The sequence below is a fragment of the Arachis hypogaea genome, chromosome 6 (genome assembly GCF_003086295.3).
Source record: "Arachis hypogaea cultivar Tifrunner chromosome 6, arahy.Tifrunner.gnm2.J5K5, whole genome shotgun sequence".
Lineage (NCBI taxonomy): Eukaryota > Viridiplantae > Streptophyta > Magnoliopsida > Fabales > Fabaceae > Arachis > Arachis hypogaea.
In genome coordinates this window covers 16,378,150-16,664,666 of record NC_092041.1, presented here as the reverse complement: position 1 = coordinate 16,664,666, position 286,517 = coordinate 16,378,150, and the positions used below count along the sequence as shown (strand labels likewise).

At 34.7% G+C, this 286,517-nt stretch overlaps 26 protein-coding genes, 2 long non-coding RNA genes and 3 pseudogenes across 53 annotated transcripts; 12 read left to right on the top strand and 19 right to left on the bottom strand.

The window, feature by feature from the left end:
- Positions 1–121: 121 nt before the first annotated feature.
- On the bottom strand, positions 122–17,578 carry LOC112696248 (protein SPIRRIG-like; annotated as a pseudogene).
- Positions 17,579–25,767: 8,189 nt separating this feature from the next.
- Positions 25,768–30,017, bottom strand: LOC112696247 (transmembrane emp24 domain-containing protein p24beta3). Of its 4 annotated transcripts, none has more exons than XM_072196812.1 (6): positions 29,933–30,017; positions 29,520–29,627; positions 27,206–27,456; positions 26,946–27,132; positions 26,754–26,861; positions 25,768–26,136 (listed from the first exon to the last, which is right to left on the bottom strand). In XM_072196812.1, exons 3-6 carry the CDS (start codon positions 27,422–27,424, stop codon positions 26,003–26,005), a joined length of 648 nt encoding a protein of 215 aa, XP_072052913.1. In that variant the 5' UTR covers positions 27,425–27,456; positions 29,520–29,627; positions 29,933–30,017; the 3' UTR covers positions 25,768–26,002. The 4 variants fall into 4 exon arrangements, with proteins under 4 accessions (XP_072052913.1, XP_072052911.1, XP_072052915.1 ...); XM_072196810.1 differs by having other exon boundaries at positions 27,206–27,459; positions 29,933–30,012; XM_072196814.1 differs by having other exon boundaries at positions 27,206–27,459; positions 29,516–29,627; positions 29,933–29,961.
- LOC112696246 (heat stress transcription factor A-7a) lies at positions 28,975–32,269 on the bottom strand. Of its 3 annotated transcripts, none has more exons than XM_072196809.1 (4): positions 31,308–32,221; positions 29,933–31,068; positions 29,516–29,627; positions 28,975–29,227 (listed from the first exon to the last, which is right to left on the bottom strand). In XM_072196809.1, exons 1-2 carry the CDS (start codon positions 31,623–31,625, stop codon positions 30,295–30,297), a joined length of 1,092 nt encoding a protein of 363 aa, XP_072052910.1. In that variant the 5' UTR covers positions 31,626–32,221; the 3' UTR covers positions 28,975–29,227; positions 29,516–29,627; positions 29,933–30,294. The 3 variants fall into 3 exon arrangements, with proteins under 3 accessions (XP_072052910.1, XP_072052909.1, XP_025604684.1); XM_072196808.1 differs by having other exon boundaries at positions 29,520–29,627; XM_025748899.3 differs by having other exon boundaries at positions 28,975–29,627; positions 31,308–32,269.
- A 5,193-nt stretch (positions 32,270–37,462) lies between these two features.
- On the bottom strand, positions 37,463–43,436 carry LOC112696245 (ETO1-like protein 1). Of its 6 annotated transcripts, none has more exons than XR_011862229.1 (6): positions 42,956–43,423; positions 42,312–42,825; positions 40,469–42,181; positions 39,898–40,184; positions 38,954–39,263; positions 37,463–37,900 (listed from the first exon to the last, which is right to left on the bottom strand). XR_011862229.1 is itself a non-coding variant. In XM_025748895.3 (6 exons), exons 2-6 carry the CDS (start codon positions 42,437–42,439, stop codon positions 37,680–37,682), a joined length of 2,664 nt encoding a protein of 887 aa, XP_025604680.1. In that variant the 5' UTR covers positions 42,440–42,825; positions 42,956–43,436; the 3' UTR covers positions 37,463–37,679. The 6 variants fall into 6 exon arrangements, 3 of the variants coding, with proteins under 3 accessions (XP_025604680.1, XP_072052908.1, XP_025604679.1); XR_011862230.1 differs by having other exon boundaries at positions 42,312–42,576; positions 42,810–43,112; XM_025748895.3 differs by having other exon boundaries at positions 39,893–40,184; positions 42,956–43,436.
- A 4,121-nt stretch (positions 43,437–47,557) lies between these two features.
- LOC140173621 (uncharacterized) lies at positions 47,558–52,872 on the bottom strand. Its single transcript, XM_072198115.1, has 3 exons — positions 50,366–52,872; positions 48,344–50,105; positions 47,558–48,238 (listed from the first exon to the last, which is right to left on the bottom strand). Exons 1-3 carry the CDS (start codon positions 52,870–52,872, stop codon positions 47,558–47,560), a joined length of 4,950 nt encoding a protein of 1,649 aa, XP_072054216.1.
- Positions 52,873–69,944: 17,072 nt separating this feature from the next.
- On the bottom strand, positions 69,945–70,874 carry LOC140173620 (uncharacterized). Its single transcript, XM_072198114.1, has one exon. The coding sequence runs from the start codon at positions 70,872–70,874 to the stop codon at positions 69,945–69,947; it is 930 nt and encodes a 309-aa protein (XP_072054215.1).
- An 8,082-nt stretch (positions 70,875–78,956) lies between these two features.
- Positions 78,957–82,483, bottom strand: LOC140173429 (protein FAR-RED IMPAIRED RESPONSE 1-like). 2 transcript variants are annotated; one of them, XM_072196806.1, is made up of 6 exons: positions 82,345–82,483; positions 82,159–82,239; positions 81,041–81,765; positions 80,484–80,887; positions 79,460–80,394; positions 78,957–79,374 (listed from the first exon to the last, which is right to left on the bottom strand). In XM_072196806.1, exons 3-6 carry the CDS (start codon positions 81,190–81,192, stop codon positions 79,258–79,260), a joined length of 1,608 nt encoding a protein of 535 aa, XP_072052907.1. In that variant the 5' UTR covers positions 81,193–81,765; positions 82,159–82,239; positions 82,345–82,483; the 3' UTR covers positions 78,957–79,257. The 2 variants fall into 2 exon arrangements, with proteins under 2 accessions (XP_072052907.1, XP_072052906.1); XM_072196805.1 differs by lacking the exon at positions 82,345–82,483 and having other exon boundaries at positions 82,159–82,286.
- A 446-nt stretch (positions 82,484–82,929) lies between these two features.
- LOC112696243 (chlorophyllase-1) lies at positions 82,930–87,058 on the bottom strand. The gene is made up of 2 exons (XM_025748893.2): positions 86,771–87,058; positions 82,930–84,433 (listed from the first exon to the last, which is right to left on the bottom strand). Exons 1-2 carry the CDS (start codon positions 86,981–86,983, stop codon positions 83,744–83,746), a joined length of 903 nt encoding a protein of 300 aa, XP_025604678.1. The 5' UTR covers positions 86,984–87,058; the 3' UTR covers positions 82,930–83,743.
- Positions 84,757–85,577, bottom strand: LOC140173428 (caffeoylshikimate esterase-like; annotated as a pseudogene).
- An 8,406-nt stretch (positions 87,059–95,464) lies between the features above and the next one.
- On the top strand, positions 95,465–97,174 carry LOC112696242 (protein LIFEGUARD 2). Its single transcript, XM_025748891.3, has 4 exons — positions 95,465–95,901; positions 95,987–96,100; positions 96,419–96,576; positions 96,678–97,174. The coding sequence occupies exons 1-4, from the start codon at positions 95,628–95,630 to the stop codon at positions 96,879–96,881; spliced, it is 750 nt and encodes a 249-aa protein (XP_025604676.1). The 5' UTR covers positions 95,465–95,627; the 3' UTR covers positions 96,882–97,174.
- A 449-nt stretch (positions 97,175–97,623) lies between these two features.
- Positions 97,624–101,430, bottom strand: LOC112696241 (VAN3-binding protein). 3 transcript variants are annotated; one of them, XM_029287466.2, is made up of 7 exons: positions 101,155–101,430; positions 100,831–100,956; positions 98,935–99,367; positions 98,518–98,772; positions 98,373–98,422; positions 98,232–98,289; positions 97,624–98,126 (listed from the first exon to the last, which is right to left on the bottom strand). In XM_029287466.2, exons 1-7 carry the CDS (start codon positions 101,173–101,175, stop codon positions 97,912–97,914), a joined length of 1,158 nt encoding a protein of 385 aa, XP_029143299.1. In that variant the 5' UTR covers positions 101,176–101,430; the 3' UTR covers positions 97,624–97,911. The 3 variants fall into 3 exon arrangements, with proteins under 3 accessions (XP_029143299.1, XP_029143298.1, XP_025604673.1); XM_029287465.2 differs by having other exon boundaries at positions 100,831–100,959; positions 101,155–101,320; XM_025748888.3 differs by lacking the exons at positions 100,831–100,956; positions 101,155–101,430 and adding an exon at positions 100,126–100,264.
- A 7,558-nt stretch (positions 101,431–108,988) lies between these two features.
- Positions 108,989–113,337, bottom strand: LOC112696240 (serine/threonine-protein kinase Nek4). Its single transcript, XM_025748887.3, has 15 exons — positions 112,943–113,337; positions 112,469–112,589; positions 112,308–112,374; positions 112,054–112,119; positions 111,922–111,968; positions 111,767–111,812; positions 111,583–111,663; positions 111,456–111,498; positions 111,266–111,315; positions 111,091–111,172; positions 110,944–110,993; positions 110,698–110,771; positions 110,390–110,441; positions 109,831–110,289; positions 108,989–109,686 (listed from the first exon to the last, which is right to left on the bottom strand). The coding sequence occupies exons 2-15, from the start codon at positions 112,552–112,554 to the stop codon at positions 109,177–109,179; spliced, it is 1,713 nt and encodes a 570-aa protein (XP_025604672.1). The 5' UTR covers positions 112,555–112,589; positions 112,943–113,337; the 3' UTR covers positions 108,989–109,176.
- Positions 113,338–124,699: 11,362 nt separating this feature from the next.
- LOC112696239 (sulfate transporter 3.1) lies at positions 124,700–131,686 on the top strand. The gene is made up of 12 exons (XM_025748885.3): positions 124,700–125,438; positions 126,201–126,408; positions 126,723–126,894; positions 127,212–127,277; positions 128,271–128,384; positions 128,647–128,763; positions 129,744–129,870; positions 130,040–130,326; positions 130,408–130,598; positions 130,699–130,784; positions 130,876–130,952; positions 131,072–131,686. Exons 1-12 carry the CDS (start codon positions 125,129–125,131, stop codon positions 131,258–131,260), a joined length of 1,944 nt encoding a protein of 647 aa, XP_025604670.1. The 5' UTR covers positions 124,700–125,128; the 3' UTR covers positions 131,261–131,686.
- Positions 131,687–133,916: 2,230 nt separating this feature from the next.
- LOC140173335 (uncharacterized) lies at positions 133,917–135,565 on the bottom strand. The gene is made up of 2 exons (XR_011861953.1): positions 135,286–135,565; positions 133,917–134,130 (listed from the first exon to the last, which is right to left on the bottom strand). It is a non-coding gene; the product is annotated as an uncharacterized lncRNA (long non-coding RNA).
- Positions 135,566–136,174: 609 nt separating this feature from the next.
- On the top strand, positions 136,175–138,082 carry LOC112696238 (protein ANTAGONIST OF LIKE HETEROCHROMATIN PROTEIN 1-like). Its single transcript, XM_025748882.3, has 2 exons — positions 136,175–136,536; positions 136,801–138,082. Exons 1-2 carry the CDS (start codon positions 136,371–136,373, stop codon positions 137,868–137,870), a joined length of 1,236 nt encoding a protein of 411 aa, XP_025604667.1. The 5' UTR covers positions 136,175–136,370; the 3' UTR covers positions 137,871–138,082.
- A 275-nt stretch (positions 138,083–138,357) lies between these two features.
- LOC112696237 (protein NETWORKED 1D) lies at positions 138,358–145,577 on the bottom strand. Of its 2 annotated transcripts, XM_025748881.3 has the most exons (5): positions 145,433–145,577; positions 145,031–145,252; positions 144,318–144,463; positions 139,936–144,092; positions 138,358–139,711 (listed from the first exon to the last, which is right to left on the bottom strand). In XM_025748881.3, the coding sequence occupies exons 3-5, from the start codon at positions 144,427–144,429 to the stop codon at positions 138,527–138,529; spliced, it is 5,454 nt and encodes a 1,817-aa protein (XP_025604666.1). In that variant the 5' UTR covers positions 144,430–144,463; positions 145,031–145,252; positions 145,433–145,577; the 3' UTR covers positions 138,358–138,526. The 2 variants fall into 2 exon arrangements, with proteins under 2 accessions (XP_025604666.1, XP_072052905.1); XM_072196804.1 differs by lacking the exon at positions 145,433–145,577 and having other exon boundaries at positions 145,031–145,375.
- Positions 145,578–156,155: 10,578 nt separating this feature from the next.
- LOC112805372 (uncharacterized) lies at positions 156,156–158,060 on the bottom strand. The gene is made up of 2 exons (XM_025847764.1): positions 157,331–158,060; positions 156,156–157,117 (listed from the first exon to the last, which is right to left on the bottom strand). Exons 1-2 carry the CDS (start codon positions 158,058–158,060, stop codon positions 156,156–156,158), a joined length of 1,692 nt encoding a protein of 563 aa, XP_025703549.1.
- A 338-nt stretch (positions 158,061–158,398) lies between these two features.
- On the bottom strand, positions 158,399–159,367 carry LOC112805371 (uncharacterized). The gene has a single exon (XM_025847763.1). The coding sequence runs from the start codon at positions 159,365–159,367 to the stop codon at positions 158,399–158,401; it is 969 nt and encodes a 322-aa protein (XP_025703548.1).
- Positions 159,368–167,049: 7,682 nt separating this feature from the next.
- Positions 167,050–170,728, top strand: LOC112696236 (selenocysteine methyltransferase). The gene is made up of 7 exons (XM_025748879.3): positions 167,050–167,365; positions 167,601–167,657; positions 167,767–167,996; positions 168,352–168,481; positions 169,318–169,521; positions 169,973–170,044; positions 170,188–170,728. Exons 1-7 carry the CDS (start codon positions 167,207–167,209, stop codon positions 170,392–170,394), a joined length of 1,059 nt encoding a protein of 352 aa, XP_025604664.1. The 5' UTR covers positions 167,050–167,206; the 3' UTR covers positions 170,395–170,728.
- Positions 170,729–171,184: 456 nt separating this feature from the next.
- LOC112696235 (uncharacterized) lies at positions 171,185–175,914 on the bottom strand. The gene is made up of 4 exons (XM_025748878.3): positions 175,734–175,914; positions 173,078–173,254; positions 171,814–172,189; positions 171,185–171,732 (listed from the first exon to the last, which is right to left on the bottom strand). The coding sequence occupies exons 2-4, from the start codon at positions 173,244–173,246 to the stop codon at positions 171,420–171,422; spliced, it is 858 nt and encodes a 285-aa protein (XP_025604663.1). The 5' UTR covers positions 173,247–173,254; positions 175,734–175,914; the 3' UTR covers positions 171,185–171,419.
- Positions 175,915–180,562: 4,648 nt separating this feature from the next.
- LOC112805369 (multiple organellar RNA editing factor 1, mitochondrial-like) lies at positions 180,563–185,462 on the top strand. Of its 4 annotated transcripts, none has more exons than XM_072196797.1 (11): positions 180,563–180,960; positions 181,944–182,019; positions 182,116–182,172; positions 182,277–182,330; positions 182,422–182,469; positions 182,888–183,102; positions 183,206–183,379; positions 183,462–183,559; positions 183,653–183,711; positions 183,974–184,502; positions 185,340–185,462. In XM_072196797.1, exons 2-9 carry the CDS (start codon positions 181,984–181,986, stop codon positions 183,694–183,696), a joined length of 726 nt encoding a protein of 241 aa, XP_072052898.1. In that variant the 5' UTR covers positions 180,563–180,960; positions 181,944–181,983; the 3' UTR covers positions 183,697–183,711; positions 183,974–184,502; positions 185,340–185,462. The 4 variants fall into 4 exon arrangements, with proteins under 4 accessions (XP_072052898.1, XP_072052899.1, XP_072052901.1 ...); XM_072196798.1 differs by having other exon boundaries at positions 182,692–183,102; XM_072196800.1 differs by lacking the exon at positions 185,340–185,462 and having other exon boundaries at positions 183,206–183,335; positions 183,974–184,108.
- LOC140173147 (uncharacterized) lies at positions 184,111–188,625 on the top strand (annotated as a pseudogene).
- A 16,368-nt stretch (positions 188,626–204,993) lies between these two features.
- LOC112805368 (uncharacterized) lies at positions 204,994–206,182 on the bottom strand. The gene is made up of 2 exons (XM_025847762.1): positions 205,696–206,182; positions 204,994–205,268 (listed from the first exon to the last, which is right to left on the bottom strand). The coding sequence occupies exons 1-2, from the start codon at positions 206,180–206,182 to the stop codon at positions 204,994–204,996; spliced, it is 762 nt and encodes a 253-aa protein (XP_025703547.1).
- A 22,671-nt stretch (positions 206,183–228,853) lies between these two features.
- On the top strand, positions 228,854–232,899 carry LOC112696234 (type IV inositol polyphosphate 5-phosphatase 7). 3 transcript variants are annotated; one of them, XM_025748873.2, is made up of 12 exons: positions 228,854–229,389; positions 229,486–229,588; positions 229,966–230,034; positions 230,275–230,362; positions 230,474–230,578; positions 230,675–231,281; positions 231,377–231,570; positions 231,640–231,748; positions 231,826–231,971; positions 232,059–232,317; positions 232,402–232,473; positions 232,580–232,899. In XM_025748873.2, exons 1-10 carry the CDS (start codon positions 229,360–229,362, stop codon positions 232,198–232,200), a joined length of 1,593 nt encoding a protein of 530 aa, XP_025604658.1. In that variant the 5' UTR covers positions 228,854–229,359; the 3' UTR covers positions 232,201–232,317; positions 232,402–232,473; positions 232,580–232,899. The 3 variants fall into 3 exon arrangements, with proteins under 3 accessions (XP_025604658.1, XP_025604662.1, XP_025604657.1); XM_025748877.2 differs by having other exon boundaries at positions 228,856–229,389; positions 232,068–232,317; XM_025748872.2 differs by having other exon boundaries at positions 228,856–229,389; positions 232,059–232,473.
- Positions 232,900–234,167: 1,268 nt separating this feature from the next.
- Positions 234,168–236,702, top strand: LOC112696232 (sucrose-binding protein). The gene is made up of 5 exons (XM_025748870.3): positions 234,168–234,666; positions 234,732–234,907; positions 234,983–235,045; positions 235,117–235,380; positions 235,450–236,702. Exons 1-5 carry the CDS (start codon positions 234,219–234,221, stop codon positions 235,897–235,899), a joined length of 1,401 nt encoding a protein of 466 aa, XP_025604655.1. The 5' UTR covers positions 234,168–234,218; the 3' UTR covers positions 235,900–236,702.
- Positions 236,009–237,450, bottom strand: LOC112696233 (uncharacterized). Its single transcript, XR_011862223.1, has 2 exons — positions 236,266–237,450; positions 236,009–236,181 (listed from the first exon to the last, which is right to left on the bottom strand). It is a non-coding gene; the product is annotated as an uncharacterized lncRNA (long non-coding RNA).
- Positions 237,451–240,465: 3,015 nt separating this feature from the next.
- On the top strand, positions 240,466–243,006 carry LOC112696231 (non-specific lipid transfer protein GPI-anchored 15). Its single transcript, XM_025748869.3, has 3 exons — positions 240,466–241,192; positions 242,395–242,457; positions 242,761–243,006. The coding sequence occupies exons 1-3, from the start codon at positions 240,811–240,813 to the stop codon at positions 242,919–242,921; spliced, it is 606 nt and encodes a 201-aa protein (XP_025604654.1). The 5' UTR covers positions 240,466–240,810; the 3' UTR covers positions 242,922–243,006.
- Positions 243,007–255,332: 12,326 nt separating this feature from the next.
- Positions 255,333–259,281, top strand: LOC112696230 (F-box/kelch-repeat protein SKIP30). 7 transcript variants are annotated; one of them, XM_025748866.3, is made up of 3 exons: positions 255,333–255,646; positions 256,214–256,262; positions 257,767–259,281. In XM_025748866.3, the coding sequence occupies exon 3, from the start codon at positions 257,822–257,824 to the stop codon at positions 258,857–258,859; it is 1,038 nt and encodes a 345-aa protein (XP_025604651.1). In that variant the 5' UTR covers positions 255,333–255,646; positions 256,214–256,262; positions 257,767–257,821; the 3' UTR covers positions 258,860–259,281. The 7 variants fall into 7 exon arrangements, with proteins under 7 accessions (XP_025604651.1, XP_025604652.1, XP_025604653.1 ...); XM_025748867.3 differs by having other exon boundaries at positions 257,764–259,281; XM_025748868.3 differs by having other exon boundaries at positions 255,338–255,646; positions 257,747–259,281.
- Positions 259,282–260,338: 1,057 nt separating this feature from the next.
- LOC112696229 (uncharacterized) lies at positions 260,339–263,059 on the top strand. The gene is made up of 9 exons (XM_025748864.2): positions 260,339–260,661; positions 260,741–261,086; positions 261,174–261,230; positions 261,311–261,381; positions 261,648–261,726; positions 261,830–261,889; positions 262,111–262,214; positions 262,302–262,362; positions 262,575–263,059. Exons 1-9 carry the CDS (start codon positions 260,522–260,524, stop codon positions 262,944–262,946), a joined length of 1,290 nt encoding a protein of 429 aa, XP_025604649.1. The 5' UTR covers positions 260,339–260,521; the 3' UTR covers positions 262,947–263,059.
- Positions 263,060–277,858: 14,799 nt separating this feature from the next.
- Positions 277,859–279,977, top strand: LOC112696228 (FCS-Like Zinc finger 8). The gene is made up of 3 exons (XM_025748863.3): positions 277,859–278,485; positions 278,582–279,395; positions 279,556–279,977. The coding sequence occupies exons 2-3, from the start codon at positions 278,599–278,601 to the stop codon at positions 279,626–279,628; spliced, it is 870 nt and encodes a 289-aa protein (XP_025604648.1). The 5' UTR covers positions 277,859–278,485; positions 278,582–278,598; the 3' UTR covers positions 279,629–279,977.
- Positions 279,978–282,799: 2,822 nt separating this feature from the next.
- Positions 282,800–285,709, bottom strand: LOC112696227 (uncharacterized). The gene is made up of 3 exons (XM_025748862.3): positions 285,393–285,709; positions 283,135–285,192; positions 282,800–283,033 (listed from the first exon to the last, which is right to left on the bottom strand). The coding sequence occupies exon 2, from the start codon at positions 284,908–284,910 to the stop codon at positions 284,275–284,277; it is 636 nt and encodes a 211-aa protein (XP_025604647.1). The 5' UTR covers positions 284,911–285,192; positions 285,393–285,709; the 3' UTR covers positions 282,800–283,033; positions 283,135–284,274.
- Positions 285,710–286,517: the final 808 nt, after the last annotated feature.

Genomic DNA, 286,517 nt, shown 5'->3' with positions numbered 1-286,517 from the left:
ATTTATCACCTTAACTTTGTGAATCATTGTTTCCCGCAACTAGTGTGTTGTAGATCAAAGATCATGAGTTGAGTTCATCAATTATTATAATGTCAAAAATAATGAATTATTGAGAGCAAGATATTTCAATTTCTCCCTGTAGACCTCATTCTATTTCAGAGCATATCTTTCACTATACAAATTAGTCACATGCTTTAAGGCTTGCCTCATATATTTACATCGAAGTTCATCGTTACCCAAGAGTAAAGATGATAGTCAATGACCATGATATTTCATGAATAAATTACAAACAGCTGCATGAAATATCACAAGTATCATCTTTACCATTGGAAATATAAATACAACATACTTCTCTAACAATCAAATTATCCCCTGCAATGATCCAATATCTACATGTTGATTCAATATTCTCTTTTCCCTTCTTCACCAAGCATCCTGCAATTTTTTCTAGACACGTGCTTCACCACAACCTCATGCATGCAGATTCACAGTCCTTGGGATCGTTTCTTCTCTTTGTAAACCATGTTCATCAAACTAAACTACAATCCCAATTTAGCATTTTTGTTTTGCAATCAAGAGACACTAAACCCAAGGTTATCATTCAACAATAATAGCTGGCTTAAAATCAGAGTTGGCAAGCTTATAACCAGTTTCACCCCTGATTCAACAAACCTCGCATACTCTCATTGGACAACGCCCAGGAAAGTAAATGCCCGCCAGAATCCCCACTCAACAACTGTTTAAGGTCACCAGAGAGGAGAAGGGAAGTAACAGGATGGTTATGAGACTTAAGAACTTTGCGTAAGACCAACCTGTATTCTGGTTCTGCACCTAAAATGGACAATCCAATCCCATCATCATCAGAAGATTTATCAGGGTTATAAGGGACAGAGCGGTGAATCATTTGCCACACCTTGACAGCTCCACTCTGATGGCCTGTTGCGTACCACCCCTTGTCCAACCAATCAGAGAACATACTGCAATTCACAGAGAGAATAGAATCAGATGGCAGTTGCGACGCGTTAATCATTGCCAGACAATCCCCATTGATGCTCCATACTGCTAGAAGAACACCAGCAGCAGTAACAATTTCTCCTGTCAAGTCATTGAGAAAAATTGCAGAAACTGCTGCAGGGAATTCTGGGAGCTGCCGAACAAAGGACAGAGAGCTGAGATCCCATATAATAACAGTGCAGTCATCCGATCCACTCGCTATAAGCATGAAAGGCTGGCTAACTTGAATGCATGTGATTCTGGCTGTGTGAGCAAAAAGTGGCCTCTCCAATATCAAGTGCCGCAGGGCACGTGGCCCAAAGGCACTCATTCTCCAAACGTTAAGCAGGCCATCATCTGCCCCGGTAACAAGAATCTTGCCATCATGGCTTACAGCTGCACACTGAATCTGATTACCCCCATGTAAATTTTCGTGTGTCGAAAGAAGCCTATCTTGATCATAGCTCATGAATCTCAAGCTACGATCAGGGAAACCCCAAGCAATATATGTCGTATATGTCATTGGTTTAAGCAAACTATTAGTTCTTGCTACCATAACTTTATCATTTTGAATAACAATTTGAGTGATAGGAGATGAACTTTTGCGTATCTCCTGTGAAACAAGATAAGTGGAATGTTTAAGGGGATGAGGAGGAAGCTTTCTGTCAGTTCGCCTTTTAACATGGGGCTTGATAAATAGTTGCTTTGGTGTCTGCCCGAAGTGATTAATTTGCGCTAAAATTGAAGCTTTCAATGCAGGATCTTTTACAGAGTCGATGTCCACACTTCCTTCATATGTATAATAATAAAACACATTCACAGATGCCTCCGCAGCCTATTAAATGAACAGGGAAACAATTAAGATATTAGGATTAAGAATACAATAGAAATATTCCAGAAACATAACATGGAGGTGAAATAAAAACATTGAGAATTGACTCTCAGTCACCAGGCCATTTCAGTGTTTCACTTTGGTCATCTTTATTTAAACAGCACAAAAATTTCCACATTTTTTAGCAAAGAATTTAATCAACAAATAAATAAATAACAGGTTAGAAATGACTACAAAACGTTAAAATCACAAATCAAGGCATATGGCTGCACACTTGCATGCAAAACACCGATGCAACCAAAATGCTAATAGTGCACATTAAGACAAAAAGGTATAGTGGATAAAAGAGTGACTTAAAATTAGGCAGAACATGGGATTGTGTTATAATAATGACAACAAAACTTTCTCCGATTACATAAGAATGGCTAAAAGGACCAAACAAAGTGCAAGTGTAAATAATGTGTAGATCAGACTATCATAAAGCATAAATGTTTTTAATAAAGCGTAAAAACATCTTTGTCATGGAAATCCATCAGGTCCATATCCGAGGACTAATCAGATTAGATTCTTCATTTCGTATAAATAGGGGATTAGAGCAAGTGTGTCAGAATGAGAACTAAATGTCAACAATATAACTTCAACAACAACAAAAACAGAATAAAATAAATAACAATGCAACGTGCATGAACACGGAGAAACTAGACCCTCCCAACAAAACAAAACCCCCACCCCCAAACAAAAAAAAAAAACCCCAAAGAACCCACCTTCCCCCTTTGTTTATATCCAAAAATGAGGTCTATCCAATGATGCAAATTTTCTGAGACGTAATCAGATTCAAGAGCTTCCCGATGCTTCACAATGAACTCTCTAGCACTGCCTTTGGCCCATGGAGGCAAGATAATGTCCCCAACCTGAAAGAAAACTATCATGATTAAATTCACTAGTCAAAACATCAGCACTTTGGCGCTCATACTCTTATAAAATACTTGTTATGATTTGGCTTGGATAACCTTCTCGCCAGATTGTTTTTCTCCTAAATCAAGATTGAACCGGTTCTCCAAAAACTCTGGCATGTAGAAAAATTCTGGAATCAATTCCTTCACATCAGATGTGTTTCCCTTTCCAGCAGCACTTAACCAAGTATCCCTTACACTATTGAAAAGACGATCAGCATGGTCAAACTGCCCCCCCTGAAGCTTTTGATTCTCTACACTGAATGGGGGCAGGCGAATAAGATAGAATAGGACAATTCCAGCACTAGAATAATGAGATCCATAGTGAAACTTGGGTATCTCTGGATCATCCCAGCTCTCGTATCTAATATAGAATGAGCACATTAATGTGAGAATGCTTTAATTAGGGTTGCTACACAAATAAGTTTCTTGAAAATGTAAAAGCTTTACAATTTGTATGTCTTATATATGTAATTGCAGGATGATCTCAATTTAATTCTGTTTATGATCATAGATATTTGCTAGCATGCTTTTGGAACTCGGTGAAACAGCTAGCAAATTATTCCTAAGGTAATTTTATACACAATGAACGAGAAATTTCAACACAAGAAAATTATAAGAGCATGTGTAAGGGCCAACCTTTTTCTAAACTCATCTTCACCTTCAGGTGTCTGGCAACCCATTGGTTTATCAAGCCTGCGAAATGATTTTGGGTTGGACAAGTCTAGATTTTCACTCTCATAATCAGCAAGGATCCATGGAAAAACTGGATACTGTGTGAGATCACTATATCCACGTCCTGCCAGGGTGTTGAGATGCATGAGATACTGAAAATTGCTTATTTCTCCACTTTGCCACCTTTTTGAAAAGGACTTAGCCTTGAAAAGACGGCTACCTTCATTGCTTTCTTGTTTTGACAATCCTGAAATAGTCGTGTCCAACCTGACATGATGCAGACAAATCATTTCTTTTCCTAAAAACAATAAATAAACATATACAAGCATCTAAGTAGATACATGAAAGCAAAGCTTAAAGGTATGGCATAACACCAAATCATCTTTAGAAAGACTAGTGCAGGAGATGTTGCACATTTCATGTCCTCACATTTGAAGCTGACTTGCAAGAATTTTTCAAAATTCTACCCTTTTATTTTAAGTTTTGGTCCTTATTCTTGGGAATGGATAATTGTGTTCTGCTATTCTCCTTGATTTACACACCCAGCGGACAGCATGTGTGCTCTATTTAAAATCCTTTTCTCTATTTGAGCTTAGCCATCGCTCTCCACACCTATAATTTTCTTTTCTTTCCTCTTGGGTTCTTGAATCTGATCAATATCCTTATTACTATTTTTCTAACAGAAATCTCTTCATCCATATTCCACAATGGTTTGAAAAACAAATGAATTATAGTATGCGAAAAGATAAAATAAATAAAATGTGTATTTAAATAATTGCAATATGCTCAAGAGTTTTACAATGCAAGGCATGGGCTACTCAATAGCATCCAATGTAAAATAGGCTTCAATGCTTCAAATGCCAAATGAGCCCAAGAAATCTGAATAAAATACTCTGTAAATTATTCAATCTTTCAACTAACCTAATATTATGCTAAATGAACACACACATACACAGAGGTCATAGATAGTAGATATAAGCAATAATTCCAAAGGAAAAATATCACCAGCATTTTCTTGATCAACTGGGAAAAAAAATTGACGACAACAGTTTAAAATCTAAAAGAAAATATTTACGGGATTTATCTTACATGCTATTCCGAGGCAAATTCATGGAAATAGGTTTTTAAATACTTCTTCCCTCTCTTTCTTGTGAAAAACCAAGAGATCATTGCATCCATCCATGCTGAATATTTCAATAGCAACAGGACGAAGCTGGTAATCACGCTTCAACATCTCATGAACACTATCAAGCTTCCACATGCGCCAAGGGTGAGGTAAACTCACATTGCTGTGTACTTTCTCCTTTCCCCATGCACCACCATGGTAGGCCCATGCCCTTCGTCCAACACATGACTTAGCTGTTGTGCTCCGTGACAAATTTGATTTCAATTGGAAATCTGAACTGCCAGTATTGTCTTTCTTAACACCCAAAGCTTGATCAATGACTGAAAGTTCATCTTCACATTTCTTCTCACAGAAGCACCCAGAGTCATCAACAAAGAAATTTTCAATAACATACAAACATAATTCACCTATCAAGAATATACCATCATGTTTGTCAAGTCCTATAACCCGTTCACAGTTATATTTATAGCGTATTTTCTCAAATGGTCCCAGAAAAGGCCTAATTAAGTAATCACCATCATTATGCTGTTCTTTATCATATATATCATCTGGTATCTCAACCACATCAGCTTTCAAGGTAGAAGATTGCATTGCTGATCCATATCAGATCTTGCTGGTGTTCTTTCTTCTATTGGGACTGATACTACACTAGCCTTGGCACTAATGTCAAGTGCAGAATGGAGGCTAGTTTCATTCATACTGCTAGCTTTGTCATCCATCCACTCATGCCTGTCGGAAACTATGTCATCGGCATGATCCAACTTATTAAAGAAAGGTTCATTGAACAGCTATTATCCAGACCATTTTGTCTGACCCCATCAGTCAGAAATTGAAAATTAGTTTCAGAATCTGAATCAGACGCCTCGAGGCCATTTTCAATTTGCACTTTAGACAGTTCTGCTTCCTCGATTTCAAACTGTCCACCAAGATCATCTTGAATGGTATCGATTTTTCGTTTGTAGCGCTCAAGTTTTTTTCGCATTCGGTATGGACCTTCAATAGGACAAAGCTGCCACTGTGGTTCTTCTGCCAATGAGGATTTACTGAGCTGGAATATCCCTCGTTCATGCACAAGTTGATGGAGATGGTACTGCCACTCACTTTCAGCATGCAGGACCCATCCATACTTGTCTTGCCTTACAATTCTCAATTCAGTAGACATTGCATCACGAACTGCATCCAATGCATATCTTCGCTCCTTTACTTGCTCCCAGTGTCTTAAATCCAGTTTTGAAGCTTCCCGAGATTTTTTCCCTACTTCCCTTTTACGACGACCTTCCATGCTTTTGATTTTCACTCCTGGAAACTTTGCTGACGCAGCAATATACTGCACCCACATTTTTGCAGCACACTGCTCCAACACTTTATTTACAATCTGTTTAGCATTGTGATACCACTCAAAAAATTCTGATGAACCTGTGGTCAATAATTTATCAAAACCTCCATGAAGTACATCAAGGCGCTGTCCTAGACTAGGCTTAACAACAAGCAAGTCTCCTAAGGCAGTCCTCCTATGTGCCAAAAGGTACTTGATCAAATCAACGGCAATATCCTGTACATTCGGTCTTTTATCACCGATAAGAGATATCAAATTCACACATAGACAGCTGTTAAAATCTGTATCAATATTGCATGGACAGAATATAATTCTTCTATTAGCAAACAATAATTGCAAGAATGTGCTGATGTCAATTCCCAAGTCATCTCGAGGAGAAGTAGCGGACATTCTCTTTTTTGTTTCATTTGGTATACCCAAGTGTGAAACGAGTTCATCCTCTCCTATACAGATTAAGAACGATGGAAGGAAGCAATATGATATGATTCGATTAGTGTTCTTAAGAATTGAATGAATATAGGCCTCAAGTTGCTTAGTTCCTCTAGCAATCGATAAGAGTCCCCTTCCCCCAGAAGAAGCTTCAATTCTACCATCTTTGTTTGCCAATTGCAGCATTGACAGCAAGAACTCGAGAGTTTTTAGCACCCCTGAAGGCTGAGGAAAAGCACCCATGTATACACGATCTACTATCATCCAGCACAAAGCATCCAAGTTCGAGGACCAGCGAATCTTATCCAATTTGTTTTCATCTTCTTCGTCATCACGCAGCAATTGCCTTTCAAGGAAGTTCATAAATCTGCTAAGGCACAGGCCCTGGAAGACTAACATAGATTCACCATCAACATTCAAAGGAACACTTTCCAAGATGTTCTCTATGACTTGGGATGCTTTCACCTGCTCTGTCACAAAATCAGAAAGAACTTCAGCAATAAAATCTAAAACAGCTGTTGCTCCTGCAATACATGGACCACCACCATAGCCAGCATCATTTATATCCAAAAGCACCTTTGAGGTAATAGCAAATGAAGCATTGGTGGCAGATGGACCATAAGAACTAGACTTTGGCTCTGAAGATGGATCAAAATACCCAACAGACGTGGAAGATCCAAAAGAAAGTGAGGGTGATAAAACAGATTTTGTTTCATTATGGCTTGCATTTCCCAGCCAGGATGTCAATGCAATAACTCGTGATGAAGAAGGTGTAAGAATTCTAGAGCTGGACCTTTCTGATAAAGCAGGAGAATCAGGCATGGAAAAGGATGCATAACTCTGGCAATCTGTTGAAGATAGAACCTCTAAATTGGACTTGGCACTGCGGAAACTGAACTTGTTCGCACTGAAGGCAGTAGATACTTGATCAGCATTATCACCATCAAAGCTCTGAATACTTTGAACATCTTCATGAATAGATTTATTTGACTCCAGCTCAGATGCAGTAACATTATTCCCTGATATCTCACCAATCATAGAATTTCTTGGTGCAGCTATTTCATTGGAACTAGTACTTAACTGCACAAGAGGAATGCTACCAATTCTAGTGGAGGTATTAACAGACTGATCCTGCTCGAGAGGTAAGCTAGAAAATGTATTCTGTGAACTGCAAGTATCATCACCTTCGTTCGTTGTTTTCTCTTCTGACACCGCAGAGAGTTCTTTTGCCATTTTAACAGCATGTGCAGCCCTGTAAGTCATACAAGATTTGGTTCAATATAAAAGAATCTATTTCAGTTGGACAGTGATACCAGCAACACAAACTTACAAAAGTCAATAAGTAGTTAATCAGAATATGATTACAGTCCACAGGTAGGAAATTGAACAGATGTAACTGAAGAACAATAGAACAACCCAAAAGAAGATAAAGGAAAATTCATCTCGGAACTAACCTCGCACAAGAAAAATATAAGTCAATGCTGCTTTCTAGAAACTCGGCACGTCTACAAACAGCAGTAAAGGGGCGACACATCTTGGCAAGATCAACCATAAACCGAAGAACTGAAGTTGCAGCTGCAGGGGCTGATGCCTCTCCACCAATAAGGCGAGCAGCGTATGTCTTGTGCATCAGAGCTTCCCCCTGAAGCTCACCAGCCGTGTCTGCATTTCCTTCCACAAGCTCAGCTACAAGGCAAAGATCCCCTGTTTGATGAGCAAGCATTGACTGCATGCTTATTCTATCAAAAGTAGATTTTGCCATAGCAATTGCACAGTCCAATAATTCAATGAATTTTAGTTCTGCGTGATCTCCATCATGTGGGATAAGAGCATGAAAGTCCAACATGCGGACCTCTGGTAACCTAGGATAAACTGGCTTGCCAAATATCAAACAGAAGAGAATATAATAGATGTCTGGAGAATCATAGAAACTTCGAAGCACCCGAGCCAATCCTTGATAACCTCCGCTGGTACGAAATTTAAGTGAAAATGTCGGAGAGGAAGTAAGGCAGACACCAAGTAGAGTCATAACCCATCTCATACTTGTGGGATGAAGTGCTTCATCAAGAAAATAAGTAATTAACTTAGAAGAAACAAGCTTATGCCACTGCTCAAGCAAATCTTCTGATTTTATAGTCACTTGTAGATCAATTAGCATTTCTAGCAACATATTTCTGACAATTACATGTTTCCCCATTGACTCTCTCATAATTGGAAGCCGTGGAGCCAAACCAGGTGGATCAAATGTCATAATGACAAATCTAACCACATTTTCAAGTTCAGAAGATAGAAAACCATCTTCTAAAATCACCCCAAGCAATTCAACCAACTTCTCCAGGACAGGAACTTCAACATCACCCCTTTGTAAAGTCACTAGTAAATGCTGAACGAGGTTCATTTGTCGCAAAATGGTAAGATTATGATTTTTGTACCAGTGCATGCACACTAAATGTTCAATAAATCCCAGTATTGAAATCTGGATTGAAACTGGGGCTGCTACCCATAATGTCCAATCTAACAAGACATGTTCAACCATGTCTACATTTGACAAGACAAGGCAATTTGAAGTTTCAACAACAATATCAACATTTTCCAGCTCTGAAATATGACTAAATGAATCCTTCTGTACAGAAAAATCATCCAAGTCTCCATCAGATCCAACTGAAGAATTATCGTCTAACTTTGATAAATAATGTTCCTCAAGATTGTTTTCCTGTAGAGAGGCAGTAGGAGACACTTTCGACTGAGTATTTTCCAACTTCTTTGGTTCAGAGAATGAAGCTTCACAAGCAGCAACCTGAAAGAATATCTCTAGACATTTTATGTCAAATAATGACATCCTACGATGTAGAAAAAGAGCAAGCAAATGGTATCCCCTATATGTTTGCATGTCCTTTAGATTTTGTGGGTTTTGATGAAGTGCACAGGCAAGCAATGTAAGGGCCATATGAAGCATATCTCTAGTTTCTGCAGCTTCAACAAGTGCAAGAACTAGTGACATCCCACCAAGAGGGCGAATTGTCTCCCCAATAACCTTTTGCTTGCATATATAAATGTCTCCATAGAGACGTCCAAAGCGTGGAATACCTGCAACCTCAAAAACGAAAATAAAAATAAGATTGAAAAGACAGCTCAAATAGGAGAAAGAAAAGAAAAGAAATATGCAACAGTTTCTAATTTTAGTTACCTCCAATAGGAGAAGCAGCTGCAGACACAGGATCAACCAGATTGAGCATTGAAAAATTACCCAATGATCGAATAAATTCTGTAGAAGTTCCATCAAATGCAAAAATAAGTTTCTTTCCTGAGAGTTGCAGAGAAAGGTTTCCAAGTCTATCCAGATCCCAGACAATTCCACTCCCATCAGCCTGCAAATCTCCCTGCTTGCTAGTAGCATCATGTCTCTGCCCATTAGTAGCCAAAGTCAAATCCGCATCTAAAGACTCCAAGATGGCCATACTACCACCTCCACAGGCCTGGTTAGGTACAAACTGCAGAAGATTTGTGTCCTGAAAGAGACCCCTATAGCCTCTACCAAGTATGTACATAAAACAAATACATCCAGGTGTAAGCACTTCCTCAAAAAGATAGCAAGAGCGTAATTTCCACATCAAGTTACTAACACTAGCATTACCAACTGAAGTCCCAATAGTGACTTGCAATGGTTTACCCACTGGAGATGGTGAATATCCTAATTTCTCAGTGTGTTTTAGCTTTCCGTTCAGATATACACATGCAACACTAGCTTGGAAGAGCCCAGCAAGAGCATTTGGCTTGCTATGGATGACTGCAAGGTGATGCCACCTTCCTTCTTCAAATTCTATACAAGAAAATGAAAAGAAGCAAGAATTACTTGTTGCAAGAGTTAAAACACCATCCTCCTGGAGATAAAGTTGAGCATAGGTTGTATTTTCATTGTTAGCATCACAAACAGAAAAAATCCTTAACATATGCCGCTCGTGCAATCCATTAGAGCCAGATCGCTTCTTTGAAGGGACTGGTTTTGAAAGGTCCGTGTCTTTTGATTGTGATTTCAATAGGTTCCGAAACTGGAGCCAACAAACAAATGAATAACCAGCAGCAGGAGGCCATAATCTTTCACCCAGGGAAACCTTAATGGCAGCATGCCCAACTTTGTTCATGTTCATCTCCACAAATGGTGCTAGAGAAACATTCTCAGAGGCCATATCTTCCATCAGAATTAATTTCTCCATTGTTTCAGTTATGGGACCTGCATTTTTTGGCCTCATTTGCAGAACATATCGCACAAGCATACGTAGTTCAGAAGCAGATAGCCTAATTAACAAAAATTATGCCTCATTGACATTTAAACAAGGGAGCACATTAAAAGCATTACAACTCTTATATTACAGTAATTGAATATGAACGTTACCTGTAGGAACCAAGTACTTCCACTATCTTTAATGCATAAGAAAGAAATGGAGACGAATGTGTAAGATAAGGGTAAATGGTCTCCAGCAAAATTTCCAAACAACCTATAGATATCAGAAAAAAACGTGGAAGAAACACCACTATACAATCATGGAGAATTGTAAACTAAAAGTTTAAGAAATTTGCATACCTATAGAGGTAAGGTTTTCCTGATTGAAGAGACTGGCACGAGCAAGCTTTTCAATTAACTCTAACATTTTTAACTGAATTGTGGGAGTAAAGAGTAACAATGATCGAATCAAAACTCTAATACCACCGGCATTGTAAACTCGCTCTTTATCAGGATTAATAGGACCCGATGGAGTCATTAGTAGATTATGAGACAACCCATTGTCAATATCATTTGATTTTGTGAAACCCTCAGATGTCCAGAATGGTGGAATCAGTATTTCAAGTGCAAGTTCCAACATTAACTGAATGACTTGTTTCTCATGCTCCACACAAATTAAGCCAGACTCAGAAAGAAGATCTAAGAAAGTCTGTGAAGATAAAACAGCATGCAACTTCATCCTATTTACAGCATTGTCAGATACACCAGCAGCTACAAGACGCAACAGATATGCAAGTGCCTTAATGTAAACATTCAATTTTGAATGGTCCAATTCCACACCCTCACATTGGATGGCATGAAGTGTGGTAAGCAAAAGAGAAAATCCAGAAGCTTCTCCAAAAACCTTTTGAGCAGAGTGATTAACTCCAAGCATTCGCCACAAAGCTCCCATAGTGTCACATTTTGCATCAAGGGAAAGTCGGTATTGGGACCCTGAAGCACTGGTCACCATTCCACTTTTTAGAATTTCAACCAACTCACCTAATTCTTCAGGATGAGCCTGGTGTATAAGTTATGAACAGATAGTCATCATAGCTATATCAAATTAAGAAAAAAAACAATTTAATAGTACAATAATGTTGTAGGCATGATTCATCCTGAGACTTCTAAGACATCCAATTCATTTTCTTATCTGATTATAGCACTTATAGCAAGATTGTTGATGTCAAACCCTAGCCAAATTTTCAAATCAGAAATATTGGCAAGAAACAAAAACGTAAGCCAATGTTGACATAATAATAAAAACAAAAATTGCCAGGAAACCTGTGAAATATCTTCAATTATGAGACAAGACAATATCCTGAGGACTCCTGGACGATGTAGATCAGACACTAGGAAAGGAAGTATAACAGTCACACCATTAGCTGAGCGAAATGAAGCTTGATTAGCCTCAGATTTCTTCAATAAAGATACCATGCAGTCCCAGGCAACAGCCACTGTAGCCTCAGCTTCAAAAATAGGGAACTTTGCAGCACCAGACTCCTTAAACTTGGGTGAAGTGATAACATCCTGACTGTCCAGAGAATTTTGGAGGCTACTAGAGCTATTTTCCTTTTCGAACAGATTGGTTTTAGTACGCTGTTGATGGGGACCAAAAGTCTTATGTTGCTTCAAATCATCTAATAGAACTTCCAATACACCAACTTCACGCAGAACTTTCTTATACTGTTGATCAAAGGACAAGAGTTTTACAAAGAAAGAAAGTATTGTCTGCTTCAATTCTGATGTTATTGGTTGCTGAAATAAACAGCAAAGTGAAAGCAACTCTTGCTCAGGAACACAATTTACAACACTCACAGCATACTCAAGAATTTTCAAGATTATCTCTTGCAAAGAAGAAGGAAAATCAGCCATATTAAGGATTAAAAGGGGAACAGTTCGCAATTGCTGACACAATTTATAGTTTTCTATATGGCCTGAAAAAATCTTAAACAATCTATGTAATACTTCGGCCTGCAGTTCCTGGCTATTAGCTTTGAGCAAAATCTCTTGTAGTGTCTGGACTGCTTCAAGATCCTTAATTTTACCATCATCCTTCTCCCATAGTTCATCTCCAGGCCAATCATAAGATAATGCATTGCTTCTGCTACGACTACTACCCTTGGTTTGAAAAGATTTAAAGCCCTTGCCTCCATAAGAATGTGGAGACTCATTTGGCCCTGTTTGAGCTAGCGTAACAAGAACATCTAGCAACCTAGATAATGTGGGTGAAAGGCATTGAACTGACTGAAGGGAGGAATTTTCTTGTTCACAGAAACTTTCTCCTGTGCTACCTTGGAACCCATCTGAAGGAATATCTTCATCATTAGACATATTAGAATTAGAAGAATAAAGGTGTTGACTATTTGTCATGTTCGAAACAGTTAGTGCAAATTGAACAAGGAATTGATATCCATGGGCATCATAAACATCCTCCTGCAGTCTGACACCACCAGCCTCTGCAAATAAAATATAAGGTATCAGAACTAGCCACATGCAATTCATATTGGGGTGGCTAAACAAGTAAACATAAAGCCTTGACAACTTAAACCAGATTTTAGACCATGATAATTGCTACTAATACATCTATGGAAACCCCAGTCATTCTGTTTCTTTGTTTTTCTTCTTTTTTTCCTTTCGTCTTTTTTTGTGAAACATATTAAAATGGAAAACCAAAAATATGAACAGTAAATTACCAGGTCTATACGACAATGCCACACATGCAAGTAACAAATCAACAATGCCCATGGTATATGCAGAATCACCACTACGAGGATCAAATTCTTTCACAGCCAATAAAAGAATTTCTATCTGCTTGGAAGAAAGATAAATGACAAGATATTACTATCAATAAAGTAATCATCAACAATATAAGCCATTATCAATATTGTATTAGTATCATGCTAGAACAATGATATTGTACTTAAACCCCCTTTTGGCATAAAATTGATATTTCTTAAACACTTCAAACACTAATTTTAATGAGCAAAAAGAGCATCATAGCATCATCAGCCAACACAATCAGTGAGACAAGATATTTCAGACTCTACACCAAAGCTAGCCTCCCTTGGCAAGTATGAATCATTTATTTTGGATTTTTGGTACTATATTTGGCTTTTTATTTCCTTTTGTTTCTATTTTTTGTGCAGGATGGATCACCACCACCAATGTCCTCTAATTGGGTCATCCACATGGATCAATAGAAGCAATTCCTTTCATATTAAGATTTCAAGAGAAAGTAGCCACAAGGGCACCCATGTAGCAGTAATCAAATCCCAGAAATACACCAACACCAGCCAAGAGCCAGAAAGCACAAAAGCTTCTGTTCTGGGAAAATAAAATAATGTACCATTTCAAATGAGCCCATCATTCTCCTTAGAATTGGCTTATGCAAGTACTGGGGGGAAGTTGGAAACATTGCAAAAAAATAAAACAGTGCTCATAGTTACTAGTGGGATAACCCTCTTCTACTTACAAAAGAAAGTTGATTGAAAGCTAGCAATTATACCAGATGATGCTCTCGGATGTACTTGGCTGTGCTTCCATTGTCATTATCCAGAAGAAGACCAAGTATCTAAAATTATACAAGCAACAACATGAATATGCTACAAACAAAACCAGATCAAACTACAATATTCATAAAACATTTTTGGAGCACCTGCATAGCATGTCTATGAAGTTGAATACAATGCAATGGAAGAAGTCCTTCCTTGTAGCGAGAGAAAACTATCAAAGACCCATTGGACACCATTTGAAAAAGTAACAGAAGTGAGTCATCCTCTATCAAATTCTGTGCTGCTGATGGATGGCTTGCTAGTGCCTTCATGATGTGCACAACACTTCCCTCTACCTGCATAAGTAAAACAGTTTGAATGGGAAATATTTACAAAATAGCTTGAAAACCCACTTCATGGAAAAGAGTACAAGACACTGGCTGTTGTTGCTGATGCAAAAATGACATGCACAAGTATAACCCCCTGAGGACCCCTATTATTCACAAATAAATCAAGCTTTTCCAAAAAAAGGTTTGGGCTAAGGATATATAGAGACACAGATTATTAGATAACAGCAATAGGAACTTAAAATCTTTAATCAAATTTCATCACATAATTTATCAAAAGTCTTCACAGCTAAGGTTGTCACCAACAGAGTAAGAAAATATTCCATTTCCAAGCCTCAAGCATCTGGCATGCAATGCAATGAACATGCGGACAAACAAACATAAACGTATGCATAGCAGGGAGAGAAAGGAACCTCAAGCTGGCGAACTTGCCCAACCTCGCCACTATCACATTTTTGCAATTCTGATGGCCCTTCAGCATTTGATTGTTGAAAGGGTATATCAGGGTCTAAAAAAGTGCTGAGAATATGAACAAGAGAGCAGAATATCCCAGAGTCGAGCAAAGATTGCTTGTCAAGAGGCTGAAAAAAAATATATATACAGGTTAACACTGCTGCTTAGTTCTTGTAAGGAAAAATACATTCTACAATAACCAGAACACTGAAAGATGGCCACAAATATATATATATATATATATATATATATATATATATATATATATATATAAAATCATTCAAACTTGACAGATTTCAAAGTCATTGTTAATGGCAAAGCAGTCATCACTGTTGGGAATAATCAAATTTTTAAAATTTTAATTTAAATACTGTCTGCTTTTTCTTTGAGCAAAACTTTTGATTCCCCTCATTTGACTGAATGAGTCGACACTCTTCACAATAGGGAATAAATGTAATCTGTGGCTTTTTAAATAGCCATTTCTAAAGTAAATCATTAATTATTAAAGCATGACAACCCAAGATCTCCTTTCACCAATATTAACAAAAGCTGAGAATTTCATCAAAGCACAAAATAAGCATCAATTGAAAACAAACATGCATGGTTTCTGTCAAAATTTTGAGAAGCATACCCCAGATACTAGGATTTCCAATGCAGACAATAAATTTGCTCCAGTGCTAATGTCCTTCTACACATAAGGGTAGCATAGTGAATTTTTAAAATAAATAATTAACTAAAGAAAAGGGCCACAATATTTCAAGCAACATCTAAGTCAAACCTTTGTGGCTTCAGAGAAATACTTTAAAACTTGAGTAACATCTAGAGATCTTTTTCTACTGCTGACTTTTAGCTTTTCTATATCTGTTACAAATGCTCTTCCAACAACAAAAGAGAATATATGGGCTTCAACTAACCTGTGCACCAACAACATCAAAAATCAGTTATCACACTCTAATCATGAAAATCTATAAGAAATTTTAGATTCAAAAAGCATTGCAAATATATATATATAGGCAGGAAATATATTATCACATAAAGTTTTTCTCAATATCATTGGAGAAAGAAATAGGAAACCACAAATAAACTCTTAAGTACTCAAATTTATCTTTGTAATATTATATATTTAAATTTACTCATAAAAGAATGCAAATGTAAATACTTCATCTTCTCCAACAGCAACAACAACATAACAAACTTCGTAGTTAAGCACGTCTAGTATCTTATTGTTTAAGTTATGTCGATCAAATATAAGCCTTTTCACGTTCATCAATGCTTACATATGTACAGCTAAAAGCATAAGTAGCATTACTGTACTATGCACCAGAAGAGGGAAAACTAACAGTAATATGAGCTTCCAGTTAAACATTTTATGTGTGTAGTGTGCCTAACACAAACCCATAGTAACTAGCAACTCATCACAAGTTACCCTACCGCAAATAAAATAAGGCAGGTATAATACAGGAATACAATGAAGCAAAGAAGAAAATGTTTTGTTACCTGGTAAGTAAATGAGCTAAGTTAGAATGCTGCTTTACTAATCTACAAAAGATATCTACACAAGAATTCAAGGCGGCTTCCTTTTTCTGCAAGTAAACAAGGAAGGATTAGCAACTCATCATTTACCGTAACATATAATACTAGATGAAATATCCACTAAACCATCGGAGAAACTAGACAAGGACAAGTAAGAACCTTCTCAGAGCTGGATGACCGAAATGCATCCCAAGATCTCTTGAATTCCAATTCCAGTTCATGCCTTTCCCTGATTTGAAGGTTGAAAGATCATGATCACAGGTACACCACAATCAATGCATGGAACTCATTGAAATTATAGCCCAAAAAAAAAAAAAAAGAAAAAGCAGGACCTGATCTAAACTCTGTCTAGACTACTACATGATCATAAAATTTGACATCTTTGTAAGCATCAAGCAATGCACGGATTTCTTAAGTTAATAATTGGCGCATTTAAATTAAACTTAAAGCATTTGGTGAAGTCTTATGCTCGAATATCAAAATTTACAGGCGGATCCACAAATGGAGCTAAATCCACAAAGCATCGATAACTGAAAGAGTAAAAACCCTACTTGCAAAAATAAAGCAGTGCAAAAACTTTGATATTACTAGCATTTGAAAGAGAAAACCTGAAAAGTAGCTAAACAGTCGCTGACATTGAAAAATAGGAACGACGAGAATTGAAAGGAAATGGAATGAGTGAATGAGAAGAGAGAAGAAAAGGTGAATGAACCTGGAAGCAGGAGATGAAGAGGAAGAAGAAGAGGCATTGGCATCGCGAAAAGTAGGGGAAGAAGCGGAGGAAGAAGAATGAAGTGGCGGTTGTTGAGTGAGACCAACCCTGTCTTTGATGTCCTTAAGCAATGTCACCCATTTCATCCTCGTCTTCCCCCAATTTTTTTCAGATTATGCATGAAAATGCATCGATGACAATGGTGGCATCAATTAATCATAGAAGAAAGATCTAATTCTTAAATTAGTTTCTTTTTTTTCTTTTCAGGTTTTCAAGATTCGTGTTTGATGTTCGTGTGTTCCTCTGGAAAAGAAGAGAGAAAGAAAATGAATTGAGAAATAAAAGAATGAGAGAAAGGGTTTGTTTGTGTTTTCTTCTGCCTGCGACTCTGCGTCTTACGTGATTGATTATTTTGGAACTTGTTTCTTCGCTCCGTAATCTGCCGCGGAAAATAACATTATTATACTTTATGTTAGTTATAGCTTAATTAACATTAATTAATTTATGATCACTTTTCACACACGTCAGCATCGAATCTAGATTCTACTTTTTAAGATTTTGTTCATGTTAATAACAAAAAGTTAGAGAATATAATAGAGATTCGCGTGTAGTAACTTTTATGTGAAATTTATAATTAAAAATTATTAAATTATTTAATAATATTTAATTATTAATTTTATATAAAAATAATATATAATTTTATTTTAAGTTATTATTTTTTTAATATTTTGAATAAAATTGACATATAATATATGTATTGCTGCTATTAGAAGGCTTTACACAAATAAATATATAATATATATTTAACAAGTGAGGCTACATAATTAACAATTTATTATTAAGAGAATGATTAGAATTAAATTAGATCAATTAGTATCATTTGTATTTATATAGCGTATTTATATATTAATGGTAGGATTTTATGTTTTTATTATTTTGATTCTACTAGCAACTATATATACCCTTTGTATATTATTTTTTCTTCGCAGTCAATAATATACTCTTTAGATTACTCTCTCAATCTCTTGTTTCTAACATGGTATCAAGAGTTTAGGTTATTTTTTTTTTCAGAAACAATTAGTTTCTAGCTATTTTATTTTACTTCACCGGCAGTACTTTGTCCTCAGTTTTAAACTTCTTCCCGACGCCTTGGTTCGTTACCGCCACCACCCTCGCCTTCTCCTCGTTGTAAGCTTTCCAACGCTACTGGAATCATCGCCGGCTTGATGCTTGTTTATAGTTTACCCTTATTCACATCACTTATTTCATGCAATGAGATTGTAGAGTTGTGAAATTAGATCGAAAACTTACCTAGTGACATATTTTTGAGTTTTGTAAAGCTTTGTAGGCCATATTTGCTATGTGATTGATTTCCACTTCTATTTTCTTTTTCCTAAGTTCCATAGCATCCATGTGTTTCACCTCTATGTCACTTAGGTGTTGCAACAACTTTAATATGTGTCATTGATTGTGGTATAAGTTTCATATACCATTATGTTCATTAAGTTCACTTACACATCAATCAATGTCCATGCATTATCTAATTTCACAATTGCTTGATTTTTGCTTGAATGCTTTTATACTTCTTCACTACTTGTTTGGTTGCCTTAATCTACAAGTCTTTTAAAGTATCTCAAGCACACTAGAATGAGTGAAGTGCATGTTTTCTTTTGTGTAATTGTGACATAACTTTTTGTACTAGTGTGTGTATTCTAAACCGCGCGCAATTTTAGAACCCACACACCTATCTCTCATTAATGTCACACCAATTCACCCACTCAATTATAGTGATCTACCTCATTCCAACAATTCACGCTTCCTTGCTTTTGTATTTTCTCATCTTACGGTGTTTATTTTGTTCTTCATGATTGATGCACCATAAGCAAAAATGGAAGCGGGTGGAAGAACACGCAGCAACCGATTGACCTACCAGCTGAAGGTAGCAACTAGGAAAGTCGTCGTACCCCCTTGCTCATCTTTGGATGCACCGAGGACGGTGCAAATTTTTAAGTGTGGGGAGGTCGTTCGACCACTTGGCATTTTTGGGTGACAAGTTTCTAATCCCAACACTTTTGCATTTTATTTTAAGATTTTTAGTTGCATTTTCTTATTTTGCATATGTATATATTAAGCTTAGTCAAAATCATGATATTTTCCAAGGATTTTATCTATAGGACACCCCAATTGATTGAAAAAAAAATTTAGAACTTGCTTGAGTTATATATTTTGTGGATCATGTTTTTGAGCTAAGAACACAAGCATGTGAGATTTGAGCCTAATTGTGTGGTTACATCATATAACCACTTATTTTCATTATTGTGCGTATTATTATCTCTCTATGATTGTGATATTTGATTTGTCTGATTCTATATGTCCATTATTTTATGTATACATGCATTTATATAATTGAGGCCATTGTTTCAAATTGCTCACTTACCCATATAGCCTACCTTTTATCTTTCATTGTTAACCAACTTTGAGCCTACGCTAAACCCACTTGTTCTTAATCTTAGCACATTACAAGGCTAAAGCAAAAAATAATAAATGTCCCTTGTTTGGATCTTTGGTTAGCTTAGGCTAGTGAGAGTGTTTATCATTTGATTTTGGGAGAAGTTGGGAACATTGAGTAGAGATAAAAGTGTGTTTTTGTATTTTTATTGAAAATTTTGGAAATTGGGTATATACTCATGTATCAATCATGTTTATACCATATGCATTGATGTTCTTGTATATATAAAAAAAACAAAAAAAATAAAAAAGAAAGAAAAAAATTGCAATAAAAAGGGGACAAAATTGCCCCAAAGTTCAAAGTTCAATAAAAAAATCAATGCATATGTGTAATGACCAAAAATGGAATGCATGAGTGCGTGAAAAAGTGAAGAATGGGTAGTTAGGTTAGCTTTGAATTGTATAGGTTGTTATATAGGTTAGGTGGGAAACTCAGGTTAATCAAAGATTCAAATTCTAGTCCACTTGACCATATGCATCCTTACCTTGACCCTAACCACATTACAATCTATGAAAAAGACCTCATGATATTTGTATGCATGCATGAAATAATTGTTGATTGTTAGATGAAATACAAATCTTGGAAAGCATGATTAGGGGGGAATTGAGTGAATCAACCCCATACACTTGAGTGCCTAGAGCGGATACACATCCGGTGAAGGTTCGATCGCTCAATTACATGTCTCCACCCATGATCATCTTTTCTTGCAAGTTTGTAAAATCTTTCAATGATTCAATTCAATTGTGGGTTGATTTGATTTCTATTGCCTTAGCCTTTGTGCTTGTATATGTATTCTTGAAAATTGACTTGTTTTGACCAAGTGGATGCATTCATATAGATATATTGCATATAGATAGGTTGCATTTAGTTAGTTTGTATTGAATAAATGTTGATACCCTTTTGCTTCTTTCTTGATTTTAGCATGAGGACATGCTTAGTTTAAGTGTGGGGAGATTGAAGTACATCAAATAGGCTTGATCACATCAACCCATAAGTCCCAACCTATCTACTAATTAGATTAGTAGTGGGTTGGTGTCAATGAGTATCAAATTGATCACTAAGGGTTCTCAAATCACCAATTCATTGAGACTCAATGACTCAAGGTCACTCAATTTTCTTAGCCTAGGCCAAGAGCAAAGAGAACTACTCAAAAATTAAAGAGAACATTTCATCAAACATGTGGAATGCAATAAAAGTAAACATCACAAATTGCAAGAGTAATAAAATCTATCAACTACCAATTGCAAGGAAGGTAAAATCTCAACTCAAATCAACAATAAAAGAACATCAAACATTAAATTGCATTAAAGAAAAGATCCAAATCCAACAAGAGTTCATCATCACAAAAGAGACATAAAGGAGAAATTAACATGAAAACTAAGAGGAATCAAGAATAGAAACATGAAATTGTAGAGAAAACAAGATGAGAACGTGAAATTGGAACTAGATCTAAGATGAAATTAACCTAATCTACCCTAATTCTAGAGAGAAGAGGGAGCTTCTCTCTCTAGAAACTACACTACATGATACTAATGCTACAATCAATTGCTCCCCCTTTGCTTGGGCTTCAATTCTGCATGAAATACACTCAGAAACATGTTGGAATTGGGCCTGGGCTGCTTAGAAATTGCCCCACCGTTTTGCCTTTAAGTGAGTCACGTGCGAGTATCGGCGCGTATGGCTATTTCTTCATGATACTAATGCCATGTTCGCGTGCGCGTCGATTGGCTATTTCTTCATCCGCGCGGACGCGTCATGTACGCGTGCGCGTCTCTATGCGAAATCACTTTTGCACGTGCGCGCCCATCGATGCATTCCCAATTCTTGTTTCCTCATGTATTCTCCACTTTGCATGCTTTTCTCCTTATTTCTTCCATTCAATACTTGCCTTGTGAACCTGAAATTACTCAACAAACACATCAAGGCATCAAATGGAATTAAAGTGAGTTAAAATCACCAATTTAAGGGTCTAAAAAGCATGTTTTTACACTTAAGCACAATTCAATGGAGAATTACAAAATCATGCTATTTTATTGAATAAATGTGGGAAAAGGTGAATAAATTCCCTAAAATAAGCATAAGATAAACCACGAAATCAGGGTTTATTAGGGCTCCGTCGAACGCGCCGCCACGCGCTGCTCGAAGTTGCCTGTCTGTGTGCAGAAGTTCTCCTTCCAAACGCCTCCAGCGCCATTGGATCAGCGCCCAGATCAACGGCTCCGCGTCTACCACGTGTCAGGCAGAACCTCTCCGACTCGTGCTCGACCCGCGTGCCCGACCCGATTCGCTTTGCTACCCGCGTGGCACCGCCCGCCCTGTCAGCACTGACGTGTTTCCACAACCAACCACGTAGCGCCACGTGTCCTCTCCTATTGACGTGGCAGCTGACATGTCATTCGAAATTCAAATTTGGTTGATCCTCCTTTTAATTAGGAAGTTGTGGGAAGCAGATGGGTATACAAGATCAATACTTACTCTGATAGTTCTATTAACCGTTATAAGGCACGATTAGTTGCTCAGGATTTTACGTAAGAATATGGTATGGACTATAAAGAGACTTTTGTTCCTGTTACTCGTCTCACATCTATTCGAGCTCTTCTTGCCATTGCTGCGGTCAAAAAATAGTCTCTCAATCAGATGGACATAAAGAATGCATTTCTTAATGGAGATTTGAAAAAGAAGATCTATATGAAAGCCCCTCCGGGTTATACTTGTCCTTCTAGTAAAGTTTGTCTCCTTCGCAAGGCACTCTATAGACTTAAGCAAGCTCCTCGTGAATGGTTTGACAAGTTCAGCACTACCATATGCAATCTTGGTTTCACTTGCAGCCTTCATGAAAATGCTCTATTCATTCGTAAAAGCGAACGTGGAGTTGTTCTTCTACTTCTGTATGTTGATGACATGATCATCACTAGAGATGATGTATATGGTATCTCTGATCTCAATGCGTCCCTTCAGCATATTTTTTTTTTTATAAAAGATCTTGATTCTCTCAGTTATTTTCTTGGTCTAGAAGTCATATCCACCGATGATGGCATCTATCTCTCTCAAGCTAAATATGCTTCAGATCTTCTTCCTCGAATTGGAATTATAGATAATCGCACTGAATCTACTCCTCTTGAGTCTAATGTTCGATTTACTCTTATGGATGATACTATTTTGGATAATCCTACTCTTTATCGACAACTAGTTGGAGGACTCGTCTACTTATCTGTCACCCGACCAGACATCGCCTATCCGGTTCATGTTCTTAGCCAGTTCTTGTCAGCTCCTCGTACTACTCACTATGCGGCAGTTCTTCGCAATCTTCGCTACATCAAAGGCACCCTATTCTATGGCATTTATTTTTCTGTCCATTCATCTTTATCCCTTCAAGCATACTCAGATGCTAATTAGGCTGGTGATCCCACTAATCGTCGTTCCACTACTGGTTATTGTTTGTTTCTTGGCGACTCTCTCATTTCCTGGCGAGCTAAGAAGCAAACATTCACTACTCGATCAAGCACAAAACTTGAATACCGTGCTCTTGCTGACACCACTACTGAAGTTATCACGATTCGTTGGCTTCTCGAAGACTTGGGTGCTCCTCAATCATCCCCAACTGATATTTTTTGTGACAACTGCAGTGCTATTTAGATTGCCCATAATGATGTGTTTCATGAACGCACCAAACACATTGAAATTGATTGTCACTTTGTTTGGTAACGTATCCTTATAACCTTATTGATGTTGTTTGTCTTATCGCTGTTGGAACACTAGATCAGACTGCTGATATCTTCATGAAGGCTCATCATCTGACTTGTTTCCAGACTCTGTTATTCAAACTCAAGATGGTATCCTTAGGTCCCACTTGAGTTTGAGGGGAAATGTTAAGAGAATAATTAGAATCAAATTAAATCAATTAGTATCATTTGTATTTATATAGTGTATTTGTATATTAATTATAGGATTTTATGCTTTTATTACTTTAATTCTACTAATAGCTATATATATTCTTTGTACATTATACTTTTCCTCACACTCAATAATACACTCTTCACATTACTATCTGAGTCTCTTGTTTCTAACATTTGTAATCGATATATAGATATTATGAAACAATAAATAAAAATAATTGAGTGAAAATAAATTCATTAACTATATCTTAAAAAGAACTATATGATTTATATATTATCATGTAATAAAAGTATTTGATTATACCATATAATTTTTAAAGAATTATAAATTAAATGAAAATTTAAACAGTATTTGCTTTGTAACTTGACAAGTAATTTATTAGCGGATAATTTTTTCATTTTCTTTTCTTTTCTTTTCAAAAGAGAAGAATTATTGAGTATTGAGAACTCGGATTACATAGTAATGCAAAACCAGCAATAATTTAAAAAGAAGAAAGCATTACTTTTTTCTGTGCTAATAAAACACGCATGAACAGAAGCCGAAGATTAACGTATTTGAGCGCCATGTTTATGTTTGAATGATGAATCAGTTGATTAATTCCAAGAAAACGTGTAAATCTGCTACATACAAACAATACAACACAATCAAGAGCTCAACAACACATAAATATAACAGAGGATATTGTATAAACTTTTTCTGTGATAATTATTGTTATATATATATAATATAGTCTCTCTCATGCATCATCGATCTAAATAGACCAAAAAAATGTTTGTGGGGGTTCATTATTTCCCATCTCTCATTTGTCTAGTCAATTTAAAGCGTGAAATGGACAAATGAAATGGTTGATAAAGAATGGGTCCATCTTTTTGAAGATCAATATACACGAAAATCTTGTGGGAGCTATAGAGGGGTATGCAATTCCAATGAATACTCAATACTTAAACAGTCCAACTAAGTATTATTTAAATATTGTTATTTATTTAATTTTTAGAAAAAAAAATAAAAGTAAGTAATTTTTTTTTAATTTTTCTACCAATTAATATGTAAAAGTAAATATTTAAATTAATTAACTAATAATAAATTTTTAAAAAGATTAACTAAAAACTAAAATTTAAAGGGCAACTAACATTTTTAATATTAATACTTAAATTAGGAGCATTTGTCACAAAGTTAAATGCGCATGTATAGATTTTGCGATGTTTATTTAAGAGAGAATTTTTTACACGAAAAAATCTGAAATTTTTAAAATTAATAACATCGGAAATTCGATTAAAAGAAACATCTGAAATTTAAATTTAATAAAAAATCATTTTTAATGAGTTTTATACAGACTTATTTAACAATCTACTATATTATTGTTAGCTGAAATTAATTACTACAATGTTAGTTCTTAACATTATATTACTTTTAATTTAATCAACAAGTTTTTAAGTTTTAACTGTCTAGTTGAAACTTGAAAGTAACCACATATAACCCTCTTATTTGATTTGTCAATCATTCTATATTAAGTAATGAGAGTAAATTATCGTTTTTATCTCTAACGTTTGAGTAAATTTTATTTGTATTCTTAACATTTAAATCGTCGTATCTCTAACGTTTATAAAAGTGATTTAATGTTATTTTATGGTCAATTATATTAACAAATTAGATTGTATTTTTTCAATTATTCTCACTTTGATGTATTCATTTTCAATAAAGTCTCACTTGAATGTGTTCAATTTTAATATTGTACCCGATATTTGTTTTTAGGTTCAATTATGTTCTTAGAAAAGTAAATTATATAAATGTTGTAAGAATTAGTTTCAAGTTTTGATAAACTATTTTTTGAAGTGAATCATTGGTTCTATCTCAAATATTTATATTTTAATTTCAAGACGAGATATATTTTTTAAGTAGTAATTATTAGTAGAATATATTTTCTCTGTGAAATTTTTATGTTATTATAATAAGCTTTTAGATTATATATATAAGAGATTTATTAAATAATATTAGACAGATACAGAACATAGAATATAATAGAACCTGTAAGAACATTCATTTTTTTTTTTTTTTTTGAAGAGCACACATTCACAGTGTGAAAGAAAGCAACAGAGGTAAAAAACACAAAAAACAACAAAAACAAAGATAAATTAATCTTTTTCTGCCTCCTTTTCACCTGTCTCCTTATCCTATCCTACATATCATATCGCTAATATGAACTCCAACATTGCTATATTAGTAATCTCATCTTATATAATATAATCAATAATTCGTTTAACTCTAAATTCTAATACAACCAAACTTCTGCATATTACATATCATTCACAGTACATTACTTATTATCATAAAAAAGAAGGCTCAAATTTCTATCTAACTAAAGCAAACAAATGAAACCAAGAAAAAAAATTCTAGTCCTTAACAATTTTATGGTGTTTAAATTTGATAATGTATTACAAGGGTAGAAGTAGGACTAGACTCGGTTGTAAGCAAAAGATTTGCTGAAGAGGCGACGAATGTATACGACTTGCAATATACTCGTTGCAGCGAACAACACATATTCCAACACTGTGTAGAACACTACCCTTCTTCGAGTGCTCTCATTTGCTGTATCAACCAAAAATCAAACCTTATTAACACACCAAAGTAATAACTAATTTAAGAGTAATTATCCAAATTGGTTCTTGAAATTTTTAAAATATACAAAACAGTTTCGACAATTATTTTTATTAGTCAATACAATTTTCATCAGTTAGTCATTAAGAATGACTGCTGACATAAAATATTAACTCAACACAAGTTTATCGTTAAGTATTCACATGCACAAACTGAACAAATCAATCTCCACAGTTAAGTACAAAACACTCCATGCAAAGTTTAAAAAACTTGAAAACAGTCTTTGAATTCCAAAACAGTCACTTTCGAATATTAAAAATATATTTATTTAATAATTTTTAACTATCATTTTTATATATTTAATTAAGGTGGATATCCCAATGAAAATTTCATAATTATCTATTCATATAAAAATATTTTATTTTGACCATTAAATGATAGATTTTAGGGTTTAATTTTCAAATGTTATAAAAGTATTATTTTGTTTAACGTGTGGTGAAACAAATAAGTCACACTTTTTAAACCAAGATCATATGAGAAGATGTTTTTGACGTCTTTATTGGAGTAGTTGCTTTTAATTAAATAGAATGAAGAAGAATGTAACTTACTGTATCTATGTCTGGCATCCCGCGCTCTCAAATACTTCTGCTCTGATACAATAGATTCCAATGCCTCTCTTAACTCTGCAATCTTCACATTGATAGGGTCCAAATGCTCTTCACACAGCAAGAACCAAATAAATAATATAAAACACAAAAGTATCAATTAATTGGAAGTAATAACATATGTAATTAACTGACCATCTTTGGCTAAATCATTTTCATTAGGAATGTGGCCAATGTGAATGTAGAAAGAAACAGTCTCAGGAGTTGAAACAGGGTTAATAAAACAGAATTTGTAGATCCCATTTTGCACCGCTTTGAACTCAAACTTGTCCCCCGACGTTCCCTTCAAAGAGTGCACCACGCTTCCACCTGGACCTGTCACCTATACACCAACATCAGTTAAACTCTGTTATGATTTTCTGTCACTAACAAAATAAAAAAAAAGAGGGAGTTACAGTGAAATCAATGCCAGGATGATCAGAATTCCAGAAAATATCATGGTCCATGACAACAAAACTGCCAGAAACGATGTCACCATCATGAAAAACATGCTCTGATACGCATTCCATATCGCTTAAACTGATGGACAGAGCCAATCCCTTTGAGATCATGGACACCAGGAAAGCCATCACAATATTAATGGTGCACATCTTTGATGATGAGAACCAACCCATGCTTAATTGTTATGAACAATGTCTCTCTCTATCTGCTACAAACATTCACTTTTCATTACAACAGGATTACAATTTACAACCAACAATGTTGATTCATCAAAGAAGTGGCAATTTTTGACGGCTTAATTTGTGCTTCTGTAGTTTAATGGGTCATTACTTCCATCTATAAAGCCGCTCTACTCATTTAGTTAATTTCTCCAATTACATATATTTATATATAATTAGGAAAAGTATTTCATTTTCTCTAGTATCATTACATTTACATCATAATAACTCATCATAATAATTTATATATTTAATTTATATTTATACACTAAAGTACTTTACATACGCATAAGATTATAGTTGTTATTAATAAATTATATATTTTAAAAAAATTTAATTAATAAAACAAAGAAAATAGTTTTTAGTGTTAGTATTTTTTATTTAACATTTATAATTATGTTTCTTTATGGGAACCTCTTTTAAGTACTTACGCATAAGATTATAGTTGTTATTAATAAATTATATATTTTAAAAAAATTTAATTAATAAAACAAAGAAAATAGTTTTTAGTGTTAGTATTTTTTATTTAACATTTATAATTATGTTTCTTTATGGGAACCTCTTTTTTTTTTTTTTGCAGCATTTCTTAGCTTAGCATATCAATGACTTTAAGAGTTTGCTATTGGACAATAAATTATTCATTTTACAAATTTATTTTCAACTAATTTTTTTCTGATGAATTTTTTAAATGTAATAAAGAACCTACCTACGCTACACAAAAAAATTTATAAAAAAAGGAAGAAATTTTCCACTTAGTATAAGAGTTTGATCACAAAATTAGCTAGCTAGGACCTTATTAGAGCTTTTAGTTTTGTACACAATATATATAGTTAATTATAACCTAGCAAAATTTGGGGTCTTAACTAAAATTGAGTGGCACTATAAAAACCTTCGAACAATTTAATTTAATAAATTAAGAATTTAATTTTGATGTAGTAAAAATGTAAAACATTTTATACAATAATACAATCATATTTATTTTTTTGGATTACTTATTTTTGTTGATATGACATTACGTAATTGAATATATATGTAAAATTACTTTATTCTGACGGTATATCAAAATTAAATTTATAAGTTAATAATAATTACATAAACCGTATTAAAATTATATATTTGTATATAAATACATATATAGTTGAATTTATTTTTAATGTACATTTTATATTCAATATATATTCTACCTTAATAACTGATTTTGGTAACTAATTTAGTATATAGCTAATATGATGCTATTTTGTTATAATGCTATTTTATATATAATTTTTTTGCATTGTATATTTATATAAAGTTATACAAAAATATTATTATAATAAGAATGATAATATCTATTTAAAAGAAAACCTAATAATGTATGAAAATTAATTGTGGTTGCTCCCGACAAGTCCATGATAAACTTTTATGTGCTTTGTTTGCCAAAAAATCACACGTATTTCTCCATTACTAATGGACAAGAGCAAGGGAAAATTATTTGGTGTGCACATAAATATCTCAGCATGAATCTGTTTGCTCTTCGAAATATCACAAATCTTCATTCAACAAATCATGCAACCCACAATCACATTGTAAATTAGTCCCCCACAAGCCACAAACTGGTAGCAATAATCAAAGATGAGGAACAACCCCCCCCCCCCCCCCCCCCCGGGGGGCAACCCACCCAAACAAAAACAACAAAAAAGTCCTGAAGGTTTTCAATCTACTTTTGCAACCGTGTGAATGTGCATACCTAATCTCCAATGTGAGGAAGACACCACAATTCTACAAACAGAAAAAATGATCACTTTCATTATTATATAACTATATCATGCTCCATAATGCGACACGTTTCGTCTTTAGACCCCTCAAATGGGAATCTTCAACACATGGAGATACCTAACTACATGCTACAAAATGTAACATCATGAAATTCGTTTTCTAATTGGTGGCATCGTGTTTTTGTTCTTCTTCTTAAGACCACCTAATGGCAAAAGTAGAATCAATGGAAGAAAAGGAAAAAGTAGTATCACACATGCATAGGGATGATGATGAGATGAAAAAATATCAAACCGACAAGGTTAACCGTCAACTGATGGCTCTTCACTCTAAAACAACATTCAGTTGTGATTCTTGGGAGATCGGGATCAGCAACTTGGTACCCATTCTACATCTTCTCAATCATCTACATTTGTTAAGGGAATATAGTAATTAAAATGAACAGTTATATATATCTGGTCACTTAGACTAATTCATATTACGATATCATTGAATTGGGTGTATTTTTTTAATTACATTTATATCTCATTCAATAATTTAAAAATGTGAATATATACATATATGTAAGAAATTGAGTTATTCAAATATTTTTTGCAATTAAAATTAAATAGGAAAATGACAAGTAGGATGATTGATACATGATGAAATGAGATGCACTACACAAGAGGGGGGGGGGGGGTCTTGAGTAGGTTAAAAACTTTAGAAGTGAACCTTGAGTAATAGTACCGCTATCACTACCACAGAATCCTTGTTCCAATCAACGCCTGCAACCTACCTAATAATGACCAAACATTAAGCAAAGTGATGAGAAAAATTGAGGTTCTACCAGGTAGCTAGTGCTACAAAAGGACATTAAATGAGAGGTTAGAACTTAGAAACACCAAGATGTAAATAATATTTTTTTAATTCCCCATAGGCCATAGTAGATAATGTCGTGGCTGGGGTGATTTTACTGTCTTGCCCCCAATTGAGGTGATGATGAGCTTGAACAGTTGAAATTCCATCCACCGGATGAACCCTCCTAAAATGAAGAATAGTGAATAAATGTTACTTTGATTCAATACTGATTTCTTTCACTTAGGACTTGAACCCAAGTAACCCAGCCGATTGGCCAACACATTAACATCCTCTTCTTCATCTTGTGAAATGTCCAAATCACCCTCAAAATTCTCACTGAACAGCTCTTCCCAGAAGCCTTCGTCATCAAGCTCCTTGTCAAGCCTCTCTTGCTCTTGCTCTTGCTCTTGCTCATGCTCATGTTCAGTACTCTCTCGCCTCCCTCTACCATATCCTTGCATCTCCATAGCCAGAATTTGAAGCTCAGAAGCTCCAAAGCCACCAGCATAACCAGCAAACTCTGGTGGATTCTCAACCTTAACAGTAGTGGTGCTGCAACTAGGCCCTTGCTCAATGGGCCTCCTCCTCTTCTTGGTCATGGCATCCTCAAGCTCCTTCCTCTTCTCCTTGTGCTGTATGAGTTGCTGTATAAACACGGGGTTCTTCATTGCTTTGGCCAAGAAAGCCATCATCTGCTGCTGCTTGATCTCAGTACCTTTCAGCCTCTGCTCCATTGCCTGAAGATACGATCTTGTGGTTTGTTGCTGCTGTCTTAGCCTCACAAGCTCAATCATCAAAACCTGCTTGTCACGCCTCAACCGGTCGATCTCTTCATCCAATCCGAATCGCCCTACTTCAAGGCAGTGACCCTGCTGCGACTGCGAAGTCTGCGTTTGGATTGGTGGCGGAGGCGCCTTCCTTCTCCTTATACTTGTCAACAGGTGCCTGTGCCCTCTCACAAACCCTTCATTCGCAAATTCCCATTTATCTGGATCAATCTTTCTAAAACCCTACAAAATAAGACAAATTTGAATTCTCAATAATTGTTCACATACCGCGGTAGCAGGTAAGAGAATTCCAGAAACCACGAGACCAATTGAATTAATTAAATATTCAATCATATAGTGCCAGGTAAATAATCACTAATCAGTAAAACCTTTTTACAGTAATTAACAATTATAACTGGTTTCTTTACACTGAAAATAGCAAGTTAAGACACGTAATTAAAGAAATTAGAGAGAAGGCTTACGTAAGTGTTGAGCTGCCTTACGAAGCTGGAGAAGTTGTTATGCTTGAAGTATCTTGGAAGAAGGCCTCTGGAGAAGGCGTGCGGATCCCAAACCACGAAGCTTGCTCCGCTTCGGCTCCACGACACTACGTGGTCTGTGGCCGGATCGTCCACCGCGTCGAACGTCTTCGTCAGGAATGGTGGTGGCCCCGCTTCGTGGAGCCCCTCCATTGGCTGCGGCGGAGGAACCATCCTCGTCTCGTCATTTCCAGCCACAAAGTACGACGACGACGATGCTTCCTCCTGGTACTCTTCCTTCACCGGATACAGATAGTTCATTTTCCCAAACTGAATAATCCTATTGCTGAATTATATATTCAGTAACGAAAATGAAAAAGAAAAAGAATAAGAAATGCAGGGGAGCTCTGTTTCTGTATCCTCAGTGGATATTAAATCAACCACCTTTAGAAGTCTATGCAAAAGTTTAAAATTTAAAATTCTATTAATTTATTAACATAATTTAAAACTCAAAACTCTCTTATAGAAACAAATTCTATAGTGAGAAAGTCGTTGAGACAGTTATAGAAAGAAAGAAGAACGGCAGTTTGTTATAACACATAACACACACTCACTCATGTGTGTCACCCCTTATCTATGAAGAGAGCCAGTGCTGGCGTGTTATAAGTGATTATATATAAGGAGGAAGTTAAAATAGTATTAGTGAGTGATAAACAAAAGGATTTGGATAAATAATTAGAAGAATAGTGTTTAAGAAGTTTCTAGACATATTGGGAGGAATACTATTATACTATTGAACCCGGTTTCCACAAATAGCAAGCAAGTGGATGAGCGAGAGAGAGGGGTTTCTTGGCTTGGAAAGTTCTGGAAGTTATAGAAAGGTTAGCACACGGTGATGACTGATGAGTGCTGTGGGGGAAGGGCTATTATTTTATGGCGTGGGGTTCACATGTTATTAGATTATTATCAAACAAAAGTGGTTTTGGTTTTCTTTATGGTTTCGCACACAGATTTTTCTACAATATTTCCTCTCATTTCTCACAAATTAAAATTGGATCACTACTTTCAACAAAACATCTTCGTTAATGCATGTTATACTATCACCAAAATTTATTGTTTTGACTAATAGCTAATTATAAATATTTAAAATTATTAATGCTTAAACTTTTCTCAAATATATTTATATAAAATTAATAATTAAATATGTATAAAAAAATAAAAATTGAATTAATTAAATTAATAAATAATTAATAATTTAACTAAAAAGTTTTAAATTCAAATTTTGAAAATAAATAACAAGTTTTTGTAAATATATATAATGAAAAGTATTTTTAAGAAATGGACACTAATTCTTCTATTATATATAGTAGAGAAGTATATAGATAATAGTTAAACATAATGTGTATTATATTCAATAATTTAATAATTCTCTACTATTCACCTATTTATGTGAGTAATTATCTTCAACTCAGCACTTTATAACAACATAGATATTATTTATTTGATTGATCATTTCGTTTAAGTAAAAAATCTTATCCCACTCTATTTCAGATTCTATTCCCATTTTCTGAACCGAAATAATTACCTTTTTGATGTTTCCGTACTACATAGACAAAATCTAATATCACCTCATTTGTCAAGTTTTCTAGCTTTATAAGTCCAATATATTTTTAAACTGTTTATATGATGAGAAGTTAGGGGGGAATTATTGAGGTTTTCGTCTCCGTTTCTTTTATTATCTAAGCAAAAAGTAAAAAAACTATACATTGACAAGATGTCTCTATTTTAGAAAATTAGTTAATCTGATATCTTTTTAGTTTTTATAGATGTTCCTATTCAAATGTGATTTGATAATTGATTGTTTCTAAAGAAATCTATTATCTTTGCTAACCACATTCAACAATTACATTGCATTTTCAGAAAAAGAGGGGTGTTAGGGAACAACAACTTTTATGATTTGTAGTTATTAAATAGTCATTAATAATAATTTTAATGATATGAAATTAGTGTAAAATTTTATTTAATGGCTCATTTTTTTGCTGGTTATATACTGTTGGCCAGAATTTAATAAAGTTGCTGCTCCTAAATTTTTTCTCAAAAAAATTAACCTAAATATACTAAGTCAACGTAGGGTTGTACTTGTATAAAATAAGCTTGTTGACTTCAAGTTATACAACAAATTCCGTACAAAAATCTAGATTATGAAAAAAAAAAGGTTACAGCACCTTTTTATACCAGAGAATTGTAAGTGACAATTAAGTAAATTATTACTCTTGAATCATGATTTAAAAAATTAATTCATTGGAACAGGAGTGATGATATTATTCCACCTCTAATTATTCCATTTTAGCAATGTATATTCCAAAATTGTTATTATCAGTACTATAATATTAAAGAAACAAAAAAACAAACAGAATTTATTTTATTTAGTTTTTATTAATTATTATAATAATTAATAAATTTTAAATAAAATAAATTTTAATTATTTTTTATTAATTTATTTTAATTACCAAATATTTTTATGATCGGCAAGTCAATCCCAATACTATTGATAAAATTAAAAGTGACTATTTCTCTTGATGAAGTTTTTAGGTGTATTCATAAATTGAGAAGAAAATGATTAAAAAAAATAATACTTTAAAAAAGGAAAAATAAATGAAAGAATATTAAATAAAAGTTCGTACTGCATAAATTTTTATTTATCCACCTGTTTAAAATGGATAAGAGAAAAGAAAATAATTGACTTTTAATACATATTTTAATTTTCTTTACTAAAACACCTAATAATATTAATTTGAAAAAACTTAAAATATTATATATATATTTGATAACTTTTATAGTTTTATATTGTAGTCAAATTGTCCAATATATGATTATAATTTATAAAGGAAAAAATAAAGTAACCCTTAATAATGCATTATTAACCAAAAAAAGCTACCCTACTTAATCATTATCAAACCATATATAGAGTTTGCCCTTGATGCAAAAATATTTATAGTTACCAACATTCCCTCCATTAATTCGTGGCTCACATTAGCTTGAATATAACCACAGCGAGCTAAGTAAAATAAAATATATTATAATAACTCAACTGGTCCTTAAATCTGATTAAAATAAATAATATATTGAAAAATATTAAAGCAAAGAATCCAAAAAATGAAGCATGTATTGGCACTTGGCAATTAACCCTTGTGACACGCCATTAATACTATACATAACTAATAATAATCCATATCCATATATATACCCTTGGAATCTGAGTATATATGAGAGAATTTGCCACGGTTATATGCCACCAGAAGCATCTTTGGTTCCCACCATGTCGAAGATGCATTTTTAAAATCTTAAACCTTAACGTGTTATATATATTGTGTCACCTAGCTAGTTGATTATATAATATAATTGATCACGAAAAAAGGCACTATCATCATAGATATCACTACCATGTAAAGTATTATAATATTATTGACAAGGGAATTATATATTATGGAGATAAGCCCGATGAATGTTCTACAAGGTTCTCGTAGCTACTAGAATTTGTATAGAAGAAATTGTTATCATTTAAATATTTATGTTACGACAACAATTATTGGTGTATAAACTATATTTTTATCCATTTTTAATTCGTCCGATCCCTTTCTTTTGGAGGTGTATGTCTCATCATGTGATTACGTGCTTAATATAATACGGTGATTAATTACTTACTGATTAGTCACGGTACAATATAAATATAAAATATATAATAACTTAACTATTATTGCTTGTAAGTTTTTAAAAATTATTGGATATTATATAAAAAATATTGATAAATTATTTCTGGTTGATCTAATTTCGGGAATATTACGCGTTGATATTTTTCATAAAAGCCCTTTTGGACCCATTAATTTAGAATGTGGACCAAATCAAATATGATGTGGACAGGGAAACTATTTGGTTATGACAATTACTTGCTTTCAGCCAAAAAGTATTATAAAATAGAATTTAAATTTTTTTTTGTTTGCATAATCTATAGTATGTGACCAATTATTTGCTTGTCCGTGAATGCTAGCTTGACTCTTTAATTAGCTGGTAGTGGATATTTCTTGTGAACAAACTTTGCTTTTCTTGAAATCTTGACTACTAACTATTGATGAGGAACGACTTTGTAGAATATTCTATAAAACTGAAAATTTTACAGTTAGATAAGTATGAAAAATGAAAATATATATGAATAATAAAATAATGGGAGTTTTGAGCTCTAAATCTAATTAAGTAGTGAAAGTGAAGTAGATGTTAGAAAACATGGAATATTCTGTTGACTAATTGATACAGCTGCAGTGTATGAAGGGTGAATGGGAACTCGTATATATAGACACGTGAAGCGTGGATAAAAAGGGTAATATGGATAGAAATTGATATAGCTGAAGTTAGTATACATAGTTGACTCAATGATTCATGCAGGGTCATGTTAGGAGATTAGGGATTAGGGTGGCCCATCAAGACTCTTACCAATCCATATTTGATGTGGATAGAAGAGACCTCAATTAATGCTGTAAATCTGGCTATGCTAGATATCTTATCTTCAATTGAATGAATCTTCACCCTTTCTGGTCAAAAAATTCATGCAGGCAGGGTCAGAATAGTCCTTTACCTTTACCTATGTCTCAATTTGGATATAATTCTTTATTTTTGGATTTAAGAAAAACAACCCTATTGTGACAGATTTAGATCTTCTAATTTTTTTTACTCTAAAAGATGATCTATTTATTTTTTTTTATAACTTTTAAGGGGCTAAAGTGATTTATTTTGGCTTTTTGGTTCCATATTATAGGGTGAATTTTAAAAGATATGAGAGTTCTTTTCTCATTTATTAAATACGATTTTTCACAGAATTCTATATGTATTCATATGTATCTATGAGATCGATTATGAAATTTTCTTTACTCACTTTGAAATTGAGTATCCGGTTTCTCTCTTTTCTTGCTAGGATTAGAAATCCTGTATTTTAAATATTCATATGATTGAGTCTTTGAATTTTTAAAATAGTGTAAAGTGCTTCGAATTAGTGCTATTTGATTCAGACCTATTTTAAAAAAGTCGAGACATTTCGAATTTTTTGTTGACACGGACAAAGTCAAGGAAACCTCTGAAATTATTTCAATATTGGACCTTGGATATATTATAGTTCCGAATCGAATCTCTTTAGAAATAAGATCTTTTGTCTCATGGTAGCCTGTTCCAGTTTCCTTACGAAACTTTCGTTACGGGGTTAGCCATACACTTCACGTGTTTCTAGTGATTTACATGGCATTATCAAATGATACAAATTTTGGATAAGAATCTACAACACACTAGAACGACTTTGTTGACGATCCTTTACTCCAACAGCATTTAGGGTTCCTCGAACAATGTGATATCTCACATCGGATAAATCTTTAATCCTTTCCCCTCTTACTAAGACTACAGAGTGTTCTTGAAAATTATGGTTAATATTGGATATATAAGCAGTCATTTCAAATCCAAAGGTCGAGTATATAATCTCTCACCATTTATTTTATAGGTAGAACTAAAAGAAAACATAAGAAAAAAAATATTTAAAGGTGAGAAATTACACTTTATCTTCTAAAATGAAAAAAAATTTAGAAAATTAGATATTTAAATAACTTATTAAGGAGAATATTATTTAAAAAAATAAGTAGATTAATATTAAAAATTTATCTCATTTTTAGAAAGACAAATAAATCCCATTTAAAAAATATAAAACTAATATGTCACAACTAGTGTATTTTCTATTAAAGGTTTATGTAATCATTTTATGTTACACCAACAAATAAATCATTTTTTTGTAAATATAGTCAAGTACAATTTTTTATTTATGTTTCTACTTTTGTTTCTGGATATAAAGAAATAGAAAAACTAGAACTATATACAAAGTAATTTTTTGTATATTTTTTATTGAGTTCTTTTGGACACTTGGGAACTTGATTGAACAATAATATGTTTATATAACACTACTATAAAAAAATATCATTAAAAAGATACAATTTTAAATTTTTAGTAGTAAAGACAATAAAATTTTAAAAAGTTCTCTCCCCATTATCTCCGAATAAAGAACACATCTTCACACTCACACATATCCTGAAATTAAAGGTCAACAATTACAAAATTGGAGGAGAAAATGGGTAAGAATTCACATGCTCATTGCTATAGACAGGAACATAATTTAACTATACTTTCAATTTTACACATTTAATTTTTTTCCCGCTCTTTTTCTTCATGGTGTGTAAACCGATCACTATTCATTGCAAGCCAATGTTACATTACAGTTTTCATTTCCCAAAAGACACACACGCACACATAAAAAAGGGTGTTGTTGACGCTCTTTTAAATGTGTCATCATGGCTCATGGCTATTAACTCTGCTGTGCAGTTCCAACATTTCTTGGTGGTTAGGGTCCACAGAGAGTGCGGCACGACAATCTCTGAGTGCACCCAACACATCTCCTTTGTGTTCATGGAATGCTGCCCTTAGATGCAAGAGGTGCAAATCAGCTTTAAATGCAATGGCTCTGGAAAGTTCAGCGATCGCCTCGTCTTCCTTTCGGTTGTCCATCAACACTACAAACACCACACCACATCACATGTGTAAATCAAACAAAGTGAAACAACACACACTTTCATTTTCAGTACTACTGAAAGATGCTTATTGGGCATACTTTGGGCTGACATACTACTTATCTACCATTGGATCGGGTGTGGATTCTAGTTAAGTAAGTGTCTACACCCCATCCAATAGGAGATGGATGGTATGTCAACTTAGAGAATGATGATAACTAAGTTACATAACTATATTCATGAAATCTATGTAACATTGGAATAGAGCAGCACTCAGCATGGCAGTGACAACTGACAAGTTCCAAAAAATTTTTTGGTATATATAATTTTGAATACATAATCTCCAAAGGCTATTGTCCGTGGAGGCAGTTCCTTGGCCAGAACCAACAACTTGTGGATACAACAAATAAGGCCGAAGAGATGTGGTCCAAAGTGATGTCATGTGGTCCTAAGAAACTTACAAGATACACAGCAGAAACCATGATGGGGAAAGAGAGAAAAACATAGAGAAAATGAAAACCAGCCCCACAACAGCCAACGTCTTTTCTCCACAAAAAATTTAATTTGTTATGGTAAATTAGGACTAAATTTCCATAGTGGTCCTTGAGATTCACGATTTTTATCATTTTAGTCTTTCAGATTCAAAATTCACTATATTGGTCCTCAAGATTCAACTCCATGCACCATATTGGTACCTAGACCCTTTCTGGTGTTGAGTCAACGAATGGAATACTAAACTAGCTCTGACAAAATTGAAGTTGTTTTGGAGAATGAAGGGAGATATAATGATTTGTACATCATATAAACTCTTCTTCGTCTTCTCATTTTTACCCAAAACGAAACGACACTATTTAGCCCTGTGTCCAGCGTGACAAGTCAGAGCCAGCTCAGCATTTAGATCCAGGGACTAATAGGTGCCCAAAACTGGATCTCGGAGTCCAGTATATTCATTTACTACTCTGTGAAGGTTATTAACCAATAACCATTTCTCTTTAAAATGAAAAATATTTGCAATTAATTTATGTTTCTCCCAATAAAGTGAGGAAAAATGTTTACCAGCAGCACGGTATCTGTAAGGATACACCCGAAGTGGATCTAATCTAGTCACCATCTCCAGGTCTGCCTGTGCAAGTTCCCGGTCGCAGTATTCCGACCTCTTCTCGAAGGCAGATGCATTGTTTTTTGCCTTCTGAATCAGTTCAGTCATCTCTTTATAGGCAGCAGCCTTATCTTGTTTGAGATAATGAACACGAGCAAGACCCTGATGGGCTCGGGTATGCCGGATTTTAAGGGCATTGATATAGCAATCAGCTGCTGAGTCATACTTCTGACAGTCAACAAAAACACTTCCAAGATTGTTCAGTGCCTGAAAAAGTAAATAAAACAATTGTAAAACTACAATGATGGTAACTTCAAACTTATCCTTGTATATCACTTAAGATTTTAATGTTAGTATAACCAACAACTCAAACAACAGAACTTCATAGACTGCATCCACATGGGTGAAGATGAAAGGGATGAACACAGCATCTAGACAAGTCAACTTCCTAGTGAATGATGGAGGAAAACGGGCAACCGAAAACTAGAAGGAATTAATGATCAAATTTTAATATCAAGTCCACTAGCCCAATATTGGGGATAAAATGAGAAACCAACCAAAAATCCAGGGTGAAATGAACATAACTCCATGGGCTGAATGAATTGCATATAACCGAAACGATCATAATTCCATATAGTTATCGACTACAGTAAGGAGTAAAAAGATTATGATCAAACAGTTATAATATCCGGATGAAACCATGAGATTGTAAATTGCTCATGCTTCAAGTCTGTGAATGTTTCTTAGGCTAGGGCCTAAGGGGGAACATCTTAGTTATATATAACAAGAGCTTCCATCTAACAACTTATTCTACTTAGAAATTGGAAGTGTGCATGCAAAGCTAGTGGCTATTAAGTAGTGAAATATTTCCTAGAAGTGGTAAAACAGAACCATACCTGACCTTTGCGCAAGTTATCTGAAGGACACTTCAAGGCATCCTCCAAAAGCGAGATAACAGTTGCAGAACAGGATGAATCTAGACTAGAGTCGGCCAGTGCATAAGCCTTCAAGAAGAAGGCCTCAAAAGACCTTTTAATACTAATAGACTCTTCAGCTTTATGGAGCCCTTCCTCATAATGGCCTGTGTCATACAAGATCCACCCCTCATATACGAGCCGTTCATGCTCACTTGATGCGTGTTGCCGAGCTAATTGTAAACTCCGCATGGCTGCCTCAGGACAGTTCAGCCTAAATCAAAGAAACATGTGTCACAAAACATTGATCTGTTGATCTGTTGTTGATGTCATGCATCTTAATTGTTTTCATATATTGTAAACCCCGTTTACCACATCAGGTACCTTACCTTAATACACTTGATGATAAGTTATTTCAAGACTTCTAACAATTGATGACAGTTAAGAAGCATGCATAACATTCAGTATTGGGTTACAATGATGGCATGGAGATGAACTTATGACCTATAGCATACTTCTCAAGCAGTTCCTAGTGGCTTCGATATATTCAAAACATACCTCAAGAGAAGCAATGACTGTCTGAAGTATAAAACACCTTTCGCTGCATCAGATTCGAGCATCTGGTAGATAACAGATAGAGATCCAATATCATCAACTGCGGACCAACAATCGTATAACCGTGCCCAACAGTCTGCTGTTGTCCAAGGTTCAACATGCTCACGCACCAGAGTACAGAGTTGGGATGCAGCAACACGTCCCTCGAACATTCTATAGTCCGGACGCAGAGTAAGAATAGCTTGGATATCACAAAGAGCTGCTTTGTAGTCCTCACGAGTCAGATAAATAAAGAAACGAAGTTCCAGGCATTCTAATGAAAGTTTGAACCCAAGAATCCGATTGATTTCTTCTAGTGCGGCTTGAGCATTCTGTGTCCTCATTAAACTGGCAGCCCTATACATATAAGGATATATAAGAGTAGGGTCTAGATCAGTTGCTTTCTCAAGGTCCTCCCACCTTATATCACCATCACAATATAGTGATCTCTCCTGGTACATCCATCCGAGTGGAGTAACCGAGGCAATCACTGAGCTGAGCTTCTCATAAGATAAAAGCTTCTCGCCCTTTAAATAGTCCAGTCTAGCTAAACCTGCAATGGAATACATATGGCCTACTTTTACAGCCCCCTCAAACAAACCACGCGCTTCATCATATTCTTTCCTCAAGAATCTTACACATCCTAACTGATGAAAAGCGAGCAATCTCTGCTTGTCATTTTCAGAGAAATCAACTAACCTTTCAAGGAGATGAGCTGTTGTGTCTGAACTAGAATTAAGGTTCATAGAAACTTCACTTAAGAAGCAGAATAGTGCAAACAATCCTGGCCCAACCATGACTTCAAGCTGCTGCCTATTAGCATGAATAAATATATCCACCACACGATTGTCATTCAAACAGTTTGGAAGATCACGTAAGAGGACTTGTAGACAAGAAGCAGCAAGGATGACAGAGTTTTCATCAAGAGCATATTCCATGAGCTCCACAGCATCTTCTTTGGAGGAAACTAAAGATGCAAGTCTTCTATCACAAGCATCTTTGAGTCTTTCACAACAATACTTATTTGCAAAAACTAATATCTCCAACAAAAGATTTGGAGGAAGCTCAGGTAAACTTCCAGCCAAACTAAAATAACTTATTGCCCTCATACCCGAAATAGATATATTGTTTTCGGACAAATCTATAGTATCTGACAGTGATTCACTGAAATACCCTTTTAGCATTGCATGGAATGGTACTGAAAGTTCAGAAATCTTTTGTCTATCACAAACTATCTTCTCATTTTCGATTGTGAATATTACATATTGCGATACATCGCTCTTGTTGGTCAAAATTCCCTCCTGGGAACTTACGTTTCTATCAAACTGAAGATGAGATGCAACATCTACAGGCCCAAACTCCTTTGCACATTTACCACAAGTGCTTAGCAAGTCAGCTATTAGTTCTTCCCCTTGCTTTTCATACTTCAACCACGCCCCAAAGATAATCTTCTCATGAACAGTGTTGGCTCTCTGCCAAGCTCCCCGGAGACTTCTTCGCATCAACTTAACTTCCCCAAGGCCCCTGAAGACCTGGTATTGTAACAGAAATAGATTTGACCTCTCCTGAGGAGGACATGACTCAAGTTCTTCATGGATTTGAGCTAAGACCTCCACATAATCAATGGGTTTATAGAATGGCAGTATAGGTGGCTGTGGAACCTTGATTAGGGATTCTCTATGGTATTTCAAAAGAAAACAACACACCACCAAAAACACACACACACACACACACAAAAAGAAACTCAATTAATTGAATCTGCAAGAAGCTAAGGTTCAAATAGAAATTTAGGAACAGAGAAACTTACATCGAGGCAGAAGAGGAATGTGATGACAGCTTGGGAAGCTTCCCTCTTTCAATATGAAGCCAAGACTGTGGATTTAAGGCATTTGGGTGTGCTTCTTTACATGAATCAGCAGTGAAGAAAGTCCTCATGGGGCATAAAACATGAACCAAGTCCCAGATCTCCGCAATGAATTTTCTTCTTCACAAAAATCAAAACTTTACAAATAGTGGGCACATTCCCACTACCCCAAGCTCATGAATTTCCAAACCCCAAAATTGCAGCAACACTTGTTTTTAATAGACAGAAAGAACAATAAATCTCAAAACAAAAGGCCTTTACTTTGATGAGCAAGATGCAAATAAAACCAATAAAGGAAGAATAATGGGCTATTGATCCAATCTAGAGAATCCATTGGATAATTGTTCTCTGCTTAAGCTTATGCATTCAGTTTGAGCTGAAAATAATGAGTACCCAGAAATAGGGTGAGAAAGATCTACAGCAGAGAAAGATGTAACTCACCGAACAAGTGCTGAATCTGCAGAGGGAAATCAAGCTATGTATCAAAGGGTGATTGTTTGTTTCAGAGCATATATTAGAGATGAAAGTGAGAGGGAATAGCGAATCATAATTGAAAAGATAAAATAAAAATTGGAACTTTAACTAACTTTGTAGTTGTTTTTTGTGTTTGGTGAAAGGGAAAGTGTCTCAGCGTGGCTCCCCTTCCGTTGGAAGAATCTTACATACAAATTGCAGACACTGTTTGTTCATCCTTCTTGTACTTGCAAAAAAAAAATTGAAACATGGAACTGTTCCGCTAAATTCAAAAAGCTTCCCTTTTTTTTTTGGATGTAATTGATTTTTAATAATAACCGTATAAACTACCCACAAATTCACTTTTTACTTAATTTTTTTACATTATATATTTGTATGAATTTATTAAAAAAAACAGATATTATCAAAATAAAAATAATATTATCATTTTTTTGAAATGATTATTCGAAATTGAATTAGAAAAAAGAATAAAACATTTTTAAAAGATTTTAAAATATTTGTTCATTTAAAAATTGATGTAATTCAAACAAATTCACCTCAAATAAAATGACAAAATATGGGGAAAAAAAGTGATGATGAGCAAATTTTTAAAATGTTGGTTTTAGAATTAGAAGATGAACAAAATAATTAAAAATGATAAATACGAACCACATAATAATTACATATTTACATGTTATGGATAATGAGAGGAGAAAATTGTCATAATCTACCCATCATGCGTTCGCGTCGCATCACAATTCTTAATTAGTGCCGTCTTTATTTTTTCTTTATTTGCATGATTGAAGTTGAAACTTGATGTTTGAATATTTCATTATTTCTACCTGCCATCAACAATAGTAGTAACAAATTCTTCTTAATAAATAAATAGGAAAATAATAAACATGTTTTACCGACTCACCAATCATTTTCAAGCACGTTCATTGTAAGAAAATCCAGTGTGTAAACAACTTTGGAAATGTAGTCATTGTTGTGTATCTAATGAATATCGAGTTTCTTAAACTACCATCCAAAACCAAGTTGGTTGAATGGTAAATAATTTCATCATCTTTCAATACAATTGATTATCTTAAAATCACTTCTAAATTAAAGTATCTAGACGTAAATTAATTATTACATAATTTACTATTTTAAAAAATATCATACAAATAAGAATTTTTTTTAAAATAAATTCCATTTTTCAGCGTTAACAAACGTATCACGGAAGGTCAAAGTGTCAAACTATAACATAACTGTTCGTTGATCGGGTTCCGAACAGGTCGGGTGGATAGATGTAGAGGGGAGGACGTCCTAGCCTGGGCCGCGCTGCTTACGAGTAGGCGAGTAGCCGAGCACTTGTGGAGAAGTGAAGAAGAGGGGGGGCGCCACCTGCAAAGACACTCCGACGCTCAAGTCAGCAATGTGCAGGCGAGCAGAGAATAAGGTTGGAATATGTGACGTACCTCGGGGGAAGAGCCAATCTTCCCCTTATATACATGTCAGTAGTGGGCCCCTTATGGGACAGGCCCACATTTCCAAGGACGCTGTCCTGCAGCCGTGTGGGAGCCGTACAGGACGCGTGTCCGGGTCGGTTGGAGGGCGCGTGTCCGGGTCGGGTATGGCTTGGGTCGGGTCGGCCCAAAGTTGATTCTGGGCCGGGCCGTAACAGTGCCCCCACGCGCCAATGGTAGTCGTGGGAGCTACCAATGGCGTGTCGTCTCGCATCTCGTCTGGTCGGCCGCTCGTGGGGAGGATGTGCCCCCAACGCGCGTCTCTTGGTTGCTCAAACAACCGTTTCATCGCTTCGTTTCCTGCGTCGATCATTGAATGCTCATAATGGGGTAGAAACCCCGTTTGAAAAGACTATTTTGCCCCCAGCAGTTTCGCGCTTTGGGGGCCGTTTTTAAACGATTGATTTCGACGTTTTTACACTTTTTCACACTCCCCACACTCCCTGCTCTTCCTTTCTTCCTCCTTGCTACAAGATTTCAAGGTGTTGCTGTGGTGCCTCCGTTCGTGTTTCTTGCATTTTCTCCAGATTCGCAATCATCCTTTTTCCATCAATTTAGGTAAATCTCAAATCATTCCTCTCTTTGTGCATTATTTTTGGTATGCTTGTTGCCTTGGTTCTTTTGATGTTACTGTGTAGCTTTTTAGTCACGAGTAGATGTGTTAGGGGGAAAAGTACCATTCCAGGGTAGGTTTTCTCTCGCTCTTTTAGCCATTTAGTCCTGTTTGGCCTTAGTCGGGAAGTCGTGAGGGTGGTGTGTGTGTTCGGCTTGAGCAACCGATCTCTTAGACTAACTGGATGGTACCCCCATGTAGGTATGGCTCGCACGGTCTCCCGGGCATCCGTTAACCCCGCGGCGTACGACCAATATGCTTGGGTCATCTCTGATATAAGGGAGTCACCCAATCAGATGGGCGAAGAGGAGCTCATCGAGTTCCGACGGGCCGGGTACTTGTGTGGCGGGACCGACGAGGAGGCCAATTATGACGCCTTCGTCCCGGCCGCTCACGAGCGGTTGTATGAAATCAACTTCCAACCCCGCCAGGTCGCCGACTGGATTTGGTTTTACAAAGCCATGTTCACTCAAGTCGGAGTTCGCATTCCGTTCTCAGCCTTTCAAATGGCGCTCTTAAACCGAATTTCCGTGTCACCGTCGCAGTTGCATCCGAACAGTTGGGCTTCGATCCGATGTTTCGAGATGGTCTGTGAATATCTCGACCTGCCGATGTCCGTGGATGTTTTTCTCTTTTTCTTCAACCTCACAAACCCTTCCAAGGAGGGGAAACATAGGAAGGGGTTCATGTCTTTCCGGGCTGCCCAGGGTCGGAAGATTTTCGGTTTGTTCGAAGATTCTTACCATGGGTTTAAGGACAAGTATTTTAAGGTCCGCCCGGCCAAAGGTCGTCACCCCTTTTGGTTGTCTCTGGAGGGAGTACGGCTCATCCCGACTTATTGGAGCTTCGGGGCAGGAGCCAATAGTTTTATTAAGGTAGTTTATAAAAACATGTCGGCAGTAGATCAGCAGATCGCCGAGGTACTAAATGCAGTTTTTGGGAAGAACCCGGTAAATCCCCATCTCCTTATGGGTGACCGGGAGTCCGGCCGTAACTATATTTGTGAGAAGCTTTTTACTTTTCCCTTTGTCTTTTTCCTTCTTGTTGATATTGTGTGACGACTAACCGACCTCCTTTCTTTTTCTTGCAGTGGATATGTCTGCGTCGGTGACGGGTCTTTCCGACTTGTTTCAGACTTTTCTTGGCGACGGCGATGAAGAAGAAGATAATGACCAGTCTGCCGCCGAGACGTCTACGGCTCCTCCCGAGGACAACGCAGCTCCGAGGCAGGAGGCCGTGGTTGGGGGAACCGGGGCCTCGACCCAAGCCGCCCAGGTCGAGGTCGAGAAACCGGTTCATTCCTCTCCTCCTCGTGAAGTGGTAGGTCAAGGGGGTTCGACGTCTGCTCCTGACGATGATGTGGAGGTGGTCGTCCCTACCCCTAAAAGAAAAAGGAAAGCGTCTTCAAGTCCCGAAGGGGTCCTCACCGTCATGGAGAGGAATTTCGATGCATCCAACTTTATAGACACCCAACTGATCCTTGGCACCGAGGAGTATTTCCACGAGTCTTCCCTTGCCGGGCAAGCGAGGTGGATGTACCGAACACTTCTGCGGGGCGCTGTGATAGCTCGGAAGGCCGAGTTTGAGCTGTCCGGGATGGAATCCCTCCGCAGAAGGCTGGAGGCTAGTGGGAAGGCCAACAATGAGTTAAAAGATGAAGTGGAAACTCTCCGGGGGCAATTGACTCAAACTTCGGAGAAGTTGGATACTGCCGAGAAGAAGACCACCACTGCTGAGCAGAAAGCGGCCGCCGCCGAACAAAAGTTAACAGCTGCCGAGAAGAAACAGAAAGAGTCGGACGCGATGATTGAACGTTTGGTCGAGCGTGAGATGGCTCTGGAAGGTCAGGTCGCTGCGGCGCAAAAGCGTGCGGCCGAAGTTGAGGAAGAGAAGAGGGCCGGGGAGGCCGAACTGGCGACATGGAAGGCTAAGTACAAGGACGTCGTCAAACAGGGTAGGGGCGCGATCCTGGCTACGGAGGAAGCCCTTAAAGCACAAGTTAAAATTATTGCCCCTGAGTTCGACACGTCGGCGATTGGTGTTCGCAAGGTCATTCATGACGGCAAGGTTGTCGATGCCTCCACGAAATGATCCCTGTTTACAGTTCCTGTTTAGCCGTTTTCTTCTGACTTGTAAATTTATTTTAGTCTTTGCCGTTTTTGGCTTTTGTGAACTATTTGACGTTAGCCGTTTTACTTTTGGCTTGTGAACAATGACCTTATTGGTCGCTTGCTCGTGTTGTCGTGATAAACCTTTTATTTATCTGAGTACGTTATCATTTTTAACCGTTTTGGTTTATATTTGTCGTTTGCTCGCCTGCTCGTGTTATTGTCCCTATTAACCGTTTTTGGTTTGAAGTCGTTTAGACCGGCGGCTCGTGGCCTTTCGTGTAGTTGTTTGTTACAACGGTGGTTGACGGCTTCCCGGGGTGATCAGTCCCGGGTCGCACGTCGTTGTTAGTCACGACGGGATGGTTTATCTGAAAAACTTAGATACAATATGGTGGAGAATTTGCACAAGTATATCTTATTCGGCAATCACATAAAGGACTTGAAAGTTACTATAAATGACAAATTGACTACTTAGCTAGATTGGCCGGCATGTCGTTCCGTCTTTTAGGAGTAGAATCTTCTAAGGTTGTCCGCGTTCCATGTTCTCGGGACCTCCTTGCCATCGAGCCTCTCTAACTTAAAGGCTCCTTTTCCCATCACCTTTTTGACTCTGAAGGGACCTTCCCAGTTTGCCGCTAACTTGCCCTCTCCGGGGGTCGGCAGGCCGATATCATTCCGTCTCAGAACGAGGTCGTCAGGTTCAAAGTCCCTCTTGAGCACTTTGGTGTTGTAGCGCAGAGCCATTCTTTGTTTTAGCGCTGTTTCCGTTAAATGGGCCATTTCCCGGGCTTCATCTATCAGGTCCTTTTCTATAGTTTCTTCTACTCCCTTCAAAAGCAGTCGCGGACTTGGTTCACCGATCTCTACGGGTATCACCGCATCCACCCCGTACGTTAGTCGGAAAAGGGTTTCCTTGGTGGAGGACTGCTCGGTTGTTCGGTAAGACCAGAGGACCGATGCTAGCTCGTCGGCCCAAGCACCTTTTTTATTGTCCAACCTCTTTTTTAGCCCTGAAAGGATAACCTTGTTGGCAGATTCCACTTGTCCGTTCGTCTGAGGGTGTTCTACCGAAGAGAACCTTTGCCTTATACCCAGGCCGTTGAGAAATTCCGTGAACTTCTTGTCAGTAAATTGTGTGCCGTTGTCCGAGATGACGACTTCTGGTATCCCGAATCGTGTTATCACCTACCTCCAAATGAATTTTCTGCAATTGGCTGAGGATATGCTAGCTAGTGGTTCAGCTTCTATCCATTTGGTATAATAATCAATTGCCACTATGAGATATTTGACCTGCCCAGGGCCAACCGGGAAGGGCCCTAAGAGGTCGACTCCCCACTGAGCGAATGGCCGGGAGGTCGTTAGCAAGCTTAACTCAGAGGCCGGTGCTTTGGCGAAGTTGGCGTTTTGTTGGCACTTGATGCACTTTTTGACGAACTCTTTGGAATCTGCCATCATCGACGGCCAGTAGTACCCAGCTCGGATTAACTTTCTTGCTAGGGCTCTGCCCCCGATATGGTGCCCACAGCAGCCCTCGTGGACTTCCCTGAGGACATAGTCCGTCTGGTCGGGGTGTAGGCACTTCAGTAGGGGTTGACTAAGCCCTTTTCTGAACAGCTGTCCTTGGATGATGGCGTATTTGGCTGCTTCTCTCCTTAATTTCGCCGCATCTTTTTCATCGCCAGGGACTTGGCCATGTTCTAAGTAGTTGGTGATGGGGTCTAGCCATGAAGAACTTAGGGTTGTTATGTGTAGTGTAATTGCTGGTTCCTTTGTCATGCCTTGGATGAGAGACCGGTTTCCCTCCCCTGGCTTCGTGCTAGCTAATTTCGATAGGAGGTCTGCTCGTGTGTTCCTTTCTCTGGGTACGTGCTGGACCGTGACCTCTTCGAACTTTTGGCTCAAACTTTTGACCTTTTCCAAGTACTTCTGCAACAAGGGGTCCTTAGCTTGGTAGCTGCCGTTTACTTGGGAAGTGACGACTTGGGAGTCGCTGCATACTTCCAGCCTTCTTGCGCCGACCTCTGTTGCTAGGGTCAAGCCTCCTATGAGGGCTTCGTATTCTGCTTGGTTGTTCGAGATGGGGAACTCGAATCTAACCGACTGTTCGTATACGACCCCATTTGGACTTTCCAGGATGATCCCGGCACCTCCGAAGGTCTGGTTGGAGGCTCCGTCCACATGGAGCTTCCACCGTGTACCCATGTCTTCGCCTGGATCTCCTGTTACTTCAACCAGAAAATCTGCCATGGCTTGCGCCTTGATGGCTTGCCGGGGCTCGTACCGTATGTCATATTGGGAAAGTTCTATGGACCAAGTCATCATTCTTCCCGCCAGGTCGGGTTTTTGGAGAACTTGCCGGATCCCTTGGTCCGTTCTGACGACCACCTGGTGACTCTGGAAGTATTGTTTTAGCCTTCTTGAGGAAGTTAGGAGTGCTAAGGCTAGCTTTTCAAGCTTGCTATATCTTAATTCTGCTCCTTGCAGGGCCCTGCTTATGAAGTAGACCGGCTGTTGGGTTTTCCCGTCCTCCCGTACTAGTACCGCGGCCAGGGCTTCGCTTGTTATAGCGAGATATAGGTATAGTGGTTCCCCGTCCCTTGGCTTCCCGAGAACGGGGGGTGCCGACAGGATTTCCTTGAAGTGTTGAAAGGCCTCTTCGCACGCTGGTGTCCATTCAAACGCCATCCCTTTCTTCATGAGGTTGAAAAATGGCAGGGCCTTTGTTGCCGAGGCTCCGAGAAACCGAGAAAGTGATGTCAATCTTCCTGCCAACCTCTGGACGTCCTTGATACATCCCGGGCTCTTCATCTGAAGTATTGCCTGGCACTTCTCCGGGTTAGCTTCTACCCCTCTTTGAGTTATCATGAATCCCAGGAACTTGCCGGCTTCCATGGCGAAGGCGCACTTGAGGGGGTTCAGCCTCATGCCATGTTGACGGAGGGACGCAAATACACTTGCCAGGTCGTTTAGGAGGTCGTCAGGTCGTGTTGTTTTTGCCAGGATGTCGTCCACGTAAACTTCAACCGTTTTCCCTATGAGGTCGTGGAATATCCTGTTCATCAGCCTTTGATATGTCGCCCCTGCATTTTTCAAGCTAAACGGCATTACCTTGTAGCAGAAAGTTCCTCCTGGCGTTATGAACGCCGTTTTGTCTTCGTCTGGTCGGTGCATCGGTATCTGATTGTAACCGGAGTAGGCGTCCATGAAACTCAGATACCGGTATCCCGCCGCGGCGCGACGAGTGCATCTATGTTGGGGAGGGGGAAGCAATCTTTGGGGCATGCTTTGTTAAGGTCAGAGTAGTCCACACACATTCTCCATTTGCCATTGTGTTTCTTTACCAATACCACATTTGAGAGCCACGTCGAGTAGTCCACTTCTCGTATGAAGCCTGCTTCTAGGAGGCCAGCCGTTTGCTTGGCTACCTCCTCTGCTCTTTCCGCCGACATCTTTCTCCTCCGTTGGGCCACTGGCCGTGCTTCCGGTTTGACGGCTAGGTGATGTGAGATGATTTGTGGATCTATGCCCGGCATGTCGGCTGGTGTCCACGCGAACAGGTCCCTGTTGGCCCTTATCATTTCAATCAACGGCTTCTTCAGCTCATGTGGGAGGTTCTTGTTAACGAATGTGAACTTTTCTCCTTCTTCACCGATGCTAAATTTCTCCAGGTCCCCTTCTGGTTCCGGCCTCGGCTTGTCCTCTACTCTGGCATCAAGGTCGGCTAGGAATACACCAGATGCTTCCTTGGACTTCTTTCTGAGGGAAAGACTGGCGTTGTCACAGGCGACCGCCGTCTCGAGGTCTCCTCTTATGGTCCCTATGGAACCATCATCGGTGACAAACTTCATAATCAGCAGCTTGGTGTTGATTATGGCCTCAAAATCATTGATTGTTTTTCTTCCCAAGATGATGTTGTAGGCTGTAGAGTCTCGGAGGATCACGAACTCGGCCATCGCCGATCTGCGACCTTGCACCTGTCCTACCGAGATCGGTAGGGAAATGACTCCATCTGGTTTGATGAAGTGGTCGCCTAACCCGATAACCCCGTGCTGGTGAGTCGTTAGGTCGGTGTCCTTCAATCCTAGTGCGTCGAACACGTTGCGGAACATGATGTTTGAATCAGCTCCAGTGTCGACAAGGATCCGTTTGACGAGGCCGGTTCCCACTCTGGCCGTTATGACCATGGGAGGGTTCTCCGGGGCGTCGCTGAACCATTGGTCTTCTGGGCCGAAAGAAATGGATGGAGGTTTTTTGGTGCTCTGCACTGGTGGGGATGAGATCGCCAGAACCTTGGCGTCTTTCTTGTGTGCCGACCGGGACTTTGGTGCAGTGTTTTTTGCCGTTACCACGTTTATCACAGTGAGGCCATGGTCTCTATCTTCGGGCTCCTGTCGCCGCTTGGCCGAGCGTGTCTTGCCTTCCTCGTCCTGGTCGCGATAACGCCTTCTCGGCTCCCTGATGAGATGGGAGAACGCTGCTAGTTTTCCTTCCCTTATCGCCTGTTCTAATGCATCCTTCAGGTCGAAACAGTCCTGTGTTTGATGGCCATATCCCTTATGGTAATCGCAATAAAGGTTCTTGTTTCCACCCGTGCGGTCCTTGAGTGGTCGGGGTTTCGGAAGAATTCCCTTCTCAGCTATTTGTTGGTAAACTTCCACTATGGGGAGGGCGAGTGGAGTGTAGTTAGTAAACTTCCCAACTCGAGGGAACGGCCTAGGTGCCTTGTTTGATGCCTCCTCTCTAGTCTTTTCTTTTGCTCTTTCGCCGTCTCCACCGGGCTGCCGTGCCTGGCCGTAACCGGACTGCCGCTTATTGGCTGCCACGACTCGGCTGACCTCCTCGTCGTTTATGTACTCCTTCGCCACCGTTTGGATTTCATGCATTGTCCAAACCGGCTTCGTGGTGAGGTGTTTTCGAAAGTTCTCGTTGAGGAGGCCGTTCGTCAGGCAGAGACTGGCCACCGAGTCGGTTAAGCCGTCGATTTCCAAGCACTCGTCGTTGAACCGATCTAAGTACCTCCTGGTCGGCTCTCCCTGTCTCTGGGTTACCCCGAGAAGGTTGATAGGATGCTTGGCTTTTGCTATTCGCGTTGTGAATTGGGCCAGGAAGGCGCGGCTGATGTCTGAGAAACTGTAGATGGAACCTTGAGGGAGACCATTAAACCATCTGATCGCTGGTCCTGCTAAGGTTACCGGGAAGGCGCGGCACCTTACCTCGTCGCCTACTCCCTCTAGGTTCATCCTAGCCTCAAAGGCCGTGAGATGTTCTAGAGGATCTTGAGTTCCGTCATACCTCATGTCCGTTGGTTTGTCGAAGTGTTTCGGCAACCGGACCTCGAGGATAGATCGGTGGAACGACGTGACACCCATTATCACAGGTTGTCGTGTTCTCTCGGACTTCCCTTCTCCGTCCTCACGACCTCTTGTCGTTCGGCGAGATTGTCTGCCGCGAGAGTAGATGACTGTGTCGTTCCGTCTTCTTGGAATGGGTGATTCCTCTGCTTCCATCCGGGATGCAGATATACGCCGTGAGTGGCTTCGGTGAGAACTTTCTTCCTCCTCGCCCCCGGGAGACGGGGTGTAGCTCGGATCAGTAGACCATCCATCCCTCTCCCGGTCGGCTAGCTGTCGTTCTAGGTTCTGGACTCTGTGGCGTAGCTCCTGCATTATTATGGCGCTATCGCCGCCCGTTCCCCCGAATGGTCGGGTTCTCGCGTGTTGTTGGGGGGATCTCCGGCCTCCCCTTTGTGAGGCGACGGAGGCTGCCCCCTCCGCTCCGGCTGCTCGAGCTCGGTCGCCGGGACCTGGCGCGACTTCCATTCAGGCAAAGAGGGTCCCCACAGACGGCGCCAATGTTCGTTGATCGGGTTCCGAACAGGTCGGGTGGATAGATGTAGAGGGGAGGACGTCCTAGCCTGGGCCGCGCTGCTTGCGAGTAGGCGAGTAGCCGAGCACTTGTGGAGAAGTGAAGAAGAGGGGGGGCGCCACCTGCAAAGACACTCCGACGCTCAAGTCAGCAATGTGCAGGCGAGCAGAGAATAAGGTTGGAATATGTGACGTACCTCGGGGGAAGAGCCAATCTTCCCCTTATATACATGTCAGTAGTGGGCCCCTTATGGGACAGGCCCACATTTCCAAGGACACTGTCCTGCAGCCGTGTGGGAGCCGTACAGGACGCGTGTCCGGGTCGGTTGGAGGGCGCGTGTCCGGGTCGGGTATGGCTTGGGTCGGGTCGGCCCAAAGTTGATTCTGGGCCGGGCCGTAACAATAACAAATAAACATGAAATAATAACATTCTCTTCTCTTTTATATATATATCATATGAGAATGATATTTTTTATATCAAAATGTGAAATATATTTGTAATTATTGGATTAGTTTTAATGGATGAGATTAAACATATATAATAAATGATATACAACTAATATATTTAATATATAATAATTAAATTTATGAAAAAAATATATTTAATAACCATTATATTTATAACTGTTATCTTTGATTTTTTTAAATATATTTAATAAATAAATTAAAATAATTAAAATTCACATCACTATAAAAATAACATAATTTAAAAAACGTATACAAGCAATGATCTTTTAAAAAATTGTGTGTTAAATAATTCTGATATCTTTTTATAAATGTATCCACCACCTTCTATTTTTTATTTTTTAATAATTTAACAATATAGACCAAAGAGCAAATTAAATATACACTATTATAATTGTTCCTGTCCAGGGTTCGGGCAGAGATATGAGATATAGGTTGGTGGCAGATTTAAGGATACTTGTTTAACTCTTCTTGTTGAGAAGAGTGCCATCAGTACGAGCCTCGTCCGAGCAGTGGAGAGTATCTGTAAAAAGGACTCCGACACTTAAATTAGTTCTGTGTAAAAAGAATGTTTTTAAGATAATAATACTTATTGTGCGTAGTAAATTCTGAATGTGTTGTGACTATCTGTGCAGCGCTATTTAAGATGAGAGGATACGCTAGTGGTTCCAAGATTCTTGGCTTCGTATCCGAGCTTAGTGATGGATTCTTATTTTAAAGATAAACGTCCTGAAATTTGACCTATTATTCTGCGTTCTGTTTATTGGACATAGTTTTCCCAAGGTATAACGACCAATTTTGTGGGTACGGATCACAGCTCCTGAGTTTGACTTGCTTTAGTCGGTAGCAAGTTAAGGTTAACTTTGACCGTCGTTATACCTTTTTTGACCTATGTCCCAGCCCTTAAGCTTAACTTGTTGCTGTTCTTGAAGAGGATTTTAGAAGGCGTATTGGATGCTAAAAAATAAAAATGATTTTTAGAAAAATGAAATGAGAGAATTGAAGGGTTGCATTTATTGCTAGTTGGATGTTGAAAAGACGTTTTAGGAATGAGTGTTAGTGGGTCCTTGTTTCTAGGTAATAATGCCTTGATAATGTGAATAGTTTTATCAATCAGACGGTTGGGGTTGGATTGAAAATTTGATCGTGTGACAGCGTTTTTTGTGTTGGAGAACTTGTGTAGTGTGGACAATTTTTCAATTTTATTTCTTCAGAGGAGGATGGCTTCAAGAGGTTAGTGTTCTTTCGTTCTTACCTTCCTGTTTTGTTACTGTTGTTTCTGTGATAATGAAGCCAAAGGACAAAGTTGTCGAGGTTGAGGATGACCTTTACGAATGAGTCCATGCTGACGTTAAGTGTTGCGCATCTCTTTTTCAAAACCCCAAGATGCTAGCTTCACTTAACGTTCGTGACTGGGTTCGTAAGGGTTTCCATTGTTGTGTTGAGTTAATTGCGTGTAACAGGGAAGAGAGGGTGTGTGAGAGGAGGGGGATTGGGCGTATTTTTATGCCTACACATGCCTATTTTCTGAATTGAACGTGAAACTTCCATTTACAGAGTTTGAGTGCTTGGTTCTTACCCAGTTAAACTACGCCTCTTCCCGGCTTCACCCCAATGCATGGGCCTTTCTTCGTGGGTTTGAAATTTTGATGTCGTTTCTGGATTATACACCTTCTCTTAATCTATTTTTTTCTCTTTTTCAATCGAAAAGAGTGCGTAAAGGTCTCTGGATTAACTTGAGCAGTTATCTAGGGCGTTCCTTATTTGCTCTGTTTAAATCTTCTTTCAAAAGTTTTAAGGAAATGTCTATGAAAATTCGTTCTTCTGAAACTGAATATCCTTTCTTTCTTGATGAGGAGTTATGTGAGAGGTTTCCCCTTTACTGGTGTTCTGAGTTAATACAGGTTCTTGATGCATTGGGGAGGTCTGAGGAAGAGGATTTTGTTCTTGAATATCTTATCGAATGTTTTTCTTCTGCTAAGTTGTTGTCCACCGCTGAGCTTCTTCAGCGTGAAAATGACCCTGCTGGATTGGCCGAGTACATTGGTGGGTTGTAGTATTTTTGTTTTGCCGAGTTTGATTGTTTACTTGTTTGTTTTTTAACAATTGTTTTTGTTGCATGTTTTTGTTCAAGTAGGAGGGTTTCAAGTTTATCCTTGGCCAAGATGCGAACTTTCTTGGAGAAAAAGTAGGAGGTGAAGGGGTGAGCTTCAGCTAGCAATGTCTTGAAAAAAACTGTTGTTGAAGGTGCGCAGTCTAGTGTAGTTCCTCAGGGTGATAAGAGGAAGAGTCCAGAACCTGAGGATTCGCTCGAGGTTCTTTTCGGGTTTAATTTTACTAGTGGCGATCGGGTGAGAGGTAATTTAAAGAACCAAATGTGTTTGCATCGTTTTGTTATTGGTAGAAGTTCGGATTCAGTTTAGAGCGATCGTTTCTCTTATTCCGCACTCTCAGAGAGGGTTGCTTAGAGTTCTTCTGATTTCCAGCTTTTGAACAGTGTTGGAAAGGACACGGTATAACCACCCAAATTTTAAAAATTAAATTTTATATTTTGAATTTAAAAAATAAAATTTAATTTAATTATGATTTATTCTATTATTTTAAATTATTTATTAAAAATTATATTGACAGTTACAGTCTAAATTAATTTTTATAAATATTATTATTACTATTATTATTATTATTATTATTATTATATATAAAATAGGAACACATGCACTTTAATTACTATATGAATCCCATTTCCTTTTCTTTCCTCCACCGAAACCAAGAGACAAAAGAAAAAGAAAGAAACATGCTTATATGTATATGTATAATCTAAGCATGACACCTAATCATTTCATTTAATAACTAATCACACCTAGACTTCTTTATATGTAACATTTTCTCCTAAAATAATGATTTAGCAATACCTATCATCCTTGCTTTATTTTTCAGTAAGGCAGGAGAGAAAGAATCGAGAAAGAGAAAGGAGAAACCGTGAATTTTGTTAGAGCTTCTGAGCTCGATTTCTTTAAATTCGTAATTTCAGTCAAAAATTTAATCTGATAAAAATATTTGTATTTTTTTTTTAACATATTAGTGTTATTTTGATCCAGTAGAAATTGATAGTGACGTAGCTTCTCTTCCTCTTGAGTTCAGTTAATTGGAGTTTTAAGAGGCACAGTCAATTTTTAACGTTTTCTTCTTTAGCAGTTCGATCAAAAAGTTTCTTTAAAATTTTCATTGGCTTTGATTTCGTACGGAGGTAGGAGATTTATTTTAAAATTACCTATTTTAATTTACGAATGCCACTGAAATTTAGTGAATAATTACAAATAATTTATAAATATCTCATTTGATTAATTGATAAAAATTGATGAAATTGAGATTGTTAGTGATTGTGAATATAATTGAATGTGATGAAATTGCGATTAATTTTGTGTTATTTGTTAAATTGATTGAATTTGGTGATGAAATTGGTTGAATTGTGGCTGTGAATAATGATTTAATTATTTGAAAGTGACTAATTACTCGAATTTCTAGTTATGCTGATTTCTTGATTTCGTTGTGGAATTGAGATTTATTTGATGATGGTGAATATTGTTGCAAGCTTGTTAGAGAATTATTGGTTACTAAACTGAATGGGTTGGGATACGTTGCTGTTTTGATTGCTGTTGAGAAAAAGATAAGTGAATTGTGGAAATTGAGGTTTTATGAACAAAAAAATAGATTGAGCTTGGATTTCAAAACTGATTTCTTAAAAATTGATTTCTTAACTAAAACAATAATTTTGAAGATTTATAAATAATTTTGAAATTATTAAAAGTACATGGCTATAAAATAGGTTGATTATTAAGAATTCTGCTGATTTGATAATTGTTGAGAAAAGGGCTGGTGATTTATTGAGAAAGAGAGAACCCGTAAGGGTGGCTAAACCCGAGTTTTAGGCAAAGTGCTGCCGAAATATTTATAAAATTTGGGACTTTATTTGAAATGCTATTTTAAAAGATTTATTTTGGAAAGTTAAATTATTTGAGACTTATTTGGTTGGAAAAAAGATTTATTCTATTTCATATTCGATTTATTAAGAAAAGTATAATATTTTAAATCCAATCTTTTGAGGAGGGATTTTGTTTTAAGTTATAAAATGAATTTGGTTTGTTAAGAATAAGAAAGAAAAAGGATAAGAGAACGCGGCACGTGTGATTAAGAAATGACTAAAAGGTCACGAGAGGGTGACGGAAAATAAATAGTTGAGGTGCTGACGTGAGAATGTTAAGCCGTGGGCTTTATGTGTAAATGATTGTGCGGGGATACCCGTGTGTATGGAATGGCTTCCAGGAGAAAGTGGCACATGCTTCAGCTGGAGAATCAGCGCCTGCAAGAAGTAGAAACTTGCAGAGGTTATGCCGCTGGAATGCCTTATCTGACTTGCGAGTCGGATTACGTCGGGTGCAGGTGGTGCGGTATTTTATAACCCACAAACTAACCGGCAAGTGTACCGGGTCGTACCAAGTAATACCTTACGTGAGTAAGGGTCGATTCCACGAGAATTGATGGACTAAGCAACAATGGTTAAGTGATTGGCTTAGTTAGACAAATAAAAAAGAGTGTTTTTGTATCCAAAGAGCATTAAACAGTAAATTAAGAATTTCAGAAAGCAAGCAGCGATGAGTTGGGAATTAAATATGGAGAAGATAGCTAAGGTTTTAGAGTTATCTATTTTTCCGGATTAATTTTTCTTACTAAATATTTTAATCATGCAAGATTTAATTTCATAGCAAACTATATCTGACTAGACCCTAATTCCTTAGACTTTCCTAGTCTCCTTTAAAATTCATCAACTGCCAATTTCTTGGTCAATTAATTCCAATTAGAAGGTAAAGTTCAAATTTTAGTTTATATGCCACAAAAATCTTAATCATCAAAAAATAAGGAGATTATATGTCACGTATCCCGTTAAATACAAACAATTAAAAATTTAGGATAATATGTTTTCAAGCTGTTGTTCAAGTAAAGAACTTTTCCAAGTTTTACAAGAACTTAATCAGAACATGGGTCATACTTCCGTTCCACCCAATATTCATAAAATAAAGAATGAAAACAATTATTGAAATATAAATCAAAACATGAATTAAATTAGAAAGATCAAATGAATCAATCCATACAAATAGATAGAGTTCCTAACCTTAACAATGAAGGATTAGTTGCTCATGGTTCAGAGAAGAAAAATAAGGGTTCTGGTAAAAATATACTGTGTTCTCATCTGACGGCATCAGATTCCTTTTTACAACTAATCCTAATAAATTTTAAAATCTAATTATCTAAAATTAAGATAACATCTTTTCCTATCTTAAAAATCAAATTTGAATTTAAATCAAAATTAACTAACTACTCCACGTCTTGTAACGTGGGGACCACTTGGCTTCACTAGATCCGCGCCTAACTTGGGTGCTAAAATGGGGCCCAGAAATCATCCCCAGCGGTTTCTGCGTTTTCTGCACGTGGCGCATGTCACGCGTACGCGTCAATCACGCGTACGCATCGATAGTCTTCTTCGTAAGTCATGCGGACGCGTCGATCACGCGCACGCATCGATCACGCGCACGCGTCGCAGAGTAAATCTTCAATTCACGCGTATGCGTCAGTCATGCGCACGCGTTGCCATGGATACCTACAAATCACGCGCACGCGTCAGGCACGCGTGCTCGTCGCTCCTCGCAGTCATCTCCTTTGATTCTTGTGCTGCAGAAACTCCATCAAATCCAGTCGAATGCTACCTAAAATAAATAAAATTGCAAAAGACTCAAAGTAGCATCCATATTGGCTAAAAGATAATTAATTCTTTAATAAACTCAACAAATTAGATGCAAATTTACTAGGAAAAGATAGGAAAGATGCTCACGCATCACAATACCAAACTTAAACTGTTGCTTGTCCTCAAGCAACCAAAACTAATATAAGCTTAGGATGTGAATTTGCATGAGAATGAGAGTTCGATTAATGCTCATGTCTCTTCTTATAGTGGGGTTTATAACTGCAATCCTGAATAGGTTTGGCATCTCACTCTCCTTTGAATCAAAAGAATGTTAATATCATTCGGAATTAGAATCTGGATAATATTATGAATTCTCTGATCTTTTATATTTCAGTTTAATCGTTGAACACATCAAAATTTACTTTAATTTATTTTTCTTTGGTGCTTTGCACCTTGAGCCTAGCCGTGACTTTAAATGTTTTGTCTCAAGGATTACTTTACACAGAAACACCACAAGCACTTAACTGGGGGACTCTCTTTGAGTCTTGTTTTTCTTTCAGTTACTCCCAGACAGTGGTGCTCAAAGCCTTTAGCATACTCTGTTAAACGCACTTGGTCTCGACTCTAAGTGTTTTGTCTCAAGGATTACTTGACACAATCACACCACAAGCATATGTCTAGGGAAACAATCCTTTGAGCTTTTAATCATGTCTGACCTCCCTAGTCATTGATGCTCAGAGCCTTGGACCTTGCTTTTATTATTTATTTATTTATTTATTTATTATTTTTTTCTTTTGGTGTTTCTTTTGCTTCAAGGATTAAATTTTTTTATTTCAGAGAAGTCACAATAATTCTCTAAAATCCTGTTCCTTATACATCAACATCCCTTGATTCAAATTCAAATATGCACTGTTCATATCATGCATTGAGAAATCACAGAAAATACCACCACCTTTAAGTAAATTAGACTACTCTTAAAATTAACTCAATTTCTCATGCAATACATCACTTCTTTTCTTTTCTCTTTAGATTCAAGTTCAGTAAGTCGTACATGAAACATCTTTTCGGACTTAAAGCAATTAAAAGAAAACTAAACTAGTCCTAGAATTCTAACTAATAAAGGATCATGCATCAAACAAAGCAAAATAGCAGAAAGCCAGAACATCACATAGAAAAAGAAGGGAGGAATAAAAAATGAAAGGAACTCAACCACCTTAATTATCCTAGTGGTTGCTTTATTCTTCCGGTTGTGCTCCTCAGTGAAGATGATTCGCCTCCCTCTTTGGTGCTATAGGAATAAACAGAAAACCCTCAAGCGCAGCGTCAACACCAAACTTAAAATTTTGCTTGTCCTCAAGCAAATAAGAACTGAAAATAGAAGAGACAAATATTATGATGAAAGAAAAATAAAAGGATAAAAGAATAAGAGAGCATTAGGATTGGGAGAGAGAGAGAAAGAAAACTGGGCGGCGCAAGCGACGCGTTCGCATACGGCACGCATACGCGTGGGTCGCAAATTTTTCATATAATGACGCGTAAGCGTCAAGCACGCAATCGCGTGCCCTGGGTTTTGTGCGATTCGCGCGAAACCAGCCGCGCACCCGCATGACTTTCTGTTTGCATGGCTTGGGGACCAAATTTTCATACGACGCGTGCGCGTTATGCACGCGCTTGCGCGGACGGCCATATGTGCAATTGACGCGGACGTGTCGGTCACGCGTCCACGTGACCAAATTTGTGCTTTTAACACACTTCTTGCCCCAAGCCAGCACAACTCTCTACCCAACACATATTTACGTCGAAATTCAAGTCACGCGTACGCGTCAATAACGCGCACGCGTGGAGTGCCAAAAGCACCAATGACGCGCACGCGCGGGGTACGCGTACACGTGGGCTTGTTTGTGGGAAAGGCTTCATTCTGGTGCCACTCCCGCACAACTCTCTGTTTATTTTTACTTTTCACGCACACCCATCTGACGCGTACGCGTAAGCGACGCTTGCATGTCGGGTGCTCTTTTTTTTTCCGGTTCCTGTTCTAAAATAGCTGCATGATCAGAAAATTAGAAAGAACTCAATTAAAATCAAATAAGTAAGAAAAATACTACTACAAAAAACAACTAAGAATGAAAAGGAACGATCATACCGCGGTGGGTTGTCTCCCACCAAGCACTTTTAGTTAAAATCCTTAAGTTGGACATGTGGTGAGCTCCTTGTCATGGTGGGTTATGCTTGTATTGATCCAGGAATCTCCACCAATGTTTGTAATTCCAATGGCTATCGGGATCCCAAACTAGGCGCATAATGCCTTTGAGCAAGTTGAAGCAAGTGACAGGGCCCCAAGAGTGTTGATTGTGGGAATGAATTCCAGGGTCCCAAACCTTGCTTTTACACCCGTCTTCTTGTGTATCACCATTGTTCCCACCGGGTGGCAAGCAATCTGAATCCTCACAGAGACATCCAAACAACATTCTAGACCCATTCAAGTGAGCTCTACACCAATCCTTGCACTTAAATTTGGAGCATGCAACCATATTGAACCTTACTTGACATCTCTTGCCACTAACCATCTTTCTCTTACTCTTAATGCCACAAAGAGCTCTAAGTTGACCATCCGTCTCTAGTAGCCCATATTCAAGTGGGAAAGCAAAGGTTAAGGATAGGAATTTTACCCACTTAAATGTTGTATTGGATGGTGATGGCTTTGGAAGAGGTCTTGCAAGCTCCACTCCCTTGTGCTCTTCTTTGAATTCTTCTACCTCTTTGCAAGCTTCCTCAATTTCAACCTTTTCCTCTTGGTAGATTTCTTCTAATTCAATCTCTTTTTTATTGCTTACCAAGGGCATGAGAGGTTGTGCATCTTCCTCTTCTTCCATATGTGAGGGTGGAAAGTTCTCTAATTCACTGGAGTATAAACTCATTTGATTGATTTCCTCACTTTCTTCCATATGATCTTGCATTGTATCTCTTGGGAAGGAATTTTCTTGTTCCCCTTCCTGGTTCTTGATCATCGTCTGCACATAATTCTCTACATTTTTGACACTCGTCTTTATATCATGTAGGAATTCTTTCATGAGAAGCTCAAGATCTCATGGTATTTGAGATGAATAAGGAGATTGTGGCTCTTGATATGAATAAGAAGGAGATGATGGTTCTTGATATGAATAGAAAAGTGGTGGTTCTTGGTACGAATATAGAGATAGTGGTTCGTGATATGAATATAGAGGTGGTGGCTCTTGATAGTTGGAACATGGAGTTTTGAAGTTTCTTTGGTTTTGACTTTGCCAACCAAAATTTGGATAGTTTCTCCATCCACCATAATATGAATCACTACTTAGGTGTGAGTAGTAACCCATGTGATCTCTTTCCATTATTTTTCCTTAGCACAAAACACCAAAAAGGATTAAACGCACCATGTAGTAAATAGAAAAGCAAAGAAGATAGAACAGAATTCTAAGAATTAAAATAAAACTAACTAAGAAACACCAAACTTAATTTCAGAAATTAAGAAATATATTGGTGCTATTTATTTATTTAAAAATATATATTTTTTTCTCAAAATTTTTAAAAATAGTTTTTTATAAAATTAAAATAAAACGCCTAATATAAGCAATCAAACAACTAATAGTTATTAATCATTATCAATCCTTGGCAACAGCATCAAAAACTTGGTGCGGTATTTTATAACCCACAAACTAACCGGCAAGTGCACCGGGTCGTACCAAGTAGTACCTTACGTGAGTAAGGGTCGATCCCACGAGAATTGATGGACTAAGCAATAATGGTTAAGTGATTGGCTTAGTTAGACAAACAAAAAAGAGTGTTTTGGTATCCAAAGAGCATTAAACAGTAAATTAAGAATTTCAGAAAGTAAGCAGCGATGAGTTGGGAATTAAATATGGAGAAGATAGTTAAGGTTTCAGAGTTATCTATTTTTCCGGACTAATTTTTCTTACTAACTATTTTAATCATGCAAGATTTAATTTCATGGCAAACTATATGTGACTAGACCCTAATTCCTTAGACCTTCCTAGTCTCCTCAAAAATTCATCAACTGCCAATTCCTTGGTCAATTAATTCCAATTAGAAGGTGAAGTTCAAATTTCAGTTTATATGCCACAAAAATCATAATTATCCAAAAATAAGGGGATTATATGTCACGTATCCCGTTAAATACAAACAATTAGAAATTTAGGATAATATGTTTTCAAGCTGTTGTTCAAAGTAAAGAGCTTTTCCAAGTTTTACAAGAACTCAACTAGAACATGGATCATACTTCCGTTCCACCCAATATTCATAAAATAAAGAACAAAAACAATTATTGAAATATAAATCAAAACATGAATTAAATTAGAAAGATCAAATGAATCAATCCATACAAATAGACAGAGCTCCTAACCTTAACAATGGAGGATTAGTTGTTCATGGTTCAAAGAAGAAAAATAAGGGTTCTAGTAAAAATGTACTGTGTTTTCATCTGATGGCATCAGATTCCTTTTTATAACTAATCTTAATAAATTTTAAAATCTAATTATCTAAAATTAAGATAATATCTTTTCCTATTTTAAAAATCAAATTTGAATTTAAATCAAAATTAACTAACTACTCCGTGTCTTGTAACGTGAGGACCACTTGGCTTCACTGGATCCGCGCCTAATTTGGGTGCAAAAATGGGGCCCAGAAATTACCCCCCAGCAGTTTCTGCATTTTCTGCACGTGGCGCATGTCACGCGTACGCGTCAGTCACGTGTACGCGTCGATGGTCTTCTTCGTAAGGCACGCGCACGCGTCGCTGAGCAAATCTTCAATTCACGCGTACGCGTCAGTCACGCACACACGTCGCCATGGATACCTCCAAATCACGCACACGCGTCAGGCACGCGTGCGCGTCGCTCCTCGCAGTCATCTCCTTTGATCTTGTGCTGCAGAAACTCCATCAAATCCAGCCGAATGCTACCTAAAATAAATAAAATTGCAAAAGTCTCAAAGTAGCATCCATATTGGCTAAAAGATAATTAATTCTTTAATAAACTCAACAAATTAGATGCAAATTTACTAGGAAAAGATAGGAAAGATGCTCACGCATCAGCGGGTCGAAGCCGACAAATGAGCTCATTACATGCAATAGGACTAGACATGCATCATCATTGTTTGCTCATTTGCATTTGATTGCGTTTGCTTATCTTGTCTCTTTGTGATTGTGCTGTTCGTCTTATTGCTATTTGCTTGTGTGTTGATCTGTTTCCTGTGCTATTAGTTTGTGTATTGAGGTGACTGAGAATTGAGATTGTGATTGAGATTTGTCTTAAGTTCATAAATTTAAAGAAGGTAATTAATTATATAAAATAATAGCAAAAGTATTTTCAAAAGGTTTGATAAAAAAATATAGTTTTATTGAATAAAGTTAATTATTTGCATTTTATTTCATTACTCTTACGACATTCCCATTCCCTACTGAGAATGCGTGTTCTGTTCTCACCCCAAAATCTTCCACCCTTTCAGTGACACAGGTTTGAAGACTCAGTTTGAAGCTGCGGGCAATTATTAGTCTTATTTGAGTTAAGTTTATCTGTTAAGTCGCTTTTCTAGAATTTCCTCGCCTTTGTTAGTTAAGATTTTATTTTATACAGAGGGATATGAATTGTATCTGAGTTTTATTTGAATTCTTTTGTATGATATTTATTATTCTTACTAACTATATGACTAGTATTGCTTGGAGATATTTGATATATGATTTTAATTAATAGAAACAAAACTTTTCGACTTTTTCTTAAAAATTGAAACGCGAAATTGAACTAAAGGCTCAGTATTAAATAATAAATATGAAAAACAGGTCAATAACGCGTCACTTTTGGTATGATTATGATGTGCTGAAAGTTAGGGTGTTACAGGCAGTTGGCCAATATGTTCAGGTATTTGTTTCGTTGTTTTGTATTGCGTAATTTGCTTTAGAATCTATTTTACAAATTCTTGGTGATGTTTACAGGTTGTAGCTATCAAGCTCCTATGTTTTGGTCGGTGCCTGGAGTTATCTGGTGCTCAAGAGAATAAAGATGCTGAGAAGATCAAAGATCTTGAAAAATCGCTAAATGAGAGGGACGGTGTAATTATGGATCTGACGAAGCGGTTGAAGGATTTAGAGAGTGAGATAGGGACTTTGCATGATCAAGTCCGCACTCTTCAGCAGCAATCAAAGGAATCTGATGTTGAAAAAGAGATTCTGACAGCTCAGATTCAGGAGCTTGAGGATGGTGGCATAGAGTTGTTTGCTGCTGGCTTCGACCGAGCAGTCAATCAAGTTTTGATCTTTGCTCTCGACTTTGATGTCGGTCAATTTGATGTTACAAAAATCGTTGTGGAAGGAAAATTGGTGGATGATGAGCCTGGAGGGGAAGTCCAGGATGAAAATGTGGATGTTAATAATAAGTAATTGTTGTGTTTATTGTTAGTCATTGTAGACTTTTTAATAGAGCTTTGTGGTGCTTTTTTTGTACTTTGGTATTACTTATAGCTAAGACTATGTAATATGCCTTACTATTTAATATGAATGTACGCTTGTTTTGCTAAATATTATGTTTGAATGGCGTTTTGATAGATTTGTGTGATTGACTTTGAAGTGGTCGGCCTCGTTAAAACCTCCCCGAGTAAAACTCTCATAATGGGATAAAACCTCGGTGGTAGGAAAAAGAGTACCTTCCAAGCTTAAAAAATTTACAACTGTTCAAGTATGATACAATCATAATGAAGTAATATTCCAAGTATTAGGTAGATCAACTCCGTCCATGGTTTGTAATGAATATGCTCCGCGGCCGTGGACTTGTATGACTCGGAAAGGGCCCTCCCAATTAGCGGCGAGTTTACCCTCTCCTTTTGGTTTTCGAACGTCCTCAACGCGTCGAAGGATGAGGTCTCCTTCTCGGAATGTCTGAGGTATGACCATCTTGTTGTATTTGCACTGGACCATCAGTTGGATTGCCTCGTGTCTTACCCTTGACTCTTCTCTTGCTTCTTCCAGGGTATCTAGCTCGGACTTTCTAGTTTCGTTGTTTGTATTTTCATCAAAATGATTTGTTCTGATTGACCCTTGGGATATTTCGACCGGGATCATTGCGTCGAATCCGATCATTAGCCTGAAAGGTGTTTCCTTAGTTGAACTTTGTGGGGTTGTGTTGTATCCCCAGAGGATCTCGGGTATCAGTTCTGCCCACTGTCCTTTGGCGATTCTTACTTTTTTTCTCAAAGCCTGCAAAATGACTTTATTAGCTGCTTCAACGAGCCCATTAGATTGTGGGTGCTCAACCGAGGAAAGATGGTGTTTTATGTTTAAATTTTGCAGAAAGAATGTTATTTGTTTATCAATGAATTGTCTACCGTGATCAGTGACAATGTCCATAGGTAGTCCATACCGACATATAATAAATTTCCAAATGAAACCTTTTACCTTGTCCGACATTATCTTGGCTAGTGGTTGAGCCTCTATCCATTTTGTAAAATAGTCGATTGCTACTAACAAAAATTTCACCTATCCTTTGAAAATTGGGAAGGGGCCGAGTATATCTAGCCCCCACCTGTGGAACGGCCATCCGATATCTGTGGTATGTTATATGTGACAAATTTGGTGGTATTCCTACTTTCCTAGATGTAGCTAGTTTAGATAACACATCGGCTCGATTATTGTCATTTCTATTCACATGTGTTATTTCAAAGTGTTTGAAATGTTGTGCTAAATATGTTACTTATGCATAATATTGTTCTAAGGAAGGTTCTCGTACTTGGAACACGTCGTTTACTTGTTGAACTACTAGAAGGGAGTCACAGTAGACCATTATGCTTTGTATCTCGCAACCTTTTGCTAGGCGCATACCGGCTATGAGTGCTTCGTACTCGACTTGATTGTTGCTGACCGGAAACATGTACTTTATTGACTGTTCGGTTGAGATTCCTTCTTTGTCCTTAAGGACTATCTCGGCTCCTCCGCCGTATTCATTGGATGCACCATCTACGTACAGCTCCCATTATGGGTATGCGTCTTCGTTTGTTAGTTCTGCCATGAAATCGGCCAGTACTTGTGACTTCAGTGAGCTCCGAGTTTGGTACTCCACATTATATTCTAACAGTTCTCTAGACCATTTGGTTAGTCTTCCAGCCAGGTCGGGCTTTGTTAGCACCTGCCTTAGTGGTTGATTTGTTCGTACTATGATCTTGTGGCTTTGAAAATAATGCCTTAGTCATCTTGCTATGATTACTAAGGCGTAGGCCAGTTTTTCAATGGTCGGATATCGCTTTTCTGTATTTTGCAGAATCTTGCAGATGAAGTATACTGGATATTGCTGCCGACCTGTTCTGTTACAAGCACAGATGAAATTGAATTAGCAGATATTGAAAGATATAAATGTAACGGGTTACCAGGTTTTGGTTTTGCCAACATGAGAGGTGATGATAGTGAAGTTTGTAGTAGGCTTAGAGAAGGGGGTTGAATCTATGCCTCTCTTTTAAGTTGCTGAAATGACCCTTTGAAGCAAACTTTCAATTCTTATTCTGTTTGAACTCAGCAGCAAAAAATTTATGAGATAATTTATTTTTGTCTCATGCAAATATCAGAAAATAGAACAGAGCAAAGAAGAGAGAAGCTGACACCGTCATATATCCTGGTTCAGTTGCCTTGTGCAATGCAACCTACATCTAGTCTCCACCACAAAAGTGGTGGAATTTCCACTATAGTTAAAGTATTACATACACCAATTCCACATGATTGACACAATCCTTTCACACTCAAGTTCTAACCTAACTTGACTTTGGCTATGCTAATACTTAACTCTTCACTCTTAGTGCTAACCCAACTAAGAAAGGGATACCTCACAGGTACTAGATACAAGACAAAGACTTAGCTAAAGAAATCTGAAATAAATTTAGGCTTTTCTCTCAAGTATATCACTCAGCCTCTTTCCACTCATTGGCTTTTACTTGAGCTCTCTCATTTTGCCTTTTCACTCAAGAAATTACAGAAAGATAAACTTTGAAAAGAAAATTACAATCAGTAAAACATGAAGGAGATTGACTCTTCAACAGCCTCTTTGCTATGTGATAAACCAGATTTGCTTAACTCTGATTTAGTTCTTCATTCTGGTGGAATGCTTCTTTGAAAGAAAGCATTATCCAAGTAGATGAACTCTCTCAGAGAAGACTTCTCAGAACATTGAGCTTCAAACCCTGGTTTTTTTCTCCTTATCTCTGAATGAACACAAAATCTTCTTTTTGTATCTCCTTGCATGTTTCTCTTTCCTAGGTCAAACCTTGAGCTTTGTACTTCACCAACTCAGCCGTTCACTTTCTTCCATTTTTACTCAAATTAGGAACTTTGGTTCTGACCTCCTTTGTTGACCGAAGGCCTTAGGACAGCAAACATAAAAAGTCTTTCAATGGTAAACTAAATCTGAGCTATTGAAATGCTACTTGGTCTCCAAGACACATTTTTTACCATAGATACACAACAATGAAGAACAGACTTCATCTTTTTCATGTATCCCAATATGGAGTGGCAGAGAGTTGAAGATAAAGAGAAGAAAACTAGATGCATGTAGAAGGAAATAAAATCACCATTAGCTTCTGACCTTTTCTTGATACAGATTGATGTGGGTTATTAGACTTCTACCTTTTGCTTAACCTTCTCTTTCTTGCTTCTTTGATGAATAGCTTAGAGAAGAAGCTCTCTCTCACTTCTGTGATTTCTGACCAAGAAAGAAAGTGAACGTTGCTTTTGGTGTGAGAGCAAGTTGGATGGATCATCTTGGAGTGATGGATACGGGCTTGGATCGGATCTTGATTTGCATGGTTTGTATGACTCCTTGCTTGATTTTCTTTTGGGCTTCTGTTTATTTGTATCCCACCAGCCTTGTTTTAATTTCATCCATTTGGGCTGCCTTTGTATATCAATTTTGGCCTGCAACACTTTATCATAAATAATTAACATTAGTTAGATAATTGCCCAAAAATAATGTTTGTAATCATTAATTAATTTAGTTAATTTCTTAACTCAACAGATAGTATTTGCTTAAACTCGGTAAATGCGTTTTCTCATTTCTCTGTCCATTCGAACTTTTTTTATTTTCGGAGTGTGTTGAAGAAGTGGTTCGATCTTGTTGCCATTGTTGATAGGAATCTTGATAGTACGACTAGCCTTCCTGTAAGTTGTTGTACCTCTTTGATTGTTGATGCCAACTTCATGTCCAAGATCGCCTTACTTTTGTCAGAGTTTGCCTATATTCCTCTGTGTGTTAACATAAACCCTAAAAATTTGCCTCCTTGAACCCCAAATGCACATTTTTCTGGGTTGAGTTGCATATTGTATTTTCTTAGCTGATCGAACACTTCCTTTAAGTCGGCTAGGTGTTCTTCTTCGGTGTTTGATTTGACCACCATGTCGTCCACGTATACCTCCATGTTCTTTCCGATTTGCTCCTGAAATACTTTGTCCATTAAACGTTGGTAGGTGACTAGGTGGCGCCTGCGTTTTTGAGACCGAATGGCATGACCTTGTAACAAAAGTTGCCCTGGTCAATTATGAAGGCTATTTTTTCTTCGTCAGCTGGGTCCATGAGTATCTGATTGTAGCCTGAATATGCGTCCATAAAGCTTAGTATTTAATAGCCAAAAGTATTGTCTACGAGCTTATCAATGCATGGCAAGGGATTGGAGTCTTTTGGGCATGCTCAGTTCAAGTCAGTGAAGTCCACACACATTCACCATTTTTTCGAGTTCTTTTTTACCATGACAATGTTTGCAAGCCATGACGTGAATTGTATTTCTCTGATGAAACGTGCACTTATCAGTTTTGTGTTTCCTTTGTTGCTGCTTCGGCTCTCTCTTGTTCGAGCTGTCTCTTCTTCTGTTTGACTGACCGAGCTTTAGGGTCCAAAGCCAGTTTGTGGCACATGACTTCGGGATGTATCTCTGGCATGTCGGCTGGGGTCCATGCGAACAAATCGGCATTGGCTCGGAGTAGGTCTGCTACCTGTTGTCTATATCCTGCAGGTAGAGTGGATCCGATGTTAGTGTATTTATTTTTGTCTTCTGTTAATGTTACCTTACTTAAGTCATCTGCCGGTGTGGGCCTTTGTTCATGATCGATCCGTGGGTCTAACTCGGAAAGATCTGGCATGTCACTAGCATTGTAAATTGAGTTTACCCTCCTCACCGGTGCATGCTGTACTTTGAGACCTGCGTTGTAGCACTGTCTTGCTTCTTTCCTGTTCGAGTGGACTGTTGCTATGGTTCCTTTTTCTGAACAAAACTTAACACACAAGTGAATAGTGGAGACTATGGCCCCAAAAGCATTTAAAGATGGTCTTTCCAGAATGATATTATAGGGACTAAAGCAGTCAACAATTAAATATTGAATGTCTAAAGTTTTTGAGTGAGGAGGCTCCACTAAGGTCGTCCTCACCCATACGTAACCTGTCACGGGGATTCTTTCCCCTAAGAATCCGATTAGTTTGCCAGAGGATAGTTGTAACACTTTTTTGTTCAGTTGCATCTTCTTGAAGGTTGATAGAAACATGACGTCGGTGCTGCTTCCTTGGTCTAACAAGACTTTCCGAATTAGGAGGTCTCCATTTGTTACCAAGATGACGACAGGGTCATCGAGGTTAGGAGCTATAGTGTCAAAGTCGTTGCTTGTGAATGTTATGTCAGGGATTCTTAGTGTAGGTACATCAGAGAGTGTCTTGTATTGCACTCTAACATAGTTCGGTAACATATTTTCCTAGTCAAGCTTGTTTCTCCACCGCATGCGAAACCTCCTGAAATATAATTGATGACTTTCCTTGGTGGTTGACTACGCTGCCATTGAGATTTTTCACCGTTTGTCTTCGGGTGTTCTACCTCACCTGAGGTTGATGGATCTTTATGAACTTGTCTGCCGATGTATTTGTCAAGCAATCCTTGTCTTGCCAGCCTTTCTAGCGTGTCTTTAGCTACCACAGATTCATCTGTAGTGTGGTCAAACTTTTGGTGAAAGGCGCAGTGCTTCATTTTGTCGACATACCTTTGATCTTGGTACGTACCTGCTCTGCTTGGCAGCTTTATTAGCTTGTTATGGAGGATTTCTTTGATTATATCCTCCCTCTTGGTATTGAACTTGGTGTATGATCGTACTTTGGTGCAAGTTTGAAGGTTTTTTAGGATCCTTGATTTGGGGCTTGTAGGGTCTGTCCTCCTCCTTTCTGGTTGATGGTCTTTCATTTTTCCGAGTTTCGCGCAACTCTTCTATCTCGATTTGACCGGTGGATTTATCTCGGAATTCTTCCAATGTCTTTAGTTTTGCCACGGCGATGGCTTCTTGGAACTTTCTGGGTCAGAGACCACTCTTGATAGCGTGCAACTGCACTTCTGGGTTAAGGTCAGGGATCTCCATGGCTGCTGTTGTGAAGCGTGTGATGTAGTCTTTCAAGCTTTCGTGCTGCCTTGTTTGATTGTGCTGAGGTAGTTCGAGTCCCTTACATAGATCTTGGATGCTGCGAAATGATTGATGAACATCTTGGCGAACTCATCAAAGCTGGTTATGGACTCTGCAGGCAAATTAGAAAACCATAATAAGGTAGCTCCATCTAAAAAGGTTGGAAAAGATCGACATAGGATGGGATCGGAGTCACTGTTAAGGAACATCATGGATTCAAATTTTATGACATGGACTTTAGGATCTCTGATCCCTTTGTACGGTGTTAAGGTCATAGGGAGTGTAAAATTCTTTGACATTTTGAAGCTCATTATTTCTTCGAAAAACGGGTTCTTTCGTCATCTTCGGTTTTCGGGGGAAATTTCTCCTATTTTTGCGTTGGATTCTGACTGATGCTCTTCGTGTTGATCAGCATTTGTTCTTCTGCCATCTACCTTCTGTTCTCCATTATTCTGCATTGCTGCTAACAGTTCGGTCATCCGCTGATTTTCCGCAAGGAGGGCGGCGTTAGCGGCCATGAGATCGGCATTGGTCCGTGGATGTTGTTGAGTCTCCGAGCGATCAATCATATTTCATGTCCTGTGAAGAAGAAAAAAGAGATACAAGGCAGGTATAATAGATTAAAAATAATGGGATGGGGTAAAGTTGAATCCTTCGACCCCACAGTGGGTGTCAAATGTTCCTGCCCAAGGTTCGGGCCGAGATATAGGTTGGTGGCGGATTCAAGGAGACTTGTTTAACTCTTCTTGCCGAGGAGAGTGCCACCAGTACGAGCCTCGTCCGAGCAGTGGTGAGTACATACAAAAAGGACTCCGATGCTTAAGTTAGTTTCTGTGTAGGAAGAATGTTCTTAAAATAATACTTATTGTGTGTAGTGAATTCTGAATGTGTTGTGGCTATCTGTGTAGCGCTATTTAAGATGAGAGGATACGCTAGTGGTTCCGAGATTCTTAGCTTCATATCCGAGCTTAGTGACGGATTCTTATCCTGAAGATAAACGTCCTGGAATTTGACCTATTATTCTACGTTCTGTTTATTGGACGTGGTCTTTTCGAGGTATAACAACGGCCCAATTTTATGGATATGAATCAATAATTATTATTATTCACGTAATATTATTTACATAAAAAATATATTATTATTATTATATAAAGAATTTATCATAGTCATCTTTAAAAAAATTCAAAAAAATATTACATTAAAAAAATTATATTATCAAATTGATTCACTATTTTTCTATCATATTAAAATAATATTCGAAGAAATTATATTATGAAAAATTATATGTTTGAAAATATTATATAAATTATTATAATTTTTTTTTGTTTATTTAGTGCTATGAATGGATATAAATTATTAAATATATTTTTCAATAATTAAATAATTTAATAGTATCTTTTAGTGATTTATTCTATATAAATAAAAATAAGTAGGAGTGGAACATGTCACCCAAATATTTAAAAAAATAAGAAATAGAAAACGACGGTGAGAATTATCCCAGTTCTAAATTAAACATTTTGTTCAATATGGTTATTAATGTATGTTTAATTTGTTTCTTATCAAAACAAACAACTAACAATAATAATTATAACGGGCCTGCTACACAAACAAGCCTACAAGCATACAAGTTGGCCCAACCCAAATAGAAATCACGTGCATGAAGAGAGATAACATGGCGCGTCAAAATCACGCGCTCAACATTCGAACGGTTACGTATGGCAGACTCTTCCACTTCTTCCACTTCTTCCATTTCTCAAGGCGCTTTCAAAACAACGAAACCCTCCCATTTTCGAGCGAAAATCAAGGTTCAAAATATAGAAATCATAGTTCGAAAACTGCATCAAAACACCATCAAACTCTCTGTGAAGAATCTGAAGAAAAAACAAACCAACAATACTCAACGTAAGTCCATTAAAATACTGTATATTTTACTTTTCTTCTACGTCATTCTTCTAGGGTTTACTATTACTCTTGCTTCTTTGTTACACTGTTCTAAGTTATACGTCGTTCTTCTAAGTTCTACGTCGTTCTACGTTGTTATTCTAAGTTCTCCTGCTATTTTTGTTGATTTTTGGGGGTTTATTCCGTAGATTCGGGGGTGTAAACTGCTTAACCTTGTAATGTGGCTTGATATTGAAGCATGGTTGAGTGATATCTGACTGATATCTATATGGATGTATCTGAATAATATCTATGGGTGTATCTCACTGTAATCAATGGGTGTATCTTGTTGATATCTTTGGGTGTATCTGACTCATATATATGGGTGTATCTTACTGTTATCAATGGGTGTATCTTGTTGATATCTTTGGAGTGTATCTGAATCATATATATGGGTGTATCTTACTGTTATCAATGGGTGTATCTTATTGTTATTAATGGGTGTATCTGAGTCATATATATATGGGTGTATATTACTGATATCTTTGGGTGTATTTTTAGTTTCAGAGAAAATGGCAGCAAGAAACCAAACTAAAGACCTTAAATGTGCCACACATCTCCTGAATGATAAGTTCAGAAACATGACTGAGGAGAAGAAGGCGATTGTGAGGGATCTTGGATTCGGTGGGTTGATGCACATCCCACCACTGAGGGTGGATCACCAACTCTTAAGGGAGCTGGCAAACAACTTCAAACTTGGGGAGAACAGACTGAAGACAGGATATGGTTCTTTCCAAATAACCCCAAAAAAAATAGGTGATGTGCTTGGCATCAATGCAACAGGTAATTAGCTCAAAATTATAGGTGTATATTAAGTTGTTGCTTGGGTGTATATTAACCTGATGGTTGGGTGTATTTGAACCGACTTGGATGCTTTCTTGTCTTCCTTTTTGTAGGAGATCTATTTCCTGAGAAAGTTGACTATAAGAAACTTTCTGATGATGACAAAATAATTTATAGAAGATTTCAGGGTAAGACCCTCAAAAGTCTTACCGATGAAATGATGGAAATCGGCGTTGGCAACGAAGAGGAACGCCTGATGTTCAAGAGGATATTCATCCTCTACATACAGATGGCGTTCCTTTTGCCAACGACGATAAACAAAATATCGCCCGTGCACCTGGCCCTAATTTTTAAGATGGACGGCATATCGGAAAGAAACTGGGGGGGCATGTTTTGACCTTCATGGTCAAGGGCATCACAGACTATCAAGAGAAGAAGAAGAAGGCAATCAATGGCTGCCTCTTCGCCCTGATGATAATCTACTTTCATCTTTCAAAAAACAAAGGCAAGAACAGGGCTGAAAGACCACAAAAGCCATGGATTGCCAACTGGACTAAGGAGCAGTTGGTGGAAAGAATGAATGCAGAAAGAGAGGAAATTTTGGTGAGTAATCATAATAAGTTGGTGTATTTTATTTACCCAAAGGTGCTAACTAAAATATCTCATGTTTCAGGGGATTGTGAAGATGGCAGAGACAAGAGAAAAAATGAGAAAAAAAGAAAAAAAAAAGAAAAAAAAACAAGAAATAAAAAAACAAAAAAAAGGAAGGCGAGCCCAACATCGTCTTCGGAGACAGAAACTACTGACAGTGACACTTCTACCTCTGAGTCTGAGGCTCAAGAAGACTCAGAGGATTCGGGAAGAAAACACCCCGGCAAAAAGGGGAAAAAGTAAGTACCATACTTGGGTGTAATTTCTTTTTCGGTTTGGGTGTATTTTATTTGTCCACGTTGGGTGTATGTATCTTATTAAGCAGGGTGTGTTTCGTTTGCTGCGTTGGGTGTATATTATATATTTAGTTGGGTGTATCTCGTGAATCCATTTGGGTGTATTTTTAGTATGTTCTAAATGACAATTGTTTGCCTTCCAGAATGGACTCAAGAAAAAGAAAGCAGAGGCAAGACGAGTCAGATTCTGATACAGAATCTGAATCTGAACCAAGTGATGAGTAATATCCTGAAATTAATACTCCTTTCTTTTGGCTTCGTTATAAAGATTTCGTGTATTAACTGAAGTGTCTATTATTCACTTATAGGAGCGAAGAATCATCGCCTGCGGAGAAGGAGAAGAAAAAGAAAGAAACAAAAACAACTCCAAAAAAGTAAGCAATTCTTTGGATAAAATTCTGTGATAAAATTAATTTTTTATTTCTGATTGGTACTGTTTTTTTTCCACCCAGAACACAACAAAAAAAGAAAAAAGTTGTTGTGGAGGATTCACCTCCTGAAGAAGATCAATACTTTGACGGGTACAGTACCTCGTAAGCTATACTACGGTCTATCATCGTAATTATTTTTGTTAACGTCTTATTTTATGAATGTAGTGAGAGATATGAAATATCAAGTGACGAACTCGATGAATGGCTAAGGGAAAACGTTGATAAATCTGCTGCAGAGGGGTATGTCTTGCTGGGCTGTGTATTTGAGATTTTGGTGTCTTTTGTTTGCTAATAATTGTATCTTGTTTCGCAGGGAGAACCAAGCTGACCTGCGATCGACAGAAGGTCGCTATGTGTCCTCTGAAACGTAAGAAGCTTTATTATTTAATAAAATCTTATTATCATGATTTGGATGTATTCTGTGAAACAATTTGGGTGTATTTTGTGGATCAAGTTGGGTGTATCTTGTTTACTAAGTTGGATGTATATTTCGTTTGAATAACATGAAATCTGTTTAGACTACCGGCTGTGAACTTGGGAAGTGATGATCCTTCCTCTCAAGGACGCACAGAACAGAGTAGTGTAAACCAGCCGTCTCAGAGCATGTAATTTCTCTTTCAAATAACCGTTACTTTTGTTCTTCTAATAACTTCTACTTCTAATTCTGTATATATTTTTTTTAGAAAAAAAAGCCCTTTATTATTTTATTCAAAAAAAAAGGCAGCAAAAAAAAGCAAAAATTGCAAGTATGTAAGTTCTCAAAAAACAAAGCCCGTCTTCTTTTTGAATTGTTCGGGTGTATTTTTTGATCTTCTTTGGGTGTATTTTAGGTTGACTCTGACTGATTCGAATATGATGGTTGTTAGGGAACAAACGCCGTCGGAAGCGCTTGCAATGTGAGTTTTTCAAGAATATTTCAACCTTATAACTTTATTATTTTCAAATACGTTGTTAACCTTTCATTTTTATTCTTGTTTAGAGTCCCGATCCAGTTTTTTGTGCCGGCATCCCAACAAACAACCACTGACGCAGATTTCGAACCAACCCCTATGCTACAGATTGAAGGGGCTAGAGAAACGTAAGAAAATAGTATTGGGTGTATATTTATTTAGGGTTTGGGTGTATATTTGCTAACAGTTTGGGTATATATTCTTCCTGATTAATTTTGTGTAACTGTGCAGCACTCCTGAAACCCCCAAACAACGTCAAGAAACAACACCCAAGCTTCCCCTAGCTCCAACAAAAATGTAAGTTCATTAGACTAAAATCAATCTTTGCTTATCATCCGTATATTCTTATTCTTACTCTTATTCTTATACATAATGACGCAGTCATCCAGACGCAGAGGACGCTGCTGCCCTGTTGATGATGGCAAGGACAGCAAGCTATGTTCCTAAAACAGATCCGGGGATGCCATCATTCAGCCTCGGATTAACAGATTCAAGCCAGGAGGAGGCGTCAACGCAGGAGACAGAAAGGGAAAAATCTTCAGAAACTGCAACTATGCTAGAACAATTAGACAGTTTGGTCCAAAAATTAGCAAGCAGTGCGGCAAAGGGAAAAGACGAAAGTCCACAAATTCAGAGGGAGACTGGGGGAGAAAGTTCTGCAAAGTTGGAAACTCCTGGGGGAATAAATCAAATTTTGGATGATATGAAACAAAAGTGCTACATCTGGGGACGAGACCGAAGGAAGATGCAAAAGGCGATACTGACGAGTATGAGGAGATATGCACTCTGATTGGCCAAGGAGAATACATTTTGATGAGAACGCACCTTGCATCCCTCCAGGCAAAAAGTGATATAGAATCTCAGGTAATTTTAGACTAACATTAATGTTTTTACACCAAAGTCAACTGCAATGTTTATTAATTTAAAATTGATTTCTAGATTGTATCTGCCATCTGCCTCATCCTAAACCAGAAAAATGAAAAGAGGTTTCAGGAACAAATATACTGTCTCCCCCCCGATATTGTGGTAAGTGTTACTTCTACAAACTTTGGGTGTATTTTATGCATTGATTTGGGTGTATTTTTTAGCTTAGATTGGGTGTAAGTTGTGTATTTTCATGTTTTCATTTCTTGTATTGCAATTCTTGCAGAGCATGGCGCTTTCGGATCACCCAAGGGGGGAATTCATATCCCCGAAAACGAAAAAAGAATTCAGGGTGGAAGCCTACCCGAGCTTCATTCACTTCATAGATAGAAAAAAATTAAGTTTGCATCCATATGTAAGTTTTTGTTTCGTAAATTTGTTAGTACGCTTATTTACTTATATGCCAAATAAAATAACAGACTGTTGAAATGTGGCAATCCTTCAGATTTTTGCTCCTGTTTGCCACTCGGGACATTGGTGGTTATGGCTGATAAATACAAGAAAGCGGAAATGTCAAATACTTGACCCGCTACACAAAAAAGCTCCAAGCGATGAGAGAAAGGACATTAATAAATTCACTGTAAGTTGCCTCTGTCTTCTTTACTTTAATAGATAGGTCTATTTTGAAGGTTGAGTTGGGTGTATATTCCATATTCATTTGGGTGTATCTTGTCCATTCATTCGGGTGTATTACTGATTTGTTTTGGTATTTAAGGGATATGTATTTTCAAGATTGATAACATATGCCGGCGGGAAACCTCTCGAGAAATGCGAGAAGGAGAAGGAAATTAAAGCATCATATGTTAAAATTTCAGGCCAAAAAACAAGGTATAGATTCGTGACTCTGAACCTTAAACTTTCCTAAATGAGATTTGTAATTTATTTTCTTCGTTTTCAGCTATGACTGCGCTATCTATGTAATGAAGTGGCTTGAGTTAATTGAGCCGGAAAACATTAAAAAGGGGAAGTATGAATGGGATAATTGGACACAGGTAACTGTCTTTAGAACTATATAACTCTGTATTACTTTACTGAATTAATATTTCTGTTTAAACATAACATACTTTTTAATTGTAGGAGGAGGTGGACCACTATAGAGTGGAGTATGCTTCCCGAATACTATTCAGTGAGATGAATAAACAGAGAGATCGGGCAATTAGAGAGAGTAGTGCTATAAGGCTGTCGAAGCCATCCTCTGTATTATTGAGTCCGTTTTGTCAGATTAATTCTGCTGATATAGAAACTGGGTAATCCAACTGCTGGGTAGTTTGTAAATTGAACAAATGATGTAAATATTTGCCATTTATCAACAACTTCTATTCGATGTATATTTTTTCCGATAGTTAAACTATCTGTGATGGTAAACTGCCTGTGATGTATTCAAAAGCTGTATAACAGGTGGTAAAATATGAAGAAAAAATAAAGGCATATATAAACGTAAATTATAAACTGTTACACCCAATGCAAGTCTAATAATACACCCGAGGTTGAATAAAAAATACACCCAACTGTCTGTGCTGTATTCAAAATGAATGAATTACATGTACTAAAATATGAAGAAAAACATCAACTGAAATATACGCCCATAACCTGTGAATTTTTACAGCTTTTGTTCTATATGTATCTATATATGTGTCTATATGTAAATTGTCAATTAACAAAAATACACCCAAAAGAAACAGAGCTTTTACACCCATACTCTTTATAACTATACACCCAAAGAGTTATCCCCTGCTGCTTGTACCCTGAGCTGATAATTTATAACTTGTCCCTGATATTGGCTGCAATTTGAATGTGCCACTGATGCAGCATCAAACAGGTTTATCTGAATATAACATTCCCGCATTAGCTAAACTATTAACTAGAAAAATAAACTCAATCGCCACAAATTTAAAGAACATTACATTTACCTCGCTTAAAACTTTCGTCTTCTTCTTCTTTGTGGCATTTGCAATCTGTTTCTCGAGCTTTGAACCTAGCCTGTTTTTTGGACGTCCTCTTGTTCGAATCCTTGGCGGGCTTTGAAGCTCGTTAACGGATTCCAAGTTGGCGTCTTCGTGGGATAAAGAAGATGTCCCCTTCCTTTTGGCTTTTAATGCTTCCATCTCGGCCATGACATTATCGTACGCACGGTGCAGAATTGCAGTCAGCTCCTCCGATTCGGAGGCAAATTCGCAAATATTTTGCGAACGAAAAACCAATTGGTCGAACCTCTTGCTTCTTGGCTCCATTAGTGGCTCGTCGTGGCTGCTCTTGATGTGTGTGTGTTGCCTCTTTACCTTCTTGCTCCATCGTTCCAGTATGTATCTAGGGGACACTTGGCTTACTTGTTCGAAGCTTAACACGCTTAGTGCGTGACGGCACAGTATCCCTCTCGACTCGAATAATAAGCATTGGCATTTTACCTCGGCTGCAACTGAGTCGTAGGTAACCGCGAACCTGTCGAATATTGAGCTGGAAACTTGTTCTCCGACTTCGTATACTGAATAGCCTAGAGCGGAATTCTTTAATCTGGTGATGCAATTCGCCTTTCCTCTGAATTGGGCTTGGACTTCCCTAAACTTTGCCTGAGTGTACGCATCTTGAAACTGAGCTTCGATGGAGGATTTGGTTGCACACGGTATGACCGTATGAAAATCTGCAGCATCTGATTCTCTCTCTGCTTGCTCCCTGCTTCCGAGGCAATTATCGTACTGTTTGACGAACTGAATGAGCGAGCTGTTCCGGGTGATGTACTTGTTAAAAAATGAATGCATGCTCTCGCTCCTTTGTGTGCTTCTCATCCCTGCCCAAAAGTGGTGGTCCAGATAGATAGGAACCCATATGTGACGGTCTTCGTACAGATCTGCATAATACACCCAAACACACACTGTAAAATACACCCGAGAGATCGTACAATTTACACCTCTGCTGCAGATTTTAAAAACACATTACCTGAAAGCCACTTGTTGTCCGCAAGACCAAAATTCACCAGAAAATCGTTCCAATTCCTATCGAATAAGTCTTTGCTATGAGAGTTCCAAACAACATGGCTCATTTGTTGTTCGATATCGGCATGTCCCTTGTACCCGTTTAATTTGCTTGGAATCTTCTTCATGATGTGCCAAATACACCAGCGGTGAACTGTTGTTGGCATACAGGCCTCTAAAGCCCTTTTCATTGATGCGCACTGATCGGTGAGATACCCTTTCGGAGCGTTTCCTCCCATGCAACGAAGCCAGCATTGAAATAACCATTTGAATGATTCAATTTCTTCGTTCTTCATCAAAGAGCATCCGAGAAGTGTTGACTGACCGTGGTGATTCACCCCGACAAAAGAACCACAGACCAAATTATACCTGAAACGAATTACCATGGTCCAGAATGCAAAATCATTAGGTACACCCTAACAAGTGCTTCGAATACACCCAATGACACAGCCAATATACACCTCTGCTGCGGATTCATAAAAATAAATTAATTTAGCATCATAAGCAGGGACAGTTTGTTACCTGTTTGTATTGTAGGTGGTGTCGAATGAAATGATGTCTCCGAAATACACAAAGGCGGCTCTGCTTCTTGCGTCGGCCCAAAAAGCCAGCTTAATCAATTGATCCTCCTCGAGTTCGAGCTCAAAAAAGAAATTCGGATTCTTCTCTTTCATTCTTAAGAAATATTACTCGAATTCCTTTGCATCTTCTTGTTCGGAAACATTCCGCACTTCCCTGGTAATGTAATTCCTCACGTCTTTTTCGATAAAATTTAACTCGCGGTGACTCCCGGCAGCCGCAACAAATGATTGGTAGGTTTTGCTTGGTCTGATACCGGCCTCCCCGTTATTCTCTATCGTACGACGAATGGACATGCTTAGTTCCCTGTGCTGTTTGAGCATCTCTGCTTTGCTTGGACAGCAGGGGTGTGAATGATCCAGCACAACCTTTGAAATGATCCAAGAACCGGCATCCTTCAATGTGTGTATATAAATTCTTGCAGGACAGTTTAAACCGGCTGTCGGATTGGTCTTCTCGGTTGGAGATATTTTAGATTTCTATTTTCCCTCTCTGCTACATGTAATCAGTTGATTCTTAATCTCGTTTCCCTTCCTATTTGTGCACCGAACTCTTGTAGAGAAACCTGCAGCCTTGGCGTAGTTCCTGTAAAATTTTCCGGCATATTCAAGGGTGGTAAAGGTCATTCCGACCTTCGGAACAAGCTCGTCATCAACAACCGAGAGAGGCTGCACAATACACCGTGTCAGAACTGTGAATACACCCATATATATGATATAAATACACCCAATCATGTCTAATATGATACACCCGAACCGAAACAACTCAACTACAGAATGACCTTTAAAGCCATAAACTGTCAATACACAGGCTGCAGAATACACCATGTCAAAAACTAAAAACACACCCAATCATGTCTGATAAAATACACCTGAACAACAACAACTCAATTAAAAATAACAAAAAATCAGTAAAGTGTATATACACCCACACTTATAGCTAAAATACACCCAAAGAAGAATTGATCTACACCCGAGCGTCTGCTATAAATTCCAGGTAATTAAACAATGTTCAGCAATTTTTAAACTACACAATGCTATACAAATTACTGTAAATCAAACCTCAGGAACTTCGTTAGATTCAAATTCATAATCCACATTGCCTGGATTCAGCACACAATCTGAGCTTGAAGGATCCATTATCTTCAAAACGAGTTCAAACTTTGATTTCAGAAAACAACAAATCAAAAGAGAAAACGAAGCTCAAGTTGCAGAGAGAGAAAAAGATAACGTAAACGAAGAACATACCAGTGAGAAAAGAAGAGGAAAAGATCGATGGAGAAGAATGAGGGAAGACGCGCGAGAAGAAGAACAACCAAATCTCAAAATAACGAAAACGAAAAAGGAAACAAATATTTTAAATTTGGAAGTTAGATATACGCGGGATATTATATAGCGCGTGTAATCAACGTACGTGGAGGAGCGCGTATTTTAAATTTATTGTTTAATAAACTTGTAAAGCATACAAGCCCTAATGGCTTGTATGCAAAGCTTTTCCGTAATTATAATAGTGTATGTTTAATTTGTCCTCCGGTCTATATTACTTAATTATTAAAAAAATGAAAAATGAAAGGCGGCGATTATGTTTATAAAAAATATCAGAATTATTTATGGCACAATTTTTTTAAAAAAATTATTGCTTTTACGTTTTTTAAATTATGTTATTTTTATAGTTATGTAAATTTTAATTTATTTATTAGGTATATTTTAAAAAAATCAAAGATAATAACTAAAATAGATATTCTCTCTCATGAATTCAATTATTATATTAAATGCATTAGTTGTATATTATTTATTATGTATGTTTAATCTCATTTATCGAAACTAATCTAATGGTTATAATCATATTCTCACATTCTCATATAAAAATGTCATTTTCATATGATACATCCGTTGTATATATATATTCTATAATAAAGACTACTCTGATAAAGATATTTAAGATATATTTTTTTAAAGATATTTTTCTATTAATTAAAATTTAATATATATAATCGATTAAATTATATTATTTTTGTCAAAATGAAATTTAACAAATTAATTCAGCAAAAAATTTGGTAAATTAAACCTTAAATCGATCTAAATTAATATTCTTTTTTATAGAAAATGATTACAATAATTTTATTATAAAAAAATACTAAAATATTCTTATTATATATATTTTTTAAATTTAAAAACTCTAAATTCTAACCTTAATAAGAATATTTTAGTCATTCTTTAAAATAGAGATATTGTAAACTTTTTAATAAAAAAATATTAATTTAGATCGATTCAAAGTGTAACATCAATTTTTTGGCCAAATCAATTTATCTGATTTAATTTTAATAAAAATAACATAGTTTAATAAATTATATGTATTAAATTTTAATTATTTAAAAATATCTTTAAAAAAGACGTTTTAAGCGTCTTTATTTAAGTAGCTCACATTCTTAATATCTTTTAAAGAATATCTTTTAATTTAACAGATCAATGACTAATTTATCGTAAATTTAAATTCTATTTAAAAATCTATGGCTGATCAATGGATTATTGTATGTGACTGACTTGACCATCCGATCAATTATATATATATATATATATATATATATATATATATATATATATATATATATATATATATATATATATATATATATCTTTTAATTTCTCACTCTGGAACGTACTCAACTTGCTCTAACTTGGTAGGAGCAAGACCCGGATCCTTCAAAATAATTTCCAGATCCTCAAACTGGGCCTTTAAATAGGCCCGCAAGAATGCAACAACCAATCCAGCCACTGTCTTCCTCATCAACTCCCTGGGGTGCACACCATTCTTACACAAACACTTTGATATCACTCCATCAATGATCCCAGGAATATCATCATCCAACATGTCCATGTGACCATATTCTTTGGCAACAAAATGTGCACAAGGTGGCCTGCACTCTCTGTAGAACTCCTCATGGTTCACACCATCAGGTGCACATGCCATCATTGTAAAGCTATTGGGCTCTGGGCCTAGCCCAGTTCCAATCACCAAAACTGGTATCCCCAAATTAAAGGACCTGGGCTCATATGTGAGGATATGAGGAAGTGTTTGACAGATTTTGCATTTGCTTAGGCCTGCCACAGGGTCTATGCCTATGAGCACTGAAAACTTGAGCTTTGTTTGGACATAACCAAGTGCCACGGCAAAAGCAGTTTTTCCACCTCTGCTATGGCCCGCTAGAACCAGGCTATCCAATTGGGCTTCCACGCTTTCAGGAAGCAAAGGTTGAAGGCCCTCAGCTATCCAATCCACAATACTCCCAGCCCATTTTACTTCGCTGGGCCCCAACGTAGGTATGCCTGCTGAAAACTAATTCACAAGTGTACACCAAAAAAAAATAAAATAATAATTCACAAGTGTAATTCAATATCAGAATACATATCAAGCTTCTCTAAAAATTTTAAAAAAATATAAAATAATAAAATAATATTCTAATAATTCTTATATAAAATTAATGAAAAAAATGAAATTTAGATGAACTAACTAAAACTCATTATATTACTTTTCAACGAAATATAACGTGTTTACTTATAACGAATCACAATTCAGAATTTTGTAAGAATTAGTAGAGCATGAAGTTTTCTTATATACGAATTTTTTTTAGTAAATTATTATTTCTACCCACAAAAGTTGAAAACGCTAATATATCTACTCATAAAAAAAGAAAATTACCATTTGTACCCATGAAATATGGGTTTCGCACAACAAAATTATTCAAACACTAAAAAATTACCTAAAATCTCTAAATTACCCTTATCTTCACCACCACACCACCTCCTTCACTCAATCACCTTTCTAACCCTAACCCTCTACATCCAGCCACCACCCCCTCTTTCCCTTTCTAATCTCAAATTCCACCGCCACCCCTTTGCATATCTGCAGCAGCTCCTGCGCCGTCGAAGCTCGGGGACGCGCCACCTTCTTCCGCGGGCTCACCAGCGCCAGCTTCCGCTTCCACTCCACTTTGAAGGAAATGTCTGGGATCGATCCGCGCTTTGGAACCACCCGCCACGTAGAGATTATAGCCTCAGATATAGAAAGAAAATGTTCCAATGGCCACGGTGGCTTGAACTTCTTGCTGATCCTGCGCATGGCGCCGTTAAGAATCAGACCGTTGCACGGCTTCCCGGATGAGACATTTTCCGGCGAGTTGCGGTGGCAGAGAGTAATTAATAGCATGATTGCGCCGCCGAAAGATTCGGAAGGAAGGAAAAGAAGGATCGAAGCAAGAGCAGAATTCGTCGAAGAAGGCGATGCAGTCGTCGATGACAGGGTTGATGTCAGGGATGTGGGCGACGAGGCCGTCAGAGAAGCCGTGGCCCTGATAGTCAATGGCGTAGGTGGCGAATCCGGCCTTGGCGAAGTAGATGGCGGTGAGCTGGAGGAACTAGCTGGATTCGCCGGTAAATCCGTGAACGAGGACAAGAGTTCCGGTGACGGTTGCGGGGGGTAGCGGGAGTCACCATTGAGTGAAGAACTTGAGGGGTGGTGGTGGATGAAGGGAGTGGTGGTGGAATTTGAGATTAGAAAGGAAAAGAGGGGTGGTAGCTGGGTGAAGAGGATTAGGGTTAGAAAGGTGATTGGGTGAAGGAGGTGGTGTGGTGGCGAAGATAAGGGTAATTTAGAGATTTTAGGTAATTTTTTAGTGTTTGGATAATTTTATTGTTCGAAACCCATATTTCATAGGTACAAATGATAATTTCCTTTTTATATAGGTAGATATATCAGCGTTTTTAATTTTCATGGATAAAAATAATAGTTTATTCCATAATCTTTAGTCTTTATTTTGTTTTCTTCTTGTTTTGTAGTTTAATAATTAAGAGGAAACTCACACCGAAAGAAATCTGACTAATTTTCATAATTAAGATATTTTTCTCCTAAATATAACTTTCATCAAATTAGTAATTTCTCTTAACTTTCACTTTATCATTTGTTTATAAAGCACACCAGAAATGCTTGTATACAAGTATACAACTACTTAAGCATTGTAGTTTTATTTAAAAAAACAAAAATTAAGCTTGATAAAAGGTTCTTTTAGAAGCAATGTTTTTGTGACGATATGCAATTAAGTATTGGTGAAAATTCAGATATGATTGTCTTTATATGAAGTTGATAATAAAAAATTATTATATTTTAATTTAATTAAATATGTCAAATTATTTTATCATTTTTAGTTATTAACTTCACACGAACATAAATGCACATGAATCTACACTTTAAGTATTTAATAAAAAAAATAGATAAATTATCATACATAAACAAGTTAATACTTAAAGTGGTCTTTAAATTTGTAGTTGAATCTCAATGTCGTCCCTAAACTTAAAACGATTTTAAATTTGTCCTTCAACTTAAGTGACAAAATAATGAAGATAGAGATCACGCTAGAAGCCACACTATACTGATAAATTTTGGTGCCCAAATAAAATATAAACAATGTACTTTAGGGTATTTTGAGGAGTTTTAATTATATCATTATTTTGTCACTGAAAAATATATTAAAAATGACTATTGTTAAGTTAAGAGACAATTTTAAGTTTAAAAACAACATTAAATTCGAGGCAAATTCAAAAACCACCTTAAGTAGTTAAGTATTAACTCTACATAAACACGTACATTTTAGCAAGAGAGAGATATTTATATACGAACCAGCTGAGGAGCAACAAGTATGAAACCATGTGAAGCAATGAGACCTAGGAGCTTAGAGTAGCAGGTGTTTCGAAGGCAGAAGCCATGACAGAACAATATCACAGGGTATGTTCCTGGTACGGTTGGAGATAAAAGTAGCAACGGTTTTGGGGATGAATCAACATTCACATTCTGCCAATGGATTTTTCCTTCTTCGAAAACATTTGTGGCCATCACACCAAGAACAACAAGGATAAGATTATTAGGAGGGACAAACTCATATATATTGCTGTTACTTTGGAACAAAGCATGGTGTAATCAACTTGCACTCATCGTCAAATATGTGGCTGCAATAATCTTGTCTTATATGTTATGATTTACCTAAGATATTTTAGGGGAAAAGAAATAATTTTTTATTGGGTTAATAATTAAATTAATTTTTAAAAGATAAATTATTTTTAAAATTCATCCTTAAATTTTTTTAATTAAATTAGTCTTTTACAAATTACGAATTAATTATATTCCTCTAATAATATAAATGAAATAATTGAATAAAGAAAGATCTCACATAATCATATCTTTTTTCATTACATAGAACATACAATACATAAAATATATGTACTTTTATATAAGCAATGCTTCCTACTAAAATAATAATTTATAAATCACAAATTAATTTTATAATGATCACCATTTTATGATTTGGCTTTATGAATCATCTTTCAACTTATATTCATGTAGTTTTTATAATCTTCTAATTTCAATTCAATTTGATTTTGAATTTTTTCAATGTTGTAGAATGTTGTAGTTGTACTATTCTCTTGAATGTTCTTCAAAAATCTTCAAGCTTCTAATATGTTAGCTTCTAGCAATATCTAGCCAATTGATGATTATTGTATTCAACTCAAACTTTGCTTCTTCAATTCTTTAATCATGTTTCATGAAAATTCTAATCCATGCAAGTTGATAGATAGCAGAAGAAGTTTGTAGAATCTTGGTGATGAACCATGAACTTGTAACCACTTTGAATTCAAATTGAATTTTGCCTTTGACTTTTTTAAACTTTTGTTACTTGCATACCTCTTGATTTAATTTTCTAACATTGCCTCCCTTGAATCAAGCTTGCAAATGGTTAGTACAAGACTCCTCCATAAATCTGCTAAGCAAACCAACTCCAAACACAATATCTGGTCTAGTCACAGTCAAGTACCTTAGACTTCCAATCAAGCTTTTGTAATATGTAGGATTTACCGTTCTTCCTTTATCTTCTCTCAACGATTTGAACTTCTCTTCGATTGGAGTAGAAACTGGCTTTGAATGCTCCATCTGAAATTTCTTCAAAATATCATTTGCATATTTCTTTTGAGAAATGAAAATTCCATCATTTCTTTGAACCACTTCAATGCCAAGAAAGTAAGACATCAAGCCCATATCCGTCATTTCAAAGTGCTTTATCATAGCCTCCTTGAATTCTGCAATTATCTTTAAATTGTTCCCAGTAAAGATCAAATCATCAACATAAAGACACACGATCAAGATATCTCCATTTTCAACGAACTTGATATAAAGAGTATGCTCAAATGGACATCTTCTAAAACCATTCTCAATGCTATAAGAATCAATCTTCTTGTACCATGCTCTTGGTGCTTGCTTTAACCCGTACAAAGCTTTCTTCAATTTATAAATTTTATCTTCTTTTCCAAGAACTTCATATCCTACAGGTTGCTCAACATACACTTCTTCTTCTAAAGTGCCATTTAGAAATGTAGACTTAACATCCATTTGATGTATCTTCCACTTATTTTGAGCCGAGCGTGAAATAATCATATGAATAGTGTCTAATCTAGCAACAGGAGCAAATACTTCAAAGTAGTCGATACCTGGTTTTTGTTTGTATCCTTTTGCAACTAATCTTGCTTTGAAATGATCAACTTCACCACTAGGTTTGTACTTAGTCTTGTAAACCCACTTTACTCCAATTGGCTTCTTATCTGCTGGTAAATCTGTCAGCTCCCATGTGTCATTCTTCTCAATGGCATGAATCTTCTCATCCATTTCTTTCTTCCAATTGTTGTCTTTAAAGGCTTCTTCAAAGTTCAACGGCTCACAATCTGAAAATAGAGCAAAATTTATGATTTCTTCATCGGACGGATCGTTGTCATTGCCAACTTCATAATCTGCTAATCTAGCAGGTAATCTCCTCTCTCTTTGAGGTCTTCTAGATGATTCTGGTTGTTCGGTTGTGTCCGGTTGTCTTTCTTCTTCATCATCACATGTATTTGAAATTACAATCGGATGCTTTTCTGTCTTTGTGTCCCAGTCCCACATGGCTTTCTCGTCAAATGTCACGTCTCTGCTGATGATTACTTTCTTTGTTTCTGGATTGTACAACTTATATGCTTTTGAGTCTGTTCTATAGCCAACAAAGATACACTTCTCGCCTTTGTCATTTAACTTCTTTCTTAATTGATCTGGTACATGGGCATAAGCGATACACCCAAAGACTCTGAAATGATGAATGGAAGGCCGCTTTTCACTCCAAGCTTCCTCTGGAGTTTTATCACGAACACTCTTTTTTGGACACCTATTTAAAATATGAACTGCTGTTGCGACTGCTTCTGTCCAAAACTTTTTAGGCATTTATTTTGACTTGAGCATGCATCTGACCATATCCATGATGGTTCTATTCTTTTTTTCAACAACTCCATTTTGTTGAGGAGTGTATCTAGTTGTTAGTTGGTGTTGAATTCCGTGTTGCTTAAAGTATTCTGAACATGCAAGATATTCTATTTCTCTATCTGTTCTGAGAATTTTGATTTTACAGCCACTTTGTTTTTCAACAAACGCCTTGAATGTCTTAAAGACATCACATGCTTCTGATTTTTGCTTCAGAAAGTATACCCATGTATATCTACTAAGATCATCAATAAAAATGATAAAGTACCTGCTACCACCATTACTTGGAACTTCTACAGAATAGAGATCTGAATGCACAATTTCAAGTAATCTTCTAGCTCTCCAAGATTTTTCTGTAGGGAATGGATCTCTGTGCTTCTTTTTCAGTTGACAAATATCACAAACACAATTAGGAATATGAATCCGTGGTAGACCAGAAACAAGTCCTTTTCTTGACAGGTATTTTAGGCCAGAAAAATGAAAGTGCCCAAACTGCATATGCCACAACCAGTTATCATCAAGTATCACAAAACTCATGCAAGAGGGATTAACATGTTGAATTTTTAACGGAAACATTCTGTTTGAAGTCATCTTTGCTTTATCAATGAACCTTCCATTGTCGTCAAATACAGTGCAATATCTACGATAAGTTATCATCTTATATCCCTTCTCAGATAATTGCCCCATACTCAGTAAATTGTAATAAAGTTCAAGAGCATAGAAAACATCAGAAATATAACTTAGAGAACCATCTTTCAATCTAATTGGTATGTGTCCTTTTCCTTCAATAGGGATTTTTGTACTATTACCAAACTTCAATAATAGTTTAACTGAATCATCTAATGAAGAAAATAACTCCTCTCTACCAGACATATGATTACTGCAAGCATTATCCAAGTACCATATATTTTCATCTTTAGCACATGAATTACTTGTAAAAAATAAAGTCTGAGTACCCAGATTGTCATCAGTATTTTGATGCTGATTTTCTGCAATGTGTGCTTGATTATTATTCATCACTTTGAATCTGTAATCTGCTGCTTTGTGTCCATACTTTCCACAATGAAAACAGTTGAAATTAGTTCTTTCCTGATAAAAATTACCTCGACCTCTTCCTTGGTTGACAGGCCTGAAATTCGTTCCACCTCTTCCTTGATTAGGTGGTGTAAAATTGTTATAACTTCCTTGGTTGTAATTGCCACGACCTCTACCTCTGAAATTTTCTCTGCATCTACTTTGAAAATTGAAACCACGACCTTGTCTTTCTTGTGTACGGCTTAATTCTGCAACATTGTTGAAATTCACTCGGCTTTCTAGGGCTTCCTCGGTTGATTTTTCTGATTTCTCCAGTATTCTACTGATGTAGCTTTCCATGGTTCCTTGCAACTCTGCAATCATCATGATATCCATATTGTGTAATTCTAGTATCGTAGTCACCACATGGTCATACTTCATTGGCATGGTGCGAAGAATTTTCTACACTACTTTGTTATCAGGCATATCTTCTCCATAGACTCTCATCTTATTGACAAGATCTGTAACACGAGTAAAATATTGCTCAACAATTTCTGAGCTCGACATCTCGTACCTTTCATATTCTATTCTTAAAGACTGTAGCTTTACTTTCTAAGCTTTATCTACGCCTTTGTATGACAGTTTCAATGTGTTCCATGCTTCCTTTGCACTTTTGGCATTTGTTATTTTGCCAAACACCGTATAATCTACTCCATGATAAATTTGAGATAGCGCCAATTGATCTCCCCTTTGTTGGGTAGCATATGCTCTTTCTTGCAAACCCGGTTCAATGAAATTTCATAGGTTCTGGGCCTTTAAATGGGTAGACATCAAAGTCTCTCAATAACTATAATCATGTTTTTCATCTAACTTGGGACCGGACCACACAATATTAAAAGTGTTTGCCATACCGACTCTATGAATAAACAACTATGTGAGAACTCTCTCACACCTCGCAAACTCTCAAACACCAGGCGCTGAATTAACCAGCTCTGATACCAAATGTAAATATAATACCCACACTTCAATTGACCCTAGGATCACTCACTCATATAAATAATGCTATCATATTTTTCATCTATCAACTTCACCGACAATAAATAATTTAATTTGATTACTTTCATGTCTTTTTTTGTTAAAAAGACAAATAAAAACACCTTAGCTGAATGTTTTAATGATGCCAACTTTGTTAACTACTCTAAATAATATAATTCAGGTTATTGTGAAAACTTTTTGTTATAATCAATGGCATTAGAATTTTTATACTGAAAATTTTTATTTTTATTTTGAGAATATTCGCTTAATAGCTATTGTCTTTTTTTTTTCATTTTCCTTTTTCTTTAAAATGTAAAGTTTTGCTTAGTAAAAAATCAGTAACAATAATGGGACTAATAATTTCATATGTAATTACTATAGTAAATATGGATTTAACTAAAAAAATTAAAATTTATTTTTTGATAATAATAAAAAAATATTCCACAAATAATAAATTTATACAAATTTAGTATTTGTAAGAATATTTTTTTAACAATAATGATAATAAATTAATAATAGCAAATTAAAGGTATATCTCTTGATATTTGCTAAAACTTGACTCTTTTATTTCTAAGATTTAAATAAAAATATACCTTGCAGTCTTGCATTTTATAACAGATAGCATTAAACAATTTTAGAAATATCACACTAAACTTTTCTTCAATAGAGATAAATGTAAATTTTAACCTAATAATACACTAGTTTATCTTGTATGATTGATTTGTGAACGTCTAAACTTTTTGTTAGTTCAGCACGTATTAGAGATTTTATTCTACTTGATATAATACAAAATTCTTAATTCATATTTGAGAATATGCAACAACTCATTAGCTAGCGACAATACTTTAGATAGAATTTAATACCACGACAGATTAGTTTTTAGTCTGTCACACCGAAGAATACCGTGAAAAAAAAAAAACTTGATCATTATTTTTTCCTGAAAAAATGAGATTTTGAACTAGGCAATAATAACCAAGAAAAGCAATTTTAATTTTCAAAGAATTGGCCGGACCAAAAAAAAAAGTTTTGAAGTGGCTCAAAAGACAATTCAAGCCCCATACACGATCTTAGAATCTTGCATTGTCGGATATGATGTCAAGTTGTATATTTTTATTGGTTAATAACTTAATTGATTAAGTTTTTTGTTTTAATATCTTTAAAAAGAATAACTTCTAGTGGACCACATTTTTTTATTCTCTTTAATGTTGCATTGATTAGAGTAGTTATTAGAAAATTAACTGTAAGATGAAAAAGTAAATATACAAATACAAATTCTTCTACCAAATTCTATTTTATTCTTTTAAGGAAAAAAGAAAGAGAGATTTTTTGAGTATGCAATAATAAGAAAAAAATATTGTATTCATATAAAAAATTAATTATTAAATCAGTTAATATATATTTATATAGTTTAATTCATTTTAAATATATATTTTATACTAATAATTAAATATTTAATATAATTGATAAAAAAATAATCACGCTAAAATAACGATATAAATTTGAAAAATAATATGATATGAAGTAACAAATTAGTATTTGAAAGTATAATTAAGAATTTAAATTAAAAGCTTGAAAGTTGAGAATGAAGTTTAAAAAATATTTTTTATTATTAATTATTAGATATAAAATACAAGGTATAGATTGATATATTTTTTATTTTTAAACACTACTCAAAACATTTTAATCCTTAAAGTTAATTCAAATATTAGTTTATACAATCTTCTGAAATATAAATTATTTTAAGCATTCAGTATTAAGGTCCGTTTGAAAAATTTTAGAAGTAACTTTTTTTAATTTTTGATTCATGAAAAGTAGTAGTATTAATGTCTGGTGTAATTTTTAAAATTAAATTGCAACTTTTTAAGAAGCTATTTAGGAGCTTATAGAGGAGTTAAAAAAATGACTTTTCTCATAATACTTCTACTTTTCATCACATTTCTATAAAATAAGCACTTTTAGAGTTAAAAATTCAAACACAAAATAATTTATTTATAAGTTACTTTTAACAGAGTCATTTATTATTTAAGTTATTTTATCAAAAAGAGCAAATTAAGTTGGTTACCCAAAATAGGCCTAAGTCCAACACATTTAATCCAATAGACTAATACTATATTTTTATTCAATATTTTTAAATATTACTAATTAACTATTTGTAAAAAAATAATAAATTACGCTAACTTTTTAATATTGCTCAATAAATAACTTAGCATGAGATGTTTAGTTTTTATGATAATCAACAATAAACAATCAATATTCTCGATAAACCAACAAATTTTAAATATAAATAAAATTTCCAAGCGTAAGCTCCTTGACATTGGATTTAATTTGACTATATTTTAAATTTACAATACTTGCAAATATTGTATTATCATATTAATCACCATAAATAATTTTTCTCCACGGGAGAAATTTTAAATAGGATTGATGGATTTTTTAATTTAAATTCGCAATATTTATCAAAGTGAGTAATATTTTTTTAGAGCAACTCCAATTATAATAATAAAGGAAGGGTCTGTTCTGATACATGGAGAAAAAAAAGACCATTCGAATAAATAAAAAGTGAAGAGTCCCTTCACTAACTTCGAAGCTAAGAGTCGTTTTAAAGAGGAATTTCAATAGCCAACAATAATTTTTTGCCATATAATAAGCTATTAAAAAAATTTAAAAAAATATTTATATTTTATTACATTACATATATATTTATATTAAGTAATTTTGTAATTTCACATATTATAATTTGTTAAATAATTAAATTATAATTAATTTATTAATAATTATAGTAACTAATTATATTAAATAATTATATTTTTATTTAATTAATAATTTATATTAATTAAATATATTAGTTATTTAAATTATAATTAATATAAATAATTATAAAAAATAATATTAAATATTTTTTATATTTTTATATTAAATTATAATTAATTGAATTTATTTACATGAAAAAATAAATTTAATTTTTATACATTATAAAATAATTTTTAGTTGGATTATTTATTTTTATTTATAAAATTTAAAATGTTAACTACATTACAAAAATTAGATATTACAATACTAGCGATTAAATAATTGTTGTACTATTATTACATATGAAATTATTAATTATTTTTTTTGAATCTTAATATTTTTAATAATGAATTATTTTTGAATTTATAAATTTTAATAATATTATTGTAAACAAAATAGTAACTGCATTAATTTTAATTATTTTAATTAATTAATTAATTAAGTGAGACTACAATAAGGACTAAAGTTAGTTCTTTCTAATGGAGAAGAGCGATACTTTGAGTTCTTAATTACTGTTTATAACGCAAAAGTTGATGTGGACTTTTTATGACAGGTGACCATAAATAGAGATTGAGATGAGTTTCTTATTGGAGATGGTCTTAACTAACTATTGAGTAATAATACTAATAAATTATATCTCAAATGACATAATCTTTTTATACTTTTGGTAAAGTTTTTTGAAGAAGTGTTTGTACTATTTAAAAGTTCAAACTCTTTATTTTGTGTTTGGTAAATCAAAATGATTATGTGCTTGTACTTGTAACTTTTAAAAAATCGGATATTTTTAAAAGCATCTAAGATAGAGGTTCTGCTTTTTAAAGTTGAATTGTGTCTTTCAAAATTTAAAAGTCTAATATTATTTCATATGTTAACTAATTTTTAAATTTAATGTTTATATTTATGTCTATTCTAGTATTTTAAAATTTTAAAAGCTATTTTACCAAATTCAATTGATGTTATTTGTGTTTATTAAAATTTATTTTTGATTTGATTTACCAAATATAAATGTTACAACTTTTAAAAATCATTTTTTAAAAATCAACTTTTATAAATTATTTTTAAAAAATAAAAATTTTACCAAACTAAATCTCAGCTAAGAGTTATGAATTCGAATCTTTCTATTTTTAGTTAAAAAAAATTATTGAACAATAATAATTATAATTAAATGCGGATAAGAATTAAGAAGATTTAACAGTAAAAGGAAAGATTTTTAAGTTAAGAGAAAGAAGGGAAAAGAGTGAACGAGAAAGTTGTATTCTGTTTAATCGGTTACCCTTTTCCCTCTCTTGGCGGTTAAGTATCTCTCTTTCTTTCTTTCTTTCTTTCTTCGCTTTTCATCGAACAAACGAAACAACGAACCCTAATGATTCCAAAAACCGACGTAGAGCAGGGTGGTGGCAGTGGCGCCGGCGCCGGTGCCGGTGCCGGAGAGAGGCCTTTGTATCCGATGATGCTGGAGAGCCCGCAGCTACGGTGGTCCTTCATACGCAAGGTGTACTGTATAATCGCCTTCCAGCTTCTGATCACAATCGCCGTGGCCTCCGTCGTGGTCTTCGTTCGTCCAATCGCGCACTTCTTCGTCGGTTCCACCGCCGGCCTCGCTGTCTACATCGTTCTGCTCATCGCTCCTTTCATAAGTAACTACCTTTCTTTCTTTCTTTCTTTCTTCCTTCGTTCGTTACGTTCCCTGTTTTCATTCATTGTTTCAATTTGCCTTTGCAGCGTTGTGCCCGCTTTTTTATTACCACAAGAGACACCCTATCAATTACTTCCTCCTCTTCATTTTCACCGTTACTATTTCTTTCGCCATTGGACTCACTTGTGCTTTTACTAGCGGTAATTTACCTTCCCTTAACACATTCCTTTGTCTTTCGCTCTTTAGTTCTTTATTTACTTGTTATATAATTCATCAAGGTATTTTTATGCGTTTCTCTATTAAAAAATTATTGATTTTTAGCGTGTTCATAACGTTTTTGGTTAATGTATATATATTTTTTGAATTATGCATGGCAAAAGAAATATGATAAAGTTAGAAATCAATTTGGGATTTCAGTTGTCACTTGTTACTACTTGTCTCTCTTATTATGTTGGCTAGTTTCTCCCAAGTTTCAATTTTTTGCACCTTAATGTAATGAGGTTGGAAACTTGATACAGGGAAAGTCATTCTAGAATCTGTGATATTGACTACTACAGTAGTGATCGGCTTGACTCTCTACACATTCTGGGCTGCAAGGAGAGGCCATGATTTCAGTTTCCTCGGCCCCTTCTTGTTCGGAGCGTTGCTAGTTCTTATGGTCTTTGCCCTCATTCAGGTACTACTTTCTGTTTGGCCTCTTCATATGTATTGCATCATTAGGAGTGGTCAACATTATTTTGTCTTCTAATCTCATAAAATGTTCATTTTTCCTTACAGATTCTGTTTCCACTTGGTAAGGTTTCAATGATGATCTATGGTTGCATCGCCTCAATCATATTCTGTGGATACATAGTATATGACACAGACAACCTTATCAAGAGGTTCACCTATGACGAATACATATGGGCTTCAGTCTCCTTGTATCTAGACATCATCAACCTCTTCATGTCTCTGCTTACTATTTTTAGAGCTGCTGAATGAGTATATATAGTTGCAGCAGCATGCGCTTCACTGCTTGGTACATGTCTGTTATTTTCCATGTTAAATGGTCAATTTAAACGCTACTGATGAATAGTTAGTTTAGACAATAGAATTTTGCACTGGTTGTAAAAATATTTAGGATTGTTAACCTTGCTTGTGGTTTTTCTCTTTCTTATGCTTTAACGCGTTCTTGGAGTATTTTGAAAGAAATTTCAATGTAGTCTCGTGAATTTTTTTGCTCCATTTTTCATACTATTCGGTAAAAGAAAATTTCTCGGGATAGATTTGTGAAATCCATGTCTAATGGTCGTTACTGTAATATATATGCATGGTGAATATTGACCAGCATAGGAACTTTGTCAAGCCTCAACATTTTCGTGGTTGATGGGTATTGGTGGTGTGATTTGATTCTTCAGAGTTGCCAACTCAGAAGACCAAGCTCTTTTCTAGCTTTATTTTTGCATCTCATTTTATTCGTTGTTGAGTTGGCTTTGGGCTGTTCCTCCATTACCAATGGATTCTAAGCTTTTTCTAGAAGGGAAAAGGGCCTTGCTTTACTCTCCGTTTTCCTACATTTTTTTTGGGTGGGGTGGGGCCCCTTTGTTTCACTTTGGATTCTATATGATGTTCCATTTTGATGCAAACAAACCCTCAGTCAAAACAACTCTTGTAGAGGAAATTAAGACAAATTCCAGAGATGGAAATGAACAGTTATGTTATGACATATTAATTAGACCATAAGTGACTCAGAATAGCTGTTGCATAAAAATTCTTAGAATTATAGGGACTTGAGACAAGGCATAGTTACCCAAATAAATAAATAAATAAAACTCCTACAATTGCACAAATTCAGACAGCAGAGGATTTTTGCTTAAGTTACAAAGTTCACTTGAGTTGAGTCCTTGCCACAGACGACTATCTACGGTTACACACATGCAAAATGCATTATAATGCATATAATTTGAATTTAGTTCAGTAGTCAGCAGTAACTAGAGACTCAATCAATAGTAATTAGTGTAAGATGCATGGATCAGTTTCCAAATCTGTTCTGTCTTTGTGCAACAATGGAAAGAAGCCTGGAGACCCCTTGAGTCCAGATATCATATTCCCTTTGATTTCTACACTCAAACTCCACAATCCCCCTTGCATCTGTCTTCAACCCAAAGTATTTCCGCTTTTCACCATCATCAAGCAGATGTCTCCCTGGCCATGCTGGTAAGTCTGTGCAAATATCTTGCACAACATCTGCAAATTCAAGATTACAAAGAATTTAATATGTGTTTTTGATCAGGATTATCCCCATATATAAGGAAAACAATGTTGTGACTTGTGAAGCCAAAGGTAGCTTACTCTTTTTCTTTTTGGTAATGGTTCCTGCAACATGTCTGCTCTTCATTTTCAGCATCACCTGAAATTTTTACAAACCATGATGAACTGTTACAGATAAAGAATCTCATCATCTGATGTGAATTCTTGAAAGAAAAAAAATACCTGGCCTGTTCGATGTATGTAAACAGAAACTATTTTCCAGTGAAGATCACCTGCAGTTTTCATCATTACTATGTCAAGTCATTTTGCCAACAAAATAATATTGATTTAATACTAGCAGCAGCATTTGTGATTGATGTTCTGTTACCTTTGCGGGTTCGTTTGAGCAATTCAGTTCCCTTAGCAAGTAGCTCTTGGCTGCAGACGCCTAGAAAATTTTCTCCATTGAGAATCTCCCCACTATCACTTGTGCTGGTATTGTTGCTGTTATTGTTATTGGTATTTGTATTACCTTTGCCAGAAATTCCCATCCCTCCTCTGCCTTTCTCTAATGGTGTCACTGCAGCAATGTTCCATACCTCTTTCAATGCTCTTGCCTTCAGGGTAGCTGCTCCTCTTAGAGCTGCAAACATTAATAATTAAGATCAGGGTCATCATTACTATCTCTTAGTGTCACACTAGCCATGCCAACATGAACAAAAGACACACTTTATACTATGAGGGACTAATTGACAATGCAACTATGCTCTTGTTGATTCTTGATAGTGTCATCAAGGAGTGCTACCTGTTGCAGCTGCAGCGGTAAGAGTAGTGATATCATCATGAGAGCGGACATTGACAGCTGAGCTAACCACAGAAGCTAGGTGGTCTCTCTCAGCCCCCATTGCCTCAGCAGCCTCAACGCACTGCGCGGCCACCAATGTGGCTGCAGAGGCCACAGCCATGTCCGTCTTGGCCATTCTCTCATCCTTGCTTGGTGCAGATGAAGCAGCCGTTGCAGCCGCGATGGCTGCCACGGCAGAAGCCACTGCGGCCACTGAGATGGTAGCATGCAGCTGAGCATTGTGAGTTCTTGTTTCTTCTTTCTTCTTCTCCCTCCTGTCCTTCAACCATCTTCCAACTGTCTTTGGCCCTGAGGGTGCCGCGCCATTGGCAATTGCAGCACTGGCTCTTCCACCATTGAATAAGGGGTGAATGGAATTGTTTGCCCGGAAAAACTGCAAACACATTGATAAGGCTATCAGATGTTACAATACTAACACGGTTCAGGACACCTTATGATATGAACCCTGCTTAAATTGAATCCATATCTTATTCAATAGCAGATGAAATGAGTCAATCTGCAATTCTACACTATGCACATATAATGATATAACACTACCCTTCTCTCTTTGAATTCTAAGATTGTAATTATACGTAGATATAATAGCACTGATACAGTAATCTCTTATTTATGATGGGTGTTACTAACGCTGCCTGGAACTCTATTGTAAGTGTTTACTGCAGAATTTATCATCTAAGTAATCTCCATTTTTTTTTAAATATATTATAAGCTAGTGTAGTTATACTCGTGTTGATTTAACATGCAAAACTGTTCATAGACCAAAAGCAAACAAAAGAACTATTTGAAAGACAACATAGTATGGATCAGCTGTGACATTGTCATTATTGTCACTGTTGGCGATGTCCTACCCTTACTGTATGTTCTGGTATTCAACTGTTCATTGGTTAGTTTCATGAATTTAGTAAAAATGGAAGAAAGGGTCGAAATTGAGAAGCTGGGGTGGTTTGCGTGGATGCAAAGTTAAAGGGGGACAGAGTCAAATCTGTTTTTGTCATCTTCTGAAGCGTTCATAACTACTGATTCAGTATCAGCAAACAATGCAGGTTGACTAGAATACGCACAAAATGGTTAAAGACCTTATAAAGTGTAAATCTTTTTAAATGAGATTAAAGAGTGGGAAGAAAACTAAACTAAAAAAAGCATGGCCTTGTTGATCTTCCAAGCTCCTTTGTTTCACACTTCTTTTGATGGAGATAAAGTCACTAACTCTCATGTCATCAATATTTGTAGGTTTGAACAGAGGTCCTAAAGCTATGTTCAAGTGTGCAGGTTAATGAGTGAATCACCACCCTAGCCCCTATAATGGTCACATAGGGGCCCCCTCAAAGTTTGGTTCTAACATTTATTGCATGTTTTTTCTTGTTTTCTTTTCCTTTTATTAAAAGAATTATTTGATGAAAGAAAATGGTACTCTTTAATGTTTGTCAATAAGCTTTATCAGAGCAGACAAAAGCTAACACTGCATTTTCCAGATTACTAAATAAACATAAACAGAACCCAATACATAAATAAATAAATAAAAAGAATAAAAGGGAAAAGAATCATGTAACCACATCTGTGGCATAAGAAAGTTCGGTTGGTGAGGAGTGAGGACTGAACTCCAATTATTAGAATATGTTGGTGTGATTTAAATTAATATAAACTGAAATTGATTTAATTTTTTTAGACTAAATAAAATATTTTCTTTTTTCTTCTAAGAACAAGATGATTGGGAGTTTGTTATTACATATATCAGCAACAAAAAACTATTGCAACAGTGATGAGAAACACAAAGAATAGTTACCTCAACAACATGAAAATTCAAAACAGAAAAAGAAAGGAAAAAGAGATAGGTACCTTAACAACATCATCAAATTCATCAGAAGGTGAAATTGGGGGGCTGTCTGTTCCGGTTAACGAACCACCACCATTCAGAGGCTCACTACTGTGTGATAGTCTTCCAGAAGTTAATGGCGACACTTCCTGCTGTCACATAATAACAAAACAACTTCATAACCCCATAACTTAGTTTCTAGAATCTCAAAACATTTAACAAAAGTTTAAAACTCTGTCCCTAAATAATAAGTTAGTCAAATATGTCAAGTCATCTAACGGTTTGACATTTGAACAAAAAACTATATGTTTTGCTAACTAAAATGTAAATATGTTAGTATAGGATACCTCTCTTGCTGATTGTGACATAATGCGTTCAAGGACAAGCTGAGAGGTAGCAGAAGAAACAAAAGAGAACTGGTTCTTGGACAAAGAAGTAGTTGAGATGAGAGATGAGGATGGGAACTCTTCGGAGTCACCACAACCGGTTTCTTCGGGAATAAGGGAAGAAGAAGTCGTGTAGGAACCATTTGAAGAAGTCTTGGAAGAAGGAGGAAGAAGATGATGAAGTGGTGGTTGATGAGGAGCCAGTGCCTTACTGTTAGGATTTGGTTGAATTAGTCCCACATTGCTTAGGATAGCAAATGGAGTGGGTGGCCTAGGCTATAAATATGAGGCTAAGTTCTCCATTTGTTTTTGCACCAGTCAGAAACACTTTAAGCTTGTATCTGATTTTTCTTTTCCTCTGTACTCTTTGATTAGAGAGTGTTGTGAGGTGTAGTTAGATATTTGCTTTGAAAGAGTGTGGGTGTACTGGGGTGCCGGTGAGAGAAAGAAGTCTATGTGTTGTAACAATTTTCACATAGTGATATTCTCTGGTTGTCATTTGACAACGGCCGTGGTTTTTTTCTCCGGTAATTGGAGTTTCCACGTTAAATTCTTGTGTTGTGATTGTATCTATTTTATTTCTCTGTCAAAGGTGTTTTCTCAAGGGGGAATGGTGTCTTATTCCCAACAAGTGGTATCAGAGCTTCGGTTCGGTGGGATTTATTCTTAGTATGCTCTGTGGTTGCAGCCTAGTCTGACCTTCCACATCAGAAAAGAATTTTGCCCTGTGGCTTGAGGTTGATCTTTGGTTGCTGTTGTTGTTGCTGGAAGGCAGTGTGACACTGTGAGAGTGCAGTTTGGAAAGGTTCTGGCTAAGGAAAGGTTCTGGCTAAGGAAAAACTTGGTATTTAAGTGTGTCCATTGTGACCCACCTCTCTTTCCTGGGGACCCTTCCTAGTGCACGGTCTACAGTTGAGTTATAATATTCCAGTATACGGTTGCAACAATGTCAGGATATTCAAGTGCTGTGAAGCTTGAAATAGAAAATTTTGATGGAAGAATCAATTTTGGCTTGTGGCAAATACAAGTCAAGGATGTGTTGATACAATCAGGTTTGCACAAGGCGTTGAAGGAGAAGATCTCTGGTTGCTCTCTCTATGAGAGAAGATGATGTTCTCTAGAAGACAAGAAGTATCCTCATGGTATTACCGCACTGCCATGGATAAGGATGAGTTGTGGCAATCAGGTCCACAATTGCACACGGGCATTGGTTGGCGTTGAGATGCAAGGTGTGTGGCGGAGTTAGGTCGATGGCTGAAGAACTTCCAGGAAAAGCCAATTTGGAAGTTGCACCATGAATTTTCAGCAAGGTTTCGATCTGTACCAAGGCGAAATGCTTGGAGTGGTCTAATTCCAAGTGAGTATACTTTCATGGTGGAGTATGATAGTTCTCTGAACTATGATTGTCGGTATAGACAATGGCAGCAAAGAATTGTCGGTGTTGACAATGGAAGCTGAAGATGTGTGACTATTTCAATCAAGGTGGAGATTGTTAGGATTTGGTTGAATTAGTCCCACATTGCTTAGGATAGCAAATGGAGTGGGTGGCCTAGGCTATAAATATGAGGCTAAGTTCTCCATTTGTTTTTGCACCAGTCAGAAACACTTTAAGCTTGTATCTGATTTTTCTTTTCCTCTGTACTCTTTGATTAGAGAGTGTTGTGAGGTGTAGTTAGATATTTGCTTTGAAAGAGTGTGGGTGTACTGGGGTGCCGGTGAGAGAAAGAAGTCTATGTGTTGTAACAATTTTCACATAGTGATATTCTCTGGTTGTCATTTGACAACGGCCGTGGTTTTTTTCTCCGGTAATTGGAGTTTCCACGTTAAATTCTTGTGTTGTGATTGTATCTATTTTATTTCTCTGTCAAAGGTGTTTTCTCAAGGGGGAATGGTGTCTTATTCCCAACACTTACAGACCTCAAGGGCTGAGGCACTCCATGAGCGAGACAGGAACTCCATTGGCACCCTTGGACTCTCCGGCAGGTGGGTCCCTCCCGCTGGTGGAGGAAGAAACTCCGGCCGCCGGCAGTTGATGGTGCTGCACTTTGCTTCCATGTATGTCAAGTAGAGTCAGTAGTGTGAGAGACTGTTTTGTGTGCTGCTTATGTTCAATGTTTTCAGAGGTGGTAGCAAGTATATGTAAGAGCCTATATATATAATCACTTTCTTTTTCTAAACAAATTTTCTCATATCCTAAAAAAGTGGGAAAATGACAAAATTATAGTTTAAATAAAAAAACTATCCATCATTATATAATTATATATATAGGATGGATTTTAGTATCCTCATGTTTACAGTGACTATAATAATTTTGTAGTTGTTGTTAAAATTAAGGTGACAAATTTTTTTATATTTTAGTAATATTTTTTTAGCAATGCTTTTTAAAAAGCGTATTAAATAATAAAAATATTAATTTAATTTTAATAATATTTTTTAAAATATTATAATAACCATAATTATCGTAGCATAAGTATACTAAAATGAAAAAAATATGTATATAATATTTATTTTTACGTAAGATCTAGAATTAAATCTCTTATAAAGGATAATTTTCAGTTTACGCTAATTAAGCCTAAAATGTATAGATGGTTATGCATGATATTGATGATAACAATGATGATGACATTTTAAATAAACATATGTTATGTGAGATACATTTTTAATTAATTACAAAAAGAAACACTACTTATTTAAAATACAATCAATGATGGAAGAGTAAGCATTAATTATAATATTTAATTGTAAGAAATTACAGACCTATGCAATTATTAGAATGTAATTTTCCATAGGCACCTTTTTTTTCTTTTTGTTATTTCCCCCCTTAAATGGTAATGGAAGCACTTCTTCAAATGGCGTAGCCCTGGTCAGCAAATGGTGGTATAGAGTGGCTTAAAGGGTAAAAGAATGGTCAAACACCATGTGAATATGAAGTACATTGGCGTCAAGGATCCCTATAAAAAGTTAAATATTTGGTCTCTGATTTGTGCTAACACTACTACTACACACCTATACATAGAGTTGCATATTCCATTCACTAATTAGATTTGCTTATTAATAAACAAATCAAAGTTTAGATCTTCTTAGTATTACAATTATTGTGTTATTAGATAAGAATAGCGAAACCGGATTGAGAATCTCTTTTGAGGATTTTTAATTGGGATATCATCACTTTGGTTAATTACGAATTTAATTAATTTTCTGTTTCTCAATCATTGTTCAACTTAAGGTACATATACTACTATCATTCGTATGACAATATATTTATTGAATGTGGAAGGAACATTCTCAGATCCCAAAGCATGCACCCCACAAAAAATTGGTATATTGATGAACAAGACAAAAAGATAATGGGGGACAGAATGAAATAATTTGGAGCAGGTTTAATTAGAGAATAATGATGCAAGTATAGTGTTATGTTTGATTTGGGAGAAGATAGGTAGTTAATTAATAGAGGTAGGACCATGCATTGGGGTAAGAAGATGCTGCGGTTCTGACATGAAGGTAGGGTGGGTGAGGGTATGAGACTGTGTGGAGAGTGATGGTGTTCGTTCTTGTCCAAGGAGTTGGCAACGTCCATGGCCGACAAGTTTTCATGTCCAAACAAGCCCTTACCATCTCACTATCTCCCTATGCTACTAAACCTCTCTTCTCTGCTAAAATGCGCGTGCTTGCACACGTCACCCCCCTCCTACTTTTTTTTTTTCTCTTTAACCGTATTTTATAAGGGAGTTTTTAGATAAATACGCTCAAAATATTTTTTTTAGATTTTTTTTATATGTAATCAATTAAATTATGTTATTTTTGTTAAAATTAGATTAAATAAATTAGTTTAACCAAAAAATTAATAAATAAAACTTTAAACTCATCTAAATTAATATTTTTTATAAAAAATAACTATAATAATCTTATTATAAAAATAATTAAAATATCTCTATTATATATATATATATATATATATATATATATATATATATATATTACCGAAGAATGAAGGCAAGTAGTGAACTTGGCATTCCCAACAAATTGTAAACTCATATACTATTATAATAAATATATTATATAGAGTAAAATTTTATAATAATATAGTGATAGTAAAAAAAATTGGTATTTTTTATGTATTAAGATTTAAATTTTTTTACATACATTTATATTATTTGTATTTATTATTTGATTTAGAATTTTTTTATATTTCTTTTTTTAAAATTAATTTCAACATCTATAATTATATAAAAAATACTTTAATATTATTTATAATAATATTATTCTTTTTTTAATTTTATTTAATTGTTTCTTTTTTTATTATTTTTGTTATTTTACCTCTATTATTATATAAAAATACTTTAATATATTTTAAATTCACGTAACAAAATTGATAGTGTAATTAATTTATATTATTTTATGTCATATTTTTTAGTGATATAAAACATAAAAATATAATTCACTGTTACATAAATACTTAATAAAGTAAATTAATTAACAAAATATTTAAAAATAGATAATTTTATATTTCATTAGATGTAAAATCGTAAAAGAATTATGAAAAAATTATAAAGATTGAGATAATTTTTTTATTTGACAAGTATTTATTAATTTTTAATTAAAAAACTAATTATAATTATATCTATTATTAATTATATGATATTATATTTAATTATACAAGAGTTTAATATTCGGCCCTCTACTCTTAGATTCTTGATCCGTTCCTGGATATTAGTTATTTTCTATAATAAGAGTATTGTAGTAATTTTTTATAAAAAAATATTAATTTAGCTCAATTCAAAGTTTGGTTTATCCATTTTTTAGTCAAAATGATTTGTCCGGTCTAATTTTGATAAAAATAATACAATTTAATCAATTATATGTGTTAAATTTTAATTGATAAAAATATCTTTTAAAAAATATTTTAAATGTCTTTACGCATAGTAGCTAGAATCTCGATTTAACTCTTAAAATCTTTCGATATTACGACTTTAAATGAGTTTATCGATTTTACAAAATTTGTACTAAATCTGATGATTTTACGTTTTAAATCTTGTTAAGATTTTACGTTTTACGTTTTTTATTTACTTTTTTGATTTCACGTAAAATCTCGATTTTCTCTACCTTATCTTTATGTGAGTGGCTCCCGTTTAAAAATATGTTATTGGCTAATATATTACTGTATCCACAAAAAGGACTTCAAAACCCCAACACTTACTTAAGCGAATAAGGTGAACTTACTTAAGCGAATATATTGTCAACTCAAATTGATCCCTCCTACTTTTTTTTAATAGACACAAAAAATACACACACAAAAAATACTCTTTTTTAATGATACAAAGAATAAGAGAAAAAAATATATATTTGTATAGATTTGAAAATGAAAGAGATTCAGTTTAATCTTTGTTTTTATTTATTAAAATTCGTTGTAATTAAATATCATGTATTCTTTTAATTTTTGAATTCAACATATAGAATATTTATCTTTTGATTTAGACGTAAGTCTAATGCCTTTTCTTCAATTTATGAGTGTCGTTTATTTTTTTATTTTTTTTAATGAATGCAAGTTGTTCTTCTGTCAAAAAAGATAAATGTTTTTTATTTATTTATCACTTTTAATATTTAAAATATAAAAGAATTCAGTAACTTAAATCTTATGTGGAGTTAATCAATAATGTTTTTACAAGATGCAAGTGTAACTTTGATATTCATCATATTATCTCTGTAGCTTCTCATAATTTTCTGAACCCTAAGGAAGTATAAAGTGTATGTGTGTGAAACAAGAGGCTTGGCTTTTCGGTTTGGAAGCATTAGAGTGTGTCCTTCATCACTACTGACAAAAGTTTCAAGCTTTATTCCTTTTGCCTCATTTTCTCCATGATAATTGCTCCCTTTAGATTTCAAATGTGCTTTGTAATTCTCAACAGAAATAAAACATCTTTTCAATTTTCCCCCAAACAAGTCACCTTCTTTTTTTAAATTTTTTTTTCCACCTTAAGTCAAATTTGTGCTACTCTTTTGGACCACTATCTAAGGAATATATCAAAGTGAGACCTACTACTAACTAATGGCAACTCTCATTTCACAAAAAAGTTATATAGTTTATATCTTTTCTAATTCTTTTCTTTTATTTTTTTTTCTTCTACCCCAAACCTTCCTTTTTCTTTATTTGCTTAGTGCTTACTTTTTTTCTTTATTTACATACCCTAGAAAGAAGACCTACCCATGCAAAATTTGCAAGTTTCCTATACACACATTAATTTTCATGATTTGTTCCCACTTTATAGGTCAGTTGCCCAACGCACTATTTATAGCTAAACTATCAAAAAAGCTTGAAAGGAATGCATCATCTGCAAGGGAAGAAACTTATTCTATAGATGTTATAATAATGCAATAATATGGGGTTATAATCATGGTAGTATATGATGTTATTTTAATTGATGTGCCATGTGTGCATGGTTTAATTAAGCCAAAATTGTGTGTGAATGGAGGAACCAATCATGGAGACTTGTGCTTAATTTATTTATAATATATTAAAATGGAGAGTAACGTAGCACTAAAATGAAAGATTGACATATTATACACTATAGTATTTACCACATGTAGCATAGTAGTGAAAGTGATAACTTTTTATTTATTCACTTCCATGTTTCATAATCATAATACAATATTTTTTTCTTCCTTTTTTTTTTTCCTTTTATGGTGATTAAATGATAGGTTATGCTACAAAAATTAACACTACTTATATCTAATTTTTTTTGGTGACTACTTATATCTAATTTAAGAAATAATTATTACTGCAGCCGAAGCCTGGGTTAGATGGCCACTTTGTGTGCCTCTCATAGAGCTGCACCGGGTTCAAGTCCTCACGGAGGAATATAGAACCATTTATGTGTACTCCTATGTAGTGTGTGTGAGTGAGTTGTGTGGGTGTGTAATACATGGGTGTATAGATGTAATGCTTAAGATTGGGGGTTGTCCAATCCACTTGACCAAAAAAAAAAAAAAAAAGAAATAATTATTACTTTTACACTCAAATAACAGTTACATGCATGCATATTGAGTTATTGACAATGACATACATGCATGCTCGACAACTCTAAATTTTTATGTTCATTTCATATAATTTTCTATGTATGGATCAATTCTCTTTCAACTTAGTGTGATATAAATATATAATCTGGTTCACGTTTTATGATGAAGTTAGTCTCATATTGTTTAGAGATAATTAAAGCTAATTAGATAAGATAGTCTTCATATATAGGTTAATTTCTAAGATTAATTAACTTAAACTTAGAATATCGGAATCTATGTACTAAGTTGTACAAAAACGGACCACCAATAATTTATAATGGCACGAAATTAAAGTTGTGACCGTTCTATGCTATTTACTGAAATAATTCAGACTAGGCAGTAGGGTCTGAAATTCTCAAAGCAGGTATAGGGGGTTTAGGGAAGAGATTCCGTTTTGAGACTGCAGATTCTCCGATTTGAATGATGAGAAATTGACAGTAGAGGCTTTCCAAAAAGACAAGGGTCATGTTGTTGGGATCATACATTTATCGATCTATGTATGTGTCTGCATGCATGCATGCATGCATGCCCATTGCCTACTTAATTGGAGTTGGTGATGGACATGTCTCCATCACTTCTTAGTCATAACATATTCATATCATGCTTAGTTACAATCGGATTGTACTTTTTGCTTCTTCCTGAATAATATGCCAAATCAACAACCAAGAGAGAACCTCCTTTTAGAACACTACTCAATATATACTATAATTTTCAATTTATAATTAAGTTTTGCTGGTAATAATTGGTAAATAATTGTATCTTGACTATTATAATTAAGTGCACCCAGATTTTTTTTTTGTTTTATAAATATAAATGTACAAGCATGGACCTCATGGAAAATTGGCAATGCAGAAAAGAGAAAGCACTCTATTGATGTACACTGTTCTATGGCAATGATGGTTGATCACATTTGACAAAGACAAGAAAAGCTTAAAGAAGAGTATGTTTGAAGCTCTTGGCCAACCAAATAGCTGTTTCTCTTGGAGAAACCTTCTCAGGCCCAAATGGCTTCAACAAGACTCCAAGTTCATCAAACCTGTGTTGTTGTAGCAGCCTTGCACTGAACTCTAGCAGCCCCTCCAATGCCTCTGCACGTTGCTGCAACGACGAGGTGTCGAATCGATGCTTATGATCAGCAGTGTGTTCACTGTTGGTGTTGTGGACAGTGGCTTTGTCCACAACCTGGATCATGCACTTTTCCTCGCTCGTGGTTATTATTGATGTTGGTGATGGTGATGGTGATGGTGATGGTGATGGGCATGTTACTTTGCCAGGGAAGAAATTATCCTCATATGAGGCCAGAGGGAACTCTGCAATCTTGTCGATTCTCGGAGTGTTAACCGAGACATTGGGAGACTCCACACATTGGAGAAGGCCAATGTTTGCTCTACTTGGTGGTGGAATTGATGCTCTGCGGATTGCTGCATTAGGCATTGGGTGCTGAAAATAAGAAAATGAAATCATTAATTAATGCAATTTGACATGAGAAGTAAACCTATATTAAGTAAACATATTTGCTATATGTATCATAATACTGGCAAATGAATACCAAACTCAGATGAATGGAACTAATTCAATTCTTACTGTCCTAGATGGAGTCATTTTCTGGCCTCTGAGTGTGGCAGAAGCCTTAGCAGTTCTCAGTGTTGAAGGTCTCTGAACAATTGAGGACTTTCTAGCTTTTGATGATTTATAAGTATTGCATTTGTCAGGGACACAGGCAATAGATAGTTCATAGAGCTTCTCTTTTGAATAAGTGGATGATGATCCAATTGCTCTTTGGGTAGAAGAACACTGAGATCCTTGTTCATCAGTTCCAGAAACACTTGGATTCAAGGACCTGTTGTTGTCACTGCTTAATGACAAGCATTTGTCTTGGCCAGAAAGAGAAGAAACAGATTCTGGCTCTATGAACCTACTTCTTGCATGGTTTTTCTCATGCCATTGAAATGCCAAAGTACTACTACTTCTGGGGCTACTTAGTTGTAGCTGAATTTTTTGAATGTAAGGCTGAAGATGTGGATGATTCAATAACTCACCAGCCTGTCAAAGATAAAAAGAGAGCCACCATAAAATCTAAAATATGCATTTAATCCGGAATTCTGGATAGATGCAAATAAGTACAAGAACATATAAAACATACCGTTGGCCTAAGCTCTGGATTTTTCCGTAGCATGCTTTTCACAAGCCCTCGGCTGAAACAACAAATATATCACAATAAGTCACACAAATCAGTATCATGCAGCTGAATGAGTTCCACAAACTAGATTGGAAATATAATGATTTTATAAAGAACTAGTGAAATTGATAAATGTCAGATATATGCTGTTCTTACATAAACCAGCCGTTCATAATGCATATAGGTGCTGACATACAAGAATATAAGATAGATAAACAGGTGAAAAGGGATGATGTGTCAAAACAACTACTGGAGGGAAAGATTGGACTCACAAAGCACTAGAGTATATAGTTGGAAGTGGAGCCACTATAGACTTGTTTATTTTGTTAATCAATGCTTGTATATCCTGCTCAGATGAAAACAGCCAACATATATTAGTCATTGATCTTATGCTATGCTCCAGAGTCCAAACATTAAAAAAAAAGTGTTAAATAGTGAAAACTAATAAGCCATAATATCATGTATGATACAAATATGACATAAACCAGTGGCAAACATCACTTAGGGTAGTAGCTTACAAAAGCTTTAAAAGCTGGCTTGTGAGCAGCCATTTCATAAACACAGCATCCTGGAAATATTATAATTCAAGGCATAGGCATTGTCAAATTAAATTTAAAAACCATATAGAATATGTAATCTCAGAAGAACAAAAGAAATTAAATTACCCAAAGACCAGATGTCTGACTTAGAACCATAGGGTATGTCAGCAAGAAGCTCAGGACACATATAAGTTGGGGTCCCAACAACCTAAATTTAGATCCACAACACATGGTAAATTATCAAGACAAAATAAAAAAGCTGAAACAGCCACGGAAACAGTATTATGGAAGTGTCACTTACTGAGGAAGCAAGATCATCAGATGTCAACATTTTAGCAAGGCCAAAGTCACCTGCATCCAAGAAGCATAACATAAGATTAGCATATATGCTACAAAACAATGCACAACTTTGGGAAAAATCTACATAAAATAAAATAAAATACTCTTTTTTTTTCTCTCCAGTAAAAGAAGAAACAACAATACTGGTTTACCTAGACGGATGTCTCGATCTTTTGTCAAGAAAATATTTGAACACTGAACAGAAGAGGGTAAAACATCAGCACAAGCTGGTCCTCAACTTTCTCAGATATATTATTGAACTTTGAAAGTTCCTTTTACCTTGACATCTCGATGAAGTATGTGATTTACATGCAAGTAATCAAGGGCCATCAGCAGTTGAACAAGCCACTTACAAAGTTTCTGTGCATAAGAGTTTATATAGATATCAGCTAGTTGATACAGTTAATTGAAGAGAGTGGGAATAAGAATGTAAGAGTATCCATCAGGGCTAAGAGCGACCAACCTCTTCAGGAAAATGAACACCATTAGCCTTTTTTATAGCTTCAGCCCTGTAGAACAGAAACAGATGATTAAAAAGGCTTCTTAATTGGATTTTCTTAATAAATGCTGTGATTTCACTTCCTCAAACACTTGAGTTCAGTGTGAATCATGGCTTACATATCTCCTCCTTCACAATAACTTAAGACAATACATACAAAACAACCCTGCAAGGGAAGAATATGAATAGTTCTGTTAGTAAATCTACCAAACATATATAATGCAAGTTCTGATTGTCAAGAAAAGACTGACCCTTTCTACCCAGGAATCTTTATGCTCCACTATAAATGGATTTTGAACTTTAGATATAAGCTCCATCTATAAACCAAGGAAGAAACACAACCAATCATCTTAATTAATCTCCAATAAATTTGAAGGACATCATCATTTCCAGATTCTATGTATATAAAACTACAATTCACATATAAAATTGACAAGAATGAACAAGAATAAGCTTAAGGATCAACTCTAAATTCTCAAGCATTTCACAAATGTAGTGAATTTACCTCCTGATGGGCAGACCTTCGGGCTCTGTCAGTCTGGCGAGCAAGGCGAATCTTCTTGAGGACATATCTAAAGCGCAAGGACATGACATGAATATATGTAAACAATGAAATAACGTTAATTCTCAAATCACATTGAAGATATGGATTGGAATGATCCTTACTTTTTCTTTTCATGCTTGTGCTTGACAAGAAGAGCAGAACCAAAGGCACCTTTGCCAATCTGTTCTAGAATTTCATACTGCTCCATTTCACTCTACCTCTTACAAGTCAGAGTAACACTACCTGTAAATATTATTACTAGAAAAGTTAAGTTCAAGAATTCATTGCAGCAACTAATATGGCTTTAAAACCATGACCTAACATATCAAAGGTGTATAATGAAGAGCTTCAAAATTCAAATCTTGTTGGTTGTTTCAAATGACTTGCCACTTGTTTCATTTAATTGAGGTTATAAATGCACCAAACTTGAACCATACATCAAAGTGCAATCACTGAGCAAAGAAATTTGCATGGTTGCCGACAAGATTTTCAGCTGAAGCAACCAGCATTCATTGTTTTCCCTTCTAAGAAATTAAACAACTGAAATCTGGAAACTAAGACGGAATCAAAGAATGCAAATGGATGCAGAAGAGTACCTGAATTCATGAAAACATGATTTGGCTAAGCAACATAGCAATTTTCAGTTCTGAATTCTGAGGAGTGAGTGAAGACTATTGGTGGCAGTTATTAACTTATTATCATAGCAATATAGTATGATATACGGTACCGTATGATATACGTATTAGTATTTAAAAGTTTAGCAATGATTGTTAGAAAAGAGAGAGGGCGGCAAAACAAAGAGGTAGGGGAAAAATTAGAATGAAGGCAAAAGCGACACCTCAAATTAAAGGTGCATGGATATAACGTATTACATAATTACGTTACACCTTTTTCTTTTCTTTTAATTTGTAGGTATTAATCTTATTTGATATACAATTATAGGTTACGAACTTTCCTTCTTCTGTACTCTGTCGTCTATAAACAAAACATCAAAGAAATAATTAATAGAGAGTAAGCATATCAAAGACGAGTATTAAATAATCATACAGCTACTCCTACTTGCCACTTTAATTTAGGGTAGTATAGTACTTTCGCAGTTAGGTTGTCCATATCTTCGGTTTAGAAAATAAATTTGCATCTCACTCGTCTAATTCACCCGTCTTTATTATGACAGTAACTAATCATTACTAATAAGTAATTAGAAGGTGGGGTTCTCTGTTGACTGTTGAGGGGTCAAAACAAGCAGGTGGCTGAATAGACCTGAAGCCCATTAAAGGCCCAAATATTTGGGTTATGTTGAGGCCCAAATAAGGAGGCTGCTTGGGTAACGTTGACGCTACACTGTTACAGTACAATGGAATAAATTAGGCCCATATATCGGTCCAAACAAAATTAGGCCCATATATCTTTTAGGACTGGGATCTAGGCCCATACTGACCAAAAACTTCGGCTTTATTTCGAACTACCCTGGCTTCTTAATAAAATTGGCTGACTTCTGTTGTTGACTTGTTGTGTTGTATATTTATAAGATTTATATAACATTTATAAGTATGAATAATTTTCACCTTTTAAATTATTTTTATAATTAAATTAGAGTCACTCTATTTAAAAAAGAAGTTCATCATTTTTTTTTAATTGTAGAGTGGCCTTCACTTTTATTCTTTTCCTCACATATACAATAGCATCGAAAATGAATATCCTATTGTATATAAATAATTTATATGTATGAAACAAAAATAGGGCCTACGATAAAGTAATGAAGTGCTTGAAGCACAAAAAGTTCTTCTAAAAGGGACATGAAATTATTTAACTAAGCATTAATTAATAAGAAAGTAAGGGAACAGATGAAGATATATATGAATAGATTAAAGTAAATGATGAATTGGAAAGGAGGTATATATATATATATATATATATATATATATATATATATATATATATATATATCTCCATTAAGGGGTGACCAGCCATGTGTAGTAGCTGATTCTCCTTCACCTTTTGTGATGAATTATATTCCCTTACTTAATTGCAAATCATATTAGTGCTCTCTTTCTTAATTACATCCTGTTTGCTTATTTTCTGAAACAGATTAGTGGTGTGTATATACCATATTTCACATTATTGTGCATGTGCATGTGCATGCACCTGACCCTATATATAATTATTAATTAAGAAATTTCATTCTTAATTCAGGAGATTATTTGATTCCAGCTAATTCCTTTTCCTATTGCTAATATAGAATGTTATTATGTTAGTGTTAAAAGTGTAGTATTTGCATATTTTACTTCATTCATTTAGATTTTTAATTTATCATATATTAAGAGTGAAGCTTTGCACTTTTCTTTTAAGTTAAAAAAAAAACAAAGAGCGAATCCAATCGTTGAAATTTCTTCATAAAAAAGAAAAGAAAAAGGTATTTTTATAGTTAATGAAAAAGAGTAGTTATGAAGTGATGAATGATCACATCAATAATCATGTTAAAATCAGAGTTGAAATATAAGACAACTTTAATAACTACTATTTAATGGTATAGATCAATAGCAATTTTAACTTTTTCTTGCACTAAATAATTTGAAGAATGCTTCCACTATTGTCGACTGTCGTCTTTTCCTCTTTTATCTTAAAAAAAAAAAGTGCACAAATAATATTACATAAATTATAGCTAATCCAATATATTTCCTTGTCAAAACTTTCCCCTGATCCATTAAATTAATTAATTTAGTATGGCTGGATCAGAATTTTATTTTAAAATTTATTTTTAGTCAATAAATTGCTGTATGTATAAAATAAAATTTGAATAAGAATAATTATCTAATAAGAATAATTTTTTAAAAATTATACTGAATAAAAATTTATTAAGAATAAAAATGTCTGATCTAAAATTATTATTGACCAATTTGAGTGTTTACTGTATTATGAGAAACATTCCTTTCATTTGGTCAATCCTTAAATTGCTGATAAGTCCCAGTGTCATCTATACACAAAAGAATGTTACTTAACACATTGTGAAATAAATCAAATAATACTTCTCAATGTATATTGGGCTTTAATTTTTTCTTTTTTCTTCTATTATTACATTATTGCATTATTGACCATCATGAATATTCCTTTTGCTTTAATTTGGTCAATCCTTAAATTACCCAAATCTATCACCAAACCTCAGCTTTATTTGTTTATAAATAATATTATTTGAATATAATTTCGTGAGACATTATGGCAATCAATATACTTATATTGATTATTAATAAATAAAAGGCTTATTAGTTATTCTATTAATTATTATAATTTTATCAAAATTTTAATTATATTTTACAATTTAAACTTTTGAAGTAAAATTCTTATATTATATTAAAAAAAATAGTTAGACTTTTTTTTCTTACTTTTTTTTTGTTAAAACTATGAAATTCTTTTGAAATATTTGATTTTGTCATTTATATAAGATGAATGGTTGAATATTATAGAAATGAATAATATTTTAGGATAAGAGAGATTTTAAGATTATATTGTCATAAAATCATTTTTTTAAAAATTTAAATTAATAGAAGAATGTATATGATTATATGAATGATTATATATCTAACATATATCTCTTTAAACAAGAATCTTTTAATTTTGGATTTGTTTGAATTTTTATCTAGACTTTTTTTTATTTTGTTTTATACTATTTTTTCTCTTTTAGGATAATAAAGATCAAATTTGTAAATTTTTAATCATAGAAATTTTGATAATATATCATAAATCTACTTTTTCAAAAAAAAAAACTGAATATAAAGTATATAAATTACTATATTTCTAACACATAAAATTTATAATTCATTTTATAATAGACAAAAATAAATATATATATACTCAAGTGCAGTCAATTTTATGTAAAATTAATAAAAGAGAATTATTAAATAATTTAAATAATTTGACTAAATTTCTATTTAACAGCTCAATTATCAACTTTACAGTTTACATAAAATTAACTACATCTAAGTTTTCATCTTATAATCACACAATAATATTTTGATTTTTGGAAATATTATGTACGAATAACGTTTTTTATATGCACAAGACAAGGTTGAACGCTGGATGTAATAAGAGGATAAAACAGTTAGGATAAAGCTTAAGAAACCTGGCATCTCTGACCAAAGTTGTTGATGTTATTATCAACTAGGGTCAATAATAGTAAATTAGTAATACATAGGTAGGGTTGATGACGTAAACACAGTTTTGTCCATCTTATGCAATAATAATGATGATGATAACACTAATAGTGGGTCACATACACATGCATTTGAGCCACAAGCTAAGGCATGTGTGTGTGTCCCCAGTTGCAACAAACATGGAAAGTCATATTAATAATTCAAAGTTGAATATCTTTGTGTCATCATGTATAGACTCTTTGAGAAAATTGGAGGTTGATCACTATTGGTTGTGGTTCAATGCAATGTTCTTTATGTTACTCCAAAAAAGTGTATCAATAATGCATAAAAAAAGAGATAGGAACACACCATATAATATGGAACAAGTCAACTCAAACCTGTTAATTAATTAATTAATTAATGTATAGTGTATACGCCACCCTTTTCTACATATATCATGCATCATATATATTTGTCGTTTATTAATTCAGATGTGAATTCTAATACGAATATATTAAGAAATATTATTAAAATTAAAGTTATATTTTTTATATTTTAGTAATATTTTATATAACCAAGTGTGAAACAATAATTCTCAAACATATACATAAGCAGGGGTGCTACGCAAGCAAATTATAATTAACAAAAAACGTTATTTTTTTTTGAAAAAAACAAAACGAACACTATCTTATTTTCGAGCTGATAATTTGTTGGAGATCAACACAAGACTCAAACTAAATAATGTGATTGAAGTTATTTTTAGCACCATATCTAGTCATTCAATTCGTAGCTTTATTTGCTTCTCGAAACACCTACCAAACAAAAAACAAGATAAAAACTCTTAAATCTTGTGAACCAAATCTATTATTTCAGATAAAAAACGTTATTTAGTTTGGTAGTTAATGAGTAGCTAACACAATAATAAATAGTTATATACATTACTTAGGAGGAAAAGGTCAAAAACAAAGGACTAAGATATTAATATATTACTATTTGTATTAAAGATAATCAATCATGTGTATTTTTATTTATTCATTTATTTTTGCAATTCACACTTATAGCCTGGAATGTTTGCTTGATTGAATAATTATAAACATAGTGTATAAGCAATATCAAGTTGAATACACAATATATTAACTCTCCCCAGAATAGGACATAGCATTATTATTTTGCATTCTTCTTTCATATTTTAAAGAACAAACAATTCTAATGTCTATCAAATAGATATTTTCTTTTAGAAATTTTTCTGTTATAGCTATCTTTCGGTTGGCACCAACATCCATGGATGGGAAAAATAAAAGTAAACATTTAGATATTTCTCTCTACTGTATATCGTATATAGATACACAAAGATTGTTTATCAGAAAACTGTTAAGAGTTGACATATATACTCTACTTTCTTGAAACTTATTAACTTGCATATCTGAATTTATTTTATTTGTTAGAGATATGATTATTTATATCTCTTATTATTTAATTTATTAAAAAAATATTTTATAACATGATATCAAAATTTTTATAAATGTAAAACTCGATTTTTGTTAAATAAAAAATAATATAAAACAAACTAAATAAAAAAAATTTATGCAAAAAATTAAATATACTCAAAAGAGAATATTATATAAAAAAGCATACCATAGATATAATCATTCATGTATTTTTTATCAATTTAATCTTTTAAAAAAAATAATATCATAATATTATCTCAAAAATATCATAACAAATACTTTAATTACCTATATATAGTTTCTTATATTAGAAGTAGTAGTATGAGAAACAAACAAATCAATATTTGTTTAAGTTGTCATTATAACAAGTTCATCAATTTGATCTTATCAAATTGTTATCTTATACTATTTTATCAAACTGTATGATAAATTAATAAATATCAAAATTTAATTTTATCATGTATAATTTATTTTCAACACATAATTAGATAATAATTCATTTCTTTACTAAATTAAAGATTGCAACTGAACTGACTTATCCAAATTTGACTTTATGTTCAAATATTAACATTAAAGATATTTTCTAGACTTTCATATGCTACATATGTATATCATTCTTAAATTAATTAAATTAATCAAGTTGTAACATCATATTTAGATTCTAATTAATCAAGATTCTATAATAATAATTTTTTTAAGCTTCAACTACTCCACTTATAATAATTTCTAACTATTTTTATTAACTTCAAATTATAAAAAAAAAAAAGCAATTTTAGTTCTTCTTTTCACACCAACTCAAGAAACAATAACGTTGACTTAATCATCAGAGGTGCAACTGCTAAGTGCAATAGCTAACAAATAATTTGTGTGAACCAGAGATATATATACTCTTTAGAAAGTATTTATAATTAAGAATATTTATCACTAATTCATTTTTTGTTTAGCAAATTCTATATTGAATCTCTCTGGTTTAGTGTAAGCTCACAAAGAATATGATTCTCCTAATAACATTTTTTCCAAACTTAAAACCCTAATTATATGGTTAAGGAAATAAATACCTGTCATCACTTCAACCAGCCATTAGTTAATTGCATGCTTTAATTTAATTTGTAGAAGGTTGTTTTAAGGTGGAAACTCAAGTGCAGTCGACTTTATTTAAAGTTGATAATTGAGTACCGTTAGATAATTTGACCGATTTAACTAAATTTTTATTTAACAACACCCAACTATCGACTTCACGTGAAATCGTGAAGTTGATTGCACTTGAATTTTCACCGACTAATAATGAGTTTTTATAACGCTAACAGACTCTAAAGCATTAGTGAAATTCAAATAATAAGTGAAGATACGGATAAATTAAATCCATGATGAAGCAACTAATGAGAGCATCATTAGATTAGATAAGACATCAAAGAATTGGAATCAAATTAAAGGATTTATTTGAAGGGAAAAGAGTAGGTGGGCCCTGGAGGAGACATTGTGAAAGAAAATGCACCATTGAAAGTGGTGGGGACAGAAATTAAACCCAGCTAGCTATTTCTCAATTGACTCATCGCCCATGCCCATATTATTCATTTCTTTTCTTTGGGGAAACACAACCAAACCATTAGGAACAGTTCTTGACCCTTTCTTTTTCCAAACGATCATAAAAACATTGGATCATAATGTATCTATATCTATCTATCCATTAACATTTTTCAAATAAATTGTTTTATAACATAATTTTTGTTACAAAAATTTTCTAAAATTCAATTGTTACAAAAAAAAATAAATAAATAAAATAAAATTCACCCCCTCAAACCTCAAAAAGATTATTATGTGAGAGAGTGTATTAAATGTTATACATATCTTCAATAAATTTTTGGGACAAGTGGTTCAATAATTATTATAAGTACATTGATTTTTCATATAATTGGATAAAAAAAACTATTTTAGGATAAAAATGCAGAAAATGTAGATATAGAATTTTTTTAAATATCGTTTCGAACATTTATATAACACTTTTTTTAATTTTGATATTAAAAAAACAATGATATTTTATAATGTTATTGGAGTATGGTGTACAAATCAGACCAACAAATTTGTCATTTAAAACATAAATTTAATCTTTAAATTTGTCATTTGTGCAACCGAATTTTTAAAATTTTTATAATGCACAAATCATACTCTCAGATTTATATATATATATACCTGAATTTTTAAATATTAATGCACAAATCTAACTTAGATTTGTTTAATAATAATTAAAAAAATAATTTCATATTAAAGAAAAAAACCAATTCTTTCAATACCTATGTATTACATACACTAATTTTTTTCAATATTAAAATTCAACCATATTAGTTTGCACTAAAATTATTTATTAACATCAATAATTAGTTTAAAATATACATTAAAATATAAATATATATTTAAATGAGTTAAATTATATATATATTTATTATAAATGACTGATTTTAATAATTAATTTTAATATTAAAATAGCATTTTGGAAAAAAAGTTAGCCTTATATGAATCAAACATAACCATAAAAAGGAAGTGGAAAGAATAAAATAAGAAAAATGCGGAAAAACGAGAAAGAAAAAAGGACAGATGCACAAAGGAGGCCGCCTAATTGAAAAGTGATTTTAAGGGAAATGACTGCATGAAAGTTTTTTTTTTTTTTTTTGTAACAATAATAAAACTTGTCTTCAAATAATACAAATTATTTAGTATAAAAAACTTTTATTACAAAAAAAAGTATCATAAATGTACACAAGTGGTACGTATATATATACATATAATGCATCTCATAAGTATCATGAAATACTTTATGAAAGGTATATATAGCATGATAGGGCATAGCATCACACAACAGGGACCGTGTATATATAATTCATATACACACAGGAACCCAGTACTGTCTTTTTCTTGCGATGTTAACGGTTTAATGGTAATTACTCACTTTAAAATGTCTTCGTATAAAAATAATATTTAAAAATATTCAGACATAAAATTTTAATATTATATTATGAAATCACTCATTTCAAAAATTTAAACTGATAAAAAAAATAACATCTATAATTATATCTCTAACAATATAAAATATATTCGTATTTTATCACATTATTATCTTCATGTATTTAAGATATCTTAACGTGAATAATAATGGTCTTTAATTGGATGGTAAAAATCACTCGAATTATCCATTGCAGTGCTACCATCATCCATCATCGACATGAGTAGCGACTTCACTGTATGAAAAAGAAGAAGAAGAGGTGAACAAGAAGAAGAGATAAAGTGTATAAAAATTTAGAGATTTAGGATTACATATAATAAAAAGTTTTAAGATGGCATTGATTTTAGTGGTTAAAAATGATATAAATTTGACCTACAAATAAAGTATTGATATACGACAAAAAAAATTAAATCTAAAACTAAAATAATTTTCTCTTTCTTAAAATTTTTATAATTATTTTTATTAAAATAATTTTTTATCATTTTTTATAATTATAAAAATAATTTAAAAATATTAAAATAATTTTTTAATTATATTTATAATTATTATTTTATTATTATTTTTATTTTTAAAAAATAATTTCTTATAATTATTTTTATAATTATTTTTACTAAAATATTTTTTTATAATTATTTTTATTTTTTAATTATTATTTTTTATAATTATTTTTTTTGTAATTTTAAAAAATTAAAATCAAAATAATATTCTCTCTCTTATAATTTTTTATGATTTTTTTAACTAACACCAAGAGGGAGAATATCATTTTGGGTTAGTTTTTCGAAATTACAAAAAAAATAAATATAAAAAAATATTTTTTAGAAATAAAAATAATAATAAAAATAATTATAAAAATAAATTTGGGGTTATTTTTAAAAATTATTAAAAATAATAATAATAAAATTAATTAAAAAATAAAAATTATTATAAAAATTATTTTTAAAAATAAAAATAATAATAAAATAATAATTATAAATATAATTATAAAATTATTTTGATAAAAATAATCATAAAAAATTATAAGAGAGAATTATTTTTATTTTAGATTTAATTTTTTTGTCATATATCATTATTTTATTTGTTGGTCAAATTTATGTCATCCTTAACTACCAAAATCAATGCCATTATAGAACTTTTCTACATATAATAGGAGGAACCAACGTGAGTACAATGCAAATTGAAAATCAGCTAGCTCAATTAGTTGTTAGACCCCTCTAACGTAGTAAACCAAGTCCACATTAGCGCTTAGATAAAGACTCATCACTAGAAATATATCCAGAAATTACTTTGAGTGCTCAGAATTGGAGAATTATAATGAAAAAATTCGAAATCTTAAAAATTATATTGGTTATTTACGTAAATTTCAGAGACGACTATATATAAGTGTTTACTCCTCGAACTTTATTTCATTTGATTTTTCGGCCACGCATTTTGAGTTGCTTCATTTCAATTTTCAAGTTGAATAACATATATATGGTAAGAGTTACTATTATTAAGGCTATGAAATTTATATATATCCAATAATGTGACCAAAGATAAGAGACATTTTCATAGGTTTGCTGTTCCTCTTTTGTCTTCTGGGGAAAGAGGACCATGCCCGTGACATTTGATTCTCCCCTGACCAGAATATATATATATGCCATCATGTACCATATAAAATTATAATTATTTGCATTCACATGCTTTACTCAAATATATGTATAATTCATACGCGTCTTCCCCATTTCACAATAAGAACACAAAGTTAAACCCCCCAGGTTCTTCATTCAAAATAATAAATTTCATTTATGCACACGTTAAATTATATCTTTATATTAACAAAACATGATATCCATATACAAGTTGCACATTAATTATATTGGTCACGGGATGCTCTTAATTTGTATCATTCTTCTTCCGTACAATAAAACCACATAATGTCCTCTATTTTGCTGATGTACAATACTAATTAAAAAAGGGAAAATAATTATTGGAAAAACTTGCAAGCTAGTAACACTATAGATAATGAAAACATACAAAATATAATAATTTGCATATAAATTTGTTTCTTTTTACTCTATAATAATTTGCATATTATTTATTTATAATTATTTCATCTGTTCTATGCGACGAGACTACCAGTACAAGTACTAAATGTACTTACTTGTCACATGTGCGTGTGGTAATTAGGGGTGCACAGACCCGGCCCGGCCCGAAGGCCCGACCCGGCCCCGAACACTTTAGGGACTAATTTGGTGTGATTTCATCGGGTCTAGGGTCGGGTATGGGTCTCAAAAATAGACCCGGTCATTATTTTGGGTCGGGTCCGGGCCATATCTCGGGTCACCCGAAGTCGGCCCGGTGGCCCGGTCATCATACACAATTAATATTTTGTGTTATTAGTGATAGATTATGACTATTCTTATGTGGAATTTAAGTATTGTAAACCTTAATATTTTGTATTATTAGTCATTATAAGACTATAAATTAATATTTTATGTTTAAAATGCATAAGACTTTAGACTAATACATAAGATTGTGTTATTTGTATTGATTTAAATAGTTGGTATTATTAGACAATATTAGTATTGATTGTGGTTATGCTTTAGTATTGATTGTGGTTATGCTTTAATTTTGAAGAAGGGTTGGTTCTTGTTATATTTTTCTAAGTGAATTTTACCATGTTAACTAATGGTTGGAGTCTTGGAAATTTAAATTTTTTACATGCTAGCTTACAAGAAGGTATCAACGTAATGTAATGTTAACGGCCCGGTTTTCACCCGGTTTTCACCCGGTATAATTGTGGCCCGAAAGTGTATTGGTTTCATCGGGTCTAGGGCCGGGTTCGGGTCTAATAAATAGACCCGGTGTATATTTCGGGTCGGATCTGGGTCACATCAAACCCGGCTTCACCCGGCCCATGTGCACCCCTAGTGGTAATAGTGTTATTCCACCCACTTGGATAAATAGACTAGTATCCCAAAACAAATAAAAATTTAATTTAAAATAATTTGTAATTATTTTATTTTACATTTTTTAATTATTATTTATTTTTATTTTGTGTTTTTTAATTACTGTATGTTAAAATAATTGAGTAATATTAGATAGAAATATAATAAATGTGTGATTATAAATTAAATATTAATTTAAACTATATTTGTAGGTTATTATCTTTTAGTATCATTGAAAATAATTATATTAGGTGTATATTAAAATTAGACACAAAAATCAGTTACTAGAATAATATACACATTAAAATATATGAATTATATATTAAAAATAAGTTAAATTATACATATATATTTGTATATAAATACAAGATAGTTGATTTTAATAGCTAATTTTAGTATGTAATAATATTTTTGTTACTTATTTAAATAATTATACATAGATAATAAACCTTGTAAAAATATTATTATGAATATAATATAATATGTTAATAAAATAGGTTTGATTTTTAAATTATGTGGCTTGAAACCTTGTTTACCTCTTTTGGTTAGGCATTCACATATATACATACACTGTATTATGTTTCAACCAAAAAGAAAAGAAGAAGAAGAAACAAGAAAATCTAGAGTTGATGAATGAATGAAGTGGCATTTGCCAAACAGTGTTGTGTAATTAAGCTTAAAGGAATAAGATACGTGAGCTTGTAGCATATTGCTACCATGTGTTTGGCAGCAGGTATATACAAGACAAAAGACATGAGGGAGGGCATACTGGGAGAGTTCCAAACTATATAATCATTATTATTTCAATTCTCACTCACCTTATTATTAAGGCAACAGTCAATAATATCCATCCATCTTGTTTTTGTTTGGTTAACATGTCACCTTCCCTTTAATTTCCCATTTCCACTAATCTCTTCATTGTGCTATCAACTATTCAATAATAATAATGTGCATGGTATCAAAAATTAATATAACTTACAGTCACATCTATCTGGAAAAAAATGATTGAAATACCGACTGTAAATTATCTGACACAGAAATATATTTAATTCATGTGAATATGTGATATAAAATGTTAGATTGAATAAATAATAATAAGGGGTCCATTATTTAGAAGCGCACTCAAAACTAGGAAAACGAAGAATGATCCAACACCACATACACGCACACTGAATCCCTTTATATAAAGCCACACATCTCCAGCAAACACTCGTCAGTTCCACCACCAAACTCAATTCCCTTCTCCCTCCTCATTTCTTCAACCATTGCACCTAACTATATTATGGGTAATAAGGAGTGTCCAAATGGCGTGGCGATTCCGCCGCCGCAACCGTTTATGAAGTCGTTGAAGTACTCGTTGAAGGAGACGTTCTTCCCGGATGACCCGCTGAGGCAGTTCAAGAACCAGGCGGCGTCAAGGAAGGTGGTGCTGACACTGCAGTACTTCTTGCCGATATGCGAATGGGGACCACGCTACACCCTCAGGTTCTTGAAATCGGACGTTATTGCCGGCATCACCATCGCCAGTTTGGCCATTCCTCAAGGCATCAGTTATGCTAAGCTCGCCAACCTCCCTCCCATTCTTGGACTTTGTGAGTATTATTTTATACACACTAGAAACATGAAGTTCATAACTGACATTAATTCCATCAAAATTTACTCTATCAATTTTATGTAAATATTCATTACTTTTATAATACACAAATATTACCATGGACATATCATAATATAAAATTCATAAATTTTAAAATTATATAAGGCACAAAAAATCATAATATATATAAAATATAAAATATGTTTTATATAAATTATAATGATATTTTATTTATTTTTAATAATTTTTTATTTATATAAAATATTTAAAATAATTTTATTTATTTTAAAATATTTTTAATAATATATATTATTTTTTAAATTTATTTTAAAATATATATTAAAAATAAAATTAAATATACCGACTTATGATAATATTTAAAAATATTTAAATATGTTTGGAAAATATTTTTTTTATTAAGTATAATTATATTAAATATTTTGATGAAATATATTAAATTATCTATTTTCATGGCATAAAATATTATCTGCCTAATAAATGAATGACTTGTAAACAAAAAAGTTAATAAAAAAATTTAGAGGTTAATAATTTCAATTTATTTTGTTAACATTTGTAATGAATAGTTTAATATTTTTAGTTAATAATTTAAATATTATTGATTAATTACTTGATAAAAATAATAAATTGTTTTGTAGTAATTAATAGTATTCAAATTAAAAGAAAGTCCGAGGATGAGTTGCGCAATAAGATAAGTTGATGATGATTTGAAGTGTACAATGAATGATGATATATGTTGCAGATTCGAGCTTTATACCGCCATTGATATATGCAATGATGGGAAGCTCAAGGGATTTGGCGGTGGGAACGGTGGCCGTTGGATCACTTCTGATGGCGTCGATGTTGGGTAAGGAGGTTAATTACATCCATAACCCGCAGCTCTATCTACACCTCGCTTTCACTGCTACTTTCTTCGCTGGTGTCTTCCAAGCTTCACTCGGTCTCTTTAGGTACCACTACAACAAATCCTTATGATAGCGACGATTATTTTTATATAAAGTTAATATTTAAGAATAGTTAAATAATTTAATAAGTTTAACTAAATTATTATTTAACGATTTTTAACTATAATTTTATTTATATAAAAATAGATAAATGCATCTGAGTCTTTATCTTAATTATATATTAATAATAGCATAATGCATTCCATAATTCCACAAGCATTAATTCATGTCTTATGGTAATGTGTTGGAGAAAGCATTATTATGTTCTTTGCAATGATATGAGAGAGAAAAGAATTAACAAGTAGTGAATGATAAAATAGGTTAGGGTTCATAGTGGACTTTCTGTCACATGCAAGCATAGTAGGGTTCATGGGAGGAGCAGCAACAGTGGTATGCCTGCAGCAGTTGAAATCAATTCTGGGATTGGAGCGATTCACACACCATGCTGATCTTGTCTCCGTCATGCGTTCTGTTTTCTCCCAAACTCACCACGTAATTAATAATTATCATTCTATCTTCAATTATACATTTTATTGTTTTTCTAACATGTGAACGAAGAAGTTATTACCATTTTTTATTCCTAAAATATTTCCTATCATTTATATATTCATAAAAGATAGTTTTTGGTATTCTTTTTAAGACTTGGCTTCAGCCTAAAATATTTTGAATAAATAAATCATTTCAACTATTCATAATTTATTATCATTTTATACATAAATTAATAAATAATATTTAAAAATAATTCACTTGTACACTTTAGTATAATTGCTTTAATTAATTCATATTTGTTTATATTTATTAAATTGCAGTGGAGGTGGGAAAGCGCAGTGTTAGGATGCTGCTTCATATTCTTTCTTCTCATCACTAGATACTTCGTAAGTGATGCCTAACCCATACCTTTAATAATTTACTATTTTTTTTAATATATATATGGCATATTCATGTACCACGTTTCATATTTTTTTAAGGCTATAACGCTAACTAATTAAACAATAGAAAAATAAGAAGTTATATCCATACCAAATATGAAGGGATCGGATAAGATGCAGCTTCTCACATTTCTTATATATTCTCTGCCCTTATAAATTGTTATTTCGATGCCCCATATTTTGGGGAATAATGCTATTTAATTTCTAGAATCGGTATGTTTATCAATAATAATAATCTCCTAACTGAGTTAATTACTAATACTTTTTCCCTATTTGTGCAATTAGATATCCAATTCTTTCGTGATTCTTCCAACACCAATGCAACCATGCATCAAAAAGCATGGTATAGCAATATTTATATATAATTGATACTATTCCATAGAAAATGAAAAACAAAAAATTGAAGTGAACTCAATAATTGGATCGATTATTGTATTATAAATGTGAGATATTTTCTTTTAAATTAGTATAGTTTTAAAATAAGTTAAACCCACTAGCTCTATTCTAATAAATAAATAATTCTTTACTGCATGAGAAATAATATGTAGTTGGCAAGAGTTGATGACAAAAAAAAAAGAAATTGTTAATTAATTAATTAGCATAGTTAGCTTTATTTTCTTAAGTTTAAATTAACAAATATATTTATAATTTGTTATTAAAATTAAGTAAATAAAAATTAAAATACATGACACTAAATTAAGTATTTTAATATTCTAAAATATAAATTAATAACTAATAAATAATATTTAAACTCTTCGTATCTACGTATCAAATCTAACCATACTAATATAAAAACATAATTAATGACTAATATTAAAAGTACTACTAAATTACTGTGATGATATCTAGCTAAGAATTTTATTTTGTGTTGATGTAGTAGTATATCCTAGGAAGTGATTATGATTATGATGAATATTATGTGAATGTGATGGGATGCAGAGCAAACAAAAACCAAAGCTGTTTTGGGTGTCAGCAATGGCGCCATTGACATCTGTAATTTTGGGAAGTCTCCTTGTCTATTTCACCCACGCCGAGAAGCACGGCGTTCAAGTGGTTAGCATTATTCCCATTTTCTGTCCTCTTTTTTTTTATTGGTAGAAATTCAGGTATAATTATTTTCGTATGAAATTAATAGTTGAGAATCTTTAAATAATTTGATAGGTTTGACTAAATTATCATTTAACAACTTTTCACTATTAACTTTACATAAAATCTTATTTATTTAAAGATTTATCCAAAATATTATTAATAAAAAAAACATATAATAAATTTATAAAATAAAGAGTTAATTTAATTGTAACGGTGATTGGATCAGATAGGAGAATTGAAGAAGGGGCTAAATCCAGCATCGGTGACAGATTTGGTATTTGTGTCGCCTTATATGAACACTGCCATCAAAACTGGCATTATCATCGGCATTATAGCCCTTGCGGTAAGTATCTCTCAAAATCAAAATCAAAATCAAAATCAATTTCATTTTTCCTTTGGAACCTGGCAACCTTGGTAAATCTTACACTTGTTTGGTCCATTAAATCTCACTTGACCTAAACATTTCAACGCACTAAATAATTTTCTCATCTCTAATCAATGCCTAACCTTTGTCAAATAAGAAATTAAATACATATCATATGAGTAGGTAAATTAATCTAACAACTAACATCATACCTAAGCGCCATTAAACCCAAAAAAAAAAGGAAAAAAAAAGGCTACACTAACTGGATATGGGCTTTGCAGTTGTTGGACTGAGTTCTTTGTACCTAATGGAGATGTTCAAAAATTATTCTCAACCAAAAACATTATAGTCACCATTAGGCCCATGACAAAAAATGAGGCCCAACACAAATGCTAATTGCTGAAGTTGGTTAATGGTCTTGTATAGTGTTTTAATCCTTGACCTGTTTCTGTCTAATTGGGAGATACTGTCGGGGCAAAAAAAAAAAAATTTAAGTGTTTATTTAGGCGTCATTAAATCAATAAGTGTGTTTGACAAATTTCTAATAGTAAAAATAAAAACACTAGAAATATCAAAAAAATATTTTTTTAAGAAGCTACAATTTACATATTTTTAAAAGATTTTTTTGTTTAAAAAAATATTTTTCACATAATAAATTAACAAAAAAATACTTTTATCTTATTTTATCTAAACATAATTGATAGATAAAAATATATTTTTACATGAGATATTCAAACATAAAATCATTTTTACTTTTATAAAAAATCTTTCAAAAAAATAATTAAAAGAAAAATCTTTTTTAAAAATAGTGTCCAAACAAACTCTAGGTATTTTGTTAAACTAAAAGTTATTAGCCTAATAAATGAGAAAATGAGTGCAATAGAGATTCTTATTTAATTTATACTAATCTAGCTTGTGATGTAGATGACATAAACAATGCAAGGTCCTTACTTGTGCAGGAAGGAATAGCAGTTGGAAGAAGCTTTGCCATGTTTAAGAATTACCATATTGATGGCAACAAAGAGATGATAGCTATTGGCACCATGAACATTGTTGGTTCTTTCACCTCTTGCTACCTTGCAACAGGTACTACTTCATTAGTAACATATGTAAATCTAGATCTTTAATATTTTTCTATTTTACTAAAACTTTAATAATTTTAGATGTATGGTTGTCACACAATTATAAAGATGATCAGACTTACATTTTTACACGATACGAGACTTTAAAAATGAATGCATGTTTGTTGTTTCAGGACCATTTTCGCGTTCGGCTGTAAACTACAATGCTGGGTGCAAGACTGCAGCATCAAACATAGTAATGGCAATAGCAGTGATGTTGACATTGTTATTCCTAACACCATTGTTCCATTACACTCCCCTTGTGGTACTATCTGCCATCATAGTATCTGCAATGCTCGGCCTCATAGATTATGAAGCAGCAATCCACCTCTGGAAAATCGACAAATTCGATTTCTTAGTGTGCATTAGTGCATATATTGGTGTCGTCTTTGGCAGTGTCGAAATTGGTTTAGTAATAGCAGTAAGTATCACTCTCTTGATTGTTTAATCATAGTCACTTGTATAATATAAAGTTTAATAGCATGAATATGTGATTTTGCAGGTAGCAATATCTGTACTTCGTGTACTGTTATTTGTTGCAAGGCCAAGGACATTTGTTTTAGGTAACATTCCAAATACTGGAGCATATAGAAATGTGGAACAATATCCCAATGCAAAACACATTCCTGGAATGCTAATTCTTGAAATTGATGCACCAATTTACTTTACCAATGCAAGCTATTTAAGAGAGAGGTAAGAACTAAGAAGGCAGTCCTAGTTGTTTCTATTTTATTCTACATGCAAATTTACTACTGGAAACTAATTAACTGAAGAATTTAATATGTGATCATAGGATCACAAGGTGGATTGATGAAGAGGAGGACAGAATCAAAGCTTCAGGACTGAACAGTTTGCAGTATGTGATATTGGATATGACTGGTAAGTTAATTATTATATATGAAGCAACTAATTAAGACTATTTGTTACTCAGGATTTTGAGTCTAATTTGTAGTCTTAATTTTATTTGCAGCTGTTGCAAACATTGACACAAGTGGAATAAGTATGTTTGAAGAGGTCAAAAAGATTGTTGAGAGAAGAGGACTACAAGTAAATTATTCTCCTCTTATGTCTTATGTTGCAACATTTTGTTTTACAGAGAAATGATTTATTATCCTCTTAACTAGTATTCTTAAACATTTTGTTTTGCTCCTTTTCTTTGTGAATAGCTGGTTCTGGTGAATCCTGGGAGCGAGGTGATGAAGAAACTGCATAAAGCAAAGTTCCTTGATGAAATAGGGCAGAGGTGGGTGTACCTAACAGTTGAAGAGGCTGTTGCAGCATGCAACTTCATGCTCCATACATATCAACCAAACCCCAAGAAAGATGAATCAGGAGGAGGATGGAACAATGTCTGATTCAAATGTAATAAAACACTGATCTTGATCATGTATAAGCCAAAAATTTTGAATCACAGCCAAGTTATCATAACAGTGTCTGACATGATGGAGAGAGTGAAAATCATACTTAGAGGGCATCATAGTAAAGACTAAAGAGGAAGATGCTAAGTGTATTTTAATAATTTGTCCAAGTTTGTGAGGCCCCAGTTGGAAGTTAACTAAAGAAGTTTCCAACAGAGGGTATATAGTCTATGTACTGAGTTTGATAATCAATGGAATTGACATGAAAGTAGGTGTAGTAGAGTTGAAAAGAAATGAAATGTTCTCTATGAAATGAATAATGTATATAGTTTAATAAATCTTAACCAAGAAGCCCAGCTATTCTTCTTGGATATTTAGTCAAGAATTTGACACACTATACATGAGAAGAGTTTTGTTGCCAAACATTTATCTCCTTATATTCATCATTTTTATATTGATGTGGTTAGAAGTTTATAATCTATTCAAAATACCCAAGTTCCTCTTCTCAAGTGTTCAATAATTCTTTTTTCTCTGACAGATGGTCAGAACTACATCTGGATTCGAATCCTACTGAGAGGTCTACTAGAGATCAGAAATTGCTGAAGAAAGAACAAGATGTTTCTTTTGTTCTTTCCGGGCGATCGGAAAGTAAAGAAATGGTTAATATATTCAAGATAATTATGTATTTACAAAATACTGTCTCAATTCATCCTATTTCATCAGATCCGGGATGGGATATGGTTCCGAAGGATGAACCGGACAGTTCCAATAAGATTTCATTCTTGAACAAAAATCTGATAGACTTATTTGAGGGAGGGTCCCATTGGCGTGCATCCAGTAGGAATTGAAGCTAGGATCCCGCCAGGAAGACAATAAAATATGCATACAATACCTACAATGGGTTCTTTATTAGGCCCAAATTGAAATTAAATATGAAAATTAACCCTAATTCTATTATGACTGTTTACTTTAACACACCACCAGGTTTTTGTTATTTCCACTTTTTTCCCAAATCCTCAATCCCTTTTGTTATGCTGTTTCTCCTCCCCTCACTCAAACCCTCCCAATTCGTTGAAGAGCCTCTTGACGGCGCTAGAACCCTGAGCCCCGCAACCTGCAACCGAGGAAGGTCACAGGTGAACGCAAACGACCTGTGTGTTGCCCTCAATCTCGTCGCCGTCGCTGAACATCCGGCCGTCACTGCAACCCAGTTGCCAGGTGAGACGCCGTCGATCAGAACTGTCGTCAGGGTACTGGATGTTTGGTGTTCATGATAAATTTTTGGTGTTCATGATAGATTTTTTTGCCCCTTTAATTGGATAAAAACTGTAGTAGGTAATCAGATTGTTGGTTTTCACATTCACATGTATCCATGCTTGATTATAGTTTTTATTTTATTTAGATATGCTTATTATATGGTCCACTGGAGGATTGAATCGGAAGTTTTTTTTTTTTGTTAATTCTTTCATGGTTTGTATTTTTTTTTGTAAAATAATACATGTATGATACGAAGGTAGTGATGTCAATATTAATGCACCAATCTCCAAAAATAAATAAATATTGCTGAAGGAAGTGCCTAATAGATGGTTACGTGAGTAATATTTTTCTAAGAATTTCAATATGTTTGGCTAGCAAGTTTCTACCATTTCCAGGTTTACTATATAATAACAGGTTTAAGTGTTTAACCGTATGGGGTTAGAAAAATTAGATGTTGATGGATTCAGTTTTAATTCTGAACTCAGCAACTCTTAATCCAGTTATGGTAGTATATATGTCATTATATTTTGGCTTTATTTGAACATGTAAAGTTTCGAGCCCATTTTGTAATTTTAGAGTTCAGACCATACTTGCACAAATATAACAATAACCCCACTTAACTCAGTTTGCTACCCTTGATTACGTCACAACGCAAGCCAAAATCTAAGCCATAAAATACCAAGCCTTTTTGCTGTCCTATATTAGTCGAAGTCTAAACGCCTATAAAACAACACAATAACAAGATATTGACTGGATTCTTTAAATTTTACATTGTCATGTTATCTATCTTGTTTATTGGTTATTAATTTGAAAACATATTGCAACGTATTGCAGGTATCAGCGGCGTGACATCAGATTGGTTTTTATTTTTTTTTTCCTATGCAATTAGAGGGACGTAATCGTGGATCCTATATAACTATTGTTAAGTTGTTGTGATTGTGTTTTTTTTTTTTTTTTGGATTCTCTTAGGCATAATGATTGAAAGTGAAAGTTACCATCTAAAGAGTTACTATTATGATATTTTTTAATTATGAATGTATTTAAGGATATATGTTTTTCATTTTTCTATTTTGAAATTTTTTAATTATGAATGTATTCAAGGATATGTGTTTTTCATTTTTCTATTTTGAATGAGTTGAATTGGTGAAGCATTTTCCTCATGATATTTGACCCTGAGACTAGTTAATTTGATTCATTTTGAACAGATGTAATAGTGAGCTAATGGATGAATGTGAAACCTAACAATTCCTTGGTCTATAATAATGAACATCCGGTTATATGTGAAAAATGAACATCCAAAATTAAGCAGAAATGAACATCCAGATTGACTGAAAATACCGTAGCATTATTTTTTTCCTATCACGACCAGATACCCACTAAATTAACATGTTAATGAAAAAGCTCTTGCAAACCACGATAGTCAGTTAAGTCATAAATAACATTCATCACATAGAAATAGGGAGCCAATAATAACCATCCGCATTCACAAGTAAATTGAACATCTGATCGTCTACAGAAATGAACATCTCACGTGTCTGTTTAAAGATAACCATGTAGCCAAAATTCATCTCTTCACTTCCAACCTCAATAACATCCAATAGTGGCATGACCTATAATCACGAAATAAACATTCAAATTAAATCATGAAAACTATTTAGATAAACAATTAATAAATGAGATGCAAAAAAATTCTCTCTAAATTCCATAGAGAAAGATACACAAATAAAACTGAACCACATCATCCTACCCATATTAACTTGGAAAAAAATGCATCAACATCATCTATTGATAGTAATTAAATTACTTATTTTATTTTATCTATTATATAAGCATTTTAACTACCTCTATTTTCTGTTACATCACACTGTGTACCACCGATATCAAAAGGTAACACATACAACCACCATGTACTTATTTCATTACTCAGTTGCATTGTTAATGCATAGGCTATCTATCATGTATACTCATACATATATTCCTAATCTAAACATGCATGCTTCTTTTTATTCTATTTAATTTACATTTTCAGCAAAACTCTTAACAATAATAATGCAGTTAGTTCTATTTTATATTATTTAAAAATGTACTACACTAATAAGATTCATGCAGGTCTCTAGGCATTAAGCATATCATGGGTGATTACTTATCAACTAGCCACTTAGAGCATATATTTTCAATTGTGAAGTGAGTTGTGACCAAATTTATTTGTGCATGCATGGCATGGCATGGAGGCATAAGGATGAGAATTTAAAATAATTTAATGGCAATCATGTGGAATGTTTAAAACATACATGAATAGGTAGTTTCATTCAATTAACTTAACTAAATATGATATGCACTTCTTAAATTACACTAATCAAATGACCAAATTTAAAATTTTAAACCAATTTGGTGTTTAAACAAAACTAATAATCAAGTGCCATGTCAAAACTCAATCTAAACATCATTAAAAATAGCATAACATTACACAATTCTAATTATAATGCCTAAAGATAACAAAATTTAAGACAAATGCTGGCCAAACATAAGAATTAAACAAAAAGTTTCACTCAGGCATTTCATCAAGCATATGGTGTGCACAATATGTAAACAGGAATTTTAAACTTAATTTAAGCAGCAATCAATCCAAAAATCAGCCATCAAATATTTTGGAATAAAAAAAATATCAATCCATTAATCTAAGCCTAATCTAAATACTAAAAACAGAATTAAAAATTAGTTAAAATAAATAAACGAAAGAACACGGATAGGAGGAAACATGAAACCTGCGTTGGTAAAAGGGGAAGAATGAAAAGAGAGAGGTAGCAGAGGCAGTGTTGCAGCAGAGCTCAGCCGCTACTGGGTTGCACTGAGGTTTCTCGCTGGGGTTGGGCTTTGCACATAGACCAAGGGTAACATACAGGGATTGAGGAGAAATGGAGAAAGAAGGAAGAAAAAGAGAAGAAATGGAAGAGAGAGGGGGTAGGCGACGGTGGTTGTTGGTGGTGTCGGACGGAAGACTGAAGCGGTGAGATTCTCAGATTAATCGAGAGAATAGAGGTCACGTCGTCTTAAAGGAGGGAATTTATTGTTCTGATTCACGGTAATCTTAATTTGTTTTAAATTTTAAATTAGAAAGAAATAAAAATTAATTAATTACCCATAATTTAATTTTAATTTCAATTAAACCCCATTGTATGTATTGTACAATAAGAATATTGTCTCCCCATATTTTCCCGTTCAATAATATGTATCCTTAATTCCAATTGCTTAAATTCTTAATAACAAGGTACTTATAATAATGAGAACTCCATAAAATAATAATAATAATAATAATAATAATAATAATAATAATAATAATAATAATAATAATAATAATAATTTATTATAAACTTTCTTCTAATCTAGTTTTTAGGTATTTTCTAATTTTAAGTTGTTATAATTTAGAAATTTCAAGCTACAATAATACCATATTTGGTTAACTTTTTTAATAAGTTTTTTAATATAAATTTAGAAAAACCACATATTTTGGTAATTATATATACTATAGTTCTTAAAAAGTATAATCGATATTAATTTTCACTTTGTCAACTTTGGATTTTGGCACACTTCATATTTTAATATTTTGTTTTATTATTTTACTCTTAAATGAATATTAGAGTCAATAGATATTCCACTTCAAAGTACAAATAAGGCATCTCAATTAAGTTGAAAATGCATTGAAATTAATAAAAATTTTGAAAACATTCTTTTCCTTTTTTGAAAAAGAAAAAAAAATTAAAAGCTTAACCCCAAAGATAGTGTGAGGTAGCTTGAATTTGACTTCACTTTACTCGTGGTGCTGGTGTTTGCTTTGTTGAAACTTGAATCAATGGCACCACTGCAGAAGAAATCGAGCAAGACGAAAAGGAAGAAGAAGAAGACTAAGAAATTCAAGAAGCGCAGCAGTAAAGAGGTCACCCTTGTCCCCGTTGAGCCCCGAACCGGCGAAACCGATTGGTGGGACTCTTTCTGGCACAAAAATTCCACTGCTTCAGGTACCCCCATTATTCTCCTCTTTCAAAGTTTCAAACTTTTATATCCATTCTTCCTTTTAATGCAGGTGTTTCTGTACTGTTATCACTTTCTGTTGTCAATTGTCAACATCTCTCAAATTTTATGTCTAGTTGGTAAAATAAAAAGGGGAAAAGAAAGGATTTTTCAAATTGGGTATCTGGTATTATTAGCTTCTCTGGTTCCTTGTGTTTGATTTGATTGTCTTATGGATATGGTTGGTGAATAATGCAATTGTTAACTTGCAGGGTACAGTGTACCTACTGATGAGGCAGAAGGGTTTAAGTATTTCTTTAGGATGTCACAGAGTACTTTTGAGTACATATGTTCTCTTGTTAGGGAGGATCTCATATCTAGGCCTCCATCTGGCCTAATCAACATTGAGGGAAGGCTTCTCAGTGTTGAGAAGCAGGTTGCCATTGCCCTTAGAAGGCTGGCATCTGGGGAGTCTCAGGTTTTAGTTGGAGCCGCCTTCGGTGTTGGCCAATCGACTGTCTCTCAGGTCACTTGGAGGTTCATTGAGGCACTGGAGGAACGTGCCAGGCACCATCTCAATTGGCCTGATTTCGACAGGATGCAAGAGATCAAGCGTGGTTTCGAAGTGTCCTACGGGCTGCCTAACTGCTGTGGAGCTGTTGACGCGACACACGTCATGATGACCCTTCCGGCGGTGCAGACCTCGGATGACTGGTGCGATCAGGAGAAGAATTACAGCATGTTGTTGCAGGGGATTGTGGATCACGAGATGAGGTTCATTGATATGGTCACTGGTTTGCCTGGTGGCATGACATATTCCAGATTGTTGAAGTGTTCGACGATTTTCAAACTCACCGAGAATGGGGATCGTTTGAATGGAAATGTAAGGACTTTAGGTGGAGGGGATGTGATAAGAGAGTATATAGTGGGTGGCCACAGTTATCCTCTTCTTCCATGGCTTATGACTCCTTATGAAGGGAATAGCATATCAAATGCACAGTCCATTTTTAATCATAAACATGGGCCTGTAAGGTTTCTTGCAGTGAGAGCATTATCACTGTTAAAGGGAAGTTGGAGAATCCTCAGTAAGGTTATGTGGAGACCTGATAAAAGGAAACTACCAAGCATTATCTTGACATGTTGTTTGCTTCATAACATTATCATTGATTGTGAAGACACCTTGCATCCAGATGTTGCCTTGTCGGGTCATCATGATTCGGGATATCGTGAACAGCATTGCAAGCAAGTTGATCCAGCAGGGAAGGCCATGAGAGAAAATTTGTGCAAGCATTTACAACATGCTAAGCAGTTACATGTCCATGGTAGTTCTGATGTTTTGTGAATCTGATCTAAAATGACTTTTGGTGTCAGCATTCTGATGCAGAACTTAGAACTGAGTTGTTTCGTAGTTGAGTTTAGCATAAGTTTCTTAATCTCCTTGTATTTTGTGAATGTAATTTTAGGTTTGTTACTTTTGTGGATAAATTATTGCAAGAAATATTTCTGATCATAATTCAAGAGGCTTAGAGGCACACCCTCTCCATTCTTGTTGCATTTTATGCTGATGGAAAGATTCTTTAAAGCACAAATAAAACGAAGAAAAAGAAGGGCAATAAAATCATGTGACTCTCAATAGTAAAGATAGCACATTTTGAGATTAAATAGATAAATGTTCAATTGTTCATTTGATAGTTTCTTGTTCTGATTCTTAGCAAGTCTTTTTTGTCAATGTCATTGTCACCTACTAGCAAACCCCAAAAGTGATAGCCATGATATGGACCGCACTTCTAACCAAGAAAAAAAAAATAAGATGAAGATCACTCGGAAAATGAAATGGTGAAAGTTTCATCCTACTCTTCTTCAGAGTGAACTTGACATAACATGTACATCAGGGAAAGGTTCAGTGTCATCTCTAGGCTACAAAGAAAAACTTAGAAACAGGAAAGTTAATCTTTTTAAGTAACTAATGTACTGAACTGTGCTTAAAATTAAGCTGAATCAATCTCCCTTAGTAGGAGGTTGTATGCATGCACAGAAGTGCGCTTTCTTCTTCTTCCTCAACTGGTACTTCATTCTTGTCTGACCATAGAGATAATCTCGCAAAAGGACTCTCGAATTTGGATCATCAACCACTGTCTTCCCCCTGGCTTGTTTTTCTTCGTTCAACTTCAGCAGCAAAAATTGCAGTCTTTGCACCTCCAACTGCAGCCGTCCTATCTTTTCAGATCCTCTCCGAGCCCGTGCCGAAATTCTCATCCTTCTGACACCACCACTCTCATCTGAATCTGTTGAGGACCTCCCAGCAGAGGACAAGGCACCACCTTGGACACTCTTAACCAACTTGTGGTTGGCATCAAATAGCTTTGTGATGGACTCCTGAGCAGCTTCTAGCTGCTCTTTCACATTGTCATACTCAACATCTTTTCCTCTTGTGCTCTTCTCACTAATTTCAATCCTCTTGATCAAATCTTGTACAGTAATTTCAAGATTTGTCAACTTCTGAGCATCAGAATCAAGTTTTTCTAAAACCTTCCTCCTGTTTCCTTCTTCACGTGACTGTGTTGAACTTCTTGGGACCTCTACTTTGTCCACACTCAATTCCTTCTCAGTGAAGAAATGTGCTGAAGGATATCTGTTTTTCAGTTCCTTGATTGATCCCTGGCGACGGTAGCCAGCAGGTGCAGCGGCCATCCTCTGAGAGTTGCTGACTTTCAGGCCAATTGTGCCATCCCTGTTAGCAGTTTCCCACAACTCCAGCAACTGATCATCCGATTCAAGAGTTCCTCTCCTACTTACACCAAAAGATGAACATTCAGCCATTTGATCAAGCATGATGTCTTTCGGCAGACACTCAATCTCTGTTATGGGGATATCTGGCACTGACTTCCCTGTCTTATGTTCGCGAAAGGATCCACCCCGGCGCTCCTTTGCTTCATCCATCTGAACAGCATGCCAATTTGGTTGAATATTCACTTGGCGCCTGCTGATTCCAGGTTTTAACTCTTGAATCTCTCTCATTTCAGTCTTGGGATTGAAGCTTTCATTCATCTGTTTAACAGCCCCTTCAATTGCATTGATCCTTTTCTGCATGTCTTGGAAATCTGGAAGTGATGGTGCAGTAGCATCCTGATAAACACCAGTTTTCCGACCACTAGTGCACTTCTGATTTACCAAATTCTGAACCTGGAAATGATAATTTAAACAATATATTGATAAAATATTTCAATATTAACTGGTGCCAACCTTATCACAAATAATCAAATAACCAGCCATTAGGATAAAATGAGATTTAATGGATATCTAATTATGGTATAGAGACTCAATTGGTTTATTTTACTAAATAATATATTCGGAACTTGAAAAAAAATGAGAATCAATAAAATAAAGAGATTTATGCTGATTAATACCTTTGATTGTTTGTAGTCAATAGATTTTGCAGGTAAGAGAGTGTGCATCTCCAGGGATGTTATGCAATCATTCAAAGCACTGACAGCAGGAACATAAGCAGCCAACTGACGCTGTAGTCTTCCATTTTCGCCTTCTAACTCATTAACTCTTTCTTTCAGGCTTTCACTTTCCATACCCTTGAAGTTGCTTCTGCGTTCAAGATTCTGACATGCTTCAGCTAGCTCATGGACCTTCCCTTCAAGTAACGCCTCGTTGACAGCAGAAATTTGTAGTCCGGAAAAAAGGGAGGCAGCATGAGTTTCCCATTGCTGTATCTCCCTTGTTCCTTTTTGTAGTTCATAACTGAGCTCCTCCTCCCTAAGTTTAGTTTTCCTAAGTTCTTGCTGCAGATGCCTCATTTCAGCCTCCAACTTCTGATTCACTTCACAAAGGCATCCAAGCTCTTGATCTTGGCGATCCTTCTCCGACGACAATTCCAAAATTTGGCTAGCTTGGTGTTCAAGTAATCGCCTGGCCTCATCATACTTGATCTTAAGATGTTCCGCCATTCTCTGCAATTCTGTTTTCTCATCGCGTAAAGCACTAAACATCTCTGCGGCTTTCAGAATCTCTTTTTCCTTCTGAGACAACAATTGCTTTCCAATTCTAACCTGAGAATTTAGTTGATCATTGACAGATTCAACTAGTTGTAGTTCAATGTTTGACACCACAAATGACTCTTTCAGATGTGAATTTCCAATCTTCGGATCTTCCATTTCAGATGCCATTGTTTTCAATCTCTCCTCAAGGTTGGTATTTACCGAACATAGTCTTTCAAGATCTTCACTCAGCTCCTTAAGTGCTAGGAGTTTTTCAAAGATGATGTTCTGATAAATCAGAGAAAGATTAGATTGAGCTACTGTCTCATGAATCATTGCGCAGATTTCTTCTTCCAAGTTACTTTTCTCTTCCGCCAGATCTAGAAATCTTCTCAACAGAGTACTTTTCTCCTCAGATGTTTTGCAACTTTCTTCTTGTATGTTCTTGTGAGCCTCTTCCAATTCTGACAGCTGTTTGCATAGATTCTCAATTTCAGTCGCCATCACTTTCATTTTCTGTTCTCCCCTTCTTATTGTCAACTTCAAGTCCTCATTCTTCTCCAGTATATTTTTGACATCCGTTTGCAGTGCCAAGAACTCCTTAGACTGGGTCCTCAACTCCTCATCAAGGGTATCCCTTTCTGTCACAAGATTTTCTGCTTTTGATTTCAATTGCCTGAGGAATGTGACAAGAACTGAATTCTCAATGGCCCTTTTCTCACTTTCGTTGCAAGCTGTGAAGAAACAATCTTGTGTCTCCTCAAGTTTGCTATGTATATGGTTCAGAAGCTCCTGATTTTCAATAATATCTTCACACATGTTCTCACTGTTAATGTCAAGAGTTTTCGATATCTGAAGCAGCCCGATCCTTAGTATTTTAATTTTCTCTGACATGGAGTTCTCATCAACCTGCTTTTGAACATTGTCATCCACTTTCGATATCAATCTATCAGACATTTTGGATGCCTCCAAGAGTCTCTGACTCTCTACTAGCAGTGAAAAATTCTTTTGCTCCAGATCCATGATGCTTTTCTGCAAGATGAAAATTTCCATTTGAGCATGGACAGCCCTTTCTACTTCCTTGTCATATTCCCCTTTCCAGTGATTGGCATCTTCTTGGAGAATATGAATCATGAATTCCTTCTCAGCCAAATTATCTTCATTCAACTGCACAACTCGAGAATTCTCTTCTCTTTCAGCATATAAGGAAACCAGCAGCTCTTCAACCTTTTGAAGTGCGGACTCCCTTTCCAACTTTAGATCCAGATGCTTCAGTTCAAGTTCGGTGCGTTGTTTCTCGAGATCTTCTAGTGTTTGATGAGCCACTGTCAATTGTGAAATCAAGGATTCTTTTTCAGAGGAGAGACTGGACTTCTCATGATCAAGTGACTGGCAAGAGTCTTCTAAGATCTTTGACTTTACCCTTAATCCTTCTAGCTCAGCATTCACATCACATAGTGAAGTTTCTAAAAGCTTGTTCTTCTCTGAGAGTTTCTCCAGATTTTCAGCTGTGGTTTGTAACTGAGAAAACAAGGTTGCCTTCTCCGCAGCGAGAGTGGAATTCTCGGCAAGCAAAGATTGGCAAGTTTCTTCTAATACCTTTACCTTTTCTCTGACAGCCTCCAGCTCAGCATTCAAATTTGAAAGAGAAATCTCCATAACAGAATTTTTCTCCAAAAGCTGTTCCATGATTTCCAGTCTTTGCAGAAGAGATGCTTTCTCATCTTGATTTACCTTGCATTCCTCCTTCAGCTTTGAGTTCTCGTCTTGCAATTTCTTTGCGGATGAGGCAAAGTCTTGTGTGTCTAAGCCTGTTGATCTTACATCCTCCATCATGGATTCATGCCTTTTATTCACACCATTAAGCTCCTCTTTGAGACAATAAATTTCCTGTTGAAGAGCATTTCTTTCATCGACTCGCAGTCCAACCTCCTGTTCAAGTTTCTTGATTGTCTCCCTCAAGTTCAATATCTCATCCTCCAAATTCTTTATGGTCAAGGATGAAGACAATTTGACATCATCTAGAATTTTGTTTTCCTCCTTGACCCTGTGAACTTCATCCTCTAAAGCTTGATTTTGGGACTCCATATTATGGACCACGGCTGCAAGAGATCTAAGGTCATCCTGTGATTTAGAATGTAAATTCTGGAGAGTTTGGAAAGCAGTCTCAGCGTCAATAAATCGCAACCGTTCCTCTTGTATGCTAGTCCAAAGTCTACTCAATTCCTTCTGCTTTTCACTAAATTCTTCACTTTGGGAACTTATCTTCTGTGTTAATGACTGCAATTCGGATTGCAGAGACAGATTTGATGTTTCCAGGTGAAGACACTTCTGTTCAGAACTTTTTAACTTCTCAGCCTCATCAGCTATCTTCCATTTTAGCTTATACACCTCCTTTTCAGCACATGAGAGTTTATGCTTCAAACTGGAAATTATCTCCAAGCATTGCTCGTATCGAAGGGCTGCATCTTCTTTCTCTTCAGTAAGTTTAGCAATATCCAACTTCAAGGCCTCAACTTCACTTCTAGCTATATTAGCTTCCTCATTCAATCTCCTTGCATTCTCTTCAGCTTCTTCTAATCTCTCCTCCAGTTTTGACAACGAATCCAAGGAGTGGTTATTTCGGGCAACTGCAGCTTCCTTTTCAGCTTCTATTCTAGCAAGGTCATGCTTAAGGGATTTGGTTTCAGTTTCAGCTTTAATAGCGCGATCATTAAGTTCTCTTACATCATCATGAGCAGAAGAGATGCTTAGCTCCAGAGTAGATATTTTCTCTAAGCACTGCTGGTACTGAAAAAGATTGGCTTCTCTTTCTGCCTGCAATACTACAAGGGCTTCCTTCAAGGTCTGGACTTCGGCTTCAGCTTTGCTCGCGCGTTCGTCAAGTCCTTGAGAATTCTCGCTTGCATTAGACACTTCTGATTCCAGATTGGACAATCTCTCCAAACTCTGCTGATACTGAAGCAATCCAGCTTCCTTTTCACTTTCCAATTTAGCAAGAGCTTTCTTTAAGGCCAAAATTTCTGTCTCGGCTTTAGTCATTCGTTCAGACTCGGATAAGCCTTGACTTCCATTGTCATGGCTTCCATTCTTTAACCCATTAGTCTCCTCTGAATCAAGAAAAGTGAGGCCCCTTTTAGCACGCCCTTCCAAATGCTTCACATGACTTGCATCTTCTCCTAACATGAAGAGATCATTGAGCTGTTTTAGACCCATTTTGCTTATAGCAGTATCAGGTTCATAATTAGGAGCTCCATGTTGGTCAAATAATCCATGTGAATGGTGAGGCGTCACCGGTGTGTGCGGCTCAGTCTCTGTGGAAGAAACTAAAGGCAAATCATCTGCTGGTACTGGAGGCACTTGATTAGGAAATGCTTCAGCCATGGTACGATGAGCCTGGCGAATTACTCCGGTTGCATGATCATATCTCTCGGCCAATGCCCGGTATGCACGGTAAAACTCTTCAACCAATTTCATAAGCTCCGGCCGTTTCTTATAATACATTTCAGCCCTTCTAGCAAAGGAATCTGCATCCTCTTCAATAAGCTTAATCATTTGCTTCACCTTGACATCCATATCTGTTCATCAAGAGATGATGTGCTTAATTCAAATGTGTTTGAGAACACCATATGGTTATTAATAACAAAATCTCAACCTATTACTTCAAAATTATGTTTTGTAAAGCACGATACAAATATCAGTAGTTATGCATGATAGGAAAGAATTAAGAACAATAACAAAGGGTGCAAGAGGATGAATCATAACAATGTCAACATCTTTAGCAGAAAGAGATAAAGTATTACCTGTGAGATTTTCTTGGAGCCATTTGGAGTTCTTGGGGCTTATGTGACTGTCCCACCACCATGAATATTTCATCTTAGAGTCAGAATCAGAATGTGACAGAGCCGCAGCCATCACTTAGGGAACCCAGCACTGTGTCTTCTGAGTTCTGATGTTGAAAGAAACAACACATCATCAGTGAAAAACATCAAGAAAGAAAAATCAAAGTAAAACCATAAGCAACTAAATGTGCATTTGACAGCAAATGCAAGCACAGTTACTCAAATTATGGGAAGCAAAATTCTCTCATGGCCACTTGCATTTGCATAGAATCATCGATACAGACATAAAAGAAATGAAAAATCCTGAGTTTCAGATAAACCATAGCCTGGTAGTTGAAGCCTTTGATTCCAAATGTGAATGAAACAAAAGTCTGACAAGTCAGAGCTTGAACTGATCCCAACAAAATAGGAAGAAAAAAGAATAACTAAAATTCATCCAACAAAAAAAATTGTTTATAGAATTTGGCTAGTAAACAAGAACATAAATTAGTGAGACTACTATGCATCAGATTATTCTTTTTTCTTCAAACCACATGATCAATATATCAAACACCAATGAAACACTAAGATCAGTTAAAAGCTAAAATGCTCATAATTCAAGAGAAGAAATCACTACATGAAGAACTGTAACAATATAACTCCATAATTCAGATAAAAAGAACAAAGAAACTCACCAACAGAAAAAAGAAACTTCAGCTTCCAGTTACCAGAGACAACACAAAAGAAACATTTCTTTGTTATTCAATCCATTGCATGAGTTCAGCCCATGTTGGTTAGATCTCTGTGTTTTCTGTTGTTGCAGTTTAGAATGTTGTGTTTCTCTCTCTTGCTCCTTCTTTGGTTTGCTTTTTATTTGGAGCATAGGTTGGTAGGAGTGTCCTAAGCATCTCTCATAACTGTTAAAGTGTAAAGCAAACAAAAAACAATACAAAACAAAGTTGGCAGAGACTCCAAAAAGAAAAAGGAATGAAAGAAAAATAGATGTATGAATAGAACCATTAACACAAACATTATATCATACAATTGGTATGCAGAATACTCATGTTTTGATATGTAATTTAGCATCTGATACTCACATTCAATGCCTTAATTTGGTACATTGATTTTGGAAATGAGAGATTGTAGTGGAAATGGAAAGCAATATTTCTGGGATATGATTTTAGATTCTCAACGCTAAGTTTTTTTTTTTTTTTTTTTGAAATTAGGAGTGAGACTCGAATACAAAATCTCTAGGTGAACATGGAAAGATTATATTTTTTTTAATCAAAAAATAAAGAGACTCAAACTCGCAATCTCTAAATAAGTAAGAAAAGACTATGTCATTTGAGGTATAATTTATTGATGAAAAGATTATGTCATTTGAAGAGTAATTTGTTGACCTTTAATAATAATAATAATAATAATAATAATAATAATAATAATAATAATAAGATAATCAATTTTCGAATAAAAGAGAAGAGTGATTACTAATTAATTAAATTAAATTATGTTAGCCAAAATATTTCATTTTTTGTATTTATTTATTTTTATATTTTTAAAGGAAAACTCCATATCCGTGATACAATATTGAATAACACTAAATGTATGTACAACATATAATTACACATAAATTATTAAGGATTTACCTAAAAAGTGATTTAAGAATATTAGTTAAAAAATTAAATTAGGAAATTTTTAATTTTTCTAATGTATTATCAATGCAATAAAAATATTTAAAAAATGTTTCTACTAATCTATTTAAATTATCTATTTGTGATATTCTTGGCAAGATCGTATTATTATTATATATGTATAAAATTAAGAGTCAAATTAAATGTACGGAACGTTGTTGCGTATATTTTACGAGGAAATAAATATTACGTTTGGTTAAAGGAGTTAATGCAATGTGAAATCAAATCGTAGTGTCCAATTCTCCATCTACCACCAAATTATCAAATTAATACGTTGACCAGTGACGACTTCTCCGTCAAAATAATAATAATAATAATAATAATAATAATAATAATTTATTTATTTACCAGAAAAAATAATAATATGCTCTTGTTGCCGTTGCTGCAATGGTGAGTCATTGGATGAATACTGAAAACTGAAAAGTGAAAGAAAAGCAAAACACTATACTAATAATAATAATAATAATTGTGCCAAAATAATGGTATACACAAAAGAGAAAATGTCATACACGCTCCTACCTGAATCTACCAAAAATATGTAATGACTCTTTCTTTTTGTTTCACTTTTTTTTCTTAGGCAATAATATTGATTGCTTGCTTTAACAACCCTACTTATACATGTACCATACAAATTAAAGCAAGCTAAATTGCATTTGATTTATATTTATTTCTGAATTATTTTTATGTGACGTTAATAATTAATAATTATGAGATTATTTGATAAATTTGATTAAATTATTATCTAATAATTTTTTATTATTAAAATAATTAATGACAAAGATATCTGTATGTGAATTCTTATCACCTTTATTTTTGTCTTTTTGGTATGAGTAATAGAATACTTTCGACAATTTAATAACTCGTATTATATATGTAATTATTTTTTAATTCACATCCTTGTGTATTTTTTAATAACAAAAGGCAGAACTAATTACTTTATTAAACAAAAATAGTAAAAATAATCATAAAATAAATTTAAACACTTAATAATTCAAAAGATAATTATTATGATTGTGATAATGTCATATACTAATATAACTAAACTTTTTATCGTGAGTTATAATAATTATTTTTTATGGGCATGAAGCTCCATTGTTATTTGACCACCTCTATTATCTTAAGCATAACTAGGTAATAATAATTCGGATGATTTATATATATATTATTCTGAACTAAAATATATTGACATGAATAATAAAAAATTATATTAAGTAGATAGATAAATAGATAAGCAAATTGCTTTTTTGTCATTATTTATGACTAATGACCAAGAAAAATATATTTTATGCTCAATTCAAAATCAATGTGGTAAACTAAATATACGTGGAGATAAAGTAAGACATGCTAATCTAATTTTTATTCCGTACAAAAATAGCAAATCTTATTTAAAAATAAAAAAATAACGTCCCTTGTTATATATGGAATGAATATTAATAAGATTTAGCCGTTGGTATTATTGTCCAATTTAATTGGCAAATGGCAATAGAGAGATGAAAGCTATCAAGTATGGATATTTTGTTGAGTTATCATGTCTGCATGTCTTGGATACGATATAGAAAAGTATAAGGTACTAATATATCATCTGTCAACTTCTGACAATTTTTATTTATATTTGTGTTTCATGAAAGTGTGTTCATAGATGTGTCTAATAATTAATATATTTTAAATACATATATAAAGAGACACATCCAGAAAATATATCTATAAAGACATTTCTATTAAACACAGTTATAAAAAATACATTTTTATTAGACACATCCACGAACACACTTTCATGAAACACAATTATAAATAAGAGTTGGTAGAAGTTGGCAGATATGCTGTTGGTAACGTAGCGGAGCCGATATGATATTTGTTGACAGTTATTCGATATGTATGTCCAATCATGTCTTAATAAAAAATAAAAAATTTTTCTTCAGATACATTTAGACACACTTAAATCATGTGTCCGCATGTTCAATCTTATTTTTAACATATATCATTAAAATGAGTTTAGAAATAATATATATTATTATTTATTAAAACAAAAAATATTTTAAATATTTTTATATAATTAAAAAATATTAAAAATAATTAAAAAATTATTTTATATTTTAACAGTAATAAAATATCAAAAATTTATTGTAATTTATTTAAAAAATACTTTATATTCTATATATATGTCGTGTTCTTGTGTCTTATAAGATTTTAAAATTTATGTGTTCGCGTGTCTCATATCGTATTGTGTCTCGTGTCTGTCAGTGTCCATACATCATAGGATGAAAGTAGTGGTGGGCGCAAGCTTAGGACGGTGATCCTCCACTGATGCCACCACCACTCATCCACACGCCGCCCCCAACAAATTCCTTTTATTCCCATTAACCTATTCACACGTGCTTTTCGTGCATCAAATTAAAATTGAATAAATGCTGTTTATATGTATCTTATTATTATTTACCAATTCACATGCATGGCATGGCTACAAGTGCATTGCTCTTACACTCTGACCTAATTTGCCGGTTATTATATGAAACAAGTCCTCACTCTAGATAAGTAGGTATTTCTAGGTATTACTTATTATATATTTAGTGGGGTTATATATATATATAAGATTATTTATTTTTTAATTAATTTTAAAAAAATTAAATTAGTTATATTAGTTTCTAAAAAATAAATCATAAATTAATTTTTTTTTGTTAGTTAGGTGATAATGTATCACGTTAAGTATTACGTGTCATGATAATGTAATAATTTAATGTCATATATCATAAGATAATTAGTTAATATATCAAATTAGTCACATGTGTCATATATTGAGTTAATATTCAAAATCGTCTCTAAAAAATACATATATAAATCTTTAAGAATACATATATAAATCATTTTCATTCTTAAAACTTAAAAAATTGATCAATTTACAAAGAATAATTTAATATAAGAATTTGATTTACATATGTACTTTAGATATTAATTTGATCCTAAATAAATTTATGACATATCAGATAATACGTGATATACTAATTTGATATATTATCTAATTATTTTATGATGATATGTAATATTAATTTATCATATTATCATATTACGTGATATTTAACATAATACATCATCATTTAACTAATAAAAGAACTAATTAACTTAGGTTCTATCTGCTAATAACTAATATATATAACTAATTTCATATTTTGAGGACGAATTTAAAAAAGAGTGTTATCCAATGTTGTGTGTGTTGATTAAGTATATAATATAATTATAATAAAGTTAGTGTGAGTGTGATGGATCTCAATTGCACGCGTACTACATCCACCTTGTGGCTATAATAATTGCCTTCTAACTTCGTTTCAAAGTTTGCACCTCATTGTAGCTAGTCACTACTGTCTACTAATTTCATATTTCTGCATGCGGCATGCCATCAAAAACTAAATAAAAAGTAATATATTTTGTCTTAATGTTTTAAATCTTTTACATTATTTATTTTTGATATTTAATTTATTTTAATTTAATATTAAAATTTATTTTAAAATATTAGAAATAAATTAAATAACATTAAACGTTAAAAATTATTTTAAAAATATTAAAAATTAAAAAAATATATTTTATGCATTTAAACAATATATCATCTACATTATACTGCACAGGGGAAAACTCTACATATTCATTAAAGTTTGTTTATCATGAATGATAGGATTTAATTTTATTTTCATAAAAAAAAGCCGATTCCTAGCCATATATACTATATTGTTCTTTATGAAATATGAACACTATATTGAATTGTTCTATCTCTATATTAGATACATTTTAAATACGATGTTCATTTAGCACACAGTATTTTTTATATTCAACTGTGTCTTAATAAAAAATAAGAATTTTTTTTTTCAAATTAAACATACTTAAATACACTTAAATACTATTACGTGTCAACATCTAACCTTATTTTTAAGAAATACATTTAAAAATAGTACATATTATTATTTATTAAAATAAAAAAATATTTTTAACATTTTTTATAATTTAAAAAATATAAAAAATAATTAAAAATAAATTTATATTTTAATATAAATAAAATATTAAATATATATATATATATATATATATATATATATATATGTCATTTTCCTATATCTTATACAAATTTTAAAATTCGAATATCCATATATTTAATATTATATCTTGTTTCGTTTTCATACGATGAGCATTCGTGCAGCATAGCTTGTTGTTAAACTTGAAAAAGTGATGCCATGGATATTAGTGTAGAATGAGGTTGATCAGTCCCTAAGAAAATATACTAATCATAATAGAAAAAGTTTTAAAGTGATTGAAGGAGTGAAAGACGGGAATATAATTGAACCATTTCATTTCATCACATTCATGATGAGGATGGATATCAAAGGGAGGTTCAGGTTCTTCTTCACTTTACAAAAGTAGAACAGATCCAACGCATTCTTCGTTTATTATAGGATATAAGGATAGTAAACAATAATAAATACTAGCAAAACCAAAAATCAAAACCAAAATAACAGTTAAAAAGAAAAACATTAGGAAAAGAATGGCAAATAATGAGTCCTTTTGCTTCTCTTTTTATATTTTGTATTTTTAATTTTTTATTTTTTAAACTTTATAAAATAAGATGTAAATCAAGAAACAGAAATAAAAATAAAAGTAAAATTTATTATTTTATTGTTAAAAAAATCAAAAAGAAAAAAAAAAGAAAATACAAAGCGGACACACCTTACTTTTTCATTTCCAACTTTTTATTGAAAAATGAAACCGTTATTACTTAGAAGCAAATTAAACTGTGCTTTGCATCAAAAGCTTCCTTTGATTGCATTATTATTTCTTAGAGAGACAATACTCTTTTTAACCAGCACTTTTATCTATGTTAGTATATTAATAGACATATTGATAATGCAACTTGATTCGTCTGAGTACTGAGGTGGTCGAACTTAAGCACTTTCGAGCGAGTTGTCAGTAGAAAGGAAGAGCTATACGTCGACCAGAACCAAACACCACAGCAGAAATACCTGCAAAAGATATTCCGACGCTCAAGTTAATGATAATATCGAGTGAGAGTAATAAAATGAATATGAAAACTGAGAACAGAACCTGCCTTTAGCCGAGCATATTAGCTCGGCTTTATAGAAGCTGTTTTACCCGTTTACTGTGGATAAGTTCGAGTTAGTAGGTTGGTTATGATATTCTGTTTTGGTGATTAGGTTTATTAAGCATGTTTCTCATCTTTAAATGTGCGAGGCCGATTTTATCTGCTCACGTGCCGAGCTTTCCGGGCGGCCGAGGATAGTGGTAACGTATCATAGGCCCCAAACTTGCCTTGGTTTGAGCAGGACTAAGGCGAGCTTTCAAATCAGGGATGTCGTGAACCTCGGTCGCTGGGTTTTGTTGTTGTAAATGTTCCTTACAGCCCCCAAGCTCGGCTTGGTTCTGTAGGGATTCTGAAACGTTTTTGTGTGTTTATTTTTTGCTTTGTATTTCGCGCCGGTTGACATGATTGACGTGAAACATGGTCCGCTTTTCCAGGCACCCTGTCTGTTGGATTTCGGAGTCATTTAATGCTTCTTTTTTCGATGACCAGGATTAATTGTGATAGGTTTAGTAACCGTTTGGGTTGCAAAGGTTACTTTTTATTACCTTTCTTTTTTGTTTCATATTCTGTTGGTGTTTCCTGGAGAAAAGAAATTTGGTTTCAATTCCTGTCTAAGAATGACTAACAAAGGTCAATGTTGATTTGTATTTTCTTTTACTTTGTGTTTTATTCTTTCTTTGCCTATGATGGAAAACTATGATGGGGTGATGCGTGTGGTTGGGTAGATGCCAGGGTGAAGGGATATGCGTCGCAGTTTGATGATAGCGAGTCAGTAAGGTTGTTGGGGTCGGATCTGTGGGTCAGGAAAGGTAGTAACATTAGGATAGAGTTGTTGCCCTATGGTAAAGAGGACTGAGTCTGTGACCGTGATGAGCGGATAATTTATACGCTTTTTGGCATTATTTTTAGTATGTTTTTAGTATGTTTTAGTTAGTTTTTAGTATATTTTTATTAGTTTTTAGTTAAAATTCACTTTTCTGGACTTTACTATGAGTTTGTGTATTTTTCTGTGATTTCAGGTATTTTCTGGCTGAAATTGAGGGACTTGAGCAAAAATCTGATTCAGAGACTAAAAAGGACTGCAGATGCTGTTGGATTCTGACCTCCCTACACTCGAAGTGGATTTTCTGGAGCTACAGAAGCCCAATTGGCGCTCTCTCAACGGCGTTGGAAAGTAGACATCTTGGGCTTTCCAGAAATATATAATAGTCCATACTTTTCCCGAGATTTGATGGCCCAAACCGACGTTCCAAATCAGCTCAAAACTGCCCAGCGTTAAACGCCGGAACTGGCACAAGAATGGGAGTTAAACGCCCAAACTGACACAAAAGCTGGCGTTTAACTCCAAGAGAAGTCTCTACACGAAAATGCCTCAATGCTCAGCCCAAGCACACACCAAGTGGGCCCGGAAGTGAATTTTTATGTCATTTACTCATCTTTGTAAACCCTAAGTTACTAGTTCTCTATAAATAGGACCTTTTACTATTGTATTTTCATCTTGGTAGCTATCTTTATTCTTATGCTATCTTAGATCATTGGGAGGCTGGCCTCACGGCCATGCCTAGACCTTGTTCTTATGTATTTTCAACGGTGGAGTTTCTACACACCATAGATTAAGGTGTGGAGCTCTGCTGTACCTCGAGTATTAATGCAATTACTATTGTTCTTCTATTCAATTCAGCTTATTCTTGTTCTAAGATATTCATTTTCACCCAAGAACATGATGAATGTGATGATTATGTGACACTCATCATCATTCTCACTTATGAACGAGTGCCTGACAACCACTTCTGTTCTACAAGCAAACAAGGCTTGAATGTTTATCTCTTGGATCCCTTGATCGGAATCTTCGTGGTATAAGCTGGAACTGATGGCGCATTCAAGAGAATCCGGAAGGTCTAAACCTTGTCTGTGGTATTCTGAGTAGGATTCAATGATTGAATGACTGTGACGAGCTTCAAACTCCTGAAGGCTGGGCGTTAGTGACAGACACAAAAGAATCACTGGATTCTATTCCAACCTGATTGAGAATCGACAGATGATTAGCAGTGCCGTGACAGGGTGCGTTGAACATTTTCACTGAGAGGATGGGAGGTAGCCACTGACAACGGTGAAACCCTACATACAGCTTGCCATGGAAAGGAGTAAGAAGGATTGGATGAAGACAGTAGGAAAGCAGAGAGACGGAAGGGACAAAGCATCTTCATACGCTTATCTGAAATTCCCACCAATGAATTACATAAGTATCTCTATCTTTATCTTTATGTTTTATTCATCATTCATAACCATTTGAGTTTGCCTGACTAAGATTTACAAGGTGACCATAGCTTGCTTCATACCAACAATCTCTGTGGGATCGACCCTTACTCGCGTAAGGTTTATTACTTGGACGACCCAGTACACTTGCTGGTTAGTAGTGCGAAGTTGTGATAAAGAGTTGAGATTGCAATTGAGCGTACCATGTTGATGGAGCCATTGATGATCACAATTTCGTGCACCAGACCGGTTGAAGGATTGGTCCTTCTTTTACATGTATAGCTGTCTGTCTACTGAGTTGGGAGTCAAACTGCCTTTTATCAAGTTTGAGTGTGGGGTTTTATATTGGTTGAACTGTGCCCCAACCCAACTTTACCCTAATTCCTGGGGTTTTGTTCGGGCCTTTGAGATATTGATGGAGTTATTAGGTCACCCGCCGTCTCTTAGGCTTTTCTTCTCGTTGTTTCAGGCTAAGGGGGTGGGTCGTGGTTTGTGGGTGAACCTTAGCAGCTATCCGCGTCAAGCCATTTTTGGTCTTTATAAATCTTCGTTCAAAGATTTTAAATCTATGTTTGTTAAAGTTAGAAGTGTACCCGAGGAATTTCCTTTTTATTTGAATGAACATTTAGTTGAGAAGTTTCCCTTGTCCTGGTGTCCTGAGCCATATCAAGCGCTAGACGTAGATGATAGGCTTTCTGATGATAATGTTATGATGGACTTCTTATTTAAGTCATTGGGTCCGAAGGGTTTGTTGTCGGTTGCTGAGATGTTGAAATGGGATACTGATAGACAGGATGTGTATGATCATATAGGTAACTTGTTTTACCGTATTTCTTTCTTTCTTGTTATGAGATATTCTTCCTGATTTTGAGTTGATTGCTTTTGTTTTGCAGCCGAGAAGGCTCCCACTATTACCACTGCGGGTTTGAAGTCTTTTTTCAACCAACGCAAGAAAGGTGAAAAAGAAGTCTCTTCCAATGTGGGGAAAGGTCCTGCTGCTGCCGTTGTTCAGTATGGGCCTGTTCAGAAGCCCAAGCGTAAGAAGGGTCAGGCGAAGGGTAATGCTGTCGAGGTGCTGGAGGGCAAAGGTGACTCTTCCATGATTCTCCAAATGGTTGATTCTGCTTATGAGTCGCAGAAGAGGCTTCATGGGTATGATGAGAACGAGCATGGGAGGTCGTTGTGGGCGAAGCTTTATCCCTTTAGTACGATGGCTGACGAGCTCTATTGTTTCCCGGATGATATGAAAATGATCAATGAGGTTGGTCAAGCTGGTGTTAGCAGGTTTCTTCAGGTATATTTGTTTGTTTTATGTTTTTGACATTTTCGAGTATTATTCTCGTTTGTAAGTTGTTGTTTTCCAAGTATAAAGCTCGGCTTTATTGTGACTGTTTGGCCTTTTTTATTATAAGATATGTTGTTTGGCAAAGTTATGATAGCAGTAAGGTTTTGTTTTGCACTAGCAATGGTGTGTTTCTGCAATGAAAGATGTTGTTAATGGCCGATTTGTGAATTATGAGGTTTATCGATGAGGAGATCAAGAGCTCTAGTGTAGGTGATAAGGCAGTTTTATGAAAAAACATGACTTTCTTTTGTAGTTTGAATGTTTTCCGAGAACTATGCTCGGCATATGTATTTTGGTTTCCGAGTATGAAGCTCGGATTATTTTGACTGTTGTTGACTGAAGTATATGCCAGTTTATGATGATAACATAAATGTTTTGCCTACAATACAAATGACGTTTGTATAATAGTTTGTGGCGTCCGGCCTCGTTAAAACCTCTTCGAGTAAAACCCATGTGGTTTGGGAAAAACCTTCGAAGGAGAAAAAGAGTACCATCATTCGCGAATTTAAAGCATGTATCATGATTGATATTCCCTTAGGGAGGAGACATTCCATGTTCCTGGAAGTCGATCTCCTTTAAGAGTTTCTAGTTTGTAAGCCCCATTTCCGAGATTCTGGAGAACTCGAAAAGGTCCCTCCCAATTTGCTGCTAATTTGTCATGTGCTGGAGGTTTCCGAGCTTCTTATTCTGTTCGTCTAAGTATGAGGTCTCCTTTACTGAAGGACCTGTGAATTACTCTTTTGTTGTGTCTTCGTTCTATGAATTGCTTCCTGGCTTGTTGTTTAATGGTTGAGATTTCTCTTTCCTCTTCTACAAGATATAGCTCGGCTATTCGAGCTTGCAAGTTGTTCGGTTGATTATAAAGCTCGGCTCTTAACGTCGGGACGCTGACCTCTACTGGGATCAGTGCTTCTGCGCCATATACCAGCTTGAAAGGAGTTTCTCCGGTAGCAGATTGAATGCTGGTGTTGTAACCCCATAGGATTTCTGGAATGAGGTTGGCCCACTCTCCCTTAGCCTCGCCGAGCTTTTTCTTTAATCCCTGCAAGATAATTATGTTAGCTGATTCAACTTGCCCGTTGGTTTGCGGGTGCTCGACTGAACTAAAATGATGCTTAATATTAAAATTTGTTAGAAAAACAGCAAGTTTATGGTCTGTAAATTGTCTCCCGTTATCTGAGATTATCTCTCTTGGGATACCGTATCTACATATAATATTTTTCCATAAGAAAGATCGCACTTTTTCTGCCGTTATATGTGCTAGTGGTTGTGCTTCTATCCACTTAGAGAAATAGTCGATTGATACTAAGAGGAACTTTACCTGGCCTGGTGCTTTCGGAAAAGGTTCGAGGATATCCAATCCCCACCTATCGAAAGGCCAACTTACCTCTATGGAGTGGAGCTCCTTGGCCGGCATCTCTGAGAGGATGGCGTATTTTTTACAATTATCACATGCCTTCACTTTCGAAATACAGTCCTTTTTTTATCGTCGGCCAATAATATCCCGTTCGCAGTATCTTTGCAGCCAATGCTCGGCCGCCGATGTGGTTTCCACAAACCCCTTCGTGTGTTTCTGCCATAACGTCTTCAGCCTCCTCCTTGCTGATGCATTTGAGAAGTGGTTGGGAGTGTCCTCGCCTGTACAGCGTATTTTCGACTACTGTGTAGAAGCTTGCTCTTCTTCTGAAGAGCAGTAAGTTCGGCTCATCGTCTAATATTGCACCTGTGTTGATGTAATTGAGAAAAGGTGTTCTCCAATCTGGTACCTGCATGATGCTTAAGATTGTGTCCTGCTTTGGCTTGTTAAGCGTTAGTTGGGACAGGGCCAGTGTGTTTTTCGCTTGTCTTGTTGTGGCTAACTTGGATAACACATCGGCTCTGGTGTTTTGTTCTCGGTTTACATGAATAATATCAAATTTATTGAACTTTGAGATGAGATCCTTTGTTATGAGCCAATATTTCTCTAACAAAGGATCTTTTACCTGGTACTCGCCCTTGATTTGATGTACTACCAGTGAGGAGTCACAGTAAACTATTATCTGAGGTATCCTGAGTTGTTGGGCGAGCTTCAGTCCTGCTAGCAGAGCCTCATATTCCGCTTGGTTGTTGCTTGCATTGAAGCGGAACTGTAGTGATTGCTCGGCTGTCACTTTCTCTCCCTCTTTTAGTAATACCCCAGCTCCGCTTCCTTCTCTGTTTGATGCTCCATCTACATGTATACTCCAATTGGCTTCTGTGTGCTGTGTTTTATTAGTCATTTCTGATACAAAATCGGCAAGTACTTGCGACTTCAGAGTCTTCCTTGATTCGTACTTAATGTCGAACTCAGAGAGCTCGACAGACCATTTTGTTAACCGTCCGACGAGCTTGGGTATGGTTAATATCTGCCTCAGTGGTTGGTCTGTTCGTACTATGATTGTGTGGCTCTGGAAGTAATGTCACAGTATTCTTGTCGTGGTGATTAATGCTAGTGCTAGCTGTTCTATCTTCGGGTACCTTGTTTCTGTTGGTTGTAGTATTCTACTGATGAAGTATATTGGGTTTTGCTTTCTCCCTGTTTCAATTACTAGTACCGAGCTTATAGCATGGTTAGATATTGATAAATATAAATACAACGGCTTACCTGCCTCAGGTCTCTGGAGTATTGGTGGTGATGTTAAGAGCTGTTTGAGCTCCGTAAAGGAGTTTTCACATTCGTCTGTCCATGTGAATTTCTTGCCTTTAGAGAATGTCTGGAAAAAATGATAAGATAGGTTTGCCACTTCAGGTAGAAAACGTGATAGGGTGGCAATTCTCGCTGCTAGTTTCTGGACTTCTTTTACTGTCTTTGGGCTTGTCATGCTCAGCACTGCATTGCATTTCTCTGGGTTGGCTTCTATACCTCGTGAGGTTAGCATGAAGCCGAGAAATTTCCCTCCTTGGACTCCAAAAGCACATTTGTTCGGGTTGAGCCTCATGTTATATGCTCGGAGTTGGTTGAAAATTTCTACCAAGTCATCACAGTGTAACCCCTTTGCAGGCGATTTTGCTACCATATCATCTACATAGACTTCCATATTCCGACCTATCTGCCGTTGTAATACTTTGTCGATTAATCTTTGATACGTCGCACCTACATTCTTTAGGCCAAAAGGCATTACCTTGTAACAAAAATTTTCATGTTCTGTTATAAAAGCTGTCTTGCTTTGGTCCTCTAGGTGCATCAAAATCTGGTTATAACCAGAGTACGCATCCATAAAACTCAAGGTTTTGAAACCAGAAGCATTATCAACTAACTTATCAATGCAAGGTAATGGATATGCATCTTTAGGCAAGTTTTGTTTAGATTTGTAAAGTCGATGCACATGCGCCATTTACCTGAGTTTTTCCTTACCATTACCACATTTGATAGCCATGTGGTGAAGCGGATCTTTCTGATGAAACATGCATTGAGGAGTTTCTTGGTTTCTTCAAGTGCTGCTTATTTTTTCTCCTCTCCGAGGTTTCGTTTCTTTTGTGCCACTGGTCGGACTGTCTTATCAATCGCTAGTTTGTGGTAGATAACCTCTAGGCTTATTCCAGACATATCGTTCGGCGTCCATGCGAACAGGTCGGCATTCTGGCGCAGCATGTGTATGAGTTGTGTTCGCTCATCCCCCTCCAGTGCTTCTTCGACGTGAGTATACTACTTTTCATCTGCTGTTAATGTTACTCAGTGCAGGTTGTCCATTGGTTGGGGTCTCTCACCGAGGTCTTCTCTTGGGTCGAGATCGGCTAGCATTGTGGCCTCGGTAGAATTGTGTATCACTTGGACTTGTGGCCGAGCTTCCTGCTTTGCTTGGATTTGCTTTAGACTAGCATTGTAACACTGCCGAGCTTCTTGGTGATCGGCGTACACTGTTGCTATTCTATTTTCCTGCACTGGAAACTTAACACACAGGTGTAACGTGGACACTACCGCTTTGAATATATTCAAGGTGGGTCTCCCGATTACAATATTATAAAGGCTATAACAATCTACTATTAGGTATTGAATATCAATGGATTTCAACATAGGGATCTCTCCCATTGTGGTCGTTAGCCATATATGTCCCATGATGGGGACCCTTTCTCCGGAGAACCCAATTAGCTCTCCCGAGGAGGGCTGTATTAGTTTTTCTGATAACTTTATCCTTTTAAAGGTAGAATAAAACAAAACATCAGTACTACTACCTGGGTCTAGCAGTGTTTTTCTTACCAATAGCTCTCCAACCTGAATAGAGATCACTACTAGGTCGTCGAGGTTAGGGCTTGCCGATCTGAAGTCTGATTGATCGAAAGATATTGTGATATCTGGGCCCTCCTTTTTCTTTGGCTGCAATGTTCCCTCGATTGCCAGCATTGCCCTATAGCTCCGTTTTCTGGCCGAGTTCGTTTCACCTCCACTTGTGTATCCTCCTGATATGTGGCTCATGATTCCTCTTGGCGGATCAGGAGTTGTCTGTTCTTTCTTATCTGTCACTACTTGTTTGTGCTCGTTCTTGTCCGAGTTTGTCCCTCTGGCTTTTCGACCTTCAACATATTTGTCTAGGAGCCCTTGGCATGCTAGTCTTTCGAGCAGGTCCTTTGCAATGATACAGTCGTCCGTGGTATGGCCGAACTTCTGGTGGAAGGCGCAATGCTTGTTTCTATCCACGAACATTTGGTCTTGGTAGTTCCCTGCTCAAGCTGGTGGCTTCATGATTTTGGCATTCAAAATTTCTTTGATGATGTTCTCTCTTTTGGTGTTGAATATGGTGTACGTATTGTATTTTGGTGTGAGCTTGAAAGGTTTCTTTGTGTCTCTATTGCTTGGTGATCTGAGAGCTTTTTCCTCATCTCTTCGATGTGGCTGTTTATCCGACTTTTGGGCCTCGCGGAGCTCCTCAATCTCCATTTGACCTGCGGCCCTTTCTCGGAACTCTTCCAGTGTTTTTGGCTTGGTTATCGCAATAGTCTCCCGGAATTTGCCAGGTCTGAGGCCAGCTTTGAGAGCATGCAAGTGGACAGCCAGATCCAAGTCTTGGATCTCCATAGTAGCCTCAGCGAACCTGGTCATGTAGTCCTTCAAGCTCTCGTGCTGACCTTGCTTGATGGTGTCGAGATAATCTTATCCATGTACATATATTCTTGACGCAGCAAAGTAATCGATAAATGACCTGGCTAGATCCTCAAAGGAGGAGATTGAACCTGCAGACAGCTTAGAAAACTAGAGTAATGTAGTACCATCGAGGTAAGTAGGAAATGCTCGGTAGAGGACGGGCTCATTGCTAGCACCGTTGAAGAACATCATGGATTGGAACTTCTTCACGTGGGCTCAGGGATCTCCGAACCCCTTGTATGGTTCAAGCGCGGAGGGCAGTGCAAAATTTTTTGGCATTTGGTACTTTGTGATCTCCTCGGAGAAGGGGTTGTCGAGGGTAAGCTTCTCCTTTGGCGGAGTGATGTTTAAGGGATCTGTGTTGCCTTGGGCCGAGCTTTTGAAACTTTCTCCCTCATGCTTTCCGTTGTTCGACGCGAATAGCTCGGCTATCCTCCGCGCTTCTACTTGAAGTTCAGCGAACTGAGCCATGAGCTCAGCTTGTGTGAGTTGTGGATTTTCCTTGTCAGCCATGTTCGAGGATTGGGAATCCTGCAAAATAAAGTAAAAGACTAAACAAAGAAAAAAGTGGGATTAGATGTATTCCGGCCCCACGGTGGGCGCCAAGTGATTCGTCCGAGTACTGAGATGGCCGAGTTTAAGCACTTCCGAGCGAGTTGTCAGCAGAGAGGAAGAGCTATATGTCGGCCAGAACCAAACACCGCGGCGAGAATACCTGCAAAAGATACTCCGATGCTCAAGTTAGTGATAATCTCGAGTGAGAGTAATAAAATGAATATGAAAACTGAACCTGCCTTTAGCCGAGCATACTAACTCGGCTTTATAGAAGATGTTTTACTCATTTACTGTGGATAAGTCCGAGTTAGTAGATTGGTTATGATATTCTATTTTGGTGATTAAGTTTGTTAAGCACGTTTCTCATCTTTAAATGTGCGAGGTCAATTTTATCTGCTCGCTTGCCGAGCTTTCCGGGCAGCCAAAAATAGTGGTAACGTATCATAACTATTTATTTATTAAATATTTATTATAATTAATCAATATGTATTATTTTATTTTTTTAATGCAATGACCTGGTTACTATCCTCGGGCAGTGATATGAATTTTCTTTCTTAGGATTGTTCCTCCTTTTTATTGTTTTCTTTTTCCATGTATAAACACCCAAAAAACATAAAAAATAAAAAATAAAAAATCGAACTAAACGAATTATAATTAATATATGAAATCCCTATATATATATATATATATATATATATATATATATATATATATATATATATATATATATATGAATGTTAGAAGGTTACAGATTTATTATTTTTGTTAACAGTTAGTTATTAATATTTATAAATATAAATTAAAAATATATTATTAAATTATTAACTAAAAAAAGGTTAATAACTAAAAAAATAATTAAAAATAATAAATTTTAATAATTTTTTAATATTGTTTTCTTAATATATCTAAGTCAAAATATATTCATTTGAAATTAATTGGTAACGTAGAAGTTTTAATTAAAAATTAGAAAACATAATTACAACAAATGGCTCATCATAACTTGCAACGAATCAGATCATCTCAGAAGCCGCAACGGATAGAGTTGACGGAATTATAGGAGTTAGTTCAATTGCTATATATATTGTGGTAGTGTATAGTTGTAGGCTTGTAGCAGAGCTTTGTAATCAAATTACTAATCATTAATAACATATATGCTTTTACGGATTTGGAAAGAAGACTGAAAGATAGAAATGGAAAAATTAAAAGATAAAAAAAGTGAAAAATAAAAAATAAATTAAATTTTTATATTATATTTAATATAAAATATATTAGATTAAATTATATTTTAATATTATATTTGATTTAAAATAAATATAAAAATTGGATAAAAATATTTAAAAAAATTATTATGCAATTTTCAATTTCTTGTATTCTTATTTTTTAAAAGAGGTCTGCTATACATACAAGTTTTTTTTATTTACAAGATTACAAGTTGGCACAAGCCCAACAATACGCACATTATTCAACCACTTTCTGTTTCCAAAACGTTCTACTCACTATGCATTATGAACGACTCTTGTTCTTCTTCCTCCATGAAAACGAATTTCTCGCCAAATTTGTTCGATCTCCTTCGTGCGTTCTCTCTTTGCCTTTTCATTCATTGTTTTACCTGCGTTTATCACTGGTATTATTATTTCGTTTTTTTTTTTCGATTTTCATAGTTTCTAAAATCAAGCTTTGAAATCGTTTTGAATATAATGGAATTTTAGAAAAACGATTACAGAAATACACCCAAATAATTATAGAAATACATCCAAAGGATTACAGAAATACACCCAAACGGTTACAGGAATTCAGCCAAACGATTATTGAAATACACCTAAAGGATTACAGAAATATACACAAAGGATTACAAAAATACACCCAAAGGATTTAAGAAATGCACCAAAAATTCGTTGAAGTACACCTTATGCATAATTCATAACTCTTTCTCTTTCTCCTCCTCATCTTCTGCTGCTTCTTCTTCTTCAAAAACGATTTCAGAACTTGATGTCAAAAAATAATGGAAATCGAGAATAACGAAGAAAGAAAACAGAAAAAAGCACGTAAATGAAGAAGGAGAAGGAGAAGGCAAGAAACGAAAGAAAAGAAGAAGAAAAAGAGGAAGTGGAAGAAGAACGTGCAGCAAGAAGAAGAAGAAGGTGCAATAAAAAACGTGCAATAATGGTTCGAAGTGCGTTAATATAAATGACTTATAAAGACTTGTATAAAAAACGCTTATATATGAAGAATTATCCTTTCTAAAAATACTTAAATAATTAAAGTTTTATGTTCTGAAATTGAAGTTTTAGTTATAATATCTAATTTTATCTATATTAATTTAAGGCTAACAATCAAAAATTTTTATTTTGTGTTTGATAAATAAAATAAAATTATTTGCTTGCTTGTGCTTTTAATCTTCATTTAAAAAATTAGGAGTATTTCAAACATATCCATGAAAATATTTTTTAATTAATTTGTAATTTTTAAAATCAAAAGACTAATATAATTATATATTAATAAAAATTTATATTTATATTTTATTATATCTAAAATCTGATAAAGTCATTTTAAATGTTAAAATTAAAATAATTTTATAAAACATAATTTCTGTAATTTATACTCATGATAAAAATCACTTTTATTTTGATTTGCTAAATATAGTTGTACGTTATATATATATTTTAAAAACATATTTTCAAAAACTTAGCTTTAATAAATCATTTTTTAAAAACCAAAAAGTTTATCAAATTAGACCTAACACCTAAGTGACATATTTTTCTATTTTGGCACGTAGTCATTCATTATTAGTAAATTGATAATAGGCTATCATGTGATAATAAGAGAGATAATCATCAGATAAATAAAACCTTATAGAATGGTGTAGCCTTATCTTAGCTTCATTAGGGAGGAGAAATAATAAGTGGAAGGAAACTTCATGGTGGGGTAACAATTAACATAGTAGCACCTATATTTTATTTTTTTTCTCTCCTACACCAATTATTATTGAAGTTAAATACAAACTGAAGCAAAGTAACTTTTGACTCCATGCGAAGAATGCATCACCTTACGACGTCGTACTACATGAGAAATATGAATATATGAAGCCATGCATAATCTCATCTCATCGAAGAAGCAAAAAGCCGAAAAGATTTAAAGGACCACCCTATCATGATGCTGTATGTTACGTTAAAGAAGAAACATTATTTACCACATATTAACACCTACCCCTCTTTTTTCCACATCCCATGTGCTTTGCTCCTTCAGTTTAATTAATAACTACCAACCACGTAATCAAATTATACAAACTATTATTATTTCTTCGATTATTCTAGCCATGAAATGCGTCCATATATGGTGGCTTTAATTTGTCTAAAATTAAAGCATAAAATTATGAAACTTGTACAATATAAGAACTCCACCGAATAAGAATACGACACAAGAGTTATATGTAGTAATCATGTATGGACTTGTATTATTTTTCACAATTCTTTTTCCTCGTTTTGGTCAACGTTGCCAAACTATGCCCACAGACTTCACGCACATGGTATATGGGCATAAATCAGTATACGAACAAAAACTACAGGCCCATAAATCTGTATACGAACAAAAACTAGAGGCCCATTTCTAATTGATAATGTTTGCATTCAAATATAATTAATCCAACATCAACCCCTACCTTCCCTTGACCAAAAAAAAAAAACCCTACCTTCCAAAAATAGTTATTTCTTATTTGACACCCTAAAATATAGAAGCTACTACTACGTTTACTCGATAAATGACTAATGACCATCATTTTCCAACTTCAAATAGAAAAGATGCTTAAAGCCTCTTCAAAGATGGAGTGTGGGAAACTGATCCAGAAGTTCTGAGTCAAGAAGCAGAGTCTTTCTATAAAAGCTTATTCTATCATTTGGATAATGTTGATTTGGGTTGCCTTGGTGATGTGCCTTTTTCTTCTCTAAATGAGGAAGCTTGCAATAATCTTACGGCACCAGTTACTATGAAAGAAGTCAGAACAGCTATTTTTCACATGAACTCTTTTAAAGCTCCGGGTCCTGATGGATTTCAAGCTTTCTTCTTCAAAGAATATTGGAAGATCATTGGTCTTGATGTTTGGAAGATGGTTAACCAGGCATTCTCCGATGTTACTCTTGATCCGAGAATGTTGGAGACTTTACTAGTTCTCATTCCAAAGGTTGAATCACCGGTATCTATGAAAGATTTTAGGCCGATTAGTCTCTGCAATGTAGTTTACAAGATCATCACGAAGGTCCTTGTTAATAGGCTTCATCCTCATCTTGCGGATATTGTTGGCCTGCTTCAAGGAGGATTTATTCCGGGACGAGGAACTCCTGACAACATCATTATTGCTCAAGAAGTCCTCCACTTTATGAAGAAGACTAAATCAAAGAAAGGCACACTGGCCTTTAAGATTGATCTGGAGAAGGCTTATGACAGAGTTGACTGGAGGTTTTTAGCTCATACCCTTAAGAGTTTTGGTTTTCCTATTCCTACACTTAATTTGATTATGAATTGTGTCACTGCTTCTTCTTTATCTATTCTTTGGAATGGGAGTCGTCTGAATGGCTTTACTCCTAATCGAGGTCTTAGACAAGGAGACCCTATGTCACCCTATGTGTTGTGTATGGAGCGATTGGCATGCTTTATTAGTCATCAGGTTGATTTGGGCTTGTGGGAGCCGGTTGCTATTTCTAGAGGGGGACCAAGAATATCCCACTTAATATTTGCGGATGACTTGCTTCTATTCTGTAAAGCTACAAAGAGACAAGTGCAAAATGTGATGTTGGTTTTAGAGACTTTTTGCAAAGCATCTGGGATGAAGATTAATGTGGAGAAGTCTAAAGCGCTTTGCTCTAAGAATGTCTCTGCAACAAGGAAAGAGATTTTCACTGGGGTATCCTCTATCAGATTTGTCCAGGACTTGGGCAAGTATCTTGGAGTTACCCTTAGCCATTCTAGGGTGACTCGTTCAGCTTTCAATGGTGTCCTGGATAAGGTCGGAGTAGGCTAGCAAGTTGGAAAGGGAGTTTACTCAATCGGGCTGGTAGACTCTGCTTGGTTAATTCTGTTGCTACCGCTATTCCCATGTACCAGATGCAGGTCTCTATTTTTCCCAAAGGAATCATTAGTAAATTAGAGTCTATGATGAGGAATTTTTTTTGGAAAGGACAAGTTGATGGAAGAGGATTGAATCTTGTTAGTTGGAAGGTACTAGTTACTCCAAAAAAATATGGAGGTTTGGGGATTAGAGATCTTTATTGTGTAAATATTGCTCTTCTTGGGAAGCTAGTTTGGACCTTTTTTCCAGCAGCCAAACAAGCTATGGGTCCAATTGTTGGATGCCAAATACCGATCATCTCTATATGACTGTTTTAGTTATCCTAAGAACAAGGACTCTCCCATTTGGAGGTGTCTTTGTAAGGCTTGGGAAGTGTTGAAGGATGGGTTTGCTTGGTGTATTGGAGATTTGAACCAGAATTTTTGGTTTTCTAGCTGGAGGAGAGAAGGACGGTTATCTAATGAGATGGATTATGTTCACATTTCTGATTCGAATCTCCGGATACAAGATATTTGGTCGGTTGGTACGTGGCATTTGGATACTCTTTATTCTCTTTTATCTCAAAATCTGAAAGGTAATATTCTCTCTTACAATCTAGATGAACAAGTAGGTCCGGAAGTGGGTTGGTTTTGGAGTGGGTCTGCTGCCAAAGTCTATAACTCACGCAATGGTTACTTGTGGTTGTGTAAGCAACTGTTTGGTTGGGATGAGCGGGAGAATTGGCTTTGCCTTTGGCGTCAGCTTGTTTCGGAAAAACATAAGTTTTTGGCTTGGTTGTGTCTTAAGGAGGCTCTTCCTACTGCAAGTTTTCGCTTTAGAAGAGGGATGTCGTCATCGGATAGGTGACCAAGATGTCTTTCTAGCCAGGAATCGGTTTTACATTGTATTCGGGATTGTCCAAAAGCTCAGCTTGTCTGGCATAGGTTGGATATTTCTTGTCATCCTTTGGATTTGAAGAACTGGTTCTTGTATCATAGCAGAGAGCATCCGTTCAAGTTCTTTTCGGGACTTTGGTGGATATGGCGAGCAAGGAATAATGACATATTTAATCCCCATGAAACTTGGCCTCCGGAAAAAGTGATTTGTCTGGCATTAACTTCAGAAAAGGAGTTTAGGAATATTTTTGAATTACAATGTATGTCCCTTCCCTCTACTCTAAATGGTTTTTGGAATCTCCCATCTATTGGTACTTTTAAGATTAATTGTGATGCTAGTTATTTTGGTTCGGGTGATAGTGTTGGTTTTGCTTGTGTTATTAGAGATTGTAATGGGAGTTGGCAAAAGGGGTGTTTGGGAATGATTGAGAGTAATAATATTCTTCAAGGAGAATTGTTTGCTATTTGGAGAGGATATCTCTTAGCTTGGGATGTGGGTCAACGAGATATTATTTGTGAGATGGATTGTGTGGAAGCATTTAATCTTGTTACTCAAGATGATTTTGGGTTTATTGATCCATTGGTGCTCAAAATAAGAGATATCATGCATTGGAATTGGCGTATTGACTTTCGTTTGATTATGAGAGATGCAAATACGGTGGCAGATACTATGGCAAAAATAAGGATGAAGTTACAACTTTTGCATATAGAGTTTCTCTCACATTAAAAAGAATTTAAAAGTAGTCTTAAATGAAACTGCCCATCTATTTAAGCAGTTTTTGTTTTGTTTAATTTATTTTAGTCGCAACAAAAAATCTTCAGCTTTCGTTTTCTTTGATTTTGACTTAAGTATCCATCTATCTCGATACCTGTATTTGCAACGAGTGTCATCATTGCATTTCTAAATTAATGTCTTCGTCGTTGATGAAGGATTTTCTCCGCACCACCGGTGGTACGGCGGTCATCGACGGCGGACTTGCGACGGAGCTGGAGCGTAAGGGCGCCGACCTCAACGATCCTCTTTGGAGCGCCAAATGCCTCCTTTCCTCCCCTCACCTCATTCGCGAGGTACTCTTCATTTCAATTTGGATCCTTTAGGGTTTCTTCATTGTCTCTCTGATAAAGTGTATCATCAAAATATTACTAATCCAAGTGTGTGAAATTTATGTATAGTTTTATTTATTTTATTTTATTCTTTTACGTTGCATTTTACAAATTGTGATATTGGGGTTGAATGAACCTGGATTTGCTTCGTTATATTACTGTAAAATTGATATCGTGATTGGCTTGCTGGCTTGAATAGGTGCACCTTGATTACCTGGAAAATGGTGCAGATATTATAATCACAGCATCTTATCAGGTCAGAATTCCATTTTGCTAAGGATGAGATATGGATTTTTATTTTTTTGTTTTTTGCTATGGCTGAAGTTGAGTGTGTGTGTGGTTTCTTTTGTGCTCGCGCGGCGTAGGCCACTATTCAAGGCTTTAACGCAAAAGGCCTTTCTGACAAAGAAAGTGAAGACTTGATCAGAAAAAGTGTTGAAATTGCTCGGGAGGCCAGAGATGTGTACTATGAAAGATGTGCTGCATGCTCTTCGGGTATCGATGCTGATGGTAGAATCTTCAAGAAACGCCCTATTCTAGTCGCAGGTTCAGTGGGGAGCTATGGAGCTTATTTGGCTGATGGGTCAGAGTACAGGTGAGATCTTCAAAGGACTAATATCAAGTATTTAAGAATCAGCTGTAATTTTTGTTTACTTGTGGTGTTTGTTATATTTTCTTATCTTTTGTGTAGCCAGTTAATTGATCAACATAGTTAATGATATTCTAGATATGATAATATTCCAACCTTGCTTGTTCATCTTGGCATCCCATTTTAATCTATTGGTTTTTGAAAGGGGAAAGTTTGCGAGGTTGTGCGAAATGAGTTTATATGTCAATCTTGCATGCATATATAGTTTTGAGCTTTTTCTGCATATAAACATTACAAATATTGAAGTTTGTTATGTTTTCATGGTAATCTCAGCAATATTTTCTTATTTTGTTCCTAATAGTGGGGATTATGGTGACGCTATAACCTTGAAATGTCTCAAAGATTTTCATCGGAGAAGAGTTCAAATTTTAGCAGATTCTGGTGCTGATCTCCTCGCATTTGAAACAGTGCCAAATAAGATTGAGGCTAAGGTATTTAAATGGTTTAGTCATTCTTATTGCTAAATCTTATTATTATTCTTGATAAGTGAAAGAGTTTCTCTGTTACGTTAGTTTAACTCAACTTTGCTGATTTGCTTTTATTCAGTGTTACCTTGAGTTACCAAAACCATTAATATATGAACAGAGGAATTGAAATTTTTTGTATAGAATTTCTGCTATATGTTCAGATGTTTAGATCAGCACTCTAAGTTCTGTAGAGACTTGTTGCAACTCGAGTTATACTTTCTCTATTATATAGATATAGTCATATAGATATAAAGCCTCATTGTCAATCACTTGCCTAAATAAGTAAATATTTTCTTTGAACTGAAACCAGTAGTAGACCTAGTAGGCTGTCATACAATGTTATCACTTATCAGGATAAGGGAAAGGAGAAATCAACTGCTGGTGATATTTCCAGTAGTATATAGGTGCAGCTACCTCATAATCAAGGCTTTTGTTCTTCCATTTCTATCTTCTCAGTTGATATGATCTTTCTGTTCCTTAACTACCGTTCCCAACTTAATTTGGCCTTAAAACTTACATTCTTGAAGAAGGAAGCATTACATTTCTATCCTAGTGTTTCTATTCCCTTTTTGAATGAGTAAATTGCTAGTCAAGTAACTTCATATGATGAGGAAACACTAGGACATATTGAATCAACTGATTTTCTACAGCAGAAAGTATCTATAAGGACTGATGGCTAATGGGAAATAATACACTTGGAACATTTAAAATTTGCAAAACTCCACTAGTACACAGAGTATTCAGTTTAGCCCTTAATTCTTGAGTCTCCCTAACTATATTATTATTCATTGACCAAGCAGGCTTATTCAGAGCTTCTAAAAGAAGAGGACATAAGTATTCCAGCATGGTTTTGTTTTAACTCCAAGGATGGAATTAATGTTGTTAGTGGTGATTCTTTGGAGGAGTGCATTTCTATTGCTGAATCATGCAGCAAGGTTGTTGCTGTTGGGATCAACTGTACCCCGCCCAGATTTATACATGACCTGATAGTATCTGTTAAGCAGGTAGAACCTCATGTTCTCGCTTTTCCGACTGACTATGATGTGTGCTGGTTCGATCGATGCCTGATGAACTTAAATTTTTCTTATTTTAAGTGTAAACATCTACCTTGCCTAGTTTTTTTTCCATTTTATGAACTATATGGATGGATAATAAGCACTATCTGTATAGACTCAGTAGCTGCATAATATGTTCAATTGCTGCTTTTTTTCGGGAAACAAAAATGAAGATCACTTGTATGCATGGAGACTTCTTTAGCTATGGAACTTAACCCATATGCTGGCACACTTTTCATATTCATGTACAACAATTTGTTCTCAAAATAACAGCTTATTTCCTTGCCTTGATGTGTTACTTCCATGTAAGAAACTATGCTTGATGCCATTGACTTATGACTTTTATGGGACATCTATCTCTGTGGAACACTTATCCTTGATTTGTGTATAATTTCTTTAGGTGACTACAAAACCAATTATTATATATCCAAACAGCGGGGAAACTTACGATGGTATCCAAAAGCAGTGGGTGGTAAGTTCATTTCATCCGTTGGGTTTGTTTCTTATTATTGTTTTTTCAAAGTTATAGGAAGAGGATTTCTATGTTGCTACACAAATTTGTATTGAATTCCTTTTGAATAATGTAACACTGACGTTAGGTTGTTTTTGTTATAGAAAAATACAGGGGTTACAGATGAAGATTTTGTCTCATATGTGAACAACTGGATTGAGTCAGGGGCTTCCCTTGTGGGTGGTTGTTGTAGAACAACCCCGGCTACTATCAAAGGGATATACACCACACTCTCAGTTAGTCGATCAGTGAATCTTGCAGAGGACTCTGAAGCATCTGATCAGAAAATCTTGCAAGAGAATGTCCGCTGAGGAGGCCAATGTGCAAACCAATCTGATTTTCATGTCAACAGTTAGTGAAATGGGAAATTGAGACACCACATATGGCTTGGTTAATTAGTGAGATTCCATCATGGTCATGAAGCTTGGATCATATACTTTTTTTGGAGGTAGCAACCCAACAGTGGCTGTTTCTCAAGATTTTGTTAGATAATGGATTTTTTAAATTTCTTTCTATAAATACTAGGATTTTGTCAAATGGAAAAATGGCTAGTAATTAACATGAGGTGCAAGTAGGTTGGAGAATTATGTACTGATTATAGTATTTTGAGAACCATCTCCCAATGAAGTTAAAAATGGTTGTCTATGTAGTGTTTTATTTTATTATTTTCTTTTCTTTTTATCGCTCTTTTAGAGAATGGTATTGATTAACTCTGAAAGTAACACAGGAAAAAGAAGGGTGGGAAATATAGTTTTAGTTCTATAAATATTGTCACTATTTTTCTATACAAATAACTTTTAATAAAATTTTGTCATTAAAATATAAAAACTGAAATAAATACATATAAAAGAAAAAGAAATGATACAGATGCGTAGAATTCACACAATTCTGACCATAATCAAATAAAATACATAATTTTCCCACTTTCAGAAAAACAATTTATTTCGTTTTAATGTTGTTTTAGTTTTGCTTTTGGAAATAACGATTGTTTAAATTTAACTAAGAAAACTTCTAGAATGAGTTAAATATTTTTAGTTCAATATGAGATCCACGCAAAGTAGCTTGCTAGTTTCAACGAAAAGAATGATGTTTGGATGGATATTATGATGTTAAATCTGATCAGATTTCATGAGATGAAATTTCCACAAACCTCTACATGAATTTCATTTGTCAATACTTTGCCAAATTGCATTTACCTAGCTTACTGCTATTCAACTTGTATATGATAAATTTACCCACACCTTTGATCTTGCGCAATATATGTACAAAGTAAAAATGTTAGTTTTCCAAATATTCTTAAGTTACCTACAGTGAATATCAAATTCCACAAAAGTTATTAGTGACGGTGTTTTCTTTTTTTCTCCTTTTTCTTGTGCTTTGATTTTTCCTTGGACCTGTGCTTCTTAGAGTTAGAGTGCTCCTTGTCTGAGTTGCCAGAGTGAGACTTTCTTCGCTTTTTCAGCCTTTTATCGTGAAGCTCCTCTTCTGAAGATTCATTCGACTTCCCCGATGACGGCCTCTCAAGACCATAAATAAGACGGCGCTCCCTTGCATCTGGTGTAGGACTAGCTTCCCCATCTGGATGAGGCGGAAGGTAAGGCCCAGTCTCATCCATTCTGGGACCGATGCCACCTCTGCCTCGCTTTTTCCTGCACCAAACGAATGTTTCTTAAACAAAAATGAAGACAAGTGTAAATGACACATCAGAATACAAGAGAAAGTAGTAATACCTCGTATGAAGAAACTCTTCCATCTCTTCATCCCTTATACCTTCTGGTTCTGGATTATACTCTGGTTCTTGAAAATTGCCATGTCTACTCATGCTTCTTGATGGGTCACTATTACTAATATCCTTGTAGTGTTTGTCAGAACTTCCTTTATCTTTTGATCCACACTTGTCCCATTTTCTTTTACTTGGACATGAAGAAGAGGCATTCAAACTATTATCAAAAGCAGCATATCTTCTAGGGCTTCCTGATGAGTCACGATCCGTGTGGCTTTTGTAACCACTGCTTTTATCCTTCTTGGTGCCTTTAGCCTGTTTATCAAGTTCCAATTCTTTCTGTCGCACTCGCCACATCTCATTCACTTCCACAGCTCGATTTGCTGATATGAAAAAAAATTAATGAACAATTGAAATAAATTATAGCACAACACAGACATCAATGGTGCTCATGTAAAACACTACACAGACAAGAGGAGGATGGCCATTTTATTATCTAGACCCTCAATAAATGAAGTTTCAACATCGTTAAATGCATTAACAACAAAGCTGTATTGATACAACAGAAATTAAGCCTGATCCCACATGATGGGGTTGGCATACCATAATGTTCTATAACTAAGAAATATCCATAGATAATAAGGAACACAGTCATCAATATCAGATGTCAAGTGTATCATGGCTGATCTCAAAACTGCCATAGGTGATACGTGGGTTAGAGGAATGTAGGATGATCAGGATTTTGACAAAGGCATATATATATATATATATATATATATATATATATATATATATATATAGAGAGAGAGAGAGAGAGAGAGAGAGAGAGAGAGAGAGAGAGAGAGAGAGATCATTTGTACCAATTTTTGTAAATATACATCACTAAGACTATATTGTAACAATCCATAGGCATGTGTGTTTTAAATTTTTATATTATTGCCGATTTTTATCTATAAAAAGGTATATCAAATGATTCTGAATTGAGATGAAATTTTCATATACATGATCTATAATATATAAGCTTCTAATCCGATGATAGCTTCTATAAAAAAGTAGTCCAATAAAAGTTATTTAATTGTGTAACATTAAGTTAAACTTAGATAAATAGATAAACTTTCTACTACAAACAGGAAAAGTCCCACTGGGTCAGATATACAGACATTCTTTCATGCATAGTAATATAACTTCCTTGAAAGAACAGACCTTAAACATAAGATAATCTAGAACAAAAATAACCAAGTTCTATCTAAAATTTGTGACTAAGAAACAACCTTGTTGTACCCCACATACAGTAGCAGTGAGGAAACGTGAATTTGGCCGAGTCCTTACATTAGGCTTATGAAGATAAGCCAGAACACCTTCCTGTTCAGACTGTCGCCGCAATTCAGCTGCTTCCCTCATAAGCATAGCAGCTAATCTGTTTTCAGTCTCCAAATCCATCTGTGCAGCTGGTCATATGACCCAAAAACAAAAGAGAGAAACCATTGGTGAGACGATAATTGAATGAATAACAATGAAAACAAATAACTATGAATCAACATGGAGGTTATTGCAGGTGGCAGCTCATGGTGGCGAGCCAAAAATCTGCCATAGAATATAGCTTATGATGTCGCGGGAAATGGCGGATTACCTAAAAAATACATGTATAGGTGAAAAAAAATGCAGAAAAATTAGACATATAATAAGTTATAAAATCTAATCAATCTAAGCAATTTTCTACTCATAAGCAATGTTCTAAAAACCGGACCGGTCATTAAACCGCTTTAGTCACTGGTTCACTGGTTCAACCGATCCAACTAATGGTTCAACCAGAAAAACCGTTTTTGAATAAAATAATAAATAAATTACAAAGAACCAAAGATGAGGGTACTCCAAGAACTCCTATTAGATGCAACAACATTCAACATTATCACATGTTCTCACACACACATACAAAGCCTTAACTCAAAGAACAACCATAGCAAATGACTTGGAAAGAAAATGTAAACACCGAAACAATCACAAGCATACACAACATGTGAATATTTTTATAGCAAACATAATAATAAAATAACTCTTCTAATGCGTCTCCGAAAATATCACAAATCAAGAAAACTACATAATCTGATCCACTTGATTCAGAAAGCTACATATATTAGAAAAATTAAGAATCAACTAAAAGAAAAAGAAAAGGAAGGCCTGGTTGATTCGATTCAATTGCCTGAGAAGAAGAATCAAACAGGGCTGAGAAGCTGAGAGTTTAAATGTTAAACCTCAATATTCAAATAACATGACTCCATTATTGTTATTATTACACCCTTCCAATGTCACAAACTCAATATATGTTATAGTCCGTTGACACTTGAAAAAGACATGCTGGATCATGCATCTTCTATAATATTTAGAAGAATTAAAAGTGACCAATTGATTCACACTGGATATCGATCGATGCGCCCAATACACCAGCAACTCCCATCATATGAAATGGGTTTAATGTCCAATTATCTAGTTTTGAGCGCGGGTTTTTCTAGCCCAAGTGTATCTTATTTTTATCACGAATTATTTTCCTTGGTTAACAATAGTTGTACTTTTACCGTGAAAAGTTAGAAGAAAAAATGGAATAATATCTACAAATACTAATATATAATATTAGACCACTTCACTTATTTTAGTGGATCTTACGAAGCCCGGTCATCCCCTATCTTATGAACTTTAAGGTGTATAGGGTTTCATTTCTTGATACTTTCTTAATTAGAAACTAGAATTAATATTCTCAAAATTGGCATTCTATTTGTGTTAATATTAGCGGACGGTGCTAATACAGTTACCTCATGGGGAGTTAGCTGCACCCACAAATGATATAAATACTACTGTTGCATTAGCTTTACTTACATCAATAGCATATATTAATTGATAAAATTGAATAAAATAACTACAAACAAAATACAGAAATGATAAAAAATTTACTAAAAAAATGGGGGTTTTGGTTCGGAGTTCATGCCGATGATGATGACAATAGGGATGAATTCGTGAATCAGTAACATAGGCAGTGCAAATTTTAACAAAGCTCATCACAATGATTAACAACAACAAAAAGCACTGAAGGAACAGTGAATCAGTAATATAGGCAGTGCAAATTTTAACAAAGCTCATCACAATGATTAACGACAACAAAAAGCACTGAAAGAACAGTGAATCAGTAACATAGGCAGTGCAAATTTAAAATTTAAAAGTTATCAATTTGAAATTTATCATCAAATACAATCAGTGAGCAAAGCCAATCAATCAAGCACTGACTGAGCATTCTGTGACTGGGAAGCAACAAATTCAGCAACAAATTCAAGTTACAGCAACAAATTTAACAAATCCTAGTAAAGTCCCGATTTACAGCAAAAAGGCAAATTTATTGATTACCAATTCAGCAACACGCAAAAATACAGCGAGAAGGGAAATCTGAAAAAGAGAGAACACTAAACCAAAACATTAACCAATAATCACAAAACACTAAACCTTCACCCAGCAATTACAAACAAAGCCAGCAATTACAAACATTAGCACATTATAAAACATTCCAAAACACTAAACCTTCACCCAGCAAAACCAGCAACTACAAACAAAGCCATCAATAAATTTGAACAAAAAAAATTAAGAGCCATCAGCAACTAACAGAGCCATCGAGCCATCAGTAACAGGGCAAAGATTTGAAAGCAACAGACTAACAGAGCCATCAAGCCATCAATAAATTTGAAAAAAAATTTTACAGCCATCAGCAACCAGCAAATACAAGACAGATCCATCAGAAGCAGGCAATTACAATTTACAAAACATTACAAGAAAAATGGAACAAAAATTGAATACAATTTCAGAACTTCAAACGAAGAAGAAGACTGAACATTCAGAAATTAAAAGGAAGAAGCGGAGGCGAAGAATGAAAGCAGGGCCGCTAACCTGGGTTCCGTGCCGAGAAGCCAGCGAAGATGAAAACGACGTTCCGAGCTACCTGGGGAAGAGGAAGATGAAAACGACGTGCCAGCGAAGATGAAAACGAAGAGGGTTTTGCTTTGCTTCAGAAGTCTCCAGGGAGGGCACGAATGATTGGGGGCAGAAGGGGGAGGGGGAGGTTGGTTCATGAATGGTTCTGCTTGTTTTGGTTTTATTCGAACCGGCCGGCTATCGGTTCAGTCCAACTTGCCGGCTCGACGGTTTTTAAGCAATTTTTTCTCTAGCAGATCGGACCATTTTTATTGCTGGGTCTCAGTTGAACCGATTCGATCGACCAGTCTAATCTAATCCGATTTTTAGAACCATGCTCACGAGGCATGCAATTAATTCAGGAAATTCAATAGAAATTCAACAAATAAATATAGTCTTTAGGTTTTAAAATAATTATCCAAATTAGTTCTTGAATCTTTTAAATTAGATATTTTAATTTTTTAGGTTTTAAAATATATAAAATAGTCTTTAGTGTTTATTTTCGTTAGATAGTCTCTCTTTATTAGTAACTAATGGTGATTGACGTAGAATGATAATTTTACGTGTTTGATATAGACAAATTAATTCCTAAATTGAAATAAAAAATAATTTTCAAATAATTTAAAAGAAACCTCAAAATAGTTTATAAAAGATTTTAAAAATTCAAGAATATTTCTCATGAATTATTTATATATAATTATTTTTAAATTAATAAATTTTAATTTCTAAAATTTTTAGTCTATTTATTTTAAATTTATTTATTTATTTACAATTTTTTTATGTATTTTTAAAATAAATTATAAATTAATTTTGAAAAGCATTAATTTAAAAAAAATTAAATAAATGAACTCATTTATTTTTTACCAAGTAAAATATTAATTTAATTTAATTTACAGATATCATATTCTATAATTATTGTTTAATAAATAATGATAAAGAAGATAATGAGTTAGTGTTGTTTCAAGAGATAGAAAAACTCTCTTTAACATTAAATTTTTTACATTAATAATTGAGAATATTTGTGCAAATACTTATGAAGGCATCAGTTTCGAACTTGCATGCAATGAGAAAATCAAGTCATTTATAAAGTCAAATTTATAAGTTTTGATCAACTACAAAGTCAATGTGAATGATTTATAAAATTCTACTGTGAAATTCTTAATACTTTGCAAACACTTAAAGAATAAATATCTTGGTAAATCCAAGTATTTCATTTATGTCTCATAAAGTTTTGGAATTCACTAATTATAATGTTGCACAAATTAGACTTACAATATTTGTACTGCTATAGTTAGTAATTATGCCAAAAAAAATATTTTTTTTTAATTAAAAATATTTTTTTAAATTATTTAGTGTCAATATCTTAAAAATTTAGATATATGATAATGGTCTTTATAATATAATGACTTCTTAAATTAGTTGTTATTATTATGGTTTCTATATTACTTTTATGTAAGTATCGTTAGTTAATAATTAAATAATGTTATTTTTTATGACATTTTAGTATTAATAAATAAAATTATCTTTTAATATATATTTTATTATTTTTTATATCTTTTATTTATTATATATTTTTTAATAATATTTTATTATTCTAATTAATAAATATATGATAAGATGTTAGTTAGCTTTTGAAAAAGATTAAAAACATTTAAAGTGATTGTTTTAAAATTTTAAAATTTTTTCAAAGAATGTTTTAAGATTTTTTTAAATTCTTCGAGGACTGATTTGTTCAGTTCGCACACATGAATATTTAACGGCCACATGTGAGATAGTCATCGTTAGTGACTAATATACAGAGACGTATTCTCTAATAAAAATAAAATATTTTTATATTTTAAAATCTAAAAAACTAAAACATCCAATTTTTAAAAACTCCAGGATGGATTATACTTCGAAAAAAACACATTCAATCGAATTTAGAATCCTATAAAAAATTCTTTTTTTGTCATGACTTGAACCAACAAATTAGTCTAGACCAAAAAAAAAACACAACCTCTCACCCAATCCAATCCCGAGTCCACGAGACAGAACCTCCCCATAAACAAGTCTAACAAATACGATACACGTTTCATTTAAAAAACGTACATTTACACAATCAAAACTAGAGATGGGTATTTGCCTCCTTTTTTCTTCTTCTTCTTTTTTAATTTGTAACTTTGTATTATTATTATTTTGACTTATTATTTATTATGAGTTGTGACTAAATCAAAAAAAAAAATAATTACCTAATTCTTATATGAAAAATATGGCCAAAACGTTAAAATTAAAATTTTGATATTGAAAGAAATTTTTGAACTCTCAGCTTTCTTAGACCATAAAACTATATTTTGTCATAAATATATTTCATGTTGTAACTCATGCAAATTTATGTATTTAAATAATTTTAAAATAATTTGCAAATCATAATACTTTTATTTCACATGAATAATTTAATCATTTCTATTTACATCTTTAGTTATTCTTAAAACTAGTTTTCTTTTTATCGTGCAAGTGAAAAACTGAAAATTAAAAGATTAAAATTTGGAGATCTAATACAATATGCATAATTAGGAACTTATTTATCCGATCTTTAAAATTATCCTTCTACTTATCAGTCCACGTGTGCACCTGTAATACCAGGTCATCAGAATTAGAAACCAAGTTAAATTTTTTTATTGAGTCTGACGGAAATATTTGAACGGAAAGACTCATCCGTCCAAATTTTATCAAAGTCAGAAATTTAAATATATTTTTAAATTTGATGTAAAAAATAAAAACTTAGCTGTCCTTTCGTAAAAAAAACATCATTAAAAAACACGCTATAAATCCAATATCAAAATTAAAAAATCCCTAGGCCGAGTTAGGTATTTACCACTAATTCACTAAATAGTACGAGTTAATACTCAAAATGACTCCTAAAATTTGACCTTCGACTCAATTTAGTCCTTAAATTTTCAATTGACTCAAGTTGTACCCTGAAATTTTGACCCGTGCCTCAATTTGGCCCTTTCGACGTTTTTCGTCACCGAAAAACTGACTTGGCAATTTTAAATGACATGTGACACTGCAACGGTTAGATGACATGGCCAAAATTTTCAAAGCATCAATTTAACCCCTAACAATTTGAACATAAAACCTAGCGCAGCCCCAATTCTCCCAAATCGTAGTAGTTAATGTGTGTACTAAGTACACATGATAAGTTTTTTATTATTAAAATTTTTTAAATATTTTCATTTAATAAATATAAAATAAATACATTAAAAAATTTAAAATTTTCATATTTTTAATACAAAATTTATTAATTTATAAACTTAACATGTCTCCGTAAGACACAAAATAGATACACTTTTATTTTTATTAGTGATAAATAATTTTTGTATTTAACATAGTAGGAGTTTTCTTAAATGGATAAAGTATATTTTGATTCTTGGTGGTCCAAAATTCTTTTTGAATCATAACCATTGAAAATTTGAACTAATGGTTAAGATTCAACCATTTTATTAATTATATAATAATTATATTTATATTTAAATATTTTAAATAATAATTTTATTTTAAAATTTCAATTTTACCTTTTTTTTTCTTTTTCTCTCTCTCACTCCCATTTCTGTACATCACTATGCTTGATTTAATTTCATTTGTTCCTTCCCTGGCTCTTATTACAAATAACATAATCTCACATAATACACAACAAAAGGTTAAGAATATTAGTTCTTATATTTTATTTTTTCTATTACAACTGCTATTTTTTCTATTTTCGTTCTTTCATTTGACTCCTTTTTTTCACATATTTAACTTTTTAATCTCAAACCACCAAGTCTCTATTAACACCTATTAACACCTAGGATAATAAGTCTTGAGAGACTTATAAATATGGATGTAAAATTTTTGGTCGATGCCTATTTGACAAATTTAAAAATTGAAATCTAAGAAAAGAAAGACCCAAAATTTGCAATCTCAAATTACAATGCTTAGTTATATATATAGGTGATAAAGTGCCATGAAGAAAGGGTCATATGGAGAACAATTCCCTGTCGAAAAGATTCATAGCGCCTCAACCTTCATGAATGTCAATGGCCACACTTGAAAAGGTTGGTGGAAAAACTCGAGGTTCTTTTTTAAAAAAGATGATAAAGAAAAAGGATATTAATGACATTTTACAAAATTATTTCATATTTTTTCTATAAAAACCATTAAGATCTAATAATCGGTTATAATATATTTGGTGGTGCAGTGTTTAGTGTGATGATAACAATGGTGATTGTTGGATGGTAGATATTGGAAGAAGATGTGAGAGGAAGAAGATGAGGATATTTATGTAATTTATTATTTTATTTTATAATTTTTTTATCAAACTGTTAGGTTTATGTTCAAATTGTAAGGGGTTAAATTGATGCTTTAAAAAATTTGGCTATGTCATCTAACTATTACAATGCCATGTGTCATTTAAAATTGTCAAGTCAGCTTTTCAGTGACAAAAAACTGTTGAAAGGGCCAAATTGAAATACGAGTCAAAATTTTAGGATACAATTTAAATCAATTAAAAATTTAAAGGCTAAATTGTATGGAAAGTCAAATTTCAGGGCATTTTGATTATTTACTCTAAACAGTACACACACAAATTGGTTAAATCCAATGTTCTGAAAACCGGTTCGTACCGGCCGGTCGAACCAGAAACCGCTGTTAAATATGGTTCGGATAGATAGTAAAACCGCCAATTTTAAAAATCGGAATTGAGTCGCCGAACCGGCCGGGAACCGGTCGGTCGAACCGAACCGTGACCCGGCCGGTGTTTTAAATTTAGGCAAAACGCTGCGTTTTGCATGGTGAAAGGGCCAAAAGCCCAAAACGAAAAGAGAACCCTAGTCACCCACTCCTCTCCTCTCCTCTCGAGCCTCAGCCTCCACTCTCACCAGTTCTCACTCCTCTCAGCCTATGTTCTGCTTGCCCAAATCATTCACTCTCCCTTATCCAACCCTAGCTACTCTTTTCGACCCACTGCCGCCTCTCCGTCGAGCCACTGCCGCGTCCGTCCGTCGAGCTCGGCCACCGTTCGTCCGTGTAGCCACTGCACCCAAGTCTCCAACTCCCCTGCTCTCTTCTTCCGCGAGCTCGCCCCATCCCCTACTCTTTGCATCTTCTTGCCATCAGCTTCATCTTCTTGCCGTCGTGTGGTCGGTGTCGTCCATCAATGAAGGGTCTGTCGGCGTCGCCTTCGAAGGTCAGTGAACGTCTTGCTCGCTTGTTCTTCAGTTGTTCAGTTGTTCTTCGTTTTTTCCTACTTTTTTATGCTCTGTTTTTGCGATTAGCTCTGATTTTGTGTGTTGCGATTTTATTGATTAATGAATGTTTTGTGATTAGCTCAGGTTCTTTACTGATTATTGGTTTTTTACTGATGTGATTAAACACCATGGCAGTTAGATTACCTCCAGAAACGGTGCCAAGAATTGTGAATCCGCAATATTATTTTTTATTTAGGATTTACGATTCAATCAAGAATTGACTTTGGTATTATTTAAGAGCAGATTGCTGTTTTTGGCACCTGTATCACTAAAAAGTATTTAAAAAACCATAGTGTATGTGAAGCTGAAAGTGAGTGACATATTGTTTTCATGGGTAATTCAATTTGCTGCATTGCATTAGTAAGTATCTTTGTTCTAATGAATAAGAAAAAAATATAAATTGATATGAATCGAACAGGTTCTCCTCTTGTGAATAGGTTTTGCACTTGACTATGGAATAGGTAACTGTTATTGTTGAAATTATTGCTTAAAATGGATTTGTTATGCTGCTGCTGCTATAAATTAATTTATTTCTAGCTCTTGACCTCTTAACAGAATAGTTGGATACCCTAATTTTTTTCACTGTGAAGTGTGAAGGTTGTGAAGCTCTGTGAAGTGTGAACTGAACTGTGAACTTTGTTTAGGCGTACTTGATTTATAAATCTACTTTCTTTGCAATTGTCTCTAAGCGTACTTGATTTTCTGGATTTAGAGTTATTTTTTTTTGAATTTCTGGATTTGAATTTTGAATTCGTGTTTGATCTGCAATTTCTGTTTGATTCTTCTTATTGTTGTTGTGGTTGAAATTCAAAATTGAAATCTGGTTCCTCTTCTTCGTCAATTTCATATTCTAGACTTGTTCATTATCTTTGCATTTAAGTGAGCAATTATAATCTGTTATCTGGTTATATTACTCTTCTAGGACAAACTCTAGCGATGGCTCAAGACAGGAGAAATATGGAATGACTAACAAACCCCAAGGAGAGCCTAAGGATGCGGTTTGTAAAACTGATTTTTGAATAGGTTCAATTTTTCATGTTTTATTTTAGTAAAGTAAAGTGATTGATTATAACTGGGTGTGGTGCTTTTATTAGCAACGATCGAACAAAGGTGAAAGAGGTGTCTTCCGAAGTATCAAAGTATATCCACTGGTAATGTACTAATCTTATGCTTGTATTTGAGATGTGAATGAATCATTCTGTGTATGTTTCTTATTTGAATTCCGACTCCCTCTTTCTTTCTTTTGTCTTTATAGGAACCAAATGACAAGAGACTTAATTATGAACCACCTACAGATTTACTTAGCAAGGTACTTACATATTGTATTCCATTTCTCCAATGTTAATATGTCCATACTTTCTTTGATATATATTTAGCTAATATTTGAGCCTGATTTGCAGCTGTCCCTGGTTTCTGAAGTGAAAAAACCTGCAAAACTGCCATCTAAGGTGCAGCCAATTTCCTAGGTTCAGCTATCTCAGCACTCATATAACAACTTAAGATTTTTTTGAGTGGGTAAAGCCTTAAAGGTTTATTGAAAGAGATTCAGAAAAACATTTTCTTTGAATGATATTTTAAAGCTTACATTAGACTATAATTATATTTTCATCTGTTTATTTATATTTTATTTATTATTTTATTATAAAACGGTTTTTTCGGTTCAACCACAGTCGAACCGATTGAACCTATGAACCAGTGAACCAGTAGCTAGAATGGTTCGATGATCGGTTCGGTTTTCAGAACCTTGGTTAAATCCTCACCCGCACTTTTCTCTCTCATTTCACTATCGTTCCATTTTCCAAAACCCTACCACTCAATCACCGCCATGGCCGCCTCCAATTCGATTCGCCTCCGTCGCACCCTCAGGGCTATCTCTTCCCTCCATCGCTCCTTCTCCTCCTCAGCCACCACCTCTGCGCCACCAATTTCCCTCGCCATTCGCCGCGCCCTTCTCTCAGCCCCACCAGCCCCAGCACCAGCACCTTGGCTGTCCCGTTCATTCAGGTCGTCGTCCATATCGCTTTGGTCGAAGAAATGGTTCGCACCTACGAGGAGACTTGTGCCAAGGGTCTCGGCATCAGGTTCTCTCTCTCTCTCTCTCTCTCTCTCTGCGAGATTGTTGCGTTTCTGTGGTTCTTAAATTTGTGCTTTTTGGTCGTCGTCCATATCGCTTTGGTCGAACAGATCATCGTCGCCGTCCAACATCCCCGACGAGTTTGGCCCCGACGATATGCTGGTCGAGGGCTGGGACTACCACCACTGGCTCTTCGGCATGGACTTCCCCGGAGACAACAAACCCTCCCCCGAAGAAATGGTTCGCACCTACGAGGAGACTTGTGCCAAGGGTCTCGGCATCAAGTTCTCTCTCTCTCTCTCTCTCTCTCTCTCTGCGAGATTGTTGCGTTTCTGTGGTTCTTAAATTTGTGCTTTTTGGCTTTAGTGTGGCGGAGGCAAAGCAGAAAATCTACGCCTGCAGTACCACTAACTACACTGGCTTTCAAGCTGTTATGTCTGAAGGAGAATCCAAGAAATTTGAAAGTATTTGCTTCTTACTCCAAGTTTCAATTATATATGGTTGCATTAGAAGCAAAATAGTAACATGATATCTCAATTTTTTTGTTGTTGTAACAGATGAGTCATCTTTGTGCTCCCAGATTCCTATATTGATCCCGTGAACAAGGAATATGGAGGTATCATTTCTTCTTAGCAACAATTTACTCATGCTCTGCTTTTTCTCTGATGAATTAGAATTTTTTAAGTTCTACAAAGCTTTAGGAAATAAATTTCAAACTACTTGAACCAACCTAGTGATGGTTTTACTTATGGCAAAATAAGCTGATTTTTACCATTTTGACTTAGTAGCATCATTTTATAATCATTTCGATATATTGATGCCTTTCTGTTTGTAACATGATTTCTGTGACTTTTGTTGTGTGGTTTCATGATAAATAGGAGATAAGTACATCAATGGAACAATTATCCCTAGGCCTCCACCCATACAATATGGAAGAAACACAGGAAGACGTCCTCACCAAGATAATCAAAAGTCAAACCATCAGGGAAATCCCTCCTACAATAATAGGGGGCCTATGCAAGGGGATGGAAGGAACTATGGTCAAGCGTCACAGAATTATCCACCCCAACAGAACTATGGTCAAGCGTCACAGAATCATTCACAGCAAGAAACCTTTTTCCGTATTTGTCTTGAGGAAATACAGGAACATATTATGTATGGACGTCGGGTAGAGGCAACAAAGCTATTGAGGAAGGTGGAGGGTTTTCTTCTACAAGGAACTCCTCTTCATGTTGACATTAGCTTACCCCAGTTAGTTCAATTTCGGGTCATTGCCTTTCAACTGTTCCGATGTCACACAAAATTGAGAAACAGACATGATGTGAAGCGAATCTGGGAGGCCTGTAAGGCTATCGCTCCGTCTGAACCTCCTTCTCTGTTCAAAGCTGCATTAAAGAGTTTTGTTAGGTTAAGAAAATTGAATGAAACAGAGTTTTTAGTTTTTACACAACTTTTTGGAACCTTCACAACTACTTTCCGGATCAACGGAATTGCTTACCCCCTCTTAGTATAATGCTTCTGAATAGCATTATACGTTGCAGCTGTTGGTCTCACTCCATTCATAATGGCCTTTTGGAAAATTATCTCCGTCTCCTCTATCTCTGCAAACTTGAGAAGAAGGTCTATGAGCCTACACCAGAAGTTCGGAGGTATAAGGCCCTTACCGGCTAGCATTTCCAAGAAAACATCTCTGCTTTTTTCCAGCCTATCTTGAGATGTATAGACATGAAACATCAATCGGCGTGCTGTAGGAAGACCTCGGAAATGATTTAGGAAGAAGATCGCAAACCTCCTCTGTTTCATTCAATTTTCTTGACCTAACAAAACTCTTTAATGCAGCTTTGAACAGAGAAGGAGGTTCAAAGCTGCATTAAAGAGTTTTGTTAGGTTAAAAAAATTGAATGAAGCAAAGGAGGTTTGCGATCTTTTTCCTAAATCATTTCCGAGGTCTTCCTACAGCACGCCGATTGATGTTTCATGTCTATACATCTCAAGATAGGCTGGAAAAAAGCAGAGATGTTTTCTTGGAAATGCTAGCCAGTAAGGGCCTTATACCTCCGAACTTCTGGTGTAGGCTCATAGACTTTCTTCTCAAGTTTGCAGAGATAGAGGAGGCGGAGATAATTTTCCAGAAAGCCATTATGAATGGGGTGAGACCGACAGCTGCAACGTATAATGCTATTCAGAAGCATTATACTAAGAGAGGGGTAGGCAATTCCGTTGATCCGGAAAGTAGTTGTGAAGGTTCCAAAAAGTTGTGTAAAAACTAAAAAGACTACATTCTGAAGGTTCCAAAAAGTTGTGTAAAAACTAAAAAGATTACATTCTAATGTTCTCTTCTTTGACTTAAGTTTGATTTTTTGCTTATTTCTGCTTGCATCTAAGACTGCCCCAAATCAAAAATTGGCTTCTGAGTAGCTTTTTTTTCATGGACATTCTTGGTTCATTACAGCATTATATAGGTTGAAGTTGTGATTTGAAATTAAAAGTGTATATATGTCATTTTAGAACAGCAGAATCAATTATTAGTTCACCCTTTGAAATGTGAAAATTTTGATATTTGTTTGATGAGTTGGTCTTTTTTGACCGGTGAGTTTTATACTTTTATACTTCAATTCACTCGAAGGTTACCCCCTTTATCTCACATTATCTAAACATAAGGTTTTGATGTGCCTTTTAGCACTGTAGCAGTTGCATGTGCATATTTAGATAAGATGCATAATTAATATGAATTAATGAATGTTGTTGTTGTTATTGCTGTAGAATTTTCAATTTCATTATTTTCTATATATAGGAGGAAGATGGGGTTATTATTAGGAGGATTACTATGTAGTGTTATGGTGTTGGAAATAAGTATGATCTATGTCTATAGTTTAGTTTCCAATGCTTCATAGAATGAAACAATGAATGTGAATAAATTGTGACACCTTTCAACGTTTTTTGTTTTTTGTTTTTTGTTTTTTTTTTCATGTAAATCTTTTTCAGTTTTTAATGGTTTATTCATAATTCAATTTAAGTTTAAATTGCGATATTCTATAACAGTTTATGTATAAATTTTAAAATTTCTACATCCTATCTTATAATAAGTTATATAAAATAAGTTCAGTATCAAAATATAATTATTATGTAAATGTTGTAATTAGATAATTTTAAACTTTACTTTATTTGTTTGTACAATTTGCCCTAATAAATAACAAGTCCCTTAAGGGTCAGTTTAGTTAAATTTTTTAAATAAGTTCTTTTAAAAAAAACTTAAAATATAAGGATTTTTATTAATAAACTTTTAAATAAGTTATTTTGTGTTTAGAAAGTTATTATAGAAGTCCTTGTTTTAAAGTTGTGCATTAAATAAGTGATAAAATAACTTTTGAAAATAGGAGAAGTTATATTTTTTAACTTCTTCAAAAGTTCTTAAATAATTTTTTAAAAAATTAAAAGTTTATCTAAAAAATTGTATTAAACATTATTAATGTAATTTTTTATAAGTCAAAAATTAAAAGAAGTAATTTTCGGAATTTCCCAAACGGAGTCACATGTAAGCGGATGACATTGTTCACTCAGAATGAAATTCAGTTAAAAAAACAAATCAAACCCTTTGGAATTCGAAGAAAGAAGCAAAATATAGTACATCCTAGTGTTCGTTGTAGAAGAGTCAGATACAAATAAACCAAATTAGATCAAAGCCAAACAACATAGTGCACATTGTGATGCAAGTCCACATTACCCGCTAAAAGAACATTGTAGGAGAGGGAAAAAGGGTGCAACACAAGTTCACAAACCACAACTTAAGCAAAGACAGGGGAGCACATAATTCATGAGAAAGAATGAGTACTAACATTTAAGTCTTTTACTTCTATAAGATGCAAACCCTAACTACTTATGACTTGTAAGATTAATTTGCTTTGAAAAGAAGGCTTTGTTTTTAGTGGGGAAAGTATTTTCCAGACCTTGATGGACCATATAAAAATATTCCAAATGAATGGCTGAGATTGCATCTGTATTAAACTTTTAGAAATATCAATTTTGACTTAAAATTAAATGCATTTGCAAACCGACCTCAGTATGGTCTAGTTTAACCAATTTTATAATGACCGGTTTTTTTAAACAAATTGTTAAATGATTTTTTTTTTAATTTTGTCACATGGGCCACACCTACAATCCACTCAAACAAAAAGTCTAAGCTTAATTACTACTCACTATCCAATAACATCACTTATGCCCTCTAAAACTTCATCTTCTACCTTCTCATATGCATAAGTTTTGGAAAAACTAAGATAAAAAAAAAAATCTAAAAGAAATATAAGTACATACTATAAAATATCCGTCAATTATTCAATATATTTAATTTAAATACAAATAAAACATGAATCATGTATGAGACAACAGTTCACAACACAAAAAGTAAATATTAAAATAATAGTAATAATAATAATTCATTATAGTAATTAGAATACTAATAGCAGCCGAAGATAAACAAAATTCTGGCATTGAGATCCTGGGTTGAGTCAAGTTTCCAATCCGAATAATAGGGAAATCCCTCCTACAATAATAGGGGGCCTATGCAAGGGGATGGAAGGAACTATGGTCAAGCGTCACAGAATTATCCACCCCAACGGAATTCTGGTCAACCACCATAGAACTATCCTCCCCAGCAGAATTATGGTCAACCATCACAGAACTACGGCCAAGCTTCACAGAACTATGCTCCCCAACAGAACTGCAGCCCAGCTCCGCAGAACTACCCTTCCCAACAGAACTATGGCCGATCACCAGAGAGTTATCCTCCCCAACAGAATTTTGGTCAAGCACCGCAAAATCATCCACAGCAACAAACCTATGGTTCTGCTTCACAGCAAAGATATGGCCATGCATCGCCACAATATCCGCAGCAGCAGAGCTATGGATCACCAGGACAAGGAGATAGTAGAAATTATGTTCCACAGCAAAACTTTGGACCACCAGGACAAGGAGAAAAAAGAGACCCGGTGCCTCGTGATTCCGATCTATCTAATGGTACTTATACCCCATCATACATGAAGGATTTCAAGCCAAGCTACATGCAGGAATTTGAAAATGACTTTCCTCCCAAAGAACAGGCTGGGTCCCAACAAAGAAATCCAACCCCTGGCCATGGCAATTTTATTGGAGAGGTATGGTAGAACAAAATAAAGAAGGATATAGTAAAGTACTAAAGTTCCTGTTTCTGGATAGGACTAGTTACTATAGAGAACGGTTTTAGAATAGCTAATGCTTTTCCTTTATTTAGAACATTTAGTTTGATATATTTTAGTCTTTGAAAATTTGATTGGCGAGCCAAGCAATTCATGAAAAGATTACATTTATTATTATTTTTTGTCTCCCTGCAGGGAAGATACTAATAGAAATCTCAGACATGGTGGCGGATTATGTTGAAGTTACCAGATGCACTCTTAGCTGATTGAATGTCGCTGCCATTGTGGTGGAAAATTTAATATTTAGAGAAAATTCCACTCCCCTTCCCTCTCCTGTGAGATGCTAAAATAACACTCCCTTCCCCTCTATTTTATAAATGTACATTTCTCTCCCTTCTAACTTTTAAAAAACCTCATTTTTAATCTATTTTAAACTTTTTGTGTTAACTAATGTTAACTTTATCCATTTTTTAAGAAAAAAAATTATTTTTTAAAAAATATTCATTAGCAAAAATTTTATTTTTTATTATTAAATTTTGCTTAATAAAATATTCTTTAATAAATTATTTTTTTATTGATTAAATTGTATTTTTAAAAAATTTAATAATTATGTTATTTTTTTAAATATCCTTTAATAATTTTTTAATTATTAAATTATAATTTTACCAAAATTTTTGTTAACAATTTGTTTATATTTTACTATTAATTTTTCGATATCTATATATTATTTTAACATTAAATTAAATAAAAAATTTTAGTAAGATTATTTTTCAATATCAATAAATATTAATTGTTATACATATTACCAGTGGTAAGATTTTTTTATTTAATATTAAAATAATATATATTAATATAAAAAAATTAATAGTAAATATAAAAATAATTGTTAACAAAAATTTTAGTAAAATCACAATTTAATAATTAAAAAATTATTGAAAAATAGGTATCTTAGAAAAAAATAATTTAATTATTAATTTTTTTAAAAATATTTCGTTAAAAATACAATTTAATTAATAAAATAATAATTTATTAAAGGATATTTTGGTAAGCAAAATTTAATGATAAAAAATAAAATTTTTGTTAATAGATATTTTTTTAAAAAATAATATTTTTTCATAAAAAATGGATAAAGTTAACATTATTAACACAAAAAAATTTAAAATGGATTAAAGAGGAGGTTTTTTAAAAGTTAGAAAGGAGAAAAATGTATATTTATAAAATAGAGGGGAGAGGAGTGACATTTTAGCATCTCGCAGGGGAGGGGAGTGGCATTTTCTCTAATATTTATTATCTGTCAATGTATATCTTTGTCTGAGTTATGATCTCTGTTTTAGTGACAGTTGAATGTGGCATGTAGAGCTTGTAGTGGCTGTACTTATGAGCATGGTTGAACTGAATTCCATGTGTGGTTTTCTTTCTCTTGTTCATCTTCTACTCTTCCCCCTTGCTGTGATGAACAGAGTAATGGAAGTTATCATTATTTTTATAGGAGTTACGCATAAATTGAGCTTCCACAGCTAATTTAAATAGTTAACTAACTATACTGTGGTCGATTTTAATTGTTTTGCACAAAAGTTTGTACATGTATAATGGCACAAGTCATACACTCATAACTAAACAGAGGAATGCAAAAATGATCAATGGATCATCAGATTAGAATTTTATTCAAGGAGAACAAGTGTGAAATTATCACAATATTCTTGGTGTTTAACTTTTATTTAATCTCAGTTTCATATTAACCTCTTATTAAATGAAGTAGATGTCAAAAGGTAATGTGATAGTAAAGCAGGGAATACTATATAGGATATTTTAGAGTAAAAGACAAATAGGTTTTTGACCTTTTTATAAGTCGATATTTTCGTCCCTCAAGATTGAAAAATACATTTAAATTTTTCATTTTATAAAATGCGTAACAATTATACCCCTCATGTCAAGTTGGGGCTCAAAACGGCAACGGAGAATGCTGACTTGGAGGGGTGGAGATTGAGCTATCCATTTTGGCTGCTGATGTGGACGGGGAATAAATTGTTAATGGACAAATTGGTCCTTATGCCCCCAAAACGGCGTCGTTGCCACCACTGAGCCCTATTCGAACCCATGGCCGTTGATGGTGCGATCGTCCATGACGAGTGAAGGGGATTTTTCATGCACAAGACATGGAGCAGAATTTTCATGCGCCATGCCAAGAGGATGTGATCGAGATGGGATTGCACCAAAGTGCTTCTATGGCGTATATGCCATTCTTTACAAGTCTAGAACAGCAACTAACTCTAATAGAATGTTTCTCGGTTGTCCATTCTTTAAGGTAAGATATTATTTTGTCAATAGTTGGATGAGACTGTAATGTGTCTAATTGGGTGATTCTCCGAAAATTTACTCCAGGTTGAAGAACGGTACTAATTAGCTTTATTGGCCTGTTAGACCTGCCTGAACCTATTAAAACATAATTAAATATATAAATAATTTTTTATTATTAATAAAATTATTAGATATTTTAAATTTATTATATTTTATTATAAATATTTTTATATATTTTAAATACTTTAAAAAATTAAAAATTCTTGTAAATATTAAATATGACATATTACATATAAATATTTTTATTAAAAAATATTTTCTTAAATAATATTTTTACTTTTATAAAAAAAAATTTATCAGAACTTTTAATAGGTTTCAAACCAGGTCAGGCTGAATAACAAGTCAGACATAGTATTTTATAAAGAGCCTATAACAGGCTGCAGGCCAGCCTCAGGCCAAGTAACTATATGACAGGCCAGACCTGTTAAGAACAAAGCCTGACCTGGCCTGTTTCCACCCCTACTTACACCCTTCGAAGCAGATATATATTTTGTCAAAGACAGGGAGGGATTGAGGGATAGGTTTCACATCAACTCTTGCTGTCGACTCGGGATTACTTTTAATTATCTCCATGCCATAGTCTCTGAGCTTGCCATACTGTTCTTTTTTGTTTTCTATTATCCGCTCTTTGGCCTCTTTCATTGCCCTGTAAACCATCTTCGAATGCACCACCAAATGAAACTCTTCTCTAAGAAAGTCGATTGTCTCATTAGTTGTCATATGAGGTTGACTTGCCATTCTCTTCTCCACTTTCTTACTGATCCAGTGTTGATCAGCAGCATTACTACCCAAATTTCTAACACATGTATGCTCTGGCTTATAAGTCTTTATCTGGAAGCATAACAGTGTCTTGTTGTAGGATAGATGTGCCAGTCATGGACAGTCTTTATCACTGCAGCTAACCCTAACCCTTTCCTCATCATTTTTTATTCAGACAAGTTCCTTTCCTTAAAAAATGAACATATCTCTCAACACTTCTTTGAACCCATCAATGGTTGCAAACTTGGTTTCAATCTCAAATCTACCCTCTCCAAACCCATACTCATCATTAAAAACTGAAAATTCATGCTTGTCTCCCTCATCCTCTGAAGACACTGGTGTGTGAAGATCCTCTGATTCATACTCATAAACGGGGTCATCATCATCTGAATCCTCCTCATTAACATAGAGGCTGATTGGAGGCCTATCCTTGGGCTGCACAGTAGGCACAGCTTCTTGATGAGCGGATAATTTATACGCTTTTTGGCATTGTTTTTAGTATGTTTTTAGTAGGATCTAGTTACTTTTAGGGATGTTTTCATTAGTTTTTATGCTAAATTCACATTTCTGGACTTTACTATGAGTTTGTGTATTTTTCTGTAATTTCAGGTAAATTCTGGCTGAAATTGATGGACCTGAGCAAAACTCTGAAAAAAGGCTGACAAAGGACTGCTGATGCTGTTGGATTCTGACCTCCCTGCACTCGAAATGAATTTTCTGGAGCTACAAAACTCCAAATGATGCGCTCTCAATGGCGTTGGAAAGTAGACATTCAGAGATTTCCAGCAATATATAATAGTTCATACTTTGTTCGAGATTAGATGACGCAAACTGGCGTTCAACGCCAGTTCTACGCTGCATTCTAGAGTCAAACGCCAAAAACACGTCACGAACCAGAGTTGAACGCCAAAAACACGTTACAACGTGGCGTTCAACTCCAAAAGAAGCCTCTGCACGTGTAAAGTTCAACCTCAGCCCAAGCACACACCAAAGTGGGCCCCGAAAGTGGATTTCTGCATCAATTACTTACTTCTGTAAACCCTAGTAGCTAGTCTAGTATATATAGGACATTTTACTATTGTATTCTCATCCTGGATTGTATTTTTGATCCTGTGATCACGTTTTGGGGGCTGGCCTCTCGGTCATGCCTGAACCTTGTTCTTATGTATTTTCAACGGTAGAGTTTCTACACTCTATAGATTAAGGTGTGGAGCTCTGCTGTACCTCGAGTTTCAATGCAAATACTATTATTTTCTATTCAATTCAACTTATTCTTATTCTAAGATATTTGTTGCACTTCAACATGATGAATGTGATGATCCATGACACTCATTATCATTCTCACCTATGAACGCGTGACTGACAACCACTTCCGTTCTACCTTAGATCGGGTGCATATCTCTTGGATTCTTGACCCACGACGCATGGTTGCCTCGCCGGATAACCGAGCCTCCCATTCCGTGGAATCAAAGTCTTCGTGGTATAAGCTAGAATTGATGGCGGCATTCATGAGAATCCAAAAAGTCTAAACCTTGTCTGTGGTATTCCGAGTAGGATTCAAAGATCGAATGACTGTGATGAGCTTCAAACTCGCGATTACTGGGCGTAGTGACAGACGTAAAAGGATAGAAGATCCTATTCCGGTATGATCGAGCACCGACAGATGATTAGCCGTGCTGTGACAGAGCATTTTGGACCATTTTCACTGAGAGGACGGGATGTAGCCATTGACAACGGTGATGCCCAACATAAAGCTTGCCATGGAAAGGAGTAAGAAGGATTGAAGGAAGGCAGTAGGAAAGCAGAGATCCAACAGGGACAAAGCATCTCCATACACTTATCTGAAATTCTTACCAATGATTTACATAAGTATCTCTATCTTTATTTTATGCTTTATTAATTATCTAATCTCCCTTAACCATGTGATTTCGCCTGACTGAGATTTACAAGATGACCATAGCTTGCTTCATACCAACAATCTCCGCGGGATCGACCCTTACTCACGTAAGGTATTACATGGATGACCCAGTGCACTTGCTGGTCAGCTACACGAAGTTGTGACAGATTATGAATTAAGATTAGAGCACCAAGTTTTTGGAGCCATTTCTAGGGATCACAACTTTGCGTACCAAGTTTTTGGCGCCGTTGCCGGAGATTGTTCGAGTTTGGACAACTGACGGTTCATCTTGTTGCTCAGATTAGGTAATTTACTCTTTGTTTTATTTTCAAAAAAAAAAATTTCAAAAATTATTCCTTTTGTTTTCGAAAATTATTTTAAAATTTTAAGAATGAATTTTAAAGTTTCAAAATGGTATGCTAAAACTTGGCTGGCCATCAAGCTTTAGACTAACCTGGTATGATTCCTGGAATCTTGATTGAGGACTTTGAATTCATTACTTCCTTTTTCCTATATGTTTTCGAAAAAATATACAAAAATCCAAAAAAATTAATAAAATCATAAAAATAAAAAATATTTTGTGTTTCTTGTTTGAGTCTTGAGTCAATTTTGTTTGGTGTCAATTGCATTTTTCTAAAAAAAATTTATGTATTTTTCGAAAATTCATGCATTCATAGTGTTCTTCATGATCTTCGAGTTATTCTTGGTAAGTCTTCTTGTTTGATCTTGATGTTTTCTTGTTTTGTATCTTTTGTTGTTTTTCATGTGTATTTTTGCATTCATGGTGTCTAAGCATTAAAGATTTCTAAACTTGGTGTCTTGCATGTTTTCTTTGCATAAAAAATTTTTCAAAAATATGTTCTTGATGTTCATCATAAACTTCAAAGTGTTCTTGGTGTTCATCTTGACATTCATAGTGTTCTTACATGCATCATGTGTTTTGATTCATAATTTTCATGTTGTGAGTCATTTTCATGTTTTTCTCTCTCCTCATTAAAAATTCAAAAAAATAAAAAAATATCTTTTCCTTATTTCTCTCAAATTTTCGAAAATTTGAGTTGACTCAGTCAAAAAATTTTTAAATTAGTTGTTTCTTGTAATAATCATCATTAGAATAATCATCATTAGAAATAGTTTCAGAGACAGTCGGAGGAGGTTTATACAGTCCGTCCTCCCCACTATCATTCCCATCATCTTCTGTAGATGGTGATGATTGAAACTCCCTCATGATGCTATCAACATCAATGTGATCATCAAATTCTTCCGCCTCCGTTTCTGCAGCAATATCTTCTTCCACTATCTGTGGCTCATCCATGGGGTGGTCGAAGAAAATGTAAAACTCATCAGTTTGAATTTCTCAGCTTGTTCTCTCGCATCTCATTGATTCCTGCATCCCCTCTCAGAATGTGCAGTCTAGACTCAATGTCACTGCTTGTTGGGTCATACCAATAAACTGCCTTGTATGATGCATAGGCCAAACCCGTGAACAATGTCAACCGGTTCGGCTGCCAGTTCGCGGTTTTACTCGATTTTTCGCGGAAAATATATTTTCTGACTCAAAAAAATCTATTGAGTTCAAAAATCATATTTATATTTTTTAATTCTCATTCTAAATTTTTGGAACCTAATTTGGGCAATATTAATTATTTAATTAAACGATTATTTAGATGCGCTTCTTATATTTATTTTCGTTAGATAGTCTCTCTTTATTAGTAACTAACAGTGATTGATGGTAGAACGATAATTCTACGTGTTTGATATAGACAAATTAATACCTAGATTGAAGTACAAAATAGTTTTCAAAAAATTTAAAAAAAATCTCAAATAGTCTATAAAAGATTTTAAAAATTCTAGAATATTCCTCATGAATTATTTATATATAATTATTTTTAAATTAATAAATTTTAATTTCTAAAATTTTCAGTCTATTTATCTTAAATTTATTTATTTATATACAAATTTTTTTATGTATTTTTAAAATAAATTATAAATTAATTTTGAAAAGCATTAATTAAAAAAAAGAATAATTTAAAATAAATGAACTCATTTATTTTTACCAAGTAAAATATTAATTTAATTTAATTTACAGATATCATATTTATGATCATTGTTTAATAAATAATGATAAAGAAGATAATGAGTTAGTGTTGTTTCAAGAGATAGAAAAACTCTCATTAACATTAAATTTTTTACATTAACAATTGAGAATATTTGTGCAAATGCTTATGAATGCAGCAGTTTAAAACTTGCATGCAATGCGAAAATCAAGTCATTTATAAAGTCAAATTTATAAGTTTTGGTCAACTACAAAGTCAATGTGAATGATTTACAAAATCCTAATGTAAAACTCTGAATACTTTGCAACACTTAAAGAATAAATATCTTGGTAAATCCAAGTATTCTGTTTACGTCTCAAAAAGTTTTGGAATTCACTAATTATAATTATACTATTATAGTGTTGCACAAATTAGAGTTACAATGTTTGTACTACTATAGTTAACAATTATGCCAAAAAATAGATTTTTTTAATTAAAAATATTTTTCTAAATTTATTTAGTGTCAATATCTTAAAAAATTAGGTATATAATAATGGTCTTCATAATATAATGACATCTTAAATTAGTTGTTATTATTATGGTTTCTATATTACTTCCATGTAGGTATTGTTAGTTAATAATTAAATAATGTTATTTCTTACGACATTTTAGTGTTAATAAATAAAATTATCTTTTAATATATATTTTATTATTTTTTATATTCTTTATTTATTATATATTTTTTAATAATATTTTATTATTCTAATTAATAAATATATGATAAGATGTTAGTTAGTTTTTGAAAAAGATTAAAAACATTTGAAGAGATTATTTTTGTTGCGATGGGTAACCGGAGATTTAATGGGCTGGACTTGTTAGGTTAGCCCAATCGTCTGAGGAAGGAAGCCTCCGAGTGAATCTATGTCTTCGGGCCTCCGTCCGACTTGTAAGTGAGAAAAAATGGGGGGTGGTACTTGCAAAAACACTCCGATGCCTAAGTTAGCAAGGGAGTAAGCAGGTCTAGAGAGTATTGGGACTTAGTAATACCTGAGGGATGTCAGTGTATTTATAGTGGTGAGTCAATAACCACCGTTGGAGTAGTTCTACCTTTAAAGGGGAATAACCGTCCCTTTATCTTAGGAAAGTTGGGATATGCCTCCTGGAAGTGGGTTGAGAGATTTTAGGGGTAGTTACTTACTTGAATGAGTGTTATCTGCCAGCTAATCCTTGTCCTCGACTTCTTTAGAGCAAGTCGTGGTAACAACCGACCTCTCGAGGGAAGGTCGGTGCAAAGTGAGGGTCAATTCCTTTGGATTGGGCCTCTTATTTGTTCCTGGGCCTTAGCGTTAGGTCAGGGTATGAATAGTGCCCCTACTCGAGCCCAATCTCTTTTTAAGAGGTGGGGTCGAGTACCTCAACTCGGGTTTGTAACCGATCTGGTGAGGAACCGACGTGTTTTTTTTTTTAATTTTTCAACAGTCGCGTCTAATCAGAACGTCGCGTCCTTTAGGAATTTGCGTATTCACACGCGGGGATCAGTTACATTGGTAACGGTGCACCCCTTTAATGACGGCCTCCATTTTTACCATTATACCCCTAACGTATTTATAAATACTTTCCCTCTCTTTCTTTATTTCGTTTCTGAAAACCTTTCGCATTTGCCTTCCTTATTCAAAGAGAAGAACTCTGTTCGCGAGGATTCCTCTGAGCCTTTTCCTCTCTTGGAATCGCTACTACCCCATTCCTTTTTCAAGCAAAGGTTAGTTCTTTTCTCTGCTCTCTTTTTTACAGAATTCTTTTATTTGCATGTTTTCATTTTGAGAGGAGTGTTAACTGTAGGCTTAGTGACTTGGAGGATTTGGCCCTAGGCCCCTTTAGAGACCTTGTTTTGACCATTTTTCCTTTTTTCCTTTGTAGGTTTCATTATCCTTTTTACTTAGGAAAAGATGTCGTCCGTAGAGTCCCTTTCTCGGTGGGTGGATGTTACGGTTCTTGGGGAAGAACCTTTTGTAGATACCGACTATATCACCGATCTTCACACTCATCATAGGATTTGTGCTTCTGATGAGAATGAGCCAAAATACGAACTGGTTGCCCCGGGTCTAGAAGACCGAGTTTGTTTTGGAAGGGCTTCTGACGACGACCCTCATTTCTTTTTTATGTATGAGAGTCTCTTCACTCGACTGGGGTTTTTTCTACCTTTTTCCTCCTTTGAGATTTCTGTCCTGCACCACTGCCGCGTCGCCCCTACTCAACTTCATCCCAACTCTTGGGGCTTCTTGAAGGTCTACCAACTTATTAGCCAGTCTTTGGATTTTTCGATCTCTTTGAGGATTTTCTTTTATCTTTTTTATATGACCAAGCCCTTTAGTGGGCAGAATAATAAACAGCAGTGGCTGTCTTTCCAAGCTATCCAAGGTCGGAGAGTCTTCAACCTTTTTGACGAATCTTTCCATGATTTCAAAAATTTCTTTTTTAAAGTTCAAGTAGTAGAGGGTCACCACCACTTTTTCCTGGATGAGAATTCTGTCCCCCGCTTTCCCTTATACTGGCTGGAGACTTCTCCGGTGGAAAAGTATGGTTTGGATGACCTGGACGAGATCGAGGAGGTTACCGTGGGGTTCCTCCGAGAAGTTTGGGGGAGGGCCCCTTATTTGGATACAAAGAAATTTCTCCAAGGGTCTCCGAGTTTTGTTCGGGCCCAGATAGGTAGATATAATTGTTTTTTTTTATTATTCCGACTTGTTGTAACTTCTTCCGACTTGTGCTTAATTTATTTATTGTCTTCTTCATTTTCAAAAATGGTGAAGAAAGCTTCTGTCTCCTCTTACCAGAAAGTCCAGGATGCCAAGAAAAGATCTCGGGCACGGGTGGACGCTGCAAGGGCCATTGACGATCTTCCCCCTTCCTCCTCCTCCTCATAATTTGGGAACTTCCTCCTGTCCCATTATGGTATCATCTTCCTCTACTTCTTCTCTTCCTTCTCCTCCTCCTCCGCCCCAACCTTTCCCTGAACCCGAGAAGAAGAAACGGAAGACTTCTGACTCTTCTTTTGGAGCTGCTTTTGATGGTCCTCAGTTTGTCCGAACCCATCTTTTTCCTCATTCAACTATTAGTATGGATGATGCTATGGTTCGGAACCATCTAAATCTTATAGTTCAGGGAAGCGTTCGGGTGGCTGGGGTTTGTACTAAGCTCCTGGATATTTTTGAACATACTCCCCTCAATTCTTTGGGTTCCACCCCAAGAGTTGAGGAACTTGAGGGGAGGATTTCTTTATATCAGGAGGAGGAGAAAAGGTTGAAGGAAGAGGTTGCCAAATTAAAGGAGGAGAAAGATAAGATTCGGGAGAGGGAGAAGAAGCTTATGGGCCAGTGTGCCATGGCAGAGGGCCTTAAGGAGAAGGCAGAGCAGAATTATATCAGCCTTTTTACGGAGAATTTGGACCTGAAAAAGGAACTCTCTGGGTGTCGAGACGCCTATCAGGATTTTGGAGGATTCAATTGCTGAGGGGGCAGAGGAGGCCTGGAGGATCTTTAGGGAGCAAGTCGGAGTTATTGCTCCTGACTTGGACCTCTCTCCTTTGGATCCCGACAAGATCGTGGTGAACAGTGCAATTGTCTCCCCTCCCCGACCTAAGACGGACTCCGAGTTGAATACTCGGGGGGCAAAGGATAATTGAGTCTCCTCCTCAGGGTGATGCTCCGAGCTCTTCAGGGGTTCCTTCTGAGGTTCCTGACCAGCCTACTCCGACTTCTTCTGACGCCGCTCTGACTCCTAGTGGTGACCTTCCTTCTTCCAATTAAACTATGCTGGCTATATGGGGGCCCATCCTGTGGGTCCCCCCTTTTTTAAACAATTTTTTCTTTATGTTTTTATTTGTGGTGGTAACTTGCTGACAATTTTGTGGCCTTTTTAGCCATAAACAAAATTTAAAAATACCCTTTTTTGGATAAGGGTTTTAGGTTATTTTTCCTTTTGGCCTGTATGCTTTCTGCTTAGGTTCTTTTGGAAACCTTTTTCGATCTTTTTGTTTTTTCAAAAACCTTTTGTCATTTTGAAAAGGCTTTTACCAGGGCTGACCGTCCTTTGTTCAGCTTGAACTTTTTCCAAAGTTTTGGGACAGTTTCTGCCTATGGTTTTTTATTTATCTCTTTTTGAGTTGTTCCTTATACTCAATTTTGGATTTTCATTGAGTTTTCGTAACTTAGGTTATTTTTGCGATGCATTTCATTTGTCCTCGGTTTCCCGACTTGTAGGTCGACCAATTTCCGAGTTCTTTTATAATTTGCTTATATAACCTCTTTACACCGACTTGTACCTTATCGTTTTATCCTGACGACCATCTAGGTCGGTTCATGGGATTTTCACGTTTTGTCGAGCTTAAGTCGGCGCATTTCGTAGAAAGAATTAAAAGGTGAAAAGGAATTTATAAGAGATATTGTAAAAGATCTTTATTTATTTGCAAAGGTACTTTATTGCTACTAAGGGTTTTTGATGATTTAGTAGCCCCTTTGCCTCTACTTTGATGCCTCATTAAAAACCCCCTCCAGGAAAAACCCTTTCTTTTGGTAGAAAACCATGAAGTTGGAAAAAGAGTACATTAGGGAGTAGAGTACGCTTTTAACTGTAGTGCCTTTTCATATTACAAGCATGCCATAACCTAGGTAGCTCGGTGCCGTTTAAGTCGGTCACCTTATAATAACCTTTTCCTAAGACCTTACTAATTTTGTATGGTCCCTTTCAATTAGCAGCGAGCTTCCCTTCCCCATGTTTTTGTTGTATCTGGTGGTCATTCTTTGTTTCAACGTCGCTTCTCTTATCTGGGCTTGCTCTCGGATCTCAGGGAGCAGTTCAAGTTCCTCTTTGTGCCCCTGTATATTTCTGACCTTATCATAGAAGATTATCCTTGGACTTTGCTCGCTGACTTCTACTGGTATCATGGCTTCCACGCCATAGGCAAGTCGGAAGGGTGTTTCCCCTGTGGCAGACTGTGGTGTCGTCCGATAAGTCCATAATACTTGGGGGAGCTCTTCAGCCCAAGCTCCCTTTGCATCTTGCAACCTTCTCTTCAATCCTGCCAGTATAACTTTGTTGGCTGCCTCGACTTGTCCATTTGCTTGTGGATGTTCCACCGAGGTAAACTGGTGTTTGATCTTCATACTGGCTACCAGGCTTCTGAAGGTTGAGTCGGTGAACTGAGTGCCATTGTCCGTGGTGATGGAATGAGGTACCCCATACCTTGTGATAATGTTTTTGTAGAGAAATTTCTGACTTCTCTGGGCGGTGATGGTGGCCAATGGTTCCGCTTCTATCCATTTTGTGAAGTAATCTACTCCCACAATTAAGTATTTTACTTGTCCTAGGGCTTGGGGAAAGGGTCCTAACAGGTCCAATCCCCATTTAGCGAAAGGCCATGGAGAAGTTATACTTATGAGCTCCTCAGGGGGAGCAACATGGAAGTTTGCATGCATTTGGCATGGTTGACACCTCTTCACGACCTCGGTGGCATCTTTCTGTAGAGTCGGCCAGTAGAACCCGGCTCGGATGACTTTCCTAGTCAGGGATCTTGCCCCGAGATGATTTCCGCAGATACCATTGTGGATCTCTTCCAAGACTTCAGTCGTCCTTGAGGTCGGGACGCACTTCAATAATGGTGTTGATACCCCTCTTTTGTAAAGGATAGTTTTGTACTTCCTTCCGGGTCTTCTTTGCTTCTTTTTCCTCTTTGGGTAGGATGTCGAATTTTAGATATTCAATCAAGGGGTTCATCCACCCGACGTCTAATCCAAAAACTTCGAGGACGTCTTGCTCGGTCTCTGTTTTCGCTACAGAGGGCTCTTGGAGGGTTTCTTGGATCAGGCTTCTATTATTTCTCCCTGGCTTGGTACTTGCTAGCTTGGAGAGGGCGTCTGCTTTGGTGTTGAGATCCCGAGTTATATGCTTGATCTCGATTTCTGTAAAATGCCTAAGATGCTCCAAGGTTTTCTCCAAGTACCTTCTCATGTTGGGGTCTTTAGCCTGGTACTCTCCACTTATCTGAGAGGTCACCACCTGAGAGTCACTGTATACTACTACTTTTGTTGCACCGACTTCTTCTGCCAACTTTAGCCCTGCAATCAAGGCTTCATATTCTGCTTGGTTGTTGGAAGCTGGGAATTCAAACTTGAGGGAGACTTCTATTTGGGTTCCCCCTTTGTTGACCAGTATTATGCCTGCCCCACTTTCTATTTTGTTAGAGGATCCATTCACGTATAACTCCCACGTGGTGAATTCTTCCTCTTGGTCTCCTGCATATTCGGCCATGAAGTCGGTGAGGCACTGGGCTTTTATTGCTGTCCGAGTTTCATATTTTAAGTCAAACTCAGATAACTCTATTGCCCATTGAACCATTCTATCTGCAATATCCGTCTTCTGGAGGATTTGCTTCATGGGTTGGTTCGTTCTGACTCTTATTGTGTGAGCTTGGAAGTAAGGCCGTAACCTTCAACAAGCTACGATTAAGGCGTACGCAAACTTCTCGAGTTTTTGATACCTTATTTCAGGGCCCTGTAGAACTTTGCTGGTGAAGTATATAGGATGCTGCCCGACCTCGTCTTCCCATATCAGGGTTGATGCTACAGCTTTGTCTGCTACAAATAAATATATGACAAGTTTTTCCCCAATTAGAGGTCGGGTCAGGATTGGAGGTTGGCTCAAAAACTTTTTGAACTCCTGTAATGCTTCTTTGCACTCTGGAGTCCATTCGAACTGGCATCATTTTCTTAGTAGAAAGAACAATGGAAGGGATCTTAATGCTGACCCTGCCAGGAACCTGGAGAGGGCTGCAAGTCGGCCGTTCATTTGTTGAACCTCTCTTAAGCAAGTTGGGCTTTTCATTTCTAGGATGGCTTTGCACTTGTCGGGATTTGCTTCAATTCCCCTTTGCGTCAGCATAAACCCCAGAAATTTTCCAGCCTCCACTACGAATGTGCATTTTGCGGGATTCAGCCTCATCCCATGTAACCTTATGGTGTTGAAGACTTGCGAGAGGTCTGTCAAGAGGTTGGTATCCTACTTGGTTTTCACTAGCATGTCGTCCACATATACTTCCATTAAGTTCCCAAGGTGGGGAGCGAATGCCTTATTCATCAGCTTTTGGTATGTGGCCCCAACGTTTTTTAACCCAAAAGGCATGACCACATAGCAGTAGTTTGCTCTAGGCATGATGAATGATATTTTTTCTTGATCTGACTTATGCATCGGGATTTGGTTGTATCCCAAGTAGGTATCCATAAATGACAAGTATTGATACCCTGAGCTGGAGTCTACTAGAGTATCAATTCTTGGAAGAGGATATGGGTCTTTAGGACATACCTTATTAAGGTCGGTGTAGTCAACACACATCCTCCACTTGCCGTTTTGTTTTTTGACTAGTACTACGTTTGCTAGCCATGTTGGATACTTGACCTCCCTGATGAAGCCGGCCTCTAAGAGCGCTTTTACCTGCTCCTTTACCACTTGAGCCCTTTCTGGACCGAGCTTACGCCGTCGCTGTTGTACAGGTCGCGATCCAGGATATACTGAGAGCCTGTGGGACATGAGCTCGGGGTCTATCCCTGGCATGTCAGAGGCTTTCCAGGCGAAGAGGTTGGAATTATCTCGTAAGAGCTTTATGAGCTTCTCTTTCAATTCTTTTTTCAAGTCGGCTCCTATGTTGGTATTTTTTCCTCTCTCTTTTCTGACCTGTACCTCCTCAGTTTTGCCTCCCGGTTGTGGTCGCAGCTCTTGATGATTGGATTTTTGATGGTATAGAATTTCACAAATGAATTCTCGTTGCAAGTATAGTTCCTAAACTAATCAATAATCCTTTCATACAAAAAGTTGTTTGTCACTAAAACAAACCCCTAAATTTATAAACCGAAGTATTGGAACCTCGGGTCGTTCTCCCTAGGAATTACAATAAAGTGTCTTGTTATTGGTTGTGAGTTATTTTGGTGTTTTTGAGATTTTAGACAAGAAATATAAATAGCAAAGAAAATAAACTAACAACTAACAAAGCTTTTGGCAAGATATGAGAACTAGAAGTCCTATCCTAGTTATCCTCCTCAATTGTGATAACAAATTGTCCATTACTCCCACTTAGTTAACCTCTAACCATGGAGGAAAGTCAAGTGGATGAATCAATTTGATTCCTCAAGTCCTAATCAACTCCTAAAGGAAAGACTAGCTTTAGAGGCATTCAAATCAATTAGCAACTTCTAATTAGCAATCAACAAAGGAATTAGATAACTCAAGAGTCACTAATTACTCTACCTAGACCAAGAGGAACAAAATCTATACTAAAATCCAACCAAGCATTTCATCAAACACTTGGAAGGCACAAAAGAAAATCAAAGCAAATTGACAACAAGAATAGAATCTAACAACATTTATTGCAATGAATTAACAACAACAATTAAAAGAAACATATTTATTATGAATTACCTTGATTGAATTGAAAGAGAGTAGAAGAAACAAAAGTAGATCTACAACAAAACACAAGAACAACATAAAGGAAATTACAACAAAAGAATAGAAGAAGATGAATCTAACAACAAGGAATTGAAAGGTAGAAGTAGGAGAAGGCAAAGATTAAAACCTAGATCTAAGAACTAAACCTAATCCTAATCCTAATTCTAGAGAGAAGAGAGAGCTTCTCTCTCTAGAAACTACTTCTAAACTAATCCTAATGAGTGTGAATGAACTAATGGTAACTAACTTCCTCATCCTTCTTCAATCCTTGGCTTAAATAGCATCAGAAATGAGTTGGATTGGGCCCACAAGGTTTCTAAAATCGCTGGCCACGAGTTGCATTAAGTGGATCATGTGCCACCATCGGCGCGTCCGCGTACCGTGCGCGTGCGCGCCCCTATGCGCGATGCAACTATGGCAAATCTTATATCATTTCGAAGCCCCGAATGTTAGATTTCCAACCCAACTGGAATCGCATCATTTGGACCTCTGTAGCTCAAGTTATGGTCGATTAAGTGCGAAGAGGTCGGCTTGACAGCTTTTGCGATTCCTTTATTTCTTCATGAGTTCTCCATTTCTACATGCTTTTCCTTCATTCCCTTGGTCCAATCCTTGCCTCCTAAATCTGAAATCACTTAGCAAACATATCAAGGCATCTAATGGATTCAAGGAGAATTAGATTTAGCTATTTTAAGTCCTAAAAAGCATGTTTTCACTCTTAAGCACAATTAAAGGAGAAGTTATAAAACTATGCTATTTCAATGGATAAATGTGGGTAAAAGGTCATAAAATCCCTTAAATCAAGCACAAGATAAACCCTACAAATGGGGTTTATCAGCTCTTCTTTGGCTCTTGCTCCGTCGAGCTCTATGGTGTGAACTTCCTTGCCCTTTCCTCTCAGGTTCAGGCTTTCATTGTAGCATTTTCTTGCCAATTTCTGGTCTCCCTGCACTGTTGCTATCCCCACATATGTTGGGAATTTCATGCAAAGGTAAGGGGTGGACACCACCGCTCCAAACCGATTTAGGGTAGTCCTGCCGATCAAGGCATTATATACTGACCCGACGTCGATGACTATAAAGTCTACGCTCAGAGTTTTGGATTTTTCTCCCTTTCCAAAAGTCGTGTGGAGGGGTATGAACCCTAGTGGTTTTATTGCTGTGTCGCCTAACCCGTACAGGGTATCAGGGTAGGCCCTTAACTCCTTTTCTTCCAACCCTAATTTGTCGAACGCGGGTTTGAAAAGGATGTTGGCTGAACTCCCCTGGTCTACTAGCATTTTGTGGAGATGGGCATTTTTCCAGGATCATGGTTATCACCACTGGATAATCGTATCCAGGGATTACCCCTTGCTCATCCTCTTTGGTGAATGAAATAGTTGGGAGGTCGGGTGATTCGCTCCCGACCTGGTGAACTCGCTTCAGGTATCTCTTGCGAGATGACTTAGTGAGTCCCCCTCCTGCAAAACCCCCCCTGAGATCATATGTATGTGTCTTTCTGGGGTTTGTGGTGGTGGGTCTCTTCTGTCCCCGTCATCTCGCTTTCTTTTCCCATGATTGTCCGACCTTTCCATGAGATATCTGTTAAGTCGACCTTCCCTAGCCAGCTTTTCTATCACATTTTTAAGGTCGTAGCAATCATTTGTTGAGTGACCATACATCTTATAGTATTCACAGTAATCGCCGCGGCTCCCCCCTTTTTATTTTTTATCGGTCTGGGGGGCGGCAGTCTTTCCGTATTGCAGATTTCTCTGTATACATCCACTATGGAAACTTTTAGAGGAGTATAAGAGTGATATCTCCTCGGCCTATAGGGACCGACCTCCTCTTTTTTCTTGGGCTCCCTTTCCTTCTCTTTTGATGAGTGAGGGTGCCCAGGTTGCCAACTTGGTTCTCGTAGTCTGGCATTCTCCTCCATGTTGATGTACTTTTCGGCTCTTTCTTGTATATCGCTCAAGGAGGCGGGGTGCCTTTTTGATATGGACTGGGAGAAAGGACCTTCTCTAAGTCTATTTACTAGTCCCATGATAACTGCCTCTGTGGGTAGGTCTTGAATCTCCAGGCACGCTTTATTGAACCTTTTCATGTAGTCCCGTAAAAGTTCTCCGACCTCCTGCTCTACTCCCAAGAGGCTTGGTGCGTGCTTTACTTTATCCTTTTGGATGGAGAACCACATTAAGAACTTTCGCGAGAGGTCCTCGAAACTAGTGACCGACCTTGGAGGGAGGCTGTTGAACCACTTCATTGTTGCTTTTGACAAGGTGGTCGGGAAAGCTTTGCAACGAGTAGCATCAGATGCATCAGTCAGATACATCCGACTTTTGAAGTTGCTTAGATGATGCTTCGGGTCTGTGGTTCCATCATAGAGGTTCATATCAGGGCTTTTGAAGTTTCTCGGAACCTTTGCCCTCATTATGTCCTCACTGAACAGATCCTCTCCTCCCAAGGGCGAATCTTCACGGTCGCCACGGGAGCTCCGACTTCTAAGGGAGGATTCTAATTTCAAGAGTTTTTCCTCTAACTCTTTTTGTCGCTCTATCTCATCCCTTAGGTTCCTCTCCACCTGTCGTTGTCGCTCTAATTCCTGTTCCAGCTGTTTCAAACGACCTTAGTGACCGTGGACCAATTCCATTAGCTCGGCTGCATGGGGCGGTCCTTCTTTTCCTGATTCACGTCCCTCCGAAGAATTTACCTTTGGATTTTTTAACCCAGAGGTGCTTTCTCTGTGCTGGTCGTTTGCTCCTTGGTGGAGGGTCATGTCCGCGTCATTATTTCCGGTGTCCAGATTTTCTTGTTCTGAATCGGACGCCGTATGACCATCTTCTGGTGAATTGTCCGCCATTACTGGTTGATTTCTTGGGTCCCCGGCAACGGCGCCAATGTTACAATGGGTAACCAGAGATTTAATGGGCTGGACTTTTTAGGTTAGCCTAATCGTCTGAGGAAAGAAGCCTCCGAGTGGATCTATATCTTCGGGCCTTCGTCCGACTTCTAAATGAGAAAGAATGGGGGTGGTACCTGCAAAGACACTCTGATGCCTAAGTTAGCAAGGGAGTAAGCAGGTCTAGAGAGTATTAGGACTTAGTAATACCTGAGGGATGTCAGTGTATTTATAGTGGTGAGCCAATAACCACCGTTGGAGTAGTTCCATCTTTAAAGAGGAATAACCGTCCCTTTATCTTAGGAAAGTTGGGATATGCCTCCTGGAAGTGGGTTGAGAGATTTTAGGGGTAGTTACTTACTTGAATGAGTGTTATCTGCCAGCTAATCCTTGTCTCCGACTTTTTTAGAGCAAGTCGTGGTAACAACCGACCTCTCGAGGGAAGGTCGGTGCAAAGTGAGGGTCAATTCCTTTGGAGTTGGGCCTCTTATTTGTTCCTGGGCCTTAGCGTTAGGCCATGGTATGAATAATTTTAAATTTTAAAATTTTTTTAAAGAATGTTTTAAGATTTTTTTAAAATTCTTCAAGAATTGATTTGTCCAGTTCGCACACATGGACACTTAACGGACACATGTGAGATAGTCATCGTTAGTGACTAATGTACAGAGACGGTATTCTCTAACAGAAATAAAATATTTTTGTATTTTAAGACATAAAGAACTAAAACATCCGATTTTAAAAACTCTAGGATGGATTATATTTCGAAAAAAACATTCAATCGAATTTAGAATCCTATAAAAATTCTTTTTTTTTTTGTCATGACCTGAACCAACAAATTGGCCTAGACCTGAAAAAAAAAAAACAACTTCTCACCCAACCCAACCCCCGAGTCCCCGAGACAGAGCCTCCCCATAAACACGTCTAACAAATACAATACACATTTCATTTGGAAAATGTACATTTACACAATCAAAACTAGAGATGGGTATTTGCCTCCTTTCTTTTTCTTCTTCTTCTTTTTTAGTTTGTAACTTTGTATTATTATTATTTTGACTTATTATTTATTATGAGTTGTGACTAAATCTAAGAAAAATAATTACCCAATTCTTATATGAAATATGGCCAAAACGTTAAAATTAAGAAAAAGTATGAGGAGCCAATGAAATATTTATACAATGTGTATAATGGAGATTTATGGAGTATTAAAGATATAACCATTAGTGTTACCTTTTTTCATCAATTAAAGCTTTTGGTATAAGTGGTATCATAACATGATATTAGAATACTAAATTTAAAAGGTCAAGAGTTCGATCCTTGGTGAACTCCATCAAATTGTTGAACTGCCAACTTTCTTAAACCATATAACTATATTTTGTCATAAATATATTTCATGTCGTCACTCATGCAAATTTATGTATTTAAATAATGTTTTAAAATAATTTGCAAATCATAATACTTGAAACTGGTTTTACATGAATAATTTAATCATTTCTATTCACATCTTTAATTATTCTTAAAATTGGCTTTCTTTTCATCGTGCGTGAGTGAAAAACTGAAAATTATCGAAATTTGGAGATCTAATACAGCATGCATATGCATGCATCACGTCTTTTAAATTTGATTGAAATGACGAGCCTTCTACCGTGACTGTTCTCTCATTTATTTTATATATATATTTGCTGTAGGAATGAACAATTAATTCTATGCAATGTAGACAGTGACATGCAGACATAAACACGCTAAAGCATCTAACAAACTAAAATATATGGTACTCACAAGTGACTACTAATTATTAGGAATTAATTTTTCAAAAAATATGTTTTGTTGTTCTAACTTTAAACAAGACAATTTGTAATCGAATTAGAGTTTATCTATTTTCTTTTTATTAGTTTTAAATTTTATGTGTTTTCTACATTTTGTAAGTATTATTTGACTATTTCCTTAAATAAGAGTATTTCTTATGTAAAAAAAAAATAATAATTTGTCACAAGTTTAAGTGTTTTTTTTATTGAAAAAAAAAAACAAATAATAACAAAAAAAAATAAAAAACTGCTTAAGAAACTGAATACTATTTTCAATCTCTTTTTAGGAAAAAGAGTCCTCATTGCAATCTTCTTGTCATGATGTCTACTATTGTGTTTGTAACCGGAGATCAATACGTCATTCTAAAACATGATATCTCGGATTTTTAATACCAAAAGATCAATAAAACTAGAGCAATCCTATAAATTATTAACAAAAGTAAAGGCTTCCACATAGCCTGTCTCACATATAATATCTCTTTGCCCCGAGTCTAGGCTAAAAGAAAGCCTCTCCAAATGACAAACAACTCTTTTTGCAGAATACTATGACTCTCAATTGTTTCCAGACAGCCTCGTTGCTACCTTCCCTTCTAATCCTGCAAAACCAACCCGAACACCATTGTTATAATAGCTAGCATCACAATTAATTTTAAAGGTACCCACCAAGGAAGAATCCAAGAGCCACTAATGGTGAAGGGAATAGCCCCTCGTTACAACTCAAAAATATTTCGAAACTCCTTTTTTAAGGACAAAGCCATACCAATCACCTTATCCGTAGTTCAAGACTCGTAATACAAGTTCAATTAATCAGGATATAAAAATATATAAATATTAAGTAATTAATATTTTTTTGAATTTATTTTATATTTAAGTTAACACTAATCAATTTTGTATTTATTTCTATTAGTAATAATACTATTTCTAACATTTCTCATAAAAAAATATATTATTCCAAAACCGTAACACTGAATTACACAATGAGTAACAATAAATAAGCTTGTGAGCATGCAAAGATAGATTGTGCTTTCTTGTGTCTGTTGATCTGCCTGGACAAAGAAAAGAATGGTTCCTTTATAGTAAATCGTATGTGGGGTGAAGTGTTTTTACCAAGAAGGTTATTTTCCAATTCAAGCCATGATTAAATTGGATCTTATTATCTTATTATATATACCAGTCATTTTCCTACAGTTGTGTTCTTGTACAAAACATAGATCAACATCATCGTAACTTGTTGAAGGATATATAGCATAGCATATACTATATTTGTGGAATTTTCCTATAGGAGGAAACAATCAATGTGCATATGTACAAACTTGCCAAATTGTACCCTTTAACTAGCCACCAAAACTGCCACTGATCATGATCCAACATGCAAGAAAAAGGGTTGCATGCGCAGGTTTCAAATCATTTTTTTAATTAAAAAAAAAACTGTTCATATATAATAAGTCACAATGATAGGCTAATTTTTTTTGTGATAGGGGTGATTTTAATGTGAAATACAAAAATATTTAATTATTTTAATATTTTACATTGTTATAGTAGTAATATAAAATATCATCAATATTTTGTAATAAAAATGTTTTTTAATTATAAAAAGATAAAACGATATTGATATTTTGTAATAATAATATTTTTTTATTATGAAAAGACTAAACGTCATTGTAAAGACCTACAACAATGTATAACATATAATTTATTTTTAAAAAATTCACTCCTAAATTCTAATAATCCAATATTGGAAAAAAAAAAAAGGTTCTACAATGATATGGTTTGATCAATATAGGTTTTATTTGGTGTTAATGTTGTTCATAACATATAAAGTATAGAGACAATTAATAAGAGAAATATCTGTCAAAATAAGAATGACTAATAACTCACATTTTTATTTAATGACATTTTTTTTATTGATTATGAGTATAATAAGAACTTGTGGTACAAAATATTTAAAAAAAAAATTGTTGTGAAAGCTCGGAAAATAATGATAAATTAACAGGGCATATGGCATGACCAAATAGTGAGAATATCTTTTGTATAGTTCAATGAAAAGGAGCAAAATGAATATATATATATATATATATATATATATATATATATATATATATATATATATATATATATATATAACACAATTAATTAAGAAGTTGTGTTGAGTGAAAACTGAAAACCATCCAAGCATAAAGTGAGTGAAAAACTTCACATGGTTATCGATCAATATCAGTCTTAATCAATTTAGCCTCTGGACAAATACTCACTACTCACAAAGTCAACTGACTTCATTTTTTTTAAATTATTTTCCCCCGTTCTAGGAAAGTGTTTTTATCATAGTGAAAAACTCAAATATAATAATTTTTATGTGAATTTAATAGTCGATAATTGTTAAATAATAAGTTAATGAAATTTATTAAATTATTTAATATTTTTTTTATTATTAATTTTATATAAAAATAATTGGAGATGAATTTTTATCTTTCAACATACATTTGGTAAAAAAAAATATCATTCTCTTATTAAATTAAAAAAATATAGATCTCTTTTCAACGTAATCAATTTTTTTTATTAGTGTTCTCTAAGAGAGTATATAGTTGAACTGAATTCTTCTGTAGTTTTACACAATTAATTGAGTTTTTATGTAATAAAAAATAAAAAAAGTATAGATAGATAATGAGAATATTAAACAATGTGAATAATAGATATGTTATAAATTCAATTCAATAAGTATATAGATGATTATGTTCATTATTTTTAATTGGATGGTTATTCTTTTTTATTCGGTTTATTCATGTACAGTTAATAATGTGTGGATGTTCAATTATTTAGGTGTGTAGATGGTTATATTAATATTAGAGTTTAGGGGATAATTTGAAAGTGGAGTATTTTTTTATTTTATTTGGTTAATTCTAAAACTCATTGTTTACATTGTTCACAAAAATTATTATTCACCTAACAAAACCCAAAAAATAATTATGCGTAGCAACCTTAGTAAACTTTTTAACCCTACTACGTAACCAAAAAGGATTCTATCAACTCCTGTCAATTTTTGTTAGACTGGATTCCAAAGTCCATTAAATAAAAAATATACACCTCAATTACTCAAATTTATCATAATTCAAAATTATATTTTACCACTTCCTCCTATTTTTTTAACTACCAATGTCCTTAGTACCACCATTGTGGCTCCACACGAAGGTCACCATCACCATCGCTGCACCGAATTTTTAATGAAAGTGTCTTTTATTGGGTCGTATCTTTTTTTGTGGCTGTGTTTTTTTAATAATTGTGTCTAATAGAAGTGTCTTTGTGGATGTGTTTCCTTAATGTGTCTCCTTATACATGTGTCTTTTAGTAGAGGTGTCTTTTATCGGATTGAAAAGGTAAAAACCGATAGAGAGAGAGCACTGCAGTGGATGACGACAATGTATATCGCAAGGGAGAGGGTGCCGCGGTGGTCCTGCGGAGGAGAAAATTGCGCATGCAAAGCGCGCGTTGTGACAACGAGGTTTGGTTGCGGAGGGCACCGGCACTGCCCAAAGGATCGTTAGGGTGGATGTCACGGCGGCGGCGCAGACGCGAACCACCCCACGCATTATGAGCATCGCAACTAACGGCACGACGCAAACAGCAGCAGCTCCATGAGGAGGGGGTTGCACGTGGCGGTGAAGATGACGGTGGTGAAGGGAGAACGGCGTGACAACGAAGACGACAGTGGTAGAGGGGATGCGGCGCGACGATCATGGAAGCATAATGCGAACAGTGACTTCGTGGACAACATGTTCAGCACGTCGTGCAGGGACAGCAATGGTGGAGACAAAGGATGCAACACCGACTAATGCTGGAGTGAGGGAGGGAGGACGCAGGGGCAAGTGACTCGTTTGTACATTCACTTCTCGTGCAAGGGCAGTAATGATAGAGGCAGAGGATGCAACGCTGACTGATGCCGGGGTGAGGAAGGATGCAAGGACGAGTGACTCATTCGTACATTCACGTCGTTACTGGAGATGGGTAAGATGAAGGACTGTGTGATTCGGTCGTACATTCACGCTGAAACTTTTCTTTAAGTAGTTACAAATCCTTATAATTCAAATTTTTAATTAATTTAGATCAATTCAATGCTAATTATAAATAAAATATAATAATTAATTATTATTGACAATAAATTAGAAGATTATATAACCTTATATATATATTTTAATTTACTAAGATTTAAAGGGAGAAAAATTAGACGAGGAAGCAAAAGCTTTAATTAACCTTAATATATATACTTCTATTCTAGCTGTCGACGCCTTTATTTAATTATTTTGAATTAATAAGTATACGTTAAATTATCATTGTGTTCAACATATAATTTGATAGTTGTAACGGCCTGGCCCAAACTCCTGCGGGTCGACCTGGCTTGAGCGCTACCCGACCCGGACGGTTGGACGAAGCGTTCCCAAACCGACTCTAACACGCGTCATGCACAGCTCATCCGCAGCTGTGAGGAAACGCATTGGAGAAAGTGGGCCTACCCCCACAGGGCCCACGTCTGACACGATATATAAGGGGAAGGACAGCCCTTCCCCCAAGGTACGTCACACTTCCCTACCTAATCATTTCTCCGCCTGCACACTAGCTGACTAGAGCGTCGGAGTGACTTTGCAGGTGGCACCTCCCCTTCTTTCCATAACAAGAGCTCGGCTACCCGGCAAACCTGAAACCCAGGAGACCCCGATCAAAGCGCTCTCATATCCTCCAACGAACCACCCGAACCAACCGGAAGTCCTCTTCTCGAACATTGGCGCCGTCTGTGGGGACTACGCTTAGATGGAAGTCGCGCTGGGTTTCGGAGACCAAGCCCGAGGAGCCGGAGCGGAGGGGGCAGCCTCCGTCGCCTCACTAAGGGGGCGGCGGAGGTCCCCCCGACAACACACAGAATAGCACACGAGGACACGACCCTTCGGGGGGACGGGCGGTGACAGCGCCATAATAATGCAGTAGCTACGCCATAGGGTCCAGAACCTAGAGCGACAGTTGGCCGACCAGGAGCGGGACGGACGAACCACCGATCCCAGCTACACCCCATTCCCCGAAAGCGAAGAGGGAGACTCCCACCGAAGCCGCCCGCGGCGTACCCCCGCATCCCGAACGGAAGCGGAGGGCACGCGCGAGGAGTCTCCGATCCCGAGAAGACGAAATGACACGATCATCTACTCCCGGGGCGGGTTAACCCGCCGAGCGGCACGAGATCGCGAAGACGGGGAAGGGAGATCCGCGAGGACACGACAACCTGTGATAATGGGCGCCACCCCATTCCACCGATCTATCCTCGAAGTCCGGTTGCCGAAACACTTCGACAAACCAACGGACATGAGGTACGACGGAACTCAAGACCCTCTAGAACACCTCACGGCCTTCGAGGCCAGGATGAACCTGGAAGGAGTAGGGGACGAGGTAAGATGCCGTGCCTTCTCGGTAACCTTAGCGGGACCCGCGATCAGGTGGTTTAACGGCCTCCCGCAGGGATCCATCTACAGTTTCTCGGACATCAGCCGTGCATTCCTGGCCCAATTTACAACACGAATAGCAAAGGCAAAGCACCCGATCAACCTTCTGGGGGTAACCCAGAGACAAGGAGAACTGACCAGGAGGTACCTGGATCGGTTCAACGATGAATGCTTGGAAATCGACGGTCTAACTGATTCGGTGGCCAGTCTTTGCCTGACGAACGGCCTCCTCAACGAGAACTTCCGAAAACATCTTACCACAAAACCGGTTTGGACGATGCACGAGATCCAGACGGTAGCCAAAGAGTACATAAATGACGAGGAAGTCAGCCGCGTTGTGGCTGCCAACAAACGGCAGTCCAGCTACAATCAACCCCGGCAACAGGGAAACGGGGAAAGGCTAAAGGAACGAACCAGGGAAGAGGCGCCAAACAAGGTACCAAGGACATTCCCCCGAGTCGGAAAATTCACCAACTACACTCCGCTCACTCTTCCCATCGTGGAAGTTTACCAACAAATAGCCGAGAAAGGAATCCTGCCGAAGCCCCGACCACTCAAGGACCGCACTGGAGGAAACAAAAACCTCTATTGCGATTACCACAAAGGCTACGGTCACCTAACGCAGGACTGTTTTGACTTAAAAGATGCACTAGAACAAGCGATAAGGGAAGGTAAACTAGCAGCATTCTCCCACCTAATCAGGGAACCAAGGAGACGTTATCGCGACCAAGACGAAGAAGGCAAAACCCGTTCGGCAAAGCGATGACAAGAGCCAGAAGACAGAGATCATGGCCTCACTGTGATAAACGTGGTGACGGCCAAAAACGCCGCACCAAGATCCAGATCGGCACACAAGAAAGACGCAAAGATATTGTCGATCTCCTCCTCGTCGACGCGAAACTCTAAGAAGCCTCCATTCATATCTTTCGGCCCGGAAGACTTATGGTTCGACGACGCCCCGGAAAACCCACCCATGGTCATCACGGCCAGAGTGGGAACCGGTCTCGTCAAACGCATCCTTGTTGACACGGGAGCGGACTCGAACATCATGTTCCGCAATGTATTCGACGCACCGGGACTAAGGGACGCCGATTCGACGACTCACCACGGGGCCATTGGGTTGGGCGACCATTTCATCAAGCCAGACGGAGTAATATCCCTGCCAATCTCAGTGGGACAATCTCAGGGCCGAAGATCGGCGATGGCCGAGTTCGTGATCCTCCGAGACTCCACCGCCTATAATATCATCCTGGGAAGAAAGACGATCAACGATTTCAAGGCCATAATCAACACAAAGATGCTAGTCATGAAGTTCGTTACCGATGACGGATCTATAGGGTCCGTAAGAGGAGACCTTGAGACGGCGGTCGCTTGTGACAATGCCAGCCTCTCCCTAAGAAAGAAGTCCAAGGAGGCGTCCGGCGTGTTCCTAGCCGACCTAGATGCCAGAGTAGACGACAAACCCAGGCCGGAACCCGAAGGGGATCTGGAGAAGTTCATGATTGGCGACGCGGAGGAAAGATTCACGTTCGTCAACAGGAACCTCCCGCACGAGTTGAAGGAGCCCTTGGTCAAAATGATAAGAGCCAATAGGGACTTGTTCGCCTGGACACCGGCCGACATGCCGGGCATAGACCCAAAAGTTATGTCGCATCATTTAGCCGTCAAGGCGGAAGCACGTCCAGTAGCCCAACGGAGGAGAAAAATGTCGGCGGAGAGGGCAGAGGAGGTGGCCAAGCAGACGGCCAGCCTCCTAGAAGCAGGTTTTATACGAGAAGTAGACTATTCGACATGGCTCTCGAATGTAGTTCTGGTAAAAAAGCACAACGGCAAGTGGAGAATGTGCGTAGACTACTCTGACCTCAACAAAGCATGCCCCAAGGATTGCTTCCCCCTCCTAACATAGACGCACTCGTCGATGCTGCGGCGGGATACCGATATCTGAGCTTCATGGACGCCTACTCCGGTTACAACCAGATACCGATGCACCATCCAGACGAAGACAAGACGGCGTTCATAATGCCGGGGGGAACTTTCTGCTATAAAGTGATCCCATTCGGCCTAAAAAATGCGGGGGCGACTTACCAAAGGCTAATGAATAGGATATTCCACGAGCTCATAGGGAAGACAGTTGAAGTCTACGTGGACGACATCCTCGCGAAAACAACACGACCTGACGATCTCCTGAACGATCTGGCAAGTGTATTCGCGTCCCTTCGACAACATGGCATGAGGCTGAACCCCCTCAAGTGTGCTTTCGCCATGGAAGCTGGAAAATTTCTCGGATTCATGATAACCCAAAGAGGGGTAGAAGCCAACCCGGAAAAGTGCCAGGCGATACTCCAAATGAAGAGCCCAGGCAGTATCAAGGACGTCCAAAGGTTGGCAGGACGGCTGGCCTCGTTATCACGGTTTCTCGGAGCGTCGGCAACAAAAGCCTTACCATTCTTTAACCTCATGAAGAAAGGAATAGCGTTCGAGTGGACGCCCGCATGCGAGGAAGCCTTTCGGCACTTTAAGGAAATCCTGGCGGCACCCCCGGTCCTCGGGAAGCCAAAGGACGGGGAGCCATTATACCTGTATCTCGCCATAACAGGAGAAGCCCTGGCCGCAGTTTTGGTACGAGAAGAAGGGAGGGTGCAACAACCAGTCTATTTTGTCAGCAGGGCCCTACAAGGGGCAGAGTTGAGATATAACAAATTGGAAAAGCTAGCTCTGGCACCCTGACCTCTTCGCGGAGGTTAAAGCAATACTTCCAAAGTCACCAGATTGTCGTAAGAACGGACCAGGGGATCCGGCAAGTGCTCCAAAAACCCGACTTGGCGGGAAGAATGATGACCTGGTCCATTGAACTTTCCCAATACGACATACGATACGAACCCCGGCAAGCCATCAAAGCGCAGGCGATGGCAGATTTTTTAGTAGAAGTAGCAGGGGATCCGGTCGAAGACACGAACACACGGTGGAAGCTCCACGTAGACGGAGCCTCCAACCAAACGTTCGGGGGCGCCGGGATCATCCTGGAAAGCCCAGCTAGAGTCGTGTACGAACAGTCAATCAAGTTCGAATTCCTCGTTTCAAATAACCAAGCAGAGTACGAAGCCCTTATAGGAGGCTTAACCTTAGCAGCAGAAGTCGGGGCAACGAGGTTGGAGATATGCAGCGATTCGCAAATCGTCACCTCCCAAGTGAACGGGAGCTATCAAGCTAGGGACTCGCTGCTACAGAAATACTTGGAAAAAGTCAAGGACTTGAGCCGAAAGTTTGAAGAAGTCACGATCCAACACGTTCTGAGAGAAAGGAACACACGGGCAGACCTCTTGTCAAAATTAGCTAGCACCAAGCCGGGAGAGGGCAACCGATCTCTAATCCAAGGAAAGATGAAAGAGCCGACAGTCACACTACACCTCTCGAAGCTAAACCCCTCCTGGTTGGATCCCATTATCGACTTCTTAGAAAACGGCAAGCTCCCCGACAACGAAAAAGATGCCAAAAAGCTAAGAAGGGAAGCCGCCAGATATGCCATCATCCAGGGTCAGCTATTCAGGAAGGGATTCAATCATCCCCTACTGAAGTGTTTGCACCCCGACCAGACGGATTACGTCCTCAGAGAAGTCCATGAAGGATGCTGCGGCCACCATATAGGAGGCAAAGCCCTAGCGAGGAAGTTAATCCGAGCCGGATATTATTGGCCATCGATGATGGCTGACTCCAAGGAATTCGTTAAGAAGTGTGTCAAGTGCCAAGAAAACGCCAACTTCCATCGTGCGCCAGCCTCTGAGCTCAGCTTGCTAACGTCCTCCCGACCGTTCTCGCTATGGGGAGTCGACCTCTTAGGACCCTTTCCCGTCGGCCCGGGGCAAGTCAAATACCTCATAGTCGCTATCGACTACTACACAAAATGGATAGAAGCCGAACCACTGGCCAGCATATCCTCGTCCAATTGCAGGAAATTCATGTGGAGACAAGTCATAACACGATTTGGTATCCCGGAAGTCGTCATCTCGGACAATGGGACACAGTTCACCGACAAGAAGTTCACAGAATTCCTCACCGGCCTGGGCATAAAGCAGAGATTCTCCTTGGTGGAACACCCACAGACAAACGGGCAGGTCGAGTCCGCAAATAAGATCATCCTGCTAGGGCTCAAGAAGCGGCTGGATAACAAGAAAGGCGCTTGGGCCGACGAGCTAGCCTCGGTCCTTTGGTCCTACCGAACAACCGAGCAATCATCCACTAAAGAGACACCCTTCCGACTAACGTACGGGTCAGATGCAGTGATACTCGTAGAGATCGGGGAGCCGAGCCCACGATTACTCCTGAAGGGAGTAGAGGAAGCTGTCGAGAAGGACCTGATAGAAGAAACCAGGGAAATGGCCCATCTGGCTGAAGCGGCGCTAAAACAAAGAATGGCCTTACGCTACAATGCCAAAGCGCTCAGAAGAAAGTTCGAAGAAAATGACCTCGTCCTGAGGCGTAACGACATCGGCCCATCCACCCCGGGAGAAGGCAAACTAGCAGCGAACTGGGAAGGACCATACCGAATCAAAGAGGTAATCGGTAGAGGAGCATACAAGCTAGAAAGACTCAACGGCAAAGAGGTCCCGAGGACATGGAATGCAGATAACTTAAGAAGGTTTTATTCCTAAGCCATTTATTTTGTAATAGCACTTCAACGTCCTTGTTACAATGATTGAACCTGTCCAATTGCCACATGCTATATTTGCCTATGTTATCTCATTATTTCTAACTTTTTGAGCGACCACTATGAAAACAAGGATACGCGGCCTCGGGACTGATCACCCCGGGAGCCCCTCAGATTAAAAACACGATAAACGACCATAAGAAAGAACGCCATAAACGGCCAACGCGAGTAAACGGAAACGCGAGTAAATCAACAGCAAGTAAAGAAATTAAACGTGCGGGCAAACGGTCCCATAAACCCATTAACGGGCACCAAAAGTCGCAGTACAAAGGTTCAACAAAAAGAATTCGATAGTACAAACACTATTTCTTCGGCATATCAACAATATTCCCATCCTTGATGGTCTTGAAAACACCAATTGCCGACACGTCGAAGTCCGGAGAAACAATCTTCACTTGAGCTTTGAGGGCATCTTTAGTCATGAAAATTGCGTTCTTGCCCTGCTCCTTAACCTCCTTGTGCTTCCGCTTGAACAACTCGGCCTCCTCCCGAGCAGTCTTGGCGGCCGCCACCGCTTCGTCCCGCTCTTTCTCCAGAGCGGACACCCGACCTTGCGCGGCACTCAATTGGCTCCTCAAGGTCATCTCCTGCTCCGTTAAACGAGATACAGAGGCGTCGGCAGTTTTCAATTTCTCCTCTGCCGAAACAGTCTTTTTCTCGGCAGCGTCAAGCTTATTCCCCGCTTCAACCAACTGATCCTGAAGCGTTTTAACCTGGGTTTTGTACTTGTTGTTGGCATCAACCGCAGATTCAAGCTTCCGACGAAGCGAGGCCATACCAGAAAGTTCAAACTCAGCCTTTCGGGCTATGGCCGCGCCGCGAAGGAGGGTGCAGTACATCCACCGAGCCTGCCCCGAGAGGTCGGTGCCATGGAAATGATCCTCTGTGCCCGGAAGCAACTGGGCATCTATGAACGTCCCAGCGTCAAAATTCCTTTCCATGACAGTCAAAACCCCCTCGGGACTAGACTGTGACCTCTGTCTCTTAGGAGTAGGGATGACGGACAGCTCTTCCTCCTCCTCCCGACGTGAGGAAGACGAGTGCCCAGGAATAGGAATTTCTGGAGGAATTGGGGGTGCGGAAGTCGGGGTGGCGGCTTTCGTGGACGCGTCGACGTCGGGAGGAGGCATTTCTGGAGGAACCGTCGCCTGCTGTCCTCCAGTCTCCTCACCCTCGTCGTCCTGAAGGAAGGTTTGATACAAGTTATCCATGCCGATCACTTCGGCAGAAAGCCCCACTACAGAACAAATTGAAAAATGAACAAGTTAGTGGAAGCAGCAATGGAACATTTAAACAAGCGACTACACGACAAGAGAAACTCACGGATATAATCTCGGGCGGCCTCCCGATTACCCATGAGGAGATGAAGATTCACATTGTTTCTCCCAAGAACCGCCCACAATATGTCGGCTATCCGCCGATCCACAGTCGACATCCCTTTATAAGTAACCTTGATAAAAGGATTAGACCCCGCCCCAAAGCTCCAATACGTCGGGATGAGGCGCTCCTTTTCCAAAGACAACCAAAAAGGGTGACGACCCTTGACCGGGCGGACCTTAAAATACTTGTCCTTGAACCCATGGTAGGAGTCCTCGAACAAACCAAAGATCCTCCGGCCTTGGGCAGACCGAAAGGACATGAACCCTTTCTTGTGTCTCCCCTCCTTCGAAGGGTTCGTTAGATTAAAGAAAAAGAGGAAGACGTCGACAGAGATCGGCAGCTCTAAGTACTCGCACACCATCTCGAAGCAGCGGATGGAAGCCCAGCTGTTCGGATGTAATTGAGACGGTGCCACCGAAATTCGATTTAGGAGGTTCATCTGAAAGGGGGAAAAGGGGATGCGAACCCCAACCTGAGTGAACATGGCCTTGTAAAACCAGATCCAATCGGCAACCCGGGGGGCATTAAAATTAATCTCATAAAGCCGCTCGTGAGGGGCGGGGACATAAACGTCATAGTTCGCTTCCTCGTCGGTACCCCCACAAAAATACTCGGCCTGGCGAAATTCCGTGAGCTCCTCCTCACCCATCTGATTGGGAGAGTTCCTGAGGTCGGAAACCACCCACGCATATGGGTCATAACCCGCGGCGGAGCTAGAAGCTCGGGTAACAACACGAGGCATACCTACAGTGGGGGCACCGCGCGGTTAGTCCGTGAGGTCGGAAGCCAGGAAAAACCCAAAGAAACCCCACGTGCCATGACCACCAGGGGGGACCAAACAAAACCGAGACCAGAACAATAACACAAACCCCCCATGTCACACCATAGTCGATAAAAAGAAAATGCGTCTATAAAAATGCGTCCATGAACAACAAGAAAGAGCAAGCACAGGAAAAATGCTTATAACAAACATGCAAACACCCATTGAAGCAGAAGGAAAAAAGTGGTTACCTGGATGGTCGAAAAAATTCAGACAAGAACGAAGCACACTGGAGCAATGAGAAGAACTCCTAAGTGATGGGAGCGCAGGAAGAAGGAAGAAGCAATATGATCAGAAAAGCAAGTAGAAGAAGAGCAAAACGTAAAACTGTTTAAAACCGCTTTAGTGGAAGCGCGAAAGGCCTGGGGGCAGAACAGTCTTTACACGCATGGGTTTTTTCAATCCTTAATGGGCATTTAATGCCCCCTCACGAGAAACGAGGCGACAAAAGAACGCCCCGAATTGCGAACGGGCACGCATACGAGTAGCGCGTCTCCCACACGAACGATCGACCTCGCGACAACAGAGAGAGAAAGAACTCGCCTCCAACGACCCATACGGTCGATTGTCGGCGCGTGGGGGCACTGTAACGGCCTGGCCCAAACTCCTGCGGGTCGACCCGACTTGAGCGCTACCCGACCCGGACGGTTGGACGAAGCGTTCCCAAACCGACTCTGACACGCGTCATGCACAGCTCATCCGCAGCTGTGAGGAAACGCATTGGAGAAAGTGGGCCTACCCCCACAGGGCCCACGTCTGACACGATATATAAGGGGAAGGACAGCCCTTCCCCCAAGGTACGTCACACTTCCCTACCTAATCATTTCCCCGCCTGCACATTAGCTGACTAGAGCGTCGGAGTGACTTTGCAGGTGACACCCCCCTTCTTTCCATAACAAGAGCTCGGCTACCCGGCAAACCTGAAACCCAGGAGACCCCGATCAAAGCGCTCTCATCTCCTCCAACGAACCACCCGAACCAACCGGAAGTCCTCTTCTCGAACAATAGTCAGTTCTTCTGTATTATTTTTCATTTAAACTTTGGTACTGTATATTATCTTTCCCTAAACAAGAAAGTATATATATTAAAGTTTTGAATCTTTGTAGGTGGTCCATAATGCATATTATGATGTCCCATACTACCATTAATATTTTGCAGTAATGAAGGAAAATAGTAGATATATAGATATAATTAGTGTAGTTGAGAAATTAAATCCCATGACATTAACGACAATATCACCAAGTACAACAGGACCAAGGTTGTTGTACCCTTCTCCTTTAATTTGCCAGATTGTGAAGAGAAAGACCCGATCGAGGAATCTAATAAAAGATTTCAACTATTGAAATCATCAAATCAAACTTTTAACTGTCCTCTGATCAATTTTCAAATACGAATAGAAGAAAATTGTTATTATTGTTATTGTGAAATTCTATGAACAAAAAGGTTCACGTAAATGATTGTGAGATTATTATTCTAGGTGGATAACTTCATTTTCTATAGACGATTTATTATTGGCTCAGCATGAAAACCGCGTGCGATTCAATAATATATAATAATGAAGAATATATTATTAAAAAATATTAGATACACACAAAAAATAATTATTATGTATATATATTTATATAATAATACTAATAAAGAGATAATAATATTATTTTTATTTAATTTAATATTTATAATTTTATGTATATAATATTTAAAATTATATATTTATTATATCTAATATTATGCATATATTTTAGAGATAATCAATGAAGATAAAATAAAATAATTTTAAACTTATTTTAGCCAGTTTTTATTCTTTCACAAACATTTTTTATATTTATATATAGGGTTAAATACGATTTTGGTCTCTAAGGTTTAGATCGAAATTTTTTTCGTTCTCAACTTTTTTTTTATACAAAATCATTCTTTTTACTTAAATCTTAAAATTTTAGACCGAATTATTCCTAACAAAAAATTATAAAATAAAAAAAGAAAACATAAGAGAGAGTGTATGTTTGAAGTTGAGAGAGAGAAAGAGAACCACGGAAAAGAAGAAGAAGGGGAAGAGGAAGGTGGTGGCGACGCCAGCGAGAGAGGACGGACGTCATACACCGTGTTACCGTTTCTGCTCCTGTGCTAGTGTCCAACATCGACACCAGTAGATAGGCGAGGGAGGACGTCGTGCGCTACTCGCTGTTTCTGCTCCTGCTCCTCACTCACTCGCTGCTTGCCGCTAATCCTCGTTCGCTTGCCGCTGCTTTGCACTGCTCCTCGCGTGCTCACTGTTGTTTCCTAGGGTTCTAATTCTTTTTTTTTTCTTTAATTTGTTGATTATTTGGTACTGGTTTCTTCTTCTGTTTCTTGTTTATTACGTACATTGTTAAATTTTGTGTTTCTGATTCTTTGATATTTGTTGATTTGTTAATTACATTATTGATTCTTCTGTTTTTATTTTTTTATCACATTGTTTCTGCTTGTTTCTTATTCTGTTGTTGTTTTTGCTAATACTGTGATGAAGAAGAAGAAAAAGAAGAAGCGAAATTGAGTATTTTGGTGAAGAAAGTTTGTTGGAATAGGGTTGTTGTAGAAGGATATTTTAGTTTAAAAAAAAGATTTTAAAATTAAGTTAAATCTTAAAGACGATTTTGTATGAAAAAAAGGTTAGGGACGATAAAAATTTTCAATTTATGCTTTAAGAACTAAAATTGTACTTAATTCTTACACATATTAACTGACATATTTTTTTAACTAAATAATTAGTTAAAGTAATTAAATATATCATAATAGAATAATCAAATTTATTTATAGTAATATAATAATTTTTTTTATAAGATATCAAAGATATATGTTTATATACAGTGACTAATTAGCAATTAATTGTTTATATATACCTAAGATAGTTGTATATAATTATTGAATCCAATTATTGGGTGCATTCCCATGGTTAATGGTTCCCAATCCTTGACAACGTAGCAACCTTTGATTGTTAGTTAGTAGGCAATGAAAAAGGGATTGAATTTGTTTGTAGGGTAAAGGTAGCCCTTTAGAGAGATACTGCATTGCATGATGAATTTGGACCCATTCATCTTTAATTTTGATACTGCCCTTTCATGGGAGCATCATTGGCAGCATTATAAGGGCAATGAAGATAAAATTTGTGACACTTCACCTGCCAGATTGAGATTGAAATTGAGATTTATTATTATGGTCCTTAGTCAACAAGTGATGTATGTGCATTATCAATGCTTGTGCTAGCTAGTTCTTAAGAATCATTAATAACCAGATGAAATTTGTATGGATGGAAATAATTGTCTACATATAGAATGATTCTTTAGACAACTTAAATGAAGAGAAAAACACCAAGGATTTGGTTTTTCTCAATCAATTAATCTTCATGCTTACTACGTGCAACTCATCACTAGCAATTAGTAATTATAATTCACTAATAATGGAGAACATGTTTGTCAAATCTTATGAATTATGGATACTTCACTGAAGAAGTATTCGATATATTTTAAGTATAACACTCATTTGATATGTGTGTTTGATTTTATCTTAATAAAAAAAAATTTCAAACACGTTTGGTCATACCTAAATATCATTACGCATGCCAATATATTCAATTTTATTCTAAATATATATTCTTAAAATTAATTTAGAAATAATATATATTATTATTTATTAAAACAAAAAATATTTTAAATATTTTATATAATTATATAATAAGATATTAAAATAATTAAAAAATTAATTTAAATTTTAATATCAATAAAATATTATTATAATTTATCTAAAAAATATTTTATATTTTATATATATATATATATATATATATATATATATATATATATATATATATATGTGTGTGTGTATTTTTGTATCTTATAAGATTTTAAAATGGGAAGTTCTATGGTGGCATTGGTTTTAATGGCTAATAGTGGCATAAGTTTAACCAACAAGTAAAATATTGATATATGACAAAAAAAATAAATTTAAAATCAAAATGATTCTCTATCTCTTATAATTTTTTATGATTATTTTTATCAAAATAATTTTTTATCATTATTTTTATAATTATAAAAAATAATTTCAAAAAAATAACACCAAAATAATTTTATAATTATATTTATAATTATTATTTTATTATTATTTTTATTTTTAAAAAATAATTTTTATAATTACTTTTACTAAAATAATTTTTTATAATTATTTTTTTAATTATTTTTATTATTATTATTTTTAATAATTTCTAAAAATAACACCAAAATTATTTTTTTAATTATTTTTATTATTATTTTTATTTCTAAAAAATAATTTTTTATAATTATTTTTTTCGTAATTTCGAAAAACTAACACCAAAATGATATTCTCTCTCTTGGTGTTGTTTAAAAATAATCATATAAAAAGTTATAAGAGAGAATATTATTTTGGTTTTAGTTTTCCAAAATTATAAAAAATAATTATAAAAAAATTTATTTTGATAAAAAATAATAATAAAAAAATTAAAAATAATTTTGGTATTATTTTTAGAAATTATTAAAAATAATAATAAAAATAATTATAAAAAATCATTTTAGTAAAAATAATTATAAAAATAATTATAAGAAATTTTTTTAAAAATAAAAATAATAATAAAATAACAATTATAAAAATTATTTTAATATTTTTTAATTATTTTTATACTTATAAAAATAATTATAAGAAATTATTTTGATAAAAATAATTATAAGAAGTTATAAGAAAAAGAGAACTATTTTAGTTTTAAATTTAAATTTTTTATTATGTGTCAATATTTTATTTGTAGATCAAATTTATATTATTTTTAGTCATTAAAATTAATACTATCATAAAATTTTCTTTTTAAAATTTGTGTATCCATATATTTTATGTCCATGTCAGTATCCGAATAGGTTAAAAATCTATGAGTTTTATGAACGAAACAAATTAATTAATTCTATAAAACTATAAATATTGTTTTAGTATTATTTTTTCAAAGTCTATGTGTTAGGTAGGTTAACAGGTTTTAATTATCCGTACAGACACATAGACTAGGGTTGGGGTTAACGCTTTATAGATATGGGAGTGGAACCTTCACTCAATTTAGTGGGCCACTATTATAAGAAGATTGAGCTTGGTCCATTTGGGTTAGCCTTGAACTGCTTCTTTCAATTAAGTTTGTGGAACTAATATGTCATCATGATTTGAACATCAAGATCAAATTTAACAAGACAAAATGCAAGGGTGAAACAAGAATCTTGGATTTGATGGCTAAACTTTTTTTAGGTGAAAACAAGAATCTTCTATCTTCGCCTCAAAACAAAATTCTACAACTAAGAAGAATCTTGGTTTATATTTTAAAAAAATCCAAATTTAAATTAGAAATAATGTTATGAAAGCGTTTGTAATATATTTAGTTTCATAAATTAAATTATAATTTAATTAATATAATATTTTAATTATTTTTTAAATTATATATTGTATAAATATAATTGATCTTTTTATATTATATATAATTATTTGTTATTTTTAATTCTGAAAAATTTAAAATTTAATTCTTATGCGTTATACTTTATAACTTCTCAACATTAAAAGTTTCGATAATAATTTTTTAAATGCTAATGAGTCAAATGATGATTTTTAATAAATTTTTAGAAATAATTTATTGTTCTGTTTTAAATTCATAAATTTATAAAAATGTAAATTTTTTAAAATTTAAACTAAAATACAAAAGTTAGATTTCTATTCTTATTCATTTTAATCTTTTTGAAATTTTATTTAAATTCAAATGAAAATATTTTTTTATTGACATTTATGTTTTAAAATTAATGAATAATACATAACCGATTAACTTAAAAGTAAGATTTATTATTTATATAGCTAGGATAAACATAATAAATAATTAAGTTGATTCAATTTATTATTGGAATTGGCGTGTTGACTTTCGTTTGATTATGAGAGATGCAAACAAGGTGGCAGATACTATGGCAAAGATGGCGATAAAATTACAACTTTCGCATGTGGAGCTTCTTTCACCTTGGGAGCAGTTTAAGAGTAGTCTTAAACAGGACTGCCCCTCTATTTAAGCAATTCCTTGTTTTTTTTTGTTTTTTTTTTCTTTGTTTAATTTATTTCAGTCACCAAAAAAAAAAATTGAATCAACTTAATTCGATTTATATAAAAATATTCAGAACACAGCATATAACTAATTCTAATTTAAGACATTTACGTAATTTTAAACTTTATTTATTTTATTAGCGTAAATTACTCTACTTTTTATAAGTAGAGATTTAAAATTAGATTCAGTCACTCAATTTCAAAAATAACATATACTAGAGTCAAAATATTTCTTACGCATAGCTAGTAGAAAATGTGGTTTATCATTTTAATCTTATACATTTAATTTAAAAAGATATACCTTGATTAAATATCATTCATTGAAAATGACCTATATGTATACATTGAAAGTTAAGAGAATGCATAAACGATTCTAATATAATTTAAAAATTGTTTTAATTAAATAGTATTTATTTTATATGAATTTCTAATTAATAGAGTAATATAACACTTTCACGATGCCAATAGACATTTACTCTGATTCTCATTCTAAAAGTTACATTTTGGAATAAAAAATTGTAAAATTTAAAGAATTCTTTGCATCGTCACGACGTAAACTAAGAAGGTTTAAATGAGAGAACTTGCATATAATATTGTTAGTCCATGCCATTTATAATATAATAAAATAAATAATCATCAAAGTATGTACCCAAAAAATATTTCTGATGTGGTAATTTAAATTATATTTATATAATTTTTTTTTATTCAAACAATTTTTTGTACTAAAGCGTCTTTGTATTATATTTTGTATTTGCATGTAGTATCAAACACACCTATAATAACATACACATCTTTTTCTGTACTTTTGAAAAATGTTAAGTAAATAATTAATTTTAAAAATAAGAAAAAGTATATTATTAATTTAATATTTAAAACTTATATAATTTAATTTTTATACATTATTAGTATAAAATGATTTTGCATAAATAATGAATCATATGTTGTTATACCAGTAAAAAAAAAATTAAATTCATCATATCATCTTAATGCATAAATTAGATTGAATATCGTATTAAATTTTTTTATTTTTTGTATTTATGTTATATATTTATTTATTAAAATTAACTATATATAAATATATGTATTATTTAATTTATTTTTAATATATATTTTATATTAAAATTTAATTAACTTGTGTTATAATAATAAAAATTTTATAATAATTTTAATGTATTTAATACATTAAAATGTAAAAAAAATAATTTTTATAAAATAATTTTTTTATAATATGCTTAATTTATATCTTTAGAACACAAATTATCAAAATTTTTTATATTAATAGTTGATGAATTTGGTGTTCATTATCATTGATTTGTTAAATGTAATTTTTAAAAACAAGTTATTAGCCTTTGCTCAAAAATTATTTTTAATATGGTGATAAAGATGGTGTTTTGATTTAAGATTGGTATTTAAAATGTATTACAATATTATGGATATATAAAAAATGTGTCTAACACACATTTTATATATTATTAGAATAATGACAGGTATCTAATATACACTTGTATATTAAGTAAAAGGTAAATGTTATGGTACCTATCACATTGTACTTGAGTTACTAAAAATGATAAATAAATAATATTTAATAAATTTTACATGATTTACTTTTTACTTTAAATATTTTATTTTTTACTTTAAAAGGTAAATTAGACAATTTAGATACCATAACAAAAACACCATAAAACTCACCTAAATAAAATCTATCCACATATAACTACATCAAATAATTTCATTTTCAACAACAATACCAATATTTTTTCATATAAAAAAAATTAGCCTTATTTGCTTATCATTTTTGTATTTTTTTTTTTTTTTGGGTGAGTGTGAGTGTGTGAGTGGGTCACCATTGATATATAAGCATTGCAATTGCAATTCTCTCTCTCTCTCTCTGTTTCTGCTTCTGACTCATTACAGAATCCAAACACACACACACACACTACTTCTGGTCTTCTACATTGCCTTGTCTTCTTCAAGGCCTTCTCCAAGATCTTCATACTTGTTCATCTTCCAGTTCCCTTTCTCCATAAAGATTCAAACTTCACAGCTGCAACTTCAAGATAGTTGCAGATGACCAACTGGGCTGCCACATTTTCTCAAAATATGATCAGAAACAGAGACTTACTTCAATTCTTTCCTCTATTTTACTCCTCTGCTTGGCCTCTTCACCCAATTGCTTTCATAATCAAAGCCATCTTCTTTTTTGTTTTTTCTACCTTATTTTTATATGTTTGAATAGATACATCAACATAACCAGCAATTCAATATAAACTTAGCTTCCCTATTTAAGTAGGAAAAAAGAATTTTTTAAAAAAAAAAGGAATAACTAACAGATATTCATATCACTCACTAACTCCATAAAGATATATGAAGTTGTTCCAACAACAATGAGAGATGAGAACTCCAAGAAAAGCAAGGTTTGATTTAAGAAAAATGGCATTTGTGCTTCCAAGCTTCATTTGCAATTGCATTCTGCCATAGCCATTGCTTACTCTCTTCTTTATTTGGTGAAGCTTTCATGGCCCAAGACATTGGTCAAGAAGTGGTTCAATATCAAGTGCAAAACTGATAACTTTCAAGCAGATGATGACGTTGATGATGATGTCCTTTATCAAGGTAATTGACCAATTTTCCACATGGCTTCAATGCAATCTAGAACTCTAGAATTGGGATTCTTAGCTTTCATTTAAAAAGATTTTTTTTATTTACTTTTTAAATGGATAGACTAGTTAACTATACATACATCTTTTCAATAACACACCCTCAATTCTGTTTAGCTTTTGTGAGCAATGTTCTTTTCTTTTCTTTCTTTGTTTATTTGATTTACCCTTAGTTATGTGTTTTCCAGCTTCCATGGTTTTTCCTACCATTATTGGTACCCCCAAAAAAAATTGTTTGTTTTGTTTTGTTGTGCTGTGTTTGATTGAGTGACATGATTAAATAACAGTGGAAAGAGCACAGCTTTATTTACTTTATGGTTTTTCCTTTTTCAGGTATTGATGAAGAGAGGAAGAGCAACTATTCAGAGAAGGAGGCATGCACCATCAAAAAAAGCAAAACAGGTTCAATTTCTTAAACCTTGATATCTATCACCTTGGACCACACCATTCCCAACCCCAAACCCCTCCAAATTGGTAAAAGATAAAATGAATTTTTGAATACAGCTTTTTTGCTGCTACAATCTCAGAATTTTGTGTCTATTAATATGCATGTAGCGGACCACACTTAGTGGGATTTGTTGACTTTTTTGGCTGCTATTGTCTCCTACTAATCTCATTAGTTGATCTTCATTTGAAATTCAGATAAACCAAGCAGAAGATTCTCAGACAGAATTCATAGAGGTAAGAATGACCTTGATGAAGCTCAGATTACAGAAGTGTATAATTATAGGTATGGTTCATGTAGCTCTTTGTTGTACTAAACTATCATGTTATAACAACAAGAACAACAACAACTAAGGATCTTCTGTTTTATTGAGTTCTTTATTCCTTCTGCATGCAGAATCTTTGTTGCCACTTGGAATGTAGCAGGGAAGTCACCTCCAAGTTATTTGAACCTTGAAGATTGGCTTCACACCTCTCCACCCGCTGATATCTATGTTCTTGGGTAAATTACTAATGCCGGTTGTATAATGTGTAAGTCACCTTTTGTTCTGCAACATTTCTTGCTGAGAAATTTTTTGCATTTTCTTTTTGGCCTCAGGTTTCAAGAAATTGTACCTCTTAATGCTGGTAACATTTTGGGAACAGAAGACAATGGCCCTGCAAGGAAATGGCTTACACTTATTAGGAAGACCCTTAACAGTCTTCCAGGAACAAGTGGTGGATGCCACACTCCATCACCACTCTCTGATCCTATTATAGAGATTGAAGCTGATTTTGAGGGATCAATGAGGCAGAAGACAACCTCTTTCCTCCATAGAAGGTCTTTCCAATCCTTGAGTCATAGTATGAAAATGGATAGTGACATCTCACTGCCACAACCGAGCTTTGATCGGCGTCTCAGCGTCTGTGATAGAATGATATATGCTCACAGGCCTAGTGACTACCGATGGGGTTCTTCAGATGATGAAAATGGAGCTGGGGACTCCCCAGTTACGGCATCATATTCGCCAGTGCAATATAGCGGTTGTTTCCCTATGGAGGATGTTGAGAAACAGACAGGGCAACCGAGATATTGTTTGGTTGCTAGTAAGCAAATGGTGGGGATATTTCTAACAGTTTGGGTGAAAAGTGATATCAGAGATTATATTCACAGCTTGAAGGTGTCTTCTGTTGGCAGAGGTTTGATGGGATATCTTGGAAACAAGGTGCATTTGACTTGGTCATATTCTATTCTAACATGGCTGAATTAAGGGGAAAAAAATTAAGAAAATCTCATAGTCTTGTATATTGTTATGTCCAGGGTTCAATATCAATTAGCATGTCTTTGCACCAAACAAGCTTTTGTTTCATCTGTAGTCATTTGACTTCAGGGCAAAAGGATGGTGATGAGCTAAGGAGAAACTTAGATGTAATGGAAATTCTGAGAAAGACAAGGTTTCCCCTTGTCCAAGGCACCAGTGACCATTATTCACCTCAGACAATTCTGGAACATGAGTAAGCTCTTCACCTCTATGATCCTATCATTAGTCTTTGGAATTCTGAATCTAAATTTAACTTGTGTAGCCGAATAATTTGGCTGGGGGATTTAAATTATCGGGTAGCCCTTTCTTATCGTGCGGCGAAAGCTCTTGTTGAGATGCATAATTGGAAGGACTTGTTAGAGAATGACCAAGTATGTTGCTTTCTTTTTCCCCTTTGCTCCTTTCTCAAATCTTACCTTACTCACCATTTGATATCTTTTGCTTTCAGCTGCGAATAGAGCAGAGGCAAGGTCGAGTATTCGAAGGATGGAACGAAGGGAAAATATATTTCCCTCCCACATACAAGTATTCAAACAACTCAGACAGGTATGCAGGAGATGGAAGACATTCAAAACAAAAGAGAACTCCAGCATGGTAGTGTTCTTAGTTCTTGTATCAATCAGAGAAGTGGTTAATGGAAATACAAAACAATCAAAATAATGCATGCTTTTTTTTCTCAAGGTGTGATAGAATCTTATGGCATGGGAGAGGCCTTCACCAATTATCTTATGTTCGTGGGGAGTCAAGATTCTCTGATCATAGACCTGTGTATAGCATATTCTCAGCAGAAGTTGATCAAAGAAGCTCTAGTTACTCCAATTAATTATGACTACACTGATTTGAATTTCCTTTAAAAAAGCATGCATTTGAATTTGAACATGTCTGTCACTCCATTCTCTTGCTGGCAGGTGCAGCTGTTACTATCATGTTTCCATACAAGGTTAGTTTAAAGTTTTACCGGCCTCTTTCCTTTTCTTAGCATCAATGTTTGTTTTTCTTCACTACCTCATTGTGGAAGTTGCAGAGAGTTCATGGTTTTGCCAAGCACTCTTGAATACCTGAGGCTCTCAATCTGAATTCTCATTAACAAGATAATGTATATGAACTCATGCTGCTACTAATTACAGAATCACAACTGAACAAGTAGTTGGTTACTTGGTTTAGGAAAATTAATTTTGTTACTGTTTTTGTGATCTTTGCAGGATTTGAAGAATTGAACTGTGTCTGGCAAGCTTCAGATCCAAATAATATTGATTTTATTCATTAACACAAAAAAAAAGTGTTCTATTTTCTAAAGTGGTTAGTTAGTAACCTTGTAATGAAGAGTGACACAATAATTGTTTTAACGATATAGGATAAAGAAGTGGATATTGCAAAGTGCAGTAGCTCAATAATCGATTTTGATCTACTTAGAGATATAAAGAGATTCTGAGTTTCATGATAATGACTCTCATTAAAGTTGTCAAACATAAGACATGGACCATCAAGGACTTCAAACAATGCATTTATTATCATTTACTTACCGAGATGTCTCACATTTATTAAGTTGTCATAACCTAAGATATGGTCCCATCAAGGTTGCAGCCTTACTGTAATACCATTTGTCTTCCTCTCTTTTATGAAAAATACAATATTAGAAGAGAAAATAATCTGTTTTTGCCTTTTTGGTGAACAAGAGGAAACCATTCTTCTCCAAGGAACATGTGGCTTAATTTTTGGATCAGCCTCCTATAAAACCAACCATAATCATTATAACTACCCTAATATATGCATAATAGAATGATGCATAGATATATTTGGAAAAAAGTTTAAGTATATTTATATATTATTGATATTTTAGTGATTTTTAATTATTAATTTTAATTATAAAAAATAATAAATGTTATTCTATTTTTTTAAAGTAATATATAAATTATTTTGTGTTACATTTTAATTCGATGTTTATTTAAATACATTTGTTATATATTTATTAAAATATTAATTTAAAATTTTTTTATATTAATTAAATTTTAAATTAAAATATTAATGTGACAAATTAAAAATAAAAACACTAATTAGTATTATTGTAAACATTTTTAATTTAAAAATTTTATCGTGTTAAATAGATCTTTAAATTTAAAAATTTATTCTATACAATTTGATTTCGAATTATATGAAAAAAAATTAAAATATTTTATATCTTATTTTTTAAAAATTAATGTAACTAGTTTACAATTATATTTTTATGAAAGTCTGAATTTTTATTTAATTTTTGTTAAAAATCAGAAATTTTGTGTAAAAAATAAAAAAGTAATATATAATATCATTTTTTAAATATTTTGTTAAATTTCCAACAAATTTTAATAATCTGAAATTAATTTTTTATTTTTTATTTGATTAGATAAATTAGTTATTCAATTATTTTTATTAAAAATTTAAAATAAATAAATATTAAAATATGACACATCAAAAAAATAATTTATAAATTATTTTAGAAAAAATAAAATAATATTTATCATAAAAAATATATATATATAATTAAGATAACAGTTAAAATTTACTAAAATATCGATACGGGTATATTTAAAAACCTTTTTATTATTATTTGTGATGGGTACAAAGTAGTTGGCAATGTGTTGATGATTTAGCCATTTAGTTTTCAATTTTGTGACACCTAAAGGCTTGGTATACACTTGTCCTTGTGCATGTTATAATCATCCCCACTCCCAAGTGCCAGCATTATTATTCCTCTATTGCATACTCATCCTTAGTCCCTACTACCTACCACACAATATATAATACCTACACACATTATTCTCTTCATTATGTTTCTTAATAACTAGGAGTCTAGGACTGCAACCTATGAAAACCAAGCTTGTTCTCTTCATTATTCTGCTCTCTCTATGCACCAACTTATTAGCTGCTCTCAGCAGACATGAGGAGCAGGAAGAAGAAGACCCTGAGCTCACAACATGCATGCACCAGTGTGGCCACCAGCAACAGTATTCCAAGAGTGACAAGCAAGCATGCATTCGCAGTTGCCAGAGGTACCATCAAATGAAGAAAGAGCGAGAAGAAGAAGAGGGAACCACGATGGAGACTCAGAATCCTTATGTGTTTGATATTGAAGATTTTAGGACCAGGTTGGAAACACAAGACGGAAGAGTTCGGGTTTTGAACAAGTTCAGTAGAAGATCCAAGATCCTCAAAGGCATTAGCAATTATGTTTTGGTCACTATGGAAGCTAAGGGACACACTTTCATCTCTCCAACTTACTTTGATTCCGATGCCGTTATCTTTGTACTCAAAGGTACCTTTTTCTTTCTTTCTTTCTTTAATTTAATCATAATTATATTGTGGAATTGTTAATTATAGGGAGAGCGGTAATTGGGTTGGTGAGAGAAGACAAAACGGATAGGTTCAACCTTGAAGATGGAGACATGATGAGGGTAGCAGCAGGCACACTAGTCTATTTCGTTAACAAAAATGAGAATCAGAACCTTGTCCTTGCCAATCTCTTTATACCTCTCACTACACCTGGAGACTATAAGGTTCATTCATTAATTCTCTTTAACTCATTACCATAAGCCATAAGAATAAGATGAAAACAAGTCATGGCATTGCAGGCATTTAACCCGGAACTATTTCTCACAGCATTCAGTATGGACAAACTTGAAGCTGCACTCCAGGTAGACATAAACTAAACTAGTTTTAAAAATAATTTTGCTATGAATAATGTTTTGATTGAAAGTGAAATCAGACTCCAAGGGAGAAGATAAGGGGGGTTTTCCATGAAGAATTAGAGGGAACCATATTCAAGATAGCAAGGGAGGAAGTGGAAGCACTGAGCAAGGTTAAGGAAGGGTTTTGGCCCTTTAGCACCCAATCGGGTGGTCCCTTCAATCTTTTGGGAACCCGTCCCTACATCTCCAACCAATATGGCCGCCTCTACCAATCCTCTCTTGATAAGCCTTTCGAGCTCAATGAACTCAACCTCGTCCTCAGTTTCTCCAACATCACCCGGGTAATCTAAAAATGTTGTCATAAATTCTTCTTTTTTTAGTTATATATCTAACAAGTTGGTTGCTTATAGGGTTCAATGACTGCTCCGTCTTACGTTACGAGGGCAACAAAAATATGCATTGTGGGAGAGGGGAAAGGGTATGTGGAGATAGTGTGTCCACACTACGTGTCTTCTTCACGCTACTCTGGAGGAAGAGGAGGAGGAACAAAGGATAAGGCTTTATACCGGAGGTTGAGTTCGGAGCTGAGAGAAGGAATGGTGTTTGTGGTACCAGCGGGGCATCCATTCTTGGTTGGAGCTGGGAAGGAAGATGATCTTCACATAGTGTGTTACGAGGTAAATGCGAGAGGGAACAAAATTCACGCTCTTGCGGGGAAAAATAACGTGATGAGTGCAATGGACAAGGATGCCAAGCAACTCACTTTCATGCAGCCGGCGGAGAAGGTTGATGAGATTTTCAGCCGACCAGAGACTTTCTTCTTCCCTGGCCCTCAGCATAACGACTATTATGACCACTGATCTGGTGCCACAGCTTATGCGTGAATATATATATATATATATGCGCATGGTGTGTGTGTGTGTATGTGTAGAAACCGAGACCGTAATGTAAATCGGATAAATGATAAGATGGTCAGGTAATAATGCAATTAAAGTCACAAATCATGATAATGTTCGTCGTACATTCTTAGATAAATGTGGAAAACAGAGGATCATGATAAACGTGCCATGGAAGATGAGTCATCGCTACCGGTCTAGTAATTCACGGTGTTTTTGCCCGCGATTCTGCTTCCACCACCTCTCCTGTCGAATTTTTTAGACATGAGAGTTTTGAATTTTAAACTTGTTCATAAATTTTTGGAAGTGGTTGATTCAATAAATAGGTACCTTTACAGTGTGCAGAGAGTCCATTAATGTTACATGCGGTTGCAAGGGAGATGGCAACAGCTTGTGTGATGGGCAGTTGCAGATTTGGAGCATTTGCAGATAAAACCTTGCAAGCACAATCCATGCTTGAACTCATCAGAGCGCGCAATGAATCGCAGCACGTGCTTGATGGCGGCGTCACACCGCCGTTGTTGTTGCCGCTTCCGGTGATGAAGTTGGCGCATGGGGTGATGCTGCTCATCATGGAGATTGTGCATGCTATGCTATTCTGAGTCTGACAATCAACCATTTTTATTGTTGAAGTCATCAACAAAAAGGTTGTAGTTATTATTGCTGATGGTAGCATCATCTTCATTGTTAGTGAATGGCATTCAAGTTAATTAGGAAATGACTTTTATATATACATAATGCAATGTTCAATTAGATTTGAATTTGAATGAGGAGTTCAACTGCCTTAGCTAACATACATTTTCCCCACCAGGTTAGTGTCTAATAAGTTTGGTATGGTGGGCTAGACATGAAAAGCTTCCCATATTTGCATCTTGCTAAGAAATGGATATTCATGTGCCATGAGGGTTTTACTTGTTATATGGCAATTCTAAAATTGTTCAATTCTTCGATTTTATGGTGTGTGCGCCATGTTTGAAATGAAAACAACACAAAATTTTTAAGTCATAAAATGAATGTCAACATACTAAATACAATGATCTAGATGTATAAAAATAATTTTTTTTTGTAAAACTAAAAGAGTTACTTTTCAATAAAAAATGAAAAACCATGCATAACAACCTCATAGCAATGCAAACTTCGATATTTCAGCAAAATTAGGATTTTCAGATTTTATACATTCAGGAAAAATTATTATTAGATATTCTTGGTGCAAATTATAACTGAAATATTAATTGACTAACAAGTCACTAATAAGTATTTATAACAAAATCACTTTAAAGTTTGTGACATAAATTTGATTAGAAAGACTAAATCTTTTTCTATACCTCAGAATACATAATAATAACTTGTATAGAAGACCATCCATATATTAAAAGGTGCAGAACATGAACATAATATTCATAATTTTATGGGTCAATATATAGTTTAATTGAAAACTGGTTTTTCCCATATATACGAAACTCACCCAAGAAAGGAAGCTAGCTAGGACAAAATTCCTCTTCTGCTCAATGATTCAACAAGCTGTTGCCTTTCTCTGCCGAAAAGAGAGTCAAGGGATGACAAGACTGCAAAGAAAAGGAATATGGGCTAGAACCCGAAAAGTACCCTCTTCCCTCTAGAACAAGTTATCCCACTACTTGCTTCAATATTTTTGGTGGGAAAAAAAAACTATTAGATGGAATAAAGTTGCGTGGCTTGCTCACTTGTCCAAAGATCAACGAGTATGATACATCATTATGCTATTAATGCTAGGACGATAAAAAATCACTACAGAATTTATTTTATCGGAAATATTTGATAATAAAAAAAATTTAATTAAAAATAATTATAATTTATCTTATTTAATATTTATTAATTATTACGATAATTAATGAATGTTAAATAAGATAAATTTTATCTTTTTTATTTTTTTAGTATTATTATTATTTTATTTTGTATTTATTAATTGTTGTATTAATTAATAAATATTAAATAAAATAAATTTTAATTTTTTTGATTAAATTTTTTTTGTTATCAAATATTTCTATTATGCAAAAACACAAAGAAAAATTGAAGTAATCGCAAATCTCAGTTCCAATATTTAATTTAATTTTCTCTCAGGTTCCTTAATCTATTGCAACTAATTCGTTTATTACAAATATCAAATATTTTGAGGATATAATTTTTAGAGAACTTATAAGCATGAGACGGTATTTTTTATTCGTAAATGTTTAATAACTAAAACAATTTAGCCAAAATCAGTTAGAATTTATCTTATTTAATATTTATTAATTATTATAATAAATAATGAATACTAAATAAAGTAAGTTTTTACAGTTTTTTTTCTCTCTATTATAACCAAATATCTCTTAAATTAATTTTGGAGTGAGTTTGACTTATTTAATTCTAAGGTTCTTTGTAACAAATTTTGTGTTTTATTTCTTCTTAAAAAAAAGGTAGTCCTATTTCTATTATATAAAAAGATTTAAAACTCCCCCGTGAACAAAATGTTCCGTGAGAAGAAACATCAAATGAGAAAATGAGAAAATCTTGAAAATAGAGAGTTAAGAGAGTCAATATTGATAGAAAGAGAATTAAAAAATATACTTTTTGTCGATTTTTTACATATTATATCAAAATTTTTGGACCAGTATTATTGAATTTATTAAATGAATTATAAAATAAAATTTCATTAATATCCAAAAATATAATAGTTTTTAAAAAGTTGAAACTGAACATAAGAGTATATTATTCTTAAATAATTGATTTTCAAAACAATTTTAAGTAGGTGTCGTCTATAGTACCTACAAGTTTTTGTGGCTACGGTGACGATGGATTTTATAAATCATTAGATGTTGAAATTTTCAATCATATAAAATGAAAAATTGAAACACGTTTCAATTACAATTCTATTAATAAATAATGGCATATTTATGGGTCTGTAAATAAAAAAAAATTAGATCATTTATCATATTTCTTGACAATAAAAAATAGTCTATTATTTTTTCTCTGTCGTTGAAAATGAAATCGTTATCAATGCCCAAAATTAAAAAAATTGTAGTCTGCATTAATCTTTTTTCTCACATTAATAAATAATTATTTATATATTTTATTTTTAATTAAAATAATCATTTTATTCTGCATAAAAAATTTAAAGTCTAAAGTTATTGTTATTAATTAAATTTTAATATTAATCAAGTAAAATTTAAAATTATTAATTACAAAAAAAGTATAAGTAAACAATATATTATCCACATACCTAGTAAATTAAACATTCGATATATTTATTGTTCACATTGTTTAATATTTTCATTATTTATACTTTTTTTGTAATTAATAATTTTAAATTTCACATGACTAATATTAAAATTTAATTAATAACTGTAACTTTAGACTTTAAATTTTTTATTGCAGAAAAAATGATTATTTTAATTAAAAATAAAAGATATAAATAATTATTTATTAATATGAGAAAAAAAAGAGTAATACTTTTTTATTGTCAAAAAATATGATAAATGGTCTATTTTTTATTTATAAATCCATAAATATACTATTATTTATTAATAGAACTGTAACTAAAACTTATTTCAATTTTTCATTTTGTATGATTAAAAATTTTAGTATATAATAATTTATAAAATCCATAATTAACATAGGCACCAAAATTTATAGACATCATAGACAACACCTTTTAAGTAACTTGCCAAAAGAAGAGACACCATCTAATAATTATGCTCTCATATATTATGTATACATGACTTAACAGTAAATTTGCATCTCTTATATTTTAGCACTTCTCTTTTCAATCTTTTCTTTTGTATTCTTTAGCGCCATATATGGAAATTTAGGTAATAGAATAAATCTAAAAGAGAGAAGAAAAAGAAAAAAGAAAAGGAAAAAGAAAAAAGAAAAAAGTATCTATCATTCCAAGGTGGGTTAATAACATGCATGCCTTCTCTGTTAAGCATCATAATTGAATAAAAATTTCAAACCCCCTTTACTACTTAGTAGGCCACTCCCCATGTAATCATAATTGGTGCACAAAAGCCAAGAAACATTTGCTTTTATTTTTTTGTCACAGTGAAAATAATTTGTGTATGAATGCTTTATTAGAAAATTTAGGAGATCAATATTTTTATTAAAATTTTGTAAGTATTTAATTATTAAAAATAAATGAGTAGTTTTATATTATTATATGTCATTTTATATTATTAAAAATATTGATGATGACTAATTAATGATTAAACATCACAATTTTTATTGTCTTCTAGCACTTTTCGTACTTTAAGAAGAGTTTCCGAAAATATTAGTATTCTAATTGTTTTAAATATTAATTTAAATTATAAAAAATTTATATAATATATATTAATTAAAATCAACGGTTAAAATAACTGAAACATCAGTGTTTTAGATACACTAAAAATTTTTCTCATACTTTATTTGGTTACAAATCATGCTATAAAAAAATCCCATCATGAAAAGTGTATGCATATGCCTCAGGCACTTTCCATAACATATATAACAAAAGGAGCAATGCAGAACAAAAAACATAAGAAACGTATAAAATAAAATGAAGAGACAATTTTATTAAATTAAATTTATAAAGTTGCAATATTAATAAGGTTCTTGGCAAAGAATCTCTCTACATAAAGCAAAAAGAAAAAACCAAAAAAAAAAGCAAGTTATGCACCATGATAAGCTAGCCAGCTACCACTCTTTTTATTCACACTTTTCTTTATTCCTTCTTCATAAACCATTCTCTTGTGCCTTTAATTTCTTCAACTCTCTGTAATCTAATTCTTATACCAACCCAAAGAAAACACCCCAAATATTTTCATTCAATTTTTAGCATGCACTTGATATGATATAACAAATATAGTACTAGCAATCACTATAATGAATTCAATGGCGGCATCAAGAAGGGTGATTGAGATGCTGCTTTGTATGTCCTTGTTGGTGATGATGAGAATAACAACAATGGCACAACAAACACAACAATATCCTGAGACTAGTACTTCTTCAAGTTGCAGCAATGTTCTGCTAAGTCTTTCTCCATGCCTAGATTACATAACAGGAAGTGCTTCAACACCATCATCTGGTTGTTGTTCACAACTTGCATATGTGGTGGGGTCACAGCCACAGTGCCTGTGTGAAGTTGTTAATGGTGGTGCTTCTTCAATTGCTGCCACCCTCAACATCAATCAGACTCAGGCTTTGGGCCTTCCTAATGCCTGCAGAGTACAAACTCCTCCAATTACCATCTGCAGTAGTGCTACTGGTATCACTTCTCATTTCTTACTCAAAATCTTTCATATCTATATTTAATTTCTATAACGTTAGCTAGTAAAGGTAACTCAACATTTTTTTCAAATTACTAAATTTGATTGAATAACAATGTTAAGTTTTTATAAAAAAAATTATTTTGTACACTAAAATTAACTATCAAAATAGAACAGTATTACATGATTAGTAAATATTATCATTTTGAATTAGTATTTAGCCAATAATAATTTATACATATATTTATAGAAATTTGCACATAATAAATATATAATTTATACTTATATTTGTGTACATATGAGTTAATACAGTTAGGGGTGGCAAACGGGAAAGCCCGCCTTTGGCGGGATGGCCCGCCCCGCCCCACCTAGTGTGACAGTCCTAGAATCCCAACCCGCCCCGTCTAACTGCGGGCTGGCGGGTTAAACCCGCCAAAATTTCTCTTTTTTTTTAACTATTAACTACTAAATAATATATAATTTCACAATCGTATTAATAAATTTATAATTTCTAAAGACATAAAAAATTATATTTTTCATATTCATAAATATTAAAATTTTCGTAATTATAAATATCTAATAAACATAATTATAAACCCAGTTTTCATCCAAAACATAAGTATAAATATTCTCTCCAAAACAAAATAAATATAATTTAAAACATAATTATAAATATTGTCTCAAAAGTAACATAAACATAATTCAAACCACTCAGTTTTTATCTTCATACTCTTATAAGTTAGGTTGGGGGAAGTTAGGTCTTGACAAAAAATTGTAAAAATACCCTTCACTAAAAGAACACTAAGCCCGGCGGGAAGCCCGCGCCACCCCGCCAAAGCCCGCGGTTTAAGCGGTGTGGGTTAGGCGGGCTTTTGCTATTTGGCGGTCTCAATTTTTCAGTCCGATCCGCCTTTTTTGGCAAGTTATGCGAGTCGGCTCGACGGATTTAGGCCTATTTGTCACCCTTAAATACAGTTTGTATTCATATTTTTTAGAAAAATATATAAATATATATTATTTAATTTATTTTTAATATATATATTATATTAATAACTGATTTTGGTATATTGATAATATGGTTGAATTTTTAATATTATCAAATCCGTCGTTACATTAAAATTAGGGTAAATTCGTGTATATATTAACACACTGAGATTTATACGACTAAGATTGTTTTGTGCTATGAATTGTGTTTTTTTAGGATCTGTTTCTCCGCCAGCAAGTGTTTATTATGCGCCCAGCATTCCAAATTCACCTGCCGCAGGTAACAAATTAAAAGAAAGATTATTAGTTCTTTAATTAGTACCAAGACATTTCTCTTATTCTAGAACATTGAGGGTGTATCACATTATAATAAAGTATAATTATTTATGGTATTGGTAAGTAAATTAAAAAGACATAAAGTTGATGTGTGACGCACTTATCAATGGAAAGGGAAATGTCTTAATCCTCCCATAGATTGCGCTGTGAAATTTTCCAAATTAAAAAAATATTTGAGTCGTTCATTTTGCCTCTAATCGCGAATTAATTAATGGAATTCAACAAATTTTTTTTTTTTGGCATATAGGGATTGGATCAACAATTATTTCATCAACGAACGGTGGAGTTGGCGGTGGTTCATTTCGCTGGAATTCAAGTTCCACAGCTAAATTACCTTCTTTGCTGCTTGTCATGTTTTTCTTTGCAACGACTTTGTCTTTGACTTTCACCTTCACGACCATTACCTAGACTAAGGTTACCTACGTTAATCTCAATGTAGTATGTAAATTTTCTTAAACCTTATTAATTATTATTATTATTATTATTATTATTATTATTATTATTATCTGAATTCTATTTCTTAGTTCTTACGCCGTGTAGCTGATTTTAATATAGATTGCATAACATATTTGCGAAAAAACGTTTGGCCCTATATATGCCACTACTTTGGAGCCAAGCTAAATTGACCAATTAACTTTTTATTTGAACAATATAATCCAATCTCTTTTTTAAATATTGTATATCAAACAAAATAATAGTCTTCTCTCATCATTAGTTCTATTATAATTTTTGGAATTAATATCACAAAATAAATTAATTCTCCAAAAAAATTTATTAAAAATTTTTGTGCCTGACAACTTTTTATTCTTTACAAAATTTTAAAGTTAATTTTTTTATATATAGATTGGTCCGTTCATTATTTTAAAAAGAATAATTTGTCTTAATTATTGAAATTCAATTGTGTTATAATAAAATTTATTAGCAATTTATTTATCTAATACGTAAATTAAAAATTTAATTAAAATCGACAAAAAAATCAATTTGTCTGAAGAGAATGTTCTTCAAAAAAATTTAAATAATAAAAGTCTTTTAAATATTAATTAAAATGTCCAATCTAAAATTTTTTAAACCAATTTAAGTAATTACTTATTAATAATAAAGATATAATCTATCACTAACTATTATATTACAAAGTAATTTGGGCTCTTTTTGTCTCAAGGCAATCGACTCGGTATTTATTTGTTCAGATTCTTTTAGTGCAATTTCGAAGAAACTTATCAAGTTGGATATGTAGAGTTTTAAAATTATATATATAATAAATTTTAAAAAAAAAATAGAATACGCTTTTAGGTTATGTTTGGTTGAAAGGAAAGAATAGAGAGTAAAGAAATAGAAAGGAAAGAAAGGAAAGGAAAGAAATTGAGTGGATTTTTATTTTTTTTAGATGTGTTTGATTGGAAGGAAAATAAGAAAGAAAGAAATGTTATAAAAAGATAATTTTACCCCTATATTATAATATATATTAAAAAAGTGAAGGGATAGTATTGAAAATAGAGAGAAAAACATTAGTTTTCTCTCCATTCTCTTTCCAATGTTGGAGAGAAAAAAAAATTGGTGGGCCCCACCAGTTTTTTTCCATCCATTTTCTTTTCCCTCAATTTTCCTCTTCAACTAAACAATAAAAAATAATCCTTTTCCTTCCCATTTTTTTTCCTCCCTTTTCTTTCCTTCCATTTTCCACTCAAACAAACATAGCATTAATGATTAAACTATTATTTCTATTTAAAAAAATTTAAAATACTGATAAATTTATTAAAAAAGTTTAAAATTGGTTTTATATTTATGAAAAAGAAGAGTGTTAGGGGTCAGTAATTTTTGTGATTTATAGTCATCAAGTAGCTATTAATGATTATTTTAATGGTATGAAATTTCAACTAATAGTATGAAATTATTCACTTTTCTTTTGCTGGTTAAATGTTGACCAAAATTTAATAAAATTACTGACTCTTAGACTTTTCCTATAAAAAAAATAGACTTTTGTTGATAAAACAATTCAAACTCTAAATATTTTTTAAAAATTCCTAAACTATCTTCTTTACTTATCTCAACCCACTTTTAATCTTTAAATGTTTATTTCTAATGCTCAAATTTCCAATCTTGAACCATTAATACAAAAGTCTATAATCATTTAAATCTCATTTTTAACTATCACTATTATTATTACTGTTGTCTGTTTCTACAGTAGACATCATGAATATGGTGGTGGTTCATCTCACTTGTTGGTAGCAACTCTTCCTCTATGCATTTTCTTCTTCCCACTACACAACGTCTTTTATCTTTGCCTCAACGATAGCGGTAATGGCTCTATCTGTCATTATCGTCCTTACTCATCACCATTGTGCCTTTTTTCTTTTTCTCCCATTTTTTTTATTTGGTCTTTATCTCTTGCTATCCTTTGGATATCTTAATATTGCCGTAAATTGCATTGGAGCGTTGAAAAAATCGAGGTTGAAAAAATAAAATTGGTTATTTGTATGTTCAGAACGCTTAATTCGAAAGTAATAATCGCTACTGAGAAAGAAACAAATTTTAAGAACAATTGAAACAATTTCATTTAGTGCTTTGAAGAGTGCCTTAAATTCTACCGCATACACTTTAAGATGTTGGAAGAATTTTTCATTAACGAGCAATAAAAGGTTGATGTTAGAGAGAGATTATTCTAGAAGCATAGTTAGGGTTTTGGCTTGTGATGATGGTGACGATGAACAAAATAATAATGAAGAAGAATCTAAAGATTGTTGTGAGAGAAAAGAGAAAAGAAGGTGTAAGAAGTTGAAAAAATTTCAATTTGTAATTTGTTCCCACATGAGACTAAGAAGATTTGTGGTTTATTCTTAAATGAGGCAAAAGATGAGTTCAATGGTAGTAAATTGAAGGGAGATGAGATAATGGGATGGTGGTGGTAGTGGTAATAATGGAACTTGGAAGTGATGGTGGCAATTGGAAACTAAAAAAATAGTAAGAGAGAATTTGAATGGTGAGGGCTTTGGAGTTAGGGCTATGGTGGTGGTGTGGAGTAAAGTTAGAATTTAGGATTAGGTTATATTAGAGAGCATTTAAAAATTTTAAATAATATTTTACTATTTGAATAACTTTGTCAATAAAATTTTATTTTTAATAGATATAAAGTCAATTTTATTTTTTTTTATTGGTAGATTTGTGAGTATTTTGATCTTTTAAAAGTGAAAATAGTAATTTATTCGCCGTAAATTAATAAATAAAAGGATAAAATGGTGCAATTGGATAGAATTTTATGATGAGAACAAGAAGAAAAAAAGAAGAAGAACGATAAAAATAAATTTTTTTGGTAATTAAAAGCATGATAAAAAAAAACTCAAAATTTTACGTAAAATCGAAAAACTAAATTAAATATATAAAATATAATATTCTAACAAAAGTTAAATATTAAAATCATAAGCCCTCGTATAAATTTTATAAAGTTGATTTGACTTATTTAAAATTATAATATCAAAAAATTTTAAGAGTTAAATCGAAATTCTATCTATTGTAATTAGAAGTGTTTTGGACTTCTCATTTTAAAGAGTAAAATTAAAACAAAAATACAATTTTGAATATAATTAAAAGTAGGCTATTTTTTTGGATATGTAAATTGTGTGTGTTGTGCGTTATTATGAAGATTGGTGGTGCTAGACATAAATGTGGGTAGGTTTTTCTGAATCATGGGGTGAAGAAATTGGACCGTCCGATTTCTTTATTAAAGAAATTAGGTACATAAATCGGATGGTCCGATTTGTATGAGAGAAAAAATTTAAATTTTGGTGTATCTAATCGGACCGTCCGATTTCAATATTGTTTTTTTTTATTTTGGGAAGATCAAATCGGAAGTCCGATTTGATTATTATATATGTTATTTTAATGCGTCAATACAAATCGGTTGGTTTGATTTGTTATATCTATATATGTGTGTATGTGAGTAAGTTATGTACGAGTCTGCATGTATCTTCTCTTTCTTTTTCTTCTTTTTTCCTCAGTTTCTCCACCCAGATTTATCTCTATCATTTCGTATGAGTTTAAAAAAATTGACAGTAAAGTTCATATTCATGTAAGTGTGAAAAATGGATGATAGAGTCCTATTAAAAGTATATTATTTTGGTAAGATTTTATTACAAACATTTAAATGAGAGAATTTTGTTTGTGAAAATCCGTTAGATATTGTTATTCTATTTACAATCTCATTCGAATAACTAAAAGGTGTGATTTGTGAGAAGATAGATTTTGAAATGTTAAGAAAAAATATCATGTAGTTTATACAGGTATCCTATATCGGTATTTGGTGGATTCGTTCAATTTCAAACCAAATATATAACTGATGAAACGAGCATGCAAGAGATGTTTTCAATGTATATTAAAAGTCGTACTCAGATGTCGTTCATTGAGTTGTATATTGAGTTCGAACAATCTGAAACCGACCGCAATATTGAATGTGAAGATTACAATAGTGACAGTGAGGAAGAGTTTGAAAGCAATTACGAAGTTGTTGGTCCAGATGGAGACGAATATCAAGGTGACGACACTGTGGAAGCAAATGTGACAGACGTGACAAACGCACTAATAAATGAACATCCGTTTGAGGAGCCATCTTTCATGCGAGTTTTGGATTTGGAGGCCATACATGCTCCGAAGTTTCTTGAAAATATGAATGCAGGTATGTAATTAGTGATATATTTATACGAAGAATTTGGAGGCCATGCACACTCCCAGCTACACCACCTAATATGATTTATTTCATTAATACATCTGGATTCTAAATATGAAAATACGATGTTAGTTGATATTGTTACCTATTTGCAAGCGAAAAACTGTGGGGTTCCCTAGGAACCGGAGCAATAAATGGTAGACGGATCCAAGCCCAAGTTAGCAGAAGTGTTAGTAGATCATCAATTTCTTTGCAGTCAAAATGAGATGCCATACATAACGCCCTGTACAGGTGTGCTAGGTATGCCGATCCCCAACTATACTATCTGATACTGTCAAAATCACAAAGCAAAGGCAAAAACTTCTCGTGCATAGCTGTCTCAGACTTGTCTCCAAACAAGATCGTACCAAATAACAACATAATGTGGCACTTCATGTACCTCTGAATGATATTTTCGTCAATCAACTGTAAACGTTCTTTTAAATCCCAAAGCCACGTCAATTTTATGAAGCTTCCTCTACAGTCTGACTTTTTTAGTGCAACCCCAAATTAGTGCAAATACTCAGCCTCTAAGGCTTCGTGACTACTCATAGTCACTCCTGTCACTGGAAGATCGTTTGTCGGAAGTTCAAGAATAAGAATAACAGCCACATCTTTCAGTGTCACAGCATATTCACCAGCCAGAAGGTGAAATGTGTGTATGTCTGGGTGCCACCTCTCAACTAGAGCATTTACCAGTGTTTTCTGATATTGAATTATTCCAATTTAAAAAACATGATAAAAATCAATAAATCGTAAATGCTCCTCCACATTTTGATTGTACCGATTCAAAGGCAGTAAGTGGTTACATGTCAAATTCCGTGAACTCTACAAAAACATAACAAATTATTAGTCAAATAATTAATAATTACTAATTTACTACTAAAAGTTAATAATTTTATAATCATATATAATAACTAATTTATTAAACTAATACTAAACTTACTATTAATTAGCTAATTTAGTAACTAGCATGTATGCATAAATATAACTAACCTACCAATTATTTAACTATTATTATTAAAAAATTTGCAGATTTAACTACACAAAATATATTAATTAAATATCTAATAACAATAATCATTAATCACTTAAAATACCAAAAAAAAATTGATTTTACTAAATCCAATTTACCAAACTCCACAATAATAATAATAATTTAACTTCTAAATTTTATTCATAGTACTAAAAATTATTTCAAATACTTTTTAATTTTAAAAAATTTATGATATTATTATTCATATTAAATATTTTAGTCAACTATTTCCTAAATCTTTATTAAATTATTTTTTACATAATTATTTATTTATTTATTCATAAATAATTATTCCTATTTTACTAATAATAAATACTAACTTACTATTAATAATAACTAACTAACTCTAAACCGTATGACAAATCTAATTCAATTACAATAATATTAGGATTAAGTACTTTTTTCATCCTTAAGATCTTGGGTCAAAATTAAAATCGTCCCTAACCTTTTTTTCTTATTAAAATCATCCTCAACGTTACAAAACGTTATAAAATCGTCATTTTCTACCTTAATTTTAATTTTTTGACCAAATTACCTTTAACAATTAATTAAAATAATAAACAAAAATGAAAACACATCTCCCCCATCCCCGATGTTTCTTCCTTCCCCACCCCCTTCTTCCTACTCTTTTCGAATTCCCCTTTCCTCCCCCTCCTCCACCCAAAAAATTCCAATTCTTCATCTCTCCTTCAGCAATAGCAACAATCAAATTCAGCAAACAACAAATTCAGCAAATTCACAAAAGTAAATTCAACAGCAACAACAACCACAAAAATTAACAACAACGTCCACAAAATAAATCACTAAAAATTTTAGATTGAACAAAAATTTAACAATCATCAACCGCAACTTCAGATTCAAAATCAGCAACCCCATAAATTAAAAAAAAAATTATGTTTATGTTCATAAAAAAAGGAAGAATGAAAAGAGGAGGAACGAAGATGAACCCAAAATTTCCTAAACAACCAAACACCACCATTTGAACAAGCACCAAAGGTAAGGATTTTTACCCACTCATACACTTACTCCACGTTTTATGTGCCATTTCGAAAGGGGTCTACGATTGAAGCAGGAGGAACGATTAAGGGTTTGAAACATCCGATGAACTGAAACGGGCTGGAAAAATTGGGACTCGGAGAGGTTGAAGATTATGTGGTTAGAGAAAGAGGATAGAGGGAGCAGAAGGTTGGTGATGCCATTTCCACCATTATGCCTCCGCCTCATTCAGTAGATCTGCGAGCTTCTCTATTTTCTGCTCTGGCCGGTTCTCCCTATCGAAGTTGCGACTGAGCTAGAACCTGTGTTGTCGTCATGGCGTAGAAGGTAACTGTAGTGTGAGGTGCCACAACTAAGGGAAGAGCTTGTAACTTCTGAAGGAAGTGATGGAGTATGACGTGGAAGACGGATCTGGTGATTGATAAAACCCAGTATTTGAAGCCTTTTTTTAATTTTTGTTTAAGGGTAAAATCATCCAAAAAATGTTGTTCTGAACAAAAGGATGATTTTATAATATTTTGTAACGTTGAGGATGATTTTAATAAGAAAAAAAGTTGAGGACGATTTTGGAAAGCTAAAAAATAGCAAGTTCAAACTGTAATGGTAGCTTTGAAAAATTTTTGCAGAGCCTCTGGGATGAGGGTTAATGTGGAGAAATCTAATGCGCTGTGCTCTAGGAATGTTTCAGCGACAAGAAAAGAGATTTTCACCGGAGTGTCCTCCATCAGATTCGTCTAGAACTTGGGCAAGTATTTAGGGGTGAACCTTAATCACTCTAGGGTGACACGCGCAACTTTCAACGATGTTCTGGACAAGATTCGGGGAAGGCTAGCCAACTGAAAAGGGAGATTGCTTAATAAAGCAGGAAGACTCTGTTTGCTCAACTCAGTAGTGACTGCAATTCCTACTTACCGCATGCAAGTATCTCTCTTCTCTAAAGGGGTAACTAATAAGATAGAATCCATGATGCGGAACTTTCTATGGAAGGGTCAAACTGATGGTAGAGGCCTGAATCTAGTTAATTGGAAAGTGTTGGTCACCCCTAAGAAGTTTGGAGGTCTGGGAATTAGAGACTCTTTTTGTGCTAATATTGCTCTTCTTGAAAAGCTAGTTTGACAACTTTTTCACCATCCGAATAAGCTATGGGTTTAATTGTTGACAGAGAAATACCATTCTTCTAAGGATGATTGTTTCAGTCGGTCTCGAGGAAGGGAATCTTATGTTTGGAAGAGTATATGTCGAGATTGGGATATCCTGAAGGAAGGTTTTATTGGTGCATTGGGATTTGAAACAGAACTTTTGGTTTTCTAAATGGAGAAGAGAGGGGCGGCTGTGTCAGGAGATGGATTATGTTCACATTTCTGATTCGAATCTCATGATCTTGGACCTTTGGTCATCTGGACAGTGAAACCTTGAGAATATCTATTCTCCTCTGAATCACTCTCTGTAGAGCAACATTAACTCTTACAATCCGGATGTTCAAGCTGGTTCAGAAGTCGGTTGGTGTTAGACTGGTGCGACTTCAAAGGTTTATGATGCTCGTAGTGGTTATTTGTGATTTAGTAAGAAGATGTTTAGTTGGGAGGATAAGGGTAATTGACTTTGGCTTTGGCGTCAACATGTTCTGAAAAAGCACAAATTTTTGGCCTGGCTATGTCTTTGGGAGGCTCTTCCTACTGTTGCATTTCGTTTTATGAGGGGTATTTTACACACGGATAGCTGTCCACAATGTTTGTCAGGTCAGGAATCGATTTTACATTGTATTCGAGATTGTCCAAAAGTCCAACTAATTTGGCAAGTTTTAGGGATCTCCGATCAACCAGTGGATTTGATGAGTTAGTTCTTACATAATAGCAAACAGTTCCCCTTTAGATTTTTTTCTGGTCTCTGGTGGATTTGGCGTTCGAAGAATAACGAGATCTTTCATCCTCATGAGCATTGGACCCCAGACAAGGTAATCGGTATAGCTTTGTCCTGGAAAAAGGAGCTCCGAAATATTTTTTAGTTGCAACGACTATCTATCCCTTTTACCATTAGTGGTTCTTGGATTCCCCCCTTAGTGGGTAGCTTTAAGATTAATTGTGGTGCTAGCTCTCCTGACAATGGTGCTCGAGTTGGTTTTACTTGTGTTAGCAGAGAAGGGAAGGTGACAACGAGGCTGTTTGGGAACAATTAAAAATCGTAGCATTTTGCAAGGAGAGTTGTTTACTATTTGGAGATGCTTTTTTTAAGCATGAAATTTGAAACAAAGAGACATTATATGTGAGACAGGCTGTGTGGAGGCTTTTATTATGGTCAATAATTTACTTGCTATGGATTTATTGATCCTTTGGTGTTAAAATTTCGAGATATCATATCGTGGAAATGGCGTGCTGATCTTCGGTTGATCTTGAGAGATGCAAATACAGTAGCAGACATCATGGCAAAGATGAGGACCCTTTCTCCCCAAGTGGAGCTTTCGTTGCCTTGAAAAGAGTTTGAGAGTAGTATTTAACGGGACTATCTTTTTTAAGCAGTTTCTTGTTTATTTTTTCTTTTTTATTGTTGTTTATTTTCTTTTAAGTCACCAAAAAATACCTTAAAGATGAAAAAATACTTAACCCATAATATTATTATAATATATTTATGTTAATTTAATATCTCACAATAAATAAATAAATATTACCCGATCAAAAATATAATCTTCTATAAATTCTACTTTACAAAAATTATACGATAATACTAATAATAATAACGTAGCTCTAATAATAATTAATTTTAATTCTCTAAATTATTACAAACAATTCTAAACATATATTTTTTACTAATCTACTACATTAGTCTAATCCAAATATTATTATTGATTACATATTCATTAACTAAATTTAAATATATATTTTTAACTATTACACCAACTATTGTTAACACTCTTAATTTTTAACATTATTTATAATATTTTAGTTTTATAAAAAAATTTAAAAACAAATTTATATAATTAAAACGATAGAAATAATTAATAATGTGAAGTTCAGAATAATCAACACCTTTACACTTCTGCTTCTTTAACATTGTAATTTTTTTTTTCAAAGTTCGAAAAAAGTGGTGAAAATGAAGAAAAATGGTGACTTGAAAAAGGTTGAAGAAAGGGACACACGAAGAAAATGAGACTTCAAGAGAGGGGTATGTTGGTATAAAGGGATCACTGTCTCCAGAAACAGATCCAGAAATTTTAATATGGAGTGATCAAATTTTAGATAAATTTTTTTATTTCATAAAAATAATTGACATATAGTTATTAGAGTTTAATTTTTAAAAGATTTATCAAAATATATATAATTATAATTTTTCTTTCACAATTTTATTTTTAATATGATAATTACATAAAAAAATATAACAATATCAATAGTATATTATAAAATTATAAAATATTAATAATTTATAACGTGTTTAGTTAAAAATAATCACATACTTATTAATTAAAATTAATTTTTTTTAAAAATTTTAAAAAATTTGAAAATAAATTATAAATGATTAATTATTTGAAAGACACACTACCTTTATAGAATATAAGATACAAGATATCTTTATAAATTTTTTTTAACAACGTAAATTTAGAAAAAAAATGAGTATTTTTTACAAGAAAATAATATCTAAAGTACATGATGTGATTACCAAAATATAACTACGTAAGTCATTATTAATATAATAATATAAATATTAAATATATTAATATAAAAAACTAAATAATTTTTAAAAATAAATATAGAGATTATTATATAAAAACTAATTTAAAAGGTACAAAGACTTGAGAATATGATATTAAATTAGTTAAATAAAAAATATTAATAAATTAAATAATTAAGACATAAATTTATCACATAATGAAAACTAATACATATAAAACTATTAAATTATATAATATTTTTTTAAATACATATCTCATATAAAAGTATAGTTTCTTAAAATTTTGGGAGGACCGAGGCCACTACTCGTCCCCCTTTAGGTTTGTCCTTAACTGTTCTAGGGAGAGATGCATGCGCGACACATGGTAGGGAGGACACAAATCTGACCGTCCGATTTGTGCACCTTAAATCAGACTGCTCGATTACTTACCTTAAACTCGGACCATTCGATTTTTTCGATCCTGACACCATATCCACGTAAAGTGTCCATACACTCTATAAATACGTTCTACCCCATTCTCGTTTCCATATCTAAATTAAAAAGTATTAAAAATAATTAAACTTATGAAATAAATTTAAAACAAAATAAAAGAGTCGTACTATAATGGTAATATATTTATACTGATATCTCTTTTGATTGTTTTTTTTTTCAAAAATGTCTTATTGACTTCCAATTAAAAATAGAAAAAAAAACTATAAAATTGATTTTATCCATTTTTTAAATGGTTTAAAAAAATTAAGGAAATAATTTTTTTAATTAAATTCAAATGGTCCAAAATATTAAGGGACCATCAAATTATGTGCCTTGATGGTTATCGTTGTATTGATAACAATAAGCGAAATGTCATGCTTTCATCCTATGCTTTTCAAATCATTATATAGGTTTATCATTTGATTGGCCAAAAAATTTTAATGCGAAAGGATGGTGGGTGTGTATGTCTAAATATGATTTTCATGATGTGATTCCCGCATATATAAAATACCTGAAATTTGTTGGAGTAAAGAGTTTTCTTAATGTAAGAACTAAAAACACGAATTAACAGCAGCAGAGTTAATAGATTTTTTGTTTCTAGTATAATTAGTTAATTACATTTCGTTTCTAACAATTTCTCATTTTGATCCATTTTTTCCATCTATTAGAAAAACAAGAAGTGTTCATTTTCAACATTTTTATTTTTATTTGTGTCGATGAGTGTTGATTTTCATTAGCTTCTAAATTTTTTAGAAGTATATTTTATAATTTATACAAAAGAAAAGTAAGAGAGAAAAATCTAATCCGTGGTCCGTACGAAACCGAGAGTCAAGATCCAAATTAGCCAGCTAAAGGTTGAATGGGTCAGTGTCATATAATTTTGTTTTTCTTCAACTGATTTTTATTTTCTGATTAAAACTGATTTTCATTTTTCTGAATTAAGAAGAAAATATAAAAGAGAAAAAAAAAGGAATTTAGAATATGCGAAGATGTATTCTTCTCTATTGACAAGTGAGGAGGCTGCCCTGGCACGCAACCCAACCCAAAACCCCCCATGCAATTTGCAAATTCAACATTTTAATTTTTAACTTTTAGATACAATTTTACTTTGTCAATAAATCTAAACTAAATTCTCAAATAATTTTGTTAACAAAATATTCGACAATTTTACTTTAGCCATTAAATTATTTTTTTTTTCTTATACGCAAACTCTTCTTATGAGACCCCTCTCATTTTTTCAATTATTATCTATGATAAAACGAAAAATATTAAACATATTGTGTATTATTTTAATTAATTTTTATTTTGACAAATAAGTTTGCTTACCAGTAAAACAATCTCTAATTTTAATTTATCTGCATTAGAAGGAAGTCTTATGAATGCAATGATGAATTAAACTTATTGTGCGTTATAATTTAGTATTTTTCATCAAATTTTCTTATGAATTATAATCTTTTAATGAAATTCGATGAACTATTGAGACACAATAATAATAAAAATAGATAAAAATTCGTATGCGTATAAAGTTGATAGTAAAAAATAATAATTTTTTAATTATTAATTTCACATAATGGCATATATATAAATTTTTATTGTAGAAATAATATAAAATAGAATTTAATAGCATATATTAATAGTATAATACAAAAATATTGAATTATATATTTTTGACATAAGTTAAAAATAAAAAAGTCTAAGAAGCTAACTACAATATAAGTCAACTCTTTATATTTCTAATTTTGAAATTTGAAAAATTAGGATAATAAAAAGTAATTTTGTTAATAACAAATTTCTTATTTTTTAATTAAAAATCATTAAATAAAAATTTAATCAAATTAATTAAATTATTAACTGTTTTTAACTATTAATTTGACGTGAAATTAACTGCACTAATTTTTTACCTTTGTAAATAACTAAGTTAAAAAATAAATAGTGTGGTATAAGAAATTAGTGAGATGGAGAATGGAGGAAGGGATTTGGCAAGTAAAGAGCAGCATAGCGTAGAGCATTGATTCACATTGATTGATAATTGCATTGGCCTCTCTGTCACTGGGGTTTCATTCATTCATGAAATGCAATGCAATTTGTATAATCATTCATGTAACCAACCATAACTTTGCATTTTCTCTTAAACAATAAACATAACTCATCGTTGCCGTTTCCATAGCCTCGCTCGCACCCAATTCCTTACCCTCTCTTCTCTCTTCTCTCTTCATATTCCCCTCTTTGTTTCTCTCCGTACACTCGATTCCGTTCCTTCTTCGCTGTTAGGTAAATTTTCCTTCTCTCCTTCTCTCTCTACTATCTTTCCCTTTCTCGTTTTCAATTTTTCTTCGAATCTTTACCCTCACAAGATGCTTAATTTATGCGTTTTTCTTTTCTTTCTCATTTTCACTTGATCGATTACCCCTTACTTAATACTCTTCCTCAATTTCAACTCAGTTCTTCTACTTGTATTCCTTTGTTTAAATTAATTAAGATAAGAATTGTAGTACTTACAAATGTTAGGGCTGGAATCCTAATTTGAATTCCATCAGCTGTCTTGTGTTCTACTGCTTTTGCATGTCAAAGGTTTTTACTTTCTTTTCAGTTTAGTTTTGGGAGGAAAGAGGCGCGTTTGGGGTGAATGCATTTTCGGAAAATTTCAGTTCACGGGTTTTGGTTTTGGATCATGTTTTAGAAAAACCGTGGGAAGCACTATTGGCAAAGCTAGTGCATTTTCCTCATCTTGTGAATTCAGATGATGATCATATTTGCTTCCGTTTCTAGCTTTTCCTTTTACATTTACCCATGGATGTATCTATTTTATTTATTTCTCTCTTTATTGTCTTGTTACAGATCAATCATCGATATCCTCTTTGCCATTGACTTTGCTCTGGAACATCAGGTATATTGCATTATGTGGCTGGATTTATGCCATTCGTAGTTCCCTATAATACTAAGAAACATTGTGCTTTAATTTGTGCCTGATTAGAAAATGGGTGTGTGGTATGAACATGACTCTTTTGCAATTTCAGTGACTTAGGCGTCTCTGACCTAGTTCTTTCCATTCGTGGCTGTTTTATTCAGTTGTTTTCGCCTTTTATTTTTTCTCTTAGAGTTGGACAATCGGTGCTCAAAGTTTTAAGAGATGAATATAATCATAATCCCTGACTTTTAATTTTGGAGCAAGTGCATTGAGCTGTGCCCAGTTCAAGTTAATGCAGCGTAGAGAGGACCTATTTTATAGGAATGGGAATGTAACTGGTCTGTTTATAAGTTATAACCCATCCATACTCCATAATCTCAGATATTAAGTTGCCTCCCCTCTGCTGGGGCCAAGGTTCACCACAATGTCAATATTGAGAAAATGAAGTGGGAAGTTAAAACACATGTCAGAGTCCAGTAACAGATGGTTATTAAGCCATTAAGCTAGCTCTTTTTTCGTATCCTTCATATTAGAACTATCAACATAAATTGCTAGGTTGCACTCTTGTGCTTCTCAAGTTCGTTTCCTTTAAAATCTTGAATAGCCTCCGATTGTTGTTATTCATTTGTCTAGAATGAATTAATGTCCCCAATATTAGATGTGCAAGTGTAAACCATTTAAACTTTGAGGGCTGGGTGGGTTGATTTAAACACTTATGCTTTTTTTTAAAGGCTGAGCAATCAGCAGCAACTTTAATCTGCTTGCTAATTTTTTATTTTTTATTTTTTTTGGAGAGAATGAGACAAGAAAGAAAGAACTTTCTGCAAATCATATGCAATCTCAGTTATACAATGGTGGTGGGCAAACACATAAAATGCAAGCTGTTAACTGAAAAGTATTGTAGAACATGCCAACATGGGGCAATTGCTTTGTGTGATGGAAAAAAAAAAAAACATAAGAGATCTCTCAAACTATTATGTTGAGTGTCTACAGTATCACCATGTCTTCTACCATCATCCCATAAGGTTGAGGCAGGGACCACTCATTTGAAAACTTTTATCTCTATTGTCTCTATATGAGACCTACTAGTTATTATCTCATCAATCATTCACAATTAGTTTGGAATGCTTTATGTTGTCACTATGTGAGCCTTACTAGTCATGGTATATCATTCCAATGATAAAACTTGTTGAATATGTTTCTATATCCAGTTCAAACATTATATTTCCTAGCATTGTTGCTACTTCAATGATCTGCATCTTTTCTGAAGTTCATATATATATAGTTTACTTATAAAAGTACTCTTTGATGAAACAACACAATATAATCATAAAACTATATTCAACTGCATTCTTTGGTTATACTTACTAATGTTTCTACTTCCTAACATATTGGATTTGAGTTTTCTCAAGTATACCTTACAAAATTTGTATACATCGCTGGATATATATTGTGATTTCAAGGGTGGCTTCCTTTATAGCAGGAATCACAGTTGGAAAGTTATCTGTGTCGGATGAAAGAGTGGCTATCCACTTACAATGGCTGGACTTATTGAAGGACTCCCTGATGCTGTTGCAATAAGGTGCCTTGCTCGGGTTCCCTTCTACCTCCATCCGAAGTTAGAGGTTGTTTGCCGTTCTTGGCAAGCAGCCGTTCGTAGCCCTGAACTATTTAAAGCCCGGCAGGAGGTTGGTTCATCAGAGGAGCTGTTATGTGTCTGTGCTTTTGACCCAGAGAACGTGTGGCAGCTGTATGACCCTCAACGAGATCTGTGGATTACACTTCCGGTTCTTCCCTCAAAAATCAGGCATCTTTCGCACTTTGGTGCTGTTTCCACTGCTGGAAAGTTGTTCGTGATTGGCGGTGGCAGTGATGCAGTTGACCCCTTGACTGGTGACCAAGATGGCTGTTTTGCAACAGATGAAGTCTGGTCATATGATCCCGTAGTCCGGCAGTGGGCCCCTCGAGCATCAATGCTGGTTCCGCGCTCTATGTTTGCATGCTGTGTTTTGAATGGGAAAATTGTTGTGGCTGGGGGCTTCACCAGCTGCCGAAAATCAATATCTCAAGCAGAAATGTATGACCCTGAGAAGGATGTATGGATTCCAATGGCTGATCTTCATCGCACCCACAATTCAGCCTGTTCAGGAGTAGTGATAGGTGGAAAGGTGCATGTGCTGCACAAGGACATGTCAACAGTTCAAGTTTTAGACAATGCGGGGCCTGGATGGATTGTTGAGGAATGTGGGTGGCTCCAAGGTCCTATGGCGGTTGTTCAGGATGCACTTTATGTGATTAGCCATGGATTCATCTTCAAGCAGGACAAAGAAGGGAGAAAGGTGGTAGGTTCAGCTTCCGAGTTCCGAAGGAGAATTGGGTTTGCAATGATAGGGGTGGTTGATGATCTATACGTGATTGGAGGCTTCATTGGCCCTGACAGATGGGACTGGGACATTAAGCCATTATCAGATGTCGATATTCTCACACTTGGGAGTGAGAGACCAAATTGGCGCCAGGCAGCTCCAATGACAAGATGTCGTGGTACTATTCTTGGTTGTACACTGCTGAGAATTTAGACCTTGGCAACTTTCTTAGGCTTGTGTAATTTGTGGCTCATGGGGGATTTGGGTCCCCTAAACTAGACAAAGAATTAGTTGTTTCAATGGCTTCCTTATTTTGTATGTAAGCCATAATATTTATCCTTGTCTTTGTGATGATTACATGCTGGTAAATTAGGCAAGTCCTTTGTCTGTTCTGTTCGAAACAAAACAGTAGGTGAAGGACCATCAGTTAGGCCGGAACAAGCCGGTTCTACAACAACTGCAAGTTTGTCACCTTTCTTTAGGAAAAAAAGGACCACTTCATAGTTCATAGTTCCTTTTTCTCATAGGTCATAGACTCGTAGTCATAGGGTTAATGTTCGTAAACTTCATAAGCAGGTCAACCGATAAAATGTGACAATTAAACTAGCAGTGAAAATGGAGGTTCACTTTGCAAATTATTGCTGTAAATTGTGTTCGTGTGTTTGAGTTCTGCATTTCAGCCTAAAATGTATATCTATTTTTGTATTTTGGAGGTGTTTAACTTTTACGTCTTAAGAAGTTACTTTTATTTCTGTGGTGATGTATATTTTAATTAGACGGCAACCAAGTGTTTATGCTGAAAACTTATGTAGAAGTAGAGTTTGGATTCTATCCTAATTCTATTTGCAGGTTGAAATTTTTTTTTTTAAAACTCTATCCTATTATACCTAACGGTTGAGAATCTCTCAATTCTAATTCTACTTGCATTCTAAAGTTCTAAATTCTACTTTACCCGATTTTATTCGCAGAAAAAAATTTTTAATCAAATATAAAATTCAGCCATAGCAAATTTTATACATATTAGTAAAATAGCAAATTTCATATATATTAGTAAAATAAAAAATAAAAAGTTAAGTTTAAATTAAAATTAAAAACAATAAAATATTAAAAAAATTTAACATAAAATTACAAATAATATGATCATCAACTAATATAGTAGTTATTTTAAATTTTTATAAGAAAAATATTATGAGTTCAAAACTCACTTTTTTCATTACATACATAACTTTTACATATATATTATATAATATATTAGGAATGCGGGTAAAATAGAGTAGAGTAGTGTTGTAAATTACTAAAACAACAACTATTTAATTTTTTTTTATAATCTTTTAATTTTGATGCACTAGAATAAAATTTTTCATATAGTCATATGACATTTACAAAATGAACTTTAATTGTAGGAATAATCAAAATATTACTTTTCTTTACCTAATTCATATCTTCAAGATAAACTTTTTTTCCAAAAATATTATGTGTATAAAAATAATTACCATAAATTTGTGTATGAATATATATTAATTTTTTAATATATATTTTGTATCTCCATATATAGTCTATAATTTATTTGGTAACTAATTTTTTATATACATGTAAGATAATTTTTTTTGTACAATGGACTTTAGATATTGAGTTTTTGTGAGAGTATTTTTCATTTTGGGTCATATATATTCCCTTCTCTTTCTTAACTAATGGGTGATAGCTGATGTGTAAGACGCTGATTGGGCTTAATTAGAGTCACAAAAGCCCAAAAGGAGTAGTGAAGCGCGAAAACCCTAACACGATACTACGTGTTTGCGGAAATGACGGAACTGCTATCCACGCTCTTTCGTTCGTAAATCCAACTTTGAAAAAAGTCAGTGAAAGCAAACAGAAATGGAAGAAGCAGAAGCAGAAGCTGAAGTAGAATCAAACCGAGACAACGTTGAAGTAGCTCCGGCACTAATCGCGGTTCACCCGGAACAAATCTCCGTCGCCGTCGCCGTTGGACCCGACCTCCGTGTCTTCGACCTCCTGTAAGTTTCTCCCAACCCAAACCCCCAACTAACGACAAACCTAACCGTTTTCTCAACTTTTTTTCATACACACGCACAGTGCTGGTTCCGCTGCTTCTCTAGTCGACGAGTGCGGTGCACCCTTCCACAAGGACCCAATCAGAGCTATCAGATTCGGCTCCAGAGGGAAGCTCTTCGTGTCCGCCGGCGACGACAAAACTGTCAAGATTTGGTCCACGGAATCGTGGCGCTGCGTCTGCACGGTGTCGTCGGAGAAGAGGGTGAGTGCGGTTGCGATAAGCGAGGACGGTTGCCACGTGTGTTTCGCGGACAAGTTCGGTGTTGTGTGGGTTGTGGACGTGGCTGGGTCCCATGGACACGTGACATTAGGTGATAGGAAACCGACGCCGCTTCTTTCTCACTATTGCAGTATCATCCCTAGCTTGGTCAGATTTTTTATCAACTTGTTTTCTTTCTTACAATGTGACGTGTTTTCTATTTCATTTTCTTATGTTATTATTTGTGCTGTGCAGGAATTTTCCCCTGATGGCAGGTTTATTTTAAGTGCTGATCGGGATTCTAAAATTCGGGTAAGCTAATTTAGTTTATGATTGATTCATTATGCTGCTTTTTGTTTAGAGAACTTTATGTAATTGTGTGAATGCAACAGGTTACTAATTTTCCCAAGAAGCCGTTGAATGGAGCTCACGAGATACAAAGTTTCTGCCTTGGTCATACAGAGTGAGTTTTGATTCTATTTAATCATCATGCTTACTGTTCTGTTTGATTTCTTGATGATTCACAATGCTCACTTTCTATGATCGTAAGGACTAGTTTGCCTTTCTGCCCGTTTGGTTATAACTCGTGTCAAATGATTAAGATTCCATTATGCAGTTTTTACTTTTAGAGTTTTACATCCTAACAAATTGTGAAGCTGACATTTCTTTTTTATCCTAAGGACGGAGGTTTCTTCCTATTCGCAGATTTTGACATGTCCCTATTTGCAGGTTTGTATCCTGCCTTGCGTTTGTTCATGCTCGGGAATGCCCTCAAGGCCTTCTTGTCTCTGGCAGTGGTGATTCAACGGTCAGTAACCAATTCTATCCTTAGGGACTCGGACATTGTTTTTATGCCTTATACTTAAATCGTTCCGTGTTAGGCAAAAGTAATGCGAAACTGATTTCTGCAGGTTCGATTGTGGGATATCTCCTCTGGCGCGCTCCTAGATACTTGTGAGGTTGCTGCTAAGGTATAGCTATTGTATATATCCCCATTGATCCTAGGGTTGTATAATTTTTATTTCTCAGTCAATTATGAATTATGAATGCATTTTGTTAATTATTGCTTGACTTGTCAAATACTCATTAAAATTTGTAAAATAATGTTGGTGATTAAATAAGGCTCCGCTCGCTTACTATTTCCCGGGGTGGTAAGTCTGACATTCTTGATCCTCATCTTTTGTTTCTAAAGGCAGGACTTCTAGAGTCTAATGGTGAAGCAGAGGAGCATGGCCATGCTGTTACTGATTTGTGCACCACCATCAGCGGTTTGCTTATTGCTGTGGCCATTCAAAGGTAAGTCTTTCATTCTCCAGTCATGCCATATTAGTCCAGTATAGTCTTCTTCATTACCTGACATGTTTATATTTGATACAACTCTAGCTTGCAAGGAATAGTATTGTTGAGCTGCGATGTTTCTGCACAAACACTTTCTGTTTCCAAGGTAAGAAATATGATAACACAATTTTCAAATGACACTCACTCGCGTGATTACTGTCATATTTGGTGTGCCTTCTTTCATTTTGTGATCTATTCTTCATGTATAATGTTAGATTTCTAAAGTCAACTCATGCATTATCTGTGTAAGAGTGTAGCAACCACAAAACCTTTTCTGGAGACAGGAATTTAAAGTTTAAACTGATGGGAACACTGCAGGTGGTTTCTATTGCGGGAGAGGCCTTTGTTCCTACCTGCTTGGGGTTCAGCCCCGCCGAAGGGAAGTTGTGGATGGTAACTGGTGTTTCTAGTTTACCTGCTTGTAACTACCCGCCGTTGGCTCGCGTGCGAGTAATCTCTGCTATTGATGCTGAGCAAGAGCCAGTAGTTTTGGGAGATGATGAGATACCTGGCGGAGAGAAGCTGCTAGAAACGTTGCAAGGAAGTGCTTCTGTTGATGAGAGTGCTTTCTTGGCTGCAGCTGAAGCTGTCAAAACAGCAATGCGCAACCTATTGATTAAAAAGCAATACCCTGCAGATAATAGAGAATCTAGGAAGAAAACTAGAAATGATAGAAAACTGAAAATGTGACAGTATTTTTTCCTTTTTCATTAATTGTTGTTTCTTTTAATATAAATGTTGATTTCCTTGATTTGATTTTATCACTAGTTCTATTATTGGTTCCTTGTGACCCATTTCATTTATTTTCTCATCGGTGAGTCTGAAAATTTCAAACCAAACTGCCATCAATTTTCTGTCTGCTCTTCTACTAGTAATTGTCGCAAGCATTTTAACTATATTAACTGTGGTATGATTAGACCTGATCCAGTGTGATTAGTGTGATGAGTTACACATCAGTGATGCATTTTGGACCGTCGTCATCATGGCAAATTGGTAATTAGAGTTGATAGACTATCGCGTCAAGATAGAACTTCTTGTAATTTGATTTAAAAATAAGTTTACTTGAATCATAATCCGATGAGAAACTTGAATTTATTTTGTCAGATTAACCATGAAATGTAAACTGAATCGAAATAGAAACGCGATGAAATCTCATTCATTTGGTGTACGTGTACCTACACCATGTGTAATTGTTCATTTATTAATTGGTAGTAGTCTAGTAGATAAGGCTTATAAGGCTTATCCTGAATTTATCGTAACCGTCATCACATTCACAATAACCATTACAGTCGTACACACTATGTGAGTTTCCACTAAATTCAAGTTAGTGACTCACTGGCAAATTTACCACTGATACTAAATAAAAACCGTAGCCTCTAACAAGTAATTTTATTATTTTAAACTAAATTTTTTAATATAATTTTAATACATTGTTAGTATAAATTAATTTTATATGTATATCTAATTACATATTATCGCGTCAGCAAAATTAATTATTTTTTATATTCATTGCGTGAGTTATCATTTGAATAACTGTGTAAAATATTTTATTCTGTTACTTAATCAAAATTAATCTTATTTGATATATTAAATATGTTGATATCTTCAAAATATTTTATCTTAGATTTCTTAATCACTCAACAATTTAACAACTCTATATAGGCTCCACCTAATTCCTCATAGCCACCTGTTGGTTTCCCCTGCAGAAAAATTCAAAAATAATGATGATGAATTGATGATAATATTTTACTTATTTCCTTCAAAATGAAAATGAAATATCCTACCCGAAATTATTTGTCTATTGGACTTATCTCTATAATTTTAATTTGCTTAATTATGTGCCGTATATGACCAAGCAACACATACACGTTAATGTTATCCAAAAATGTATGAAGAAAAATGCCCGAGAGAGAGAACTCTATTTTCTATCCTCCAACCGTAAATTTTACCTTATTTTTCTGATGCATGTTTAACAAAAACCTAGAATATTATTTTCTAAACAATTTCTTGACAATTAATGTAGTATCTTATATATGATTTTTTTTTTCTCTTTTGAAATTTTAAAGGACTCATACACGAAGAGATTTTAACTCTTAAGAACATTTTTTGTCCAAAACAGTCACATACAAAAATCAAAAATCAAAAAGAAGAAAATCCATACCAAAAAAGTAAAAGAAAAAAAAGAAGAAATAACTGATTTGACCAAACTCTATTGCCCACTAGTAAAATTGGTTGTAACATCATTTCGTTGTTTGCCACATGATTCTTAAATTAATAAATGCATCTCAATTGATTATAAATAGTTCCCTTCTATAGTATATTTAATAATTTAAAACTTTTTTCGACATAGTTAATAATTTTGAGACATAAAACTGACTAAAGAAAAGACATACATCAAAATAAATTAATAATAAAGAAAATAAAGTTTTCTTTCCACTGTAAAAAGAACCGAGAATAATAGGAGTGTTATTTTTGGTCGTGAACATGGGGGAATAAATTCAAGGAACATAATAAGCATATTTTTTGTCTTACTACATCACCCGATATACATTCAGCCCAATAAGGCAAAATGTGGGCCTATGAATCATAAAGATGGCTCCCTTTTGGTGGGGCCCATATTGGGCCCATGGGTGAAAAAAGTACGTTATGTGGGGCAGGTAGGTTACATGGTGGGTCCCTTCCCACGAGCACATTAGTATTCTTTACCAAAATGTTGTGTATAAAATTGACATAAAATAAATAACTCTTATTCTTGGCGAGTCCTAACTCCTAATGCGTTCCAAATAAATAAATAAATAAATAAAGAGTATAATATTTTTAAAATTTTAAATCAAATTTTAATTTTAAATTATAAATTATAAATTCTAAATCTTAGAATCTACATTTTAAATTTTAGATTTAAATTATTAATATAAAATATAATAAATAAAAAATTAATATTTATTTAATTAACAAAAAATACGACATTTATTATTCAATAAGAAGTATTTAAATATCAATCTTTATTTTTTATATAATAATTAAAAAATATAAATAACGAGTGTTATTTCTTGCTGCTGTCTATATATGAATTTGGCCTCTGCAAGAAGATGTATATAAAGGGTGCCAAATAATATATAACTTTGTTATTATTTAAATTTAAGTTTAAACTTTGATTTGATTATTTATTTTAGCATCTCAGATTTAATTTTTATGTTTTTTTTTATTCATTGAACTATATATAATAACTCTGATATAATTTGTATGAGTTCGACCAACTTTTATTCAAAATATTTTAATAATATCAGAATATTTTATTTCTTAATATTAAAATTAATATCACATAAAATCTTCCAATGGATAATCCCTCCCAAGCACAAAAATATCCTTAAGAATAGGTTTGACCAATTAATTAAATTTAGACTTCTGTATTGGCAATTTTGTTTTCCTCTACTCTCGTTCTCTCGGCTTTTAGTTTAAGAAATTAATTAAAAAAAAACACATTTTTCTGAAACTTGGTAAATCTCTTTCTATGATGCAGTGAAGTTGCTGCCCCTCCCCATCAAATGGGGCTCACTAGTGCCTCACTGCCTTTTTTTTTATTAGCAATGAGATAACGACACAACACAAGATCTTTGAATCAGAAAATATAATAATTAATGAATAAGCAAAACAAAGAAAATATTGTAATTGGAATTCGGGATTAGAAGTGCGTAATACTATTTTACCTAATCTTATATTTTAGAGTTTGGACATAGCATGGAGTATAAGAAAACAGAAGTGTTACATATATTGCTAAAAATACCATAACTATTATTGCATTTTGTATACAATAATTTAGGTATGTCCCTGATCCAGATTGATCCATAAGCAAAAACCTTACTTGTCTTGAACACTTTGAATTAGATTTGACTCCCCATATAATTTTTGTTTAGCTGGATTGGAATATTCCGATCCAACTCAAATAATATACATATATAATATAAAATTTAATTTTAATGTATTATTAGTATAAAACCGTTTTTTATATATATCCAACCATATATATAACGTAAATATTAGTAATAATAATTACTTTTTATATTAATTACGTGAATACTTATTCAAAAAAACAGTTATAATACAACTGTGTAAAACGTTTAATTTTACATTGTCAGTAAATTTAAATTAAACTCATATAATATAATCTTTTAAATGGTGTATGTTTTAATAATAAAACTTGTGATGACTTATTAAATTTTTATGCTTTAAATTATTACTTATTGCGACGTATGTTAATTTATATTGAAATGGATTTACTTAAAAAGTGTTCTAAAGATATTGATTAAGAGAGTAAAAAAAAGTTTTAACTCTTTTAATACATTTGTAATGCATTTAATGCATTAGAAAGTGTCTTTACGATGCTTATTAATATAAGACTCTATTTATTTTTACGACAACTTTTTCGATGGTTAAAGATGCAATTAAACATTGACAATTACATTCAAATTTCAATTATGCTTATATGTATATAAAAATTAATAATTAAATTATTTATGAGTAAATGTTTAAAATGATCCCTAAATTTTAAATCAGTATTCAATTTAATTCTTAATTTTTAAAAATAACTAACTAAATTCTTTTTATTTAAAAACGTGTGTCTCTGTTAGTCCTTCACAGAAGTGCTGTTTAAACATTGCTGATGTGAAACGTTAACTGCCATGTGAACATTCCAGTTGTATGCTGATGTGTACCAATATTGAATTTGATTCAAATTGATATCTGGAATTGTCTAACAATACCCAAATTGGTCCATTTCAATAGAAAACCCTAATTGTCTTTTCTTCTTCGAACTGCATGATGTGTCCTTCTCTTCTTCGACTCTCTTTCTCTTCTTCGACCTCTCTTTTTCGCCGTAATACCCAAATTGATTTCTCGTCTGCGTGAGTGATGATGAGTGGTGGCGAGAGAAGCTAAAGTAGCTCAAGTAGGAACAACTCTGCAGGCAGACCTTATGGCAATAAAGGAATGAGGTAAGAACGTCGTTTTCTGTAATTGCGGGCTTCGAACGGTGATGAAGTACTCAACGACGACAAAAAATCCTGATAGACCATTTTATGGTTGTCCGAACTATGAGGTAAGGTTATGGCTGTGAAGAAAATGTTAAGATGATTTCACTTTGAGTTTGGATTCACCTGCATTTTTTACTTTGCAGTATGGAATCCACTGTAATTTTTTTTGCTGGGCTGATGGATGTGAAGAACCAGTTTGTGCAACACCCATTTCACAAGAAGTTTTGCATGAGTTAAATTGGAGGATGACAAGCTTGGAGAGTGATGTTAAGACGGTGAAGATAATGACAATGGTGCTGCTCGCTTTTGTAGTTACTTTTGGTGTGTGTTTAGGTGTTAGCTTGTTGGGGTTTATATTCAACAAATGATGATTATGTTATGAAATTTTAAATATCTTAAATGGTATGTAATGTCTTGATGAAGATGGAATGAAATGAAACATTAATTTTACATGAGTTCAACTCTTGATGCTGCACTTGTTTTGCTAAAATTGTGTTCAATTAAACTAAAAAGAGATAAATCAAAACATGAACTAAACCAAAAACTTCATTAATTTAACATAACATAACTATTTCCGGAACATGGAACAAGTGTTGTTTGTACTAAAGCACATTGTGCATAACATACTATCACAACTCAAAACATCATAGGTCATAACAACATTCAAAGGCCATGCATACATGTTTCAAAGGTTATATTATAAAAATACACATTGTTTAACCATAGCATTCAACTACAACAACATGAACTCAAAAAGTCACTACACTTTGTGCTAGTTAGACATTTTTCTTGGTGGGTTGAATCCTAGAGTTGGAACAAATTTCAAGAAGGAGGCCAGTTTTTCAGAGGTTGCTACACTAGCTCCCTGAATAGTCTCTCTTAAAATCTCAGTTGGATGTGGAGTAGCCGCAGCAGCAGTAGCAGTGGATGAAGTTGTCCTCTTGACAGGGAGTTTGTCTATGCGTCTCTCACTTTTAGTTCTCAGAAGCCCTTTCTTGGCAATCTTTGTAGTCTTTGCAGCCTATGATAGCAATAACAACAATAAAAAGTGTCATTATATGGAAGATGACATTGTCAAGAATCATATTAGCTGACCAAAAATATATCCTCTCAAGTTAACAAGAAAATGGATTTGTTTGTTTCCAGATTGATTAACTCAAGCTCTAATTTTGATTAATGTTTTTAATACTATCATTACCTGAATTGTAGGTTCTTTAGCACCCGCGTCACCCTCATGTGCAGCATCTTCAGCAGCCTTTGCAGCAGTTGCTAACTCATCAGCATTTTATTTTTTTACTATTTTACAACTCCTTGTTGTGTGACCAACATCTCCACATGTCCCACAGGTAAATTTGCCATATTTCCGCTTCAATTTTGTTGCAGTGCGCTCTTAGCTCCCCCAAACAGGTGCCTCATGTGCATCTTTTTTTTTGCATAATGTGATGGTCTGCCACAAAACTTGTTCCTTACAGTTGGTAAGCAATGGAGGTATTGTGAGGTTTTTCACAACTATTGGCCTCTTACCGGGTTAATATGGTACTCATAAGTCTTGTTGTATGAGTCTATTGTTAGCCATACATGGATATAATTCTCAGGTCTACCATTCATGACTAAAATTGCAGCTATTGCATGACGACAAGGTAATCCTAGCAAATAATAAAATTGAGTAACTAAGTGTGTTGATAGGTATGCTACCGTGCAATTACACAAAAAAATAAAATAAAATCAAATATTACTTACCGGATAACTGGCAAGACCTGCAGCTACATGTTTGGTTTCCCAAATCAACCACCACATTATGTGGTTCAGCATGCACTTCAAATATGACTTCAGCCGCATCTCCAGACCACATTGGTGTATCATACCTGTTGTAATGCCTCTCTTTCGTAAGTCTTCTTTGTTGAATCAGAGGTAAGTGTCCCATATGGTTAGAAAGTTTCAGTTTGTTCCTTGCCATACTAGTCATGGCATACCTCCTAACCTCCTCTAGTAAAGTCAAGACGGGCTTGCATCTGTATGGTTTGGTGGCAGCGTTGAACACCTCACACGTTGTTACACACACTGTCAATCTTTGGAAAGTCCTTGTAGTGAGCCATGGTCCATGCCTACCTAGAAAACTTGTCTAAATATGCCTACGCCTTCTCATTCACCCTCTTTATAGACTGCATATGCCCGTTGAATTTCTGGACAGTCATTGCTCTAACACACTTTCTGGATAACTCCATTACATCAATTATATCAGGAATCGAAGGTTTATGCTCAAAATAGATGTGGATGACGTTGTTATTCTCATGGCAGTGCTTGATCATACTAACAAGGTCCTGGTCCACTTGCAATCTCCTAAGACCAAAATTCAACCCATCTTTAGGGTCCAAAAATCAACATGCTTCAGCCTTATCATACCCCAATTCTCTATAATAACCTGTTACCGCAAACACGTCAAGATAGTCTTCACCGACTCCAACCCATTCGTCATACAGGTCAGATGTGTAGATAAAATTTTCATAAGGAGCTGTCTCAAACTTTTCACCATGGTGAAAAATAAGTTTTCATTGATCAGGCATCTGAAGTTTACAGCACAATGCACAAAACAGACAACATTAATCATTTTGTCGCAAAACAACCATATTGCAAAGAACTAGAAATCAACACTATATTTGTAATAAGAACGCATATATTTACTTCCTATTGACTATAACTTAAACCAGATTATGATTTATGTGGTTACAAGTTTCATATTAGAAACCCTAAACCCTAACATTTGCGCCATTAACAACCACAACATTCTAAACCACTCCCTTACATATACAACAACGCATTCACACATAAGTATCAAGAACGCTCAATGAAATACAAAAAATGGAAGAGAATGATCAATATGAACTGTTACCTCTCACCGTCGGTAGTGTACGAAGGTGATGCTTCGTCGATAACTCCTTCATTGACCGAAGAGAACAGATTTTTGGGATGATCCTCGGTGAGCAAATGTGAGTGGAAAGAATGGGAAAATGAACGGACAGAGAAGAAGAGAAAGCTTTTTTAAAGTTTTGGTGGAAAACGTTGAAGTAGAAGGGAACCAACAAGAATAGTTTATTAAAAAGGGGAGAAGATGTTATTTGAAACGAGGTCGTTTTACACACTTAAGGCATCCTCTCCTTCAACGACGTCGTTTAATGGAATGCCCACATGGCAGTTAACATTCCACATCAGCAACGTCTAGACGGCGCTTCTGCGAGGGACTAATGGAGATGCACGTCTTTTAATTTAAAGGATTTAGTTAGTTATTTTTAAAAATCAAGGACTAAATTGAATACCGATTTAAAATTCAGGGACCATTTTGGGCATTTACTCAATTATTTATTGTTGGGCCAACTGTGAAGAGCTCTCGACCACCGGGGAGACTTCGGAGAGGAATTAAGCGAGAGAACATAAGATGAGAAGTCACTACATCTAACTCAAAACCTTAAGGTGTCAAGTAAATGAGTTTCTCATCTTATAAACTCCCCACTCTTTCTTGCTTTCTTTGATTTAGGACTAACTTCAACACTCCTCACATTTGCAACATTAACAATCTCCCCCTCAAGTGTGAGCATCCACATCAAGCATCAACTCCCCTCTAACTCCTCCACCACATATGAGTATTCGTCCATCACACCGCCGCAAAACACTATGGGACACGCCGTCCGGACCACTTTTACCGGGAAGACTTTCGATACTTCACCTTGAATATCCCTTAAAACCACCAGACCGATTAACCATCGGCTCTGATACCAGATTGTTAGTGTTGCAAGTGTGAGGAGTGTTGAAGTTAGTCACACATCAAAGAAAGCAAAGAAGAGTGAAGAGTTTATAAGATGAGAGACCCGTTAACTTACTACTTTAAGGTTTTGAGTTGGATGTGGTGTCTTCTCATCTTATGTTATCTCATTTGACTCCTCCCCAAAATCTCCCCGGTAGTCGAGAGCTCCCCACGGCGGCCCAACAAGTGGTATCAGAGCCGATGGTTTAATCGGTCTGGTTTTAAGGGGTATTCAAGGTGAAGCTGAGGAGTGTTGAAGTTAGTCCCACATCATGGTTGGGAGTTCCCCACAATTGACCCAATATTTATTAATATAAAATATGTATTAAAAATAATAATTAAATAACATATATATTTTATACACAAATACATAATTAATTTAGTAGCTAATATATGCATAGTATACACATAATATTTTTAGTTAATAAAAAAATTATATAAATATAAAAAATAATTATTAAATATTTTATTTAATTTATTTTTAATCTATATTTTATATTCTTACGTAATTTAGTAATTAATTTTTGGTGTACATTTTTAGTATATATAAAAAGGAAAACAGCACACATGCATTATAACAATAGATAGAGAGCTTAGTAATGTATAGATCATAGACCTTTTTGTTGTTGCATGCAACAGTGCGTTGATTGAATACTAACAATGACATTTTATTGCAGCAAAAGACCAAACACCTTTAAGTTTTGGTTGAGTTTGGTAATGTTTTATCTTTTCAAAAGTTGTAACAAGAATGCTTGTAAATTAAAATTAAAATATTTTTAATAAGTCCAAATTAAATTACAAAAAAAATATACTTGAGAAAATTATTTTTAAATATTAAAATAATTTTAGTAGATGGATATACATATAATAAAGAATTGTAAATGTAGATATTTATTAATATAAATTATATTAGATTTTTGGTTTCACTATAATAAAAATTACTTTTGGTGACAAATTTTTAGTGACAATAACATAATAGTCATTATATGTTTTATTTAACTTATAATTTTGCAATAATTATATATTTGTCGTTATTATTATAACATATAATAAAAATTATATATTTTTTGTGGCTATTAAAAAGGTCTTTTTTGACAATTATATAATCATCGTTAAAATCTTTTAAAAAATAAAGTATAAGATGGCTAATGTCTTATTACTATTAAATATATTAGTGACTATTTTTATTACTACTAAAAATAAAATAAATAGCTACTAAAAATAATTTTTTTAATAGTGCTTTAAAAAGCATTTTTATAATGCTTTCAGGATTATTTTTTAATTTTCAAAATTAAAAACATATATACATGATTCTTTTTGTTTATTAAATATAAAATGAAGTATTTATATTTTTCAAAAATACAAAATACTTCTTAATAAAAAAATTATACTAAATGGGAGTTTTCTCATCCATGGTGTTTCTGTTGGGCCGACCGTGGAGAGCACTCGACAACTGGGGAGACTTCGGGGAGAAATCAAGTGAGAGAACATAAAATGAGAAGACACCACATCCAACTCAAAACCTTAAGGTGTCAAGTTAATGGGTCTCTCGTCTTATAAACTTCTCACTCTTCCTTGTTTTTTTTTAATGTGGGACAAACTTCGACACTCCTCACACTTGCAACACTAACAATCTCCCCCTCAAGTGTGAGCCTTCACATCAAGCATCAACTCCCCTCTAGCTCCTCCACCACCATGAGTATTAGCTTCCATTGTTCACAGAATCACAAGCCCAGAAAAATACCAACAAGCTCTGATGCCAGTATGAAAGAGTCTAGCAGCGGAAACGACACAAATGTCCAACACAAGAACAATATGGAAGCACTCACAACACAATATGGCATCAACTATAACAAGCAAATATAGCAAGTAAAGCAATAACAAGAACACACCAAGATTTTAACGTGGAAAACCCCCTCAATGTGAGAGGTAAAAACCACGGGTCGTCCAAACCAATGAAATAGCTCCACTATAATCAAATGAGGTACAAGAGAGTCTCAAACAAAGCACAAAAATGTGCAAATAACCAGCCAAAACATCAATGCACCAAAGCTTACAAGTAATAGGCAAGAAGATGAAATATATCCAAAAAAACAGAGTTGATGTCGAAGCCAATTTCTCTCTCTGCAGAGCTCCGATTAAAATCTCCACCGTTCAGAATGAAGAACAAGATGTGAAGAATCTACAGTTGTTGGAACTTGAGAAAGTTCACACTGATGACAATGGTGTTGATATGATGACAAAAGCATTGTCAAGAGAAAAGTTTGAAACATGTTGTTTGATCGCCGGAATGGCGAGGCCTCTACCTAGTCGAGAAGGGGGAGATTTGTTGGGTTTTTCTCTCCTTTGTGAGGTCCAAGCCCAACATTTTGGGGTGTATTCTTGCACCCTAGTGTCACAACCCTAATTTAGTTTTTTGAGGTTTTTTGAGAGAGAGAGAATAGCCACCAAGTGAGAGAGAAGAGGGAAAAACAGAATTTCCATTTTTGCCCAAAACAGTAAATTTCAAATGGCAGTTTCTCAATTGTTCACCGTTGGATCGACTTGAAATTTAAACTGTGTGTTCCTATCATCTTGTTCTTCATTCTGGTTGGTGGAGATGTTTATTGGAGATTTTCAGTAGGAGAAATTGGTTTCGCAAGAGAGAAATTAGGTTTCCCATTTTTACACAGAGCAGCAATCTTGGAACGGCAGTTTCTTATTCTTTCACCGTTGGATCGACGTGAAATTTAAACTGTAGATTTTTCACATCTTGTTCTTCATTCTGAACGGTGGAGATTTTAATTGGAGCTCTGCAGAGAGAGAAATTGGCTTCGACATCAGCTCTGTTTTTTTGGGTATATTTCATCTTCTTGCCTATTACTTGTAAGCTTTGGTGCATTGATGTTTTGGCTGGTTATTTGCACATTTTTGTGCTTTGTTTGAGACTCTCTTGTACCTCATTTGATTATAGTGGAGCTATTTCATTGGTCTGGACGACCCGTGGTTTTTACCTCTCACATTGAGGAGGTTTTCCACGTTAAAATCTTGGTGTGTTCTTGTTATTGCTTTACTTACTATATTTGCTTGTTATAGTTGCTACTATATTGTGTTGTGAGTGCTTTCATATTGTTCTTGTGTTAGACATTTGTGTCGTTTCCGCTGTTAGGCTCTTTAGAACACTCTAATGACAAAGCGTCCGCTCACGTCAGGGTCCGAAGGAGATGTAGTTGTTTTGACTTTCTTCGAGATTAAGTTGGTGTTCAGTGTATCGCTTGTGTAGCCTATGCGAAGCGAACAAGCAAGGAATTGAGCTGCGCAAAAACCTACTTTAGAGAAAGGCTAACGACGCGCATCCGTTTTCTTGCTGGGTACAAGATCGAAAAGAATGCATTGGATGAATGCCCGGCTCAGTTTCCTTACTAATTAATTGTTTCTTGCTCCATCTTCTGGTTTTTCCAATATCTAATTTTACACTTTGCCGCAATCGCAGACTTATAAGTGAAGAAACAGGGTTGTGGCATGATTGAATCATGATTTGAGAACAAATTATTTGCCCAAATCATTAACATGCAAATATTTCACGCATTTATTTAAAAGATTAACTCAACTAATTAACTACCTTAAGAGATTCATTTATATATAGTTTTATAAAAATATTATTTATATATTAAAATTAATTATTAAAATTAATTACTAATATATTTATATATAAATACATGTATAGTTTAATTTATTTTTAGTGTATTTATATTTTAATATATAATTTATATTAGTAATTAATTTTAATGACTGATTTTAATGTACACGTAATATAGTTATAGTTTTATACTCAGATGTTTATTTTATTTATATTCTACGAAATGAAAAGATGGAAATAATTTCATTTTTGTCTACTAGTTTAGTGTCAGCTGGAATATTTTGTAAGGTATTTAAGGGGTGACATATTATTCTTTCCATAAAAAACTAGAAAGTTCAAGAAAAACATTTATTCATTTTAAAATAATAAATGTAATACTTGTTATTAAGATGAAATTGAAGAGTGTATATTATAAAGTGTAAACTATATAACTTGCTTCAAAAATAAACAACTCTAAGAAAATAACAAGTAATTGAAAGTTTGAAACTGATGGTAGGTGGAAGATAAAACCTGTACGACATTATGACGGCGATGACGATGATGCTCCGATCCATGTACTGGGTTATGAAGAAGATAAAAACAAGACAGGTTTGGTTGACCTAAGTTTTCGGTTAAAATTGCGTGAGCTGCGTGTTTATATATAATTTTATTTTAATCTAATTAATCTAACTAACTAATTTCAAAGGAGGATGGATTTTTTTTTTTTAGACAATTTGTAAATAAAGTCATGATAAGACACGTTGTCATGAATCATGTCATTTACTTTTACTTATCCATCCGGGACTAGCACCCAGATATTTTGTTCCTAGATCCAAAATTATTTTACTTATGAACAAATTTTAATTAAAAGAATCATTCTTTTTTTTTTTTGCGAGACAGATTGAGCAGTCTCCAATCCAAAATATGACATCACAAACTCATATATTATTTACTCACACATAAAAAAAAAAAAATTCTAATATGTCATCTCAACTGCAAAAATAATGCATATTTAATAAGTACTTATGCAAACAAAATAATGTTCAATGAGAACATCTTTTTGAACTTTGAAGGAAAAAATGTACAAATCCATTAGATTTTAGTTTTGATGAATGCACTACTAATCGTGTGTTTATTTAGTGCTCTTTTATCTAGTATCTAGGCAAAAGTAGGATTTTTTATTTACAAATAAAATAAATTTTTTATTTATCAATATGTAATTTTTATATTATTTACAAATTTAAAATCTAATATACATATTAGACGCAATACATATAAGATAAATATAAATATACATCAGATACACTAAATTCGAGATATAAAAAGAATTTATATATATTGTCAAAAGTAGTTTTTTTTTTTTTAAAAAAAATCTATTACTTTTAACTATGTGAAAATATGTTTAATTAGTTAGGTTTAGATGTAAATTTCTTTTTAACACGGATAAGTATATATATACACATTAATTTATTGTTATCTAATTTGATACTTATATTTTTATAGCTTTTTAAACATTCAATAATTGTGTTAAATTTTTTTATTAATATGATATAGATAATTCAATATCTACGTAGAACTTTTTAGGAGAAAACTGTGTATACAAATTAAATCTTAATGGTAATGTTAATTAGAGCCGCTTAAATAAATTTAATGTTTCATAAAGTACGTTGTTTATAAATAAATAAATAAATAAGGAGAACAGCTTTCGTTTCCGTTCCCTTGTCTTATGTCACTATTGAAGCGAATATGGACAAAATACATTCCATCAAATGAAGAAAGAATTAGAAAAAGACAAAAACTAGGCTGTTTAATGACACACTTATGATCACAAGAGAGAGAAAGAAATATAAAACAATTCAGATTGGAAATGGGAGATAAAGTTATGCCCATGCCACCCCTTTATATGTGCTAATTTATAATTAATCACCTTGTTATTATAATATTGAGTGTATTTTTTAGTTATAATGTAATTTATATTCAACTCTATAGGACTAAGATAATAAGTTTTTATTAAAATAATGCTAGATATACATTTAAATTAATATTTATTTGGAATATTAAATTAAATATACAGTCTAATTATGAGAGACAGAAATTTGAAGGGTAAAATATTAAATTAGTCCCTTATATTTGAACATAATTTTGTTTTAGTTTTTAAGGTTTAAATGTCCTATTTGAATTTAAAAAAGTTTTATTTAGCATCAATTTAGTCCCACAGTGATGTCAAACTTAAATAATTAACGGAATGTCCTACATAACAATAGTACAAGAACAAAATCGATAATCTGCAGAACAAGTACAAACTTCAGAGACACAAAATCAACCATTGATGCATCAATATATTTATTTATTATTTTTCTTATAATATAAATAAAATATTTTCTATAGAATTAAAGAGAATGATAAATAAATGTATTAATGCATCAACGGTTGGTTTTGTACCTCTAGAGCTTATACTCGTTCTCCAGTCGATTTTGTTCTTGTACTATTGTTATGTAAGATATTCCGTTAATTATTTAACTTTAACCTCACTGTGAGACTAAATTAATGCTAAATGAAACTTTTTTAAATTCAAATAGAATACTTTAAACCTTAAGTATCAAAACAGAATTACGCCCAAATATAAGAACCAATTTAGTACTTTATCCGAAACTTAAATGTGTAAAAAAGTATTCTAATCTTGTAGATATATATAAACTTAAATTCAAGACTTCTTAATTAAAACATTATTATTTATATTTTAATTAATTTCGTATTTGTTATTATATATTTAATAATTAAAAATTTTAATTAATAGTATTAATTAATTAATTTACTAATATAAATAATGATGACAATTGTACAGTTAAATACATAGGTGTACAATTAAAATATTTATAAAAATTAAATATAGAGAAAAATAACTATGATAATATATATTAAAATTAATTATTATATATTTTTATATAAATATATAAGTTATTTAATTTATTTTTAATATATATTTTATATTTATAATTAATTTTAGTGGTTGAATTTAGTGTACAAAAAATATTTTTATAAAAAAAAAAGTAAAAAGTAAAAATGTATGAATAATATTAAGGATGTATAAAAATAAAACACTTATTTTAGAATCCATAAGAGATATTTTGTACTAAGAAAACAATATTATAGGGCTTATTAACAATAATTTCTCAGTTTAACCAGATCCGATTCGTGTTTAACAATTATTTTGATTTTCATGCACACGACTCTCTCTCTCTCTCTCTCTCTCTCTTAAGCTCAAAGTTTCTCTCTTTTTTTCCTCTCTTTCTGTTTCTTCTACATAAAGCTGCACACTTCGCAGCATCAAAATTGAAACTCTTTTCTCTCTCTCTCTCTCTAAAAAAAACCATGAATTATGGCGATTCGTGAAATTGCACTTAGCTTAGCTAGGTAACAAAAACCAAACGAAAGGGTTCAATAATTTTGAGTATCCGTTTCATGGTGCCTTGTATCCATCAAAAACCGTTTCTTTATCTTCTTCTTATTCTGTGATCTACTATTGGTTCCTGAAAACACATGTCAATGGTGTTATGGTGCTTGAACTGTTCTTAGATCACATGTCTCACACTGTTTCCTCTCTTGTTCATTAACATTCACTAAAAACCAATACGCAATTCAGTTTCCCTGACACTACTCTCAGATCACATAACATAGCTTCTCTGTTAAGTCCCTTTTCTCTGTTCTTGACATTCTCATCAGTATTCAGTGCTCTATAGGATTCTCACAAAAAAGGACCCGACTTTGATCCTCAATCTCAAACTGAAAAGACCAATTTTGGGTGAGTCATGAGTGAGTTTCTTCATGGGGCATGGATGAATAATATCTTATTCAATTATTATTTATATAAAATTGTTATTGTTTTTGGGTTTTGTAGGACTGAGTTTGTTCCTTATGCTGCTGAGGAACAGATCAAGGGCAGTGACCAAGCCAAGTTTGATGGCTGATCACAGCTCTTCTTCACAGCAATCTTCTCAAAATCAAAGCTTTTCAAAGAGGACAATCCCTTCCCTTTTTGGGTCACCAAAGTTCATCAGAGATTTCACCTCAAAGTGCCTTTCTCTCTCACCACCACCGCCAACTGAATCCTTGAGGAGCCCAACTTCAATCCTTGATGCAAGGGCAGTGTCCCCTTTTGCCTTTGGGAACCCATTTTCACATGAAAACAACACCAAAAAAAATTGCACACAAACTGTTCACCAAAATGCCTCATCTGAAAACACAGCCTCTGCTGATGATTCCAGAGGCATTGGCCTTGCTCTTGTAAAAAATTCTGCTGAACAAAACAAAGGGAATGTCCTCTTTGGGACACGTCTTAGAGTGAAGATCCCTCCCCTTCCACCACCCTCCACATTTTCCCCACAAACATGTGATGCTGATGATGTTCTGGTTGGAGGCAGAACCAGCAAGGATTCTCAAAATTCAGGAATCTATGCAAATGATTCTCCTCCTACCAAGGTTGTTTTTAAGGATGGTGTTCTGTCTCTGAGTGAGATGGAGCTTTCTGAGGAGTACACACGTGTCATATCCCATGGACCTAACCCAAGAACAACCCACATATTCAACAATTGCATTGTAGAAGGCTATTTTTCCCTACCCAGAAAACCTCCACCTCCTTCCGGGAATTTCCTCAGCTTCTGTTACACTTGCAACAAACACCTTGATCATACACAAGACATTTTTATCTATAGGTATAAAAAATTCCACTTTATTTTCAGTTCTTAATAATGTTCTATATATATGTTTATCACTATCCCAAAATGAAAATAATTGTGTATGTGATCTTCTATATTTTCTTCTATATATTGATTAGTTTTATTGATCTTAGATTATCTTTGTTACTTTTTGCAGAGGAGAGAAAGCTTTTTGCAGCCCTGAATGCCGCCACAAAGAGATGGTGTTAGATGGTGTAGAAAATATTTAGTAGGAGGATTTTGATAGTAACAGACGTTATTATTCTTGACTTCAACATCCTTTACATGCACCTTTGCCGCAAAGTCCTGCATTTTGAGGAGGATAAGAATAAGATAACCAACCAGCAGCAACAGCAGAAAAAGTCAAGTCAAAATTTTTCCGATTTCTTCATCATGGGTTTCATGACCTGTAGTATATATATGTTTCATCATGTAATCAGTGTATGATCTTTTACCCCTTTTTGAAGTCTTTTTTTAATCTTTTTTGCCTCTCCCTGCAAATAAAGAGATAAGAGAGGATGTAGAGTTCAATCCAAGTGAAGTAATGACCAATTTGATTGCTTCTGGTTTTTGCCCCCATTGTTTTCGGCTGAAGCAGATGATGATGTGTGATTGATGAAAACTGAAAACAGTGTCTTTTTTTCCCTTTCTTTTTTCCTTTTTTAATCTTTTTCTTCTGCTATAAGTTGATGATAATGATGATGCTGCCTATTATCTTAAGATGGGGACCGGTTAATTATTTCTCACAAAGATTCCCTCTTTGCATGAACTCTATTATTATCTTCCCTTTCCTCTCACTATTCATCTATGGGTTGAGAGAGAATTCAGCAAACTAATATAATACTCTAAATAACTCTGACATTGACAGAAAAATATACATTTTGTTACGAGTCCTTTTCCTTACCCATTACTTCATTATCCAATTATTTGAATATTAGGTTAATACTTAGAAACTTTGATACGTATATGACAGAGAGGATCCCCATATATTTTTCAAACTTGGGAGGGTTAAGAGTTAAGACTTAAAAAGCAGTTCCTGATTAATTAAATTATCCCTCACTCCTAACTCCTAAGCCATTATAAACAATGATGGGAATAATTACTGTGTGTTCTGATCAGGCATAGACAAGAAAAAGGTATAAAATAACTGGAGTCATCATTAAAGGGAACCATCATAGCAGAAGTAAATGGACTTGAAAATGCAAAAAGGGTTATGTACCACAAAAGCAAAAAGCCAAAAGAGTTATGGTTAAAGGTGTCTATACTCTATACCATGATAGGCCTTAATAAGCTTCTTCATTCATCTTTTTATTTGATTATTAGTTATGCTTTGATTGAATCATATTTGGCTTTGAATCTCGTGCAATATAAGTACATTTTGTAATTTGGATTTAAAGTTGATAACTGCTTAATTTAGAGCCTGCCACAAGTGAAACATAATGCACACTTGTTTTGAAATAATGATCACTACAATCAAATTGTTATATATACTCTTGAAATAAGTTAATATACAAACCATCATTCATTCTTTGACTTACATCCAATTCTAAACATATAAACAACACGTCTCATAAACATACACTCAAAATGGTATTAGTCCAAACCATGAGTTACCACACATGTGTCCAATAACTAAAGAAAAGGGACAACATATAATTATTATATAATAAGATTATTTAACTAACAAATGATCTTATAATACAAGTTATGAAAACAAGCAGCAACCTGTGAACACATTGGGATGGGGATGGGACCCATGGAAGCAAAAAAGCGCGCATGCTAATATGCCAAGATGCTCAGGAAAATGATGATAAAGAACAAGGCAAGCTAATAAGGAAAAGGAACCTTAGAGATGGCGACTCCTTTGGCATCTTTCAGTGTCCCTGACACACATCATGAGATTGATTGAGAAACAGTTAAATGCATGTCGTTCTGACATCTATGGACATGCTTCATGTATTTTCATAAGAGAAATCATCTCAAGGGTGGTGTGGTAACATAAATAAAACCAATCATTCAATTCAAAACCATCACTAGAGTAGTTGTAAGTTGAAGCTTTAAATTAAACAAGTGTCTATGCTCTAAATTTGTAAACATTAGGCGTAGTAGTAACTAACATAACCTCCGAAATCGGCTGAGTCAATAAGATAATTGCATTCAGACTTTGGCAAAGTCCGACAGGAAATCAAATCAGTGGGTGGGCCAAAGTTATTTTAGTTGATATGATGGATAAGACAAAGGAGGAAAAAGAGAGAGTTTTCTTAATCAGCTTTTAAGATGCTCATTAAATTTTTAATAATGAAAACTTTCAACAAGAAAATTCATTGATTTGATCCTTATGAAGAGTATCTATAAAAGCTATTCCAGATATAGTAGGACATGTTCTCTTCGAATGATTTCGTGTACTTTGAAAACGGATAGAAATACATTAATTGAGTATGTATTTTTTTTATTTCTAAGATATTTTATTCTTTAATTTACTCAATAAATTAACTCTTTATTAAATTATAAGATTAAATAAATTCAATTTTTTTTTCAAATGGATCGGACAATTCCCAATTTTAAAAATTAAAAAAAAATTTTTCAATCATTACGACGGGAGGAACTCAAACCTAAGATCTTTAAGTAGAGAAAGAAAAATTATGTCATTTGATCTATAGTTCATGGATTCAAGTCATTTAAAACGGATAAGACACTTGTTCCTACTAGGCCCAAGACTAAAGCCCAAAACTCCACTAAGTCTATCTATTACACTACCAACGACACCCCTTAAGGTATCAACTTAGGCCCAACGACACGTGTCACTTGGCTCAAAAAAAAAAATTGGATCGCATCAACACAATTGGGTTTTAGCTTGGATCCTCCTGACTCGACACCAAGATTTGTCATTTCTAATATTTTTTTCCTTTCAAAATCGTCCCTAGTCATTCCGTTAGGAAACCTTGATTTTTTAAGTCATTTACCATACTAAATAAAGATTTAGTTAATTTGTACACTAAAAATACATTATAAAAATATAATAATAAAAATCTTTTAATACTTGATATTCAAGGCATTAGAAATATGAAAACGTTCATTTTTTCAACTTTTATAAAACATTTTCTTATATGGTGTTCTTAACTCATGCCCTTGTAGCACAAACTAGCAAAATCCAAAATCCATTAGTTAATTGAAGTGCGTGGTATTGTTCATCGGACTCCAATAAATTAATGAGATCAGAACCTTAATTGGCGTTCAGTTTCTATTGTTTTGTACCGTTTTTTATTTCCTCGTGCAGAAGGTATATACATCAATACCAGTCAAAGAGTTTATTTCGGTTTATCAACACCGAATCATAGTGATATAATTCCTTTATCAAAATGCTTAAGCCATGGTGTTATGGATTTCCAAGAAATGCTATATAAATAATAAGTACTTAATTCTGATAATAACATAGTAGAATTACAGATACCAACATAGTAGCATTATAGATATCATAGTCACAAACTCTATTTCCAAAGGATTATCGAACTATAAAGCACATAAATAAACACAAAACAAAACAAAGAACTGAACTGATTTGCATTCTAACTAACAACTTTGGAAGGCCATGACCACACCTTCGAACAAAGCAGCATTGATGCCATTTCGCCAACCTGATTCACATATTGAAACGATTTATCATTAGCAGTGATGAATGAATAAATAGCAGGAACAATTAAAGCAGAATATAAATGATCACAAAGTAGGATCTTACCTTGATGTTGGGGCATGGTATGATCAACATTCTCCATGGAAGATAAGCCGAGTGAAGACTAAAGGAAAGAAGCATTTACCAAAGGCAGAATAATAGAAGAACATCAAGGGCTTACTATATTGCTAACAGGTAATGTAACATGGATTGACCCTAAAAAACTAAAGCAGTCAGCTATAGAAGATTATGACTAAAGTAGAAAACCCTTCCAACTTTTCTCTGAAAAAAAACCAGAAAAGATTGTGAAGGGGAAAAGTGAAAGATAACTAGAAGAGGAGGATCAGTAGGCAGGGGAATAAAACTACTAACTAGCAAGGTGAAATATGAGAGAGAGAGAGAGAGAGAGAGAGAGAGAGAGAGAGAGAGAGAGAGAGAGAGAGAGAGAGAATATTATCAGACAAGAAAGAGAGCAAGGTAGTAAAACACTAACTACTAAGACAAAGGAGAAGGAAGGAAAACACGATGAAATAAGGAGTAAGAAAGGCAGATAAAGTGATTAACTACTAGATATCTAAACATTAGATCACCTATGATATTGAAATATATGTTAGAAAAGGTTGAGAGGCCTAAAGGATTTCTGCAAGCTCGAGATTCTACAACCTACAATATGTACTAGTATAAAAAGGGTACTAAATCCTATGTCAATTTAGAAGTTAACCATTTCTACGAGGAGATTATGCTTTTAAGCATATCTAACATGAAACCATGAGTATGCTGGAATATATAATTTTCTTCAGGATCCGTATAACCAAAGTCTATTCCATTCCAAGCCACTCCAACCAGTTACCATCATTCAACTTCTATAATTTCCCAACCATTTTCATGGCAGCTTCTTCCCAACCATTTTGATGGAAGCTTCCATCCACATCACCTGAGTCACGAGTCATAGTAAACCCTGTGCCCCCCATAAGAGCCTTGAATACCTCTCTCCACTACTAAGCTTGATCCAATTCCCAAAAGTCTGGAGATTGTTGACCCACCACACCACAGCCATCGATCAACATTGTCATCACACCACTACTGAAAACTACACAAACTCAAAAGCTAAATACTTTTATTTGGTCACTCTATATACATCTAACACTAACCCAGCTTCACTGAAAATAAAAACATATTTACAAGAAACCAGTTTCCCCTTCAACCTCATTCCCCATCCAAGTTAAGATTGAGAATTCGACACAGGGTCTTCGTGGCAGAATCAGCATTAGCAAAGATGTCTCTGGTGGAAGGGGAATGCTCCCTGCGTGGGGATGAGGGAGCAGACTTGGCAACCGGATGCAGCTCAATCTCAGGGGGCGACCGAGGCAGCTCAAGGGACACAGTCCTCTTTGGCCTAACTGAGAATTTCGGGATAGGCAATGAACTAGGTGGCGGCGAATTTGAATAGGTAGGTCCAGCCCAAAGCTCTGAGAGAGAAATGCATCTTCCACCAGGAAAATGATGCCCTTCACTGAAATCAGCAACCTTTCTACACGGTTTGCCATTGATAGCAACTGGGGCACTCTTTGGTGTGACAATTTTGCTGCGGGGTTTGTTATCTGGGACAATAGTAGATGGTGTTCTAGGGGAAGGTGATGGTGGAGATGTCATTTTGGTCACAGGTGAAGTAGTATCAGATTTCAATGGTGTTGGTAGAATACCAGTCCCAGTTTGAAAAGTTCTACAATTGATGCCCCTAAAATCCCTAGAAGGAGAAGAAGGACCAAACCTAGCATGGCCTTGGGTCTTAGACCTGTGGAATTGGTTCCTATGCTGTGCCACAACAACAAGCGTTTCCATGATTCACAAAAGAGCACAAATTCACAGATATTCAAAACTTGTGTTTTTCCACTAGATCTCACTGCTACAACAGCACCAACGAGAAATGAGAGTGTTTCACAAAACCAAACGTTGTCGCCACGATTACCAACACAAATCTTCTTCCACTAAGTGGATCCAAAACTGAACATGCAATTATTCCAAAACCCCGTTTGTTAAACCACCCTAGATTGTTACGAATCTCAGTGATCCAGATCTCCCAAGTAACGAATCGGAACCAGAGACAAAAAGCTTTTTCAGACACTGAAAACACAGAAACGAAAACAAAAAAAAATTAAAAATGAGCGAACAGTAAATCATCATCTAATAAAACAGTTGCGGGAAAAAGGGGGCAAAAAACCCGGAAATGATTTAATCGGATAAAAAGATCAGAACTTGGAATTTGGATATGAACAATTTTGTTTCGAAGTGAACGAAGCGAGAGAGAGAGAGAGAGAAATTACCTAATAGAAATGAAAGTTTAGAAGACTGAAAGAGAGAGTGTGACGGTAGATGTCGGTGATTGTTCCGTTTTGTTGGAGCTGGTCGTGTGTTTGTTTCAGATGGAACTGCCACGGTAAATCGGAGGAGGGGTTGGTGGTGTGGCCTTGAAGAAGAAGAAGAAGAAGAGGTACAGAGAGGGTTTGATAGGGATCTGAAGAGAACAGTGAATAGTGGTATTATATATATTGATATTTTTTCAGTGTTTGCCAAATTGCACTTAGGTTTTGAGACTATTTACAAAACATGCCATTTTCTACTCTACTCACTCACTCATCATATAAAACGACCACTCTTTGCTATCCTATATTTGCCCCCCATACTTCCTTGTTTCTCGGCCAATAAAGTTAGATATTTTTTGTTTGCTTGTTTGAACTTTAATTTAATTTTGCTTTCAATGGAGATGATGTAACCAGGCGAACCAATGCCTAATGTCATGCCATCTTCTTGACCAAGCTTTTGTTTACTCATTCCTTTACCTTAAACCCTAAAAATAAAGAAGAAAATATCCAATTTATTAATTTGAATTTGATTTATGTATTCTATAATTTTGTGTTAAATGGACTTTAGATAGTGGATACCAATGAGGAACAACAAAATAGGTCTTATGTGGATATATTGCTATATTATTGAAAAAATAAAATAAGTAGCTAGCATTCATTATTTTTTACCTTCAATATTCTGTTTTTTTTTTTTTTTAATTTTGATATTGGGATACATATGGAGTATAACAGAGTGCAGAGACTTCACAAGGATATGAGTGACCAAAAAATTGAACGGTCTGATTTAGATTATAGTAATTAGACGGTCCGATTAAAAACATGACAGGTAAAGGTAGAAATAAGTCAGGTCAGGCTTTATTTTTAATAGGTCTAACCTGTCATATAGTTAATTGGTCTAAGTCTGGTCTGTGGCCTATTATAGACTTATTTTAAAGTACTAAATCTAGCCTGTTATTTAGACTGGTCTGACCTGAAACCTGTTAAAAGGTCTGCTAATTTTTTTTACAAAAATAAAAATATTATTTTTTAGTAAACATATTTATATATAATATGTCATATTTAATATTTATAAAAAAGTTTAAATTT

Bases quoted from the DNA above. Each gene is read 5' to 3' on its own strand.
- LOC112696247 (XM_072196812.1), bottom strand. From the start codon at position 27,424: ATGGGTTGGTTCTCATCATCAAAGATGTGCACCATTAATATTGTGATG. The intron at 26,862-26,945 runs GTCAGTTAATTA...TGCTGTGTGAAG, and splicing joins AAATGATTTAGCCAAAGATG to AGCATTTGGACCCTATCAAT. The intron at 26,137-26,753 runs GTAAGTTACATT...TGGTTGATACAG, and splicing joins GGATGCCAGACATAGATACA to CAAATGAGAGCACTCGAAGA.
- LOC112696246 (XM_025748899.3), bottom strand. From the start codon at position 31,625: ATGAACTATCTGTATCCGGTGAAGGAAGAGTACCAGGAGGAAGCATCG. The intron at 31,069-31,307 runs GTAAGCCTTCTC...CTTATTTTGTAG, and splicing joins TAAGGCAGCTCAACACTTAC to GGTTTTAGAAAGATTGATCC.
- LOC112696245 (XM_025748895.3), bottom strand. From the start codon at position 42,439: ATGAGGACTTTCTTCACTGCTGATTCATGTAAAGAAGCACACCCAAAT. The intron at 42,182-42,311 runs GTAAGTTTCTCT...GAAATACCATAG, and splicing joins CATTCCTCTTCTGCCTCGAT to AGAATCCCTAATCAAGGTTC. The intron at 37,901-38,953 runs GTAAACATTTTT...TGGTGTTTGTAG, and splicing joins TTACAGATACCGTGCTGCTG to TGTTGATGGACAACCGAAAG.
- LOC140173621 (XM_072198115.1), bottom strand. From the start codon at position 52,872: ATGGAAGTCGCGCCAGGTCCCGGCGACCGAGCTCGAGCAGCCGGAGCG. The intron at 50,106-50,365 runs GTGTGTGGACTA...GCTGATGAACAG, and splicing joins CACAATGGCAAATGGAGAAT to GATATTCCACGACCTCATAG. The intron at 48,239-48,343 runs GTCAAATATCTC...ATTTGGAGGTAG, and splicing joins TCCCGGTTGGCCCTGGGCAG to GTGATAACACGATTCGGGAT.
- LOC140173620 (XM_072198114.1), bottom strand. From the start codon at position 70,874: ATGTTACCGAACTATGTTAGAGTGCAATACAAGACACTCTCTGATGTA.
- LOC140173429 (XM_072196806.1), bottom strand. From the start codon at position 81,192: ATGAAAGAGAAGAATCCGAATTTCTTTTTTGAGCTCGAACTCGAGGAG. The intron at 80,395-80,483 runs GTAATGTGTTTT...TGTATTATGCAG, and splicing joins GGACAACAAGTGGCTTTCAG to ATCTGTACGAAGACCGTCAC. The intron at 79,375-79,459 runs GTAAATGTAATG...TGTTATATTCAG, and splicing joins AGACGAAAGTTTTAAGCGAG to ATAAACCTGTTTGATGCTGC.
- LOC112696243 (XM_025748893.2), bottom strand. From the start codon at position 86,983: ATGGCCACAAATGTTTTCGAAGAAGGAAAAATCCATTGGCAGAATGTG. The intron at 84,434-86,770 runs GTTCGTATATAA...CTTGTGAATTAG, and splicing joins TACTTGTTGCTCCTCAGCTG to TTTTCAGCAGGCATACCTAC.
- LOC112696242 (XM_025748891.3), top strand. From the start codon at position 95,628: ATGATTCCAAAAACCGACGTAGAGCAGGGTGGTGGCAGTGGCGCCGGC. The intron at 95,902-95,986 runs GTAACTACCTTT...TTGCCTTTGCAG, and splicing joins GCTCATCGCTCCTTTCATAA to CGTTGTGCCCGCTTTTTTAT. The intron at 96,101-96,418 runs GTAATTTACCTT...AACTTGATACAG, and splicing joins CACTTGTGCTTTTACTAGCG to GGAAAGTCATTCTAGAATCT.
- LOC112696241 (XM_029287465.2), bottom strand. From the start codon at position 101,175: ATGTCACAATCAGCAAGAGAG. The intron at 99,368-100,830 runs GTACCTATCTCT...ATGTGTTTGCAG, and splicing joins AATTTGATGATGTTGTTAAG to TTTTTCCGGGCAAACAATTC. The intron at 98,423-98,517 runs GTAACAGAACAT...TGAAAACTGCAG, and splicing joins GCTCAAACGAACCCGCAAAG to GTGATCTTCACTGGAAAATA.
- LOC112696240 (XM_025748887.3), bottom strand. From the start codon at position 112,554: ATGGAGCAGTATGAAATTCTAGAACAGATTGGCAAAGGTGCCTTTGGT. The intron at 112,120-112,307 runs GTAAATTCACTA...CTTGGTTTATAG, and splicing joins GAAGGTCTGCCCATCAGGAG to ATGGAGCTTATATCTAAAGT. The intron at 111,969-112,053 runs GTCAGTCTTTTC...CTTCCCTTGCAG, and splicing joins AAGATTCCTGGGTAGAAAGG to GGTTGTTTTGTATGTATTGT.
- LOC112696239 (XM_025748885.3), top strand. From the start codon at position 125,129: ATGGGTAATAAGGAGTGTCCAAATGGCGTGGCGATTCCGCCGCCGCAA. The intron at 130,785-130,875 runs GTAAGTTAATTA...TTTTATTTGCAG, and splicing joins TGTGATATTGGATATGACTG to CTGTTGCAAACATTGACACA. The intron at 130,953-131,071 runs GTAAATTATTCT...CTTTGTGAATAG, and splicing joins TTGAGAGAAGAGGACTACAA to CTGGTTCTGGTGAATCCTGG.
- LOC112696238 (XM_025748882.3), top strand. From the start codon at position 136,371: ATGGCACCACTGCAGAAGAAATCGAGCAAGACGAAAAGGAAGAAGAAG. The intron at 136,537-136,800 runs GTACCCCCATTA...GTTAACTTGCAG, and splicing joins CAAAAATTCCACTGCTTCAG to GGTACAGTGTACCTACTGAT.
- LOC112696237 (XM_025748881.3), bottom strand. From the start codon at position 144,429: ATGGCTGCGGCTCTGTCACATTCTGATTCTGACTCTAAGATGAAATAT. The intron at 144,093-144,317 runs GTAATACTTTAT...CTTGATGAACAG, and splicing joins GCTCCAAGAAAATCTCACAG to ATATGGATGTCAAGGTGAAG. The intron at 139,712-139,935 runs GTATTAATCAGC...TATCATTTCCAG, and splicing joins TTGACTACAAACAATCAAAG to GTTCAGAATTTGGTAAATCA.
- LOC112805372 (XM_025847764.1), bottom strand. From the start codon at position 158,060: ATGGCGCATGTGCATCGACTTTACAAATCTAAACAAAACTTGCCTAAA. The intron at 157,118-157,330 runs GTAAGCCGTTGT...ACACAATCATAG, and splicing joins ACTCCAGAGACCTGAGGCAG to TACGAACAGACCAACCACTG.
- LOC112805371 (XM_025847763.1), bottom strand. From the start codon at position 159,367: ATGTTCGTGGATAGAAACAAGCATTGCGCCTTCCACCAGAAGTTCGGC.
- LOC112696236 (XM_025748879.3), top strand. From the start codon at position 167,207: ATGTCTTCGTCGTTGATGAAGGATTTTCTCCGCACCACCGGTGGTACG. The intron at 167,366-167,600 runs GTACTCTTCATT...TGGCTTGAATAG, and splicing joins CCCCTCACCTCATTCGCGAG to GTGCACCTTGATTACCTGGA. The intron at 168,482-169,317 runs GTATTTAAATGG...TTGACCAAGCAG, and splicing joins CAAATAAGATTGAGGCTAAG to GCTTATTCAGAGCTTCTAAA.
- LOC112696235 (XM_025748878.3), bottom strand. From the start codon at position 173,246: ATGGATTTGGAGACTGAAAACAGATTAGCTGCTATGCTTATGAGGGAA. The intron at 172,190-173,077 runs GTTGTTTCTTAG...TTTTCATATCAG, and splicing joins TGTATGTGGGGTACAACAAG to CAAATCGAGCTGTGGAAGTG. The intron at 171,733-171,813 runs GTATTACTACTT...CGTTTGGTGCAG, and splicing joins GAAGAGTTTCTTCATACGAG to GAAAAAGCGAGGCAGAGGTG.
- LOC112805369 (XM_072196797.1), top strand. From the start codon at position 181,984: ATGACTAACAAACCCCAAGGAGAGCCTAAGGATGCG. The intron at 182,020-182,115 runs GTTTGTAAAACT...TGCTTTTATTAG, and splicing joins AAGGAGAGCCTAAGGATGCG to CAACGATCGAACAAAGGTGA. The intron at 183,560-183,652 runs GTATTTGCTTCT...TTGTTGTAACAG, and splicing joins AGAATCCAAGAAATTTGAAA to ATGAGTCATCTTTGTGCTCC.
- LOC112805368 (XM_025847762.1), bottom strand. From the start codon at position 206,182: ATGAACCTCTATGATGGAACCACAGACCCGAAGCATCATCTAAGCAAC. The intron at 205,269-205,695 runs GTTGGCAACCTG...GGGGTTTTGCAG, and splicing joins TGCCAGACTACGAGAACCAA to GAGGGGGACTCACTAAGTCA.
- LOC112696234 (XM_025748873.2), top strand. From the start codon at position 229,360: ATGAGAGATGAGAACTCCAAGAAAAGCAAG. The intron at 231,282-231,376 runs GTGCATTTGACT...TGTTATGTCCAG, and splicing joins TGGGATATCTTGGAAACAAG to GGTTCAATATCAATTAGCAT. The intron at 231,972-232,058 runs GTAGTGTTCTTA...TTTTTTCTCAAG, and splicing joins CAAAAGAGAACTCCAGCATG to GTGTGATAGAATCTTATGGC.
- LOC112696232 (XM_025748870.3), top strand. From the start codon at position 234,219: ATGAAAACCAAGCTTGTTCTCTTCATTATTCTGCTCTCTCTATGCACC. The intron at 234,908-234,982 runs GTTCATTCATTA...ATGGCATTGCAG, and splicing joins CTACACCTGGAGACTATAAG to GCATTTAACCCGGAACTATT. The intron at 235,046-235,116 runs GTAGACATAAAC...AAGTGAAATCAG, and splicing joins AACTTGAAGCTGCACTCCAG to ACTCCAAGGGAGAAGATAAG.
- LOC112696231 (XM_025748869.3), top strand. From the start codon at position 240,811: ATGAATTCAATGGCGGCATCAAGAAGGGTGATTGAGATGCTGCTTTGT. The intron at 241,193-242,394 runs GTATCACTTCTC...GTGTTTTTTTAG, and splicing joins CATCTGCAGTAGTGCTACTG to GATCTGTTTCTCCGCCAGCA. The intron at 242,458-242,760 runs GTAACAAATTAA...TTTGGCATATAG, and splicing joins TCCAAATTCACCTGCCGCAG to GGATTGGATCAACAATTATT.
- LOC112696230 (XM_025748866.3), top strand. From the start codon at position 257,822: ATGGCTGGACTTATTGAAGGACTCCCTGATGCTGTTGCAATAAGGTGC.
- LOC112696229 (XM_025748864.2), top strand. From the start codon at position 260,522: ATGGAAGAAGCAGAAGCAGAAGCTGAAGTAGAATCAAACCGAGACAAC. The intron at 261,231-261,310 runs GTAAGCTAATTT...TGAATGCAACAG, and splicing joins ATCGGGATTCTAAAATTCGG to GTTACTAATTTTCCCAAGAA. The intron at 262,215-262,301 runs GTAAGTCTTTCA...ATACAACTCTAG, and splicing joins ATTGCTGTGGCCATTCAAAG to CTTGCAAGGAATAGTATTGT.
- LOC112696228 (XM_025748863.3), top strand. From the start codon at position 278,599: ATGCTGCTGAGGAACAGATCAAGGGCAGTGACCAAGCCAAGTTTGATG. The intron at 279,396-279,555 runs GTATAAAAAATT...TACTTTTTGCAG, and splicing joins CAAGACATTTTTATCTATAG to AGGAGAGAAAGCTTTTTGCA.
- LOC112696227 (XM_025748862.3), bottom strand. From the start codon at position 284,910: ATGGAAACGCTTGTTGTTGTGGCACAGCATAGGAACCAATTCCACAGG.